A 288,358-nucleotide genomic window follows, 5' to 3' on the forward strand; every position below is an offset into this window, starting at 1 on the left:
AGAGGCATAGGTGATCCCCACGGGCACCCCCGGCTCCTGCCCGTCTGACCGCGGGTCCTGCTTAGCTATTGTGAAGCGACATTTCTCAGAGCCTAAGCTGGGTCTCAGTCCAGGTGGGGAGGGAACCCTCCCCCCCCCAAATGTCACTGTGTTCCTCTTCAGGCAGCTCCAGCAGGGGTGCGTGTGGCCTTTCAGGGCCCCTTGGCCTTGGCTGGCAGCCTTCCTCAGACAACGGGCGCTAAGCAGTCTTCAGTTCCTTTCCTACCAGGAGCGCCCAAACGGGCCTGAGAAAGGACAGAGGATTGGACCAGGACTTCTGGGGGGCTGCAGACCCGACCCCTTCTGATTGTTCAGAGCCTGTGGGGCTCATGGAGTGTGGCCACGTATCTTGAATCACCGAGATCTCAGATCCTGAAGTGGAGGGAAAGTGCGCCAAGTAGGAGTCTTTTGTGTCTGTAACGGAAAGAGGCTCCCGAGCCGCCAGCCCTTTCGTGCAGTCTCCACAGACTCTTCACTGAGTTGGTGGTGGCTTCCACAGCCTGCCCATTTGCCCCCTTGATTTCTTTTCACATTGGCTGGAAGGGGCACAGTGCAACCCGGAGGGGCTCCCTGGGGAAGCAGCCTTTAAAATTTGTCCCCATCCACTCTGCCCCCAAAGAATGGCACAGCCCTGAAGCCACTCAGGGCCCAAATTCAGGGCCAACCTAGGAGTCCTCAGGTCTACTCAGGCCCAGGGTCACTGTTCTTCCTGGTGACAGAAGAGCGCAGATGCAAGCCACTTCTTGATTACAAATGCTAATTTCTTGCTAAAGCGACCCTATTAATTTTTCTCTGGAAAGAGCTGTGCCAGGGAGAAGGATGTCTTGGTACAAATATGGGTATTCATCTCCTTTATAGTGCAATATTGATTTATTATTAATGGTAACTGCTCCAACTGATCTAAAGATGATCGAAAACGGTAGCTTTGCAGCTACATTAAATACTCCTAAGCAAAATACAGTCTGGCCTTGAAAGCCACTGCCTTTTCATTCCATTTGCTCCATCCTAGCCTTAGATTAGCCAAACTTTCCATCCTCCCAGGTCCAGATCATTCTCCTGTATTATTTCTGTTTTGCTCCATTTTTATTACAAAATTCCTCTGAAATATTGGAGTCTCTGGCCTCAAGGAACTGGTCTGAAGGCAGATATTTGAGAAAGAATAAAAGAATTTTGTGATAATAGATTCAAAATTATAGCCGATACACAGATTTTCTGTGAATGAAGAACTATTTCAAGCCAAATCTAACATGGGGGTGACTTAGAGCCCGAAGCCCCTGAGAGGTGAAACAGAAAGGCCCCCAAATTCGGAAGGCAGATCCTGCTTGTGCTGGCTTACCGCACACCTACCCGCTCCGCGAGGAATTGCTGGTTTTTAACCTGAATGTTTTCTTCATGTATAAATAAAGATTATGAAAGGGCATTTGATGGGCATAAAATTCCCGATTAGATTGAACAGTCTTGCCTCACGAGTGGGGATAGGGAGAACTGGACAACCAAGTTCCAGCAAAGGGTGAGATGCAAAGGGACGACAGTCCTGGAGCACCAGGCTGGCGTCAGGGCGCCTGCCGAGAGCGTGTGCAGCGGGCACTTTGTCCAGCCCTGGGCACGCTTAACTGCGGCCGGGATCATGATCTCCACCTTCTGATAAAACAGTTTTGGGGGTGCTGGTCCGTGGCTGTTAGCTTTGAACAGGACCGGTAGCAGACTAGAATCAAAAGTTGGATTTTTTTTTCCTGCTTTCCTCACCCCCTCCCCTCCATCCTCAAGCTTAAAAACAGCCACCCCTACGGAAAGGTAATGTTTAAACCTCGGGCTTCGCCGGCCGGCATCCCATAGCCCGAGCAGTTAGAGGCGCCAGGCTTTTAACCTGACAATGATGTTGTATTTGAACAGCTGCGTAAAGGTTTAAAAGGTCTGTCTCATTGCCACCGCGGAGTTTTTTAAAAGGGGTTATTGTTTGGGCGAGGGCACTTCGAGGGGACAGGCAAAGTGGTCCCAAGGCTGAAAATAATGTTCAGAGCCTGTTTCCACCAGGCCAGGGGAGATTCCCTTTTGGGGAGGGGGACAGAGGGTTTGCTGGAAAAGGTTTTTGTGAAGGAGTGAGCAGGCTCCTAGCTCCCCCCCCCCCCGCCAGAATGCTGAGGCGCTTTAATGAGCATCGGGCTCCAAAGAAATGTTCAGCTGAGGGGGAAACCCAGTTTGCCCACAAGTTCAGTCTCTGGGCCTGAAATCCAAGGCCAGCCCATGACAGGGCGAGTGTGGGGAGAAGAAAACCCAGCCGCCTTTCCGGACAGAGAACTGGTTCTCAATCAGGGTTTCTGGGGCCCTTTTCCTCTCTCCGATGCAGGGAAGGGGATCTGGGAAGCCCGAGGACGGCTCCTGTGCCCTGGCCTGGCCCCTCGACCGGGGCAAGCCTTTGGAAATCAAGGTTAAAGCTCCCCGCTGCTGCCCGGAGGCCGGGGCTTCCGAAGGGCGGCTCACCCGCCTGCAACCAGAGAACAAGAAAGGAAGTTGTTGGAGAAGTTTCTCATAAAACTCTGAGTTTCCATGGTGGTGATGGTGGTTATTCTTTAATGAGCTCGACCACAACCCCAGACCAAATCCTCTTTATAGAACTTTCCGTCACCAAAGGAAACAGAGGACTAAGGTTCTCTCACCTCCTTTTTTTTCTCCCTCCCCTTACCCAAGCAAAACGGTGTCAAATAATTTTAGGAATTGTCCAAAACTATAAAACTCAACTTCTGACAAAAGTATAGCTTTTAATATTTGACGATTTGTGTTAAAACAAAAATTGACCTTCTTGGTTAGTAGCGAAGGGGAAAAATCAATAGTATAATTTTCAATAATTCATAAAGCGAACGCCATTATGCTAAATCTTAACTATTAATCTTATCCTTTACAAAGTCTCGATTGATTTGTTAATAAAATATCTTCCCGTGTGCGGCAACAGCGGGTATAACTCTTTAAAAACCTTCAGAAGCAAGAAAATTACCAAGTAGCCCAAGAATGTAGATGAGAATTTTATTGATCGCCCTGATTCTTCTTAATATGTATTAATAAATTCCACAACCTTTTGTACCTTGCACTTGTCAGAAACCAATGCTTTTACAAAATCCATAAAAGGAAAACATATTTTTCTTTGCAGAAGAACCAAATGACACCTTTGCCTCTCTCTCTCTCTCCTACTCGGCCCAGTCAGTTTTCTAAAACTTCTGGAGTCTGAGGGCGAGAGTTTTCCCCTTTCCTTGAAAAAATTATTTTCTTTCGCTCTTCCTTCCTTCCTCTTCGCTCATTATTATCAGGGCGTGTAGGGAGGGAAACCTCGGTTTAGTTCTCCCGCTGGGAGTCGGAGGGACGCTTTCGAGGATAGCCAACTGCTGGCGAGGGATTGTCTCCGGGCTGAAAGCTCCCAGCGGCCCGGCCGCAGAGGTCGGGGTGTGGTTCCTCCGAGAGAGCCGAAGGCTCGGGTAGCCCACCGGGGCGCGGAGGGACCGGGATCCCGCATCTCCCTCGGGCTGGAGGAGGGAATGGACAGCGCCAGGGCCGGCCAGTCCTCGGGGCTCAGGGCCGGCCAGCTGCTTGGCCTCTTAGCCCTCGCGGCCCTTCTCGCCTCCGCTGCCCACGATACCTTGGCCGCGTCTTTGCGTGAGACATCTTTACTGCGGACCCCTGGGGTGGGATGTCTCAGAGCCCGGGAAATCCGACTCACCTTCCCAGGCTGCCCCGGAGAAAATTACCCAGCCGGGCCCCCACCCCCCGCCCGTGCCCCGGCTCTTCGGACGCGTTCGGCCTGGGGGTGTGCGGGGAATGCTTCTGTGTGCTGGCGCCACGGCACTCTGGCTTCCCTCCCCGCGCATGTCCTCCCGGACGCCCCTCGGGCCGAGACTTTCCTTCCGCCAGCGGGGCCCAGAGGCCGGAGCAGGGGACGCGAGTGGGGCCGGCCGGCTGAGCGAGCCCCGGGGAGGCTGGCGGGCGACGGGGAGGGCTGGACCGGTTGTCTCCGGCGCGCACTATCGCGGGCGCGTAGTAGATGTCGCTGTTGTCCGTGCTTACGCGGCCGGCCGGCCGGGCTCTGGAGCACGTGACCTGCGAGGAGGCTGCGGCTCAAGGCCATTTTCAAATCTCATTGGCTTGGTTGTCATGTGGTCGGCAGAGGCATCCACAATTACACGGGGAATGTTTTCCTAGAGATGTCAGCCTACAAAGGACACAATCTCTCTTCTTCAAATTCCTCCCCAAAATGTCCTTTCCCAACAGCTCTCCTGCTGCTAATACTTTTTTAGTAGATTCCTTGATCAGTGCCTGCAGGAGTGACAGTTTTTATTCGAGCAGCGCCAGCATGTACATGCCACCACCTAGCGCAGACATGGGGACCTATGGAATGCAAACCTGTGGACTGCTCCCGTCTCTGGCCAAAAGAGAAGTGAACCACCAAAATATGGGTATGAATGTGCATCCTTATATACCTCAAGTAGACAGTTGGACAGACCCGAACAGATCTTGTCGAATAGAGCAACCTGTTACACAGCAAGTCCCCACTTGCTCCTTCACCACCAACATTAAGGAAGAATCCAATTGCTGCATGTATTCTGATAAGCGCAACAAACTCATTTCTGCTGAGGTCCCTTCGTACCAGAGGCTGGTCCCTGAGTCCTGTCCTGTTGAGAACCCCGAGGTTCCTGTCCCTGGATATTTTAGACTGAGTCAGACCTACGCCACCGGGAAAACCCAAGAGTACAATAACAGCCCCGAAGGCAGCTCCACAGTCATGCTCCAGCTCAACCCTCGCGGCGTGGCCAAGCCGCAGCTCTCGGCCGCCCAGCTGCAGATGGAAAAGAAGATGAACGAGCCCGTGAGTGGCCAAGAGCCCACCAAAGTCTCCCAGGTGGAGAGCCCCGAGGCCAAGGGCGGCCTTCCGGAAGAAAGGAGCTGCCTGGCTGAGGTCTCCGTGTCCAGTCCCGAAGTACAGGAGAAGGAAAGCAAAGGTCGGTATGAGCAAGTTGCCACCCCCGCGGGGCGTGCAGCCCGGGAACCCGGCAGAGAGGGAGCGCCTGGGTGCCCAGCGTCGAGCCCGGGCAGCTGAGGTGGAGCCCGACTGGCAGGTGCGGCTCCTCCTGGCTTTTAGAGGGGCAGTCTCAGTCTCGAGATGGTCCCCGCTTCTCCCTGGCTGCCCTGGCCCTCCTGGCTAGTCCTGGCCCCACGCTGATGGCGCCTGGGCAGAGGATGGGCTTGCCGGGTTTATTTTTCCTGAGCTAGACTTGAAATGCAACAAAAGAGGGCAAATGAGACCTGCGGCTCGTAAACACGGCCCCAGAACCTCCTTTCTCCTGCTCAGATTTGCAGTCCCAGCTTTGCCTTTCACCCAATGATGATTTTAAGGCGGTCCAAGGCACCGTGTTCGTGTTCAAGTGTATGCACCCCGCATCCTGCGAGCTTGGGGGTGGCAATGGGAACGAAATGACTGGGCTGGTTGGTGCTTGGGCTGGGGAACAGGGCTCCCAGCCGCTGCGGGGTTGGGTAACCTTGGCTTTGTCTGGGGAAAGTGCTGCAAGCTTTGCAATCCATTTGCAAAGAGGGCAAAGGCTGAAGGGGGGAGAATGGAATTTGCAGGGCCCACCCAGCAGGGCCAGTCTTGGGGCTGGGCTGGGGCAAAGGGCCAGGGGTTCTGGCTTTTTGAGAAGGAACCCTGCCCCTAAGCCTCTCCCCCAGTGTCCAGAGGTGGGCCACAGTAAGGAGCCACATTTCTGGGGGCGAGGGGGGGGGATGCTTTTGTGTGGGGACAAGAAGGCATGAGAATGCAAGAAATTCTGGGGAGTACAACAATGCCCAGGCAGGTCGGAGAAGGTGTACTCGCTTCCTTGGTTATCTTTTGAAAGAGAAGGGCAACTAACCTGGTTGTGGGGCTCCCCGCCCGGGCAGGAAAAGTGGGGAAGAAGTGGCAGACTTGAGGATGTGAGGCAGCAGTGGGGTTGGTAGTCTCGTTCAGGCTGTGGGTTGCTTCTTCCACTCCAGCCCAATTATGAGCTGCCCACTTAGAATGTTGCTCGGGAGATTCTGAAAGTTTACTATTGTACTAATGTTTTGTGCAGGTCAGAAAGTTGAGAGAGAAAAAGAGAAAGAGAGAGAACCCTGACACCGAGGGCAAGAGTACCCACCCATCGTGTCATTTTGGGCATTTAAACTAATCTGGCATCAATTACAAATCCTTTCCAGGGCCCACCTCATATGAGTAATGTTTAATACCAGCATTTCCCAAAGCGGCCTGCCTGCCAGTGGGGTCATGGCCAAGGGTACATTTGAAAAGACTGAGAGAAAAAAAAAATTCTTGATTTTTTTTCTTCTTCTCCCTTTAATTTTGTTAGAGGAAATCAAGTCTGATACTCCAACCAGCAATTGGCTCACTGCAAAGAGTGGCAGAAAGAAGAGGTGCCCTTACACTAAGCACCAAACGCTGGAATTAGAAAAAGAGTTCTTGTTCAATATGTACCTCACCCGCGAGCGCCGCCTAGAGATCAGTAAGAGCGTTAACCTCACCGACAGGCAGGTCAAGATTTGGTTTCAAAACCGCCGAATGAAACTCAAGAAGATGAGTCGAGAGAACCGGATCCGAGAACTGACCGCCAACCTCACCTTCTCTTAGGTCCCAGGCCCGTCAGAGGCCAGGATCGGAGAGGGGGCACCGCGTTCCAGGGCCGAGTGCTGGAGGACTGGGAAGGCGGAAACAAAACCTTCATTGCTCTTTGTTTTTTGTTTTGTTTTGTTTTGTTTCCTGCTAGAATGTGACTTTGGGGTCATTCTGTTCGTGCTGCAAGTGATCTGTAATCCCTATGAGTATATATATATTAAAAAAACTAGCACGTGTAATTTATTTTTTTTTTCATCGTAATGCAGGGTAACTATTACTGCGCATTTTCATTTGGGTCTTAACTTATTGGAACTGTATAGCATCCATCAGTTCATTCATCCATCCAGCAATGTGACTTTTTCATGTTTTTCCTAACGCAAAAGGTCTGTGTGTGTGGTTAGTCCATGATCTCATGGCGTTTTGAATACATCCAGTACTTAAAAGTACTTAAATTACATATATATTTAAAAAAAAGATTAAGAAAACCCACAAGCTTTGGGGGGAGGGGGACTAAAAAAGCACATTACAATGTATCTTTTCACAAATGAATTTAGCAATTGTCCTTGGTGAGATGGAATATTGACGACTTATGCCTTGTAGCCTTCCCTTGTGGTGCATCTGTGGTTTGGTAGAAGTACAACAGCAACCTGTCCTTTCTGTGCATGTTCTGGTCGCATGTATAATGCAATAAACTCTGGAAACGAGTTTGCTCCCTCTGCTTTCTGAAATGGACATATGTTACGGTGGAAATGAAAGCCTTTGGTGAGATTATCTTCCAGTTAAACTGCTTGTTTGGGGCAGTTGGGGGTGGTGATAGAGAGCAGGAGAAGGAAGATGGGAGAAGCTGGAGGAGGCCTAGGGTGCTAAAATTTGGCAGTGGTGGAGGGAGTTATAATCCAGCCTGGGTGTGCTTGTTTTCCTAGCTGGGAAGAAGGGGAGTCTTCCTCCCCCTTCCACCCCGCCAAGATAGTAACATAATTGAATGCTAGATGGGTGTATGTTTCCCTCTAACCAGAGCCTGGTAAGTAAGACTGTGCCCACGCTGCTTTTTTCCTCACAGCTCCCCATTTGTGTGTTTTCCTGTCTTTGGTTTTGGTTGTGTTATTTTTTAATACTTTCAGTGGGGTCTTGGTGATTTCTGGCTGGCGTGCCATCGTCAGGGGCTAGGTTGAAACCAGTCTGGCCCACCTGGAAGCCGCCGGGCCTCCATTACAGGAACAAGGACAGCCAGCAGCTAGCACTGCAACGGATCCAGTTCTGCCCCCCCCACCCCCCCCATCCCAAGCGCAAGACAAGCCAGGCCACAGCGAAGCCGAGGATGGGTGAGTTTTCCCATCCCACTTTGCCCTGGTTTCCTTGTGGAAGGATTTGAAGCTCATTAGCTTTTAGTGGCCCACATGAAATTTTCTTAAAATTTTCTGAAAAGATATCCCCCCCCCCCAGGTAATGCTCCCTCTATTTAATTATAAAATGCTGGTTGGAGCCACTGTATCTGGGAGGCAAGAAAATGTACAAAAGGTGACTGAAAGGGACTTTGCAAATGAACGTGACTTCCCATGAAGTCCAATGTTCCAGCTGCCGACACAGCTTGGAAAACTCCAGCGAGCCTTCACCGAGGGAGTCCAGGCTTATCTAGCCCTGCGTGGGAGAAAGGAGAAGAGGCCTTAGAGGGAAGAGCTGACAGAGAATTCGTTTTCTCAGGTTATGCTGTGGTTTCAAAAGGTCTCCACCAGCTTCAAGTAGCTTGACAAAACACATCCTTTTCACTTTTTCTTTTTCTCCCCCATGAAACTATCTATTCAGGGACTCTGAGCCTCACAGTTCTCATCCAGGGAGTGTTTGGGAAATTCAGTATTTACTCAGAGTTTTAAACTTCCTCCTGAAAAACCAAGAACCTTCCCCAGTTCCAAGACAGAACCCTTTAGGGGAGCCATTTCCTAGGGGTGGGAAAGAGAAGGCTCCGAATCAATGCCAGGTTGGAAACACTGGAGTAGATTTGCCCGGACCTCCATCGGTTGGGCAGGAGAAGGAGGGCAATTTTAACTTATCCGTTTCCTCCCTGCGATGTGGGGAGCGCCATTAGTTGTTGACAGGGGGCCATGTCTCAGAGGAAAACCTGTGCTACAGGCAAAGGCATCTCCTCTGGAACAAAATCAGAGAGCCATTGGCAAAGGCAATCAATCAGGCCATAAGTAGGCATTTACCCCCTTCCTTTCCGGGGCTCGAGGTGGGCTGGGATCCCTCCAAGGGTGCTCTGAGCAACTTGTCCAGTGAGGAATATATCCTCTGCCGCCTGCTCTCGGCCTGCTTTTGTCTCGGCTCCCAGCCGAGCTTCCGAGGCTTTGTACCATGGATTTGGGAGTGACAATGGGCATTTCCCTCAGATTCAAGGCTGCCCGGCCTTACTTCTGGAGGGGAAAAAAAAGAAGAAGAAGAATTCGGAAGACAGTGGCCCGAGAACCACCACAAGAAGCGGCCCTGCCCCGGGGAGATGCGCTTCCTGCGGGCCTCTCTGAAGCAGGGTTGGGGCGGTGGGCGGCAGCGGGCCTGCGCTTGCATTAGGGTTCTGCCCTGTGGCGTGTTCTCTTCCAGGGCCTTTCCGGCAGCCCCGGAGAAGACAAGGCATCCTGGCCGCCGCTGTCCCCGCGGTGCCTACTCTACAGCCTGCCAGCACTTCCGAGGGCACACAGAAGCCCCAGCGGTGGCCGCCGCCGCACCCAGTCGGCGGGCCCGGCTGCCCCAGCTCCCCCCTCGGGCCGCCGCGTGTGCTCAGCCTCACGTCGGGGGTGTGGGTGGCTGCGCGGGCGTGTGTGAGTGTGGTAGGGGGAGGAGGCCCTCCGAGCTGCTCCATCCGTCCGTTTTATTAGGGACACATTAATCTATAATCAAATACACCTCATAAAATTTTTATTGAAAGGCATAATATCATTACAGAGGTCTTCCACCTGTTTTAAACAACACGACAAGCTGTGAGAGAGCGTGTGTGGGTCTGTGTAGGGAGGGGTGGGTTTGGGTAGGGAGAGAGGCACAGGGAAAAAACTCCCCTCGGGCGCCAGGGGGCCGCGTCTGAAGGCCGGCCTGCCTCGGGCCGCATCCCACCCTTCGTGCCCCGGGCTGCTCCGGGCTCTGGCCCCGCGCTCGGTGCGCCCGGGACACGCGGCCGGTAGCTCGGAGTCCAGGGGCTGGAGAGGGAGCCTAGGTCTGAACTGCAAGACCGAAGGCGGCAAGGAGAGACGAACAAATAGTCCCCAGCGCCTCCTCCGGCCACGGTCGAGCGCAGCGGTTCCAGCCACCGCCAGGCTGTCCGAGCCAGGCCGGACCGAGCTGGGCGCACGGACCGGGCTCATCGGCTCTAATTGCGGCGCTTATGTTGATGATGATTTTTTTTTTTTTTAAATCACAGCAGCCCCCAGTTTAGCGGACTGATTTACTCCCGGTATTGGTAAATATGATCACGTGGGCCGCGCGACCAATGGTGGAAGCTGCAGCCTGCGAACTAGTCGGCGGCTCGGGCGCCGGCGGGGAGCGGCGCCGCGGCGGTCAGTGTAACCTTGGGTGGGAGCGCACGGCGCCTCAAAATGTCCTCCAGTGGCACCCTGAGCAACTACTACGTGGACTCGCTCATAGGCCATGAGGGCGACGAGGTGTTCGCTGCGCGCTTTGGACCGCCGGGGCCCGGCGCGCAGGGCAGGCCCACAGGTGTGGCCGACAGCCCGGCCGCTGCCGCCGCCGAGTTTGCTTCGTGTAGTTTTGCCCCCAAATCGGCCGTGTTCTCCGCCTCGTGGTCCGCGGTGCCCGCCCAGCCCCCGGCGGCGGCGGCGATGAGCGGCCTCTACCACCCGTACGTGCCCCCGCCGCCCCTGGCCGCCGCCGCCTCCGAGCCCGGCCGCTACATGCGCTCCTGGATGGAGCCGCTGCCCGGTTTTCCGGGCAGCGCGGGCGGCGGCGGGAGCGGCGGCGGGGGCGGAGGTGGCCCGGGCCCTGGTCCCAGCCCCGGCCCCAGCGGCCCACCCAACGGGCGCCACTACGGGATTAAGCCAGAAACCGGAGCGGCCCCGACCCCTGCCGCCGCCACCTCCACCTCCTCTTCCACTTCCACGTCTTCCTCTTCCAAACGGACTGAGTGCTCCGCGGCCCGGGAGTCCCAGGGGAGCGGCGGCCCCGAGTTCTCCTGCAACTCGTTCCTGCGGGACAAGGCGGCAGCGGCGGCTGGGGGAACGGGGCCCGGGGCAGGGATCGGGTCCGGGTCCGGGGCAGGCGGCTCGTCGGAGCCCTCGGCTTGCAGCGACCACCCGAGCCCAGGCTGCCCACTGAAGGAGGAGGAGAAGCCGCATCCGCAGCCGCCGCAGCAGCAACTTGACCCAAGTAAGTGCAAAAGAAATTGCCCCCTGATTTATTGCTGAAACCTGTAAGGCTCGAATGTGCAAAACTGATAGTTTTACTAACCTATAAAAACGTCTAGACGCCTACTCTAGCCTAGGCAACACGTATTCATAAAAAGCTTCCCATAACCACCTACCCTAGGCGCGAGGTTTGTACGGTAAACAGAGCGCGGGCATTAAAGCTTTTTATGATAATTCCCCCCAAGTTGTGAAAAGCGGCCATCCTTGGTGAAATTAATTTAACGACCTCTCTCCCCCACCCTGTCGTCTCTCCTTGCCCCCCCTCCGCCCCTCGATCCCTTTCTCCAACCCCCCCCCCCCTTCATAGACAACCCTGCAGCAAACTGGATCCACGCTCGCTCCACCCGGAAAAAGCGCTGTCCCTACACCAAATACCAGACGCTTGAGCTGGAGAAGGAATTCCTCTTTAACATGTACCTCACCCGGGACCGGCGCTACGAGGTGGCAAGGATTCTGAACCTCACAGAGAGACAGGTCAAAATCTGGTTCCAGAATCGTAGAATGAAAATGAAAAAGATGAGCAAGGAGAAATGCCCCAAAGGAGACTGACCCGGTGCGGCGCCGGCGGGACCACTCTGCGCTGCAGAGGCAGTGGGGGTTTTGTTTTTGGGTGCTTGATTTCCAGAAACTCTCCAGCGATTCGGACATTTCCTCCCCCCCCCTTTAGGTAGAAGTGACTGTGTGGTTGGTCTCTGTGAGGTATTTGGGGGACTCTGTATTTGCTCGCTTATGTGTTGGAGAAACGAAGTGCTTTGGGGTTTTGCCTTTTCCCGCTCCCTCCCTTTCCTGGACCGTTGGTCCGTAGGAAATGCTATATTTTGTGAGTGCACGCTGGATTGAGGAGCCCTCTCCTGTGTAAATGTCCCCTATGTTTCTGAAAAGTGCTGTAGTTTAGCCCCCAGCGCTGCTCAAGCAGGGGCCAAGTGCGCCCCACTTCTGAGAATGAAGGCAGAGTGACAACAGTGGGAGGCCCGCCCAGGTTGCCCAGCAGTTAGGAAAGTCCCCTTTCCTCAGGGAGCCCGCGGGCCCTTCCCGGAGACCTGGAATGAGGCCGAGGGGGGAGCCCAGGGCCTCTGGTGGGTGGGAGGTTATTCTCAGTGCACTGGAGCAGCCAGGCTCTCCTGGGGAGGGCTTGGCTTGCGTGGGCGGCCTCGGGTGCGGGCCCTCCGGGTTCCTGCCTGAGGACCAGTTGTAAATGTTACCGCTTCCTACCAATAAAGGCTGACCTGATCAAATGGAGCCCAGGCGCTGGCCCTGAAAACTCTGTGCCTGCTTTCTCTGTCTCTTTGCAAAATACCACCCCCACAGGACTTCCTCCCATCCCTGGGAGGGAGACAATGCTAAAAATTTGGGGCCCTTCCACCTGAGCGGTCTGTCTGATGGGCCTCTGAGTCTCCCTTTGTGTGGGCAGAGGGGGGCCCTTGGCTGCTCTGTCTTTCCCACAGCCTGCTTCCAGCTTCTCAGCCAACTCTGGGCCCTAGGCCCAGTGGCAGCCTTGCAGCAGTGCCCAGCGGAGCCCACGGGCCTCAGGAGCCAGGCACCCTCTCGCTGGGGCGTGGGCACACCGCACCCCATGTCTCCCTCTGTTCATGGAATACCAGCCGTCCAGTCCCCTCTCTCAACAAGGGAAAGGCCAACTCTGCACTCTGGAGCAACTCCCCCACCTCAACAGGCTGGCTGGCTCCGGGAGGGCTGAGCCAGTTAGGCTGTGAGCTTCCGTCCTACACACAAGAGCCCCAAAGTGACCTTAGCAGATCGACGTGGTCAAGGCTCTCCTCCGCAGCTATCCCCACCCCATCCCATCGCCCCCCTCCCCCCCAACTCAGTTCCAGTGCGTGCTTAGCCCCCAGCTTGGCCCTCTGAGGGCCGCATTCAGGGGCTAAAATGAAGGTCATTGTAAGTGAAGGTTCGGGCCCAGCACAGCCTTTGCAGGCCCGAGAATGGGTGGCGCCAGGTGGACTGGGCTGGGTGGAAGGGGGGAGCGATGGCAGAGTTTGGGGGGATCCTGATGAAAGAGGGGACTTGAAGGAAAAGCAGAGGGGGCTGGGAGGGAAAGCCAAGGCCCAGATCCGGCAGAAGGTGCAGCGTACCCCCCGCCCCTGCGGCCAACCCGATACCTAGGGCTCTTTGAAAACAGGAAGAGCCAAGGTGTCATAAAGCCATCGAGCCGGCGAGACGTCTGGAGGTAATGAGTTTACGACAGGCTTGGCGCTTCGCTTTGAAACCATCTCATTTTGATGTTGTGTTTGTGGGAGGAAGGGAAAAATGCAGACAAAACTGGGTCTTAAAATCTGGACAATAAAATATAAACAAGACTGTGTTGGACCAAGAAGGCAGAGGGACTTGGGAGCCCCCGGTGAGGTGTGAGCACCTAGGAAATAAAAATGGGGGAGGGTAGGAAAGAGGAGATGATGTATTTCTGATTTTTAAAATGGGCCGTGAATTAGAATTAGCCTATGGTGGGTGGCTCTTTATAATATTTCACTATGGCGGCAGTCTAGTTTGTTCTTTTCTTTCTTTTCTTTCTTTTTCTTTCTTTCTTTTTCTTCCTTCCTTCCTTCCTTCCTTCGTCCTTCCTTCCTTCCTTCCTTCCTTCCTTTCTTTCCTTTACTTTTTAATTTGCCTGTTATTTGGAGGTGGGAGAAGTTAGTGATCTTGAGTCATTTACTCAAGCCGAGGGTCTCCCAGCTGAATTGTCACAGGGTCAGCAGGAAAAAATGAAGTTATTTAAATGCCCTTTCATAAAAGTACCTGGCCCTCCATTCCAAACTTTGCAGCAAAAGTATTGTTGTATTTTCTATCTATTTGCTTATAGAAAATGTAATCATTACACCTGAATTGGAAGAAAACATTTTTGAAATTGAGAAAAAAGATTAACCTCAAAGGAGACACCTAAGCTGATTAAAGTCTTTGCTTTAACAAAAATTCAAGTGGAACGCTTAGTCAATTTATTTCACTCTGTGACTTTTGATATAAATTTAAAATCTCATTTATTGTGTATAGAAATGCCAATAAACACAGCCCAACAGGGCCTTTCCAGATAGCCGCTCAGAGATCCAGCAAAAAGCTTTTAATTTGGTTTCTATTTCTGCCTTCCCCCGTCCCCAGATTGCCCAGCGAAATGGGCCTGAAGGATTAAAAATCAGAAGTTAAAATAACAAATATTCAGGATTTTATGCTGAGCAACAGCTTTAAAAGAAAATAATAAAATGAACTTCTATCATTTCTTTGTTTTCAAAGTGCCTGGCTCCTCTGACAAAAAAGCCTGTTGTAGTTGATATTTAGAAAGTTGTAATTTTTGTTCAGTCCAGCCCATCTTATAATTGTGGACGATTACGGAATGGGGACCTACTGTGTCTGGCAAAAGAAGGGCTGGAAGCTTTTGAAAAAGACACTATTGGAAGCTCTCTCGGGAGTACAAATATCTTTGGCGTTCGGGAGCCACTGCTTGCTGCACTTGACTTGTTGACAATCAAAGGGGTGAAGCATTAATAGTGTCCGCGATCCAAGCCCCAGTCAAAATAAAGAACAAGATTAGAACTGGTTTGAGCCGATAAAGGGAAGTTAAACTCGGTCGACTGGAGGCGGCATTTTGCCACTAGAGAGCGCTGTTGCTCCACTTTGTGATCTCGTAAAGCTGGCGTAGCGGCGAGGAAGGTTTTGATTTAAAATATTTACAATCTTATTTTTAATTCTAAATTAGGATAAACTTAACCAAAAAGAAGCACTGTACACTATTAAATTTTCCAGGCGTGTTTGTTAGGTATAAAATTTTGGATCAGTCAGGATTTCAGAAAATTTGGACTATGGCACAGCTGAAACTATAAAATGTTATGGTTAAGTTAATGCATTCTATCAAAACAAACGTGTAAAAAAGCATAGATCTTTATTTACAAAGTTAATCGCGCTCTTTTCTCATTCAGATTATAAACAGAATGCTTGGGGTGGGGGCGAGGGGGAACTAAGTGTTTTGTCCCAAGAGGAAATGTTGTGTTGTAATGCTTTCTTAATTAGGCCAGAATGTGTAGAAATGAATTTCGTAGTATTTGTGTTTCTTTTCTGCCCCACCCCCACCCCCCGAAATCACACAGTTCTGGAAGGTGCCTTGTATTATTGACATCTGGGCTCGCTCTTCTTTTTCCCCACTCTGTTCCAAAACCCACTCATTGATTCAGCGTTTAAATACGCACAAGCTCACACGCCAAACACTGAAATTAAAAAAGCCACAATTACAAAGTTGGTTCCAAGGCTTTATTGAGAATAATTCTCTTTTAATTAGGTATTTGCAAGATTTAAGTACAAATCGTTAACTATCAGAATCAGTTTGTTCGCCTTCGGATTTCAAGGAAGTTTTACCTGGCGATATCCGGCAGAAAACAACAACAAACCCGCCTCCCCCCCGCCCCCAGTGTCCTCCTCTCCCTACTAATTTAAAAAATAAAGCATGACTTTATCATCTGGAAATTCATTAACAATCCGTTTACCTTGACCATTTCCAGCCATTCCCCTAGAAACAACTGAAAGAGTATTAGACATTATACTTTTGCCTTTCCATCTCGATCTCATTTTCTCCATTTGCAAAATATGATTCAGTTCACACGGACTGACCTCAGGATCGTACTCACAGACTGGACCAACCCACAAGGAGTAGGGGGTAGTTGAAATGACTCGCCTGCTGCGCCTTTGGGGGCCGTCTCGGGTTCTTAGATATTTGCATTTGGCGTGAAATGCCGGTGTGGTGTGTTTTAGCTTTGGCGGGAGCGCCCTCCGTGGGCTCGGGGCATGTTTCCGAGGTCGGTTCCCAAGGCTGGTGTGGGCCTGGTGCCCTCACAACAATGGATTATCCCTAAGGGAAGGGGACCCCGGTCATGTAAAGAGCCCACGAAAAAGGCCGAGTGGGCGAGAGAAAACGCACTCAACATAGACTTATTACATTTATTGGACGTTAATACGGGAGTCGAGAGGGAGAAAAAAGAGGTATGAGGGAGAGTAGACAGTTGGTGTTAACGGCGAGCGGGCTTCTAAAATCAGGAATATTTTGCCGATTCAGACTCGACTTGCCCACATGACTTGGGACGTTTCTCTTCCTCATCGCCCAAGCTGGGATGAGCCTTCTCTTTCCTTTCTTTTGGAAAAATTAGTAACTTTCTAAGCTGAGTCCAGCGCCCGCTCTCAGCAGTAAGTTCACAGGCTTGGCAGATGAATTAGAATCATTAGCAGACGATGGGCGCCGCCTTCAGCTGCCTGGAACCGGCGCGATCCGAACACCGGCCCTGAGGCTCGAAGTGGGGACTCGCAGGCGTCGGCCCCCCGTGCTCCGCCCGGGGCCACCGCCTGCCCTGGTACGCTCCGTGCCGGGGTTGAGACCCGGGAGCCGCGCGTCCTGCTCGAGGAAATACCACCCACCCCAGCGTGAGTTCTCTCCTTCCCGCCTTGGAACATTTCTGTCCGCTTTTCTATTTACTCGCTCAGCAATGCTAATCTGCCCCCACCTTCGCCGCCCCCACATTCTTCAGTTTCCCCCCGCGCCTGGTGCTGACGTCTATCAAGGGTGAAATGATGGAAACTATATTCATGGGCATGATTTCCATTAAATATCAATTAACCTGGGAGCCTCAGCCAGGCGTGCAGTGCGTCAAGGGTAAATGTACATCTCATTTCCACAAGGCCTGCCCGCCTAGAAAAGAAGGGCCTAGATTCGCTTTGATAATGCCAGGTTTTGGGATCACCCTTGTGGCCTTTAATCAAACCACTGAGGACCCAACCCAAATGTACGCGGTCCGGTCTGTCTACACTACTTGCCCTTGTTCCCTGGGCTGCGCCCGCGTGTCCAGAAGCGCAAAAGCCACGGCCAACCTCTGGGGGGCTGCTCTAGGGGCCAGGGGAGGGAGTCATTTGCTCCCATAGCCTCCTGGGAGTGGCCTCCCTGCCTCCCCCCAAGTGTAAGGTTCTCTCGCGCCCCCGCCACGCCAGCCGCGAGCCACATTCCCTGGGCCCCGGGGGGCAAGGCGAGCCCTTGGCAGTGCGGCTTTATGGGCCCCCTTTAAGGCCGGCGGAGGCATCTCCCGGCCAGCGTGAGGAGTCCCGTCGGGAGCAACGGTGTCGCCTCCGCGCGGATCCCTCCGCGCGGTTATCTCGCCCCCATCTTCTCCACACAGTGGCGTGGTGCGAAAATGCCTCGCCGGGGCGCACCGGGGCGGCAGCCTCGGCGGCGGCGGCGAGACCGGTGGGAGGGGGCCGCGGGGGGGCCGAGGTGAGAGGTGGTGGCGGGTAGAGGGTGTTTTTTTCTCTTCCCTCCAGAGCGGGGGTTTGTAAACCGAAGCCAAAGAGTGTCCCCGTGGGCCGGGCGCACTTTTTTTGTTGTCCCGGTGCGCTCAGGGCAGCCTGGTGCCTGAGAGGAAACAGTGGAGGCAGCGGGGCAGGTCACCCGGGGCGTCGGCGATTATATTGCGGCCGAGCCGGCGCGCACCGGGAGAGGCCGGGTGGGTGGTGAGCGCGGGGGCTGGGCGAGGCCCCGCTACCCGCGAGAGAGGCGGCGCGAGGCCGAGGCGGCGGGCGCGAGAGCCGGGCATGAGCGCCCAGTAGCCAAGTGCCCGCCGCTGCCCGGCCTCAGAGGGGACGCGCGCGCGGGCGGGCGGGCGGCAGCAGCAACGTAGCCCGGCGGCCCCGGCGGCGCGAGCAGCCGCCCCAGAGGCCCCCGCGGCAGTGCGGCCGCGCTGAGGCGCGCTCCCTGCCTGCTCCGCACCGCCCGCCCGGGGCCGCCCTACCTCGGCCCCTGGCCACCGCCGCCGCCGCTCCGATGAGCTCTTACTTCGTAAACCCGCTGTACTCCAAGTACAAGGCGGCGGCGGCCGCGGCGGCGGCGGCGGCGGCGGCGGGCGAGGCCATCAATCCCACTTACTACGACTGTCACTTCGCGCCCGAGGTCGGCAGCCGCCACGCCGCCGCCGCCGCCGCCCTGCAGCTCTATGGCAACAGCGCCGCTGGCTTCCCGCACGCGCCCCCGCAGGCGCACGCGCACCCGCATCCGTCGCCGCCGCCCGCCGGGCCGGGTTGCGGTGGTGGGGGCGGCCCGGGCCCCGGCCAGGACTACTTCCACCCCGGCGGGGGCAGCCCGGCCGCAGCCTACCAGGCCGCCCCCCCTCCTCCTCCGCATCCTCCGCATCCTCCGCCTCCCCCCTGCGGCGGGATTGCCTGTCACGGGGAGCCCGCGAAGTTTTACGGATACGATAACTTACAGAGACAGCCGATTTTTACGACCCAGCAAGAGGCCGAGCTGGTACAATATCCTGACTGTAAATCGTCCAGTGGTAATATTGGCGAGGACCCAGACCATTTAAATCAGAGCTCGTCTCCTTCTCAAATGTTTCCCTGGATGAGACCACAAGGTTGGGATGCAATTTTTTTTTTTTTTTAATGCGGGGAGAGGGGGAGAACTCTGCTTTCATCTCACGTTCTAGCTTTAAAACTACCTTTTCCTCGCCCTCTCTTTTTCCTTCTTGTGTAGCTATAGTGGCTTTTATTCATAAATACTTTTTTTTTTCCCCCGTAAAGTAGAAACCGCGTAAAGATGATGGGGACAGAGTAATTGTGAAGACTTTCTCTCTGTTCCTCTTGCCTGCATATCGTGTATATATATCAGAACTAAAGAGACTTGTGTATATTTCACCCCTTAGACCCGTTCCAGAAAGCTCCAGCAACGTGCAGAGGCACCATTACATTTCTAAAACGCTTGTTTTCCTTTTTTTTTTTTAAATCAGCAGCTCCTGGTAGACGAAGAGGAAGACAAACCTACAGTCGTTTCCAAACCCTAGAGCTGGAAAAAGAATTCCTTTTTAACCCTTATCTGACCAGGAAGAGAAGAATTGAGGTTTCCCACGCCCTAGCCCTCACGGAGAGACAGGTAAAAATCTGGTTCCAGAACAGGAGAATGAAATGGAAAAAAGAGAACAACAAGGACAAATTCCCAGTTTCCCGACAGGAGGCAAAGGATGGGGAAACCAAGAAGGAAGCCCAAGAGCTGGAGGAAGACAGAGCTGAAGGCCTGACAAATTAACTTCTACCTTTAAAATTTTACCATGGACTATTAAAACTAATGATCAACACATGCTGTTGGACACCATCTATTTTCTTTGTTGGAAAGGACTTTACCTGTATTTCAAGCTACCTTCATGTCACTGCTCTTGAGGTTTCTGCGCTTTGAGAGGGGTTTGGGTGTTAAAAGTTTATAGTATTGCATAGAAGCAGCGCTTGAGCTGTCCTATGTAAGGGTAATTTGATACTGACCTTGTTGCTATATTTTTGTAATGGTAGTTTTTAATGTCTGAGCTGGTGATTTGCCTCAACAACATAAACTTCCTAATGATTAGCACTAAATAATTGAATATAAAATGCTTTATTAATCAAACAAGTGCACTTGAACACTTAATATCACTTCTTTATGGTGAGTAAATTAAAAGAGATCTATTAATTTTTTTAAAAAATTATGCCTGCAGAATATTTACTTTATGTTATTTGATTAAAACGTATTATTTATGTTTTCCTTTTCTGCTTTTATAATGAATGGTTCGGGTGCCTTTTGTTTACTCCTAAAAGGTTTCTTTGAGTATTTTGTAAATGTAGTATCTCTGGGAAAAGTCTGGGCCAAATATTCATAAAGCACATGTTAGCTGAAGAGTGTAATGTATAGTCTGGCTCTGCAGCTTCCTTAAACTTGGGGAAAATGTTGGGCCAATGACAAAAGTTTCAGGAAAATGTCATAGTTGACATTTAATAATTTTCTATAGTCTATACAAATTATGGCAATTTAATCATCTAAAGGGAATGAATACTTGAAAAGCCAATTATAACATTTTCACTCATTAACTTTTCACTCTGGCAAGTGGCCTTGTGGAATGCCTCTCATTTCTCAACTTGCTTTCGTTTTGAACTGCGCTTGGTATCGCCTGAAATCGCTAGGTCTCTATGCTGTGGCCGCTGCTGTGATTACGTTTTTTGAATAGGTGCCATATTTATTTGTATTCCTTCGCTCTGTTTGCACGCCCATTTTGAGCCAACTTGTGTGCGTCTTAGATGTCGGTTGGTACGTCCTCTGCTGTTCTCCAGGATGGCCTCACTTATTGAAACAAGCCCTGAGAGCAAATGCAGAAAAATCCGAGTGTAAACAACCGCTCCAGAACATAGCGAGCTCCTTAATAAAGAAATGAATCTTTTTCTAGAGCTAGTGTCTTTAAGCGCCGCACATAACCCTTTCCCTGAGTCAGGAACCACCACCTGGGCTACTAGAAGGCAATGTTTCACTAAAGCTTCTATTTGATTAAAAAAAAAAAAAAAGGAGTGGGGGTTACAAGCAGTGTGTTGTAAAAATAAATAAATAAATGCAGGGGAGGGGTCTCTTTTTCATTCCAGAGAGGGCTGGCTAGGCTATCCTAGCTGCATCTTGCTCTAAATAACCTTGCTAAGATAACTGTGAAAACTTTGAACTTCGCAAAGGACTCAAGTTGTGGGCCCAGTGGGGGAAGACCCAGAGTCCAGGTTACGCTACAGATTATTCCGCTGAGCCTGTGCTGATGCTGGGGTTTGAGATTTGTTATTAACAAGATAGCCATTTTCCATTGGAGGCTGCTCCTGCAGCTGCCATTTTATGAAGAGAAGGGGGAAGAGGGGTAGTAGAGAAGAGGAGAAATTCAAGTAAACTAATACTTCTCCCCCAAAAATGGGAAGCACCTCATCGGGTAGACATTGAAGAGCTCTTCGCTTTTTCTAGATGCGTTTATTTTTAAAGAGGTACATTTTAATTTCCAGAATGGTTTTTATTGCACAGGTAAGAAAATGGAATCTGTCTTAGGCCTGAATCAGCCCCTCAGGCATTGGTGGGCTATTCGCCTGCCACTTCAAGGACCTGGGAAATGTTGGCACTGGTGGGGCCAGAAGTGAAACACCACCTAGCTTTCTAACCAGGGAAGAGGCTGTGGCTGTGGCATTCGCTGACCTGAGCCGGAAAAGACCATTTTAAGTCACGGGTGGCCTGCGGCTTAAGAAACATTTGCATGAGAGGAGACAGCTGCAAATGTGCATGCTGGATTTGGAAACGTTCTGCTCCGTGTGCTGCTTGAGACTCTGCTGTTGGCTTCTAGAGCGAAGATGCCAAGCGCCTGAAAGCATGGCTAGGAAACAGCCTGTGGGGTGGTGGTGGTGGGGGTTGGTGGAGGTGGCAGCGGCCGCAAGCTGGCTAGAGCTTCTTGCTGGCCAAACTCCAGCTGCCTTCCATTTAAGTGATTCCTCTATTAGCAAAATTCTCTGTCTCCCACTCAAAAATGCTCCCCAAATTCCAGTGTTAGAGTCACTGATTTGGGGCAAGACTCAGGGGACCCGGTGCATGAATGGATGTGGAAATCAAGAAATGTTGGGGAGGTAGCAAGGTCCTTATTTCCTCTATATTCTGTGTTGCTCTGGAAGTGTTGTACCTTCTTGACCCATCGCCCCCTACCCATGGTAAAATTGTAGCTCTTGTACAGAAAAAAACTCTGCTGTAATACCTGGTGCATTGCAGAGTATTTGTACATATACAAATGTGGTATTCTAAGTATATATTTGGTATATTTGTACTTATACATAGATTACACATTGCAGAAAGTGTTGGTCATAAATAAATGTAGGTATATGTGTTTCTTTTTGTAGCTGAGAAAATCATAGATCTGCCTTCAAATAAACAGCTTGGGGCATTACCCCCCCCCTTTCTCACATACACACACACACCACCTTCTTTTAGTGGCTAGAAACCCCCCATCATGGTGTTTCATGCAGACTCGAGGTGACGAGCACAGAAGACACCCTTTTAATTGGCTCAAATCTGTAAACATCCGAGGGTTGCAGCGAAGCAAGCAAACATTTTTGCTGCAGAAATTTGCATAAACCTTCAGAGAATCCTTTGAAAATCTAGGTGATGCTTTTTGGCCCTGGATTGCTTAAAATCTGCTTAGAGAGGTCTATAAACCGTTTAGAGAAAAATAGGACCCTCCAATGTTAACACTGAATGAAAGAACCAAGCCTTCCAAGTGATTTAGGTTCTCTGTTTGCAAGGACCAGAAACACACAAAAGAGGGTGTGGGTCTCAATGGTTTCTAGAGAAAAGTCAGTTCGGGGACTGCCATTTTGTGAGGTTCCACAAAGCCCAGCACATCGCCTGGATTACCTCTGCACAGGGGAAAATGTGCAAATATGGCTGCCTTTTCAAAAGTGCAAAGTCTTTTTCCCAGCCCCCCTTCCCCAGGCTGAAAAGGAGGGTCATAAAGCTCCGCTTTTATGTAGGTAGAGGAAAACTGGCAATTGAGATTATTTCTTAGATAATTTTACAAGTGAGTAATCTCTGTTCAGTTCCATATGTACAAATCAGTGTAAAATATTCTAGCTTGGAAGGGCCCCAAAATTTGCCCCACATATTCTTACACATTTTCTTTTGTAATTAAAAACTTTATTATTCTTCAATGCATAAGATGTTGCTATTTCACATCCAAGCTTGTGTCCTCTGCTTCCCTGGTGTTTGCTGATTCTTCCGGCATCTGGGGGTGGACAGGGGAATAGAACATTTTAATGGACCTTGGATACTGCTATGGTTCCCTCCAGCAAAGTTAGAGCACAGTTTCTAGAAAGAATATGACTTTTGCTGACAGATGGCAACAGAATTCCTTTAATAAAAAACATCCAAGGTCATCGGAACCTTTTCAAGGGATACAAACGGCCTGCTTCAAACGGTGCTGTGTGTTTCCTGCTTAAGTCTATGTTCACTTAGGTACTTACTGGATGTGAGGATGTTCATAGCAGAAAACCTACCCGTAGACATCCAATCCAAATATTTATAAATGCATTACTAGAAGTCCAAAGACAGTGCCCTTGAAAGGATGGGGGGATGGGTTACCTCTTTCAGGCAGGTTCTGAAGCCTGGATGATCATGCCCATGCATTAATGATGAGGAGAATGCTGGGGCCCTCAAGGACATTTACTTTCAGCTGGTGTTCTCTGGAGCAGCTCCTATCAGAAGTGCAAAAGGAATGTGACTCCTGCCTTTGAAGAAAAAGGACTATTTTTTTCCCAGGGCTGAAACTGAGGGTCCGCTCTTTTCCCGGAACAAATGGAGCCCCTCTCCTCTTCAATGTTGCATTGAGCAGGCTTTTCCATGGGCAAACATTTTGGGGGCAATGGAAGAAGGGAAAACTAGAATTAAATTGCATAGAAATAAGAAATGCACTTAGGAGAGACATAGCAAGGGGTTTCAAAGGGGATCCAGAAAGACTGCTTCCCCTTGAACCCAGCACTGTCCAGGAGGATATTTCTGCCAAGATAAATGCCAAACACTGGGAGTTCAAACCCTTATTTTGGAGAAGTTGACAAGTACCTAAAACCATTTCCAGGCTTTGAGCTGGTTGGTGACTCTCCTACCCCTGGAAACCCCAAGAAATGGGAGGGACCCCAATTTATGTTGGAGAGGTGTTAGGGGGAGGGCGGGCTTTCTTGGCCTGCAGAGCCCTGGTTTTCTGCGCAAGATCACTGGGGCTGGCTTGCCTGGAGATGAGAGGGGCAAAAACCGAAAGTGCCTGACTGCTGCTCCGGAGCCGGCCTTTCTGTGAGGGGAGGGGAGGAGAAGCCAAGTGACCCGCGCAAGGAGACTCGGAGGGGGGTGACTGCCAGCATCACCTCCCCGAGCGCCTGTGCAGTCCACCGCATTCATTTCCCCTCCAACACAACGCTCTATTCAGCAGAGGTTTCGAGCCAAACCAAAAAAGAGCAAAAGAAATACTTCCTAGAAAAGGTGAGGGTCAGGAACCATGGAGGCAAGAGACGCAGAGAGAGCAGAGAGGAGCAGAGAAGAGCAGAGAGGAAGAAAGAGGAGAGGAGGAAGGACGGCAAAGGAGGAGGAACAGAGAGAGAACAGAAGATAGCGGGGAGAGAAAGAGGAAAAAACATGGCGCTTGCGAGCTGTATGTGCAAAATCCGCAAGGAATTGCAGCAAATTCCTTTTTGTTTGAAGAAAATTTACAACTTGGTAATAGACCTTTTTATGACCTATTTGCGGTCGTCATTGGCTGCGGCTGGTCATGTGCAGGCGCCGCTCGCCTTCACGGCCTTTTTCCTGATTTCCCAGGCGAATTTCCCCCCGCATTCTGCCTTCCTGGAGCCTCACCCCCTCTTTTTCTAACCTTTGTCTCTGCAGAGGTGGGATCCAGTCGCCGGCTGCGGGATTGCGGGTTCCGCGGCGGCCTCCGCTCCCGCCCGGCGCGCAACGTGGCCCCACCGCCGCTTCGCTCGGGCCGCGCCGCTGCCGCCTCCGGAGCCGGTGGGGAGCCCGGCGGGCGGGAGAGCCCGGAAGGAGCCTTGGGCGCTGAGGCCCCCGCCGGCGCCGACACCGCCCGCCGGGAGCAGCCGGCCTGCTCCGGGTGACTGCAGCCGCGCGGTTCCGAGGCGACTCCTTCTCCAGCATGAGCGGATCCCTGCCGCCCCCAGTGCGCGTAGCCCGGCAGCGCCTAATGGATTACTGCAGCCGCCCTGGCCGACCGCCGCCTCCTGCTCGGCAGCCTCCGGGTAAGAGTCGCCCCTCCCCGCGCCCCAGCCCTGCCGCCGACGAGCTCCAGGCGCCCACCCCCTTGGGCAGCCCGGTGAGCCTGGCCCGACTCCCTATACTTCTCCGGTACCTTGGGGTGGCTGTCTGCGCCCCCTGCTTCCTAATCACTCCATCTCTGAGCAGGCGTCCCCTGGGGCCCCGGGTGGGGTCTGGCTGAGCTCAGAAGTCGAAGGGAAGCCTCATTTCCCCTCGAGATTCCGAGAGGTGGAGACTGGCAGATAGGACCCCACTGGATCGAGAGCCCCTCAATCCCCAACCTGGGAAGAATCTGTAGATGGTTCCTGGACGTCTTAGCTGTGCTGTGGGTCACTAAAGGCACTCGGTAGTATAGAGCAGTGTTTTGCGGCTTGTCTGTGGTCAGAGGTATCTGGGACGCTAACAGGTGTTTTTTGAGGGTTGAGGGTTGGGGCTGGGGGTGGGGGTGGGGTGGATTCTGCGTACCCAGGATGTGTTTGGTTTGTTAATCTAGGCTTTGGTGAGTGATGCTGGCTAATTTCTAGGGTTTATGGTTTATTGGGCCTTATGTATGAGATGGAATTTTAAATATTTTTAACCGTTTCTCTCGTTCTTAAAGAATTTTTGTAGCAACTTAAGAAAGGTTCCTCCCACATCTAATAATCTATCAGGTGAATTTGGATTATTTTATGTCACAAAATGGATACATGCTTTGGGAGGGAACGGGGTCAGAAAATCCGGTGCAGGTCTTGGGTAAAAATCAATAGATATTTAAGAAATTCAAAGCATGTTTAAGTTCAAATATTACGTGTGTTTCTTATTTGCCAGAATAGGAAGAGTAGGTATTTTGCTCTCTAAATGCCCTGTTGTGGGTTTTTGCCTACAAATAAACGTTATATAGCAACATTTTACCCTCTTCTTCAAAATTACTGAACTGAAACATTATCTATGCATCAAAAGAAAATCCTTTGCAGAAAAAAAAAAAAAGAATGCTCTTTTAGCCCACCGATTTTGAACAGCATTTGAGGATGCATCTCTCAAATCCTCTTGACTATTCCCTCATGAACACCTTGTGAAATATTAAAACCTGTGGACAATCTGCCGCATTGCGCATGGGGTGGACCTCCGCACCGCTGAATATCGTCTCCAAAGCACCCAGCGGCAAATCCTAATATTCCAAATATTCCTTTGTAATCGTTTTGGCCATAAAAGTGTTCCCAAACAATAAATGATATCTGTGTAGAAAGGTATTTTTAGTAATTAACGATGGAATCACGCTGGTTTCAAAATGGAGGGCCACTAATTTGTGGCCAGTTGATGCTGAGGAATTGTCGTGGATCACTATGATCTCACAAATAAGAAAGTGTATTTTTTATTTGGAATGTCTGTATTTTGTAACTATTTCGCCACTACGGTACAATGGCTGTTGAGATCATTGTTTCATATTGGTAAAAAGCATTACCTATTGAAAAGAAGGCCCTTGGTCAGAGGCACGTAGGCCTGTCCCCTGGCAGCTCCAAAGCCTAAGGAGCCCCGTAGGTGGGCTGGGACAAGCGTGGGGGTGGAGAGGAGTTGTGGCCATGATGGCCAAGCCCTAGGGTTCGGAGCTTCAGTCGCTTTTCCCTGGATTGGGTGGCTGAGTGCGACCAAGTGACTAAAAACCGAGGCAGGCTTCAGGTCCTGTTACGCAGCAGAGGGTGAGGTCATGGGCAGATATGGAGGACTGAAGGGTTCTTTGTAAGTCCTGTGGTAGCATTAAGAGCTTATTGGAACTTAATGGTCGGTTGCATTTAAGGGAATAAATAATCTGCAAATCACATTTGAACTCAGGCCAGGAGAAGACTAGTTAACGCTTTTGCTACTGTTGGAAATGCCCCCATTGTCTCTGTTAACCCCAATTAAAAAAAAATTAAACTCAATTTTTAAAAATTAAGTAAGAAACACTTGGACTCTTAAGAGCTCACAAGCCAGGAAGTGTAACTCCCAGCGTCCTCAGCCCGAACCTCTATCCGTTTACAGTTCAGGGAGCCACTGACATGTCGGAGCCTCGGTGTTTTTACGGGTCAGGCTGTGAGCTGGGCTTGCACTCTTCATGGGGACCAGGGAAAAGAGCAAAACGCGCTATTATAAATGTGGCCAAGCACCAAGGCTGAAAACCAAACGTATTTTCCTGTCAGATGCTCCTTCAAATAAATATATTTCGCCAGAATTCTGTTTTCTGAGCTAGAGAAGCAGGGGAAATCGGAACAAAGACAGTATTTCACTCTGGGCAGGCAGGCAGCTGTTAGAGGTATTTACGGCCTTGCCGCAGTGCGGCCGCGGGGCAGGGCACGCGGGGGCACCGGAAGCTAGGGAGAAGCCACCAAGAACTCGGAATTCCGATTTAAGTCCAATTTAGGGCCACTTTTCCGGAACTGGTGTGAATAGATACCCTCTTTCTAGGAACGAGTCCATTAGACTTGATGGTTGTGCAGAATGAGGGATAAGTCGTGATTTCTGAACGTAGGGTGATTTTCCCCCGCCTCGATTAACCACTCAAGAGAAGCAGTGTACTGGATGTGAAATTGCTGATCCAAATGACAACCTTGAGAGTGTTCATGGGCAACATGGCGATTTTGTTGGTTTGGTGGAACAGGGCTTGCAAATCAGAAAGGACGGCTGGGGGTTTTAATACAGGTTTTCCTGAAAAAAAAGAAAAGAAAAGAGAAAGTACGTTTCCTGCCTCTCTGAGATGGGGCGTCCAAGCTCCTGGGCAGGTGAGCACGCAAGCAGTGCGCGCTGGCGCACACCGCAGAGCGCTGCGCGAGCTGCTCTTACAGTTCAGTGCCCTAAGCGCCTGCCACGCACGCTCGTTCGGCGTCTGGCGCATGTGCAGTGAAATAGCCCAGCCCGGGGATCCAGCCATAAGGCACGGATGGGGGAGGGGGCGAGTGGACTCAGCAGGAAGATAGAACCCGATCTCTCCACTCCCCCCTCCCTCAGTATTCGCTGCTCATCTTTCCTTTATTCCAGCCTTCAATCTAAATATAGCCAAACATGTTGTCCTTGACTACGTTATTTTCAATCATCTTGACTCACCACCCCATCCCAATTTAAATCTGTACTTTAGAAACAGTCTGCAAATGCGAGCTAGTGGCCAAAGGGAAGCCAGATCTTCTTTGAAGGTGTTAAAAGTGACACACACACACACACGCACGCACTTTTAACACCTTAAAAGAAAATTTTTATGTGTGATCCTCAGGGAAGTGTTACAGATTTTTTTTCAGCCTGGTGCTTCTGCTTTAGGAAAAGGCTTTTCCTCCTGGCTTCTGCTCAAACCGCCAAACTTCAGGCCAGTCCTTCAGCCGTACTATTCCCGGACTTTGTTACGCCAGAGCAGCACGTTCGAGGGCTCTGCGGGGTCCAGCGGCTCGGCAGAGAGCGGTCAAATAAATAAATAAACGGACAAACTGGAGGGATTTTCCGCCTGGACTCGCCTAATTAATGGGGGATGCATGCTCCTGGGCCGAGAGCCTGGGGGGTGGGACGGGAGGGGGGTCTCAGGATCCTCTCGACTTCTGGCCGCCCCAGGGGACACTGAGGGACCGGCTCCCAGCCTCTGGTGCGGGAAGATCTCCACCCGCGCGAAGAAGCCTCAGCCTCGGGTTTTCCGGGCGGGCTCAGTCCCCCTGCTCGGCTGTCTGGCACCTTGTCCAGGAGGAGGCGCTGTAGGACAAGCGTCTTGCCCGCTGCGGCGGCGCCGGTGATGCCCCGGGCGCGGGCGGGGGACACGTGACTCCTCTTCCTCCTCTACCACCTCCTCCTCCTCCTCCTCCTCCTCCTCCTCCTCCTCCTCCTTCTCTGGTCGCAAAGTGCTTTGGCCTCTGTGGAGGGTCGGAGGTACTGCGCCCACCCCCAGAGGGCTGCTTCCCGGGATGGGCAGTTTAGGCAGACCCGAGGCCGCGGAGCCTGAAGGCAGATTCCAGGGTGGCAGGCCACCTCACTTCCTCCGCCTTCCCGGAGGTGGCGCGATTTCCGCGCGCTGGGCTCCTAGAAGCAGGAAACTAGGGTCCCGCTGTAGGACAAGACGTGTTTAACCATCCCCCTCGGGCTGGGCTGCTGTTCTTGCCACTTTCCATTACTGCGATCCTTGGTACCTAGAATCCGCAGCCTTGAAAAGCACGACGTTCAGCGCCTCCCGAGGCAGGCGGACCGGCCTCGCCCTGACTCTCCTACCGCAAGGCCTGGGTTCCGGGATTCCCTCTAGGCTTCCTTGAGGCTGAGAGGGTGGATCTCATTGACTTTGCAGCTTGAGAACACTGCAGATGCACATCTCAGCCCTTTTCCACACCACCCACACACACTCCTCTCACCCCTGCGCCCATTTCAGGACCTTGGTGGGCTCCACGGGTCGTTTCTTGCACCACTGTGACACCCAACTTCGACAGTCGGCCCCGACCCAACACCACTGATCCTCCATTGTCTGTTGGCAATGCAGTCTTTTTCTTCCCTCTTTTCCGTACTTAAGGACAATGATTCTTTAATAAAGACCTGCATTCAAATTTGTTTATAATTCAGGTTCCTGGGTCTCAGGCCAGACTTAATAAATCATAATATCTGGGACCTGCATTTTGTAAACACTCTCCCAAAAGGCAATTAAGAAGCATGCTTATATTTGCCAACTACTGGTCAAGTGTCTCTCCTGCTTCTTCTATGGTTCTTTGGTGTCCAGGGGCCAAGTTCCCTTTACCACTCAGCAACCCCCATAGTTCCTGGGGCTCCCTCCCTAATTGAGTTTTTAAATGTCACTACCCTATAGGCTGATTAATTGCTCCCATTTAGGGAAGGGGACATTGATTTCTTGCTAACTTGGAGATTTTAAAGAGGTGAGTATGTTCCCAGTTCAGACCGCCTTGGTTCAAATCTTTACCACTTACCTGCTCTGTAACAGGCAAATAGGGCAAATTCCCTGGGCCTGTTTCCTCATTTGAGAAGTAGGAATAAGAGTACCTTCAAGGTTGTTATGAAGATTTTTTTACTTACATAGCAATACTTTGTGCTGTGCGATATTCTAACTACCTTAAACACATTAATTCACTGGTTAAGTACTTGAAAGAGTGTTTTGGCGCATAACAAGCATTCAGTACATATTGCTTATCATTATTATCTCTTTTCTGCTCAACATCAGGCCTAGACTTTTAGAGCTGAAAGAGACCTGGTTCACTCACCCAATTCTTGAAATCTACAGAGGAGAAGACAGGCGTAGGCTTGGTCACACAGGAAGTGACAGACCCAGGAGAACATAGTTCTGGGGTGCTTCCTCTTGCTGGAGTGGGCCTCGTAGGCCCTGCTCCCTTGGGTCTCGGGTGTCTGGCATCTGCCTGTGGGTAGACTTCAGGGATGCATCCAGAAGGAAAGTGCCGCTACCCCCTCAGTGGGCAGATGGGCAGATTAAGGAGGCCTTGAACCCACACAGGCACATCTGTGACTCCTACAGAAGGCTGCAGGCCTTTCCTGAGAGAGTTACCTCCACCACCACCTGTCAGTCACACCCACCAAAGCAAGTATCCCCTTTTTAGCCTCTTGAAATCTGGAGCAGGGTAAAAAGGCAAAAGGCCAGTGGGCAGTAGCAGAGGATGCCAGAAGTGTCCCACTCCCTCTTAATCTGCTTGTGTTCCAAGATCTGGGCTCCAGGGCCATAGTTGAGCCACAGCAAACTTGGGCCACACTGATGTCAGCGTGTATCTTGGAGAGGCCTTATCCCCCCAAATCTCCATCAGCCTTTCCAGATTTTTGCGATTCTTTCTATCTTTTTAAAAGAGCTATGTAAATACTATTTCATGCTACAACCCACATACATGCACAGACCCCTTGCCACCAGGTTCCAACCCCTAGTCCTGGCTTCCATGACTTGTGCTTATAGACTTTTCCTAACAAGGCCTCCGCGGCCCTTTGCCAAGCTACTTCTCTTGGCTTACCCAGGAGTTCACCTGGGTCAGATTTTCTCTCAAAACACATAAAGTCTCTTTAGCTACCAACCATGCCAGATGAAGTTTGGCCTATGGCATAGGGCAGTGCTGCAGTCACCAGCCATCCCCAACTCCCGTGCCATCTAACCTCCACTCTTGTTTCTCAAAGTACTAAGATGGCCATCCCAGGCCCTACCCTTCTTGGGACCCCTGGAGCCTTTTCTAGCCCCCAGCTCCATCATCAAAGGCCCTGTCTCAGGACCCATTCATTTGGATCCCATCTCTCACTACTGGAGTTTTCCTCTGGGGTCACCTTTTCTTCCCCAGAGGACACCAAGCCAGAACTCCAATGAGCAGACTCCATTGTAGGAGGTAGGGTTGAGGGTAGTGGGAGAAGTGTTCCTTTTTAAGTGCTAGAGTATAGTGCCAGGAATATGGGATTATATTTCTCTCCTGCTTGGGACTCCCTGCTCAGCTCCTCTCTGGCTCTACCCCCATCCTGTGTTCCCAAGTACCAGGCCTAGGTAGTCTCCTTCTTCCATCTGCCCCCTACCTAGGGAGTTCATTCAAAGTCCCATCCCTACCTATCCTGGTTATGCAGACACTTAGTTTAAGAGGAGAGCTCAATACTGCCTCTGGGCAAGAGGCCTCTTAAAAGTCAATGTCAGACTATTCTTCCCTGGGGGCCACATAGCAAGGGCCCTTAGAGTGGACAGAGGGCAGACCTCATTACACCTGGAGTGTAGCTGATACCTGTTGATGCCCCTTCACTTTCTCCTCCTTCCTGGGAGCTGCTCTGGCTTCTAGGTTGGTGGAGCCCTACCTGGGACCCTACCTCATGGGAGCTTTCTGGGCAGGAATTCCCAGGACTGGCCCTTTTCAGCCAAATGGGGAGGGATAGTGCCCAGAGTCCCGCTTCTCCCCAAAACGAATTCATTGCAGGTTTTAAAGAAGGCTTCAACCTCTCCTTCCACACCTCTTCTTCTGTTACTACTACCACCACCATTGAAACTCCTTGAGAAAACTCCAACAAATTGGCCCAAGTTAGTATGCTGTTCCCCCTGACACTCAGCCTTCTTCTTAGACCAAGTTTGTTCCTTCTTTTCCCCACTCCCTCATTCATTCACAGAAGCCCAGGACACTGGGAGCTTGGGGGCAAGGGAAAACTGTAGGAAGGTGGACATTCTCTCCTTAATCATGTTGCCTGGCTGCCCTAAGATTAGAAAGTAATTGAAGATATCTGCCTCAATGTCTTCCTTTCCTCCTTTTTCCTCTGCATGGCTGGTTACTTTCCTGTTATCATCTCAATATACAGAATAGGCTATGTCATTTTATTCATCTTCTTGTGTGAGCCACAGTGAAGACTGCAAGCAAGCCCAGTCACCGTCCTTCATTGCCATTCATTTAAAAAATATCTACTGAGCCCAGATCAGGCACCTGGCATTGTTTCAAACAACCACTTCCTCAGCTCGGTCTCCTCCTTGCACCCCACCCCCCATGAAAAGCTCACACAATTGCCTAGAAAGTCACACATCCTTTGATTAATTCTGTTTTATTAACTTAAGGAAAAATAAAGAAAGCTGTTCTCCATCTCTCAAATTCTAAGTATTTTTTTTTTTTACGGTGGATTAACTGGGACTAATTTTTAAGCTGCTCACCTAGTCCTAACAGAATCAGAAATCATTTTTTAAAGGGTTGCTTTTTACTCATACTTTTAAAATGGATACTACCAACTGTAAAAGAAAAAGGTCCTCCTAAGGGGCTAAGAAATAAATGCCATATAGTCTGAGCTAACAGCTCCCCGCTTTCAGCTAATGAAAGTCAAATCAGGAAATGAGTTCAGAAATACCCAGAGAATGGGTGGAAGTTAGAATGCAAAGAGATCTTTGTAGAGAGGGATCTCTTTCATGGGCTTGGTAGGACTTGCTGATGAGAACTTTGGCAACTGAATTTGATTTAGAAATCATGTGTGTGTGTGCGTGCTCTACAAACCTACACATAACTCCCATTCTTTTCATCATAATAGTCAAAATCATACATGTTTTCACACTGATTGGTAGAAACTCTGGCGGGCCATGGAAGGGTGCTGGGAGTCAGTTCTTTCTTTATGTACCCCCTTGGTGGGAGCTGGGGGCATCTTTCCCACCCCCACCTAGCCCAGCAGAGAATGTCACATTCTCCGGTAGAGCAGTAGAGCTCGGGCCCAAGCTCCTTTTCTGGGCTTTCTCAGCAGGAGAGCGCACTCCCTCCTTCTCTCTTAGGCTCACCCTCTAGTGGGAGTGGCAGTGTGGGGGCGTAGCATTTCACTCAGGTTTGGGTGCAGGGACCATGAGCCCCTGGCCCTGTGGGAGCAGGGACATCTGACTTCCTGGGCTTGGGTTCCTTGAGAACCTCGTTTGCTTCCTCACACCCTGTCCCCTTCACACCAAGGCTGTTTTATTGTTTTATAACCTTCTTTTAGAGCTTCAGTTGCCAAAGATCCCGATGGGGCTATTCTCCAGTTTCTCACTTTACCAAACCCCAAGTCTTGCTGTTTTAAGCAGTTTGGTCACTTGCAAAGGCTCCCCTTTCAGAGCCAAGCAAATTATAGAAACCTCTAGGCATGTGGCTACCTTCACCTTTCTCACTGAGCCCATCCACAATAATACAGAGCCAAGTGTTAACCCCAAATGCCACCCCCACCCCAAGCCCACCCAGCCTCTCCCTAACCACCCTTTTTTCTGTTGAAGTTTGAACAAAATCTCAAATAATTCCTGGTATAAGCAAGTAAGGAGTAGCCTTTGACTTGCCTTTTTATTTACCACATCTAGAGCTAGAGAATGATTGAAATAAAGGAGTTGATGGTACTCACAGTGAATGCAGCCAAAGAATCATAAGACATGCCCACCAACCAGTCTTTTCGAAATAGCACTATCTCCCAGCTTAAACAGACTTCTCTGAAAAGATGCTATTTGAAAAGCCCAGGGTATTGATATGAATATGACCCCCCTTGCATCCTGAATATTTGGAACTATTTAAATGTGAGAGAACAGTTGCAGTGAACCTTTATTTAGTGAATAAAAGTTTAAAGCCGAAGGTTATTTATGGTTGTGCAGAGATGAGACCTGAGTGGCTATTTACGAGCACGTGATTCCAATAAACTTTGTTTTATGGCTTGAGAGTTGACAAGCCAAAATATAATTCCCACCATAAATTAGGTTAAGAGCATACAAGTGCAGATGCTTGGTTCTTGGAGCAGCGATAGGGAAGTGAGAGGCTCCAGCTAGCACCAGGCTCAGAAGGAGACAGTTCTACTCCCAGTTCCCTTGCCCACTAGGAGAGAAAACCAGTAAGTCACTTATTACTTTTTCCAGGACAGCTCCAGGGGTGGGGGATTTCTCTGCCTTCTCTTTCCTGCCTGGGGTGAGCAGAAGTCCCAGAGAAGTTAATTTTCATTTTAGCCTAAACCTAACTTAACAAATAGAATGGGAATCCCGGTTTCCTCCTCTCCCTTCTGGACACAGCAAGTTAGGAACTGAGGGCTCCTACCTCACAAAAGGGATTTACTGTCTCTCTCCTCCTCCTAATGGAGCATCTGCCTCAGACGTGGAATTACACAGTGGTAGTCTAGGTGGAGAGAGTGCGAGAGTGGGGGAGAGGGGGAGGGAGCGAAAGGATGAGGATGGAGAGGGCTTTGCCTCTGAGATTTCTCAGGGAAGACTGCCATCCTAGAATAGATGAAAACTTAAAGCTGGACACCAGCCCCTGTGAAGAGCACGGCTCTGTAAGATTGCTTTGTGAGCGCTCCAGTAGCAATGCTTGACAAAATACTGTCACATCCAGAGAGCTGCAGAACAACCTAAAGCATTGCCATTTACCTTCAAACCCATCGATTTTCCTCCTCCTTTGGTTATCATTTGGGTCCTCATTTCCCTTGGAAATTGTTCTTTGTTTTGAATTGGAGCAGAAGTGGGAAGGCAAGTCCCAGTCATGCCTGGCCCTTCTTTGGAAAGGAGAAGACAGGTTTTGGGGGCGCTAGTTGGGGCTGGGGAATTTGAAACCAATCTGAAACTGGGAAAGGGGGTTGAATTGCGCCCAGCGCGAGGCAGACGGGGAGCTGGGGCAGGGGACAGATGCAGCGGCCGCCCCCTCCCCAGTGGACTTGCGCCCACCCGGCCGATTGTGTAGAAGGAAACACACAAAGGCCCATTTTCTCCTCGCTTCCCGTTTTCCCACTGGGGAAACCCTGTTACAGGCAGCCTGAGTCGGGCCAGGCAACCAGTAAGGTTTTGCCCAAGGGTGCATGGAGTGGGGGAGGTGACGGGGGCCATACTCTCCTACTGCCCGGGTCTGCCCTTGAGGACTGCGGTCTCGCGCTCCGCGGAGAACTTGGCGCAGTTCCTGGGGGCGGCACCCGAAGCGGGGAGGTCTGGGTATTGGTGGGGTGCCTGGGCCTTGTCATTTTTCTGTATATCCTCTATCTCTGCTTTATTATCCTGTGGAATTTAAGTGACCCCCGTTTTCATTGCAACAGGTTCGGGGCCGTGAGAGACTGCCGCTGTAAGTACCTTCCCGTTTCTTCCGAACTGCGAAGAGGCGGTATTGATAACTGGGGAGGTGTTGGCGGAAGGGCCGCGCCAGAAGACTGGGCGGGTGGAAGGGCGGCCCTGGCCGCCCTGGCCTGGCGGTGCGAGGCGAGCTCTCTTTGGGAGTGGAGGCTCTAAGTTGTGCTCCTGGATGGATTTCCTGGGGCCTAGTTCACAGCCACCCAACCAAGAGAACACACCGCAGGCTCTCGCCCCTGTCTCCTTGGGCCTCTCTAGGCCTCCCCAGCTCGCACAGGTGCAGCTCCGCTGCCGCCCTGCGCTTCTGTTAAGAGCTTGCAGCTAATTAGCAGCCCGCCCTATTAACGAGTTTCGAGTTTCGGCGAGCATCGCTTTCTGCTCGAACCAGCCTGCTAAACGCCAGATCAACGCGGTTCCCCTCCGCAGCCCAGCCTAGCTTAACCCGGTCCAGCCTGGCCCAACCTTCTCTTCTCTTGTTTTGTTCTGTTTTTAATAAAAAAAGAAGAAAGAAAAACGTAACCCTCTACGGCTGCGGGTGTGTGAAGTTGGTCCGCTTCCGGGAAGGGCTGCGAATTCTGAGCTTTAGGTGGAAATCCCTCCCCGCCCCTCCCCCGCGCCAGCCCCAGAGGTTTGGGCTCTGGGCTGGGGACACGGGCTGAGCAAGGCGGGAGGGATACGACCATTCTGGTTCACCTCTGCTCCTCTGGAGCTGCAGTTCGAGAATTTTCGCGCCAGAGCCGCTAGTGTTGCAGGCAAACGTCGTGGTGGTGGTGGTGGTAGAGCTGCGGTGGGGGGCAGAGATTCTTGGGGACCTGGGCTCAGAAGTTTGGATCTTTCTGAGTTGCCTGTGCTGCGGAAGACAGGTACATTTCTGAGGCGGCCTGTGAAATCTCCAGGAGGGCTATCCCATTAAGGTGATGGTAGTGGCAGAAGAATTAAGGAAGAAACAGTGACGCCTCCCTCACTGCAAAATGGAGATTATTTTATTTTAATAGGAGATGGAATGTAGGAGGGCTATAGAAGCCAGGCACCCTTCCTCTCTGGTGAGACACCCTTTGCTAGGGCTTGGCTCTGGGCCAGGTTTCTCTGCCCTCCCAGGGTGGGCAACCTACTTGACTTCCTGGGGGCTGTGTTCCTCCCCAGAAGTGGAGATTCTGCCCAGTTCATAGTTCCCCTCTATTAATCAGGCTGGCCCAAATGAAACCAGCTCTGGGCTCCAGGCTGGAAAATCTGGTGTCCCCAGGACACCCTGGTTTTGCCCCCTTTCTGCCACTGCCCCTGCTCTGGGTGCTTATCTCTGCCAGTGCTCCTCGCTTGCAAACCCACATTCGGCACCCTGTAGCTGAACACAGCACAAAAAGCCTGAGAGATCAAAAGCATTTGTATGGGCAGTTGAGCGGGAGGTGAATATTTAACGCTTTTGTTCATCAATAACTCGTTGGCTTTGACCTGTCTGAACAAGTGGAGCAATAAGGTGAAATGCAGGTCACAGCGTCTAACAAATATGAAAATGTGTACCCTCACCCGGATCCCCACCCAGCCCAGCAGCCTCCCCCAATTTGTCTGGGTAAAGCCTAGGCCCAGTGTCCCCAGGCAGGTGGGTGTGTGGGAGCGCTGGGCATCAGGGGAGGTTGGGGGAACCCCCCCCAACAAGGGAATTTGGTATACGGTAGCCTCCGACTCTCCTTAGATTTGGCACCCAGGAAATCCCTACAAAATAGCCAAAGCCCTGGAACCAAAGGATGGAGGGGGTGGGGTGGGGAGTGTCCAAAGTGCAGAGTAGAAGCAGGGAGCCAATTTTGCCAGGCTGGGGGACAGAGGGGAGTTTCCCTGCTCTACCCCACCAGATCCAGGATAAGGCTGAAACTAATTTTTGAATCATAAGGGAGAAAATCAAAACAATCAAAAAAAAATTTTTAACACCTCTGGCCTATGGTCAGAGATCCAAAAGCCCCTCTTGAGCCCGGGCATCCTTCTGCCCCTGAAGCCCATCCGGGCCCTGAGTGTGTCTGTGTTCTTCGTGCCCCAGACTGGGGGGTGAGCCCTAGACGGCGCTGAGGCGCTGGGGTGGGTGCAGTTCCTGAACTTTTGTACTCTTGTGTGCTGCTGTCGGCAAAGCAGAAATAATGAAACTTTGTGATATGTTTGTAAATGATTTCAAATGACCCCTCGCCCTGCCCTTCACCATTAGCGCGCCGACCCTAGCCCAGGGCAGCTCGGTGCCTGCAAGCAGTGCCTGCCGCGGGGTCTGCAGCAGCGGGACAGAGCGGCCAGCCCGGCACAGGGCCCAGGAAGGTAAATGGGAGACTTCTGGGAGAACGAGCTTTGTCAGCCAACCTGGCTTGCTCCCGCACTGGGGAAAAAAGAATGGGTGGAGGATATTCCCCTCTTGCATCTTTTCTTCTGCCACTGAGCGCGTTTGCACCTTTCAGGAAAATACCACTTGATAAGGGGGGGGGTAATCTGGATCTGGAGGGGGGGTAATAAAGCTGCCATTTCCAGGATGGATTATTTTTTCTTCTTTTCTTGTCTTTCTTTCTTAAGAAGACTGTCCCGTCTCCTTGGCTGCTCAGTCACTCCAGCCCTGGTACAAGGATGGGGAACTCGTTGCTGCAAATTTTCACCAAGCTCTCCAAGCTACCTGAACCCTCTCTGAAAGTGCGAGGAGCTGCGTCGGGCTGGTGATGGCTCCGAGGAAGAGGCCGGGGCTGCCAGCGGTCTGGGTACCCACTCTGGGTGGAACCTGGAGCTAGTAACGTTGTCTATATATACCCTGTAGAACCGAATTTGTGTGGTATCCACATAGTCACAGATTCGATTCTAGGGGAATATATGGTCGATGCAAAAACTTCATGTTTCTCCGAAATGGCCATAGTCAGAAGCAGAGGCCAGAGGCAGCCGGGCGCGGGTCAGTTTTCTTTCTGTTTTATTACCTTAGACTCCAGGAGGATGGACTGAGCCTGGTGCCATAGTGGAGTCTTTGCCTGGAGAAGCCCCGCAGAGGCTCCTGTGTAAACCCTTAATTGGTTGCATGAATGCAGGGCCAAAGGGCTAGCTTTTGGGGGACTGGGGAGCAGGGTGGAAGGCCAGGTAGCCCCAGCCCCAATTCTGCCCTGAAGGAGTATGAGGTGAGGTCAGAGGCTGCCAGTGAGGGGGCTCACTGGTCATTGACCGGCATGTGGGAAGAAGGCCATTTAGGAAGAAGGAGTGCAGGGTCCTTTGGAGCCCATCTGGGTGAGGTGGAGGTGCCATCACCACCTTCCAGGCCCACCCCTCAGCTGCATGAGCTGGGGGTGGGGAGGCGGGTAGCAGTCTTGCCATACCTGAAAGACCGGCTTGGGCTAGAAACACTCCAGCCTGGGCACTCACAGAAAGCTTGGCAGTTACTCATTGCCTGATTTGATTCAGGCCAGCCAGATTGTTGTAACTTTTGGGTGACCCTGATGAAGACAAAGCCAGGACTCGGCCTTTGTATGGCAGAGTCCCCGCTGCCGCGGGCGGGAGCCCTGCCTGCCTGGGGTACTCCGCCTAACTCAGAGGCTGCCTCACCCACCCGCCTGGTGGTATTCTGCAGCCTGACAGATTTGGGGTTTCATTCCCCCCATTGAACTGTGCCCATTTTGGGGGGCTGTTTTCAGGCGGGGGTGCGTGGAGAGGGCACTCGAGGTTAACAAAGTCGGTGGCAGACAAAAGCTGGGATTACCTGCCAGGAATGAGGGTGCTGGGGATTAGAGAACTACGTTAACATCTGGTGGGGGCCTTCAAATGTGCCATGGCGAGTCACTTGATTACACGTATGTTATTTAGTTAAATTTGTGAAAATTATGAGATGCTCACCAACCCGGTGATAAACTCGCTCCCTCGCTATTGGCTGGCCTGGTCACATGGCCGCCAACTTTATTCAGTTGACAGCAAGTAGGAGGGCCCTATGGAAGGAGAAAAAAAGACAACACGAGAAAAATTAGTATTTTCTACCTTCTGAAATTAATGGCCATGAGTTCGTATATGGTGAACTCCAAGTATGTGGACCCCAAGTTCCCTCCGTGCGAGGAATATTTGCAGGGCGGCTACCTAGGCGAGCAGGGCGCCGACTACTACGGCGGTGGCGTGCAGGGTGCAGACTTCCAGCCCCCGGGGCTCTACCCACGGCCCGACTTCGGTGAGCAGACCTTCGGAGGCGGCGGCCCTGGGCCCGGCTCCGCGCTGCCCACACGGGGTCACGGGCAAGAAGCCAGTGGCCCCGGCGGCCACTACGGAGCCCCAGGAGAGCCGTGCCCCGCGCCCCCCGCGCCCCCGCCCGCGCCCCTGCCCAGCGCCCGGGCCTGCAGCCAGCCGGGCGGCCCCAAGCAGCCGCCCCCCGGGACGGCACTCAAGCAGCCCGCCGTGGTCTACCCGTGGATGAAGAAGGTGCACGTGAATTCGGGTAAGGCACAGCCCAGCGACCTCTCAGTCCCCACCCCAGCCTGGAGGCCTGGGCCCCTGGGAGGGGGTGCGAGTGGGTGGGGGCGTGTGGGGCTTCAATGGGCGCCTCAATTACTCTCTCCATAAATTTTTATAGCTGAGGGAGCAGGCCGGGACCATGTGGCTGGCTGCTGGGCTGTGGGCGAAAAAGGGGGTGGAGATGGGGGTGGGGTGGGGGAGGACTCCATTTTCAGAGCGGAGGGAACCTGGTAGAGGAGAGGGGGGTTTCTAAATGCTTGGGAATTCTGGAGCTCGCGGCCGGGCCGGGGAGATTGGAGCACATTTGGGGATCCCCGCCCGGGAGCCTGGGGGAGTTGGTGGGTGTGAGGGTGGGTGGGAGCGAGCGTGTGTGTGCGTGCGCGCGGGGCAGGGGGGACCGGAGGGCGGGAGGGAGGAAGGGAGCCGGCTGGGGAGTGTGCGGGGAGGGCCGCGGGGCCTCGGGGCGCGCCAGGAAGTGAGCGGCAGTGGCGAGGGGCCTAACGAGTGGCTGGGCGCTGACCTGACCGTGTTGTCTGTTTTGTCTCGCAGTGAACCCCAACTACACTGGCGGGGAGCCCAAGCGGTCCCGGACGGCCTACACCCGGCAGCAAGTCCTAGAACTGGAAAAGGAATTTCATTTTAACAGGTATCTGACGCGGCGCCGTCGGATTGAAATTGCTCACACCCTGTGTCTGTCCGAGCGCCAGATCAAGATCTGGTTCCAGAACCGGAGGATGAAGTGGAAAAAAGACCACAAGCTGCCCAACACCAAAGGCAGGTCCTCGTCCTCGTCCTCCTCTTCTTCCTCCTCCTGCTCTTCCTCAGCTGCTCCCGGCCAACATTTGCAGCCTCTGGCCAAGGACCACCACACGGACCTGACGACCTTATAGACGTGGGGACCCTGGGCCCATTCCTCCCTGCGCTCCCGGCTGAGCCGAAGCTGCGGGGGCAGGCCGGGCTTGCTGTCACCTCCCTGGGCTCTAAGGTACTGTGGGGTGGACCTGGGACACGCAGGCCGCCCTCGGACTAGGTTAGCATCCTGCCCGAGGGCAGCCCCCTCCCTGGAGCGGGATGGGGGTGGGAGGGGGGCGGGATTCTCTCTCTGAGTACATTATCATATGGCAGGAGCTACTGAGAACATAAACCTTGGCGAGTTATTAAACTTATGAAAATCTCTGCTGTTGGATTTTGAATTTGCAAATGAAGGTTGGATACTTTATACCAGCTTGAATCTGAACGTCCTCCCCCACCCCACCCCTCCAGGGATCTTTGTGGTTTAATAATGTGGGGGAGTTGAGGCAGAAGGTTGGCCACCCTGTGCCAGGTGCTTTCAGGGGAAACAGGAGAGCTGGGCCAGGATTTCTGAACTTTCTGGGTTATCTGTATCATTTCCAGTGTGAGAAAAAGTATTTTGCTCCCAGTGGCCCCATGCCCAAAGAAACGAGTCTAAGAGGAAAGTGGAAACGGGTTATTTTATGTTTAGATTATATTTGCTTAAATATTTATTTGTTGGGGGATGGGGAACAGAAATAACTGACATCTTAATGCCAAAAATCTTGAGACGGTGAAAGGAGCTGAGTTTCAGGGAGGAGAATCAGAGATGCGTGGACTAACTTCTGGCTCTAACCGGCATTTTGAACTCCACCCCCCTCCCCACTCCCCGGAAATGTGTGTAGGGGGCCCTTAACCCTTTTAGAAGGAAGCAAAGGGTCCACTCAGAGTGGAGTTCTTGAAAATATATTTCCACATGTGCTTTTTTCAGCACTGTGCTTACAACTAGTTCTGGGTGATTAAAGAAAAGGGAAAAGAAAGAAACAAATGGTCCAACATTTTTCCTTCTGGGGAAAGAAAACAAAACCTCTATGTTCTGGGTCATTAGATAATGACTGAATTTTCTGTTCCAACTGGATTCCAAATGCTGGATTCCAAATAACCCATATAGCGGTTTTCTTATAGGAATTGGTGTACGCCTATATGGGAGAGGGGGTGTGTAGTGGGGAGAAAGTGGGAAAATAGGGGAATCTTGCTTTAAAAAGGAGAGAGAAAACTAATTGAATCTAGAAGTCCACAAAAGTTGGTCTTAGGGTTTTTTTTTCCTGAAGTTTTTATTTTTTAAACAGATGTAAGGAAGTTTTTCTCAACACATGAATTAGAAGCAGAAATTGTAAAAGTATAAAAGTTTCAGGCCCTCTTCCTTGCCTTGAAGAATGGTGGTTTAAGAACAATCACTCTCAAACAACAAGAGTGATGTTCTTCAGTCATTTTTCTTATGCCTTGCCTGAGAAGGGTTCAAAGCTCATTTTTCTAAAATGCTGACCCTTAAGGATAAGGGGGGAAGGAGTCAAAGGTAATCGCCAGAGTTCATATACTCAAATGAAACAAGACTTTGGAAGTTTAAACCCCAAAGCCTCGGGCTCCAAAAAGAAACCCCTGGTTGTAGCTACAGAAAAGTGACAAAAGGGGGTGGGGGGGAAAGGGATGAGCTTGAAAGAGAGATTCAGAACTGGAGGTATTTTTTTCAGTGCTTCAGAACACTTTAGAAGGTGCGGAGGTAATTTTTTAAAATATATTTAGGTGGAGGGAGAAAAGAGTTTTTCTGCATGCATGTTCTTTGGTGTCTCCTGAGAGCTGAGAGCAGGTATTCACTGGAGTCCCTAGGCTGAAATTCCACTTCTCTAAAGTATCTTCCAAGCCTTGGTCTTTTGTATTAGACCCTGGGGACAGCTCTTTGTTCCTCCTTGGGGTGAGCCTGGCTCTCAGACTTGCACATGGCAATACTTGAATATCGCCACGTCGGGATATTAAAGATGGATATTCCTGCATTATTCGCATCATTGTTTCTATGACAAAAAGCAAAGAGTCCATACATAGTCAAGATGTCTTTTTTCTGACGCCCTCACGTTGAGAAGCTGAAAAGGTATTTTACTGAAGTTCGGCTAAATTACAGAATCAGGTTCATCCAGAGGACAAATTTTCTATTCGATTAGCTGTATTTCAGCCGGGAGGACTGACCTCTAAACCCTTAACCTTTTGGACTCTAACTACCCTTCTCTTCTTTTTTTTCCCCTCTAACATGGAGAGCAGTCTTTGGATGTAGCATTTGAAAAGAGCCGCTTTGGTTAGGCAAGTTGGAAAGTTGCTAAGATTCTTTCCTAAGGCCCAAATCTGTGAATATATTGAACCTTCTCCTTGGGAGGGGGAAAAAGTATATATTTTCACAACACCCAATTACATATATATTATAGAGTATTATATAGATTCCCCCCTTCCCAGAAGTTCAGGTTATTCACCCTAGCTTCAGACCAAATGCCAAAACTGCATAGCTGCCTTCACCCATGCCCCAGAGGAAAGCCAAGAGGCATGTTTTGATGAAGAAAACCCAAGCTCCTTCTCCAACGTAGCCCCACTACTTTGAAAAGTAACTTAATCAGAGAAACAACTTCTTTGTTTATAAGTCTCTGTTCTCCTCAGTTTCCAGGGATTGTCTTTTGAAATGTTAATGGAGCCTGGATGGCCCAGGGGGCAGCCCTCAACCCTGTGGTCCCAATTGGACCCCAGCGTCCATTTGGGCCCACAGGAGTGGGGCAGGAAAGAAGCAGAGCCTCCCGCAACCACCACCACCAAAGGGCAGGGAAGGAAATGAGTTTCCATCTGGGAACGTACTCTGGAGAGACCTAGATGTGGAAAGGAGCAGTGCCCATTTGCTTTTATTTGTTTCCAGTTTGTTCCCCCAAATATGAGCCAGAAGTGTTTGTTTTGGTGTTGTTGTTGTTGTTGTTTTTAAAGCTGTGTTGGGGTCGTGACTGGGGAGGAGTGAAGTGTTTACTGAGGACATTGCTCCTCAGACTCCCATCTCACTTTGTCCATTGCAGCCTTTTGTTGGGAGATGACATTGTCAGTCAGCCCCATGGTGTCTGTTCACACAAGATGCTTTTTTAATAGAATTGACCAATGTTCTGCTGCCACTGATTAAAGTATTATTTATACTAATTGTTGCCTGTAGTTTTGATGTAATTCATTGATCTATATTTGAAATAATAAAAGGTGTAGCGAAATCTCCATCCTGTTTGGTGCCTCCACAGAAGCATTCTTCATTAAGTCTTCTAAAAGCTAACATTCAATATAAACAATTTATTTTATTATTTTCTGCATTGTGCCTGACATGTGAAGGTTAAACTGTGTAAGGGTTAGCAAATCTGTCATTGACCTGTCCCCCACACATACACGCTCCCAATTTGGCCACCATATTTTGTGAGCCTTGGGCAGCCTAAGCTTGGATTCAGGCTGCAGGGCATTATTTTTTGAAAGGAAAATAAGTAACTTCCTAGGCCAAAAGGAGGCTCCAGGTTGGCTCTCTGTGTGGCCCGGGTTAGCCCCAGACCCCTTCGGTCTCTCTTTGTTTTGTGGTGGGTGAGAGACTTCCCTGCACGCCCCCCCCCCAACTCTGGAAGAGTGCTGGGTTCTGGGCCAAGCCGGGACTGGCCAGTCAGTGTCTACTAGGACCAGACCCCTCTGGCCTCCAATCTTGGACTCCTACTTTTCCTGTGCTATTCAGCCCCACTGGGGCCTCCAGCACCTGCCCCTTCTTCCCCTGGAGCCCCCTCTGCCCTCCAGACGACAATAAACACTCCCCACTATAAAAAGTGGCGTGCGCTATTTTTTTTTCCGCGAGGGCTTTCTCTCGTCTTTGCCTCGCCTTGAAGAGTGGGCCAAGACAGGAGTCCCAAAATAGCTGGGGGAGCGGGGGGGCTTGCTCGCGACAGGAAATGAGCAGAATGCATAAAATCAGACATGTGTCCTTAATATATGGAAGGGCTCGCCTCAGACGCGTGGACATGTGTATTTATAAGTGTGCAGACAGAAGTTTAAATATTCAGACACATTTTATGATTGTCCTCTGCCCGTCTTCTGGGTAATGGCTCCTCCTGTGCCCACCAATACATCAATACCGTTGTGTGTATTGAATCACGGGCAGGGACGAGGAGGAAGCGAGTCCATAGCCGAGCCCGCTTGAGTACAGTACAGTAAATCGGGACCCTCGGCAGACGGCGCTTCCCGCCCGCCCGCCATGTTGGGGAGCCCTCCCTGCCCCCCGCGCCTGGCTGGGCGGCCGGGGCTCGCCGGCAGCCGGGGGAGGGCCTTTCATAACCCGGAGAATTTTCAAAGTGCGAGGAAGATGATAAGAATAGATTTCTACAAGTCCCGACCACGTGATTGGCGAAATAATTAATTCAGCACGTCCCTTAAGAAACACGGAGTCGTCATTAATCTGCCACGCAAAGGGCTCTCTCCGACTTGGAAAGTGCAGGGATCCCAAGAATATCACCCGCCGAGGGGGGCCGCGCGGCGCCCCCAGCCCTCCACCCTCGGCCCCCAGTGGCGGGCGCGGGAGCGCGGCCAGCAGGTAAATATTTTGGCGACTTTTATTTCTTCAGATTTAAATCCTTAATGAACTTAGCTGTCAGGGCCGCTGACAAATAGTTCCCTTTGCTTCCTGATTTGGAACCGCGCGCCGGCGAGAAGTTGTTAGTGGCTTGGATGGTGACCTTTGGTTCAGCAAAGCTTTGCACTTATGAAAAATTACTGAGAGCGGCCGAGTGTGTGTATGTGAGCGCGAGAGGGGGTGTGTGTCAGCATGTGGGGGTGTGCGAGAGGCGAGGGGCGAGGGGGCGAGGGGGCGAGGGGGCGAGGGTGCGCGCGGGCTGCTCCGAAACAACAGGAGTTGTAAAAAACCCGCCCGGCTGGGGGACGCGCCTGGCGCACGCGGGCCGAGGTTGCCCGATCGCCTGTGTCTACCGGGAACAATGGTCGCTGTCACGGCATCTGCTGCCTATTCTTAAACTGGTGAGAAAAGGCCCCGGCCCTCTTTTCAAGCGAGGGTCGTAAATTTTTCTTTGCGTCATAATAGAAGGCTATAAAATCGAGTTGAAATTTTACCCCAGGCAGGTTTTAACCAACAGATAATGATTTCCGAGTTGCTTCTCCCACTCCCCTCCTTTCCCACCCAAGCTCTGCTGCTTCTGTCACCCCCGCAAGGAGTTTCTCCTTCTTTCCCCTTTATCTTTGTATTTTTAATTTGGGCGAAGATCTAAAATAAAGGCACGGGTTGGAAGTCCCTGCCGCTGGAGTGAGAGACCCCGGGGCGAAAGGAAGCCTGCGGCAGGGAAATGCGGGAGAGGCCAGGTCGAGGTGTAAAGGCTGTCTGTCCTGTCGCCTCCCATTCCAGTCTTTTTTCTCCCACCCTCCACGGAGAGATCTGCGGTCCCACTAGCCACTCCGCTCCCACCCCACCCCACCCCCAGCTTGCCGGGGGATCTGGGTTGGGGCAGCAGCCGGCTTTCTCCTCCTCCAGCTCGCAACTCAGGGCCAGGGCCGGGGAGGAGAGCCTCTTTATTCGCCTCCTTCCCTCCCGTTGGCTTTGAGGATGATTTCCGCTGGCTGGAGCTGGCTGTGTTTGGTAGTTGTTTTGGGATTGTGTGTATGTTTTGATTTCTTTTTTGGTGTGTGTATATTTCCCCGTCAGGACAGAGACAAAGTTTCCTCCGCTATAAATTATACATTCAAACAATAATACATTAATTCAATTATTCAAAGATGACAAATGTTTATGTGCTTTGCAAGTGACTCCGACGCAGATTCCGGGCGCTTTCTCTGAGCTGCTTGCGTTTTTCTCAATGAGAATTGGCTCCCCTCCCACCCCAACCCCACCCACCCCAACCCACCTGAACATCCCCTGGTAGGCCCAGAGAGGAACCCACAAAAGCCTCCCCGGCCCCGCTGGCAGCTCGGCAGCCAACAGCCTCCCAGGTCCTGGGCTTGGCGGGCACCGGCCCGGGCTATTTTATCAATGTGACAATTGCCCGGGTTGATGTGATAAATCATCGTAAGTAATTCCTGAAAGGGTGCGAGGCTGTTGGGGGCCGGGCGAGGACTGTAAATCTTTCCGGTTTATTGCTCTATGAACATATGCTCCGATTGAAGAAGGCTTAGATCCTTTCCTGGAGACAAATTCCCGCAAATCGGCCCCCCTCTTTGGCAGGAGATTAACACTTGCTGCGGGCCCGTTGCTTGGCCCTTGGCGGGAGGCTAGGGGGCGGAATCCTCCGGGTGGGGGTGAACTGGGGGCACCTACGGTCCGGCCTCAGGAGGCCGCCCGAGTGGGCCTCCAGCCAGGCCTGGCCAGGTGAACAAAAGGAGGAGCTCCCTGACAGGTCTGGGGGCTCGAGCCTGGGACCTGTCCTCGGGGACTTCCTGTGCTTCTGAAGGGGGGGGAATGAGGAGGACTTTACCCCCTTCTCCCCAGCTCTTCTGGGGCTGCCGAGCACATTCACATTCGCCTTCGCCTGTCGGAGACCTTGCAAGCGGCGACAGGGCATCTGCTCCGTGCCCGATGCCGTTGAGAAGCAGAACTGGCCATGAAAACGAGACTTCGGGGATGGGGTGGAGATTCCCGCATGGTGCGGGATTCCGGGGTGCAGGTCGGGCCGGGAGAGGGCCATGGGGCTCTTGGCAGGCTAGGACCTGGAGGCTGGTCGCTCACCCTGGCCGGGAGCTTAACTCTTTCTCACACGCAGAATTGTTAGCGTAAATTCCGCCCGACCGCTCGGAGAGTGCTGGGTACAGGTACCGATGTAGTATTTCTAAACAGAAGCTCCCTTGACTCCCAGATAAGCCCGACTAGGACTGATTTCGCAGGCTCCTCGCCTTCTTGGAGGCGCCGCAGGAAGCGGGAAGCCGCGGCCCGGCAGTCTCCGGGGCCTGCGGATCCCGTGGGCCGGCCCAGGTTCGGAGGCGCGCAGGTCTCGGCAAACAGCGGCTCCAGGCCGCGCCCGACCCGAGTGGAGTGCGCAAGACGCAGAGGGGGAAGGCCGCTACCGGTCTGGCCTGCTGCTTCTGCGCCTTTCCCGGCTCTCGGGAGCGGGGGCTCCTCCGCTGCGTCTGCGGAACGAGCAGTGGTGACGGTGGGGGGTGGGAGTGGGGGTGGGGTTTCCCCGGGGTGACCGGCCGGGTCTGGGAGCTGGAGTCACCCACCTTAGGGCCGGAGCCTGCGCTGTGCCACAACTAATTGCCTCGTCCGGGGAGGGGGAGAGAAGCGCGTCCGCCTAGGCGGAGCCTTGCCTGGGTGCGTGCGGATGCGAGGTATCAGGCTCGGCCGGCCGGGGAGCTAAGGGAACCTTGGGCCTCTGATGCTCCACAGCCGCCTCCGGAGAGGCCTCTGAGAGGCAGCCTCTAAAATTTCCAATCCGTGGGCCAGTCCGGTGGAAAGCTGGGCCAGGGTCAGAGGTCGTGGGGGGAGAGACTCTCTGCGCCCCCATCCCACTGCCGGCGGCCAGGCTGGGGCGGGGTTGGTCCCGAGCTGCGAGATGGGGGCTTTCTTTCGGCTCCTTGCCCACCCGTGTCTGCTCCGGGAAATGGGCCCAGATCCCACGCTTCCTGCCCCTCCTCCAAGCCCCCCGGCCTGGCTGCGCTCCGGGGCTGGATGGCGTGAAAGTTTCAGCCTCAATCAGTACAATCTTCCCTCGGGGTCACGTGAACAAATATGCTCGCATTTGAAGGCAGCGTCTGTATTTCCCGACTATGAGGGGGTTTCCGGGGCTCTCTCCAAATCCAGAAAGGGCCACATTCCGAAAGCAAAACAAACCCCGAGCTCTGGGGGGTCTGGGAGGGCTGGGCAGGAACCCAGGAGTGGGTGGGGGCGCGGGTGGCCGCCGCTCTGGGCCTGGGAGCGGACAGGCGGGCGGGTGGACCGACGGGCGCGCAGCGCGGGCGAAGCCAGCTCGGGACCACGAACTCGTTCCTCCTGCGTTTATTGGTAGTTGAACCTCAGCCTGGTTCCGTTCTACCGGGAATTCCGTGTCTTCGGGTATATGGCCGCGTCTGCGAGCGCGCAAGACCAGGGTTGGGACAGTGTTGTCTGCAGACAAAGGGGGAAGGCTAGCTCTGCCCCCCACTGGCGCCCACTCTGAGGCCGAGGACACCAGGTTTATGATAAATTGGGATCCAGGTAAGCAATTGCATGACAAAATGGAAATCTTTGGGCACCGGGCTGCTTGCTGCCCTGAATGGGATACTAAATATGATTTATTTTGTGTAATCTGTGATCTTGATTATTGCCAATTGGTGAGGCAGTCCGCGTAGACCTAGATACACTTCTACATATACATCGAGGACGGTGATTAATCGTAAGGAGGTGCGCTTTGTGGGGATGCTCCCCTCCTACCCAAAGGTTAGGAGGACACACTATCTTGCCAGGGTTGGGGGGTGCTGGCTGATGGCATGGTTGGAGAGGGAGGAGGTGGTAGTTTGAGGAGAGGGTCGGTGAGGGGGGTCGGGGGCTGGAGGAAGTATTTTGGGGGTATATGTGCAGTTATGAGAATGGGCTGGAAAATGAAATGAATAAAAAGAAACTTTTTTTACACTGTCACTGCCAAAGTAAGATGGAGCGTCATATTAATTCCGTGTCTTGGGCTGCCTGGCTGGGCACAGGCAGGTTGATTTATATGTATTTAAAATAAACTCTGTGACCAGCCAGCTCCCTGCATTGTTCTGGGAGCTAGCTCTACATACGCACGCCTTTATCTCTTGCTGCTGGCTTAATATTTTTTTCCTTTAGAGGTTAAGGTGCTACTCAAGCTTCTCCCCCAAATTCAAGAGAACCCCCAAACTACTCAGAAGAGTTTGAGAGGCTCCTCCACATGTCCCCTCACTAATCTGGGTTTTGGCTTCCATGGTGTCAGAGAAAAGATTTAGGGCTCCTGAGTTCTTCTCCCCAAAGAACCGAGGATGAAAGCTAAATCATATTTTGGCTTCTGCATCTCTTGCATCCTTTTGTTTACTGGATCCCACGGCTCCTGGCTGGAGGAGGACAGGACAATTCATCCTGGGCTTTTCCGGGGCCAAAGCCCAAGTAGGCAGCTCCCTGAGTCCAAGAGAGCAGCTCCAGGCTCGTGGGAATGCCACACGGCCGGGCCAGACTGGGCCTCTATGGGGAAGGGTCCCAGAAAGCAAGGAGCAGTCCCTTAGCCTAGGTTGGGACAGGCCCCCCAGCCAGAGACTTCCAAGGGCATCGCCATCAAAGGAGAGCAGTAAAGTTGTTTTGTCAATCGCCTGCTCTTGGCTCCATCAGAACTTAAAGTCGCTGGACATTTTTCTTCTCCTGCTGCCTTGGAGCAGCGCGCCTGCCAACTTAGTCAGCTGAATCCAATTACTGCGAGCAGCATTTCATTTGGCCCCATGGAGCACTCACTTATAACTTCCCCGAAAATTTCAATAATCCGCACCAAGGCTCCCTATCCTAAAGACTTTTCCCGGGGATGCTGGTGGGGGTTGGGGTATAGGGCCGGGTCTGCCTTGGACCAGCTCTTCGTTGACAGCTCGCAGATAGGGCTCCCTCCTGCTCTCCCAGTTTCTGGCTGTGGAAAGGGTACTTGAGCTGGTGGCTCAGAGCCAGCCGGGTTAAGCCTGTGATTCTGGGCAAGCAGGAGGCTGATGTTGGGCCTGTGCTGGACGGTGGGTGGGCTAGGCAGGGAATGTGGGAGAAGGCAGCGGGGACTCTGGGTGGCCCAACTTTGTCCCCCTTGGGGTCCTTTTTCTCTTTCCCTTCCCAAGCCTCCTGCACCAGAGTGCAGGGTGCACAGGGCATCCCAGGGTGCCCGGGAGCGCACTTACCCTGTCCCTCCATGGCTGGGAAAACAAAATCTAGCTGCGGGCGGCACAAGGTCGGCCCTGGTGGCCTCCCAGTTTAGCTCTCTTCTCAGGGAAGATCCTACTTTTAAAGAACCCTCTTTTTTTAAAAAAAAAAATAATAAAACAGTCAAGCAGCAAAAGTTGATGTCCGTTCCCGTGAATGTATCATATAAAGTGGCTTCAGGGTTCGCCAGTCAGGTCTGAGGACCTGGGTACAGCGCGCCCCCACTGCGTAGCCCTCAGGGCAGCCCCGGCAGCCTGGGCCCCCTGGGCCTGAGGCTGGCTGGGAAGCCGGAGCCCGGCACGATATCAGGAGCCCTGCCGGGCCGGGATCTCTCCGAGGCGCTTCCGTTGGGTGTTCATTAAGGGTGAGTTATTGCCGTGTGAGCCAAAGGTCACTTCAAAGGCTTATGGCTGCGTGCTCTGGTCTTTAGAAGGGACCGGAACGCTTTGTGTGGGGCTTTCTCCTGCGTGGTTTAGTGTTTGCAAACTACTGAGTCGACAAATTGCACAGGGCAGGCGCAAGAGGGGGGACTGTGTCTCTCCTTTCGCCTGACCTGCACGGGCAGCCGTTAGGCGCCCACAGTGCTGGGCAGCTTGGTCTGTTTCTGGGGGAGGGTGGAAGGGATGTTTGTTTCCTGGATGGTTTGCAGCCCGATCCCTACCCGGGAGTGGATGAGCAGCCCAGGCCGGGAGCGTGGTGGGTACCTACTGGAATAAAATAAATTCCGGGGAACCATTCCAGATACAATGTACAAACCAGGAAATAGAGCCCAGCTCCCCTTCCACTGGGGCTGAGTAGGACAGCCATTGACTAGGACCTACCCAGGCCTATCTACATATTCATCCTCTTTTTTTTCTGGTGCCCTCTGCTGTAGCCTTCCTCCCACCCCAATTCTGCAAGTTCTCTTTTGCTCCTAGGAGGGTGGGCTCAGCCTGGGGGATTAGGGCACCTGGAGCACTTAGAGCCTGGTTGAAGCGTTAGGAGAGAACTAATTCCCATTGTGCCTTTGACCCACTTGACCCACCCCCTGCCTGAGGGTTTGGCATTTTCCTCAGGTCGGAGCTCTTCCTTTCCCCATCCCGCCAAAGATTTTGTGTTAAAGTCCACTCATTCCCTAGAAGCCAACCAAATCTCCTTTCTGCCAGGGAGAAGGCGCCTGGAATGACTGCGGGCAACATATACAATAGTCACATTGATTATGACACCCTTAAAAGGGGTAAAGCCTCTCAACATGTGTGCATAAGAAAGAACCGGCTGCCACTGAGAGTTTTCTATTTTGTTCCAGATCTGCCTCAACAGAATATCAAAAGGAACCCAAAGAACCTAAAAAGAGTTACTGACAAAATTTGAGAACACACACACACACACACACACAATTGTGGTGAGTAGTGTGATTTAAAAAAAAAAAAAAATTCCACTACGTTTCCATCTGTCCTACAACTCAAGGTAGCCATCTCAGGATTCATACATCAAGACATAAAACAAAGGGCGGCTTTGAAGTGGATCACCTCAGTGTGAACTGCTGCCCGTTACATGATAACCGATCATCGGCCTTCAAATTTATGGCGCTTTAATGGGGTGAGCCCAGTGCCTTAAATGCAGGGTGTATTACGTATTGAGTTATCTGGGCTAAATAAGAATGATTTAGAAGGCGCGTCCAGGGCTTCCCATAGGGCAGAAGCAGCTCAGGCTGAGAGATGGAGAGAGCTCGGGCAGAAAGCTGTCCCAGCTCTGCAGCAAATATATCCCCACGGAGAACACCCGAAAAGGAGTGGTTTCGGAATCCCGAAGCAGCAAAGCCAACAGGGAGCAGGAATCGTTGCTATGTTCCAGCTAATTAACGGGGATGCCCAGCAAGAGTCTTGTCCGCCAAAAAGAGATCTGTGGGCTTCTGAGGCCCTGGTTTAGGAAGAAACAGGGAGAGAAGCCAAGGCCAAATGGAATCTTAGAAACATCTGAGAACAACAGAAACAACCGGCAAACCATCGCCTCCCCCTTCTCTTTCAACTTGCCCCGGCTCTATCGGTCCATAATTTACTACGATCGCCGAGCAAGTCACAGCCCGGCGACTGCCGCCCCCTCCCTCCCCAAGCCCCTCGGTTTTTTCCCCGGCCCCGGCGGGCGAGCGAGCGCCGGGCCGGCCTCCGCGCATCCCCGCGAGCCTCCCGGCGTCCCCAGGCAGCGGCGGGCGGCAGGTCTTCGGCCCCCGGCGAGGCTGCGCGCGTGCGGTCCCGCGTCCGGCCGCCCGGCAGAGCTGCTCCGAGAGGCGGGCACTGGCCACTTTATATAATCCCCCTGCTCGCGGGGCGCGGGGCCGGGAAAAGTGCGGAGTAGGGAATTCCTTTGCTGCTCTTCCTCCTACGCGGAGCCTGTTTTCCACTTCTGAAAAGTGCCGGGCCTCGGGAAGTGTTTTTCTTTTCATTCCTTACTGGAGCGTTTACTGCCGCCGTGCTTGCAGTCATAAATTTTGTTACAAACCACAATGACAGGTGCATTGATATGCACCGTGAGAGCTCCAGCTGCTTAATAACCCCGTCCCCTGGCCGCTGTGAGCGCCTTTTATTTATTCGGTATCATATTAGGTATTGATCCCGGGCAGAATTAAGTGCAGTGAGCAAGTATCAGGGTTCGGCGGCTTCAGAGGCGCGGCGGGTGCTGCAGTCCAGCGCGGCCCAGGAGGCGGACGGTGGTCGCTTTGAGGCCGCTTTCCTTCTGGCTGGGGACTGTTTGGCCCTGCATTCCCAGCCTGCGGTTGGGCCTCCAAGCTGAGTTGGGCAACTTCCCGGGACCGCGAGAAAGGTCGAGCCAGACCCCGTTTAGCGCCCCTACCGTAGAAGGGGCCGGGGGTTGTGCCAGCGGGGTTCTGGGGAGGCTGCCCCGGCCGGTGCCCCGGGGGGTTGAGGGGAGGAGGCATGAGAGAAAAGGGCAGCTGAACACTTAGAAGACCGCCCCTCCCCCTACACGGGCTAGTCTTCACCCCAAGGCATTTGGGTCCCGGAGCAAAAATGAGCAGAGGTACCAAAGGGCGAAAAAAGAAAGCCTTTAAAAAAAGGGGGGGGGGTGTGATCGAAAAGATGAGCCACTGAACAGTTGACCATTGTCCAAGTGATTTATGACCCATTCCTGCTTTTTAAGTTCAAGCAGAGTTCACAGGAGTAGGGATTTCTGGAAAGAAATAAGCTTTTTTTTTTTTTTTTTTTTTTTTTTAAACCAGTTTTGTAACAATATTCTCGGGTTCTGCTTTAGGAGAGTTGGTTTCTCTGGGGCATTATAATATGGATGTGGGGGGAGGCTGCAAAGCCCTTTCTGGTGAGGAGAGGGCTACTGCCCTTGCTTCTGGGGCAGTAGACATTGGGGTGGTGGCTCATCATTGAGTGGGCCTTGAAATTCCTTAAGACAATGAAAACAGATGCAGGAGAACAGGCGCTGGGGTTTTTCATGAAGCTGCCAAGTATTTACACTTTTGAGACCCAGTACACAGAGCTTCTTCCAGGAATATGCCATAGGAACAAATATATATGTAAAGGCATCTGTTTCAAAGACCCGGTCAGTTCCTAAAGAAGCTATTTTAATGTGATTTGTCCACGTATTGAGATAAACTTGGTCAACCTGGGAGGTAAGGGGGGGGGGTATTTTGCTTCCACAGTTGTAAACGAAATGACAGAAGCAGCAGTGAGTTCTGGTGATCTGAGTGTCAAATGTGACCATTTTGACATCCAGAGGGCCCACGGATTAAGACTGGAACCAGGATCCCAGAAAAGTCCAGAAACAACTAAACCCAGAGTACCCAGTCCTTTGGCTTGGGAGCAAACACATAAATATTAGTCACAGGATGAGGATGTAACTTTCCATTTGATATTCAGGAACTTTAATAGTCAGAGGATGATATAGAAAATGAATGAAAAAGAAAAATTAAGACCAGCTTTGCTTAGGTAGATATCTTAACTGCATACATTTAAGGACAATAATAGAAACAATTCCTAAAACACATCCTGGTATTCTATTATCCCATTGAAAAGGGCCTGTGTCTTATCAAGATAAATGCCAGATTCACTTATATTTTAATACAAAATGGGCAACAATACTACCAAACAAAGGCTAATATGAAGAATTTTAAAAATTGGGCTCTTTGGTGAAAGTGGAGGATAAATGAGGGAAGGGAGGAGTGGTTTTGATCCTAGTGGTCAAATCCATTAGGCCACATAAGTTGTCTAGACAATGTGGTCCATCATGATGACCATGATGGAAGCCCAGGGAGTTTTGAGGAAGGAAAGGTGCCTGAAAGAGGAGATCAAGAATTAAGACCAGGGAGCTGACCTATGAGTTTTCTTTATCAAGCAGACAAAAGTGGTTGAATGGTATTAGTTATACTTTAACTCCTTAGGAGCCTTTCAGGAGAAGGGGGTGGGGTGGGTGAGAAGGAAAACCCCCATCAAGAATCAGAGGACACAAAAGGGATAGAGTTTTTCTTAGTTTTTTTCTTCTTATTCTAATTCTGGGTCCATTCATCATGGCAGAAGAAGTTCTCTCATTGGTTGTGGAGTGGGTGGAGGTGGGGTGCCATGGATGATCCAGAGCAGAGGTCAATAATAATATATATTTACACAATAGATGCAGGGTAAAAATGATAAAGTTATAATATAAAGCATTCTATGTTCACCCATGCTCCATGCATTCAAATTCTAAATCTAGTATCCATTTAAAAGTAGTGGAGGACAAAGTGAGGACTAGAAAAATGTAGACAAAAGAGAATAAACATTGTCTAACCTCAAAATAAGTTTGGGAGTCTAAGTGTTCTTGGTTTTTTATCTCCTAGTACATTTCACAGTGCTGACCCACAGAGTTCACTGGGCAGATTCTCACCCTGTCACTGGAAAGTGGACTACCGGGGTCTTCATGAAAGATGCTGTGATTTTGAAACCAGGTGGGGGAGATACTTTTTTTTTTCTTCTTTTTTTTGAGAGTTCTGGCTGTTCGGAGTGTGTTATAGAGCTTTCTTTTTTCATGAACACCCTGGGGTGTCCCAAAGATTGACTGATTGTTCCATCCACTCATTCATTCAACAAGCATTTACTGCACTTAACTAAGGCAGGGCACTGGGCTGGGTGTTAGGAATATATAGAAGAATAAGACACAGTCCTTGCCTGCAAGGGCCTCAAAGTCCAGCGGGAGAATCAGCCGTCAAAATGTATGAGGCCATAAGTGCTTTTCTATGTCATTTCAAAAGCTAAATTGACAATCTTGAAGAAAGAAAATAGTGTCTGGGCGGGGAGGAAGCCCCTTCTCTTGGATGGAGTTGAGCTCAAGGAAGGAAAGGGCTTTTCTTATGTTTATCAGACTTTTCCAAGGGTTCAAATAAGTTGAACTTCATAAAATCTCAGCTCCTCCCCCTAGGAAGTGGGTGGGCAGCAGAGAGCAGGCTAGTCTTCTATATTGACTGTCTTGTCAGTTACAGTCCCTCTGGGGCTTTCACTTTTCTTCTCCACAGGTCACCTGGAGCCTGGGGCCACCCCAGCCCTCTCAGGGCTCGGCAGACCTCAGAGGTGGTGGTGAAAGAGACAGTGGTGGTCAATGTTATTTGAGCCGGGTCGGCAGGCCCTGGAACTTCCTGAGTGCACGATGCAGAAGGCTGCTTACTATGAAAACCCAGGACTCTTCGGAGGCTACGGCTACAGCAAAGCCACTGACACTTACGGCTACGGCACCCCCCATCAGCCTTACCCACCCCCTGCTGCTGCCAACTCCCTGGACACTGATTACCCGGGCTCCGCCTGTTCCATCCAGAGCTCGGCACCTCTGAGAGCCCAAGCCCACAAAGGAACTGAACTCAATGGCAGCTGTATGCGGCCTGGCACTGGGAACAGCCAGGGTGGGGGTGGTGGCAGCCAGCCTCCCGGCCTGAACTCAGAGCGGCAGCCACCACAGCCCCCTCCTCCACCACCAGCCCTGCCCCCATCCTCGCCCACCAATCCTGGAGGTGGAGTGCCTGCCAAGAAGGCCAAGGGTGGGCCCAATGCTTCTGGCTCCTCAGCCACCATCAGCAAGCAGATCTTCCCTTGGATGAAAGAGTCCCGACAGAACTCCAAGCAGAAGAACAGCTGTACCACCGCAGGTCGCTCTCTGAGGGGGCCCATCCTGGGCTAAGTCCCCCAGAATGACCCCAAGAATCTAGCTCACCTAGGAAGCAAGAGACTCAGGGCGAGAAGTGCAGCTTTGGAGGCCATAGGTCTACACTTCTACTCATGCCGAAATGGCCTTTCTTTTCAGTGTCCCTGACCGGAGCCATACCCTTACAGGGACAGGGTGCTCCATTCCAGGCTGCTGGTGCCATTGCTGGACAAGGCCCACAGTTATGAATAGATAGCCTTTTCTTATATTGACCTAATGTCTGCTTTCTTGGGCTGTTGGTCATAACTCAGCTCCTTCTTCCATCCGACAGCTCTCCAAAACTTGAAGTCAGGTATCATGATTCTCCAAGCATGGGTTCTTATGTAGCCCATATCACACAAATCCCACTCCCTTAAATTGATGAAAACTAAAGTCTGTGGAATGTTAACATGGTTCCGTGTTAACAACCAGGCTAAATGCTTTACAAGCATTATCTAATTTAATTTTCCAAAGAACCCTTTGAGGTAGGTATATGATAACATCCCCATTTTACAGATAAGGAAACTGTTAGAGTTGCCCAAGATCACAAAGCCACAGAATGGCGCACTTGAATCCAACCAGAGGCTGCAACAACTAGCCATGGACTCTACTTGGTCTACCCCAGCCCAGTTCTCCCCATCCCAGCAAATCCACAATGGGGAGGGGTGTATCCTAGGGGAAGAGGATGTTCTCTGAAACAGGAACGGCCTTGGGTTTCTCTTCCTGAAAAGAGAGACCCTAGAGTTGAGATCTTCTGTGGATCCATTCAGGGTGTGTGGCAGAAGATGGGCAGGCCCAGGAGCTCTAAGGCCTGCTGCGTCTCTCTGCTTAGCCTGATTGGTTCCTAAAATTTCCTGGCCTTGTGTCCTTTGATGCAGTTTATCTTCAGGTAGACGAATTTACTTCCAGGTCCAGGGCTAGTTTGAGGCCTCGGATGTAACTAGCTTTTTATCAAGTCTCTGGTTTGCCTGCAACTCTCTGGGGCTTCGGCTCCTAGGGGGAAGTGCCTTCCAGCCTGTAAGCTTCTTCTGCCCCTCCTTCCCAGCTGCAAGCCCAGGCCCCTCCCTCCCCCGAGATATCCATTTGTACAACCAGGGAGGGAGCGGGCGAGCCGCGGAGAGGTGGCAGGGGTAGGGGAAACCAGTGTTGAGACTGCTGCTCCTAGCACGGAAATACTCAAAATGCACCCAGGCTGGGCTCGGAGCCCCTGAAAGTCAGGGGCAGTATTTTTATGGTTTATTACTTTTCTGAGTTGGGGTGCAGAGCCCTTGGGTGCAGCTGAGCTGGAGTGAGGTGCTAAGATCTCCACCCTCATTCTGTGCTTCCTGGGGTGCTTTGCCCAGGAGCCAGCCCCAGAGCAAGGCAGGGGAGGTGGGGGGGAGGGGGGGAGGTACAGGGGTGTGCCTTCCTCCCCCATCCCCCAGCAGAGGCTGGGGAGAGTGTTCAAAAGAAGTCTGGCCCTCCTTGAATGGGGGCTGGGAGGGGGTGCTAGGCCTTACCAGCTGCTACTAGCCTCTCATTAAACTCCTCCACAGCCTTAGCCTTAGGGACAGGATGATGGACTAGGCTGGAGGGGAGGGGGCGGCAGAGTGAATCGGACTTCAGAAGGCAGATTGGTGGTGGGGGGGGGGGTCAGGTGCAACTCCTAGGTAGGCCTGGGGCCTGTGAGGTCCCGCCAGGAGTCTCATCTCTCAGACGCCCCTCCCCCACTCCAGCCAGCATTAAGTGGGGGCCAGGGATGGAGGAAGAGAAGGGAGCCAGGGAAGCACCCTGCTCCGGCCCTGGGTGCCCATCCCCTCCCCTCCCGCTCAGCATCTCCTCTGTCTCCCTTCCTGTCCAGGAGAGAGCTGCGAGGATAAGAGCCCGCCGGGCCCGGCGTCCAAGCGGGTGCGCACGGCCTACACGAGCGCACAGCTGGTGGAGCTGGAGAAGGAATTCCACTTCAACCGCTACTTGTGCCGGCCACGCCGCGTGGAGATGGCCAACCTGCTGAACCTCACCGAGCGCCAGATCAAGATCTGGTTCCAGAACCGGCGCATGAAGTACAAGAAGGACCAGAAGGCCAAGGGCATCCTGCACTCGCCGGCGGGTCAGTCCCCGGAGCGCAGCCCGCCGCTGGGCAGCGCCGCCGGCCACGTGGCCTACTCCGGCCAGCTGCCGCCCGTGCCCGGCCTGGCCTACGACGCGCCCTCGCCGCCCGCCTTCGCCAAATCTCAGCCCAACATGTACGGCCTGGCCGCCTACACGGCGCCGCTCAGCAGCTGCCTGCCACAGCAGAAGCGCTACGCGGCGCCCGAGTTCGAGCCCCACCCCATGGCAAGCAACGGCGGCGGCTTCGCCAGCGCCAACCTGCAGGGCAGCCCGGTGTACGTGGGTGGCAACTTCGTCGACTCCATGGCGCCCGCGTCTGGGCCCGTCTTCAACCTGGGCCACCTCTCGCACCCGTCTTCGGCCAGCGTGGACTACAGCTGCGCCGCGCAGATTCCCGGCAACCACCACCATGGACCGTGCGACCCTCATCCCACCTACACAGATCTCTCGGCCCACCACTCGTCTCAGGGACGCCTGCCCGAGGCCCCCAAACTGACGCATCTGTAGCGGCCGCCACCGGCCCGAACTCGCGGCGCAATTACCTCTTTTGCTTTGGTGGCTGGGGTGGCGGGCGGGGCCCGCGGGGCAGCTCGGTGACCCCCTCCCTCGCTCTGGCCCGGTCGCCGCCTCCTGGGTCTCGGGCCAACGGCGGCCGAGACGCAGGCGACTGGGCCTCCCCTCCAGGCGCGCCCTTCTTTGGGTGACTCGCCATAAATCAGCCGCAAGGATTCTCCTCTGTAACCCTGACAGTGCCATATACTGCGGACCGAGGGACGCTAATCTGGTAATGGTGTCCCGAAGGTAAGTCTGAGATCCATCGGCGGCGCGCTCTGCAGAGGGACCAGCTCCCGGACAGCCCCGGGGCCTGGCCCGAGTCTAGCTTAGTTGCGGAGACCTTAATTTATATGCTCCTTCCCGTCCCGTAAGGATTGCAACGGACTCAACGATCTGTATTTATTATTTGAAGCGAGTCATTTCGTTTCCCTGATTATTTATCCTCGTCTTAATGTATTTATGTGTATATTTGTAGAATTCTCCAGCCAACCTTAGGAACGCGCTCCCAGGCCGCGGGGGCCACGTTTCACCTCTTTAGTCCCCTTGGTCTGAACTAGTTGAGAGAGTAGTTTTGAACAGTTGTAACCGTGGCTGGTGTTTGTAGTTGATGTAAAGGATTAAGACCGCAAATTGTCCTTCATGGGTAGAGTCAGGCGGCCCCGTGGCGTGGCACGACACCCGTTACTCATTTCTCAACAGCCGCAGCCCTCACCACTCGACACAGTGTATTGATTTCAAATTGTCTGGTACTATTTGAACAAATATTTAGAATAAAAAAATTTCTCAGTCCGAAGTGTATCTGTGTTAATCACGCACACTTGGAAGTAGATCACTCTGCCTTTTATCTTTCGCACAATCCCAGTAGAAGGCCCCCAAATAGGCTCTTTGATATATATATATTTTTTTCATTTATTTGGAATCTGGTACACGAATTGGTTCTGGGGATACTTGATTTCATTGCAGCATTGATCTTAGGGGGGAGAATCTGAGGGTGCAAGCCTAGAAATGTCCTGGACGGGATAATTTGGGTAGGGCTTTGTGCTGTGCCTGCTGTGCTGGTTCCACCACCCTCTTTTAGACACAAATCGACTTTTCTAGATTGCATTTACATTGGGGAGGCCAGCGCTCACTCTTCTGCGCTAATAAAACATAAACTTTAAGAGAAAACTGACAATCAAAGAAAAGACACAGGTTGTAAGAAGAACTGAGCTATGAAAAAGCTAAGGTGTACAAAAAGGAACGATCATTTGGAGACACGCACCTAAGCTTTTTCTCTAGGAAATGCTGTCAGGACTTTTTCCTTTACAATGGTTGGTGGTTCATTTCTAAAGTAAACAAACGTTCCCCCACAATGTAAAGTAATAAAAGTTTCATTAATGGAACATAACAAGTATAAACACCTTGTTTATTCCTGTCTCTTTGTACAAAACGGGCAAAAACATCTTCAAGGATTCATATCCATTTTGTAAATATTAGCGTGGCTTTAGCTAGGGGCAGACAACATCCACCCACTTCTCTATAAGGAGACACTTGGAAAGCGCCTTCAGATAAGGTTCAATTCTTTTGTATTTCAGCAAAGTTGGCCCACGCATCTCTATTTGGTTTGACAAATAATACAACTCCTACTACATCCCCCGTGACATGAGGTGAAATTCCCATTGTGTGGAAATAATTTAACTTCTAATCTTCTGGTGGAACAACAGTCGTTTCTATTTGGATGTTTGTGTTTCGCTAAATAATGATGGCTCAAATAATATTTAGTTTCCTTGTTCCTTTGTGCTGTTTTTAAAATGGCATGTTAGATTGGGGGTGGGAGGGGACTATCCTTTTGCTAAATTTGACTTTATCTGAGCAGGTTTAGAGTATACATGTTGTAGAAGTGTATCAACAGAATAAATGACTTCAACTGAAGGGATATTTTACCCACTTTCAAGGCTTAAAATTGTTTTCTATGGAATTTGCATCCATAGGCAGAATTTCTAATTGTCTTGTAAGAAATTATTTTTTAAGCTATTAGGAAGTCAAGAAGAGCTTGCTGCCTTGCAGGGATTACAACCACCTTTCTTAACTGGCTAAATATTAAATAGATGAATTATCAGGCTGTTTAGATTCAGCCCGGTTTTCCCTCATCTCCTCTTCCTACCATAAATAATAATAAAAATACATAATGCATTATGGCTCCAGGCGTTTTCCAGCGCGGTGTGTTACCGCAGGAGTATCTGCTGAGTCTGCGGGTGTCTGCGAAGGCCCCAAGTGTCATCTGCGGCTTAGGGTGTCATGGATTAGACTTTAAACGGTGTCTAGGCCGGCTGACATCAGCGTCCTCTCACACTGAGGCTCCAAAGAAGTGCGGGGTTGGGGGCTCCCTCTCGGGGCGGTTGCCCGGAGGCACCCCTCTCTAATGGGGTGGGGGAATTCGCTTGGGACAAATCGGCTTTCTCTCACCTTTGGAGAAAGGTTCCCCGAGGCTTCTGAGAATAGCTCGGATTCCTTCCTGCCATTGGCGTGAGTGTCATGTGATGGGCACACTCGGTCGCTCCTGGCGCGCGGAGGGTGGCGGGGGGCCCGGGTGGGGGTGAGTCTGGGTTGGCGCTTCCCGCGCGGCCGTCGGCCAGGGCGAGAGGGGGGCCTGCGGCACAGCCATTTAAAACTTCATAAATTATAAACAAGCCGCCTTGGCCTTCGCCATAAATTCTGCTCCTTTTGAGCCTGCAATTAGTGTTAGGAAGCACTGGAGTCTAAACACAACCAAACGCCCTCTGAAGGGCCCAACTGCCCAAGGTTGCACACGTCTATTTATTTCCCAGTACCACCCCCTCCGCACCCCGAGGCCTGCACACACTGTCGCCTCCTCCCCCGCCGGCGGTACACTCTCGGTAGGGTTCCCGCTCAGCGAGGGAGGGTCACAATAGCCGCTCTATCGGCGGAGGCGCCCGCCTCCTCCCTCCCCGGTCTCGGAAAAGCAGAGAAAGAAGAGAGTGGGGGAGGGGAGCACGGGCTGGGCAATGGCGCCCCAGGCCCAGGCCTCTCCGTCCCGGGGGAAGTGGGGGAGTGTGTGACCGGCAGCGGGAAGGGGCAAGTTGGCAGGCGAAGGGAACCTCCACCCTAGCCCGTGACTTCTGCCCGAGACAGGCTCGCCGGGGGTAATGGGGAGCGCCGCAAGGCCTCGAGGCTGCTGACCCCTCGCTGTCGGGCGCTGCGCTGAGGGCGCTAGGAGCAGCCTGGGCTTCCAGGAGCCTTGCGCTTCTGTGTGCGCAACTTCCCCATGGCCTCGGCTTCGGGTAAGGCCTCACAATAGCACCGGAGGGCCTACGCCGGGAGGAAGGGCCGGGCTTCGCTTTGGGTATTGGTCTCTGGGAGGTTACCTCGTTTGCTGCTCCAGGGGAGGAAGTGGCTCTCTGGCTCAGGCCTTGATCAGCTCCTTTTAATTTTTTTCCCTACAGAGACCGCTGAAGGGTGGAGTGGGGGGGAGGGGAGGGGTCAGGGAGGTTGTGCGGGATCCTCCTGAGGCTTGAAGAAAAGGGCTCAGAGTCTAAAACCCAGGCCCATGGATGGGGGTGGCAGCCGTTTGGGAGCCCCTGGTTGTTCTGTACAGGCAATCAAAGTGAATTAAAGCAGAGTAGAGAGGAGGCTGCACGATTTGCCCACTGAAGAACGGGAAGTGGGGGTGGGTAAAGAGATGTAGGCAGAAGGAGAGCTTGCCCTGGCTACCAGGAGAAACTCAGGATCCAGCCTGGAGTGGGGTAAAGAGACCCAACTGAGCTAGCCAGGGGTGTGGGGTAGTTGCAGAGGAAAGGTCTGAAGAGTAGTCCTGGCCCCTGGATAGGTGGTAAGAATGGGCGATTAAGTAAATGTTCTGCCTCCTGGCTTTCAGACCTCAGCCTCAACCAGGGACCTGACAGAAAAAAATCCGCCTCTGATGAATCATTAAGTTAAGCATCCATTTGTACCATCTCTTTGTATAGGCTTTCAAATGAGAGAGAGAGAGAGAATATAGAATGAGTACTTTCCCCCCTGGTGCAGCCCCAAGCCTAGTCCCTATCAGAGACACATCAGCCAAATTGGTTTCCTAGGCCCCAGAGGCTGCTAACCTTGCTGAACAGGATTTTTTGAATTTCTATCTGTAAGGAGTATTAAAAGATAGTGATTACCTACGCTAGCTACTCATTTCTCCTCCTCTGCCCCCCATTCTGTACCGGCCAACCCACCCTTGAGTGAAGTGCATCTCCTCAGCCATAAGTCTTGGGAGCCTAGGCTCTCCATCTGTTGAGGTTTTTCATTAGGGAGGGTGAAGAGGATATGTGTGGGTGTACGTTTGAATAACAAAGAAGAAACCCAACATTCTAATGAAAAGTGTTTCTCTGCTTGACCTGGAGGAGCCAGAAGCTTGTTTACACTCAGTACTCAAGGGACAGTCACGGGCCTGTTTGGCTTTATCCTCAGAATTCGTTGAAACTTTCTCTTGAAGTAAAGAATTGGTTAATCCTAGTTACAGATCCACGAAGGTCCTCTTCATCTGGGAGTTCTTGGCATTACTTTGGTCCTTCTTTCAGAAACTGTAAGAAAAAAAAATAGGATGAATCGAAGTTTGTGAGTATTAAATAAAAATACAAAGAGGGGCAGAAGGCCCCACAGGCCTACAGCCTCACCACTTCCGGGCACTGCAACTTCCCAGAGAGGATATGGCTACTGCCTGGGTGAGTACACTTATCCCTAGACACTTTGGGCACAGCTGAGACTGAGTCGCAGCCATACCCTCACCAGCTATAAGGACTAGCTCACTTAGATCTCTCTTGCGGAGAGCCTGGGTGGAGAGAAAAAAAGACTGGGTAGGTGAATCCTCTGTACTCACAGCATTGGTGGTGCTGGCGGTCAAGATCATCCCAGAGGGTGAAATCTTAGTTTTCATTGTTCCCTTGTCTTCGGTCCAGTTACAAAGGCCCTTATCTTTGGGGCCCAAAGTTGGTACCGAATGATTACCTATACCTGACCTAAAGCCCATGCCTAAACACTTCCCTCAGGTCTCATAACCACTTGGCAAGTTGGAATAGTACAAAGGTACTTCAAGGACCCACTTTCAGGCCAGGTCCAGCCTGAAGCACAGTGAACAAAAGGTTTTCCCACATGAAGGAAGAAGAAATGAAAATGGATGTCCAGTCATTTACAGTAGCAGAAGAAGGCAAAAGTTCCCTTTTTTTTTTTAATTTTATTTATTTGACACAGAGAGAGAGAGAGCACAGAGTGAGAGTGTGAGAGAGAAGCAGAGTCCCCACTGAGCAGAGAGCCTGACGTGGGGCTCGATCCCAGGACCCCCAGATCATGACCTGAGCCGAAGGCAGACGCCCAACCGTCTGGGCCACCCAGGTGCCCCAAAAGGTCCCTATTTGTGGCAAAATATCTTGACTGGTTCCGATAGCTAATCTGGATCATTTTTATGGAAGAATATTATCTGGAAAATAATGAAAATAGGATTTTAACATTAGTAAGAGCCCAAGGAGGAGACTTTCATTTAAATCAGGACTCATGGAGAACCCTGATGGTACAGACGAAATGTTTTTACTGGGAAAGCAGACCTAAAACCAGGCCAAGACGACCTGTTGGGCCAGGGCCTTTTTGAAGGAAGGGAGAAGAGGTCGCTGACTTAGGAGGAGCCGGGGCGAAGGCCCTTTGATGACTCTATTGTTCCAAGCGCTGCCCAACGAATAGCGCATGCCTCCCAGCCTCCTCCGCAAGGGCAGAGCGGGAAACCGGGTGGGTTGCGCGGCGCTCAAGGTAGTCGAGCTGGCACCAACCTCCCTCCGCCTCGTCTGCGGCCCCCTGGGGCAGCAACGACGCGCCGTTCCCGTCGCAGGCACAGAACACACAAAGGAAGCCCCCACCCGTCCTCAGACGTGGGGACACTCTGGGGAGGAGGCTGGCGTGGACCCCGAGTCTGAGCACCTCCCTCGCCCGCGGGGAACAATAGCCGCCGCCTGCCCCGGGCGGCCCGGCGGTCGCGCGGCACAAAGGCCGTCTCGGGGCCGCGCCAGCATGTGACGCGCGCGCGCTCGGCGCTCGCCCGGCCTGCTGCAGGGCTCAGTCAGCACCGAGCCGGAGCCGCCGGGCCGCGGCCAGGCTGCCGGAATCCACCTGGCACACTTTCGGAAAGACAAACGGTGAGTTAATCACCCCACAGGCTGGCGGCCGCGTCCCCTCTCGCCAGCGAGGAGGCCTGGGGAGGGGGCTGGGGTGAAGGATTTCTGTGTGTGTGTCGAGGGTTGGGCGGGGGGTGGGGGGCGGCGGGAGAGGTTAGTCCTATTAAGAATTCATCAATCACCCGGTGTGCACTTATCGCTCGACAGCGGTTCCTCCTACTTCAGAGCAAGTCCCGGCCAGCTGGGAGCCGACCAGAAACCGCAAGCGGAGGAGACGCAGGCACGCGGGGTGAGCGCTCACGGAGGGTGCGACGCCGCCCCACGCCCTGCGGCGCGAGGCCGGTCACCCCCCGCGCTCCGGGTCCCTACTGCCGCCTGCCGGCCCCGCCCTCGGACCGCTGGCGGCCCACCGCCCTCCCAAGAGGCGGGCCCCAGCGCCCGTCCCGGACGCACGGTGGCTCGGTATCCCCAGCCCCACACAAGCGCCGCTTCCTCCCTCCCCCGTCACACCCTCAGCGCTACTCCACGCCACAACTCCATCTCTTGCAAGACAGAACAAGAAAAATCCCAATGGGTCTGAAGGTTTTTGCAGACACACAAAAAAGGCTCCCAAGGGACTAGGATTCAGGGAAGGGGCGGAGCTAGTTTCGTTCTTATTTACCTGCAGGACTAATTTGTGTGGGAGGAAGCAGGATAACACCCCTGTTGAACTTGGAACTAAACTTGAATGCCATATAAAAAGAACAATAAAAATACACTTAAGATACCAACCACAATGATATGCCTTTCCTCTCTTGTCTGGTGTGAAGGAAGGACTGGAATATTTTTACATCAGCTCTTTTGGGGTCATTTTAGAAATACCATAAAGGGATAGACTAAGAGATAGACTGCAAACGGCGCGCAGGGCGGGGGGGGGGGGCATTAGCATTAGAGCGGTTTAGCGCGGGAGGGCTTGGGTAAGTGGGTGGTGAAGCATTCTTATACCCCTTCTTGAGTGGTATTTGTAGTTCTGTTTGTAAATTCTAAGAAAGTTCCAGGCTACCCCCTCTTTTATTCTTTGTCTGAGTGACATCAGCTGAGAAATTTCTGGAGTTAGTTAAGTGTTGCCTCAGCCTATAGGAAAGAGCCTCTGAAAGACAGAAAATCCCAACTCCCCCCTCCCCTCTTCTCTTTCAGCCTCCTCTTGGGTGGAAATGAACTTGCTTTGGAGAGATGTTCTACTATCATTTTGCTTTAGATAGATACAAGCTGAAGCATTAAGCCTTGCACAGTGTTCTGAACTCATTAAGCAATTAAAATACTGGTCCTGTTGTCCTTGGCTCAGAGTGTGTCCTTCTCTCCTTGCCTTTCAGCAATACCTACTGAACAGCTCCTGTGGGCACTGTGCTGGGCTCTGAGATATAAAAATGAGTCACTAATAGTGTGCACCTTTTCATCTACCGGGGGAGAAAAAGAATCCTAAAACAGTGTGACAGATGCTATAACACAGGTGTGACCAAAATGTTCCTGGAATAAAGAGAAGGAGCCTCTAACATTACTGTAGTGTCAAAAAAAGTCTTCTCAGGGGAGGTGAATTTGGGTTCCTGAAGTATGAGTTTTTTAGGAAGGAAGAAGAGACATACCAGGCAGAATGAGCAGCACATGCAAAGCAAGAAGGGAAGAAAGCAAGGTCTTGGCCTGGAACAAGAAGAATCCTTTGGAATAGAACATCTGGCTGGAAAGAGAGGTTGTATGGGGTTCATGGAAAGGAGTCTGGACCTGATCTGTAGGCAGTGGGAAGCCACTGAAAGTTTTAAAGTGGGATGTGAGGTTATGTATTGGAAACTTCCTCTTTGGGATACTGTGTCTGACTGGAGAAAGCAGAGATAGGAGGCAAGAAGGAAAAAAAGGGAGGCTGCTGCAATAATCCAGCATAGAGAGGAACTAAGATAATGATGATGAAGAGGAAAGACATTTAGGAGGACAAATTCACAGGACTTGGTGATAACTGGATGAGTGAAAGAGGAGTTACAGCTATTAATCCCTAGGTTTCTATTTAGAGGACCTGAGTAGGTACTCAGGTCATTCACCAAAATGAATACAGGAGGGGGAAGAGAATACTTTGCAGGGGAAACTAAAGAATTCAGTTTTAGGTCTACATTGTGTTTTCTGTTTTGCTAACTGATACACTGTATGACCCTAAACAATTCACTTAATCTTTCTGGCTTTCAGTTTCATCACCAATGTAACAATCAATAGGTATCTATCTCAGAAGTTTACCGTGTGTGTGTGTGTGTGTGTGTGTGTGTGTGCGCGCGCGCGCGCGCGCACGCGCGCATGTGCACATGCCCACATTAGGAATTACCTTCACCAAGTCCAAGTGAGTGTCCTATGCAAAGCTAAAACCTAGGGAAAACATCCTCTTACCCACACCATGCTAATCAAAACTTAGATCCTGGGTGGCCAGTGAGAAATAAGTCTCAGGAAAATTAAAAACAACACCCTCCTGCTTCCCAGATATTGAATCCAACTAATGCTTTGGACTAGGTCAGATCATATTGCTAATTAGAGCTCCTCTGCTTCCGGAGGGTACTCTCCAGGGACACATGCAGAAATGTGGTCCTGGTATCAGACCACTAAAGAGGAGGCCTCTTAGCAGATGTCGGAAAGCTTTTTTATATCATGTGTCTTTCAGGGAATGCTTGAAGCCACCCACTCTCTTTGAACCTCCTTAGGCTTCCTTGTGACACAGTGCAGTATGGGAAAGAGTGTTGGAACATCTGACCTTGGCCATTTACACTGGATGTAATGACAACAAGTAGTTTATCTTTTCTGTGTCAGTATTACCATTTGTAAAATAGAATTATGAAAGGATCAAACAAGATAAGGAAGAATGGCATTTCTGGAGATGCTCTAAGGGTAAGCAAGAGGTATTATTTTTTACTTATTGGATGGCAAAAATAAAAAATTTTACTATCCCACTGAGGTGGCAAGAGCATAGGGTAACAGGAATTTTCTTATGTTGCTAGTAGAAGGGTAAATTGATTCACTTCTAAAGAGAGCAATTTGGCATTTTGTATCAAAACTGCCAGTGCACATACTTTTGACTAAGTAAGTCCATGTCTGGGAATTTTTCTAATAGGTCAAAAACTTGAACATGTGTTTGTAATAGCAAAAGACTGAAAATAAGCAGGAGCCTTTCTATCCCCATTGATAGGGGATTAGTTAAAATTGTGGTAGGTATGTACAGTAGAACAGCATGAAATTGTAAAAGTAAACCAGGAAGTTCTGTATGCATTTATATGAAATGATCTTCAAGATACAATAGGGGAGGGTGCCTGGGTGGCTCAGTCGGTTAAGCATCTGCCTTCAGCTCAGGTCATGATCCCCAGGGTCCTGGGATCAAGTCCCACATAGGGCCCCTTGCTCAGCGGGGAGCCTGCTTCTCCCTCTGCCTGCCACTCTCCCCTGCTTGTGCTAGCTCTCTCTCTCTCTGACAAATAAATAAATAAAATCTTAAAAAAAAAAAAAAGATACAATAGGGGGAAAAGCATGGGGCCAAATGAGCCTGTCTAATATGCTACCATCTATGCAAAAAAAATGTGGGGGAATTTATAGATAGATGGAGATGTATAAAGTATCTCTGGAAAGGCAAAAGAAACTAATAACTTATGTGAAGGGGATCTAGGTGGCTGAGGACAGGGGTGGGAGAAAGATTTTCACTGCATACCATTGTGTACCCTTTGAATCTTGAACCACATAAACCTGACCTGGGTGCACCTGTGTGTGTTCACACATGTCCTAAATTTGTACTATCCAGTTACATTAATCTAAGGTTATTTCTTGTTTTGATCCCCCAGGGATCAAGCTCAGCAGGAGATGAGGGGATCCTTTACCCTTGCTTGGTGGAAGGGGTGAGAACCCAGATCCTCTCTGCCTTCTCCTGCAGGAGTAGCTCAAGGTGTGGCCTCAGAATCCTGGAGCACAAGTTTAGCAAACAAATTGCAAAGGGGGTGGGGCAGCCACACCGGCTGTAGGGCCTCCCAGAAACAAGGGTGTCTCCTTGAACACTGCTCTGTTGCTCAGCACTGAGGCTGCCACAGTGTGGAGGAGGGGCGGCTTTACTCTTCCCTTTTTGTAAACTGTGGACAGGCAGCAGACTGTGGACGGTCGGGAGACCCAAGTTAGTTTCCTCATTTTTTGCAGGACGGTTTTGTGTTTTAACCTTTGAATAAGGTGACTTCCTTTCTGAAATGAGGGGTTCAATGTCACTTGTCTCTAAGGAGCCTTCTTGCATTGATATTTTATGATATGAAAGGTCCATTTTTAGCCAAAGGAAGAGTTAGTTACAGCTTAGGCCAACAGACATTTCATCCCCTCTGGATCCCAGGAGCTCAAATGCTCATTCCAGACAATTTGGGAGAGGTGGAAGGAAAGAAGAGTTGGCTCCTCCCTCTTGAGACGCCCCCATTCTTACTGCTTCCTTCTTTCCATTACCTCAAAACCACTCTAAAGTTTCTCTGAGGAGACTGGGAGAGAAAAAACCCTTTCACTTCCTACCTTGCTAGCATCCGCAAAGCCAAGTTAGGAAAGTGGCAAGGAGCAGAAGCCGGGTCTCTGCAAAGCACTATTTTGTCAGCAAAACTTGGGAAACTCCTACTTAAGGATATTTAGGAAACTTCACCCCAACTAGACTCAGGTTTGGCTTTAACATTCTCTGCCCCTACCACCCAACAGGCTTCTGAACATTGTTCAGGTTTACTCATGTTCTAGTTAGCAATGAGTTCTCATGGTGCTGGTCAAGGGCCCCTCCTACAGAATCACCCCTCTCTCCCTACATTGCCCACCCCAAACCAGCTCCTGAAACAGAAATTCTCAAAGTATGGTTCCAAAGAACCTTGCTTTAGAATCACCCAAGAGGCTTATTAAAACTCCTACCGGAGTCAGTATATTGGATTAAAATCTCTTGGGTGGGCTCAGGAACCTGCACTTTTAAAGAAGCTTCTATGATGATTCCTACCCACATGAAGTGGTTTTGGGAGCCAATAATCTAGGGATATCCTTTAGCCAATATTAGTCATGGTAAAAACACACCATTCTTAGGGTGCCTGGGTGGCTCAGTTGTTAAGCGTCTGCCTTCGGCTCAGGTCATGATCCCAGGGTCCTGGGATCAAGCCCTGCATTGGGCTCCCTGCTCTGCAGGAAGCCTGCTTCTCCCTCTCCCACTCCCCTGCTTGTTTCCCCTCTCTGGCTGTGTCTCTCTGTCAAATAAATAAATAAAATCTTAAAAAAAGAACAACAACCCACCATTCTGTCCATTTTTACTTCTGTCCAACAAACCTTTCTTGGATGTTTACTGTGTGCCAGGCAAGGGCTTGACCCATGAGGCTTCCATTCACAAAGCTCTCAGGGAAAGGCACAGCACTCTAAACTTTTTCCTCAGGGAGGGTCATGTGAACAAGCTTCTGACAGGTTTAAAATTCTTGTCCTTAGGATCCCTTTCACCCCCACTTCCCACGGAAGACTGAGGGCTGCTGCAGAGAACTACAAATCTTGCTTAAGAGAAAACCCCACCTCCCCCTCTGCTTTTCACCCCAACAAGCAAGAGCCTTTCTATCCTTTGGGGCTGTGGAGCCAAGAGTTTGCATGTCTCAAAGCATCTCCAAGGGGTAACATGATGAGGCTTGTGGAGAGGGGTTGCAAGAGACTTCTTAGGAACAACTGTAAACACACAGAAGTCCAGAGTGCCACCCTCCATCACTTCTGTCTTCTGTCTGCAGGAAAAAAGGCTTGTAGCTCGAATGGGAGACAAAGGTTGTCATGGGGGTGGGGGTGGGGGGTGGCTGCCTTGGTTAGCAGTATGGGAGAGATTTCAAAGCATTCCTACATCAAACACAACCTGGCAATCAGGCCCCTCTGCTGTCACCTCCTGCTGAGAACTCACAGCACCAGGACCTAGCAGGGCAAGTGACCCTTGGGAATTCATGACTTGAACAAGCAATAAAATTAGTAAGACATTTCTCTCATACCCTGTGAACATCTAGGAGACAAACTTTAAAGGTACTCAAAGTATCCTATGTTCACACTTTCTACATACATTTCCTCCAATAATATCTTCCAATCTCTCCTTAGAAAATTATAGATTCCGATTCTTCTGGAGTAGATTTATAGTATAGCTGAGACTTGTGCCAGTAATGAATCTCTTGTTCCTTTGGCTTGAGAATATCTTTTTTTGCAGCCTAGACCTCCCCTAACAAAACATTCGTACACAGTAGGTCCTTGGCAAATGTTGAATCTGAGTCTGAGATAGCCAGAGTCTTGACTCCAATCTAAGCAAGTCAAGAACCAGTCCAGGAGTGGAGATGGCAACTCTGGGCCCCAAGGTGTAGGATATGCCAAAACCTGAGAGACTAAAGGGAGTAGAGAGGACGAACAGAACGCAGCTCTCTGTAAGCAATTATCAGAGAACTACAATTGGGTCTGAACAAATATTGAATACCTCACCCACCCACTCTCACCTATAGTTTTGAAAACAAAACAATGCAATTAAAAAAAAATCTCATTCTCTTTTAGGACATTTTCTTCCATCCGCAGAAGTTCAATCTCTAGGGCGCCTGGGTGGCTCAGTTGGTTAAGCGTCTGCCCTTGGCTCAGGTCATGATCCCAGGGTCCCGGGATCAAGTCCCGCATCAGGCTCCCTGCTCAGCGGGGGGCCTGCTTCTCCCTCTCCCTCTGCCTGCCACTCTGCCTACTTGTGCGCTCTCTCTCTATCTCTCTGTCAAATAAATAAATAAAATCTTAAAAAAAAAAGTTCAATCTCTAAAATTTTGCTTCAGGGAAATAGTGTGGACAGCTTATGGGCGCATCAAAATCAATGCTTAATTGTGACAGCAAGCACCCAACCTTTGCTCCCAATGCTTAGCAGCAGAAACCTGGTCCCTGTTGCAATGAAGTTTGCCAAGGCACCTAGGCTGCCTGTTTTTCCTGAAACCTTAGAGCAAAGGTGCTTAATATGATAGGTTTTGGTCAGACTTGCCAGACAATCAGGCCGGATTTTCTGTCCTACATCCTGAGTTGCAGCCAGCTGGATGTCTTCTCCAGAGAGGTTTACAAGGCCATCCTCCTTCCTGACTTGCTGGGGCCTCTGGGCCTAGGAGCTGTGATTAAATGAGTACCTTCTGAGAGAAAGACTTATAGTTTTGAGATAGGAGTGTGCACACTGGGTCATTATGCTGGTAAAAATTGGCTATTAAAGTCTAGCCAGGGGTGAGTGAAGTGTTATGTGACCCCAGCAGCATCTGAGTTGCTGATATTTTTGTATTAAGAGCACAGAGTGAGGGACAGCAAGGAAATACTTCTACATATGAAGCCTGAGCTAGCTCTGAAGAGCTCTATCATTTCCTGATCAGGGAGCTAAAAAAGAGCTTCTATTTTTCTCTTTCAAAAGACTATTTAGGACCTTTGTCATCTGATTGGCTATAGGAGAAAACTGAAGTAGCAACATCAAGTTTGAAGGGCGATTTTCAGCACAGGATTCTATTTCCCAATCAAGTCCAAGAAATCCAGCAGGGTAGGAACCCCAGACCTGTTAGTTTTGTGCTCATTCCTAGGTGTGTACTCTCTACCTACCCCCTCCCCACCTTGGCTCAACTTCAGTTTCACCAGCAACACGTTTGGTGTGGCTTTGTTTATTCACAAGTTCACATCCCAGTAAGGGACTGGCTCCCTGGACTGTGATGGCTCCTACTTTCCAGGCTTCCTCAGAGCGGAATTTTAGGCAAGGACTCAATCGCTCTTTCATGACAAGTGGATCAGTAAAACAATAATAAAACCTCTGTCACCATAACTAAGAGGCTATAATAGATCAAATTCTCAAGGGCACTTGAATAAGCCAAGAGTAGACCCTATTCACACAGTTTTAGGAAACCACTCTCTTTCATGACTGCTGTGTGTAAATAACATTTATTTATTTAATTTGTTATTTTCCTACAGCCCCAAAGAGGAAAACATTACAAGAAATGTTCAAGGAAGTTGGAAAATTTGTCAACGTAAAGCTTGTCTTTGTAACCCTTCTACTCTTCATTTCCTGTGCCAGTTGCACTTTTATTTCCCGTCTCTCTACGCTCAGTAAACAAAACCATATTATCAAGGGAAGGACGTGAGCCCATTAACATTGTGAGCCCTCAGATTTCACTCGCAAGAGACGACGCAGCACTTATCTGATGGAATAGAAGCTTTAATTGCTTCGAGGTACAAGCCCGTCCAAACCTCTGAGATCTGACCGGTCCCTGGGAAGCCTTTGCGCCCTGGAGCCAAGCGCCTCAGAGAGAACGTGCGCCGCCCCAGCCGCGGGGCGGGTGCCAGCCTCCCCGAGAGGAGCACTGGCGTTCCACCACAAGGGCAGAGTCTTTAGTTGGACAGCCTAGTTAGAGGGGGAGATCTGGTAAATTTCCCCACAGGGCAGAAACCTCATCTTTTGTCCAAATCAAAACCTGGCGCCCCAACACGCACCCTTATCACGCCGCCACAAATGGAAGGAACGCGAACTGAAGGGATGCTGCGAAGTAACGTGAAAATCTAGTCTAAACGTGAAGATTTTGTGCCGCCCCAGGTACACAGCACCCAGGGCATACAATTTAGTCCCATGAATCGGAGGCAGGGAGAAAACGAGGGAAAATTAAGCCTGTACTCTAGGTTTAGGAGAGGGGTAACACCAGTGCCGGGAAAACCGAAAGCGCATAGGACTCAGAGACGGAGAGGAATACTTTACCTTCCCGGGGGAAAAGGCTATGAGCAGTCCCCACAGGCTGAAGTCCACGCTTCTTTTTAACCCCTTCCCCACCTTAGTGCCCACAATCCGCAACCGAGGGGTCAGCCACCCACCGATCCAGAAGACCAAGCTTCTCCTCCCCCTCTGTCCTCACGCGAGCGGCCAGTTTTGCCTTTCTCCTCCCGCTTCGTCCAGTACCTGTCCGGGCAGCAGGCGTCCTGCGCTCTCGCCCCGCCCTTCCCCAGGCCGCCCGTGGGCCGCGCCGGCTCCCTCCCGGGCCGGGGAGCGGGGGGTGCTGGACGGCGGCCACCCGCAGGTTTGGCAAAGTTGGCGGCGGGGCAGGCGCGTGGAGCCGTGCGCCAGTCGGGACCCCGGCCGTGCGGGGCAGGCGCCCATTGGCCGGCCAGCGCCACGTGGCCACCCCCGCCGCTATATTAGGCCACTATTTACCTCGGGCTCGCTCGCCATGGCTCGGCGAAGGCAGCTCCGGTAGGGAAGAAAGGTGGAGCGGCGCAGCCCGCGGCGGTCCTGCCCGGCCCCGCACTCCGGCCCCGCACTCCGGCCCCGGCCTGCTCGCTCAGGCGCGTGGGCCGGAACCATGAGCTCCTACCTGGAGTACGTGTCGTGTAGCAGCGGCGGGGGCGGCGGCGACGTGCTCAGCTTCGCGCCCAAGTTCTGCCGCGCCGACGCCCGGCCCGTGGCCCTGCAGCCCGCCTTCCCCTTGGGCAGCGGCGACGGCGCCTTCGTCAGCTGCCTGCCCCTGGCCGCCGCGCGCCCTGCGCCTTTGCCCCCAGCCGCGCCCGCGCAGCCTCCCGCGCCGCCCCCGGCCGCGCCCTCCTTCGCGCCCTGCACCCTGGAGGGTGCCTACGAGCCGGGCGCCGCACCTGCCGCGGCAGGGGGTGCAGACTACGGCTTCCTGGGGCCGGCGTCCGCCTACGACTTCCCGTGCGCGCTCGGGCGGCCGGCCGACGACGGCGGGGCGCACGTCCACTACGCGACCTCCGCGGTCTTCTCGGGCGGCGGCTCCTTTCTCCTCAGCGGCCAGGTGGACTACGCGGCCTTCGGCGAGCCCGGCCCCTTGCCGGCGTGTCTGAAAGAGCCAGCCGACGGCCACCCCGGGACCTTCCAGACCGCGTCCCCGGCCCCCGGTGCCTACCCCAAGTCGGCCTCGCCAGCCTCCGGCCTCCCCGCCGCCTTCAGCACCTTCGAGTGGATGAAAGTGAAGAGGAACGCCCCTAGGAAAAGTAAGTACTTGGGCCTCGGACGGACGCTCTACTGGGGTTGGGATCGGAGCCCCCCCTCGGCAGAGTGACGCTGGGAGCGCGTGGCAGCTGCCCCTCCGGACGGCCATTTAGGGCTTATGCGGGAAGTGCGTTCCGAGGCATTATTAAGTAGGCGCGTTCCATAGAGCGTGCCCCAAGTAGACGCTTCGAGAATGGGCCAGGCCCTGAGGAAGTTTCAGGAAGGAGCTCTCCGTGGGGCGTTTCTGCTGGGTTCTCGGAGCCCCAGGAGAAGTGCGCTGTAACTTCGATTCTAACCAGCTCCGCCGGTCGCCCGCGTTCTGGGTCCGCGTCCTCTCACCCCCCACCCCCGATGCCCTGTCTTTACTTTGCAGGCAAACTCGCCGAGTATGGAGCCGCTAGCCCCTCCAGCGCGATCCGCACGAATTTCAGCACCAAGCAACTGACAGAACTGGAGAAGGAGTTTCATTTCAATAAGTACTTAACTCGAGCCCGACGCATCGAGATAGCCAACTCCTTGCAGCTGAATGATACGCAAGTCAAAATCTGGTTCCAGAACCGCAGGATGAAACAGAAGAAAAGAGAACGAGAAGGGCTTCTGCCCTCCGCCACCCCTGTGGCTTCCCTCCAACTCCCCCTCTCAGGAACGAGCACCATCAAGTCTGGCAAGAAGCCAGGGAGCCCTTCTCAGGCCCAAGAGCCCTCATGAGGTTTAGTCTTGAGACTGAGAAACCTTGGCTGGCAGAAGTCATAGGCCGCCTCACCCCTGTCTAGACTCTACTAAGCTCAGTTTGGGTTGGAGGTGGGCATGGGCAGAAATTACCAGAGGTTTCACTTGGGAAAGGAGTATCTTGGTGGGCTTCTAAGTTCCAGGCTGTAGGCGTACAGATACCAATTTGAGGTCCCTTAAGCCACTCATTTGTGTATTATTTGTGTCTTACCAGGGAAAAGGTGCCCAACTGCCAGCCCAGCCCTGCTGCTATGTTGTCTTAGTCATATGCAATTCTTTGGTGCAGAGTGGCAGAGCATTATTGCTGATCTCTGCCAACCGCCGATGTGCTCAGAAGAACATCTACCCCAAGTTTTTCTGATTTTAAGTTAAAGGACCAGCTACATGTATTCAGCTTGAGATGACCAAAGCTAGTTAGGGCCTTCTTGATGTAGCTAAGCTGCTTCAATGATGATCTTCACATTTGCACTCCACTTGGTTTTTTTTCTTTTTTAAAAGCAGTTTCTACCTCTTTATGTGCCTGAGTGAAGATACAATCGCTGTCTAGTTAGTAGCTGAACAAATCCACAGGGTGGGTGAACACTAGAACCTGAACTACATCTTGACACCAGTTACTTAGACTGGAATGTAAATATATACAGTATGTATATTTTTAAAAAGGTTTGCTTGCAATGAACTTCTATATGACATTTAATGTCATAGCATGTAAAGGGTTTGAACTTTTTTTTGTAATAAAAATTACAGAATCTGCTACTCTCTGTTTTTCCTTACACTCCTTTCATTTTCATTATCTTTCTTAAAAGCTAATTTGGTTTCTTCTATTTGCAATTTCTTGATTCTGCTCTGGGAATTTGTTTAGATTGATAACTTTAAAAAAAATAACACATCTGACAGGTTGTATACACAAACAACAGGTAACGGACAATTATCTGAGCAGTTTAAGGGAGAAGAAAAACTACTCTGCCAAATAGTCAAGTAACTAAGGAGGTACTGTACTTATTTTAAGTGCCTGAGTTTTTCGGTGAATATGTAGACTGCACATTAACTCAAAGTTTAGGTGTCCACTGTGGGAATGTTGTAAAGCCAAGAAGACACTGTAGCGAGATCTCCTTATTCTTTTGCCTCTTGCTCTCACAACAAGAAAAGGCAACCTGAAGATTTTGCTAGTTGGTTAGTGTTCTCTGAGAAAGGCAGCTGCACGTCAGAAAGTTCTCAATGGCGGACTTCCCATTTCCAAAGTCAAGAATTGCAAAGGAGGCTGGCAGAGGCCAGTAGTCAGAGCTTTCCACTTCCTGCAACGCAGACTGACATCTGGCCTAATAAGAGAGCAGAGGGGTACCTTTCTGTTTTTAAAAATGAAATACTTTCAAGTGACTTCTTTGAAAGAAGTTTCAAAGCACAAAATCTGATAGATGGCAAGAGGGTATGTGGTAAAAAGCCTCTAAGCTTGTTTCCACCCAGCCCACCAGCTCCTAACCCTGAAAGCACGCGTGGTTGACCAGGCTTTTATGCAACCTTACAGATACACTATGTGAAAAAACGCAGCATTAATACACAAAGCCAAGTGGATACTTGGGACAGTTGTCAGGGCAGTTCATTTCCCTCACTTTATGAATAGCCATAGCTGTATCTTTAAAATCTCTCTATAATTCAACCAAAAGGCTTCAAGGCCCAAACAATCCAGATACGAACCTCAGCTCTCCTTTTAGCTAGATTTCTAGATTCTAGTGTAGTGCTTTAAATCCAATTATTCAAAGTCTAACAGTTGTGGAGGATTACTATCCCCGATATGATTGTCTTAGAAGATTGAAATTACACTTAAATCCCTGTCCTTTGCAGTCACAGTTTAATGGAGTTGGAGAAATAAAATTATAAGCTCTAACAAACTCAGCAGATTAGGGGTTAGAGATATCACTTAAAAAGCAGGTCTGTCAATATTATTCTTGTTTGTTTGTTTGTTTTTCACAGTTGCACTCTATCTTTAAGGTTTTTATTTAAATTCCAGTTTGTTAACATACAGTGTAGTAGTAGTTTCGGGTTGTCAATATCATGCTTATGTTTCACCATCTGCCCTTCATGGACTTGATGCTAATCAGATCTGGTCTGAAACAACAGCACCCCCACCCCAGCTATTTGAAAAAACTTGTTATGGGAGTTGTCATCTGCTAGCTTGTTTCCCCTGCAGTGGTCTTTGACAAGACAATGTTTCCTTTTTGATAAGCATTCCGTGTACACCTAAACAAACAAACAAACAAGATGCCAACACCCTGGGTCATTTCCTTAATCTACCATCCTTTTCTCTGAGAAAATAAAGCTTTTCCTTTTGAAGCTACTGCTAGCCCTTAACCCTGATGGATGTCTTCCTTGATGAAGGTGGCTATTTTGACATACGTATAATGTTGTTCTATGAATCAGGCCAATATTAGCTATTTTTTGACCAACCCCAGGGATCTTTAAAAGCTTTCTTAATGCAGATCACTATACAGCTATATTCAGTATTAGGGAGAGTCCTGGCTGGAGATGGGGATGAAGGAGGTGACCTCTGGAGGTCCCTTTTAGCAATGAAAATGCTACAGAAACGACTCAATGACTTCTGCATGTTTTGTTTTAGGCCTATCATTGGAAAAAAGAGAGTTCAGTCCTAAGAAAGTAAATGCAGTCCATGGGATTACAGTGACACTGTGTTTGTACAGGAAAAGTGGATTTTAGACTTCACTAAATACATCTTGTCAGTGGAGGTACCTAACCCATCTGGATTGTTTATAGAACATTCCCCTTCTCATTATTCAGAGCCTTGTGTTATTTCGAGTGAGGTCATCCATGAAGTATGATGGTTACTATGCAAACTGTGAAACTGCTAAAACAATCCCATTTCTATTTTATAAGAATTCAAACTAAGTATGCTAATTTCCCCTCCAGCGGTCCGTTACAAGAATGAATACACAGTGGACAGTTCTGGCTGTTGTATAATTTACTGTTCAATGTTCCTTTGTCTTCGCAGAATGGCCGTGTGTCTATTTTTCTGGATTCAGGATAGTCGGGAGTGAGGAAGAAGAAATAAAGCATTTAATAATATTTAAATTTCCATGACTTGAGTACTAGCAAACAAAGGAGTTGCTAATGTAAAAACCTAGAGCAATGTCACCTAAATCCTCAAAGGATTAATTGTATGCATTCTGCGCCAGTCTCATATATGGTGAGGCCTGAGACCAGAGAGGTTATGTCCGATTATCATGTCATCAGAAAAGAGGGGCAGACTCAGGAGAGCTGCATTAACTCTGGACTTCTTAATTATTTCTTACGGCCAAACAAATGCTCTATATTTGCCGAATATTGAATTTAAAAACCTCAGGACCTAATCAGGTTCAGAGAAATGTTTAGTCTGACCACAGACCTCTTGACAAGAAAAATACCGATTGTTAAAACTTTATTTGTGGTTTTAAAGTGAAACCATGCTGGACATATCTCACAAATAATGATAAATCTCCATCTAAATAGAAATCAAGATTTTCATGGTTTTGTCCTCTAGAGCATATTTCCAGAGCATGAACATGCAACAAACATACAAAATAGTTCTATTTAACATCTCACTTATAACTGCTTCTGAAGTTCTAATTGTTATGCAGAAATATAAATTCAATAGAAACTCTTTAAATTCAATAGTGAACCAAGAGGAAAGAATTCCTAAATATTGACATGAAAGGAAGGTCTATTACTTAGACTGTAAAGACTTAAACATTATCTCTTCCACTTCTACTAGTCTTATTGATATAATTTAATAAATATAAAGGATGGCCACAGACTTGTAAGTAGCTAATAGAGCAGGTCACTGACACTTTTGAGGTTTTTCTAGAGGGCGCTAGACTATTTAGCACATCCCATTCTTAAGAGGTTTTGTTGACCCTAAACTACAATTTGAGGGACGTCTTTAAGAAAAAAAAAAATCATGAATACAAAATTGCTAGGGTATCTTCCAGGGTCTGGAGGAGCCCAAGTGAGTGAAGCTTAAGTTTCTTTTTTTTTTTTTAAGATTTTATTTTTAAGTAATCTCTACACCCAATGTGGGGCTTAAATTTGCCACCCGGAGATCAAGAATTGCATGCTTTACCGACTGAGCCAGCCAGGCACCCCAAGTTTCTTTGGGTTCATCATAAATCCCTCTCTGTCCCTTCTGAAATTGTTGCTCCATTCCCAATACCTAGCCATTGTTTGTAAGATGATAGCAGTTTGCTTTTCTCCAACATCTTGGAACCAGAATGACCATTTGCTCCTCCTAAAGTGCATCAAATAGTAGATAATGCTCTGTTCTACACTCCGAGTGCCTCGATCCCACTCTGCTCTTCGGGGCTACTAGCTGGCTGAACTATTTCACTGTCTGGTAATGGGAGCTCTATTTCATCCCGGTGGTTCTTTTCTGTTGTATTTCCTTCTCAATGATACAAACAGAAGAGAAATCTAGAACCAGAGATGACAGCTACACTGCTGACTTCTAAGCATTTCCCAGAAGGATGGAATCACCAAGGCTGAGGAAAGGACTGTGAAAAAAAAAAAAAAAGAACATTATTCTTAAGGGAGGAGATGTGGGTTTTAGCATCGGTCGTGATTTATAATGAAAAGGGAACATAACTTCCGTGGTCTCAGTTTCTTCTATAAAACAGAGGGGTTTGGTCTGGATGATCATTAAGTTTCCTTTTCACCCTAGTATTCTGCCACAGCCCCTTACTTTGCTGGTTATTACTGAAAAGTTTATTTAACAATAATGTAGCTGTGTAAGATTAGCATCAACAAGAGGCCTTTACGTTTTAAGCTATCTATCTTTAGATTGTGTGTGTGTAGGGGCACCCGAGTGGCTCAGTCGATTTAGCGTCTGTCTTCAGCTCAGGTCCTGATCCTGGAGTCCAGGGATCCAGCCCTGCATCAGACTCCCTGCTCAGCAGGGAGTCTGCTTCTCCCTCTGCCTTTCCCCTTGACTTGTGTTCTCTCTCTTGCTCTCTCTCTCTCTCTCTCTCTCTCTCTCGCTAGAGCAGGGGGAGTGGCAGAGGGAGAGGGAGAAGCAGGACCCCAACTGAGTGGGGAACCCTATGCAGGGCTCGATCCCAGGACCCTGGGATCAAGACCTGAGCAGAAGGCAGACGCTTAACCGACTGAGTCACTCAGGCGTCCTAAATAAAGTCTTTAAAAAAAAAGAAAAAAAGAATGTGTGTGTGTGAACTAGGTAATGATTCTCATTGGTCTTGACTTGAACAAAAGAGCTAACAATGGTGATAGCCTCCCCCGAAGTTACCACTTTCCTCTGAACAGATAAATTAAGGTCTAGTAAGAAACTTTTCAAATGGGTGTCAGTGCTTCAAGTTCAGATTCTCAATCTCCTTGTTCTGAATACTTCCAAGTCGACAGCTTTCAGAATAGAGAAATAATTTTGAATTTCTCCTCCTTGAAGATATGTGGGATTCCAAAGTAAATACTCTGCTCTGTTACAGAAAAGAGATACAAATATCCAACTTGCTCCTGCTTTCCATTAGTTACCGAGCCCTACTTATTTTTCCTTCAAAATGTCTCATGCCTCTTTCCCTCCTCCGTTGGCTCAGGCTTTATCATCTCATTCAGCTACGCGATGGATACTCTGCTGATCTTCTTGCCTCTGGTCTCCTTCCCAGCCAATCCATTTTAAAGCCCTGTCCTTGTCGTGTTGTTCCATTTTAAATTCTCGGTAGCTCCTGGTTGCCAGTGGAAGAAACTCCAAAGTTTGAGCCTGAGATTCGAGTCTCAACATCCACGTTGATCTCATGCCGTGTCTGACACAGAGACTTCACCCTAGTTAGTGTGATCTGGTCATTCTCTTCCCCAAGGAACTTGATGCTTTTCTGACTCTGAACCTTTTCTAATGCTATCCCTCTCTTTTAAAGATTTTTTTTTTTTTTTTAATTTATTTGACAGAGAGAGACAGCAAGGAGGGAACACAAGCAGGGGGAGTGGGAGAGGGAGAAGCAGGCTTCCTGCTGAGCAGGGAGCCCGATGCGGGGCTCGATCCCAGGACGCTGGGATCATGACCTGAGCCGAAGGCAGACGCTTAATGACTGAGCCACCCAGGCGCCCCGCTATCCCTCTCTTTTATAATTATCTCCCACCTTCCCTCTGCTTATCCAAAGTCATCTTTTATGGCACAGCGCAAATCTCATCACTGTGAAATCTTTTTGCACCATCCAGATTGAAGGTGAGTGCCTCCGAGCTTCTGTAGCATTTGTATTCCTCACTCAGCACTTCAGTCTCCTGATGTATTAGGAGATCTCTTTCTTTCTCTATCCCCACCACTGTCTCCCTCTTCCCCATTCCCCATTAGTTTCCTCACCATTGGTGTATATTTCATCTCTCATTGAGGACCTTATACATGATAGCGATTCTATACTAGTTGCTGAATGTTGAATGCAGTTTTATTAGATTATCACATACCGGGCTACTCATTAATTACCTCTTCTACCAGGTGAAGAACATTATAACAATTTATTTGCTAAGGTTTTTTTTTTTTTTTTAAGTAATCTCTATGCCCAGCGCTGGGCTGGAACTCACAATCCCAAAATCAAGAGTCACGTGCTCTACCCACTGAGTCAGCCAGGCTCCCCGTGCTAAGTATTCTTTATATTTCATTATTTATAGTAGAACACGAGCTATTCTTGACCACACAATAAAATACAAATTGGAGGCTAGGAGGTAAAGGAGGAACCATAGACTTCCCTTCTTGTGCTTCAAGACACATTGTTTTGATTGAATACATTGAAAACCAAAGGAGAGTGGGAATGTTTTCTGAACCGATCCCTTTTATCCTTATAGGATATAATGTATAATGCACTTTGGTTGTTGTTTGAGGCTTTGTAATATGTTGTATTGCATTCATTACTTGCTATAATCACTTGAGGACCTTATGGGAACTTGAGTACCTTATGGGAACAGAACCATTGGAAGAGGATTTTTTAAACCAAACAGGGTCTAGTGTGGGGTTGCTCAAGAAGGGTCTGGAGACAATAAATGTAGTGGTTACAAGAGTGCATCTTGGAGGCAGACAGGCTTGGGAGCAAATCCTAAATGGACAATGCAGTGTCACTTAGCTCTACATTCCTCCCTTAAAAACGGGAATAATAACATCCTTATTTCATTGGCTTGTGAGGATGAACAGAGGTAATACACGCCGATTGCTTAGCACAATACCTGAAGCTTAATAATCATTCACGAATTATGAATACAGGATGAGAGTTCTAACAGGTAGCTAGGATGGAAAGACACAGGCTAAGGGAGAGAAATATTCATATATATATATATACACACACACATGTATATATATATATATATATGAAACAAATATTTATTGAGCTATTAGGTACCAGGCAGACTATTAACCACTTGAATTGGAGTGATATTGAGAAGGGAACAAGAATTACAGGGAATCAGGTTGGAGAGAATAAGTAAAGGTCTAGGGTTATTGATAAAATTAGCAAAATATAGGTGGTACATGATAACAGACTAAAGTAAAATGGTAGTTAACAGATACTTGATGAGAGCAATGGCTAGGCACATACTGAATTGAGGGCCCAAGACCTTAGAAGATCCCAGCCTGGGAGAAATAAGGATGAAAGGGACATTGGACCATTGACCATTGCTTCCAATTTACTGACTAGGCAATGCAGAAAACTTAAATCCATTACACATCTGCTTAATTTTTCCCCATCTAAAAGGACATGTGAATTCACATGCATGGCATTTTGAGGGTCAGGTGTCATAAATTAGATTGCAGTGATGATTTACATGAGTTTCCTACATTGCGGCACTTCCCCAGGGTTGAATTTATCCTTAAAAATAGAGACTCTGGTTGCTGTGTTCTGTTGACATCAAAGTTAAAGTAGGATCAACCACATTCTTGACTCTGTTGCCACAGAAAGAAGAAATTCTTCCCTCCACCTACTCTGGCAGTGGGGAATCATGAATTTTCTTAACTGTGCATAAACCTGTAACTATTTCCATTGTAGGTTTATGAAAGCCTGCCCTTAAGCTGGGGGAAAAAAAGCCTTGCTGCAGAGGGACATTTTGAGGTCTAATTAATGGCAAGACAGTCTATGTAAATAGAAAGTATTTTATTTTTCCTAAATGCTTATGACCTAATCGTCAAAATAGTGTTAGTATTCAATTGCTTGTATGAATAATTACTCTATCATATATAAATGTTTATATCTCCTCTTACATTTGAAACCTGAGCTATGTTTCAAATTTGTGAAGTGTTTTGGCTTTACTATAGAGGGCAAGAAAAGAAAGCTTATAAAAGAATTATAGAAAAGATAGGTTCACAGTAAATAAATATAATGAGCTACAAAGGACAAGTTAAAAATATAATATTTCTTATTCAGACAAGGAAAGCATACTATTTGTGTCTAAAAATCTTAATTGACTTTAAAAACAAATTACGAGGGGAAGAATGAAGGGGGGGAAATCGGAGGGGGAGACGAACCATGAGAGACAATGGACTCTGAAAAACAAACTGAGGGTTCTAGAGGGGAGGGGGGGTGGGAGGATGGGTTAGCCTGGTGATGGGTATTAAAGAGGGCACATTCTGCATGGAGCACTGGGTGTTGTGCACAAACAATGAATCATGGAACACTACATCAAAAACTAATGATGTGATGTATGGTGATTAACATAACAATAAAAAATTAAAAAAAAAACAATTTAAACTTCCTTGGGGTGGGGTACCTGGGTAGCTCAGTCAGTTAAGCTTCTGACTCTTGGTTTCAGCTCAGGTCAGGATCTCAGAGTCATGATCTCAGGGTCATGAGATTGAGCCCTGAGTTGAGTCTTGCACCGGACTCTGCGCTCAGTGAGGAGTCTGCTTGATATTCTCTCTCCCTCTGCCCCTCCCTGCACTTGCACTCTTTCTCTCTCTGTCTCTGTCTCTTAAGTAAGTAAATAAATAAATAAATAAAACCTTAAAAAAACCCAAAAAACTTCCTTAGGTGAACCTGCCAAGAAGCCCAATTTATTCTTGTTTTGACTGCAAATAAAAGCCCGCATGCAACGAGAATAATCTATTTTTCTAGCAGCATATGGTTCCTTTGCAAACTTCAAAAACAGTTGTGTTTGTGTCTCTGAAGAAGCTTTGAAATTTGTTACATGGTGATACTATCTAAGAACTGTCCAAATTTACTTTTATTGGAAATTTGTGATTTTTGGTTGGCCCTGAACTTTGAAAATTATATAGTTTATAAGAAAGTGCTATAGATTTCTTAACTGGTCTCATATAAACAAAACTATTATAAGTTACATATTTTATGATACCAATGGACTGAATGAATTTCAATCTGATTGATCAAAGATGAATAAAGGTATTGTTTTATACCTGTCCCTAACTTTATAAGCATCACAAAGACAAAGCAAGTTAGCTCCAGATTATTTGTAAATAAAAGTTTCAGATTTTCCAATTCTGTTCCCTTCCAATTTTAGTTGTAAAATATAATTATCATTTTGAACCCGGGACAAATAGAGTTAGCTTAAAGCTTCCTCAATTAAGATTATGTAGTACTAGGGACACTTTAGTCTTTTTTATTTATTTATTTGAGAGAGAGAGAGAGAGAGAGGGAGAGCACGAGCAGGGGGGAGGGGCAGAGGGAGAAGCAGATTCCCTGCTGAGCAGGGAGCCCGATGCGGGACTCGATCCCTAGACCCTGGGATCATGACCTGAGCTGAAGGCAGATGCTCAACTGACTGAGCCACCCAGGCGCCCTAGTTTTTTTTTGTTGTTGTTGTTTGTTTTTTTAAGATTTTATTTATTCATTTGAGACAGAGAGCTACAGAGAGAGAGATACAGAGAGAGAGAGAGAGCACAAGCAGGGGGAGAGGCAGAGGGAGAGGGAGAAGCAGGTTCCCCGCTGAACCAGGAGCCCGATGTGGGGCTCGATCCCAGGACCCTGGGATCATGACCTGAGCTGAAGGCAGACGCTTAACCATCTGAGCCACCCAGGCGTCCCTAGTTTTTTGTTTTTGTTTTTTAAGTTTTATGTATTTAAGTAATCTCTACAGCTGGCATGGTGCTTGAACTCACAACCCCGGGATCAAGAGTCCCACGCTCCCTGACTGAGTCAGCCAGGTGCCCCAGGGACACTTTAATAAAATTGAAAAACACATTTGGGTTGCTAAAAAAAATCCAAACTTTTTTTTTTTTTTAAGATTTTATGTATTTATTTGACAGAGAGAGACACAGCGAGAGAGGGAACACAAGCAGGGGGAGTGGGAGAGGGAGAAGCAGGTTTCCCACGGAGCAGGGAGCCCGATGCGGGGCTCGATCCCAGGACTCTGGGATCATGACCTGAGCCAAAGGCAGATGCTTAACGACTAAGCCACCCAGGTGCCCTCAAAAATCCAAACTTTTAAATATCTTCCCCCCTATTGTCAGAAGGCTCTTCTAGAGGCTACTCTTCTAGTGAAGAAGAAATAGTTATCTGTTGGTTTCATCTGTTTCTCTTGTTTGTTCAATTTAACTTTTTTATTTAAAAAATAATGTGCATGGTAGGTACCCAGTTTTATACAATTTTTTCTGTGTACCAAACTATCTCTCAGTGTGTTCATCTACCATTCCTCTTATCTGTGTGTCTACATAGAGAGATGTCAAAACAGATGTTCACCTAATGTTAATGATGATTATTTCTACATGGTAGGCTTTTGTTGATTTTTTTCTTTGTAGTACTTTTCTATATTGCTTAAAATCTTAAAATAATGAATCATTAAATGTAGAGATAATAAAGTCATTACCATAAAATATATGAAAAAGGGGAAATTGCATTTGATAGTCACAGTCTTTGCATTTATTTTTCCCAGTGGAAGACCCCAGAGGAATTAGATAATGCATCTCATGTGCCAATTCTTGAATAATTAAATAAAAATGTCTGTAATATACATGGGTGTACACATGAGTCGAATAAATGATAGATAAGGTCTATCATTCATTTCTTCAACAGGGAATTCAGCACTCGGGTGTCACATATGTTCAATTTTCATCCTACCAGTTGGAAACAAACTCTGAATTGTGCTGATAAAAGCAGAATTCATGAATAGCAGAAGAATAAGAAAAGAATATCTTTAGCTTAAGTAAAATGGAGAACCAAGAAATATGGAAAATGATACTCTATTTTATGGAACTTACTTTTTTAATTGAAGTACGGCTGACACACAATGTTACCTTAATTTTAGGTGTACAACACAGTAACTGGACAAGTTTATACATCATGCTTTGCTCAGCACAAGTGTAGTTGCCATCTGTCACCACAGGACACGGTTATAATCCCATTGACTATATTCTCTATGTTATACCTTTTATTCCCATGACTTAACGCATTCTATAACTGGAAGCTTGTATCTCCCACTCACCTTCACCCATTTTGCCCACCACCTCTCCAAAACTATACTTATCATTTTTCCATACTTACAAAGCAAAATTCGAGAAATGCTGCTTTTTATATTAAAAGCAAGTTTCTAAAGATACAAGCAAACTTTTTATAGGAATGCGTATTCTTTTTTTTTTTTTTTAAGATTTATTTATTTATTTTAGAGAGAGAGAGCACAAGCGTGAGCCGGGGGAGGGACAGAGGGAGAGGGAGGGAGAGAATCCTTAAGCAGACTTCCCGCTGAGCATGGAGTCCGACGCAGGGCTCCATCCCAGGACCCCAAGATCATGATCTGAGCTCAAATCAAGAGTTGGCTTCTTAAGTGACTGAGCCCCCCAGGCGCCCCAAGAATGAGTATTCTTAATATGCTTTGCATTTTTTCTGGAGAGCAACACCAAAAGATCCTTTGATATCTATCTTTCATTATGTTGTAGAAAGACTTATGAAATTTCATGGTGGTCTATGAGAGAAACACACCAAAAACACAGGTCCAGTTAAGCCTCTAGGAGGCTAATGGAAGGTTAGAGAACCACCATGAGAAAACGCTAGTTCTTTAGTCGGCTTTATTTCAAAGTTGGCTTATTTGAATAGCAGGCTTGATACCTCTAAGTATGTGTGAGAAAATTTAGAATAGAGATGAATTCTTTCTAACTGTACTAAGTACCTTCATTTGGCTGAAATTATTAAAATTCTGTGGAGCATCTACATTGCTGCGGCCATTGGGTTTGGTTGTTTCGGCTGGCCTAGTGCCTACTCCTTCTTCCTCTAACAGCTTTCCACTTTTTCTGGGGGTAAAAGAATGGCTGATTCTCCTGCCCAGGGCAGCGAGGCCAGCTCCAGGACCTGTGTTGGCTTACTCCGAGGGAGGTGCTTCTGGCCGGCTGCAGAACCTCCTCTGAGTGTAGACCCGTGGCCCTCCTGCAGTAACCCAAATCTAGTCATTTCCCCACCCTGTTTTAGCGAGCTTGCGGGGGTCCCGTGTTCGCCTCTCAGAACCCTGTGGGATGCACTGCCCTCAAGGAACTTAAAAACTCACTAGTAAGGGAGATCAGACGAGTCCCAAAATAACTTTAAGTGCTTTATGGGAGCTTCACATGCTTAGGACTGTGTCTACACAGCACAAAATGAAGTGGCAATCTGGCGTGCATCCCGCTGCTTTAACAAACTTGGCAGCCCAGTGGATACATAAGACTTCAAAGTCTAGCCGAAGATCTCCGGAGAAGGGCTTCCATAGCTTCCATGGGAAATGCAGTTATGAGTTGCTTCCTGGACTGGGACCAGGGAAATGGAGTAGGTTTTGTCCTTCCATCTCTTTCGGTTTCCCGGAACTTTCTCAGCTCACAGTAGGAATTTGGAACGAAATGATGACAAAGATCCCACTACCAATTGCTTCTTGCTCTGTTTCATAGTTTGACGAATTTTGATTCTTTCTGTTTCTGAACCCTTCTGCACTCCGCTTTGCATTTTGTACACACCTTTATTATGGAACTATTGATGTTTATTGCAGTGATCTGCATCCATGTCTGTCTCCTCCAGGAAAGGAGCTGTAATATTCATCTTCCTAACTCGGGACTCACTACCATATCCGTTTTGTGTTACACTGGTTTTCTACACCATAATCACTGAAGAGATTTTTTTTTTTTTTTAAGGAATTGTCCATGGGCTCCACTCTGGTCCTGCTAGAAATCGCTGCCTCCCATGCTTGGGTTAAGATGATAAAGTCAGAGAAATTTGTCTCTATATCTTCTTTTTGAAGCTCTTTCTGCTACTCCTCCATCTACCCATACCATCCAGTCAGTTAGCTCTAAGCACCAACTGGCAATGTTCTCTCTTAACCTGGTTACGTGACTGGTTGAAACTGTACACGAAAGTACCCTTCTGCATGTATGCTGTATTTCACAATCAAAATAAGTGAGGGGCGCCTGGCTGGCTCAGTCGGTAGAGGGTGCGACTCAGGGTGGTGAGTTCTAGCCCCATGTGTGGCATAGAGTTTACTTAAAATACAATTTTAGAAAATAAGCGAAATTGGGCGCCTAGGTGGCTCAGTTGGTTGGGCGTCTGCCTTTGGCTCAGGTCACGATCTCAGGGTCCTGGGATTGAGCCCCGCATCAGACTCCCTGCTCCGTGGGAAGCCTGCTTCTTCTTCTGCCTCTCTGCCTACTTGTGCTCTCTCTCTCCCTGTCTCAAGTAAATAAATAAAATCTAAAATGAAATAAAATAAAATAAAAAATAAGTGAAATAATGCTCGTTTGAAACAGGTGTCCAGCCTGGGTTTCCCACTGAATGAGAGAGAAAACTGTTTTAATACGTGTCAAGCTTCTTCTAAAGGCAAGAGTGAGGCCCTGAGAGAGTTAAACTCTGGGATGACATACAAAGCAGTACTGAGAGACAGATTGGCTAGGAAGAGGCAGAATCAGCGAGGCCATTTAAGGGTTCATTTCAGTAGGCTTCACGAGATGATGAAGGCTTGAGGCAAAGAAGAAGAGGAAAACCGTAAGACAGACACTTTGGAGGAAAAATGGGAAGGAGTCAGTAAGACCAGTTACAGACCTTGGAGCTCTAGCAGTAGAAAAGATCGGGGAAATTTTTTTTTATTATGGTAAAATATACATAAATTAAAATTTATCATTTTACCCCCTTTTAAATGTACAATCCAGTGGCATGCAGTGCATTCACATTGTTGGGCAAACATCACTACTATCCATCACCAGAACTTTTCATCTCTCCAAACTGAAACTCTGTACCCATTAAACACTAACTCTCCAGTCCCTCCTCTCTCTCCCCAGCCCCTGGTAACCACCATTCTCATTTCTGTCTCTATGAATTTGCCTATTCCTGATACCTTATATAAGTGGAATCATATAATATTTGCCTTTTTGTGTCTGGCTTATTTAAATTAGCGTAATGCTTTCAAAACAGAAATGATTTTGCTGTGCCTCACCTCCATTACAAGTCATTTAAGATAAAATTGTGTTTTTCAAAACGGCACTAAATTATGCATATGCTCAAATTTAAGAAAGCATTATCTCTGGGCTTTCTGATCACAAATTTTGGATAATTGAAGTTGAACTTTTCTCTCTTTCTACATCTGGGGTGTGAGTAGGATGTGTGTAGGAGGTACTCTCGCTTCACCTATGAGGTATTCAACTGCTCAGAGGCCTTCCAACACCTGGAAATGCTGCAGTTTCAAATCTAATTCTCCCTAAACTCCAATATATCTGCCAGGTCTCCTATTTCCTTCGGGCTCTGTTCTCTGCTAATAGGTCAAGGATGGTGACAACGGGTTGGTGTACATTTCCCAGGTAACATATTTAAATTTTAATCAGGGATTTTTTTTTTTTTTTTTTTTACTAGACCCTAATGAGTCCTAGAGACAATATGGAAATGGAAACTTCAAGAGAGAGGATGTGAGACTTTGGCCAGAGCAGGCTTGGGACTCTCCCAAATCTCTCGTGCAGATGGGCACCTAGGATGGTTGTATGGTCCCAGCAAAGGCCACTAAAGGTGGACAGTGCTTTAGGTGGCCTGAAGCAAGGAGTAGAGGAGGAGCTTTTCATAGCATAGAATCCTCTCTGTTTGGGCTGGAAAGAGCCTTAGTGGTTTTCCACTCCAGTCCCAAAACATAAGCATGGAAATCAGAGAACCTGGGTTCAAATTTGGACTCCACTCTTAACTATTTGACCTTGAGCAAGCCATTTGACCTCTTCTATGCTTCACTTTCCTTATGGGGAATGAACAAAATGGTATCTACCTCGTAAGATTGTGGTAAGGATTAAATAAAACAATATGTAAAAAGCTTTTCTATATTTATAACCTTAGTAGCTTAGGGCAACAGCAATCATCCATAACATCACAGTTTCTGTGAGTCGGGAATTCTGCGGTGGTTTGGCTGGTCATTCTGGCTCTGGATTTCCGCCGAGGCTACAGCCAGATGTCAGCTGCACTCTAGCAGTCTGATGGCCTGGCTGGGCCTGAAGGACACACTCCCAACAGGGCTCCCTCACAATTCTGGCAGGTCAGGGCTCTCCACGCGGGCCTCTCTGTGGGCCTGCTTAAGCATCTTCATGACATGGGTACTGGCTTCCTCCGAAACAAGCAACTCAGGACACCAAGGCAAAACCCCAATACCCTAACTCACCTGAAATGACACACTGCACTGTGGAATGTTCTACTAGGCACACGGGCCTGCTGTGATCCAGTGTGGGAGGGGACTCCACAAGGATGTGAAGAGCAGGAAGTGAGGAGCTTGGAGGCTGGTCACCACGCCCATCTTCAGCTCCAATTCTAGTTATGAATTACCCCAGGGATAGCAGAAGAACGGGGGTGGGGCAAGGTCTGGAGGGAGGCAGGAAGACATGGAAGCGAGCCTCATCCACCTCTCCCTGGCCCAACAGAGGGTGGAGAGGCAGCTTGAGTCAGGAAGGTGCAGCACCCGAGGGGAGCTACAGACCTTAGGAGTATGCTCGTTCCTGGAAAGTATAGATAAAATGATTCCTCTTTCAAGCAAATTGAGTACAACTTTGAAACTTTTGACAAATGTTCTAGTGATCCCTGTCACCTGGCTGGGCCAGTGGTTTTATTTATTTATTTATTTTTAAGATTTTATTTATTTGACACACAGAGAGAGAGCACAAGCAGGGGGAGCGGCAGAGGGAGAGGGAGAAGCAGACTCCCCGCTGAGCAGGGAGCCCGACGCGGGGCTCGATCCCAGGACCCTGGAATCATGACCTGAGCCGAAGGCAGACCCTTAGCAGACTGAGCCCCCCAGGCGCCCTGGCTAGGGTTTTAGACAGCCACTACTGCTCCAGCCAACATATTGTGTGTGACAGCAAGTCAGTCTCTTCATGTCTTACTGTCTCCCATCTTTGAAATGGGTTTGACAATATTAATTCATTGGTGGTTGTTTTGAAAAACAGGTTTATCATTACAAATATGAAGTATATTTATTTTCATGTTATTATTTTGCTTTAAAATATTCATTAGTTTGTTTAAAAGATAGTATAAAGATCCTCATAGATGCATTAATCAACACATTTACTTGTTCATTTTTCTTCTAATTTTAGTTTTCAGAAACACCCCAAGGCTACATCCATTACAGGGTAATGGACTGCAAAATCTTATTTAATTGCAATGAACATATTTAGTGGAGTTAACAAAAAATAAAAAATATGTAATTCTGTGAACGTCTGTCAGTTTAAAAGAATCAAAACCATTGTTCTCACTCCCTTCTACCACCCCCTTCCATCCTCCTTCACTCCGACTTCCCAGACCTTGAGAAAGCAGGAGAGCCTGGGCGTCTACACTCAGAAGGCCTTGGAGACCCATGGCTCAGGATAGGGAGACGGATGTTATCGAACACACTCCAGGTTTGATTCTGATATAGGGTTTTAGGGTGGCTCACCACCAGCAATTTCCAGAGCTTTCCTCCTCTGTAGACTGAGAATGTTCAGCAGACAGATTGAATTGTGTTGGGGGACCCTTGGGCCACAAGCAGTCCCACTGTCTATGAGCTATTCTGGTGCATTCTGTACTTACCTTGAAGACAACATGAGCATTTTTTGAGGTAATTAACTATGACCTTACTTATGATTCTTGAATTATAAAATGTTTTAATGGAAGAATTTCCCCAGAAATTTAAAAGCGATAATTAAAAATAGATAAAACACACAAGTTCAGAAAAACTTAGTACATCCAAATTCTTCCAGCAGATCCTGGTACCATTACATACACGATTATATTTAATTCAATCTAAGATGATTACTTCAAACTGGATTCTCCAGCTGTCTATTTCTGGTTCCTCAGGGATCCTATGAAAAATCTGAGGAAATTTCTTGCTGATTGGGGAGATATTAAACCGCAACATATGGCCCACACATGTGATTAGTACTCCTCTAAGGAAAAATGCAAAGGATTATATTTAGAATACAGGGTATGTGTTCAGTGGTTCTGGATGACCCAGGGGATTATTAGGTTCTTCTTGTGGAATTTTCTATAGTTAAAGATGAATCCGGAATTCTGAATGTTTGGCGTGGACAATGGAGCTCATCTGTAAGATTTTGCAGGTGTGAGGCCTGCCAAATTTTCAATATCATGTAGTTTCTTGAAAGGTATTCATACTGTTCTTCAGAGATTTTCTGAGTTTCAGGGTTTCTGCCATATATTTTAGAGGAGTCTTTTCACACAGGTATCTTCTGAAGTAAAAAAATTACTAACACTGTGTTATTGGCCCCCAAATAAAATGGGTTGAGCCTGATAGCATGGCCAGTTTGTGCCTATGGTACCTTAAATGAAATCATTCTAAATTTCATTCCTTTTTGTTCTGATGTTTCACCACGAATGTGTTTTACCACATATTTGATCATGGAACTAGAGAATAGGACATGGCTTCGGATGAAATACCGACACTCACATTGTGGTCCTGGGAGGCCACGGGCAGGTATCAGGATGACCTGCTGCATTGGTCCAAGGCCATGCATGGCTAATCTGACCATCTCAGAAGCTCCTCGGTACCTTTTCCATCTTCTGGTAAAATGTCCTACACTGCAATATGAACTCCTTGTTTTGTAAGTATCCAACTTCAACCACTAAAGTCCTAAAGAATGTAAGGGCTTCCAACTGCCTCTATGTGGCCTTTCCACTTGAATATCCTACTGTCAACTCAAAATCAATATCCCCTGCCCAATCCATCCCTCCAGCAAACTGGTTCTCCTTCTGGTTACCTGACTGCTGTCAGTTTAGTGACACCAACTTCTCCTCATTTCCAGTCACTCAGGTGAAAATTTTTGGGACATACAATTTTGTTCATTCTCATACACTAACCTCTTTCTAAGTCCCTTTATTGATTTTTCTCTTCAAGCATTTGGATTCGTTTTCCACATTCCTCTCCTTTGACATCACATGGGAAGCTTTGCTTCTAGCTATTTTCTGCTACTCCGGTGGCCTTCCCGTCCAGTTCAGCCCCAGTGATTCTTCATGAACCCTCTCCCTCTCGGTTGTGCTACTGCCCTGGGCTCTAGGCGTCGACGGCAAGCTTCAACTGTTTTGTCTCACTCTCAAGGTCAAGAACCGCCTCTGATTAGAATCTACTCATCTGGCCTGATCTCCTACTATTGCCAAAAAAACCTTCTACTTCTATCAGGTTAATTTCCTTCTGTCTTCTTTCCTTTTTTTTCATATTAGGCTCTTACTTGGTTCTGTTTCATTTCTTTTTCTTCCTGAAGTATTCCTTTTCCCACCTTTTAAATCTCCATATTCAGACCTCTGATAATCCTACCTCATAGTAGCTTCTTTCCCTGCACTTAAAATCAACAAAAGCAAATCAAAACCATAAAAATGTGTTCATACTCTTCAATTCAGTAATACCATTTCTAGAACTGTATCCTAAAATATTTTTTTAAAGATTTTATTTATTTATTTGAGAGAAAGAGAGATAGCAAGAGAGAGTACGAGCAAAGTGGGGGAGGAGAGGGAGCTGAGCAGGGAGCCCGATGCGGGACTTGATCCCGGGACCCCGGGATCATGACCCGAGCTGAAGGCAGACGCTTTACCAGGCATCCCTGTATCCTAAAACATTAACATTAAGAAATTAGAAAAAGCTCTTGTGCACAAACTTTCCCCTCCCCTCCAACACTATTGATGATAACACTGAAGAATTGCAAACAAACTATATGTCCAGAGATAGAAATAAGTAATTCTCATACATCACTCTATAGAATGCACAAAATGAATATGAGTTATAAAGACTATGTAATTATATAAAATTTGTAAAAATATAAGGCTAACTGGACAGTATGTATATACATACAATATTACAGAATGTAATATTATATGTATATAAACATTTTAAATCAGCCCTTAATATGCAAAACATTTTAAATCAGCCCTTAATATCCCAGATTGTAAATAAGCTTGATTATGAAATGGTGAAGAGATAATTTAACCCTAAAGACATTGCTGACAAAAGAAAAACGCATCCATTTACAAGTTTCTATGTAAATAAATTTGGACTTTTGTTAAAAAGAATCTAACATCTCTTATGTGCCTATGACATTCTAGTTCTTTTATATCTTATTTAGTCTTTACAATATACCCAGGGAGGGAGGTACTATTAGCTCCATTTTACAGATGGATAAAACAGGCTGGGAGAGGTTAAATAATTTTCCCAGGATCACACAGTTAGGAAATAGAAGGTTCAGGAACACTTCTTTATTCTTAATAAAGTTTCTGTTATTGAAGACTTGATTATTAAATAATGTGCCTATGTTAAACTTTAAAAAGTAGGGGACAAGGGAAAGAGAGAGGGGGGCAGTTTGGGACTTCTTTTTTTTTTTTTTTTAATATTTTATTTATTTATTTGACAGAGAGAGAGCGGCAGGTAGAGGGAGAGTGAGAAGCAGGCGAGCAGGGAGCCCGACGCGGGACTCGATCCCAGAACCCTGGGATCATGACCTGAGCCGAAGGCAGACGCTTAACCGACTGAGCCACCCAGGCGCCCCTGGGACTTCTTCTTAAGAAGTAGTCAAAAACAATACAGAAGTTAATGATAAAAGCCATGCTGGTGGACAGGGTGCCTTCTGGGAGCTCTCGTTCACTATTTTCAGCTTAACATTTATGATTCAGAGGTGACAATGATGCAACTCTGCAAGCGCTTGAATGATTTGATTAGGATGCAACCCAGCCTCAAAATCAGATAGAAGAATGGATGCTACCACCTTTCTATAGACCAGAAATTCAGCTGGTATTTTAGGACTCTTTAGTTTCAAGTAATCTTGCAGTTTTCCAAAGATAGTTGGTTCTCCAGACTCAAGTCTGTTTCTGTGGCAGAGGATCGGGTAGTCATGCCCCATATATGGATCATAAGAAGCTTTGAAATTTTGGCAATCTTTGACGGCAAGTAATATGTCCATCTGCAGAGAATCTTGCAAAAGTAATGTTGGCAAAAACCTAATATTACTAAATTCATGGAACTGATAGCCACCTGGGAAAGGTGTTATTTCGGAGATCCATACATTTTCCCCCCAGGGCTTGAAAACATGGATTCCCCCATTGAATAGGACAGGTGAGAAGTTTTTGAGCTTCTTCCCTGGTCTTCAAGCTATGTGGGAGTTGCCCAGGCACTGTGGATGAAGTGCTAGTGAGAAGTTGAATCTTACAGTGATTTGGTTTTTAGGTCAGTCTTTGTCTCTATCCACAGTATACTGTACTTTTCAGAGCCTACTGATAAATAATGCCTTTAAGTTAAAAAGATGAGGCTGTTCATGCCTAATATAACTCAAAATTTATTTCACACTGGTGTGGCCATAAAAAAAGTTCTGTCGTCAGTTTATTTACTCACAAGCACCAGCAGATAATTTTCAGAACTGTCTAGGCGGGTAGCATGAATCGGAGTACCATTGCTTGGAAAGCCCTTCGTTGCTACAGTGATCAAGATAGGCAAGGAAGGACCGTTCTTCTGTTGTGTGTGAGAAGTGTTCAGGTAAGAAGCCTGAAGCTTAACAAGGTTAAAGGGCAATGGTACTGCCTCTCTCCCTTCCTGTACATGCAATTCAGGCTTCATATTATATTGTTTTGACTTCTTTTTGTTTTCAAGTCTGCCCATACTATATATTTTAACTTGAATCCACTGTGCAAAAATTATGGGGTGGGGAGGTAGTGGGGGAAATTTTAACCTCCCGTGATATGGTCCCAGGTTTTGTATCTCCCTGATACAACCACTACATTGGTTAAAATTTGTAGTTTTGTGAAACCTTTTCCTTGATAAAGGGTGAGAAGTCCAAGGGTTGGGAGTACCTCATGTCCACCAGTCATCTTAGCATTGTCACCAACATCTTGTGAAATAATTCAGTTGTGTGGTATTCGCTAATGTGGTATTGAAATCTCGAACAGTTTTAAGGTTTTTTTTTTTTTATTATCATTCATTTGAGAGTGAGAGGGAGAGAGAGAGACAGAGAGCACAAGCAGGGGGAGAGGCAAAGTGAGAGGGAGAAGCAGATTCCCCGCTGAGCTGAGAGCCTGACGCTGGGCTCCATCCCCGGACCTGGAGATCATGACCTGAGCCACCCAGGTGCCCCCCTCTTTTTTTAAGATTTTTTTTTTTTATTCATTGAGAGAGAGAGAGAGACAGAGATGGCACATTGAACAGTTTTAAAAATTAAAATTCTTCACATGAACAGCTTTAGCAGACGGGAAATGCTGAAATTAGCAAAGGTGCATGGAATGACTCAGAACATCCACCAACCCTTCTATCTGAAGACCTTAACTGCTATGGGAGAGAAGAGAGGCCCATTGGAGCTCTTTCTCTCTCTCTTTTTAAAAAAAGATTTTATTTATTTATTTGACAGAGAGAGACACAGCGAGAGAGGGAACACAAGCAGGGGGAGTGGGAGAGGGAGAAGCAGGCTTCCCACTGTGCAGGGAGCCCGACGTGGGGCTCGATCCCAGGACCCTGGGATCATGACCTGAGCTAAAGGCAGGCGCTTAACGACTGAGCCACCCAGGCGCCCCTCTGTCTCTTTTTTAAAATACTTCTATGCCTACCTAAAGTCTCTTTTTATTATGAAAAGTTAGAAACAGTTTGGCTTCTAAACTTAAGAATTAATGAAATAAAATAAGATGAAATCAGAGAGGGAGACAAAACATAAGAGACTCTTAACTCTAGGAAACAAACTGAGGGTTGCTGGAAGGGAGATGGGTGGGGGGATGGAGTAACTGGGTGACGGGCATTAAGGAGGGCACTTGATGTAATGAGCACGGGGTGTTGTATGCAGCTGATGAATCACTGAACTCTACCTCTGAAACCAGTAATACACTGTATGTTAATTAATTGAATTTAAATAAAAAATGTCAATAAATAAATAAAAAAACAGAAAAAGAATTCTATTCATTTGAATGATTTTCAAGCTAGATGACTAGTGATTCAACTTGATATTTTCTTAGCTTCTATTTTCTCAAAAAGAATTGAATTTTACTTTTGATGTATATCAGATGAACAGAATATAGGTTACATGCTTAAGTATACCATCTAGGGATTCTATTATGTAGAAATTTTAGAGTTTATCCTATCATATTGTTACATGAATGGTAGTACTTTTAATAAAAGCATGACTTTTGGCCATCCTTTTATTTCCCCTTCACTGGGATATAAGCAGCATTGGACTTTCTTCTGATTGTGAAGGAAAAACCCTATTCTATTAGTGACCTTTGGCAAGCAGCTGCTCTCTTGAACTGTTCATGTCTCTGGAGTGTTTGACTAAGGTTTCTTCTGGTCAAGTCATCGACAATCCAAATGTCAAACAACAATGTGGCCATTTTTCATCTTGAGATAAGTGTTTCTCCAATAAGATGATCAATTAGTCTTATTCACATTACAACACACCTCCCCATGTATTTTTATGCCATACAAAGATCTCTATAGTCTATTACCTTCTTATTAAAAACCCTCTTCATTTAGATTTCAGGCTATTAGACTATATAATCAATCCAAACACACCTCATGTATGACCTATGTGTATTGACATTCTTTCTACCAATGCATCTTCCAAAGGTGGTATTATGAGAAAAAAATGTCTATTCTCAAGGATATGAACTAAAGTTTTTCATAGAAAATGTCCCACTTTGGGGATGCCTGGGTGGCTCAGTCGTTAAGCGTCTGCCTTCGGCTCAGGTCATGATCCCGGGGTCCTGGGATTGAGTCCCTCATCGGGCTCCCTGCTCTGTGGGGAGTCTGCTTCTCCCTCTCCCACTCCCCCTGCTTGTGTTCCCTCTCTCTCTGTCTCTCTCTCTCTGTCAAATAAATAAATAAAATCTTAAAAAAAAAAAGAAAATGTCCCACTTTTGGTAGAACTAATGTTCTGGAAATGGGCTTTTCACTGAAGCAAAACTTATATTTAATTACAATTCCTTGGGACTTTTTTTTCACTTGGAAACCAGGCATTTCATGGAATGCTTCACAAGAAAAATTCTAAAATGTGTTTGCTTTTTGCTAGAAGACACTTAAGGTGCCATACTTGCTTCTAAAGAAAGGTCTAATGCGGGAAACATTAGGTGACATTTTGTGCAGAATTCTCCGCCCCACATTACATAGTACTTTGGAAAGTTCTGACTGCTGTCTGCAGTTGTGTACATATGGCTGTTCCAAATGCAGCCAGATTGTAAATAGGAACCACTGCTTTTTCCTAGTTCCTTGCTAATGATAATATCCTTCACATCTACCCACATTTTCAAAAGCGTTTTACATTACAGTTGGACAATTTGTAAATCCTTCCCAAGAGATACCCACGGCTTAGAGAGACCTATGAACGCTCTCATTTTTAGAACTCTTCTTTTTAATTAATGAAATTTAAAAAGGCCCTTTCTGAGAATGTTATTTGGAGCTCAGAGTGTTTATACCTCTGAATATAAACTGTTTTAAATCATTTTGGGGAGCATAATAAAGATATAGCACTACAGATATATGGGTCTCTGTGTCTGTGTGTAGTGAGAGAGAAAAAAATTCCATGTCCAGAATCAGTCTTTAGTAACACATTTCAGAAATTTGGAGTATTTAACATATTCAAAACAGCTGGCTTAAAATAATAACAAAATACTTTCCTACATTTGAAAGTGAAACAGCAGTTCCAATAAGTATTATAAATAGAACAATCTTCCCCGGTTTATTAATTCATTCTCTTTTTCCTACGACAAGCCGGTGACAAGCACCTAATCTGGGCCAGGTAAGTACAAGGCCCTGGAAATACAAAGATAAATGACAATCTGTGCCCTCCTGGAGATATTTTTCCTCCTGGAGTTTTAATGTTTAATTTCATTCGTGCTTTTATTAGGAAGGAAAGGCAGAAGAGGAGGGAAATGACTGTCTAAAAAAGGGATGGGAGTTTGAGTCAGAAGTTATTATTCAGCTTTTCTTGGGAGATTCTGAACTCATTCCATTATTATAAAGTTCTGACTTCTCCATCTGAAATGAAACATACACACTCACTTTCTCTCCCACAAAGATAGAATGAATGGTAACAAGATAAGAGCATGAGATCTGGAATCCGATAGGTATGGGCTAGAATACTAATCCTGCTACCAATTCGATTGTACCTTTCCATAATTTACTTAATTAGCCTCTCTGTGGATTGCTTTTCTCATCACAGAAGGGGAGTAAAAATATCAGCTGGTCCTTGCTAAAGGCTGTTTCTTTCCCCTTCTAGGCCCTTCCTTTCCCTTCATGCTCTGAATATTATGTTTTATAAGGCACTGGAGTGAAAATGATGTCAGGGCTCCCTAATCCCTTGGTCTGGCTATGCATGTCTGGCACGGATCCCAGACTAAATATACCAAGTCTTGCTTCTTGGGTCAATATAATTTCTAATCCCTAGGTTGAATGAGCAAATCTTCCCAGACAAGATTTAATTCACAAATGCATTTAGGTAGACACTGGATACATCTAACAGTACATCATCAAGTGAAAACAGGTCATCAGCATTAGCTTGACTAACTGAAATGAAACTTGCATTAGGAAACCAGCAATCTCACCAGCAAATCCTGCTGGGGATTGACTAAACATAATTGTTAATCGAAAAAAAAGTTAAAAATAGAGTATTAGGGATATATTCTCCCACTGATAGTTGCACGTAATTCCCTGAAGTGTTAATGGAAGCTCAGCAAGTGCATCATCAGGAAAATCTGCCTCTTAACATCCATGTTCATCTGTCAGTCTCCATTCACAGACTCTTGAAGTGGAGTGGAAAGGAAAAAAAAAATCCCATGGAATTTTCAAGTAAGAGAAGTCCATGTCTTCGCACTTACCAGTTCACCACACTACAGCTTTAGCTTTAAAATGGCTAAACTGTTTGGAATCATGTGTTCCCATCCCTGGAGGATGGACTTTGCTGTCTTTATCTTTCTAGAATAGATAGATTAATGGGATTCCATCTAACTTAACCCATGAAGGACAAGTTTTAAGCCAGGTCCCTCTTACTTACATGGACATTACAGGATTTTCCCTTCCTTCCTTCCTTTCTTGCTTCCTTCCTGCCTTTACCTTTGCCGAAATGTCTCTGCATTCTTGGAATTAAAGCCAAGAACAGGCTTTGTGTTCCTAGAGTATCAGAAGAAGGCACATGTCTTTATTTTTTTATTCATTTCTATTGAAATAAACAAGCATATATTTTCCAATTTTTTCACGAACCAAAATCAATTTCTGTGGTGGATGGAAGTTACTATCACAACTCAGTGTGCAAAGTCAGTGAGAAATTGAAGCGTGCTGTTTCTGCGACTGCTTCTAATGATTGCAATGGCAGGCTTACGCTGCTTTCACAGGAGGTCTGTAGGCCAGGCCCCAAAGCAGTCTTGCATTTGTGTAACCCCTTCAAGGAAAACAGCATTCAATCTAACAGAGCCTGAATAAGCTACTCTTCTGTGATTTGTGTGGCTTGCGGCTTCTATTGGTTTTCTATTACTGCCTTAGCAAATTATCACTAACTTAGAGGTTTCAAACAACCCAAATTTATCATCTTGCAGTTCTGGAAGCAGAAGTCTGATGCAGGTCTCACTGGCCTAAAACTAAGGTGTTGGCAGGGGTACGGTCCTTTCTAGAGGCCTGAGGGGAGAACAGGTTTGCTGGTATTTCCAGTTTCTAGAGGCACGTGTGTTAAAAGAAGTTGCTGAGTCCTATTACCCAAAGGTAATGGGTCATGGGCAGGATGATAAAAAGAAAAGAAGAGCTCTCTTTCATGAGTCTTTTATTTTAATGACCACTGTGGCAGGCAGCCTTTAAGATGACCCCAATGATTCCAATTCCTTGAGTGTGAGCTGGACCTAGTGCCTTGCTTCCAACCAACAGAATATGGCAAAGACAATGAGATTTCGGTTCTGAGGTGAGGTCACAGGAAGACTCTGGTTTCCATCATGCTTGCCCGCATGTGTTTGCTCTGATGAAAATCAGCTGCCATGTTTTGAGCTACTCTACAGAGGGGCTGCATGGCAAGGAACTAAAGTCGGCTCCCAGGTGACAGAGAGTTGAAACCCAGGCCCTCAATGCAAGAACCTCAGAGGAACTGAATCCTGTCAACACCTGCTTGAGTGCACTTGGAAGTGGATCTTTCCTTGCTCAGGCCTTGAGGCAGCTGCTATCCTTGAGCCTGAGGCATCTGGCAAAGCTGTGCCTGGATTTCTCTCTCTCTCTTTTTAAAAAGATTTTATTGATTTATTTGATAGAGAGAGAGAGAGAGAGAGAGAGAGAGAGAGCATGAGCAGGGGGAGGGCAGAGGGAGAAGCAGACTCCCTGCTGAGCAGGGAGCCCAATGTGGGGCTCGATCCCAGGACCCCGGGATCACGACCTGAGCCGAAGGCAGATGCTTAACCGACTGAGCCACCCAGGTGCCCCTGTACCTGGACTTCTGACTCACAAAAACTGTGGGGAAACAAATGCTTGTTGTCTTAAACCTCTAAATTTGGGGATAATTTGTGTCATAAGAATAGATAACTAATACAACAATGAAATGGCATTACAGAAAGTTTAGAAAATGGGGGGGAGTCACCCATAATTCTACCACTCAATCACAACTCTGGCTTTATTTTTGCGTGTTTTGTTTCAGTCTGCATACGTATATACACCTACATTTCTATTGCTGATGAGCATAATGTGAATAAAATTTTGCATCCGATTTTTTTTCATTTAAACTAAAGCCATAAGTATTTCCATGTTGCTATAAGATTTTTTGTACTTATGGGGCGCCTGGCTGGCTCAGTCAGAAGAGCGTTGACTCTTGATCTCAGGGTTGTGAGTTCGAGCCCTGCGTTGGGCATAGAGAATACTTAAAGTAAATAAATACAAATTAAAAAAAAAGAATTTTTGTACTTATTTAATGGCTGCATAATATTCGCTCAAGAGGACGTACCATAATTTAGCTAATTTCCTCATTCTCTTTGGGCATTTCCATTACTTCCTATTTAATTTGCAATTAAAAATAATGTGACAACCATCATCTTGTGGATGTGGTTTTTTTTTTTTTCCTCTTACCACTTTAATTTTTCCCACGTCTTTCTCTTTCTTGGTACATTTCTCAATTTGCTATAGTAACTCCTCAGATAATTTTCAGTGGTTGGTGGATGGCAAAATTTCTGAGTCACTTCATGCTAAAGCCGTCTTTGTTTTTCTCTTCATTAAATATTAATTTAGATGGCTATTGATTTTTGGTTGAAAATTGCCATGCTCAAATATATGGCAATATCAAACCTAAGAAAAATTCCACCTCTCCAGTAAGAATAATGTTTCAAAATTTTTAGCCAGCTTGAGTAGACAATTTTAGACATGGAAACAATATAGGTAATGTATATTTATAATTAATTTTGTCACACAAGCATTTAAATCGACATATTACAAAAATCACTTTTTTTATTTTGAATTACTGCCTTCTTTTGTATCTTATTGAATTCTTAAATACTTTTTATTGTGGTAGAATACACATAACATATGCCATTTTGATAATTTTTAAGTGTACAATTTAGTAGCATTAAGCACGTTTATGTTGTGCAACTATCACCAACTATCCATTTCTGGAATGGTATTGCCTTTCTTTTGGAGTGGGAAAACTTCTTGTAAGTGGGATTACTGGGTCAGAAAGTTTGAATTATGTGCCCTTTTTGTTTTTTGTTTATTTATTTACTTTTAAATATTTTATTTATTTATTTGACTGAGAAAGAGAGAGAGAGAACCAGCAGGGGGAGCAGCAGAGGGGGCGGGAGAAGCAGGCTCCCCGCTGAGCAGGGATCATGACCTGAGCCAAAAGCAGCCGCCTAACTGAATGGGCCACCCGGGGGCCCCTATGTGCCCTTTATGAAATTCAGTTATATTGTAGTGTCTAAGAACATGGGCTATAGAGTTAGACCAAACTGGATTTGAATCCTGAATCTGAGTAATACTTGACAACCTTTGGGAAGTAATCTTTCTTTTTTTTTTAAAGATTTTATTTATTTATTTGACAGAGAGAGACACAGCGAGAGAGGGAACACAAGCAGGGGGGAGTGGGAGAGGGAGAAGCAGGCTTCCCGCCGAGCAGGGAGCCTGATGCAGGGCTCGATCCCAGGACCCTGGGATCATGACCTGAGCCGAAGGCAGACGCTTAATGACTGAGCCACCCAGGTGCCCCAATCTAATTTTTCTAAGTCTCATGTTCCTCTTCTACAAAGCGGAACCCAATAATACCAGATAATAATTGGTATGAAATTGTATGTCTAAAATACTTAGGATGGTGCCTGACACAGAGTGTCCGTGATTTCTTTTGTAATATGTAAACATGTAAATGTAAACTCCTATTATTTATCATCATTATCATTATTATTATCATCATATTCATGACCCTATAGAATCAGTTATTCTTTATATATGTGGCTTCTGGCATTTTACTGCTTTGTAGGAGATGTTCAACAATATCTGTGACCAGTATTTGTGTTTTGAACAAGTTGTGGTACTATCAGGATTATAAAAGATGCTATTGGTGCAGTTCTCCTTAAACTTGGAGGATCAGCTTTTTACAGAGCTTAACAACAGATGCAACGAACATGGAATTAAACCACAACAATATTCATAGTACATCACCACAGAGTAGGTTTCAATATCAGATGAAATGCAGGGGGAAAGAATATAAAACAATGATGGGAGGGGTGGGGGTGGAGAGAGATACTGAGATTTTGAAGAAATGAGTAGAAAGAAACAGGGAAGTTCCTGGTTATCGAGCAATTAAGGAAAGCGATTGTGGTCAACACAATCAGGTGTCAGGTGTTACAAATATCCTCACAATACTCTAGTGAGAGAGTGCTGAGCAGGCAAACAAGAAAGTCTAAATACAGAAAACTTACTTTCTCAGTGTTACACAGCCAATTACTGGCAGAAGCGGGATTGTAATTTAGGCTCCTGATTCCATGATTCTATTTGTTTGTGGCTCACTGCATTAGTCTGATTAAGGACTAATTCTAGAAGGAGGTTTTTTTCTATTTCAAATGAATGAGTCTTTGCCCAGACATGGACTCATGGAGAATGAATAAAGCACAGCTGTGCTGGAGAACTTCGGTTTGCCCCCTGAGATCCATGCCTATCCTTCTCTATCTTGCTGTCTACATCAGAATTGACCTGTAGAGATTGGTATTGCCCCCAGCTTCCTGTTGGTATTGGTAAAGGAGATTAGAGGGAAGAGAGTATTTATGGTTTCCTCCCTGAGGGGTTTCATTAGGCTGGCTATGTCCTGGCTCCCGTCTGGCGTCCCTCTGGGCAGAATCTTCAGGTTCCAGTAACTTCTCTATACCCTTTTAATTGCAGGGTGGTGACAGTCCCTGGGGCACTACAGGACTATGCCTTGTTGATTTCCCTATGTCCCACTCACATCTTTGTAAATAGTCCCTTTACCAAATTCTCCCCTAATTACCCCACTTTGGGTATACCGTCTGTTTTCTAATGGGCCTCCGACTGACACACAAGCTTTGTTGCCACTAACCAGAAGTTTTGGGGAAGAAAGAGGAGATGACTTAACCAGAGACGGATCCAACTTCTCACCACTCCAGACTGGGTTTGGCCTATGAGGATGGCAAAGGAAGGTGAATGGAGTTATTTCTTTTTTTTTTTTTTTTAAAGATTTTATTGATTTATTTGACAGAGAGAGACACAGCGAGAGAGGGAACACAAGCAGGGGGAGTGGGAGAGGGAGAAGGAGAAGCAGGCTTCCCGCCGAACAGGGAGCCCGATGCGGGGCTCGATCCCAGGACTCTGGGATCATGACCTGAGCCGAAGGCAGACACTTAACCGACTGAGCCACCCAGGCGCCCCAGGAGTTATTTCAATATCTATGAATCCTCAAGAAAACTGGATCCTTCCTCTTCCCGTTGAAGGTGAGACGATATTTCCATCAGTGGGGTCTCACCAGGTTGAGAAGAGAGGCCTGGACTGAGTGGTGTCTTGTTGCCGTGGGCCATCCTGGAGAGAGGGACATTCTGTTCTACCTCCGGGTGTGGCCTGGCCTCTTGTCAGGAGTAGTCAGGCAATCCGGGGCTGAGCTGCCCAGCCATCTACTTACCTATTCTTAAAAGTCATAGAGCTCTCTTCAATAACCCCCAAAAAGTCATAGAGCTAAAAGCAACCAAATCCTCACATTTCAGAACTATCATTGGCATCTAAATTATGGTATTATAATTAAGCTTTGTATCCAAGGTTTCAGGCTTTGAATACTTTAAGGAGTAGTCTAGTGACCAAAGAAAGTCTCATTACTAAGTGTCATTTGTTTGAAGGTCTCTGGACTCCAGAGAACAGATTACTATGGGAACCTGTACCAAGATACCACCATTGTCCCATATGGGATAGACAGCTTTGACATTGAAGTTGGGGATTTGCTGTTTTATGTCCTCTCTTGAGAATGCTTTATACATTTGATAGGACACACAGCCCCAGAGCTGCCAGGCTCTAGTCAGCTGGGAGAGCTCCTTTTATCCTGCACACAGTGATAACCTCCAAACCCATCGACTGTCCACTTAGCTATTTTCGCTTTTCTAACTGATTCTAGCTTTATTTCTCATGTATCCCACACTTTGGTACATGATTATGTAGAGGCTGCCTTTTGTTGTTAATTCAATAGTGTATGTTCATTCATTTATTCAAGTATTTATTGGGTGGGCAGGGACTGGGCAATAATGGCCAGCTGTGAATATGATGAATAAATTAGTCCCTACTGTTATGGAACTTAGTCTAGTGGAAGATACAGATACACAAAAAGATAATTACCCAGAGTTGTTCCTTGTTTTGTCAACTTTATTGTAAGTAGAAGGCAGAATTCATCTCCACTGTGTTGTATCCATTGAGTATCCAAGCATATAGGCGACATCCAGTAGGTACTTTGTTTTATACATTTTCTGCTAATAGTTCAGAGTTTCTTACTCTGTCTGCCTTGGTGTCAAAGGCATCAGATCTGGCCACGAGGCAAAGAAGGAAATCAGATTGGAAAGTGATGCTTGTTTCACTCTTTCTATACGCTCTGGGACATCTGTCATATCCGACTAGATAGCTCCAGATGTCCAACAGATTGGGCTAGTTCCCCCATCCTAGTCCTCCTTCTGGGAGGCACAGCTGCGCCCCTCACTGATGAGCCTCCCTGGCCCACTGCTAAGAACCATTTTCCAGGAAGGAACAGAAAAAAGATGAAAGAACAGCAGGCTCTGTGACTAAACCAGCTTCAGCTCTCAGGGGTAAGGAATCGTTCTCCAAATCACCTCATTAAAGGGAACAGGAAAGGAAAGACTCTGAGGATCACTGGAGTGTAGTCACAATCCATTCCTTTAGTTTTCTTGCTAAATTCTGGATATTTATTGCCATCAGTTGATATCTTTTGCTCTTGCTTTTTTAAGGGACTAAAGTGTCCAGTTATTCAAACCAGTATATTCTGAGATTGTTTGGGAATGGTTTGTTCCAATCATTAATTTAATTTCCAACATTCCTGGTGTTTTTTCACTTTCAGTTACAATGAATTTCATTTGTTGAATGCAGCAGGATTTGCATGACGTTTGAAATGATTCTCTGTCAGGAAACTGAGTAGCTTAAAATGGATAGTAGCTCTTACATTGGTGACTATCATTTGGCATTATTAGCACCTCTTCTATCTAGACCCCCAAAAATTCAAATTAAAGAGTTAAATCAATTATGGAATCATAATTACAGTCATACATTTCTCCAAATTTTTAATTTTTATGCAGTTATCTATTTATGTACCTTTATTTTCATTCATCTTAACCACAGTTACGACTTTTCTTTAAGATTGTCACCTTAACCTGCCATCATGTCCAGCTCATATTTATAGTAATTTCCCTATGATGTTAAATTCTATTTTGAATTGTAAGGCCATTGGAACTCCTCTCACTTGTGTCTGCAGGGCACGAGGTAAAGGGATCCCTTGCTGTTTACTCTGCCTCAGGACTAAATCTTCAACTGCTCTTTAAGACCCAGTGGGGTCCTCCTCCATCCCATTGAGACTTTCTCCACTAGGGACTCTATAGCTCATTTATCCATCTACTCTATTATCTATCTAGTTCTCAGCTTGTCCTTTGGATTGGAAGCATACCGCTTGTCTCCTGGCTCACAACTTTGGCATCTGCTGACTCCCCCATTCCAGCAACAGCTTCAGTGGCTGCCGCAGGAAACGCTCTTCCGACCTCCACTTAGGAAAGGAAATGATGCTTCTATCAGACGTGGAATCCACATGCCCTATTTCTTAAAAACATTTTTTCTTTTTCTAATTGAATGTCAAATTATGGAAGCTGGTGGGATGGATAGGATCAGAAACTAAACTAGAGGTGGGCTTAGAGCTGAGCGTTTTAGATAGAACTGGAATATAGAATAGATGGAATTCTTTAGCAGAATTAGAATACGCATTGGCAGAAGACCAATAACCGGTATTTGTAGCTATCGATGTAGTATTTGCAGCTGTTATGCTGTTTAAATCCTTTTTAAAACTAGACTTAACTGGAGCTATGAGAAGCATAACTTTCCTGAAGGAATCTCTAGCAGAAGGAGCAATCATTTTCAGTAGGAAAAAAAGTATAAATATTAAGACTGAATTCACCTAAGACAGATGAAATAAGCATCTAAAAGAAAATGTATCAGTTAGGATTAGATCTAGCAGCAAGTAAGAGAAACCCAAAATAATAGTGGCTTTAACAAGATAGAGCTTTATACCTCTCCATGTAAAAGTCTAGAAATAAGCAGTGCCTGAAGTCATTAGGGATGTATGTTCTTCCTGTCTTTCTGTTTTACTGTCTTTAGTGTTCCATGTCCTGGTCCAAAGTGGATGCTAAGCCCCCAGGTGTCACATTTGCTTTCCAGCCAACAGGAAAGAAGGATATTATAAACATATATCTTGCTTTTATCACGTTAGATAAAATATCATCATATGGCCATTCCTAGTTGCTAAGGAAGCTGGGAAATGTGTTTATACCAGGTGGCCATGTGCTCAGCTAAAAATCAGGAATACTACTGCCAAGAAGAAGGAAAGAATAGATGTTGGGGAATAGATAAATGTTATGTAATTGGGGACTGTTCGGGGTAAAAAGATTCACAAGCAATTCATGAAAACAAGTTCCAAAGAATTTCTGACTCCTAGCATTAAATAAATAATTTTAAACGTATGTTAAATCATGTTCAGGAACATGTCTATAACAGAACCACAAGCCAACCCTCAAGAGCCTGGTATTAGAAGCACATTGTGAGTTATTATTGCTAATGTAGGTGTTGTGAATGAAGAAGAGTGAGTGAATGTTGAAGAAAAGACCTCAGAGACTTATGGATAAATGGACTCTAGAAGTATAAGAGTACCTGTCACAACTTGAGGGATGATTTTGATCATTGTCAATGGAGTTACTCTGAATTGCAGATCTGGGACTTGGGGAGTTTTATTTTGGTTAGATTCTCCAAAGCAGCATTTCTGTACTTAGATTTTCAAATCAGAGAAACTGAAACTTCAACTCATAAGGACAGCAGCTTTTTTCAAAGGAGCATTTTTCCTCCCAAATGAGTCAGTTTTAACCCCTTCTTGCCATTTCTGGCAACATTAATCTATTTATCCAGTGGTACTCTAAGTTAACTTAATGTGTTTAGCTTGCTATTAGGGAGTGATTTATGTACACGAGAGATAAAGTTCACTTTGTGTGGGCAAAAAAGAATACAAAAGAACTTACCCTATAAGCCACCAGATCACTCACCATCAAATTTTGGCCCTACTTGCTCCCTCTGGAGGATTTTTCCATCCAAATCCCTTGAGGCCAGGGAGTCTTCCTGTTTCACTTAGTATTCCAGTGCCTCTCACAAAGCTAGCTCTCAACAAATGTTTGTGGAAATATTCTGAAGAGGGTTCATCAGAAACAATGACAGAAAAGCACATAATGAAAATTAACAACACAGTTTTTGGTTAGTCTTGGGTCATTTCTAGTAGTTCTTTTTTTTTTTTTTTTGAAGATTTTATTTATTTATTTATTTGTCAGAGAGAGAGAGAAAGATGGAGAGCGCACAAGCAGGGGGAGCAGCAGGCAGAGGGAGAAGCAGGCTCCCCACTGAGCAAGGAGCCCGATGCGGGGCTCGATCCCAGGACTCTGGGATCATGACCTGAGCGGAAGGCAGACGCTTAACCGACTGAGCCACCCAAGCGTCCGCCCCCTCCTCTTTTTTTAAGATTTATTTATTTACTTGAGAGAGAGAGAGAGTGAGAATCTCCAACAGACTCCCTGCTGTGCCCAGGGCTCAATCCCACCACCCTGAGATTATGATCTGAGCCGAAATCAAGAGTCGGACACTTAACTGACTGAGTCACCCTGGGGCCCCTCTAGTAGTTCTTTTTTTTTTTTTTTTTTAAAGATTTTATTTATTTGACAGAGAGAGACACAGCGAGAGAGGGAACACAAGCAGGGGGAGCGGGAGAGGGAGAAGCAGGCCTCCCGACGAGCAGGGAGCCCGATGCGGGGCTCGATCCCAGGACCCCGGGATCATGACCTGAGCCGAAGGCAGATGCCCAAGTTGTAAGACCTGAGCCACCCAGGCGCCCCCCACTCTAGTAGTTCTAAGAGAAAAGAAAATTCACAGCAAGATGGCACTGGGAAGTCTTCGAGTTTTTGTAAGGAAGTGATGAAGGAAAAATATTTATTTTGACAACTGCTCTTCAGTGTGAAAAATTCACAGCTGCACACGGCAACAAAGAAAACAAAACCTAATCTATAAGAGCCTAAGCATATACCATACTAGATTTCAGGACACACGATTATTCCTTCTGCTACTTCTGTTTGTTAGTGCCGCCCATTTGCCAAAATAAAGATGTCCTTTCTCCAGCCAAACCTGAGCTGCCAGAGTGAACTAATGACTTCAGAATGGAAGACAGATGCTTCCTGCGGGAGTGTTCCTGGGCAGACAGCGAACACGAAACCAGAGCTGGTTACAGAATTTGTGAGGCCCAGTGCAAAATGAAAATGGAGGACTGCTTGTTCATAAGTTAGGGGAAAAAAGTGTCATTAAAGGGACTAAAATATAAAGCTTTTTCCCTTTACCCACAGTATCTCTGTTGACTTGTCATGGTGTTTTTTATTTATTTAATGCTGCTCTAAGTAAAGAAGAATTAAGCATTTTAAGTTACTGGCATGTTTTTTTACCATTCATCTTTCAATTGTGGAATTCCAGTTTTAAATTTACTGAAATATATTTATTCCAATTATATGAGAACATTTAACTTGCATGCAGGATCACCAAAATTGTACAGTTTGTGTTTTGTAGCTTGTACATGCATATGTATTTTGTTCTTTTTTTTTTTTTTTAAAGGTTTTATTTATTTATTTGAGAGAGAGCGCACAAGAAGGGAGAGGGGCAGAGGGAGAGGGAGAAGCAGATCCCTGCTGAGCAGGGAGCCCGATGCGGGGCTCCATCCCAGGATCCTGATCCTGATCCTGATCGACCAGAGTCGAAGGCAGATGCTTAACCGACTGAGCCACCCAGGCATCCCTGTATTTTGTTCTTATCACCACACTGGATATACTGCAAAAAACTGCCTTACCTGTTTTTTTCTTTCGCTCTTTGATTCATGCACATTCTCCTAACACTCTGTGGAAGCCAACAGCTTCTATAAAATGCTGGCCTTGTGCTTTCTTTGAGTCCCATTGAACTTAATGCTGGATCCACTGGAATTCTGAGTACCTGCAGCCTCAGAAATGCTGTATGAAAATGGGGTGGCAAGAAACGACAGTCGCACATACAATGTGCGTTATCTGCTCATGCCATGCTACATTGTCCCTTTGGACTTCACTTATAAAACACCCAAATTCAAGGATTAAATTATTATGAATTTCAACACAGTAATAGTAGAGCATTAAATCAAACGTGGGGCTCTTTTGAACGTGGGACCTTGTGTGCCTGCACGGTCGCGCGCCAATGAAGACAGTCCCGCATGTAACCAAAGTAAGAGTAACCTTTTCTTTTCTTTTTCAGTAATTTGAAAAACCAGTAGTCATTGGAAGAGCACCAACAAAATGGGCACATGTCAATAGGGGCCATATTGAAAAATAATATTGTTTTGGCTAACTGAAGCCTAAGATGAATCTTGATATATTGTAGAAGAATTAACAGGAGGGTGCCTGGCTGGCTCAGTCAGAAGAGCATGGGACTCTTGATCTCAGGGTCATGAGTTCAAGCCCCATGTTGCGTATAGAGATTACTAAAAAAAATAAACTTAAAAAAAGAAGAATTAACAGGAAAAAAAAGAACTTGTAGTCAGTGTTTAATTGAGAATCATCTGAAGTGCAATAATGACATAGTTGTGTGGAAAATTAGTGAATTAAAGTTTTTTAAAGAATAAAAATATTTTTGTTTATCCCTGTAAACCTTACAACTTAAAAAAAGGCTAAACATTACAGAGAGGTAATATAAAAAAGCTACTCTCCGGGTGCCTGGGTGGCTCAGTCGTTAAGCTTCTGCCTTCAGCTCAGGTCATGATCCCATGATCCCCTCATCGGGCTCCCTACTTAGTTGGAAGCCTGCTTCTCCCTCTCCCTCACTTGTGTTCCCTCTCTCGTTGTGTCTCTCTCTGTCAAATAAATAAACAAAATCTTAAAAAAAAAAAGCTACTCTCACAGTTTAACGTATCTTGAAAAACTTGATGCATATATCTATAACATAACCATTTTTACCATTAATTCAGACAGATGACATAAGATTAAACAAAGATACCAATCTTGTTATTTTCTTTTCATGCACTAAAATTTTGTATTACTTCATTTTTTTTTTAAGATTTTATTTCTTTATTTTACAGAGAGAGAGACACGGCGAGAGAGGGAACACAAGCAGGGGGAGAGGGAGAGGGAGAAGCAGGCTTCCCGCAGAGCAAGGAGCCTGATGCGGGGCTCGATCCCAGGACCCTGGGACCATGACCTGAGCTGAAGGCAGACACTTAACGACTGAGCCACCCAGGCGCCCCTTGTATTACTTCATTGATGAGAGCACTGTAATAGCCCCAGAGGAAAATCCGTCTAAATATTTTCAATTTGAAGGGTTTAAAGAAACAATAAATAAGCCAATAACTTGTTTTCATCTTAATGTATTTTCTTTTTTTTAAGATTTTATTTATTTATTTATTTATTTATTTGAGAGAGAGAGAGAGAGCGTGAGCACGAGCACGAGCGGGATGGGGGAGGGGCAGAGGGAGAGGGAGAAGCAGGCTCCCCACTGAGCAAGGAGCCCAACGTGGGGCTCCATCCCACGACCCTGAGATCATGACCTGAGCCGAAGTCAGATGGTTAACTGACTGAACCACCCAGGTGCCCCAATGTATTTTGTATTATATTAAGGTGAATAATTCATCTATGTTTTCAAATAATCAATAGAAATATAAACAACTATATTAGGATGATATAGGAAATCATACATGACAAGAGGGCTAAGACGAAGTTCTATGAATATACAACTTTGCGAATATAAAAGTGTCGCCGCAAAATAAAGATGTATTATATGTTCACTCATAATTGTTTATAATAAAATCAACCAAAAGCCAGATAATTCTTGTGTTTATTCAAATAGTCTTTAAAAATAACTTCCAAACACACACACACACACCCACACACCCATACCACCACACGTGTGATTATGCATTGAACATTTCCATAAGGATACTCAATGTGTCTATCTAATGAGACTGGATGCTGAGAGAAAGAATTTTACTTTTCACATTTCTTCATCTTCTGTACTATTTGGGTTTTTTTTTTACCACGAGCATGATTTTATTTCAATAATTTTAAAACTAGCTAGTTAAAAAAGGTAGTCATTCAGTGAGTATACCCTAAAACACATACTGCAGTCTATAGGCACATGGTGTACATAGGTGTCTCTATCATGATTTCATTTCATTCTTCAGTTGGTTGGAGCCCCTCTTGGCCCAGGGGGATCCTTGCATTAATACAGCGTCATTGAGGGTCTCCAGAGGAACGAGCGTCTGCAAAGGGAGAAAGGCTTTTTGCGATAGTAGGGCTTAATTGTCAATCATGAGAAAGAGCAGTATCCGTGAAACTTCCTGGCATATGGTGTATGTAAATGATATTCTTTCATAATTTTAAAACATTATTTATAAATGTAAAAGTTTGAACATATACAAAGGTAGAAAGAAATGAACCCCATGTATTCAGCAACCAGCTTCAGCAATGATCAATGCATGTCCAATCTTGTTTTGCTTATTACCCCACCCACTCCCCCATTTCATTGAATTATTTTGGAACAAAGCCAAATATCATATCTTTTCATCCATAAATATTTCAGTATGTATCTCCATAAGGACTAAAAAAAACAAAACAAAACACAATAACATCACATCTAAAAAAATCCCCAAGGATTCCTTAATATTATTAAATATTCAATTATTACTAAAATTTCCCTGATTGTCTCATAAATATATTTTTACAGTTGACTTATGTATAGATTATCGACTGTCTTTTAGCCCATAGATTACCCCCTCCTTATTTTTTTCTTACTCTTTATTTATTGAAGGAACCAGGTATTTTGTCTCATAGAATTTTCCACAGCTTGGATTTTACAGATTACATCTTTCTGTTATTGTTTAACACGTTTTCTGTCCCCTGAATATTTTGTAAATTAGTAGTTAGATCTGGATGCTTCGAGCAGTTGCCATTGTTTGGGAAGACTACCTTATAAGTGGTGGTGTGTACTCCCCGCTGCATCGTATCAAAAGGCACAGAATGTCTGCGTGTCTCTCTTTTTGTGATGTTAGTACTGACCAGTGGTTTAGGGGCTGTTAGCATAGCATATTGTGGTAGACTCTTCACTGGTTCCCCACTTTGCCCTTGTTCCCACCCCCAAGGGATATTGTCCATGTAGGATTGAGCTGTGGATTGGCTGGACAATTCTGTTCATCTTGGCTGAGCTTGATTGGATGATTTTTTCTGGATCCAGCTAGGGCTTCCACATTAGTTGGGCAACTTAGTTGATCGATCCAGAATGTCCTCCGGTGCGATGGCTCATCTGTTCCTTGTGTCTCAATCTATAGCAGGCTAGCCCAGGCATATTCTCCTGGTTTTACAAAGGTCGAAGAGCCTTCCATATTTGTAATCATCTGACTCATCAAAAAGATCATTCTTTTTTAGCAATGCAAATTCTTTCTTAAACTTCCAATTAGTCTTCAGTACGAGCATTCAATACAGATACATATATGATAGAGCTGACCTTTCTGAAGTTTGGCAGTTCATTTTGTCTCCTTATGTAATAGGATAAGGCTTATTATTAACGTTTTCTAGCCCTTGTACTTACACAATTTTATAGACTTTCTGACGTGATGAGAGGTCTTTATCATTTTGTTCTTGAGCTTGTCAGTTCAATCCACACCAGAATTCTTTATTTCCTTTAATTTGTCTCATTGACTGTTTTCCTTCCTGCACAATTCTTCTTCTCTTTCTTTTGACAGCCCAAGCAGGTTTACAGCAGTCCGGTTTTAGCTATGCCGACATATCTATTCAGCTTATCCTTGGGACATTCAGGAGAAACCTGTTGCAGTCAGTGTTTATGAGCTTTTATGATATTTACTTAACAAATGTGGCCTTCAGGAAACCAAGGTAGGCATTGAATGAGTTGACAAGAAAAATAGAGGATGGCAAATGCAGGCACGGGTAAATGGGAGAGTCACTCTGGAAAGATGCTTATATGAAATGAGGAATATTTTCCCCCTAATGTTAGAAGAAACTCTGCCCGATCATTCATTTCTTCAATAATTTACAGAATCTTGGATCTCTTGAAGTATAAAAACTTCAATATATATATTGTGTTATATATATAACACAAGCCTAACTGTATGCTCAAAGGCAACTTCTTGCTCACCCCATATACAAAGGCAAGATAACTTATAGTCCAAACTTGAAGGATGATATATAGTAAAGTATTTTACTGGAAAGTAAGAATTGAAACCCTCGGATGGATTTTGCTGAACAATACAGCAATCTGGGAATGTCAAAGAAGTAGGAAAAAAAGAAAAAGAAAAAGAAATCTTTTATCAGACCTTAGCTAGGCTTATGAGGGTCACTAAGGAGCAAGCTCAACAATAATTAAAAGCTATAAAGCGCTGCGTGTCCTAAATTATAAACACCTTTACAATCTTGGAATTACAAAAAGGCTTTTTAAACACCATTATCACTAATCAGTTTAAAATATTATCAATTTAACACTGATTATCGGTAGTAAAACACTACCGGTTTAAAAATACTTCTTGAATGTCTTAATACTGTGTTCTGTACTTCCAAGGAATGCAGATGAAAATAAGATTTACCCTTTTAAAGAGAGAGTAATCTCTCTTGAGTCATAAACTATTTGAGATATTTTGGAAGCTATGAATATTCTCCTTTAGAAAATGCACATTTGAACATATGCTCAAGATTTAACATTTAGCTTTTGGGGTTTTATGGGCGTTCCAGAAGCCCTCCCATGGATCTTGTAGGGGTGAGTTATGGACTTTACTTGCTCCTTGTGAATTAAGAAGAAACTTAGTAGGAGTCACATATGCCCCTAACTTGCCATCTGATCTTGATAAAGTCATTCAGCATCTTAGGGACTCGGTTTCCTCATCTGTCAAGAAAGGAGCATGGAGTAGATAACCTTCTGGACATAACTTTTTCTGTCCTTTAGGAGCTAACAATCTGTCTGGGAACATGAAATGATCATAAAAATATTCAAGGCAATATTTTTTCCAACATTTATGAAAAATTTCAAACAAATTTCAAAATGGAAGGAAATTATAGTGACCACCCATATCTCCATCACTTAAATTCTAATATTCAATTTTATCACATATTTATCCATTTAGTCATTCCTCCATTCATCCAGCAGTTTAAAAAGTGCATTTCAAAGTAAATTACAGACATCCCTACTTTCTTCTTACATTTTTCAGCATGAATATCATTGAGTTCAATATTTGTTTATAGTTTTCTTCTTTTGATGTAAAATTTACATACAAAGGAATGCATAAATCTAAATTTCACATTTGTTGAGTTCTGGCAAACCCTATGGTCACTCTTTGTAATTGATTCCTTGCTATACCCCAACTCTTTTGTCCCATCTCTCTTTACTTACCTGGAGAAACCAAAACCCTGCTTAAACCCAACTCTCTAGCCAATAAAAAATTATCTGTATGGTTGAATAAGACTAGACAAAAGCAACTCTGTTGACTATGTGTGTTTTAAATTCATGATCACTGACATAATGCTTCCCAGCAGTTATACTCTATTTGCTTCATCCAGTCTCTCCCACTCTCTAAACAAGTGTTTCTCACAAACTATCTGGGTGAAGGGTCAATTTCTTTTTTTTTTTTTTTTAAAGATTTTATTTATTTATTTGACAGAGAGAGACACAGCGGGAGAAGGAACACAAGCAAGGGGAGTGGGAGAGGGAGAAGCAGGCTTCCCGTGGAGCAGGGAGCCCGATGTGGGGCTCGATCCCAGGACCCTGGGATCATGACCTGAGCCGAAGGCAGATGCTTAACGACTGAGCCACCCAGGCGCCCCAACAATTTCTTATCATTTTAAATCCATTATGGAATAATACTTTTGTAAAATACAACTTAAATGAGTTACAAGAAAAATGAAATAAAACGAAGACATACAAAAATGCAAGTCCCAAATTTTTATCATTAAACTTAGCAGTCATAAAATTCTTCCATCCAATTGCTATAAAAGCTTCTACAGGCTTACCCTCAATTCCTGTAATTGTCTTTTCATGGACGGATAACAAGGACTGTGAAAAAGCACTGGTCCCCAGACTATGCTCAAATGACTATTTTGTAGCTTCTCCTCCCTCCTCAAACCTTTCCTATTTGCCTGCCCTTCCTCCTGTGAGCTGATGATTTTGCTTCACTGAGATACTTGAAGGAATCAGAAGAGAATTTCACAGGCTCTCACCCTCATATCTACTCACCTACCTCTATCTGTGCCCATACACACCATGCTTTCTTTTTTTTTTTTTTTTTTTAAGATTTTATTTATTTATTTGAGAGAGAGAATGAGATAGAGAGAGAGAGAGCATGAGACGGGGGAGGGTCAGAGGGAGAAGCAGACTCCCTGCTGAGCAGGGAGCCTGATGTGGGACTCGATCCTGGGACTCCAGGATCATGACCTGAGCGGAAGGCAGTCGCTTAACCAACTGAGCCACCCAGGCGCCCCCACACCATGCTTTCTCATGTTACTATGGATGAACTGCCATGCTTCTAGAAAAGGCCAATCCTTTTGATGTACACTGGGGTCATGCCATCTCAACTCAGGGATGGGGCTCTGGCAAGTCTCCCCCTCCCTTTCACATCATGATTCCCCCCTCCCCTCTCTACTCTGTCATTCACATCAGCATATAATCATGCTGTTTTTTCTCCCAACTTAGAAACCTCTTGGCCCTCTCTCCCTGTCCAGCTACACACTTAACTTCTCTGTCCTTTTCCTGCAAAACTCCTTGAATTAGTTGTTTATACCAGCCATCTACAATGCCTTTGCCCGATTCTCCCTTGGACCCACTTTAGGCAGATTTTCACCCTCACTACTGCATTAAAACTGCTCTTTTTCTAAAGTCACCAGTGGCTTTCACATTTCCAAATTATTATTCATTTCTCAGCCCTCAGTTTCCTTGATCCATTGGCAACATTTCACAGTTAATGGTTCTGTTCCTTGAAACATTTTCTTCTGTCTTTTGGGGTACCATTCTAGTTTGCTTTTCCTCTGACTTTTCTGGCTTTTCCTTTTCAGTTTCCTTTGGTGCCTTGCTGACCTGGAAATGTTGGAGTATCCAATCTTTGACCTCTCCTCTTTTCTGTCTACACTTATTCCCTCCATGATTACATGCAATTTTATGACTTTAAGTACCATCGATAGGCTGATGAACCTCAAGTTCCCTGAACCTCTCCCCTGAATCTCACTCAGATTTCCTATTTGTCCTCTCCCATTGGTATCTAATGAGCACCTGAGCATCTCAAACTGAACATGTCTAAGCACAGCTCCAGATATTCCCCTCTGCTCCCAAATGCTTTCTCAGTCTTCTCTACTTTAGTTAATAGCAACTTTATCCTTCCAAAGCCCTGAAACCTTGGCATCATCACTGACATCTCTTTTTTTTTCTCATACCCCACCTCTATTTCCTCAGCAAATCTTGTTAGCTAGCTCGGTTTACAGGAGACCCAAATGAGGAAGAATTTTTGCATAAAGATCAAAGAGTAATGTTTTATAAAACAGAAATATTAAGAGAATGCCAATACAGCCTCCAGGCTCTGAATATAAGGGATGGAAAATGAGTAGTCTCCGCTCTACAGGGCTTAATGGGGTGGTTGGGGCACAGCAAGTTTCCAAGTTCTCCATAGGCAAGAGATGAGTGAGATTTTGGGAAGAGGCTGAGAATGAGAAGAAGTTGCTAGCAATGAAATTACTCTTCCAGAGGGCAAAAAGAAGGATTGGCCTTTTCTAGAAGCATGGCAGTTCATCCATAGTAACATGAGAAAGCATGGTGTGGGGAAGCATACATCATCATCATCATCACCATCATCATCACCAATATATAGTCCAATCTCCCATTAGAAGGATAGTTAAGATACCTTTACACATAGGTGCTTTGGGTTAGACCATAACACCTTGAATGTGATATACATATGGCAGTGTTAACTTAAGAATTTAATGCCAAGACAAGGTAATCAAGAATGAAGTCCCAAATAGCAGTTAATTTTATAAGAATTGAAGAAAAAGGGACAAATATTATATAAGTCCACTTACATGAGATACCTGGAGTAGTCAACGTCATTGACACAGAAAGTAGAATGGTGGTTGCCAGAGCCCTGGGGGAGACAGACAGGAGTTAGTATTGAATGGGTGCAGAGTTTCAGTTTGGGAAGATGGAGAAGTTCTGGAGACGGATGGTGGTGGTGGCTGTACAACAGTGTGGATGTACTTCATGCCACTGAACTGCACTTAAAAATGGTTAACATGGTAAATTATGTGCAATGCATTCTTTACCATGATAATAAAAAAAAAAGGAATTGAAGCAGTGTGGTTTTAATGCTTGCTAGTCCAAGTCAGCTCAGAGAATGTCAATTCAGAGACCCTCATAGGGGTCCGACACTGTGGAAAGTGTTCTATTCACCTCCTCTAGTTTAATCCTCACCAAAGCCTAATCATGAAAGTATTGTTGTCTCTATCGCGGAACAAGGAAAACTGGGAGCCCCAAAGTGTTCTTATCCAAAGCCACAGGCTAGTAAATAATGGAGCTGGGAATTATATCCGAGCATATGTGTCTCCAAAGTCTATGTGCTTTCTATGAGCTAACTACATTACACTGACATAGGGGAGATGTAAACTCTGCTTTAAAAAGTTCCAGTCCATGTTTTAAGCATATGGCACAGTGGTGGACTCCTGGTAAGCACTAGGAACAGATGGTTAAAGGCAGCTCCTTTTATTTTATTTTTTTTACTAGTTTCAGAGGTAGAATTTAGTGATTCATTGGTTGCATATAACACCCAGTGCTCATCACGTCAAGTACCCTCCTTAATGCCCATCACCCAGTTACCCCATCCCCGCACCCACCACCCCTCCAGCAACACTCAGTTTGTCCCCTGGAGTCCAGCGTCTCTTATGGTTTGAAAGGCAGCTCCTTTTAAACAAAAGCCAGACTGTGCTCAAGTTGAGAAGCTGGTGGTGTGATAGGAGCAAGCTCTACGAGAAATGGCTGAGGCCTTGAATGAAAGACCTCTGTTCAGAGGCAGCACTGTGGAAGGACTCATGATTACACATCGGATTTATCAGCCATATCCTCGCACACACAGACAATAATTGCTATCACGGGGCATCACCCCCTGGTTAATGCACAACCAAAATATGATGTGCCCAGAGGTGAAATGAAAATTTCATATCTGTACTTTAGAAATATGAGTGTTTTGTAAATATGAGGCATTAAAATGATTTAGATTCCACAAAGCAGTCTGGGAACAAGAACAGTTTTATCAGATGGGTATCATAAAGCTCACTGACGGCCAAAACAACAGTGCCAAAAAGGAATTAGGTACAGACTACTCAGGGAAGCTTTATATAATGCCAACTTGAACTTTTCTTCTTCTTTTTTTATTCCCACCAAAACATGTTTTGGAAAATCTATGTATGTCTCCTATTGTATAGAGAACTTCAAAAGACTGAAGTGGACCACTGCAGAAACCTCAGAATACTGTCTTGAGAATACTTCAAATATTTCCAGAACACATCAGTATAAAACATCTGCACTATAAATTAAAGATGCCAATTGGGTTGCCAGTAAAGGCAAAGTTTAATATTCCCAGATGTTATTATATAGTATCTTATGATATGTTGGCTGAGTAGAGTATGCACATTTGTACAACATGGAATTTTTTCAAAATGTAAATCTAATCCCTGGAGATATAACAATAGCAAGACTGAATAAATTGTCTGAAAAGTAAAATTTGTATTTCTCTTTTTTTATTGTCAGTTTAAAAGATGGAGGAAGAGAAAGAGCAAGAAAACAAATTCTTCTATTAAATGGTACTTTGTCTTATTGAGGTAGAAAATTCTTTTTTTTTTCTGAAGTGTAATTGACTCATAACATTATATTAGTTTTGGGTATATAAGATAATGATTTGATATTTGTATAGTCACTACTATAATCACCACAGTAAGTCTAGTCACCATCCATCCCCTTACATAGTTACCAGTTCTTTTTCTTGTGATGAGAACTTCCAACATTAACTCTCTTAGTAACCTTCAAATATGCGATACCATGTTATTGGCTATAGTCACCATGCTGCACATGACATCCCATGACTTACTTATTTTATAACCTGAAGTCTGCAGCTCTTGACCCCCTTCGCTCATTTTGCCCACTCCCCAACCCAGCTCCCCTCTGGCAACCACCAGTCTGTTCTCTGGATCTATGAGCTTGGTTTTGTTTTCTTTGTTCATTTGTTTTGTTTTCACATTCCACATATAAGTGAAATCATATGGTATTTGGCTTTCTCTATCTGACTTATTTCACTTAGTACAATACCCTGAAGGTCCGTCCATATTGTTGCAAATGGCAAAATTTCTTTTTTATGGCTGAGTAGTATTCCATTGTGTGTGTGTATGTATACATATGCATTTATATATACATATACATATATACATATACATATATACACACATACGTATATATACCATACATATGGTGTTTATATATATATCAATCACATCTTCTTTATCCATTCATCCATCGATGGACACTTAGGTTGTTTCTGTATCTTGGCTATTGTAAATAATGCTGCAATGAACATATGGATGCATATATCTTCTTGAATTAGTGTTTTGTTTTTTTGGGTAAATACCCCAAAGTGGAATTGCTGGATAACATGGCAGTTCTGTTTTTACTTTTTGAAGAAACTCCATACCTTTTTCCATGGTGGCTGCACCAATTTACATTCCCACTAACAGTGCACGAGGGTTCCCTTTTCTCCACATCTTTCTTAACTCTTGTTATTTCTTGTCTTTTTGATAATAGCCATTCTGACTGGTGTGAGGTAATATCTCACTGTGATTTTGATGTGCATTTCCCTGATGACTGGTGATGCTGAGCATCTTTTCATGTGTCTGTTGGCCATCTGTATGTCTTCCTTGAAAAAATGTCTATTTGGATCCTCTGCCCATTTTTTGATCAGATCACTTTTTTAATTGTTACAGAGTGTGTAAGTGCTTTATATATTTTGGATTTTAACCCCTTATTAGATATATGATTTGCAAATATCTTCTTCCAGTTGGTAGGTTGCCTTTTTAATTTTTGTTGATTGTTTCCTTTGCTGGCAGAAGCATTTTAGTTTGATGTAGTTACATTTTTTATTTTTGCTTTTGTTGCCTTTGCCTTTGGAGTAAAATTCAAAAAAATCACCTCTAAGACCCATGTCAAGGAGTTTACCGCTTATGTTTTCTCCTAGGAGTTTTATAGTTTCAGGTCTTAAATTCAAGTGTTTAATCCATTTTGAGCTAATTTTTGTGTATGATGTAAGATAGTGGTCCAGTTTTATTCCTTTGCACGTGGCTGTCCAGTTTCCCAAACACCATTTATTGAAGAGATAGTCTTTTCCCATTGTATATTTTTGGCTCTTTTGTCATAAATTAATTGACCATATATTTGTGGGTTTATTTCTGGGCTTTCTTTTCTGTTCCACTGATCTATGTGTCTGTTTTTATGCCAATACCACTCTGTTTTGATTACTATACTATAGCTTTGTAATATCATTTGAAATCAGGGAGTGTGATGCCTTCAACTTTGTTCTTGTTTTCAGGATTGCTTTGGCGATGCAGTATCCTTTATGGTTCTATACAAATTTTAGGATTCTTTGTTCTATTTCTGTGAGAAATATGATTGGAATTTTGATAGAGATTGCATTGAATCTGTAGATTACTTTGGCTAACAATATTAATTCTTCCAATCCATGAGCATGGAATATCTTCCCATTTGTTTGTGTCTTCTTCAATTTCTTTAATCAATGTCTTATATTTTTCAATATACAAGTCTTTTACCTTCTGGGTTAGATTTATTTCTAGGTATTTTTTCTTTCTTTCTTTCTTTCTTTTTTTGTTATTTATTCTTTCTGAGGCAATTGTAAATGGGATTGTTTTCTTAATTTCTTTTTCTAATAGTTTGTTGTTATTGTATAGAAACACAACAGATTTTTGTGTCTTGATTTTGTACTCTGCAACTTTACTGAATTTATTAGTTCTAATAGTTCTTGGTAGAGTCTTTAAGGTTTTGATATATAAAATCATGTTGTCTGCAAATAGTGTGAGTTTTACTTCTTCCTTTCCAATTTGGATGCCTTTTATTCCTTTTTCCTGCCTAATTGTTCTGTCTGGGACTTCCAACACTATGTTGAATAAAAGTGGCAAGACTGCACATTCTTATTTTGTTCCTGAAACAGAAAGGAAAACCTTTCTGTTTTTTCACTTTTGAATGTGATATTAGCTGTGGGCTTGTCATATATGGCCTTTATTTAGTTGAAGTACATTCCCTCTATTCCCACTTTGTTGAGAGGTTTTATCAAAAATGGATGTTGTATTTTGTCAAATGTTTTTTTCTTCATCTGTCGAGATGATAACATGATTTTTACCCTTCATGATCCTTTTAATGTATTGTTGAATTCAGTTTGCTAATATGTTGTTGAGGATTTTTGATTATGTTCAATGGGGATACCTCAAACTTTTTATAAGCATAGATCTGAAATGAATAGTTTTTTTTTTTTAATTTCAGCATTTATTACTCTGATTGCAGACTTTGGAGAGGATGCAATGGAAGCTAAATATGCTTATTTACTTAGTAAACTCTCTTTTTGAGGTATTGACCATGTTATGGCATACTCCATTTTTAGAATTTCCTATATTCTAAGATGATTGGTTGAATTCTGTCTAGGATGTTCAAAACAAAATGAAACATAGTAGGGGTGGCTCAGTTGGTTAAGCATCCAACTCTCAGTCTCGGCTCAGGCCTTGATCTCAGGGTCATTAGTTCAAGCCCCACGTTGGGCTCCACACTGGGCATGGAGCCTAATTTAAAAAAAAAATATGAAGCATGGTAATTTCACAACACCAAAGAAGCCATATTTACATTATAGAAGTATTTTGGAGGATTTAGTAATTCATAGCATCCTTGCCCTGTGGGAATTGGTAGCAAGGATGAAATAGTGGAAGCAGTTTCATTCTGGAAGCTTTCTCCTACTTTACTCCATTTGGAGTTGAGCTTCAGTGGTAATAACCATAGAGACATTTTTAAGTCCAAAGTTATTTTGGTTAATTCAAAAGACTATTTTTATCCATTCACTGTCTAATTCAATTATTCAATACATTATGAACTCAAAATATCATTATCAAAAGCAGAAAGGGAAAGTTGTTAAGTATGTACGCCTTTATATAGGTAATATAGCTAAGATACCAGTCTCCAAATACTTTGGCATTATGCAAAAACCTTCAGGGGTCAGTAAACTAGGTTTCTAGATTCTATCAGTAGCCAGTTGTGCAACCTCAGAAAAATAATTTCAGCTTTTTGGAACTATGTTTTTTCATTTCCAAAATAAGAATGTGTGGTTAGACTGGTTTTTTTGGTTTTTGTTGTTGTTTTGACCTGCTTCACCATCAGAGGACCTCATTTTACCAGTTGTCTGGGGAATCCTAGTTGGGAACCTCCAATTAGTTTATGTGGTCAATTTGAGGACAATTAGGTGTTTGGCTGGCATCACAGAATTCCCAAAGTTTCCTTCAGATTCTAACATGCCTATCTTCCCTCATCATCATCAACAAAAATGAGTTATGGGGTACCTATTATTTTACCATATTGGACTAGGCAAGGGGATACCAAAAAGTTAAAAAGGCTCCTCTTCAGTCTGACTGGGAAGATAGGCTACATGGATAAAATTAAGGAAACAGGGTGATGTGTACTGGGTGATAATGATAACCCCGGGGCCAGAGAGTTTAGGAAGGCCTTTTCAGACAGGACCTGAGAAAGGTTAACAAGGTAGAAGAGGGTGGACCTGGGGGAAAAAGTGATAAGGTCGTTCCAGGTGGGATGAATGGAGTCATCAGAAACATGGGAGCAGGAATGTTCAATGTCTGTCTTAGAAGAATGAGCAGGCCAGTTTGGCTGGAAAGAATTGTATTATTATTTAATGAGTCTTTAATCCCAAATTGTGTCTAGCAGCTTAGCTGTTATTTTAGCAAATGTGGTAGCTATTATTGCTATATTTAGCCAGCCTGTGGTACATCAGACTATCCAACTGTTTACAATTACTTTTATTAACCCTAGGGAAATTATTGATGTGTCTCAGAATCTAACACTGACACAGTGGAACAATCGGCAAATATTTATTGAATCCATATAGTATGCGGGTCTTTATGAGGCAGAAAGCTAGATTGGAAAGGTTCTAGCCCTAAGGAAGCAGACTAGTTGCTGTTATAAAATCCCCTCCAAGGAAAAAACAAAATAAAATACAAGATTATACAGCCAATTTAGCACTTTAAAAAATAAACCTCCAAACAACTTATACTTACAAAAATGATCTTACTCATACTTATGATAAGAATGAATCACTGACGAATCTAACCCTCTAGCTCAGATCCAGGTCTCTTCTTATCCCCATAAGCTCCAAGACAGTATTTCCTTTCTTTTTCACTCTACTGATCTCTTCATGGTGTCCCATAGCATGCCAAACTTTAAGTTCCGAAAGAACACATCATCTTCTCTCCCCAACACACCATCTCTCTCCAAACAAAATATAACAGTAGTAGAAACCACTTTCATTGCCGCTACTATCACAAAAAACCAGCCACCAAAAAAACTCCAAAGCAAGCAAAACCAAGCCCGTCCTTTCTCTGGTAATTCTCACGTTGATGAAGGGCACTACTTCCAACAACCCAGTCACCAGGTCAGAAACTTTGGGCCCTGAAAGAACGGCACGTTGAGATGGGGGAAGATGGCATACGTGAAGGGGGTAGGATTGAGGCTGTTGGGAGGCCAAGGGATGTGTCTGTCTTGATTGCTGTATCTCTAAAGTACCTGGCACTTAGTTAATTGTCCAATAAATACTTGTTAAATTAAGTAGAAATTTGCCTAAGAGTGGACATTATTGTTTTATCAAAAGGGAGAAATAAATTAATATTCATCTTTTGCTTTATCTAGATAGCATAAAGTTTGACCTACAGATTCGTGAATTGTTACTATTGGTACTTTGGCTCAGTTTCCTCAGGCGCTGAATAGAATTCTGAGAGCTACCTTCAAAGTCTAACCAGTATTTACAGTCTGACTTCTGAGGTAAATTGAACTCAGTGTTTTAAGCAGCCAATTTACAAAAATACTTTTGGAACACACTTGTTAGAAAATCGAGGATTCACTGTTCTGTATGATAAACGCTAAGTGAACATTTCAGGTGCTAGACACTAACAGTGTACTAAGGAGGGCAGGATTGCTTCCAGGGGCGTAAGTGGAAGAACTTTTCAAGATGGAACATTTATACAGAACCTTTAAGAGTGGGCAGGAGTTGGGAAGGCAGAGAAAAGGAAGACGGGCCTTCTAGATGAGAGAAAAATTATGAACAAAAGCAAGAATTAAAAGGCGTAAAGAGGGATAGTGAGTAAATGTCTAAGTTGCATAGAGAAGTATCAGAGATATGTAGAAAGAATGTTACTGCAAGAGCAGTATTTTTAGGAAGATTAATTGGTGGTTATCTGTGGCATGATTTGGAGCTGAGAGAGACTGGAAATGTGAAAATTAATTAAGAGTCTATTTCATAGATCCTGGCATGAGATAATGGTCTAACCCAGAGTGGTAGTGGATATACCAAGAACATGGAAAAAGATAACAGGAAATGAATGATATTTTGTTATTTCACAGAGCAGAAATTATTTTCTAGGATTTCTGATTTATAACAAATATATAAACTTCAGGGAGATAGTCTCTCAAATACATCATTGCAAGGCCTTGTATTATTTTTCTTGAAGGTAGTTTCTGTTTATTAAAAAATCATATTAATGATATATAATTATACTGATACAGTAACCAGTTGAAATTTTCATTATAAAAAAGGCATACTGACACTTCTATTTCCAGCAAAACTGTGGATTAGACAACCTGAAAAAGTCTCTCATTATAAAACACTTGGAAATCAGGGTAAAATAAAGCATCCCCACACACCAAAAGTGAAGACTGAATTGAGAATCAAAACAGTGTGGCAAAAGTTATGACTGCCCTGGAGAGTTTATTGGTCTTGTTAACCCAGAAACTGGGGTTTATTATCCCATGCAAGAACATGAGAGGCTTTGGGCCAGTGTCAAGTTGGACACCCCCACAATGCTAAAGCCCCCAAGAATTGTGCCCTCAGAGAAAGGGCAAGCTAGCAAAAATCTGTCTACCAACACAAGGAGGCAACCAGGAATTTTTCACCTGTATTCTAGGTGGGCTGAAATCATATCCACTTTAAATTTGTAACCACAAGTCCTCATATGGATTTGTTGTTTGAATTTACACTACCTGTAGGGGCCCAGGAACTCTCCCACGCTGAGAAATCAACCAAAAAAAAAAAAAAAAAATGAGGTCTAGGCTAGGCTGGTATTACTCCTGGAGTGCTTGGTAGAAGCAAATGAAAAACCTTTCTGGAGGGGTATGCCTTTAATCATAGCGGCACATAGTTCCCACAGAGGAAGCCTCACAGACTAAAATTATAGAATACACAGGAAATAATCTACTATGAGTGAAGGTCAGCAAATACATCATATGGCATGATTAGACCCCAAGAACTTCAATTAATGGAAGCATTGGTTAGATATTACAAAATATCTGATTTATACAACTGTAGACTCTAAAGAAGAAATTAAGAACGTAAGAAAAGAACAAGTTATTAAAATTTCTTAAAAAGTATTTTGGGGCCTCATTCCGGGCAGATTGCTGGGAAAGGGGATCTATTTGGGCATAAGCATGGCTAAGACTGATGGTTGGGAGTTGTCAGCATTCCAAATCATGATGTCCAGGGAACTGTTACGAGCTTTCATCCTATTCAATTAGTGCCTATGCTAAAAACATCAGATATTTGTGTTGAGGCCTCGTGGCAGGGATCTCCATGAGGTGGTGATAATTTAAGTCAAATGGTGAAAGAATAGTGGTTGTGAGATTTCTGTCCGGTTGGAGGCAAGGCCCCAGCAGTCCGGTAGAGTGTAGGGTTGGTGATGGTGTTGGGGAGGTGTCAAGGTTAGCTACTGACAAGGACTAGGGTGACTGTCAAGACCCCAGTCAAAAGGGTTTAGGACAGATATATATCTAGGCGAAAAATGGGTTACCAAATAAACTGGGGAAGAAGTCCTGTAATGCAGATTAGGTATGCACAGGGAAGATGGGGACAGGGAAGATGGAGGTCAGGTAGGTCGGGTGCCCTGGATACCACAGTTAGATTAACAAGACTCATTCCAGACCCTACGAACTGATGGGAATGGGGTTTCCAATATGCTACCAGGCTTGGTTCAGACTTGTTCACAACTGGAACAAATTTAGGACCTGAAGTTGGGTGAAATTCCATGAGGCAAGCACCGATCCAGTGGACTGTATTTATATATCCACTTACCTCTAGACTGTGCAATGCCTCTAAGCCTTAAAAAAATTAAGAATCTTGCATTAGTATTGGATAATCAAGCAATTGTCATGCCTTTTAATTTACTACAAAATATCATGCAAAAGATTTCTTTTTGCACATGACTTCTATTTAAATGAATGCTCCATCTCAATGAACAGATTTATGATAAATCCATCCAACTCTTTGCTGTCTTCCAGGGTCACTATAATTTCTTTTAACGTGTTTATTGAGAGAAGCACTTTCTCCTATGCGGACAAAGTATTTCTTGAGGAGTGACTTCATTTAAAGTTTTCAATTTAAAAAATTTCATTTAGAATGTTGGACTATTTAGGATGTTTTCTATTTGAGAGAGAGAATCACAGTCAGCCCTGTCCCCACCCTGCCTTCCAGGTTGTTGCCCCCCTACAGCTTAGTCTGGAAGGACTCTGGCAGGAGCTGCTCACTTCTGGAAAGAGCCTGCAGCTTCTGGATTCCCAGGGTTGGGGATTTGCTTCTGAGAACCAGAGAGTCTTTCTGGCTCTCCTGGGTCAGACCTCTTGGGAACTGTGCTGCCAGATTGCTTGTGAGTTTCCAGAAACTCCTGGGCCTTTTGACTCAAATGGCTCCTTGCTTCCCCCCTGCCCTCAACATAGCCCCGCTCGGCCTCAGTGCACCCTCCTGTCATCTCCAGCTCTGGGTGCCTGCTTGAGAGTGGCTTCTAGAGTGTTGCTCGGCTGTGGCTGTGGTTGACGACACTAGCACTACTTGGTGGCAATCTTCCAGAGTTAGAAAGGTCTGTTTCCTGTAAAATAGAAATAAAATTCCTAGATTCTGTGTTTGACTTTGAAGGCAGAGAGGAGGCTAAGGAAAATTGGTTTACCGTGTGCTCTAACATTTCCAAAGTATGTTCCAAGATGCATCTCATCTTGAGAAATTCTTTTGGAAAAAAAAGATTGGTTAAGGAAACTCTAGGTTAGTTGGAAAACAGAAATGTAGAAATCTGCATACCATTCTCTATTATGGAAACTCAGAATTCCCAGGAGCATGTTGATAGTTCTAACAAGTCCCATAGTAAAGAAACCTATTTAATTTGGATTAATCAGCGCTTTCCAAACTTTTTGATCTCCATAACATTTTTTGAAGAATACATATTATTATCTTGAAGGAACTAGAACGCTGGGGACCAAGCTTTGGAAAACATTAATTACCTGCGTCTAATGGCATTTGCTCAGGTTTCATTATCTTTGTAGCTTCTGCCACAGAGGCCCACTTTTACTCTCTGGATCTTTCTTCTTTGTTGGCCTTTGTGACTTCCCTTATTCTGGTGTTCCTCCTACCTCCTCTCCGTGTCCTAAACCTGAGTGTTCTCCAACATTCAGGCCTCAGCTTGAAGTTTTTTATTTTATTTTTATTTTTTTAGTAACTCTCTTCCCTTAGGATCACATTCTACCTTCTGGTTTCAATCATCACCCATATATAGATTAAAAAAAATCAATCCCTAATATCTCTCCTAGCTCTTGTCCTGCATTTCAAAATGCCTCCAGAACATTTTCACTTGTATATTCTGCTGTTACCTCAAATTCAACATGTCTGCACTTGTCTTCCCACAATATGTACCCTTTTCGGTGCATATACACAAACAATAACCAGTTACAGTTCATAAAGGTAGAGAAAGCCCCATGTTAGTAGCAATAAAAAAGATTAAATACCCAGAAATATATGTAATGAGAAATGTGTAAAACCTAGACATGACAAATTTAAAACACTCCTGAAAGCCAAAAATGTAAACTTGAACAAATGGAAAGACATCATCTATTCTTGTATAGGATGAGTCAACATTATAAAGATGTCTTTAAGTCAATTTATAGATTTAATGCAATTCCAAAATAAATATCAACAAGGTTTTTTTTTAATGGAGCTATATAAGTTGATACTGAAGTTCTTGTGGAAAAATAAACAGGCAAGAATATCCAGGAGAACATTAAAAAATTATGAGAAAAGAAAGACACCAAAGAAGATAAACTACCTCATTTAAAAGGAAGGAGATTTTAAGAAAATAAACATATATCTGCTTATTTGTACAAAAGAAATGCAGAAAGGGTAAACCAGAAATGAGATTGGTTACCTCCAGGGAGTGAGTGGGAATGGGTAGAAATAATGTGTAGTAAGAATGAGGAACAGTGACACTTATCTGCATATGCCTTTTTATATGGCTTTGACTCAGAACCATGGTAACGTTTCACATGCTCTCTCTGCTCCCTGCAAAATAAAGAAGTAAAATCATCCAGGACTTGGGGAGAACCTTAAATGGAACATGAAAAGTAATAAATGAACTTAAGTGTATTAAATGAATAACATAATTGCCCTGAAGCAGGTGCGGAAGAAAAGAACTAACCTAACTAACCTTGGAAAATAGTTTTTGACCATAAACTGTTAGGCTAAAGCCCAAAATCCTGCACAAAAATACTGTACTCTTCTTAGTAATTTTTTTTCTCATGGGGATATGAGCTTGCAATTTTGAAAGTACTTTATGTGTGTACTGTAATTGAACAAATAAGAAAATATATTGCAGATAATGAAAGCCAGGTTTCTCCCTGTCAGAGAAAGAAGAAATTTTTATTATTATAAATCATAAAAGGGGGAAAACCTAGAATGAATTTTGTGGTATTGGATTAAAATTGAAAGTATGAATCCATGGTTTACATATATATGTATATGTGTGTGTGTGTAAAACACAAAACATATACATACACACAGAGAGATAGATAGTTTGGAAATAAATATAGACGTGTGTGTGTGTGCATGTGTTACTACCTGCACATATATTTCCTATCTTTGTTCATTGAGTGGGCCTGGAAGCAATGACAACCCAATAGCATTGGGCATATCTAACAACCAGATCTTGGTTTCTAAATATCATTCTCTGCTAAAAGAAACAGGAGTTTTTTGGAAAATGGTTGATTCCATGGGTAGGGCAGGGAAAATACAAAATGCACCTGGAACATCTTCTAGTGCCAGAAATAAGGAAATGCTCAAAAAATAATAGAGGTATTTTGAACAGACACAGGAGTCAACTTGGACAATTTACCAATAGCCAAGTCTGGAGAAATTTGAGCAAGAAAATAAACAATGATAGTTTGGGATTATAATCAATAGGATAAAATAAATATCCACAAATCCATACTGAAATACATAAATACTTGAATAAATAAATAAATACAAGGGGAGAAGGCACAGCTCTTCCTTGCCGTAGGATTCTAATCAATAAATGTAGAAGGAATGATAAAAATAGAAAATCACCATTAGTTAAACACCAAAGTAATAACTGTTGCAGGCAAGACCCATCAACAGATAGTAAAATTAGTGGACAAAATATGATCAGAAACAAGATTGCAGAGTCTTTTTTTTTTTTTTTAAGATTTTATTTATTTATTTGGCAGAGAGACAGAGAGAGAGTGGGAGAGGGAGAAGCAGGCTTCCCGCTGAGCAGGGAGCCCAATGCGGGGCTTGATCCCAGGACCCTGGGACCATGACTGAGTCGAAGGCAGACACTTAACGACCAAGCCACACAGACACCCCCCGCCCTTTTTTAAAGATTTTATTTATTTGACAGAGAGAGACACAGCAAGAGAGGGAACACAAGCAGGGGGAGTGGGAGAGGGAGAAGCAGGCTTCCCGCTAAGCAAGGAGCCCAATGTGGGGCTCGATCCCAGGACCCCGAGATCATGACCTGAGCTGAAGGCAGACACTTAATGACTGAGCCACCCAGGTGCCCTAAGATTGCAGACTCTCAAAGTATCTCTTACAATATACTTCTTACTTACAAAGAAAAATGTAACTGTACAGTGAAGAAAAGTCAGAGACACTACCTTAACCAAGGGATCAAATTTAACATGACTAGTAATAAGATATATTGACTTGTACCCTGATATGATATACTGATAAAGGCACAACACTGCTTCTGAGGTACTTTTACCAAAAACATATAACATCAATTTATCATGGAAATATCAGAGAAACCCAGATCGAGAAACATTCTACAAAATAACTGAACAGTATTTTTCAAAAGTGTCAAAGTCATGGAAGACAAAGGAATAATAAAAACAGAGAAACTGTCATGTATTGGAGGAGACTAGAAACATGGCAACTAAAGGCAATGTGGGAACCTGGATTAGAAAAAGGAAGTTAGAGGGAAAACTGGATAAACTAGTATAAGGTGTGTAGATTGGTTAATCGTGTCACATCAATGTTAATTTCTTGGTTTCAGTAATTTTACTATGTTATATTTTACATTTACAAATATACATACATTTTATAAACACAAATATATTACATATGCAAAGGCAACTTTGTATGTACATAAAATAAGAAATTATGTTTTACTAGTAGATATAGATATCAGGGAAAACTGAGTGAAGGAAATGGGAACTGTACAATTTTTGGCAATTTTCTATAAGACTAAAATTATTCAAAACAAAAGCAAAGGCAATTAGATAAAATAGGACTCAACTTCAGCTATTAGGAGTATATACTTTAAAACTCAAAAACTGAAATTTTAAAAATTACTGGGAAGGCTAGGATATTAATTTTACTTTTAAGCCTGTTATAATGCATTTTAATCTGACTTACACTTTCCTTAATATGCTTTCTTACTACCATATGATCTGGCAGGGCTGGTAAGCTTAAAGTGTTTTCCAATATGCTATTCTTTTTTTAAAAGCCTTATGTCTTGCTGTAATCATACATTTCAACAAAATAATGGACATTAATAAAAGTGGAAAGATACATGGATAGTTTATCATAAGAAAAACATATAGGCTACTTATATGACATTTAAATTGTTATTAGATATCAAAGTAATTTTTTTATTATTATCTTTAAAATTTATTCTTTTTTTTTTAAGTGGGCTCCACACTGAGTGGAGCCCAACATGGGGCCCAAACCCACGACCCCGAGATCAAGACCCGAGCTTAGATCAAGTCGGTCGATCAACTGACTGAACCACCCAAATGCCCCTAAAATTTATTCTTTTAGGTATCATCTTTGCTCACTCTATCTTCACCTCATTTTAACGTACTGAGATTCTTTGTTTTTCTTGTTTGTGTTTAAGTATGTGTGCAACTACACTTCTATAGATACGTTATACAGGCAGGTTCTCTTCTCTCAGATAGGGGGTTCTCTTCTCTCAGTCTATCTATAAATCCTCTGGACAAAACTGGATGAGGGCATGCTGTGTGGAAACATTGAATTCTCTTATCCTTTCTTAAGCTAGTGAAAGGGCTTCTTATTTGAGTTTCTGATACTTCAGTTGCAGTCTATATACAACTAATGTGCTTTGAGTGCTCCACATGCAATATCTTTTTTTCCTGAATTGGAAGACTAGCCTGATGACACTACTGTTGGGGGGCACCTGAGTGGCTCAGTTGGTTAAGCATCTGACTTCAGCTCAGATCATGATCTCGGGGTCCTGGGATCAAACCCCAAGTGGAGCCCCAGGACCAGCTCTGAGCTCAGCAGGGAGTATGCTCATCCCTCTGCCCCTCTCCCCTCGCTCTCTGTCTCAAATAAGTGAATAAAATATTAAAAAGAAAAATTAATACAACTTTGAACAAAGCAGAGGCAGATGTTCTTTGTAATTTTTATACTTGGAATTAGGTTCTCTGACAGTAAAATACAGACAAAACTAAATAGAAGATCTCACCAAGATACTAGCCAATAGGATCCATCAGTACATTAAGAGGATTATTCACCACGACCAAGTGGGATTTATTCCTGGGCTGCAAGGGTGGTTCAACATCCACAAATCAATCAATGTGATACAATACATTAGTAAAAGAAAGGACAAGAACCATACGATCCTCTCAACAGATACAGAAAAAGTATTTGACAAAGTACAAACTCCTCACAGTGTAAGGATAGAGGAGACATACCTCAATATCATAAAAGCCATCTACGAAAGCCTACAGTGAATATCATTCTCAATGGGGAAAACCTGAGAGCTTTTCCCTTAAGGTCAGGAACATGGCAGGGATGTCCACTATCACCACTGCTATTCAACATAGTATTAGAAGTCCTAGCCTCAGCAATCAGACAACAAAAAGAAATAAAAGGCATCTGAATCAGCAAAGAAGAAGTCAAACTCTCACTCTTTGCAGATAACATGATACTCTACGTGGAAAACCCAAAAGACTCCACCCCAAAATTGATAGAACTCATACAGCAATTCAGCAAAGTGGCGGGATACAAAATCAATGCACAGACATCAGTTGCATTTCTAACTATGAGACAGAAGAAAGAGAAATTAAAGGGTCGATCCCATTTACAACTGCACCAAAAACCAAAAGATACCTAGCAATAAACCTAATCAAAGAGACAAAGGATCTGTACTCAGAAAACTATAGAACACTCATGAAAGAAATTGAGGAAGACACAAAGAAATGGAAAAATGTTCCATTCTCATGGATTGGAAGAATAAATATTGTTAAAATGTCTATGCTACCTAGAGCAATCTACACATTCAATGCAATCCCTATCAAAATACCATCAACATTTTTCACAGAGCTGGAACAAATAACCCTAAAATTTGTATGGAACCAGAAAAGACCCCGAATAGCCAGAGGAATGTTGAAAAAGAAAACCAAAGCTGGTGGCATCACAATTCCAGACTTCAAGCTCTATTACAAAGCTGTAATCATCAAGACAGTATGGTATTTGCACAAAAACAGACACATCGATCAATGGAACAGAATAGAGAACCCAGAAATGGACCCTCAACTCTATGGTCAACTAATCTTCGACAAAGCAGGAAAGAATAACCAGTAGAAAAAAAGATAGTCTCTTCAATAAATGGTGCTGGGAAAATTGGACAGCCACATGCCAAAGAATGAAACTCAACCACTCTCTAACACCATACACAAAAGCTCAAAATGGATGAAAGACCTCAATGTGAGACAGGAATCCATCCAAATCCTAGAGGAGAACATAGGCAGTAACCTCTTTGACATTGGCCACAGCAACTTCTTTCAAGATACATCTTGAAAGGCTAGTGAAACAAAAGCAAAAATGAACTTTTGCAACTTCATCAAGATAAAAAGCTTCTGCACAGCAACAGAAACAGTCTACAAAACAAAGAGGCAACCCACAGAATGGGAGAAGATATTTGCAAATGACACAACAGATAAAGGGCTGGTATCCAAGATCTACAAAGAACTTCTCAAACTCAACACCCAAAAAACAAATAATCAAGTCAAAAAATGGGCAGAAGGCATGAACAGACACTTCTCCAAAGAAGACATACAAATGGCTAACAGACACATGAAAAAATGTTCATCATCATAAGCCATCAGGGAAATTCAAATCAAAACCACACTGAGATACCACCTTACACCAGTTAGAATGGCAAAAATTGACAAGGCAAGAAACAAATGTTGGAGAGGTTGTGGAGAAAGGAGAACCCTCTTACACTGTTGGTGGGAATGCAAGTGGGTACAGCCACTTTGGAAAACAGTGTGGAGGTGCCTCAGAAAATTAAAAATAGAGCTACCTTATGACCCAGCAATTGCACTCCTGGGTATTTACCCCAAAGACACAGATGTAGTGAAAAGAAGGGCCATATGCACCCCAATGTTCATAGCAGCAATGTCTGCAATAGCCAAACTGTGGAAAGAGCCAAGATGCCCTTCAACAGATGCATGGATAAAGACGATGTGGTCCATATATACAATGGAATATTACTCAGCCATCAGAAAGGATGAATACCCAACTTTTACATTGACATGGATGGGACTGGAGGAGATTATGCTAAGTGAAATAAGTCAAGCAGAGAAAGTCAATTATCATATGGTTTCACTTATTTGTGGAACATAAGGAACAGCATGGACAACATTAGGAGAAGGAAGGGAAAAATGAAGGGGGGGAATCGGAGGGGGAGATGAACCATGAGAGACTATGGACTCTGAGAAACAAACTGAGGGTTTTAGAGGGGAGGGGGGTGGGGGGATGGGTTAGCCCAGTAATGGGTATTAAGGAGGGCATGTACTGCATGGAGCACTGGGTGTTATACAAAAACAATGAATCGTGGATCACTACATCAAAAACTAATGATGTATTGTATGGCGACTAATATAACATAATAAAATAAAATTAAAAAAAAAAAATCCTAGAGGAGAACACAGGCAGCAACCTCTGTGACCTCGGCTGCAGCAACTTCTTGCTAGACACGTCTCCAAAGGCAAGGGAAACAAAAGCAAAAATGAACTACTGGGACTTCATCAAGATAAAAAGCTTTTGCACAGCAAAGAAAACAGTCGATGAAACCAAAACACAACCAACAGAATGGGAGAAGATATTTGCAAATGACATATCAGATAAAGGGCTAGTATCCAAAATCTATAAAGAACTTATCAAACTCAACACCCAAAGGACAAATAATCCAGTCAAGAAATGGGCAGAAAACATGAACAGACATTTCTCCAAAGAAGACATACAAATGGCCAACAGACACATGAAAAAATGCTCAATATCACTTGGACTCAGGGAAATACAAATCAAAACCATGATGAGATATCACCGCACACCAGTCAGAATGGCTAAAATTAACAACTCAGAAAACAACAGATGTTGGCAAGGATGTGGAGAAAGGGGAACCCTCTTACACTTTTGGTGGGAATGCAAGCTGGTGCATCCACTCTGGAAAACAGTATGGAGTTTCCTCGAAAAGCTGAAAATAGAGCTACCCTATGATCCAGCAATTTCACTACTGGGTATTTACCCCAAAGATACAGAGGTAGGGGTCCGAAGGGTATGTGCACCCCGATGTTTATAGCAGCAATGTCCACAATAGCCAAACTATGGAAGGAGCCCAGATGTCCACTGACAGATGAATGGATAAAGAAGATGTAATATATATATAATACACACACACACACACACACACACACACACACACACACACAATGGTATACTACTCAGCCATCAAAAAAAAAAAAAAAGAAATCTTGCCATTTGCAATGATGTGGATGGAACTAGAGGGTACTATGCTAAGCGAAATAAATCAATCAGAGAAAGACCATTATCATATGATCTCATTCATATGTGGAATTAAAGAAACAAAACAGAGGATCATAGAGGAAGAGAGGAAAAAATAAGACAAGACAAAATCAGAGAGGGAGACAAACCATAAGAGACTCTTAATCATAGGAACTGAGGGTTGTTAGAGGGGAGTGGAGGGATGGGGTAACTGGGTGATGGACATTAAGGAGGGCATGTGATGTAATGAGCACTGGGTGTTATATAAGACTGATGAATCACTGACCCCTACCTCTGAAAGTAATAATATATGTTAGTTAATTGAATTTAAATTAAAAAATTACAAAAAAATCTAAATAGGTCTAGATAAAATTCATGTGGGTTCATGTGAATGACTAGGTTCAACAGTGAAGACAGAAATATTCAGTCACTTATAAAAAATTTTCCAGAGACAAAATGGAAACCATTGCTGTAATTGGCAAGAGGTGCTGCTACCCAATATTAGTTGTTTCTATTCCATTTGAGTTTCTGGGATACTCTTTAAAAAAAAGGAAGCTGGCAAGTTACCAAATATTTCACACTGAAATTTGAATTGAGCAACAGCTTAAGATGGTTGCTTCAAATTGAATTTAATTTGAAGAATGATATAGTGAAATGTTTTCATTTTATCTGGAAAGGAAAAAATTAAGAATTACCATGAAAAAAGGATGTTGTGCCCCTTAAAGACTGTAAAATTTAAACATGTGCCAAAATAAAGTTTTGTGTAAGATAGTTGGCAAGCTTTTGGATTACTGAAGGTGTACTTCACACCAGCCCAAGAAGTTATTTTTCATATATTTAAATTTGGTATCCTGGCAAGGGCATTTCACTTATACTGAAGAGTTGTGGTAGCTATGGCAACATGACAACTTCAAACATTTCTTAGGTAACATTGTCTATGACTTTAAATGGGTGCAGAAACTCTTTCTTTCTTTCCTTTTTTTTTTTTTTTTAAAGATTTTATTTATTTATTTGAGAGAGAGCGAGCGAGCACAAGCAGCGGAGAGGGGCAGAGGGAGAAGCAGACTCCCCGCTGAGCATGGAGCCTACACAGGACTCGATCCTAGGACCCTGAGATCATGACCCGAGCTGAAGGCGGATGCTTAACCAACTGAACCACCCAGGGGCCCATACACTCTTTCATAGCACTTGTTACACTTGTCTAAATGGCTTGTTGCCCTAACCATCTTTTCAACTGGATTGTAATTCAGAGCAGACACTGAATTTTGCTCACTATAGTATCTCCATGATGTAGGTGAGGGCCCAGCATTGCAAAATGGGGTCCAATAATTACTTGATGAATGAATGAATGAGTGAAATGAATCTCATTCTCTAAGATAGATTCTAATTTGAAAAGAAGGCAAAGGAAAATATTGGTGGCCATGTCATTGGGCATAATCTTCTAGATGCTGACATTATATCAGAGGTGACTTAGTTCTCTAGCATGGGAACATTTCTCTCAAAGTGACTCCAAGTGCTCAGGAGAGCTTTCAAATTTCTGTTGTCTTAGGCCCATCTCTTTACTGTGTTTTCGACACTCATGTTGTAGACACTCTTGCTTCAGGCTTCTTAATCACCACCACCAACTCTTCGGCTTTGTGTAAGGGTTATAAGGTAAAATATGATAACTCAGATAAAGTTTAAAACCAATGCCAAACTATCATCAAAAGCAAGAGTGTCTACAGCTGATCTACAAAATTTGCCAGTTTCCATCACACATCATACAGTATTAAACAATAGTAGTCACACAATGAGATGTGCTTGCCTATCTGTACACAGTCTCACATCAGGACATGCAAACAATAAGGCATTTTGGATGTTGTTCTATTATCTGCATGTGTTCTTCTTTCATTATTACTATGGACGTGAATCTCTGCTATGGAACATGAAGCTGGTCTAAGATAAATGCTTGGCAGTATCATTAGGGCTAATGAGGTCTATATTATGCAAGGCCTAGATGTGGACAGATCAGACCACTTGCCATATTAGTCACCTTATAGAAGTTCTATCCAGGGTGATAAAAACACTTTTTTTTTTTAGATGACAAAAGTGGCATAAAAATATTTCAGAGAGTTTGAAAAACAACAAAAAGAAAAAAAAATCAAAATCCCACCCTATTGTAACAAGGCTTTATTGCATTTGAGAAATGTTTCTTTTCATATACATGTTTTTACGTAGTTGTATTCACAATAAAGCACATTTCCAATTCTGCTCTTTTTACTTAACATAGCATCATTCATGTTTTCCATGTTGTTTTATTCACACATATTATTTATAGCTTCAGAAAGTACATATCCTTGTTAGCCAGCTGTGAAAGGGCAATATATACACATGGGATGAGACAATTGTGTGTGGGTTTTTTGTTTTCTTTTGAAAAACTGTAAGTTTACTGCTCTAGTGATTTAGCGTTAAGTTAGCTCATTACATTTATGTGAAAGTAGTTACTTTCGCATAAATATAGTAATATAATAAATAGCTATATAAATAAATATAATAATTCTGGTAAAGGCATCCTCAGCTTTTCCTCTTAGTTAACACGATCATCTGAATTTCTCTCCTCCTCCCCCACCCCAGGGGCTGTAGTTAAGGCATCATTACATTTTATTAGCCCCTTTATGGAAATAAAAATACTAAACCGCTTAAATGACTTTTGTGGTTTTAAAACAAGTGGTAGCCCCACTATAGCGCTCTCGATTCTTCTTGTGGACTGTGGTACTATGATATGGGCTGCCTTCCATCTCTTTTCTCATTTTCCTTCATAACAGATCCTATACTTCCCTTGCTGGCTTGATGACTGAACCCATTCACTTGGACAAAGTATTTCATTCAAAGGTGACAACATCCAAACAATTATAATTCTTCCCTGAGATTAATTTATGGAAATTGGGGCTGCCAAGCTAAGAAGATGTCAAGTTGGTGCTATAGGCAGCTATTTTTCCTGCCAGCTAGGAGAAGGTATGTCTTCAGGGAGAAAGAATAAAGCTGAACAGAAATGAGAGGTAGAAGGAGAGAGAGCTGACACCCTGGTTCAAGAGGTCTTCATTCAGTTTTGTGAACTACTCTGGTATATTTTCTACCACTACAAGGCAATAAACTTAAACTTGCTTAGCTAGGTTTAATTGTGTCTTTATAACTTGCAGTCAGGAGGGCGCCTGGGTGGCTCAGTTGGTTAAGCGACTGCCTTCGGCTCAGGTCATGATCCTGGAGTCCCGGGATCGAGTCCCGCATCGGGCTCCCTGCTCAGCAGGGAGTCTGCTTCTCCCTCTCCCGCTCCCCCCTCTTGTGCTCTCTCTCTCTCTCACTCTCTCTCTCAAATAAATAAAATCTTAAAAAAAAAAAAAAAAAAAAACCAAAACTCTAAAAAAAAAAAAAAAAAAAAAAAAAATAACTTGCAGTCAGGAAAGTCCTAACTAATTCAGTTCCTAGAAGAGTAGATAAGACATTTTTCAACCACCTATGAAAAGCACCCACACTAGATATAGTTAAAAGACTCAACTCCCAGTAATAACATAAAGCTATAAAAGTGCCTAATTTGGCAGAATATTTTGGAAATTTAGCATTTTAATTACTGTTGAAAACCAGTTAATATTTGAAGCATCCAGGCCCACTATAATCAATAGTGTAGATGTTTCCCAAAGTGTCGTGTTGTAGTCAATATGCCTGTAGTTCATTTGAGGGTGTGCTAGCCTAAAATACAAGAGGGTGGGATCAGAAAGTGAGAAAATGGTAAAAACTTAGTTCTGGGTCGGTCATCATTTCTTAGGAATTAAACAAAATGGACGAAAGTGGAGTTGAGAGATGTAAGGACAAATGATTGCCACATTTCTGTACCCTTTAAAAAATATCTTTGCAAACCCCATATATTAGATTGCTTGTAGTTGTCTACAATTCCATTATTTTTAAAGAAGTAAAAACTGTTAACAGATGAACAAAAAAGCTCTGAGGCATAACATGGTTACCTTAGTGTTTTTAATTGTATTAACACTTTATTTGGATTGATTGAATTATCTGTAATTAATTCTGTTGATGGGGGTGGGACTAAGTTGATAAAAAGGTCTGAATTTATTTTATCATTGTCAAGTAAATAGTTTAATTTTGAAGGAAGCTCAGCCTAATTTTTTTTTTAAAGATTTTATTTATTTATTTGAGAGAGAGAGAATGAGAGAGAGAGCACATGAGAGGGGGGAGGGTCAGAGGGAGAAGCAGACTCCCTGCCGAGCAGGGAGCCTGATGCGGGACTCGATCCAGGGACTCCAGGATCATGACCTGAGCCGAAGGCAGTCGCTTAACCAACTGAGCCACCCAGGCGCCCAACTCAGCCTAAATTTTATCTTGCAGGCATTTTTCAAAAAAGAAAATATTTACATTTAAAATATTAACATTCTGGGGGCGCCTGGGTGGCTCAGTCGGTTGGGTGTCTACCTTCGGCTCAGGTCATGATCTCAGGGTCCTGGGGTCAAGTCCCGCATCGGGCTCTCTGCTCTGCGGAGAGCCTGTTTCTCCCTCTCCCCCTGCTCTTCTCTCTCTCTCTCTGTCAAATAAATGAAATCTTAAAAAAAAAAAAATTAACATTCTGTCAGAGAAAAATGAAATGCAGATAAAATGCCTTAGTATTTTAATGTTAATAAAGTATATATTCATCATGATAGCTGTGTATTTCCTATTTAATATAGTAATATAAAATCTAGATTAGAGACATGAAAATATTTTCATGATAGAAGAGTTTTGCAAGAAAAGTGATTTTGTTAGGGCAATGTTCCTATCATGCATAAATGTTTTATTTTAAATAATTGTGTGATTATCCTTTTAGTAACATATGGATTCACTAGCACTTTTGTTTTATAACCTCATCCTTAAAAATTCCAGTGGCTTGTTTTCTTGTATTTTCCTTAATTGTGATCTTAAACAGATCTTCAGTTTTAAATCTGCCAGTTGTTCTAATATAGATGCATAAATACATTTACTCCAGTTGGTTATTTATTCAAAGACAGCTTGTTTGTGGATACCGTCAGGACATCTGCATTTTATTGGATCTAATTTTTAGTAATAAAGACCTCCCACATTATAGATTCTTTCCAGTCTAAATTAGCCTGTGTGGGAAGCAAAGGAACCATCAGTCAGGGAGAAAAAGTGAATCCATATGGTGCTGATGAGTCTGTTTCCCCAGCTACAATGATGAAAGGGTTGAGTATAGACAGTGCCCCCAGCAGATCCCTGTTTCTTTCTCAAAAGCTTGCTAGAACAGGGTTGGTGTCAGTCCCAACCCAGTACCTTTGAGCCAGCCCAGTTCGTCGATGTGCTATGCATCAAGCCATAGACACCTAACTGAAATTTTGAGGGCACATCCTCCTTTGCCTCTCATCTTGCTCTGTTTCTCTTGCATGTATGCCAAGTCCCTGGATCTGGCCATTCTCCTTCCACTTTGGGGCTCACCTTTGCCCTTTGGACTTGTTGGATTTTGGATTCCCTGGTCCAATCCTAAGGGCTTTGGTTCACGTTCCCACACAATCTCTACAATGTGGAGAAATCTGTAAAAAAATCCGCAAGTGTCAAAAAGTAGTCAAAAATTTTATTCCAGCTTTTAAAAAGTGACACACCAAACTTGGTAACGGAACTTGAATAGGTGACAGATCTTCACTTTTACAAGTTATACTAGTTCACTGTGCAGAGAAACAGACAGGAATTGAAAGCTTTTCTTTCAATTGACTCTCCATATCCTGGAACAGTTCATTTCTCTTGGTCAATATCACTCATGGGATAAGGAGGAGGAAACTGGGCACAGCATATTCTTTACTATCAGTGTTATCTCCCTCAGCACAAACAAGAAAAACCTATTATTTCAATCCCTGTCAACTCTGAATCTCAGCCAGTGAGAAGATACTGTTTCTTAAAACGTTGCTGTATTAGGGGCGCCTGGGTGGCTCAGTCATTGGGCGTCTGCCTTCGGCTCGGGTCGGGATCCCAGGGTCCTGGGATTGCCCGCATCGGGCTCCCCACTCCGCGGGAGGCCTGATTCTCCCTCTCCCACTCCCCCTGCTTGTGTTCCCTCTCTAGCTGTGTCTCTCTCTGTCAAATAAATAAAATCTTTAAAAAACAAAACAAACAAACAAACAAACAAAAAAACCAAAACACTGCTGTATTTATGTTCGTGTACTTTTTTGGGTAAATTTGAATTTAGTTTAACAAATTTCCTAGTTGCAAAGGGTGATGTAAATATTGATGATTTATTCTTTTTTTTTTTTTTTAAAGATTTTATTTATTTATTTGACAGAGAGAGACACAGAGAGAGAGGGAACACAAGCAGGGGGAGTGGGAGAGGGAGAAGCAGGCTTCCTGCCGAGCAGGGAGCCCGATGTGGGGCTTGATCCCAGGACCTTGGGATCATGACCCGGGCTGAAGGCAGACGCTCAACAACTGAGTCACCCAGGCGCCCCTGATGATTTATTCTTAAAAAATTTATTATTTAGTGTAGTGGGTAGAATTTTATTCCCCACCACAAAAAAAAAAAAAAAAGAAAAAAAAAGGTATGTTCAAGTTTCTAATCTCTAGTACCTGTGAATGTGAGCTTATTTAGAAATAGTCTTTGCAGATGAAATCAAGTTAAGATGAGGTCATACTGGATTAGTGTAGACTAATCCAATGACTGGTGTCCTTATAAGAAGAGGGAAATTTGGATACAAATATACTCTGCCATGTGATGATGAAGCCAGAGATTTGAGTTGATGTGTCTATAAACCAAGGAAGGCCAAAGATTGCTGGCAACCTCCAGAAGCTACAAAGAGTCAGGGAAAGATTTTTCTAGAGTATTGAGAGAAAGCATGGCCCTGTGGACACCCTGACTTTGGACGTCCAGCCTCTAAAATTGGGAGAGAATAAATTTCTGTTGTTTTAAGCCATTTAGTTTGTGGTAATCTGTTACAAATTTCTCATCAGTGAAAGGGGGCCTTGGCTTACCACATGATCTCTGAAGTCAGTTTCACCTGTAATATATATATATATATATTTTAAAGATTTTTTTTATTTATTTGACAGAGACATAGCGAGAGCAGGAACACAAGCAGGGGGAGTGGGAGAGGGAGAAGCGGGCTTCCCGCAGAGCAGGGAGCCCGATGTGGGACTCGATCCCAGGACTCTGGGATCATGACCTGAGCCGGAGGCAGATGTTTAACGACTGAGCCACCCAGGCGCCCTCACCTGTAATATTTTATGCCTCTAAATTTGTAACATATCCTGATGTTTCCTTAACTGTATGCTTGTATATAAACTGTATAAAAAGCCACTTATGGATTTAATGTCTCCTCCTTTTCCTGCCCCTCTCACCCCCCAAAAGGGAGAAGTATGTGAAACTTACCTTGTTCTGCAAGATGAGCTTCTTTTGGGTGTCCAGAATTGAAGGGCAAACTATCTCTCGGCTTAGGAGCTGCTCATGCCTCCTCTCTGGCAAGCACGTTTGAATAAAGGAATAAACACTAATGTCTGTCCATGGACTAATCAATCTAGCAGTATAGTGAAACAGAGAAAATTCAACGTGGATTTGAATCTGGGCTTCACCATCCTCCCTGAGCAGGCAGTTTAAACTCTCTAAGCCTGTTTCCTTATCCAGAAAATGGCGATAACAATACTGACTTTTTGGTTGTTGAGATGACATGAAATAGTGTATACATTTTTAAAAGGAACTGGTATGGTGCGCTTAAAAACATTACTTGCTGGGGCGCCTGGGTGGCTCCCACTGAGGTCCTGATCTCAGGCTTGTGAGATCCAGCTCCGCGCCCAGCGGTGGCCCCGCAGCAGGGAGTCTGCCCTCCCCCCGCTCGGGCTCTGCTCTCAAATAAATAATTCTTGAAAAAAAAAAACTTGCTTAGAAAATTCTCGCTTACAGAAAGGATACTGAAAACCTCCAGGATCCCTCTTTCCGCCCCCCAGGCTGGAGCCTAGAGCGGTCGGGAACCAGGCACCCCGCCCCCCAGCCGCGGGGCTGCAGCGAGGAGATTAGGACTCGGGAACCCCCGCGCCAGGGGAGGAGCGCGGCGGTGGCGCCGGCGGAAGCGCTCTCCCTCCACTGTCAGCTGCGCCGGAAGTTCCTGGCCAGGCCTGGCGGTAACCTTGGGGTCCTGCTGCTTCCACCGGCATCCGGGTGGGCTGTGAGAGTCCGAGCCTCAGCCGGGACCACGCCTGGTAGCAGCAGGAGACGCTGGGGTTTCAGAAGAGGACGCTGAGGGCCGTAAGGAGCAGAAACCGCAGGCGCGGGGCCGCCCAGCAGCCATGTCTCTAGTGGCGGAAGCCTTCGTCTCGCAAATCGCAGGTAGGACGCGTGGCTTCGGGCTGCGGGTGGAGGCGGGGGCGACGCGGGGCAGTCGCGGGGAGCAGCGTGGGGTTCAGGGCTGCAGCTTTGCCTTTTGTGGCATTAGGTGCTGAACCCAGGCCTGGGGATAGAGGCGGGCACGGAGTACCAGCCTCATCTCCCGGATGAGAAAACTGAGGGGGAGACACTTAGCCAAGCTCACACCGCAGGGGCAGTAATAACGTCTTCCTTCTCGAGGGCTTACTTTGTGCAGCTCCGGTTGGGTGCGGAGGGGCTGGGGTGGGTGGAGGAGGCCGTGGGTTGGCATGGGGGGCGTGGCCACAAGGGCCGGTATTTAAAAGGATTTAGTCTGAGAGTGGGGGTAGCCTCGGTCGTGGGATCTGAAGTTTAGGGTGATTGTCACTAATGAGTTGCCCTTGTTACCTGATGCCATTTAAGGGCCACCGAAGTTCTTGCTTCCTCTCCAAGCAACACAATATTACCATTTGCTAGATCTCTAGGATTCACCGAAAAGTCTTTCAATCTACATATACTTTTTAGAAACACCTTTGATTTGATGGACAGTTACCAGGATAAATGGGTACATTTGAAATAAAGTAGTATTTTGGAAATGAAAGTACTGAATGTGTCATAAAATTTGCCAAAATGTTTTTCATTGCATTGCATTTGTGTGAACATACATTTCTTTTTTTCTTTTTCACTTAAATACGTTGTTTTCTGGAAGAGAGAGAAGCTCTCACTAGATTACAAGCTTCATGAAAGTAGGGATCTACTTGTTTTGGCCCCCATTGTATCCAGAACACCTATTAGTTGGTGCTCAATAAAAATTTGTGACCTGAATCATGGGGTGGCTGGGTGATGGACATTGGGGAGGGTATGTGCTATGGTGAGCGCTGTGAATTGTGTAAGACTGATGAATCACAGACCTGTACCCCTGGAACAAATAATACATTATATGTTTAAAAAAAAAAAAAAAAGAAGAAGAAGTTAGAAAGGGAAGAATGAAGCGGGGGAAATCGGAGGGGGAGACGAACCATAAGAGAGTATGGACTCTGAGAAACAAACTGAAGGTTCTAGAGGGGAGGGGGTGGGGGATCGGTTAGCCTGGTGATGGGTATTAAAGAGGGCACGTATTGAATGGAGCACTGGGTGTTATACACAAACAGTCATGGAACACTACATCAAAAAAATAAATAAATAGAAAAAAAAAATTTGTGACCTGAATCAATGAATAATCTTGAGATTTCAAACAATGATTATTTCTATTTTTACTGTTTATGTTAAAAGTTAGATTATTGATTTAATTTCCATTTCTGCTATGTTAAAAAAATCAACCATTTCACATTGTATGCTGATTCTGGTATACTGTACCCATATGTCCCAATGTGTGATTTCTTCTAAAGAAAAAATCATAAATGTCTTTTGATAAACTTTTGATAAGTTTGGACTTTTGTTTCAGTTAGTGAAATTTAAGAATTCCTAGGAATTTCATTTGTGTGCCATCTTGGCTATTTCTAATCTATTACTCTAGAAGGAGGCATTTAAAGATGAATAATTCAATAAATGGTATTGAGACAACTCCAAGTCATAACACCACAAGAATAAATTCCAAATGAATTAAAGATCTAAATGTAAAATAAGGACAAAAACCAAATTGTAATAAAATAATTAGGAGAAAATATAGGAGATAGTTTCAGTAATCTTGGGTAGCAGAGGAGGCCTAAGCAAGATACAGAATCCAAAATCCCTAGGAGAAAAAATTGGCAGATTTGATTGCAGAAAAATTTAAAAAGCTTTATATGATAAAACACATAAGTTTCTATAAAAATTAATGAAAAAGACAACAGGATCAAGAGTAAAGGATAGGAACAGACAGTTCACAAATGGAGAAATGCAAATGGACAATGAACATATGAAAAGATGCTGTCACTAAAAGTAGATAAAGTTTTCCATTTAGTTAGATGTGCAAAAATGAATATGATAATTTCTAGAACTGACAAGGGTACGGGGGAAAATCTACCCTCAAACTGTTGGTGAGTCTGTAAATGTACTTTTTGAGAACTTAATATAGCAATATTGATTAAAATGCCATCCTTTGACCCAGAAACTTCTCAGCGAATTTTTATCTGATAGAAATAGGAGTACCATTATTTAAAACTATATATAGCAATATTCATTATAGCATTAATTTTAATAGCAAGAAACCAGAAATGTCCTAAATATATGTCAAATTATGGTATGCCCACATTATTACAAATAATAGAAATGAAGAGATACACCTGTTAAATATATTGGCTTGAAATTTATGATTATCTTAAGTAAAAATAAGTTATAGGATGATATATATACTGTATGAACCCATTGTTGTTAAATAAACCCTATGTAAACTTGTATATGTTTATATAAGCAAAGAAGAACAGAATATTCAGCTCATTTTAACTAGTAATTTCAGAGTAATAAGGGTAGGGAGTTGATGGAGGGTAGTAGAGGAACTACATTTCTGAATTGTTCGAATTGTTATAGTGAGAATATTTTACTTATAATTTAAAATTTTTAAAGATTGTATTTGGGCAAGCAATGAAATAAGGGGTGGCTAAAATAACAATTTATATGAAACATTATGTTTGACTTATAAGTGACTTGTAAGTGTGACTCAGATCAAGCAGCTATGCAGAGTATTTTATTTATGGCAATAATTTGATTTTCTTGGAAGAGGTCAACCTCAAAAGATTAGAGATACATATCTATATACTCCTATTATAAATACAATAACTGTGAATCGGTTTTTGTAGTTGAGTGCTCTCATTTTTAGTGTATTGCTTATTATTTTTCCTTTCAGTGGTGCTCTAATTTTTAGTGTTTGCATATTATTCTTCCTTTCAGTGGGTGTGAGCCAACACACTGATACTTCTTTTAGAAACATTTAAAGGCGGGGCGCCTGGGTGGCTCAGTCAGTGTCTGCCCTCGGCTCAGGTCATGATCCCTGGGTCCTGGGATCTAGTCCCGCATCGGGCTCCCTGCTCAGTGGGAAGCCTGCTTCTCCCTCTCTCACTCCCGCTCCTTGTGTTCCCTCTCTTGCTGTGTCTCTCTCTGTCAAATAAATAAATAAAATATTTAAAGAAAAAACATTTAAAGGCGTCTTACATCTATCTGTGATAATCTTTTTTTTTTTTTAAAAAAGATTTTATTTATTTATTTATTTGAGAGAGAGAGAGAGAAACAGCATGAGAGGGGAGAGGGTCAGAGGGAGAAGCAGGCTCCCCGCTGAGCCGGGAACCCGATGTGGGACTCGATCCCAGGACTCTGGGATCGTGACCTGAGCCGAAGGCAGTCGCTTGACCAACTGAGCCACCCAGGCGCCCTATCTGTGATATTCTTGAGAGCCTTATTCTTAAGGCATCTTTTTGGAAGACTTCTCTGAACTCCCCAACTTAAGTGAACTGTTTCTGTCTCTTTACTACCAGTGTATTCTCCACCAAAATCCTGCAGTTCTTATTCCTTACAACTGTACCTTAGTGTTACTCTCTTTATCTCCACCACTGTTACCTTAGTTCAGGACTTCGTCCTTTCTCACTTGGATTACTGTAGTAGTGTCTGGATTGGTTTCCATGTTTCTAGTCTGCCCTCCTTCCAATACAGTCTCCACACTACAAGCTTCAGTGGGGTTTTGTTTATGTTATTTTATTGTTATTTTCCTAAAATGCAAATGTGATTCCTCTCTTCATTAGTTTGGAACTGTCATATGGCATATAAGACCTGCCATAAGTTAGTCCATCTCTTCAGCCTCATCTCTTGTCACTCTTAAATTCTCACCTTTCTAAACTATTTGTAGAGTTCATCTTTGGCACATACTGTCCTCCGCCTGAAATGTCCACTTTGCTTGGATAACTCTTGTTTGTCTTTAAGACTGGGCACATTTTAACCTGTAAGTCTCTCTTACATTTTTTCCTGTCAAATGAGAACTGGTTCTTTTTCTCTTATTTTCTGATAATAATTATGATACATGGCCATTGTAGACCATGAAGTAATCCAAAAGAATCTGAAGAATAAAATAACAATCACCTAAAATCATAACACCCAGATTAAGACTTTAAAGTTTCAGCATCATCATTAAAACCTTGGTGAGCAGAGCTTATCTTGTTCTCTGCCCCTAAATTAAAAAAACAAACACAACAACACATAATATAAAACGTGCATACTTTTTTATAACCTATTTTGTTGTATAACATTGAGATGTGTTTCCTTGTCTAATGGAATTACACATCATCATTTTCAGTGGCTATACAGTATTTCATTGAGTGGAAAAATCATTATTTATCTAGTCTTATTTTGGTAGGTATTTAGTGTGTTATATTAGTTCAACCAGAGAAGCAGAAACTGTAGGATCTTGATCTCTAGCTCTAGCTTTGGCTCTTGCTCTAGCTTTGTATCTATGTCTACACACACATGCATGCACACACATACACAAGGAATCGGCCTGTGCTGTTGTGGGGGTTGGCCAACCAAGGACCATGTCCACAAAGTAGGCAGCCAGGAAGGGGGGATTCAGGAGGAAGAAAAGGCACATGCAGCAGGTGCTGCTTGCAGCATATGAACTCATAGGCCCTCTGTTAAAAGACTTCCAACAAATTAAATCAGGCACACCCAGGATAATTTCCCTTTAGATGAATGTAAAGTCAACTGATTAGGGACTTCATTTATATCGGCAAAATCCCTTCACAGCAGCACCTAAATTAGTGTTTGGATAACTGGGAGAAGGTGTTTATATGCTACACAATGGCTGTTGCTTCTCTTTTGTCCTCCCAGAGCCTGCTGGAGAATGTCCTTTGTAGCTGACTGTAGTCAGAAATAGTAGAAAGGGAATTCTGGCAACTGTAGTTCCATCAAGCAAGTTGATGTATCCTAAAGCCATCACTGGTATATATTATTTTTCTCTGATGTGAACAGTGCTTTCATAAACATATTTGTGTATCTACTGAGTACTTTCTTTGGATAAATTTCTTAAAGTGGAAGAGGATTTTGAATTGTTCTTGTCATTTAATAATATGGAAAGGAAGGGTAAATTATGATTTTGAATTTGAATTTTGAATTTTCTTAATTTTTAATTTTTGAATTAATAGCTTGGATCTTTAGGTGATATGCTTGATTTAAAACTTTAGAAGAGGGATAAAAATAATCCTGAATATTGAATCATTTTCAAAATTTTTTATAACAGCCTGTGTATTTTAAATTTTCATTTGCTTGTTTTTGTTTTTGTTTTTTTTAATGGCAAGATTTTCCAGTACATTACATGAGGTTTTTATTTTTCTTTTTAATTTTTTACTGTCACTGGGGTATATATCCTAGGGGAGGGTGGAGTATCCCCATTTGGGTTGTGTGAGCACATTTGGAGCAGTCACTGTAGCCAAAAGGATGGAGTACTGTGATGGACGAGCCTGACTCCCTTGCTTATCCCTGTGCTAGGAGTGGCTCCAGGCTTTAGGGCTCCCCAGAGCCACCAGATACACATAAAAGGAGAGAGAGGTGCTGAACACTAAACAGTAGAAATCTCCCAGTGTCAATCACTTTTTTTTTTTAAGATTTTATTTTTAAGTAATCTCTACCCCCAACGTGGGGCTTGAACTTCCAACCCCTGAGATCAAGAGTCACATGCTCCAGGGACTGAGCCAGCCCGGTGCCCTATCAATGACTTCGTTCACCTTGCTTTTACACTTCCAATGGACTTTGGAGTAAGTCAGATCTGGCTGCTTACTAAATGTGTGACCTTGAGCAAATTACTTCCCTTTTTAAGCTTTAGGTTTTTTATTTGGAAAATAGTGAAGATAATTTTATATTTTTTAAAGGTGATGAGAAAAGGTAATGATGCTTAGCCTTGTGTCTGATACACTGTAAGTGCTCCATAAGTGTTCATTAATTTCGTTTTTAGCTGTTTACCTGTTAGTTTTTCTCTTTTACCAGATTTTGCCTCTAAGGATTGGTGGTCTGTTTTTTAGACATTGCCAAAATGTTTTAGCCTTAAAAACTTAGCTGATAATTATCTAGTTACTGATAATAAGAGTAAGCATCCCTTTTTGAGCCACTGTCCTAGATGATTTAGATACATAATTGCTAATATTAACAATTTGATCCTGTTTGATAGATATTATTCTTGTTTTATAGATGGAAATTGAAGCTCCTTAGGTAATAGAATATAAAGGTTAGGAACCGGGCCATAGGAGTAAGACAGAACTGAGTTCTAAGCTCAGCTCTGCCTCTTGTTCTGTGAATTTTTTTAAAAATTTTTTTACTGTTATGTTAATTACCATACATTACATCATTAGTTTTTAATGTAGTGTTCCATGTTGTTCTGTGATTTTGGGCAGACTTTCCTGGGCCACAGTTTCCTTACAAAATTTGTAAAAGGGCATAAGATGTTTTATAACATATATTAAGCATCCTGTTTTACAGTGGTACATGGTAGATTCTGTTACCACTTTTATTGCCTGAGAGCCTTTGAGGATATTATATTTGTAATGTTATCCTTTTGCTGTTTTGGACAGCATGTTGTCCAAAGTGTCTTTATTTCTAGTAACCCTATATCATCTTTCTGAATGACCTTATTACTTCACCAGTGCCTTGCTATATTTTAAGCATATCAGTTAATTTCATCATACTGTAATTATTAATCTTTTGAAATCAGTACAATATCTGTTCTGTTCTTTATTTAGAAGCTCAGTAAACTATATAAGGGCTAAAAAAAGACTTGCAGTATTTCATTTATCTCATTGTGGGCATGTGGGTGCTTAATTATTTAAATTTATTAATAACTTCATTCTAGCAGTAGCATTAATTTATATTATGATCTGGAAAAGTAGTTTTATGGGTTCCATGGAACCCATATGTAAGCATCTTGAAAGTAAGTATTATCAAAACAGGCATGTTTACAACAGTTTGTTTTTATATCATCAATAAAGTATTTTCTATTTCATCCCTCTTCCACGTAAGTACTAGGAAATGTGGACTTTATTTATTTATTTTTTAGAGAGAGAGAGAGAATTTTATTTATTTATTTAAGAAAGAGAGCATGGGGGTGGGAGAGGGCAGGGCAGAGGGAAAGGGAGAGAGAGAGAGAGAATCTTAAGCAGTCTCAAGCTTAGCACAGAGCCCGGCTTGGGGCTCAGTCTCACAATCCTGAAATCATGACCTGAGCCGAAATCAAGAGTCAGACATTTAACAGATTGAGCCAGCCAGGTGCCCTGGAAATGTGGACTTTAAAAGCAGTTTGGTGCATGGAGCACTGGGTGTTATGCACAAACAATGAATCATGGAACACTATATCTAAAACTAATGATGTAATGTATGGGGATTAACATAACAATAAAAAAAATTAAAAGCAGTGTGGAAGGGTACTAGAAGCTCAAAGAAGTGGAAAACATAGTTTAAAAGTCCTTTGTAAAATCGAAGTGATGCTATTGCTCACAAGGCTTACTGAGAATGCAGAAAGTGATAAAGTTATTATATCTGATAGTCAAAGCTCTTATATCCACATGCCTGACTATCTAATGATGATGATTGTAGCAGATAATTGAAAAAATACAGTGCATTCAATTCTTTTATTTGTGAAGATAAAGATATATTGTTAGTTTTACTTAGTATTCTGAGGATTCTCCAGGATTGAGGAAGGCACTGAGGAATTATTGAGAAGTTATTGAACTGGCCATCACATTTCAGAGACTCTTCTTTCATTCATATTAGTCATGTGAATAGTCTCATACTGTAGTGCTTATCACCTGGCACATGTGAAGGGGATATTGAAGGGGCAGATGGAAAAGCAAAGCGAAGACAAAATAGGTTCTACTTCAGAGTAGAGGCAAAGTACAATTTATTGAGAGCAATGTGGCTTATTTTATTTTATCATACTTACATTCATGAATAGGTTGGAAACCAAATTCTCAGAGGCAGTGTTTTGTTGCCTTTTAGAAAACTTTGATATGATGTTAAGATTTTGAAGTAAGTTCATAGTTAATCATAATGTGAGTTTTAATTTTCTTGTATGCTTTATTAACATTCCATACTCTGAAATTACATGATTTTTAGTTTTTAATTTAAAAGATTTGGTGATGGGTACCCCATAAAGATTTGCTAGTCTTATTTCTGTGAGGACTTTTGAGTCATTAACGTTAGCTAAAGCCCTCCATATTTGAGTGAAAATTGAAAGAAAATATCATCAAACTTTTTAACAGTTTTCAGACATTTTTGAAATTTCTTGATAAGCAGTTATCAGATGGACCGAAGATACCAAATGGAGATGAGATATTAAATTCAGGCTTCTCATTTTTTGTTCAAAGACAAATTATAATATTCAACAAATCCAGTTACAGACATTTATGTGTAGAAGTATTTGCCTTGCCAGTAAGAGAAATGCATGTTTTAATTTTTTATTGCTTTGTAAATGATCCTCTATTCTTGAACACTTTTCTTATTTTTGTACGCTCTATAAATGAATCATGGTTTTGAACTTTTCTACATCAGTAATAAAAATGAATTTTGATTGGTTTGTGATAAAGAGGGTTCTTTTCATAAAAACAATCATTTTGTCATGGCAATTCCCATTAACTGTAACTGCGTTAGCAAAATAGAAACCGTAAAAAGCGTTTCATTGTGCTTATACACTTAGCTATGTTTTTGTGCTGATTATATATTTTTATCTTTATGAACTTTTATGCCAAAGAGGTTTCTTCATGACTTAATCTGCATTTGGATTCTCAAAAAAGTTTGTTGGGTATATTTATCCCAGGGGATGTAGTATCCTTAGATATTGTCATGGAATTGCCCCCATGTCATATTCCATTACCTGGACAAACTAGAGCACTGACTAGAACTTCATACAAATAAATTGTATCATTTATTAGACGGGAAGAGGGCCATAATTACTCCAGCATTTATTTCTGTAAGCTAATATTGGCAGCTGATGCTTTAATGATCTGGCCTTTTGTTAACCTCCTTTTCTTTTGATTATTAGCCTTTACATTATAGGGGAATGTTTTGGCATCATGAAGGATAAGCTTCTGATTTTTTTATTGTATAAATTAAAAAAGATTGTATGTTAATAAGAATGTAAAAGTAAAAGCTACTTTCTTTTTTTATTAGACATTGTTATAATTGTAATTTTTACTATCCATCAGTTTAACATCCTAGTTTGGCTAGTGGATGAGAACTGGTTATGTAATGTTAACTATATTTGTGGTAATTTATATATTTTTTTTAGTTGAGATTGTGAATTCTTTTTTTTTGAGATTGTGAATTATACTTTTTAAAAAAATATATTTATTTACTTGAGAGAGAGAGAGAAAGCAAGCACAAGCAGGTGGGGGGAAGGGTAGAGGGAAAGGAAGAAGTAGACTCCCCACTGAGCAGGGAGCCTGACCTGGGGCTCGATCCCAGGACCCTGAGATCTTGACCTGAGCTGAAGGCAGATGCTTAACTGACTGAGCCACCAAGGCACCCCAAGATTGTGAATTATTCTTGATGTATTTTCTTCTTAAACAGATTTCTCCTTCTTGCCATATATACTTGTACTGATTTTCCCATACTGTCATTTTGTGGCTGTTTGGAGAAGGTAAAATAATTTTAATATTAAATATTTTGAAAGAATATTAAATATTCTTCATTTTTAGAAATGATAGAGTGCAGTTTAAAGACACATATAAAGTATGTTTCATTATTTAATGTTTTGGATTATCTTTGTATCATAGGTAAATGGCTTTACCTGTCTGCTTCTTACAAAAAGATTATAGTAAGCTTTGAGTTTACTAGCATAATTACATCAATTTTCTCTTGGATTATTTTTTTTCTCATTTCTTGAATAATGTAGCAGAGTTTCTGATGGAGGTAAGCCATTGTAGTCACTGGGTTCCAAATTCTGGGGACTGGAGGTCAGGGAGCCAAGATGTGGCCAGGAAGTTGGAGAGTGAGATATCACGAAGGTAAATTTCAAGTAATGGGTTAATAAAATGGCACTGACTAGAGGGAGGGTGGAAATGCAAAATCTATGCCTGAAGCAGTGAATGGAATTTATAAATGTAACATGGTCAGGAGTCAGCTTGGTAACTGATTTAATTCTGAGGCTTCATTCAGATGGATTAATATATAATTCTGTCTTTAATGATAGATCTGTAACTAATAGTAACTATCAAAACTGTAACTGTTCAGTTACTATTGTAGTATACAAATCACAGCACAATTTAGGGATGTAAAGCAGCCATTTTATTATATTCATGGATCCTGGGGGTCAGTTCAGACAGATCACAGGAGAGATGGCTTGTTTCTACCTCACAATGTCTGGATCCTCACCTGGAAAGACTCAAAGGCTAGGGATCCAACAATAGTGGGCTGGAAACATCTGGAAGCATCTTCACTCACATGTCTAAGAATTGCTGACAAGGAACTCAGCTGTGGTGGTTTTCTGGAATATTTATACATGGCCTCTCCATGTGGCCTGGGCTTCCTTGGAGCCTGGGAGCCTCAGAGTAGTCAGACATTTTACTCAATGCTCCAAAGGCATTTGTTCAAATTACCAAAGGAGAAGATGCATCACCTTTTATGACCTTGCCTTGGAAGTCTTGAAGCATCACTTCTGCTATATTCTGTCTGTCACAGCAGAGTTACAAGTCTGCCCAGATTCAAGGGGAGGGGATTTAACTTCACCTCTTTTTTTTTTTTTTTAAAGATTTTATTTATTTATTTTAGAGAGAGAGAGAGTGAGAGAGGGAACACAAGCAGGGGGAGAGGAGAGGGAGAAGCAGGCTTCCCGCCCAACAGGGAGCCCAATGTGGGGCTCGATCCCAGGACCCTCGGATCATGACCTGAGCCGAAGGCAGACGCTAACGACTGAGCCACCCAGGCGCCCCAACTTCACCTCCTGATGGGCGGATGGGGTAGGTGGGATGTTGGTGAGGTTCTAGAAGAGTTTGTAGCACAGGTTATACTGTTGTGGCCATTTTTAAGAATGTAATATGCCACAGTGGACAATGTGGTAATATACTGGTGCAGAGGGGTCAGCTGAGTCTGTTTTAATTAGATCTGGGAACGGACTAGTCCCATTCATATAGGTTCTAAAACAAGATGGGGTGGATGAGAGGTGGGTGTAGGTAGAATGGTGTGTAAAGTGGTAGGGTGTTATTGCACATTACAGTCAGTTATCTGTGGAGCTCTCTAAAACAAGCCATGCTTGTATTACATGGCATATCTCAAACCTCATGCACGCACTTGCACACATGTTCCCTTTTTTCTCACCAAAGGCTCGTTATATGTGAAGGTTGAGGGCAGCTCTAGGGCAGTTTTTAGGTATATTTTTAAAACACTTCATAGATGATTGGACTGTGCACCTCTTGTTAGGAACCATTAAACAATTTGGAGAGAAAGTGAGTTTATGAGTTTCCACTGTTGAATTTAGTACATATTATTGAGATGTAATCATTCCTTAATTTGCTTTCATGGTTTTATTTCCAGAGTTATAGCAACTTTTTGCTGTCAGGTATCTTTCAGGCTTTAGATAGCAAAAGACCTGCTTGATTCCTACAGAATATATTTATTTGTTAGATTGAGTACCTAATTTGCACCAGGTCCTCGGCTAGGTGCTGAGTTACCTAGAATAGTAAAACAATTCTTGCCTTTGATGAACTTAACATTCTTATGTAGGACACATCCATTGAAATGGATAATTTCAATATAAAGTGGTGTATTGCTTAATAGAAATGGTAATTTAGGAAGTCTTTACTGAGCATGTTTTGTCCCTTCTCAAACTGAATTGGGGTGTTAGATTTTTAGTAAACATCTCAGCTCCTCTCCCTGCCCCTCACCTTCTGTTTGGCACACTTATGATTATATTTTGGACCCAGTTCAGATTTTATCTCTTCTTGTGAATTCTTTCTTGTCTTCCTCAGGCAGAATATGTACTTTTGGTTTGACACTTTTGTTAGTATTAATTATTGATATATTCTGTAAGCTAGAGATTGTAATAAGGCACTTACATGATTTAGGTAATATTTCCCCTTTTTACAGATGAATATTACAGGTAATATTTCCCCTTTTTACATAATTGAGGCAAGAATAGGTTAAGCAACTTGGTCAAGATCACTCAGACAATAAGCTGTAGAGTTGGGAGGGGAACTCAAATATGTCTGACTTTAAGACCTATGTTTTTCTCTATACCACCTGTATTTTAAACTTTTTTAAAAAAGATTTATTTATTTTAGAAGGGGGTAGAGAGAGAGAACACATCTGTGCACACGGAAGGGGGGGAAGGGGAGGGGCAAAGTGGGAGGGAGAGGGACAAGCTGATTCTGAGCTGAGCGTGGAGCCCATCACAGGGCTTGATCTCAGGACCCTGAGATCATGACCTGAGCTGAAACCAAGGGTCGGATGCTTAACTGACTGAGCCACTCAGGTGCCCCTCATTCATTGTATTCTAAGTGGTTATATGTATCTCAGTCACCTGTTCTCCCCCCAAACCCCTCTCATGCTCTCTTACCCACTCAACAAAGTTAGATCCTAGAGAGCAATAATAGTTTTATATTCATACTTGTCTTTTTATCATATTTTGGTAGTTTGGTAGTTTATAAAAACCTGTTTAGTTAAATGCCTTTAGTATGTATTTTCCCTATGTCTCTGAGGATTTTCTACCTTTTCGCTCTTACTCATGAAGGATTCTGTGACGGTTGGGCTATGTTATCTTGTTTCTTGTTTTTTTGTTGTTTGTTTTGTTTTTGTTTTTGTTCTTGGGGAATCTTGCAGTTTTGCCAAGATTTTAGGAGGTATAACGACGCATTAAATCCATTGTAGGATCATTTGTTTCATGGCTAGCTGGGAGGAGTGAGGAAGGCAGAATGGAAAGGGGGTGGAAAGGAATGGTCACCTAGCTTGATGTGAGAGACTGAGTATATGTAGAGTACTGAGAGTAGTGAGCACATAGTAGATATTTAAAAACATAGGTCCTGTTACTACAGTGATTGTGTTTGATTTAAAGTAGTGGGAGAATTGCTCCTTAGTTTGAGAGACATCTATTTTCCATTTTCTAGGATTAGATTTGGAGAACTATTACACCTTAAATATTAACATTGTTAACTTTTTTTTTTTTTTAAAGATTTTATTTATTTATTTGACAGAGACATAGATAGCGAGAGCAGGAACACAAGCAGCGGGAGTGGGAGAGGGAGAGCAGGCTTCCCACTGAGGAGGGAGCCCGATGTGGGACTCGATCCCAGGACCCCGGGATCATGACCTGAGCCGAAGGCAGACGCTTAACGACTGAGCCACCCAGGCGCCCAACATTGTTAACATTTTTGAGGTCTGATATTTGTGTGGGGCTGTTTGTCTTCTCTGGGTTTTTTTGGCCAGAAATTGCACTTTTCATCATAATCAGCTGTTTTTGTATAGTTCTGCTGTTGATCTAATATTCATCTCCATTTCTGAGGGAAGTTCAGATGTGGTGTCAGTGTTTATTCTTCATGAATTTTACCATTTTTTAAAAGAGAATTCAATTTTGAGTCCTGGCTACCAGGTTCATATCCATAATCACACGTAGTTGGCCTGCTTTTAATTGGAAATTAATGAAAAATGGCTGATTATTTTTATAATGTGACAAAGTCTAAACATGACCATTTGGGAAGATGATGTGTACTTACTAAGAAAGAATGGAAGGTTTTAAATTCAACTTGTATCCACTTTAGCCTCAATTATTGGCTTGTTGATGCTGTGAATTAGTTTTCTTGACCCTTGTTAACATCCAGAAGTTTGTTAGTTTTATGAAATTGATCCTTTTTGAAATTGATCTCCAGTTTCACATAGATAGGTTTAGATGGCTCATGTTCAAGCCTCATAATGACTAACTTAATTTTACTTTCCTTATTTATTACATCTAATGGAAAAACTACCACTTTGGCTCCAAAATAAGTGAGGTCTCCATTTATTAATCTTAAAGGCTTACTCTGGAACACTATATAAAATTGCAACATGTCACTAAGGCATGTTTTAAAACATGGCTTTAAGCCATATGTGCAAATATTTAAGTAGAATAAGATGGACAAAAATCTTGAATAAATTAAACCACACAGGTCCTCACTACCACATTCCCTGAGGCAAATGAATGAAAGAGGTGAAAAGAACTTAATCTTCTATCAGGTGTATTCTGTGTCCCAGGGACAGTCTTTTTTTGTGGTATTTACAGACCATCTGCATCAGATTTACTGGGAGTTCTTGTGCCATGTTTGGATTCTTGGTCCTCATCTCTACAGTATCAGAATCTCAGAGGTTAGGGTTTGGTGGAAATGCATAATTTTACAAAGTTCCACAGATGATTCTTACTAAGGGTTGAGAACTACTGTTGTAGGATGATTATAATTGCTTTAATTTAATAATTAATTATTACCCAAGAATGTTTATTTGTGGGCTGTGTAAGAGGTTAGCTGAAACCGCTGTATGTTCACTGACTGGAGCCAGGCTACCTGGGTTCAGACCCTGGCCCTTGTTACTTACTAATACTGTGACTTTGAGCAAATTATTTATGCTTGTGCCTCAGTTTTCTTACTGTAAAATAGGGATAATAATAATAGTGTCTACCTCATAAAGTTGTGAGATACTTAACATGTGAAGCACTTAAGTGCACAATAAACACAGTAAGAATGTTTAAATTTTCATTTACCTCAACTTTATTGAGGTATAGTTTACATATGCTTTTAAAGTATACAATTCAGCAATTTTTTAGGATATTTACAGAGTTGTGATTATTACCACAAATTGTAGAACATTTCCATCATTCCAAAAGAAATCCCTTGCCCATTTACAGTCACTTCTATTCCCAGCCTGAAACAACAGTTAATCTACTTCCTATCTCTGTAGATTTGCCTGTTCTGACATTCCATATAAATGGAATAATGCAGTTTGTTTTCTTTAGTAACTGGCTTCTTTCACTGGGCGTAATGCTTTTGAAGTTTATCCCTGTTATAGCATGTATCAATACTTGGTTCCTTTTATTGCCACACGCTATTCTATTGTATGGATATACCACATTTTGTTCATCCATTCATCAGAAGTTGGTCATTTGGGTTGTTTCCACTTTTTGACTATTGTTAAAAATGCTGGTGTGAACATTCATGTACAAGTCTTCCCGTGGATATGTTTTTTTTGTTTCTCCTGGGTGAATACCTAGGAGTAGAATTGCTGAGTCATATGGTAATTCTGTGTTTAGCATTTTAAGAAACTGCCAACCTTTTTATATTCCTACCAGCAGTGTGTGAGTTCCAAATTCTCTACATCTTTTAAACATTTTTTAATTTCTGTCTTGTTGATGATAGCCGTTCTGTGGGTGTGAAGTAGTATCTCATTATTGTGGTTTTGACTTCCATTTCTCTAATGACTAATAATATTGAATATGTTTTCATGTGCTTGTTGGTTATTCATATATCTCCTTTGGATAAAAGTCTGTTCAAATCCTGTGCCCGTTAAAAATTGTGTTAGGTGTCTTCAATTATTGAGTTGTAATAGCTTTTTATGTATTCTGGATATAAGATTTATGAGTCTTGGGGAATCTTAGCTGTCATCACCATTATCATTATCTACCTAGATAGAAGTTTAGGTAGTGTTTGACGGAAGGAGATAGATTCTCTTTATTTTCTAGTTTCATTGGGGCCTAATGTTGTGAAGGGGAAGCTCTGCCCTCTACTACTATTCTTGAATTTTCAATTTGTTTGTTTTCTGTCCTCCGCTTTCTGAATGACAGGTTATTAGAACTCATTTGCCTTGCTTAGTAATTCTACTCTATCATTCATTCATGTGCCCTCACTTTGGGTCATTTTAATTGCCCCTATAAAAGGGATCCCAGAGTGTTCCTTAGCTCCTTACACCATGTGAGAACAGAAGGCAGAGACTCAGAAGAGGACCTTCACCAGAACCTGACCATGCTGGCATCCTGATCTTGGACTTCCAGCCTCCAGAACTGTGAGAAAGAAGTTTCTGTTGTTTATAAGCCACCCAGTTGTGGTATTTTGTTATTGCAGCCCAAATGGACTAAGACAGTAGCCTTACCACTATGTTACAGAAAGCTTACCTGCCAGTGTTTTTAGGTTTATGGAAGTGGCACCATGACACTACTTCCAACATGAGCCATTTTCTGACATGAACATTGATCTCTGACTATTGAGGTGATGGGAGAATGGTTTTAAACTCTTTTTGTGGTAAGAGTCACTTCCTACTTGTACGTTCTGTGTATTATCTTTAAACATCCCCTATGAAACAGCTCAGGGGACGTTGCTATTTAATACTTCCTTGGTTAGTATTTTCTTGGATACAGGGTTATCTTTGAATTGTCCTATACTATAGTCTGCAGGTTGAATTGCTTTAAATCTAACACATAGTTCTTAAAATTCTAGTTTTGATAAAGTTCCATGTCATCAAACTGAAAGTCTAGACATCTTAGAAATCTATTTTAAATGAAAGCTTTACGTCATAACTGCCTAAAACTTGATAGTTGTCTGTGTTGCTATCATGGAGATCATCAGCATAGTAATTATGTCAAACTAGTAAACTTATTTCCTTCTTTTCTCTTTGTGTCTTGCAGTAACTTGTCCATGTTTGTGAGCTGCCAAATGCTTTTCGAATATTTTGTTATCTCAGTAGTATTTGCATTTATACCTTTGGCAGAAAGCCACCCAAATTTGGAGATAGGTTATACATGTTTCTTACTCCTTTTATATAACACTGTCTAAATAGTCTTAGGAAGCTGAAGAGATGACATCTATGAGCTTTTGGAATCTAGTTGCCTAAGGATAAACTGGGTTTGACTTCATTAGTGCACAAATGATAGGGTTGTGTAGAGTTACTATAGCATTAATCAATTTGATGGATTGGAAATATGACAGTACTGAAGCAGCATGTAATATTAGTGCCTATTATTCTACAAATTATGTCTTCATCTACATTCATATGCCAGAAGAGTCATGTTGTGCATTAAGAATGCAGAACTTAAAAAACAACAACAGAGGGCACTTCTTTCCATGGCCCTTCCCTTGTCCTCTTAGATTAGATCATCAAGAAATAGACTTTGGAATTAAACTTGTTTATTAGGTCATAGCACTTTCATACTGTGGAATACTCTGTATTGAATGGCATAGATAGATTATCTGCCCCTAGAATGACCCAACTTGATACTTGACAGAATATTGCAGGTAAAATGTAGCATGTGTAAGAGACGTAGGCATATATATATATGTGAATTTATGGGCCAGTAGTTATTTCTCTATAAGTTATAATTGACTAGTAGTAGATTTTTTGTTGTTGTTATATTGTTTTGGTTGATAAAGCTTAAAAATAGTGGGTACCTTAAAGATAATCAAATGAGAAGCAAATATGTATTTTTGGGGGCTGTGGATATTGTTTTACCCTGTGTGCATTTCTAACACTAATTTATTAATTTATGCTTTTATTTTATCTTACAGCTTTCAAAAGTCCAAGAGTATCCTCTCTCTTTTTTAAATTTTTATTTATTTATTTTATTTTTAAAAAAGATTTATCCATTTATTTGAGAGAGAGAGAGAGATAGCATACACGCACCAGTAGGGGGAAGGACATGGGGAGAGAACCTTCAAGCAGACTCCCTGTTGAGCACAGAGCCCCACATGTATCACGACCCATGAGAAGATCATGATCTGAGCTGAAACCAAGGGTCGGTCGCTTAACCAACTGAGCCACTCAGGCGCCCCCCCCCCCCTTTTTTTTAAAGGTTTTTATTTATTTGAGAGAGAGAGAGCATGGGGGGGGAGGGTCAGAGGGAAAAGCAGACTCCCTGCTGAGCAGGGACCCTGGTGTGGAACTTCAGGATCATGACCTGAGCCGAAGGCAGTCGCTTGACAAACTGAGCCACCCAGGCGCTTCCCCCCCCCTTTTTTAAAAATTTTGTTCTTCTCCAACATAAATTCTTAACAGGAGTGGAGAAAATGTCTTTGAAAAATTTAAAAACACTCATTTGGATTAAAAAACTCCCATTCCACTGAAGACTGAAACTTTAGGAGGCGTGTCCTTTGCTTCTGGTAAAAAAGACACTAAATGTGAAATAACCATGGCAATTTTGCCTCTGCAGAATTGGAAAATAGGTAAAAGGCTAAGTAGGTAAAAGACTTTTAACAAAGTTTGTTGTATAGAAAATTAGCTATGATGTGCTCTGATATTTGTTTTATTTCTAGATGTTCTTTTATTTATATCTATAAAATAGGAATATGTTTTTTCTTTATAAAAATAATAAAAACTTTCATGGGTCTTTTGCTAAGGACTAAGAAGTCATTCTAATTTGAGATAATGAATTCATGTCGGTCACTAAGTACCTTAGAGTAAGTTATTGCTGTGTTATGAAAATGATGTAGTAGTTTTTTATTATGAAAGAGTTTCTGAAAGGTGGATAGTTTTACTTTGAAACTCTTGAAATAAAGATATTAGCTTTAAATGTTACTTAGACAAAAAAATTAAATCTAGCTTAATTTGTATTTCATATTTTAACATATATTACTGTAAATGCCACATTCAGTTTAGAGCAGTTGAGAAGCCAAGTCTTTAATAAGTAAGGTCTCAGGACCGTAGGATTTTTCACATTCTAGGGACTTACTGCTGAGAAAGATAAAATATTGACATAATAATAGAATAGCGTAGAAAGTAATATAAGACAAGTACAAACTGCTATGGACAGTATAGATAAAAGAGAAATTAAATTTGTTCAGTTCAAAAGCCTTCTTCATGTAGGTGGCATTTAACCTTGGTGTTGAAAAAGGTATAGGATTTGGGTATGTGGTGGTGCAGGGAGTATTCTGGACAGAGGCGAAAAAGTTGAGCAAAGTCACAAAGGTGAGAAAGTATGAAGTATATAGGGGAAATTTTAGGTACTCTGGTAGGATAGGAGGGTCTTGTTGTATTCCCCCCTCCCCCCCATTAATTTGTGTGTATTCTTTCCAACCTTTTCTCATAGTCAAAAAAGATGATTTCACTAGAATAGAGGAGGACTCATCTTTGTTCAACGGTATATGAACGGCTGGGTTCCCTGCTAAAATGTCAAATAAGTAGTTATTTAATTAGAGCAGTGTTTTTCAAAGTGGAGTGGGGTTTATACCCCCTGTGTACGTAAGACAGTCCTTTGAAGTATAGGAAGAAAGTATTGGAGCTTGGACTTCAATTTATTTTTTAACTCTCATTTCTTTTTTCATATATGCTTTATAATGTGCATGATTTGTTGGCTTGGGAGTACTGACCATATGATATCTAAATCTATTTGAGTCTGAATGCTCAAATCTTTTATTGATGGGGACGTTTTTAAAAAGTGGTTGTGCCTGGGTGAGAGGTGTAGGCTGTGGAAAGGGGAGTACTGAGATGACACGTCAGATAACTGAAGGCCTTGGGTTAGTCTTAGGAGGGCTACAACAGTAATATCAAGTGGGAACTAGTTTATGGAATTAGATTCTGCCAACTATTTAGGCAGCTGCTTGGTATTTTTATATTTGTGTTTTTGGTTGTAGTATTAAAGTTTTCCTGGTCAAGTTTCCCTTTTTTGGCCATGTTGTGTGATTTCTTCATCTTCTCTGCTGCATTGTTAGCCTAAACAGTACAGAGTTAATAAGGGTACTGATAGTGGTAATAACAACATTTATTCTGCCAACATTTACTGATTAGGTACTAAGTTCTGGGGATGAAGTGGTAAGCAAAGATCAGAAATGAACACTGGATTCATGATGTTTATGTTCTATTAGGGGAGATAATCAGTCCTCAAATCAGTGTAAAACTGTTGTCTGTGGTAAGTGGTACAAAGGACAGTGCGTGCTGTCAAGCTTGTAAAGAGAGTATTTGAACTATTCAGGGAGGGTCAATAAAGGCTGCCCTGAGGACAGGACTGGCTACAGAATGTGTAGGGTCTAGTGCAAAATGGTAACATGAGGCCCCTTGTTTAAAAGAATTCCAAGACTAACAGCAGAACATGAAGCTAAATGCAGAGCCCTTCTAAGCGCTGGCCCTGTGCAGTTGCTCAGGTGGCACATCCAGGAAGCCAGCCCAACATCTCAGCATGTTTGAGCTGACACACAGTAGGAGTGGGAGATAGCTCCAGGCCAGATACAGCACAGATGAATCTCTGGGGCAGGAAGGAACATGGTGCATCCAGAAACTGGCTGAAGGCCAGTGTGACTGGAGTGTAGAGTAGGTGGAATGGAGTTATGATGAGGCCAGAGAGGTAGAGAGGTAGAGAGGGTGATGTGTAAGGTCAAGTTGAGGAATCTGATCTTTATTCCAAGAGCCACACCAACTGTTGATGTGTGGGAAGCATAAAGTTTACTTTTGATGTGCTAATAATACCAGTATCTTGTACCTTGACAACATTGGACAGCAGTCTCTCTTGGTCCCCATTTCCTACCATACTTTTTTTCAGAAGCTTTGAGTTTCACCTTCTGTATGTATTCTAAGGCTGGTCTTTCCCAAAGGCAAGTTTAAAAAGGCACTTCACGCTGGGAGTGTTTTTGGTGGTAGAAGTTGAAAATAGCATAGATGAGTCATGAAATTTTGTTCACTATGGAATTAGTTTATGGTCTAAAACGTTTTAGGTCAATGGAAGTAAAACTAGTAACAGATAAAAATGTTTTATTATTGTTTAAGATGTTTCTTTTTAAATGCTACAGATTTTTAAGGTCTGTTGTTAGCACTATAATTATAAATTCTTAATCTCCCTCTTTTTCACGTGCTCAGGAGTAAGGGGTGGGTATTGACTTGCCTAACCTTGGGAAAGAGAAATAGGGAAGCAGTTGCATTTTTGGACTTTGTCTTTCATGTAATAGTGTTCTCGGTAAAGAAAACTTCAATTAATATTATCCAAATCAAGAAATAGGCATTGTTCTTTGTCATGTGTGGATAATAGTGTTCATGATTCATGGATTTACTTATGAAGGCAGTTAATAGAGTTCATTTCCTGGAAAGATACTTGCATGGTTGGTTTGTAGATCCATTGCTATGCCACACACTTAGGATTTTCACTTTTGGCACTCTATCGAATAACACTCTAGCTATTTCTTCTCCCATGTCATATTTAAAATGTAATTATTTGAGCTGGTTCATGTAGGCGATGAACTTAAATCGGTGATGTTTGTATACTTTGAGCTGCTCATGGGTGAGATAGGTAGTTGATCATTCCTTGCATACTCCACCACCATTTCTTGCCTCCTGGTCCATGGATAAACTGGAATGCCATGCTGCTAAACTGACATATATATATAGGGTTATATCAACCTACTTGCCTTCTCTTTTTAAATGATAGGTTCTATTTGTGAAGATAACATCAGATGTTTTGGAAGAGTTACTTTCTGAGTATTTATTTTCAACAGTAAATTCTGAGTTGGAATATATTTTGTATACTGGATCAAGGAAAACATACCCCTTCACCCCAGTTTCCATCTTTAGATTCTTATTAATAACAGAAATTTTAGTATTTGTAGGCAACTTCTTTATTTTTATTTGGTGATCGGGTTTCTTTACTTTCACATATGTCTGTTGTATTAGATCTGGAGAATCCATGGTGGTGATAATAAATTAACTTTTACCTGGTCATTGAGAACTCATATTGCTGCTTATATGAGAACTCTGCTATATTGCTGAGTAGTAAAGTAGCTTCTGATTAATCAGAGAATACTTACATTATATTGAGCATATGCTTAATGCTAAGTGTATGTTATTCCATTGTTTTGAAAACTTGTAATCCATGTCTAGTACATATAAAACCTAGCTAACCATAAGTTAAAATTGCCAGAATATTTAATTAGAACACCCCATTGCTTTATATAATATTAAGTTCAGTAAAACTTTGATTAGCCAGAATGTTGAGGGAACAGAGTGGTAGATTTAATCTTTCTTTCTACACACAATTAATGTATGCAAAACACGGTACAGAGTAGCAGACACAGACGGGACACATCTGTGCCCTCAAGAAACTTAGTTTCAGTATCTTCAAAATTTTTGTAAATTTTATTCTTATGCTTTATTGCTTTAATTAGATTTAGATGCATATAATTGAATCTTTTTAAAAATAATTGAATCTTCAGTGATGTAGGATTTTACAACGAATGAACCTCATTGTATTGTTTCTCATATAGATGTAAATGGTATAGGTGTGCTGACTATACAGTTTATCCTAAAAGGTTATTTTTTAATAATTTGCTGATGTCAGCTTGTTTTTGTTTCCTTGACTTTTATTTTAAAAACTATTTACCGAGGTTAATTGGGTTCTTATTAAAATTCTGCTTTGTTACAAGTTTACAGTAACATAATAAATATTTAGTTTTACTGCCTTTTTGGTATGTGAGTTGAAACTCAGTAGCTTTTATATATATGTATAATATTATGAGCAACAGCATACAAAACTATGTATGGTACATTATTTGCTCGAAGTTTTCATGGTAGTATCCCTAAATATGAGTCTAATTTTGCATAGCCCAGACCAAACCAAAAGTAGCATTTATAATTTATCATAATATGATTTTTTTCCTTTTCATTCTAAAGTATGAGTTAAAGCAAATTAAAGGGTTCCTACCCCCCACTCCCTGGACTGTTTAGTGCATCTCAATGAGAGGTTGAGAGTTATGGTCAAGTCTGACTTCAGGCCTAATATTAGTTTTACTAGCTTTATTTCACATTGTAGGTACTTACTGCTTCATCATGCTATTCCACTTTGTTTTTGTGGAGTGGTGGTGGTGGGTTCAAGGTAATGGAATGTTCTGTAATACAACAGGGTTCTTCTGTATGTTTAAATACTACCAGCTTGGGCGCCTGGGTGGCTCAGTCGGTTGAGCGTCTGCCTTCAGCTCAGGTCGTGATCCCACAGTCCTGGGATCGAGTCTCGCATCGGGCTCCCTGCTTTGCGGGGAGCCTGCTTCCCCCTCTGCCTCTGCCTATCTCTCTCCTTGTCTCTCATGAATAAATAAATAAAATCTTTAAATAAATAAATACTACCAGCTTATAAGGAAAGATGCATAGCTTGAAAGAGATCTATTTGATTCTCTCATATAGTGTTATCCGTTTGAAAATTTGTTAAAGTGTATAGTAAAATATTGTTTCACTATTTTTTTGATAGTGAATCAAGTTGAGTATCTTATTTTTTTATTTTAAAGATTTATTTATTTAAGTAATCTCTGCACCAACATGGGGCTTGAACTCACAACCCCAAGATCAAGAATCACACGCTGTCCTGACTGAGCCAGCCAGGCGCCCCCAAATTAAGTGTCTTGTAAGTAACATTTTGGAATGTCTGTGTTTGGGAGCTAAAGGAAGAGTAGCATATAGGCTGTTTTCGTTTTTAAATTTTCACTTTTGATTGGGCAAGATGTCTTCCACCTCTTCTCCGTTAAAATAACAACAATACAACTCCCTACCAAATAAACCAAACATGCATTTAAAAGAAATTATCTAACCTACTTATACAGGATACCATACAACCTACGGTGGTGTGATTAGTTGCCATGTTTAAGGTAACCTTGGCAATTGACTTTACTTAAATGCTCTAGGCAAATGTTTGTGCTTATTAATTTGGTTATTGATATGTTTTTGCCCTATGTATCTAATTATCACTGCCTTGTTTCCACAGCTGCAGAGCCTTGGCCTGAAAATGCTACCTTATATCAGCAACTGAAAGGTAGGTACTTGTTCACAATTAAAAATGGCTACGTATAAAAATATATCTAGGGACGCCTGGGTGGCTCAGTCGGTTAAGCATGTGCCTTCAGCTCAGGTTGTGGATCCCAGGGTCCTGGGATGGAGCCCCACATCGGGCTCCCTGCTCAGCGGGGAGTCCGCTTGCTTCTCCCTCTGCCTCTGCCCCCCCTCCTCCTGCTTGTGCTTTCTGTCTCTCTCTGTCTCAAATATATAAATAAAATCTTTTAAATAAATAAATAAAAAAACATATATTTGATACCAAAAAACCACAACCCCTCAGTAATATCATTTACTTCTGAGAGAACGTAAAGAAGGGCTTCTCTTGTATACTTTGTCAAGGAGATTTTGCCTCAACTGGTATGTGCCAGTGTAAAGCAACTATTCATGGCCTGTAAGGTCCTTAGTTTATTAGGGACTCATTATATGGGCTGCTGTAGGCCATGTAAAATGATTGGTTGCAGGAGCACTTGGCACATTTACTGCGCCAGTAGCTGACACAGCAGAGTTTTGAAGTCCTGTGGTAAAGTGGGCTCTCAGTAAAAAGGAACTGTTAAAATGTATAGGCTAGGATGGTTCAGGCTTCCTTTAGCAGCTCTTCATATATCATCAGATCACATTATGGACCCCATTTGGGGCTCAGCAGCCTGCTGCAGTTGTCAGAAGACTGCAAAGTAATGAAGACTAATAGGCAGCAGCCCTAGTCTTCTAAGCATGGAATTTTTATTGCAGCAAACTTGTCATCTTTCTTTTGTGTGACAGACCTAGACACACTGTGCAATATTAACTGCAAGCAGGTTTTATATGATTTTGAATGCTTTTACTTTTAACTAGAGGGGTTTGAGCACATACTATTTTACTTAATTTTAATGAAAAGAAGAGGAATAATATTTCTTGAAAAGTTGAAAAACGAATTTGTTTTTAAGTGAGTGATTTTCATTAAATATTGTTGATAAAATGAGAAAAATGATCAAATAGTTTTAGGGGAAATAGTCTATGTTATGTACATATTGTGATAATTTAATCAGAATTATGATTACCCAATAGTTCATATAGAACTTCATAGTTACTTTGGTGAAAGGCCGTACCTTTTATTTTTAAAAATAGGAATAGTGTTTTAAAATAAAAATATTTATAAGTATATTTTGCTTGTGTAGCAATCTCACTTTTGACTCAGACCTTTCATTGTATTTCCACAGGGGAGCAAATTTTGCTTTCTGACAATGCAGCTTCTCTTGCTGTGCAGGTAAATATGTAAATAATGTAATAATTTTCACTTTTGAGTTGCAATTATTTTTTCCTCTCCAGGCAGTTTGTGATTTTTCTGTGTGATTTACCATTATCAATATAACATCTCTTCTGTGAAGTGTAATTTTATTATGTTAATATTTTCAGTTAATTGTTGTCAGTATATAAAATAAAAGTCTTCATTCTTTTTATAAAAATCACTTATATGCTAGATACATTCTCTTAGTAGTGTAGATTTTGGCTAGATATGGTATTGATTATTTGTGGTGATACGTTCATTTATGGACACAGTTATTTTCTAACTTATTTGTAAAGATTTATTTACCACATATTTTTAAGCATCATTCTTTCACTGTGCTCATTCTAGCCTAATCCATTTGTTAATCTTGAAGCAGACATACTCTTCTCTAGCTATTCCTTATATATTTATTGATTACATCAGTGTCTCTTATTCCCAAACCACTTATTGAATGCAGTAGTTCTTTATGTTGTATACCACAGTTGTATAATGCAAAAAAGGTTAGTGGTCCTGTAAACTTTAACCTACACCACAGGAAGAATAGAATACTTAGGGATTATTTGCTTTAAAAACTAATAGTTGCTTTAAAAACTGTATATTAACGAACTGGAATTAAAATAAAAACTTAAAAAAAAAAAAAAAAAAAAACCTTTCCAGATATTGCTAAAGGGCTCTGTATAATCTTCACTGATTCTGTTTCCCTCTTCCTTCTCTTTCTTTATCCTGAATTTGCTTATCATATGATGGGACTATAGATAACTTATGCATACATAAGAAGGGAACAAAAATAACTAGTATTATAGATTGCTTTTTTAATTCATGTAAATTTAACAAATTGTATGTGTTTGTTTTTTTGGTACTTGACTTGGTTTTTTATATTTGTCCGTATTGATAGATATACCTCTGATTCACTCATTTTTATTGATATATGTTATCCCACTGTATGAATACACCACAATTTACTAAAGAAAAAGGGAGAGAAATGTTTATGGAGATTATAGAATTAAAATTATTCAAACATTTTGCATATATAGCTGTTATTAGTGTTAGCTTACATAGTTTGAATCACAAAGAGGATTTTATTGTGCATCACTAAAATAACTTAAAAGAGAAACCTAAGACATGTGGCATTTTTGGAGATGGGACTGTGAGCTTCTGGAGGACAGAAAGAAAGGCAAGAGAAAAGCCTGTGAGCTTTTGCTGTGTTCTAGGCATGATGGTAAGCACTTGGGTCATCTCACATTTTTTTATGCAACTTGATATTCTCTGCGTTTAGTTACTGTGTCTGATAGCATGTCATTCAGTATATCTTTGTTTTTATTAAGGCAGGGAAAGAAGGAAAGGATGGAAAGAAGTGTATTTGGACAATAATTTATTCATATGAGTATCTATGAGTAGTTAAGTTTCTTTCTTTTAGATTTATTTTAAATCTTTTTACCAAAAATGTAAATTACATATATTTTATTTATTTACCTTTGTTTTATTTTTATTTTTTTAAAGATTTTATTTATTTATTTGAGAGAGAGGGAAAGCACAGAGGGAGAGGGAGAAGCAGACTCCCCACTGAGCCGAGAGCCTGATGTGGGATTCGATTCCAGGACCCTGAGGTCATGACCTGAGCCGAAGGCAGACGCTTAAACAACTGAGCCACCCGGATGCCCCCCTTTATTTTATCTTTAGATACTACAATTATAACTAGTGAATTTTTTTTCTTATGTTAACTTTTGAGAAGCAGAAATTCTCAGTTGATTATATGCAATAAATGTGGACATTATACTGCTATTAATCTTTTTCTTTTTTTGGTGAGGGTGAATTTAAATTTGGCTTTCAGATACTAATAACACAGGGCGTAGCATACCAGATGCACTCGGTAAATGTTTGTTAAATGAAAGGTTTATAAGTGTGGTAAAAGCAATTTCGCCTGATAACTGAAAGCACAAACAAATTATTTGCTGTGTATAAAATAGAATTTTCAATGTTTATCTTTGAAAAAATAGCTTTCTAACACAGTGAATATTTTAGTTGAAACACTAATTCTTAACCCTTTTTTAATTGCCATTTTTGGGATAACTCTTTCAGGACCTCATGAAAACTGTGAAACATTTCTCCAGAAAACATTCTAGCATACACACACAAATAGACACATACCTAAGCTATTCTGCATATGGTTTCAGGGGGTTTACTGATCTCCTTGCTGAAGCTATTTGGGGATCTCCTATGAAAAGACCCTAAAATTACTAATGTAATTTTCACCAAGTAGAAAGGTATTTTGAGAAGGAATAGAACAGTGGTTCTTAACTGAAGGAGATTTCTACCCGACAGAAGACATTTGACAGTGTTTAGACATTTTTGGTTGTCATAACTGTTGGGGAGGGTGCTATTGGCATTTACTGGGTAAATGCCAGGATGCTGTTAAACAGCTTACAATGCACAGGACAGTCCCTCCACAACAAAAAATTACCCAGCCCCAAAGGTGAATAGTGTCAATGTTGAGAAGCCCTGGAATGAACTAGTTTTCAGTACAAACCAAGATAACAGTATGTTATCATTAAAAAAATAATAATAATGTTTTAAGTAATCTGGGGAAGGGAAGAGAAAAGAAATCTTAGTGTGTACTTTATTCAGCAACTCTGTTTTTATGGTTCCTATTAATTTACTTTCTCACCATGGCTTCTCAAATCATAGTTATAATTAACAATAAAACCAGAAAAAAAAAGAACCTTTAAAATGCAGAATTTGCTTAACCATTTCAATTTTTTTGTTATCCTACATATGTCACCTAGATGATAAATTAACCAGCATATATTAAAAATTCTTAGTTTTCTTCAATATTCTTTGACTTGACAGCTGATAGTAGCCATGACTATAAATGTGACTTTTCCAGATATCTGATGTAAACTTTATGGAGTAATTTTCTTCTATATAGTGGACCAGTATCCGTTTAGAAAAATCAGTTAAATGTGTAAAATTGATCAAAACAATGTGACAGGTATCCATAAATTGGATATTTTCTAGAAGATACCAGATATCAAGCATCAGATATTTTAATAGTCTGCCAGTTAAGCCATCAGGAAATTTAAATTTTACCTACCACATAGACTTGGCATTTATTACATTCCTGGAACTAAGTGGTTAGATCTTTTTTGATTAAAGGAACCCTTATGATTTCAGTTTAAAAGAAAATAAATTTTTCCCCCATGGCTGTTATTTCCTTGTAGATTTACTTTTTCCCCCTCATCCACAAAGTATTGGTATTACCTGAAGTGTTTGTCTAGTCATATAACAATCTTGTATGTTGAATATAGTGTAGTATTAGCGTAGCATGTTCCTCTGGTTCTCATGAGCAGAGTGTGTGTGTGTGTGTGGGTGTGTGGAGCAGTATGTGCATACTGTATAATCAATTTGTGTGTGTGTAATTGGGAAAAGAATTTTGATAATAACTCTGTTACTGAACAGGCAAATCCACAGAGAGAGAAAGTATATTAGTAGTTGCCAGGAGCTGGGGAGAGGTAGAAAGAGGAAGTGAAAGGTATTGGGAATAACTGTTAATGGGTACAGGGTTTCTTTTTGAGGTGATGAATATGTTCTAAAATTAGACAGTGGTGATAGTTGCACAATTTTATGAATATACTAAAAATCGAACTGAACACTTTAATAAAAAGATGAATTATATGGTATATAAATTATATGTCAATAAATCTGTTATTTTTTAAATTAAAAAAAAAATAATTCTGTTACTACTCTCTCACCTCCTAAACTTGAACCACTGTCCAATAGATACATAGTGTATATAATGTTGGCCACATATGTAGTTAAAAATTTTGTAGTCCCATTAAAAAATGTAAAAAAACCCCGATGAAATGAATTTTAATCATGTTTTATTTAACCCAGTGTATCCAAATGTTACCATTTTAACATGTGATCAGTACAGAATTTATTAATGGGATGTTTTACTTTTTTCTATTAAGTTCAAAATCTGATGTGTATTTTACACTTAGAACACATCTCAATTTGTGCTAGCCGCATTTCACGTGCTCAGTAGCCACGTGTAGCTGATGGCTCTTGTATTGAACAGCACATATCTAGAAATACAGTATGAGCAAATGCATATGAACTTCCCTTCAGTTTTTCTGAGTAAAATGTCTTATTTTCTTCAAGTTTATGACTTTACTGATTTGGTATATGCTGTCTTTTATAGTAGCTTTACCAAGTGAAATGGGAGTTGGTCTCTTCCAAATACAGTATACCTTAAAACATTACTCTTTGTTCCTCATCTGTAAAACGGAGATATAATAACAGCTATTTTATTGTATGTCATGAGGATTGGATGTGATAATATATGTAAAGTACTTAGAAAAGTACTTGGCACAATGCAAATATGCAATGAATGTTGGTTATTATTTCCTTCTCTCCTACTCATTGACAGAAGTGTGTATAATCAATGTCAGCAGGAGGAATGGAAGCTTGCAGGCTTTATAATGCCTAAACACACTGAAGTAATTAGAATAAATTTTAGGTTTAAAAATTTTTTTGGAGGGACACCTGGGTGGCTCTGTCGGTTAAGCGTCCGACTTTTGGTTTCGGCTCAGGTCATGATCTTGGGATCGTGGGATGGAGCCTTTTGTTGGGCTCTGCACTCAGTGCGGGAGTCTGCTTGTCTCTCTCCCTCTCCTTCTGTTCCTCTGCTCCTCCCCCAGCTCGCGTGCTCTCTCTCTCAAATAAATAAATAAAATCTTTAAAACATTTTTTTGGGGGGGGGACATACTTGAATTTGTGTAACATTCATGCCATACCTAAAAAACTTAATTCAAACAAAGTATTTTTTTTAAGAATGCTGAATAAGATTTGTTTTAAAAGTGAGTTTTTATTGAATACTTTTATTGTTTAAGGCATTCTACTGAGAGCTTTTATGTGAAGTATCTCATTCAATCCTTACCTTAACTCTGGTGTAGGGGACTATTATGAACCTCATTTGTGGAAACTGGAACTAAAGAGCTTTTCCCAAGGTCAAAGAGCCCACGGAGTGTGGAGGTGTAAACAGACAATAACAGCAATAATGGTTGAGTACCTACCATGTGCTCATCACTATGCTGAGCACTTAATTCTTATTAGCTCATTTAATCCTTAAGACAACTTAAGGGGTAGGTGCTATTATAATTCGCATTCTGCAGGTAATGTTAGTAAGAACAACAATAATAACTGAAGCTAAAATGTACACAGCACTTACTCCATGTGCCAGGTCTTGTTAAATGTACCTTTATGTATCATAGGTAACTTTCACACACAGCAACTCTAGGAGGTGGGTAGTAGTAGTATTTCGTGAAAGTGAAGAGGTTAAGCAAGTGGCTCAAACTTACATGGGTGGTACTTGGTAGAGCTGGAATGCAAACCCAGGGGGAGTCTAGAGTCAAGAATTCATGCTTATAATACTTTGTTGCATAGCATCAGTTCAGTCCAGGGACACAGATCTTTGAATTTTTATTCAAACATAAGTGAACATTGAATTCGAAAATCATTTCTGACATTTCCTAGCAAGTTATATCTTACAGTTTATAGATTACTTTAAGATGTGAAAGATAAACGTGTCTCCGCTTTTGGATCTCTGAAATGTGATAAAGGCTGTTTTACCTATATTATCAGTTATTGTGAAGCTCAAGTTAGATAATAAATGAGAAATTCTTTTGAAAAAAGTGAAAGCAATAGAAATAGCAATAGCATATTTTATGAATGTATATAATAAAATTGTTACTTTCTAGTAAGTTTTAGAAAGGATGTTATTTATTATAGGAAGCCAATTTAAAAAGAAACCTGTTTTCCTTTTTTGTATGGCTTAATCTTTTGTAAAAGTTTGAATTTATTTTTAGAGAGTGTCTCAAACTGATGGTCATTATTAGAATGCTGCATAAAAGAGAATGCTACTTTTTACTTACTCAGTTTTTATACTCACTTCCTGTAAGTAACATTTAAGCTCAGGTTAAGGGAAGTATCACTATTCTACTTAATATTCTCATTTTCCCGTACTTTTTGTGAATGAATACTCTGTCTCTAAAAATGAAAGGGCAGACAACAAAAAAACTGTTTTTTTCTGTTGAATATGTTGTCTCATTTAAAAAAGTCAGCATTTTTATAGGCCCTATTAATTCTGGGCCATGAACACTTACATGTCACATCTGCTGATAAATTGTTAGCTGACCCTTGCTTTTTCCTTTTAGCAAATGATGCCTTTTAGGTAGACATATTAATTAGCAGTTAAATGATAATATCCTCCTGTAGTGATTGGGAAGAGCAGGAGAGAGGAGTATCTCTCTCTCCTTTGGACTGTGAGTCATTTGTGCCATTGGAGAAATAACGGTGATTATGAAAATACATCCACTGTAAACATGTCTTGTCATTCAGATGGCTGCTGTGGACAGCTTACCTTGAGAATTGTAGAGGAAATGATTTTGAATTTTCAGTTTGGTTGGATACATTTTTTCTTTAAACAAGTTGTTCATGGTTATATACAATTTTTTTAAGTGTTCAAACCTGATAAAAATCCAAGTAGGATGCCACCAGTGTACCAAGTAGGATGCCACCACTGTATGTGTTTTAATAGAGAATTATGAGAATACTGTTTTATGAAAAACATTTTTAAAATTGATGTAAGTTAAAGTTTCATGGAGCATAAAAGTTTTTTGAAGTTTGTTCATCCCTTCATTTTGATCATCCTCTGCAAAATGAGGCTTCTGTATTTACTTTCAGGATTAGAAGAAGGAAAGGAAAGCTTAGAGGTAGAGAGAATTTAGGGAATGTTTATTACGTAAGGGGACTTGTAAAATCCTTTTCAGTAGAATTTTAGTAAAATGAGAAAAATGGAGGCTGTAGGATGTTTTCTTGATATCACTGAATTTAAATTCTTCAGACTGAATGTCTTATATCACCTTTTATATACCAGCAGTATTAAAGTATTTTGATGATTTATGCTTATAAAACTTGGAAGAATTTAAATATATAAAATATGATCTTCAGAAAAGATAATTTAAATTGAGATAATTAAAATTGAACTTAAATTACAAACAGAATTTAGCAGATTAAAAACATTTTCAGTATTAATATTAATTACTCAACATAAGTGGTATGGTATATACAAAATATTTAAATTAGTCTTATAGGATTTGTAAAAATGAAGCATATTCAAAATAGAATTAGGTGGCTATTAGAGTTGTCATTTTTAGTAAATAGTGAAATAAAATGATTTTGCAGGGTAATGGTTTACTAACATAAGTATTTAACTTAGCAAAAATGCACTTTCCTGCAGTCAGGAGAGATTGCAAGTTAGAATATCAACCATATACTTTTCTGTTTAAAAAGTAAATAGCGAGCAGGATTTTAAAATTTGTTGCTGTTAAACAGAACAATGAAGACATAGCAGTAAGATGAAAAAATGACAGTTTATTTTTTAAACAGAAAAGGGCTAGGATTCTTCATTATTAGATATACAGTATCAGCATAATCGATCTAGCAGCATTATATTTGAGCTGAAAATACAGTTAAATTTGAGGCCATACACTAGCCTGTGTGAACGAAACATCTTTCATATAGTTCTAAGATGAAATTACCCTTGAATGAATAGCATCTTCATTTATCTTCAAACCTCTTCTGTGCTCTTAGTGTATCTACTCTTTCAACATTCCACAACAAGAATTACATTACACCATTATACCAGGGTACTTCCTCAGTGTGAAATAGATTGGTTTGGAAAATGAACCTGGCTTTGCTATAAATTACATTCTCAGGTACAAAGGAATTTGTTATTTTGTTTAAAATAGTCACAAATATAATTAAGGTCTTAATTTATGTTAAACTACAAATATGGCTATTACTTTAACTGGATTAGGAACTTAATCTGTCACTTCAGGAATGATACCTAACACTTTTCATTGTAACCTTAGATACATTATTTCAATTACAGGGTCTGCAGCTGTTTGATATAAAAAATGAATCATTTTGTAGGTAGATTTGTGCATGGTTTTTAATTTTAAAACATGCTTCTTCAGTAAGGTGGAAAGTAATTCTTTGGTTGTCATCACAGATTTTTTTTTTGTGTCCTGGTAGAATAAGATACGAATTAAAATTCAGAACCATTTTCATTTTGTGCCCTGAAATTGCATGCTTTAGAATAGTCCTTAGTGAATTCTTGTGTGAAATATTTCAAATTTAATTATGAAATGAATAGGAGCTCTGTCCTAAAGAAGAAAATCCAAAGTCTGCTTTCTAAGGATAGCTTTACATGGTTAGACTGAAAATTGCTTGTTTCCCTATCTAGAATTTGGATAACTTTGTTAATGGGATCTACATACATTTAGAAGCTAAGCTATGTTTATAATCCCTTAAATTCCGTAATATTAATCTGTGTAAGGCACCTAATCTTTTAAACATTCAAGAACAATTCTTTAAAATTTTGTAGTATTTTTATATTTTTATTGGCAAGCAATGTTGATTTTATTGCTTAAATACAAAGAGTATTCTTATGTATTTAATTTGTAAGACAAGTAAATGTTCATTTTGTTTTTGGAATAAAGAAGAGGAAAGAAGGTAGTTGGTGCTGTTTATTGGTAAATGATCCAATGTTGAGTTACTATTAGTTTATCACAATGAATACATATACACAGGCTAGTGTATGGCCTCAAATTTACATTCTGTTCTTCTACTTTTACATATTAGTTAGTTTTACATATTAGTACCTCAGTTAATCTGCCTAATTAATTGTATTCATTTTAGAAATGAGAATTTCTATTTTTTACATATCCCTGCCGTCTGCTATTTAGCTCGTCCTAAGAATTTAAAATTTGTTGGATTTTGTTGTTGTTGTGTTGTTTTTCTCAGTTGGGAGTATTTATCTGTAAATAATAAAACGCTCATTATAGGAGCTCAAAAAAAAGGTAGTTTCCTTTCTTTACTCCCAAACTGTTCGTTATTGAGTGCCAAATATGTGACTGGTATTGCTTTAGGTTCTTGGGTTATAGGAATTATTCTCTGTGCCTTTGGCTATTTTATAGCTCCTTATACTTAATATTGACCTTACAACTTACTTTTATTTATATTTAATTCTAACAGGGAGAGCTTGTATCTTTTCCTATTCTGGTTATCTTTTTTTTGTTGCTTTCTTTGTGAATTGATTTTTTTTCTACAGCTGTCAGATGTTGATGTATCTAAAGTTGAGTCAGATATTCAAAAGTAGTTTTCAGGTGAGAGTTGTGTTAAGGGAGATTTATTCTCTGATGTGATCTGTCTCATATGTTCTCTTTTCATTGTTCATTTCATGTTTTTGTTACCAGATTTGCTCTATTTAAAGCTGTTTATGCTCATTGAATTGCGGTTTCTGATAATTTTTTAAGTTAAATTCCTGTTACTGTTTTTCTAAAACGTTACCTGCTTATGGATATATTTGTCATTTTACTGATTTTTAAAAATAACTCTGAATTTAACAGGAGTTACATTTAACTTTTTAATGCAGTGAGCTTTGGTTCCATAAAATAACAAAATACTAATGTTTGTTGTAGCTTACTAGTTTTCTACAAATTTAGGTATGTTTTCATTTATTATTGTGAATACCTATGACTTAGTCATTGAGCAAATGTTACATGAGAGCCTATGGTATGCTGAGGATAAAGTAGTGAACAAGATAGACATGGTCAGTGTGTGCTAACAGAGCTTACATTCTGGAGGCCTTTTATCAGTTCATTTATCAGTTTCATCAGTATGTGTGACTTTGAAAAATTATTCATAAAGTAAAAGTTTATGTTAATATCAAAACATCTTTATTCACTTATTTTTGCCTTGTTTAAAAGGTTTTATATAAGGTACATACTACAGTCATAGAAATCATATTATTTACTCTTTACCTTATTATTCTTTAAAAAAGTACTTTTGGTTCTGTTCCCTTATTTATCCTTTTAATATCTATTTAGGGATTTTTTAATTTTATGCACAATTTTACTATTTTGATTATAAAGGAAATTATCTTTTTTTCTTAAGGAGGTATTAAAGGGTAATAAGTGAAGTCAACTTTCTTTTGAAATCATGAAGGTTAAGCAGTCTTTCTTCCTTTACAAATGGGTAAATGAGTATTGTTACTAATATTATTACTGTTAATCTTAATAATACCTTATATTTATTGAACTACTATGTGCCAGATAGTATATAAAATGTTTACATATTAGTACCTCAGTTAATCTGCCTAATTAATTGTATTCATTTTAGAAATGAGAAAGCTTATGAGGTAAAGGAACTTGAGATTCTCAAGACTGCTGCTCTGTTAAGCCTTATCGTTCCTTATTGACTCTTAAAATTGATACAGAGGATTTCTATTTTTCTTCTTTTTTTAAAAAATTTTTTTAGTAGGCTCCATGCTGGGCATGGAGCCCAACGTGGGGCCCGATCTCATGACCGAGATCATGACCTGAGCCAAAATTGAGTCAGACACTTAACCGAGTGAGCCATCCAGGTGCCCCCTTCTCACTTTTTAACCAGATTATTTGTGGTTTTTTTTTTTTTTTTGATGTTAACTTATGTTAGTTCTTTTTATGTTTTGGATATTGACTTTTCAGTTTTTAAACTTAGTGGGCTGTAGATGCAGGGGACAGAAGAGATCAAAGATAACAGCTGTTTTTGGTTGTGTTTTTATTCAGCATAATAATAATAGCTCTACCCTTTTCTTAACACCTCAATACTACCATACTTGCAGGAAAATATTGACAAAGATTATGCGGATTTGTAGGTACTTTTGTCACCTCTTCCACAAAAGAAATGAGGATGGCCTTTAAGGTTGGGCTTCTCAACATTTGAGTAGAATTGCTTATATGGTTTCAAAGCATGTAACTGTGCCTTAGTGACCAGGTCTTTGAAAAGAGAGCAGAGTTGTCTGCTAAGTGATATTAGAGAAGTCCGTCTTAAAGACTCCCAAGTCTCCCTCTTCCCACCAAAACCTGCTCATCCCACAGTTTTTTCTATTTTGGTAAATGGCAGTTCCATTATTCTAGTTGTTTATGTCAGAAACTTTGAGCCATCTTTGGAGTCCTCTCTTTTTTCCTATATTCACAGCCAGTTGTCAGCAAAACCTTTTGGCCCTAGCTTAAAAATACAGCCAGAATCTGACTTCTTGTTCCCTTCAGCACTCTTGTCTTAATCCAGGCCACTGTCATTTCTTGCCTGGATTGTTGCAGAATCCTTCTGACTAGTGCTTCTGCTTCTGTTCTTCTACTCTCTACAGTCTAATCTTTGTATAGCTGCTTGTAATCCTTTAAAATATTAGATTCCAGCAATCTTCAGCTCAGCACCTTCGTATGATTGTTCATCTCACTCAAAGTAAAGGTCAGAATCCTTAAAATTATCTGGAAGTCCTACATGATCTCCTGGTTATCTTTGATGTCATCTCTTAACACTCACTTCCTTAATCTGCTTTGTCAGACTGGTCTTGTTCCTCAGACACACCAGTTGGAGCATAAGACTGCATGAGCGCCTTTGAACTTGGACTGCTCTTCTCTTAGATATATACATGGCTTGCTCCCTAACTTTCTTCAGATTTATGCTCAAATGTTGCCTTACTGGTGAGCCCTTATCTGACCACTCTACATATAACAGCAGGACCTTCATACTGCTTTGTATTTCTAAGTAGCAGGGATCACCATACATATTTTCTAGTTTGCTTATCATCTGTCTCCATTGGAATGTGAACTCCATGAAGGCCTAGAATTTATGTTCACCGCTCTTCTCTCAGTGCCTAGAACAGTTGTGATACATAGTAGCTGCTTAGTAAATCTGTATCAAGTATGTGGATGAATGCATAAATGCTTTCCATTCATTCTTCTAGATAATCAGAATTGTGTCTTCCTATCAAGTTAGTTCACAGGAAGCTATGCATTAGACCAAATAAATTAGCCTTTTGCAGGCCTTACTGAGTTGTGTTTTAATGTTTTGCTCCAGGGCTTTAGAAAAAAAATAACACAAAAAGCAATTCTGTATATGGTGTATGTTGTCTCATGTCATTCAGTAGCCCTTAGAGAAGATTCCAGATGAGAAATGTCTTTTGGAGTTTAGTATGAGGAGTAGTTGAGGAGTGACCCCATTCTTTTTTGAAGACTACAAATACTCCATTGATGGATTCACTGTAGTTTATAGAATCAGTCTCTTATTGATGGATATTAGGTACTGTTATTATTATTCTTTTTTTTTTTAATAAATTTTTTTTTTTTTTAAAGATTTTATTTATTTATTTGAGACAGAGAGAATGAGAGAGAGAGAGCACATGAGAGGGGGGGAGGGTCAGAGGGAGAAGCAGGCTCCCTGCCGAGCAGGGAGCCCGATGCGGGACTCGATCCAGGGACTCCAGGATCATGACCTGAGCCGAAGGCAGTCGCTTAACCAACTGAGCCACCCAGGCGCCCTGTTATTATTATTCTAAGTATAAATATTATAAGTATACTAAAGTAGGGTTTAGGCATGAATATCGTTACATATATCTTATGAAATTTTATGCAGATATGTTCATGTATTTCTAGCAATACAATTGTGGTGTCAAAAGATATGTACATTTAGGATTTTTGTAGCTGTTGCCAAACTAACCTTGTAAAAGATTGCATTGATTTATACTCTAACCACTGGTTGAGTATAAATTTTGTGTTTTGAATTTTGACTAAGCAGTCTTTTAAAAAATGTTTTTATTATCAGAAGTTTCTGTTGCTTCATTAAAAAAATTCACATAGGATTAGAACTAGAAGATTTACTGAGTTTTAGACTTCCTTAGTCTTCATTTTGTGATTTGATGTATTTTCAGATTTTCATGTTTATGCATTCATTTATTGAGCTGATAATCATTATCTGGCACGTAACTGGGAATTACAATAGTAAATGCTAGTTTTAGAAGACAGAGGTATCTGAAAGGAGGAGCAAGAAGAATCAGAAGCTTGCCACCACATTACTGAAAGATTGCTATAATAGGATCCCTGCCTGTGTTCCTGATATTCTGTTATGTACAACATTTGAAAGGGTTTTCCTAGCATTGAAGCTGCTAGTTTTATAATCTAATCAAAGCAGCAGCGTTGTTATTTACAGTAACAACTTTTGAATCTAGGATTTAAGGTATTTTCTTTTATGTTGGATCCCTTATTCTCTGGATCCTGTATTCTTTTTTTTTTTTTTTTTTTGGTTCATTATTTTTATTTTGTGCAGCACATTCTTCATTAGCTTTCTGAGAAAGGGTACACGGGAAATAAAAATTTAAAGACCTTGCTTATATGATACTATTTTTATTCTTTCTCCACACTTGATTAATACCTTGACCACATGTAGAATTTTAGGTTGGCAAGATTTTTTTCTTAGCATTTTGAAGGCCTTGTATTACCATCGAGCTTTGGGAGTTGCTGTTGAGACATGAATGTCATCTATTTGCTCAGTCTTTTGTATGCTTCACTTTTCATTTTTCTGTTTTCCCCTTTCTTTTCTTTCTTCCTTTCTCTCCTTTCTTCTCTCCCTTCTTTCCTCCCTTCTTTCCTTTCTTCTTTCCTATATGCTGTGATCAGATCCCTTAAACTCTTTTTATGTTTGTGTGTTCCCATATTAAAATAGGCATATTTGTTGTACCTACCTCTTGGGCAAAGCTCTTATGCAAGTACCTGGCACATGGTAGTAAGTGCTCAATAAATATTAACTATTAAATTTTTCTTTAAAGTTGTCTTTTCTCTGCTATTTTTCTTTCCTGTCAGTTCCTTTTTTGTGGCTTATTTTTGCTCTAAATTTTATGTTGGAGGCTTTCCTCAAATATCTGTTGGTCTGTGCTAACAGTTTATATTTAAGAGCGAGGCACTAAACAGCTGATGGGGAGGGCGCCTGGGTGGCTCAGTTGGTTAAGCGACTGCCTTCGGCTCAGGTCGTGATCCCGGGGTCCTGGGATTGAGTCCCACATCGGGCTCCCCCTGCTCTGTGGGGAGCCTGCTTCTCCTTCTGCCTCTGCCTGCCACTCCCCCTGCTTGTGCTCACTCTCTCTCTCTCTCTCTCTCTCTGTCAAATAAATAAAATCTTAAAAAAAAAAGAAGCTGATGGGGAGATGAGGGAAATGACATGTAGGCTTCACTGTAGACTGCACAGTGAGCTGCTATTTTTGTTGGTTACTATCCCACCCTCCCCCACCCCTACCCAAACTATCAGCATTTGTAGGGCTTTTCTACAGTTATCTCTCTTATCTTGGAGGGACTTAATTTGGTTGCCAGTGTATGGGAGCTGAGAGGGAGAGGGGTGCTGTGGGTCTCTTCAGTCAATGTGTGCACTTTCCCTTAGCCTTTCTCTTTTCAGTGTGATACCCCTACCCCCACCCACCCGGTGCCCTCTGCTATTCTTGAGACTTGAGTCAGGAGTCTCTCTGTTTCGGTTTCTTCCAGAAAATGAACCTCTGTCTCCTACCAGGTTGGGGGGCGGTCTAGTTGTGTGATGCTTATACAGACTTTCAGCCACTCTTATTTTTAGTTCTTTACCTCAACTCTGCCTTCTGTGGTACTTGGTGCCTCCAGTTTTGGAATCTCCTAGTTTCTGTGATGTGGATGCATTGATTGTTTTTCCTCTGCATATTCATAGGTTTCAGCTTCCTCTGCCCTGCTGAGTCTGTTCTTCATCTGACAGAAATGGGCAGACCTCTCTGGTCGGCTTTGGTCACCTCTCCCCTTTCTTTGTGTCATTCTGGTTTTATCAGTTTTCTATTTCTTCACTGTTATTTTAGTAGAGTTTTTTTTTTTTTAAAGATTTATTTATTTGAGAGAGAAAAATGTGTGTGGGGGGAGGGGCAAAGGCAGAGGGAGAGAGAGAATCTCAAACAGACTCCCTAAGGAGTGCAGAGCCCTATGTGGGGCTGACCCCAAGACCATGACCTAGGCCGAAATTAATGAGCCACCCAGGTGTCCTTATTTTAGTAGAATTTTTGAAAGATTGCAGAGATAAACGTGTAACTTCAGTTCTTCATGTTTAACTGGTTATCCATTATCTGGTATTACTCTTTTTTTTTTTTTAAGGAAATAAAAAAATGTATCAACATCCCTTCAATGAGTTTTTTTGATGTTATGAATTTCATTAATTTATTCAATATGTTGAAACTACATCAAGCTTATTAAATTTCAGGGTTTAGAAGTCAGGTACTGGGTCCTGTGTTCTGTGTATATGTATGTGTGTTTAAAAAATTCCTTACCATTCAGGGGCGCCTGGGTGGCTCAGTTGGTTAAACGACTGCCTTCGGCTCAGGTCATGATCTCAGGGTCCTGGGATCGAGCCCTGCATCGGGCTCCCTGCTCGGCGGGAAGCCTGCTTCTCCCTCTCCCACTCCCCCTGCTTGTGTTCCCTCTCTCACTGTGTCTCTCTCTGTCAAATAAATAAATAAAATCTTAAAAAAAGAAAAATTCCTTACCATTCAAAGAATGAATGTATTTATTGACTCTAGTTTTAGTTTATTCATTCTTAAGTTCTTAGTTTTCACATGTTCATAAATTTATGTGACCATTTTATCAGTTGGAGTTGCTTGGCAGAGTAAACTTATATTAGTTCTCTTTAAAATTGAAAGTATTATGGTGCTTAATGTGTCACTGTCATCAAAAGTTGATTGATCACATGCAGAGTTTGTGGACACTCTAATATTGTGCAGATTATTTTTATAATATTTAGCCTGATCACTTTCAGATGATGTCAGCCTGTCTTGCTAAGGTGTCTTTTATGCACTGATTACCATTGCTGTAGATCCATGTTGTCTAATAGAACTTCCTGCAGTGATATAAATGTTCAGTTATTTGTATTGTCCAATAAACACAGTAGCCATTAGCCACATGTGGCTCTAGAGCACTTGAAACATGTCTAGTGTGACTGGGAAACTGAATTTAAAATTTTATTCAATTTTAGTTTATTTAAATTTAAATAACCACAGGTGACTTGGTGGCTACCATATTGGGCAGCACAGTTCTAGATTCTGATAGTATGTGCTAAGTTTTTGGTGCAGATTATTTTATATTGTTAATCACTTGAATTAGTTTGGAATAAAGTATCCAGCTGAAGAATAGGAGTTAGCGGAGTTATCCTAAATTTGCTTATTATAATTAGAACTACATTTTTTCTTTGGATTTACATAAGAATAAAAATATGAAGACTGCAGTTTCAGAATTGAAAATAAAATGTGTTTTAGGTTGGTGTATCATGCCGTTTTATTTGGGGGCTGATAAGAAATGGAAAGTGAAGGTTGAAATTATTATTTTGTAACCTCTCAGGAATTTTCTTCCATTCTGCAAAAGAAAGGAGGAACTACTGTTTGAATCAAAGCCTAGTTTGGATTTAACATTTTTATATTCTCAAAGACAGTCATAGTAGTGTTCTGTTTTACATTCTTAATGTTTGAATGAAAATACTGTGTGCCATCAGACTTCTTTGTAAACTGCAGGTTAATACATAAAATTTCTTTTGAATCGGGGATAAAGAGTAATTGTAGGAAATGTTGCAAAATTAATCTTTGGCTAACTACAATTATGCCATCAGTTGAGGTCTGTGGTGAGTTGAGTGTTGCTAAATTGGTCAAAATGCAATCAGTTATATTTTAGTAAAAAAGTGAAAAATTCACAGGACTGGAAACATGGCTTTGATTGCAGAACATTACCATTTTGCTTAATCCTTTTTGGTGAAATACAGCTTTTTGAAATAGTGGTTAGTACAGTTACCACTGTACATTTAGTTTAGCAAAATATACAATATTTACTATTTTTATAGTAGTATAATTGTTAACTAACAAGGGACTATATTCAGACATTTAAGAAGATAGTATTAAGTAGTTCCTTCAGATTCTTTTTGTTCTTCTCTGAAGGCCTCAATCCCCTTTTATTCCTTCATTCTCAGAAGATGATTTCTTTCCCATTTCATAGAATGTGAACATTCTCTCATTTTCTTGTCCTTCTTGCTTATCAACTGCAGTCATTACTGGCTCCAACCAGCCCTTGCGTTAGAGTGGGAAAAGTGTCCTGTTTCCTGGCAGAAGACCAGATACCTATACCTGTGCTCTTACATCCCTTTTTACCTTCTCATGGATCTTGTATGCCTGTTACTCTACCTGTTTTTTGTCATTTCAGTGTGTTTCCACTGTGTTTTTTTCTTTTCTATTTATGTTTTAACAATTTCAACCTTTCTTCATCATCGGGTACAGATACATATTTAATAGAAGGAAGACCCTTCTAATCCCTTCTTCCTTTTCTTATCCATTCTTCTTGAAAGAGCTGCTGATACTTCTTGTCTCTAATTCTTCCATTCCTAGCAATCTGTGTTTTTTGATCCTAGTCTATACTTGTGGGTCAGTCAAGTAGTTCACTATCGTTGTTATAATTTGGGAGCACAGGACTCTGAGAAACAAACTGAGGGTTCTAGAGGGAAGGGTGGTGGGGGCTATGGGTTAGCCTGGTGATGGGTATTAAGGAGGGCACGTATTGAATGGAGCACTGGGTGTTATTCGCAAACAATGAATCATGGAACACTACATCAAAAACTAATGATGTAATGTATGGTGATTAGTATAACATAATAAAATAAAATTAAAAAGAAGAAAAAATAATTTGGCAGCACAGGTTATAGTATTTAGAGGACAGTATACACTTAAACAGACACAAAAGAGTCAACTTTTGGTTGGCTGAGGTGGTGTTTAAAGCTAGAAACAGTAATTATTGATGAATTAGTTAAAATTCACTTTGGCTATGAGTTATAGAAAACCCAAAATAGCAGAGACTTAAAAAGATCGAAGTTTATTTCTTCTTCTTACAAGCACAGGTAATCCAGGTTCGGTGACTCCATGATTCTCAAGAACTAGGCTTTACTCTTGTTGCTCTGCCATCTTCAACTCTCAGCTTTTGTTTCATGGTTCAATTTGACTGCTGTGGCTATAGTCATCCTTTTCCTATTCTAGTGAGCGGGAAGGAAAAAAAGCAGAGAGGCCATATCCCTTCCTTTTATTTTATTATTATTATTTTTAAAGATTTTATTTGTTTTTTAACAGAGAGAGACACAGCGAGAGAGGGAACACAAGCAGGGGGAGTGGGAGAGGGAGAAGCAGGCTCCCGTGGAGCAGGGAGCCCGATGCGAGGCTTGATCCCAGGACCCTGGGACCATGACTGAAGGCAGACGCTTAATGACTGAGCCACCCAGGTGCCCATATCCCTTCCTTTTAAAGAAACTTCCTAGCCCAGAACTTTAAGGCCCATTGGCCAGAATTTAGACATTGGTCATATCCAGTTGTAAGGGAGGCTGGGAAATAAGCTTATTTCAGATAGCCATGTGTGAAGATATAATTCATGGTTTTTAAAAGGGATTGCATAACATTCCATGATTTGGATTCACCATAAATGATTTACTTGTTCTGTATTGATAGACATTTAAGTTGCTTATGAGATTTTTGTTACTATAACAAAGTACAAATCAACAACTTACCTCTTGGGGAGCCTGGGTGGCTCAGTCCTTGAGCATCTGCCTTCGGCTCAGGTCATGGTCTCAGAGTCCTGGGATTGAGCCCCGCATCGGGCTCCCTGCTCAGCGGGAAGCCTGCTTCTCCCTCTCCCACTTCCCTCTCTCACTGTCTCTCTCTCTGTCAAATAAATAAATAAAATCTTAAAAAAACCCCAAAAACTTATGTCTTTAAAAAGTGAATTAGTGAGCATAAAAGCTACACATTAGAATACTGAGTATTATAGGAGAGAACTTGGAAGTAGCAGAAATAACATTTTGAGAGTTTTTCTCTAAGTCGAGAAAGGTGAAGATCCCGTAAGGAGTAGTGGAATTAAGCAATACCTTATAAAATTTGGACTTTAGTCATCATTAAAGAAAATTAAACCAAAATATAGTATTGCTGGCTTACACAAACTAATGCAGTAAAATAAGTGTAGATAATTTACATTTTTTTTCTTAAGCGTGTATAAATGCTTTAAGTGTCATACATTTACTGGTGTCTAAGTTACATTGATTTTTTTAGTACTGAAATGACGTTTTGTTTTGTTTGGAATACAGATCTTTCACTTTAAATTGTTTCATTCTTTTCCAATGAAGTGTTACTATGTGAGCTATTACTTAAGTTTAGAAAATAAATAAATAAAAAGTTGTGTTCAAATATATATATACTTTCACTAGGCTAACTATACTTCTCTTGATTTGCAGGCCTTTTTGCAAATGTGTAATCTGCCTATCAAAGTGGTTTGTAGGGCAAATGCAGAATATATGTCTCCATCTGGTAAGTTTTTAAAAATTCTCTGTTAATATTGTGCATTGATACAATTGTAGTGTTAGTCCAGTTTGTACCTACAATTTTAAAAGGCCTATTTTTGTTTGTTTGTATATTCATCCTTTGAAGAATTTCCCCATGGTTTTGTAAAGTAACAGTTGTAAACTTGATAGTCTTTGGGTGGACATGGCTATTCATTTCAACTCTGTGGTCATAGTTGGTTACTAGAAAGTTACAGAAATTGTTTTAAGTAGTAAATATTAAGAAAATACATAATCTCAGATATCCCCAGTCTTATTTACATAGGACTGTTTCCACTTCAGAAAACAAATTTTGATATTAATGAATCCATTTGGTATTAAACACACTTCTCCAAACTATTTTCTCCTATTATTCAGAGGGAAGAAGAGAGATTATGGAATAATTAAATTTACTTGTCAAAGATCTTAAGTTCATCTCTGAATGCTTTTGGTTTCTAATCTTTGTTTTATTTTTATTTCAACAGATTTTAAGATACTTATTAAGATTTTAGCCTTTCTGCTATTTTTTATGATCAGTATTGCCTTTTCTGTGTGTCATGTATTAGTAGATTAAGGTAAAGTTTTAAATAAATATGGTTCAGATAATTTCTAATATAAACATATAGTGCACAAAGCTGATAAATGTTAACTAGAATTGGTGTGGATTATAATTATGGTTCTGCTGCTGCAGCAATAATACAGAATCATTCCTTTATGGGTAAATCCATTGAATATAAATGATTGGGATAAATGTGTTACATTGCTTTTTTAGGGAGACATTTATCTATCTCCTCCCTCTGAAGGTAACTTAGAAATGATTTGTGTAAACCATTTTCTTTTTTTCTTTTCATCTTAGGTTCTTAAAGGTGATAATAATTGTCAAAAGCTGTGAAGACAGCCTCCATACACACTGAAAATTCTACATTAATACCTCTACACTTAAAGATTTATGAATATGGGACACCTGGGTGGCTTAGTCGGTTAGGCGGCTGCCTTCGGCCCGGGTCATGATCCCAGGGTCCTGGGATTGAGTCCCACATCGGGCTCCTTGCTCAGCAGGGAGCCTGCTTCTCCCTCTCTCTCCCTCTGCTTGTGCTCTCTCTGTCAAATAAATAAAATCTTAAAAAAAAAAAAAGATTTATGAATATACATTTTAAGACATCTCCATAAAAGAATTTCTAGACTTGTAAACGTAGACATATTTTAGATTGTTGAAGGCCATTAATTGACTCATTTTCTGTTAATTTTGAATGTAGGTTTTATAAACTTTCTGAATTCTGGTGAGATGAATTATATTGGGTTCTGTCCATCTTTTTCCTTTATGTAGTCATATAAAAAGAGTGTAGCTATACATATAAAAAAGTTAATAATCTGATACTAAAGTTGATATCTTTGGCGAATGAGGAGAAGCCATAGAATTCATCCACCTGTTTCCTAAAAGGACTATACTGAGTACCACCCAGGTAGATATCTTTTTATAGACTCTATGAAAGACAAATAACTATTATAGAGGCTGCAGGACATACACACACACACACACACACACACACACATTCATAGGAGGAGTCTCCTGTAGGCAGATGAAAATGGCACTTTCTGTTAATGCATTTATTTAAAATTTCATCATAACTAGTATTATTCTCTTTTATCATATGATTTGGGGTGATTAGGGGAATGTTTTATTTTTTTGCTTGATCTTGTTGTGGAAGGTTTTTAAAGCACAGAACATTGTGCAGTATTCAGAAATCAAGTCACTTTTGGCTAAGAGTTAGGAAATTTTTACTCTAATCCTTCTGTGACCTTGTCACATATTGACAGTTTCCTTGGGAAATTTCACTTCTCTTTTTTGAGCTTCAGTGACTTCATCTGTAATATGTGGTGGTTGGACTAGATGGTATTTGAGGCTCTTTTTATTTCTAATATTTTCTGAATCTACAAACTTGCTTGCTTTCTTCTTGCTTCCTTTGTTTAAGTTCTAAGAATGATTATTCTGCCTAAAATAAGAAATAGGGCCCTCAGTTTGTTTTTCTTCTTTTAAAATGACCTTTGATTGGTGCCAGAGAATAAATGTCTCACCGTGCTTTTGCTTGATACCTGCAATAATAAGAATATAACATTGGCTTCACTTTAAGTCAGGCGAGTGACAAAAAACTTTATTCACTTCTAATTTGTTGCCTTGATTTTTATATATTTCTTTATATTTAGGGATAGACTACCCACACTGCTCTCCTGCTTCAGAATCTACAATACTGAAAGTATTTTTACAAAAAGGAAACACAAACTCCTTCTTCCAAGAATGCCAAACTGGATATTGAAAATGAGAAATACACTTCCCTTTCAAAATGTTACAACCTAAAAATAGCCTTCAGTCTAGGCATTTATCCACACATAGTTTTCATTCTCAGATCATTTTATCTCAGAGGACCTGTACTATTTCTAGCATTAGAGTACTTACAAAGATTTTATCTCAAGTTAAAAAACAGTATGACCTAATACCCAGATAAATTCTTTTCTTTTTTGCAAGATTTATAAAGCAGTAGAAGAAGGGAATGTGGAATTCAGTGTTTTTATATTGGTTACATGGAAATGTCTTCTAAATATATCTATTGAGTTGTTGTTTCCCTGAAGGCCTGCCTGCCTTTTGTGATGCGTGTTATCCTATGGATGTAGATGAAGCTTTTGTTGGTGCTATGCACCTCATCCATTACCCTTGGGCTGAGTGAGACAGAGAGGAGTGAATCTGTTGAAAAGGACCATGAAGAAGCCTGCTGTTAGTGTGAACTCTATTTGAACTAGGTCTGATAGCAAGTTTCATCCTCTAGCTTTTGGGGTGAACTTTGTTGCTATTTAGAGACTATTTTGTTATCATCTCTGATAATTTCATCAAGTATTGGTATTTATAAAAATGAAATACTACTTTTTTAATGTGACATTTATTTAGAGAAGCCAGTTTTTATAAGCATACTTCTTATTTTTTCCCCCCAAATGTGTCTGGGAACATATTTTGTATTATAATTCATAAACTAGCATATCTTCAAAGATTGATAATTCTCTTAATTCCTGATTTTTTTGAGTCAAAGACATTATTGTACCATTATGTGCTTAAAATTTTGAACTTAATGGGTATCTGAGATTTAAAAATAGATATAAAAAGAAGTCATCTTTTTTTTTTTTTAAAGATTTTATTTATTTATTTGACAGAGAGAGACTCAGCGAGAGAGGGAACACAAGCAGGGGGAGTGGGAGAGGGAGAAGCAGGCTTCCCGCAGAGCAGGGAGCCCAATGCGGGGCTCGATCCCAGGACCCTGGGATCATGACCTGAGCCGAAGGCAGACGCTTAACGACTGAGCCACCCAGGTGCCCCAAAAGAAGTCATCTTCTTAAATGTAGTTTAAAATATAGATTGATTCATTATACTCTGAATAGGAGGTCCCATTACATTTCTTTCAAATCTGTCAGTGGCTGTGAACCAGTGTTCGGCCTTGGTTCATGTAATTTCAATAATTAGTATTTACTGCTATATTATATAGCGATTTGTTAGTGTTAGTTCTGAAAAAGGAATATTGTGATCAGTTATTATATACAAGTGAGAACTCTAGAAATGAATCTCCTTTTTTTTTTTTAAGATTTATTTATTTATTTATTTGACACAGAGCAAGAGATAGAGCAGGAACACAAGCAGGGGGAGTGGGAGAGGGAGAAGCAGGCTTCCAGCCGAGCAGGGAGCCCGATGTGGGGCTCGATCCCAGGACCCTGGGATCATGACCTGAGCCAAAGGCAGATGCTTAACGACTGAGCCACCCAGGCACCCCGAATCTCCTTTTTCTCTTAAAATTAGTAATTGTTGTTTAAAACTTTATAGAATTTAATGTACACATTTAATTATAATTTTCTAAAAGTTATATGGATACAAAATCAGTATATTAATAAAACACATTCTATTTTTGTATTAATTTACTGAAAGTGTTTTCATACATTTTTTTTTCCCTCAACAGGTAAAGTACCTTTTATTCATGTAGGAAATCAAGTAGTATCAGAACTTGGTCCAATAGTCCAATTCGTTAAAGCCAAGGTAATAAAAAAAGATATTAAATATATTTGATCACAGTTAGTCTTAAGTAAGTCATTCATCATTCTTTAGTGTGTCTTAACATTTATATTGATTTTAACCTAGTTTTATAAAATGCCAATATAAACTAGTAGAGAAATATTTCTAAAGTGTAATTTTTTCCCCCATAATGTAAATCAATGGCAGAAGATGTAATTTGATCTTCACAAAATGGTACATAATTTTCTAACTTACACTTATGAGAGTTTTGGTCATAAATAAAAACTTAGGTTTTATAAAATGTCAGGTTAATCTTTGAGAAGGGAGATATAGGATATATTTAGAAGTTGAATGTATTAATATATACATTTGAATTCAGTTTAGGTTTTAATAGTTACAAAGGACAACCTCCATTAACATTTTGGGGAACATCCTGCCAGACTTTTCTCTATACATATACAGAAAAATATAGATCATACTATTATGTGGTATTTTGCAACCTGCCTAATGATTAAAATCATCAATATGTTTGGAGATTCTTCCATGTTAATGACTGTAGAAATATATCATCCTTTTAAGTTGTTGTATAGTATTTTATTGTATGGATGTATTATAATTTATTTATGTAAGCCTTTATTGATGGACACATAAATTGTTGTCAGTTTTTGGCTCTTATTGAGTGTTAAGATAAATATTCTTCTACAGATACCTTTGTACACTTGTCAGATTATCTCCTCAGGATAAATTCCTAAGAGTGATACTGCAATATTAAAGGGTATGCATTTTTAAAGTCTCACCACAGATGGCTGGATTGAACTAAAGGGTTATACCATTTTATGCATCTACTCATTATTATAGTATATGAGAATTTTAAAATTAGTGTCTATTTCCCTATACATTTACTAACATTTTTTTTTTCAACTTTGACCACTTTATAAGCAACACGTGTCAATCTTTTGGCATTTATTTTATTACTAATAAGGTTAGTCTCTTAAAAAAAAAAAACAAGGTTTACTAACCATTCTGTTTTCTTCTTTTGTGAAATAATTGATAATGTAATTTTGTCCATTGAAAGACATTTTTATAATGGCACATAAATACTACTTATTAATATTTTGTAGTGATAGATTATTAACTATTTTTTCATATATAATTTTATTTTAGGAGATATTTTAGAAATTTATTAGACATTTATAGTAAAAACATTGATGTAGTAAAAACATTCATATTCACTTGGTAGTAAGGTAACTGAAAGTTTTTGTCTATTTAATATGATGCTCTTTTAAATTTTTTTAAATTCCCTTTAGGGCCATTCTCTTAGTGATGGGCTGGATGAAGTCCAAAAAGCAGAAATGAAAGCCTACATGGAATTAGTCAACAATATGCTGTTGACTGCAGAGGTATAATAGAAGATAATAGGCCTTGAAAAGAAACTTTCCTCTCATAAAAGATCATCTTTCTTATGGGCTATTTTAAAGTTATTGAGAAATAGGAATATAGTCAAGCAATTCTAGGGCTAGGATGGTTACTGAAATTATTTGGTTATTATGTTTGAACAAGTTGTCTGACATTTTCAGATCCAGTTTTCCTATTGTAAAAAGGAGTGATTCTTGCCCACTCATTATTTGACTTTGGCCTTGGGAGGTTTACTTAAATAATATCTGTAAAATACTTTAATGGTATTTAGAGATGGCTACTGTATGAATAAGAAATACTTTTATTAAGTATTACCATTAATTAAATTTAATAATTCTGTATAGCAACATTAGCCAGAGGAGGGAAAACTCATATATGTGACTTTTATAAAGTTGGCTTATAAAAAAATCACCATGGCAAGAAATGTTTCTTTATCCATTTTCTCTTTGGTATTCTAAAGTTTTAGTGACTGTTCTTTTGTTCCTAGTTGTATCTTCAGTGGTGTGATGAAGCTACAGTAGGGGAGGTGAGTGGTTCTGCAGCATTTATCTTAATTAAAATTTAATGAGAAAACACTTTTGCTCAGAATCGTAAGTCCCTGCTCATAAATGAAACATTGTGGTTTATACCATTAGTGATACAGTTTTTCACTTACTTTAATTTTGCTTGCACATACATTTTAGGGAAGCTATATGTCATTGTTTGATATAACTGGTTGCAAAGTACATAAAAGTTTATATATTTTTATTTTTATTTATTTTTATTTTTATTTTTTTAAGATTTTATTTATTTATTTGACAGAGAGAGACACAGCGAGAGAGGGAACACAAGCAGGGGGAGTGGGAGAGGGAGAAGCAGGCTTCCCGCAGAGGGGAGAGCCTGATGCGGGGCTCGATCCCAGGACCCTGGGATCATGACCTGAGCCGAAGGCAGACGCTTAACGACTGAGCCACCCAGGTGCCCCAAAGTTTATATATTTTTAAAGGAAATGGTTTGAAATTTTAATTTTTTAGATTGCAAGCTATGTATTTTTTTCAGATTGCTGTATTTGTGTTCTGAAAATATATTTTCCTAAGTATTCTGTTTGTAAAAACAGGCTTTGTTTTTAGAAAGAATCATGTTTGTCACAAAACCTTTTTGCTCTAGATCACTCATGCCAGATATGGATCTCCTTATCCTTGGCCTTTGAATCATATTTTGGCCTATCAGAAACAGTGGGAAGTCAAACGTAAGATGAAAGCTATTGGATGGGGTAACAAGACTCTGGACCAGGTGAATTCAGATAATTCAGATCGAAGTGAGGGTTTCCTCAACTTTAAGGCATAAGAAACTCATTTTTTGTGTTGATAATCTTTAAAAATCTCAGCATAATAAAAAAATTAAAACATTTGCTCTTATTTTTTTCTGACATGAAGTGGTTTTTATTTGTTTTATAAAAATCACACATGCTTATTGTAAAACAAACTATATAATACAGAAAAGTTCAAAAAGGAAATAGAAATTGCTTGAAGTCCTACCACCTAGAAATTGCCACTGCTAACTGTTTGGAGAACATTCTTCTAGATGTCTCTGAATAACATTTTCCTTAAATGGGGACCATATTATACCTGGCACTCTGTAATCTAATTTCCATTCACCAATACATTGTGGGCATCTTTTATGTCAATAGATATAGATCTGCAGCATCAGGGCTTAAAAACCCTGTTAAATACAGCTCTTAATATATCTATTTTTCTTTGGTCTTAAATTTACTGAAATCGCAAAATTTAAAAAATATATAGCTTTTCAAGGTCATGAGATTGAACTAATTCAGTCATTAAACTAATAATGTCTCTTTTCCAAGGCTACTCATAGTCCTAGCCAGCCAATTTACTGATGTGTGACACACTGGGGGATTGGGTAAATGAATAGGGATTGAGTATATAAAATCCATCTCCACTAGTGGGAAAACAACTCAAATGCTTTTACTCATGGTGGGTCAGCAGTGTCATCTTTATGAAGCAGATTTTTTTTATATATGTAAAGTCATTTGAATCTATGGATTCAGGAAAACATTTTTGTAGGGGGTGAAGTTTTGAGATAGAAACTTTCTTAATAGTAATCCTTATAAGTAACTTAAATGTACTTGTGTTTAGAGGAACTTTGCTCTCAAATTTTCTTCCTATTTCTTATATAGAAAGTATTACTTATGTTCTATACATGTTCTGTAGTCTGATTTAAATATATTTAAAAGGTTACCTAAATTTACATTTTTTGTTATAAATTGTGATACAAATTAAGTTTTAGACACATTTAATTGTTTTGCTAATTTAAATATTTTCCTTTGGGTCTGTTGCCCATGTTAGGTCTTAGAAGATGTAGACCAGTGCTGTCAAGCACTTTCTCAAAGACTGGGAACACAACCGTATTTCTTCAATAAGCAGTAAGAAACTTTATCTTTTTTTTAGTTAGTTTCTTTTCTGTATTGTTAGGTTACAGATTTATTTTACCATGGAGGAATTGTTTTATCCAGAAATATTTATGAAAAGATTTTGTTTTCTTTTTCATTTTTGCCATCATTAAATATTTACTTAGCACTTCTTGGTTATCAGGCACAGCTCTAGGCTCTGGGATACTAAAATTTCTAAAATGCAGTCCTTGCCATTAAAAATTTGTCTTAAGGGCAGACATGTAAACCAGTCATTATTTTATGATATGATAGAGGTACTACTAGAGGTAGTTGGAGGTGCTGTGTATGGAACTACATTATCTTAAAATCTACATTTGCAAAATACTGTTAAAACATGAAGTATAACCATACTTGTTTATACAGGGTGATACCCTGGGGACCAGAAAAGTGAATAAAACTAAACAATAAAAAATTTTGTTGGATGGACAAGCACTATTATGAACTTATCTTTTAAAAGTTAATGAAAATATTTATAAAGCACAGAAATTAGTATGAAAGATATAGATTAAATATATATGCACATATATCTAAATTGAATAATTCATGTTTCATTAAGACAGAATTATTTTGTAATCTGGAAAAGAATATCTAATGTAGGCAAAGAATGGATTTCCTTTTTTTTTTTTAAGTTACAGTTTTAATGTATTAGAATCATCCTGTGATCCAGTTTAAGATGGGCTTAAATTAACATTTTAATCTTAATGTTTTACTTAGAAATTCTAGCCTTTTCTTGGCTCTGTAATAAAAATTTTTCCTTTTTAGAGTGATAATTTTTTTTAAAGGTTTATTTGCTATTAATTATTATATCTTTATAGGCATTCATCTTCTATAGCCATATCCTGTATCTTTTGGTAGAGATACTAATATTAGCAAAAATGACAATGTGGTAGCTTGGAAGTATTTGTTATATTAATGTATGCTACATATAACTGAAATTTGGGGTCTTTTGATCTCTGAAGCACAAAGGTCATAGAATTCAAACCATGAAATCCTGGTAGGTAAAGCTTCGCCAGCTATGTTCCTGTTTCTAGTGATGTTTGTGATGCAGAGTCTATTTGTTTAGTCTCTAACAAAAAAGAAATATAGCTACATATTAGTACCAGGTAGTTCCTTTTCTTGCTGATATAGGAATTCTTAGGGCTGAAATGCCCAGAAGAGGTGTGTTTTACTGTTTGAAGTGCATCATTATGTGTTAGGAGTTAGTTTTGTTATGCATGCGGTCTTCATGGGAGGCCAGGAGAATATATCTGACTTATTCTTCTCATTTAAACCCAGTGTCAAAGACTTCATTCATAACCAGGTATCATTCAGCATGTGATTTAGTGGAAATATCAAAGTATATTTTTTCTTTTAAGGGTACAATTATATTTAAGCTCATAATGAAAAACTCAAAATTTAGAACAAGCACAAAACCAAAGATTTGCTATGGAGGAACCGTTTAATTGATATTAAGATGTAGGTTTCTGAAATAATTTTACCTTGTATGAGACTTACATAAACATTTTTCCCTAATGATTGAAAAATAGATTTCATTTTTTTTAGATTTCATTTTTAATTTTAGTTTTACCCCATTGTCTAATTAGTAGTAAACTGTAATTACGAAAAAGTCATTTGTATTTTCACTTTGATGTGACAGCATTTTTCTCATTTTTTTTTATCTGTCAGGAATCATTACTTCGTGAGATACTGTGCTTTAGTGAATAGAGCACTGGCTTAAGTCTAAATAATGTAGTATTGGATTCCAGGTCAGTGGCCCTGAATTCTGTTCTTGGCTCTAATATATACCAGACTTTGGCAGGTTACTTTATTTCCCTGTGTATCTTCCCTTTACCCCCTAAAATTAGAATAAATTTTTCTCCTAGCTAACCTCCTGGGGATGTTGAGAAGACTCATGAAAGAAACGCAGTAGTTTTACTTGATGAGAGAAGGGGAATGGGTAGATGAGGGAGATCCTGCAGCAAGAATAGGAATTGGGAAAAGAGGACAAAGAAGATAAATGGTGGAAAGAAAAATTTAGGAAAGTGAAATTGAAAGAAATTAGAAATAACACAAGATAGATACTAACACTGGTGGCCTTTTTTATCTTTTATAATATACGGTGTTACTTGGTAGCTTTTAAATATTTAAGTCATATTTCCGAAATGCAACTAAAACAAAATCGGTATTTCCTGTTGTATACAAGCTATCTTATTGGTGTGATATCTGTTAAGACACCTATCCAAAGGCTACTGGGTCATTTGTTCTTTTTCATGTGGTGGGCATGGACTCAGAATGAAAAAGTAAAACTTTTCTTAAAGTGTTATTTTTATGTTACCTTTTTTCCCCTACGTGTAGTCAGGATAGAATGAGTTATACCATTGTAAAGCATTTATGAGCTCCTTGCAGGTCTGTATGTTTTCTAAACAAAACCTGCTTAGCAGCAGAGGGTCAGTCAGTAAGTGTTGGTTAAAAGTAGCTTAAATTGGGAAGTTGGAAGAGGAGTTATATTTGAAAAAGAAAGAGTTCTGCATTAACTATTAAATGGTAAAACTTGAAAATATACCCTCATATACTGATGGGAAAGGGTATTGAAGAAATGCTGCAAAAATTATACACAGGAATCTTAAGATGAAAAATTTCAGGGAAGAATTGGATTTTACTGAGGTTTATTCAGTAAAGAAGTTACCAGTGGAGAAATTGAATCAGTAATCAATACACTCCCAACAAACAAAAGTCCAAGACCAGATGGTTTCACAGGTGAATTCTGCCAGACATTTAAGGAGAGTTAATACCTATTCTTTTTAAGCTATTTCAAAATATAGAAGAGGAAGGAAAACTTCCAAATTCATTCTATAAGGCCAACATTATTCTGATACCAAAACCAGGTGAAGATACTACAAAAAAAGAAAACTAGGCTAGTATCTGTGATGAGCATCAATGCAAAAATCCTCAACAAAATATTAGCAAACTGAATTCAGTAGTTTATTAAAAGGATCATTCACCAAGATTAAGTAGGATTTACTTTATTTTATTTTTTTAAAAGATTTGTTTTAGAGAGAGAGAGCGAGCACATGTGAGCAGGGGCAGGGGCAAAAGGGGAGGGAGAGAGAAAATCTCAAGCTGACTCCCTGCTGAATGTGGAGCAGGACTCGGGCCATGATCTCTTGACCCCAAGATCATGACCTGAGCTGAAATTAAGAGTGGACGCTTCACCAACTGAACCGCCCAAGCGCCCCAAGATTAAGTGGGATTTACTCCATGGATGCGGGGGTGGCTCGCTATTCTCAGATCAATCAGTATGATACATCACATTAATAAGAGGAAGGATAAAAACCATATGATCATCTCAATAGATTCAGAAAAGGCATTTAACAAAATACAATATCTCTTTAGGATAAAAACTCAACAAAGTGGGCATAAAGAGAACACACCTCAACATAATAAGTGCCATTTATGAAAAATCCAGCTAACATATTCAATGGTGAAAAACTGAAAGTTTTTCCTTTAAGATCAGGAACAAGGCAAGAATATCCATTCCCACCACTTTTATTCAACATAGTACTGGAAGTCCTAGCCACAGCAGTCAGATAAGAAAAAGAATTAAAAGGCATCCAGATTGCTAAGGAAGAAGTAAAACTCACTGATTGTAGATGACATGATAATATATGTAGAAAATCCTAAAGACTCCATCAGAAAACTATTAGAACTCAAATGAATTCAGTAAAGTTGTAGGATACAAAATTAATATATAGAAATCTTTTGCATTTCTATGCACTAACAGACTAACAGAGAAATTAAGAAAACAATCTCATTTATAATTATATCAAAAAGAATAAAAATATCAAGGAATAAATTTAACCAGATAGGTGAAAGACCTATACTATGAAAACTATAAGACATTGATGAAAGAAATTTAATATGACACAAATGGAAAGATACAGCATGCTCATGGATTTGAAGAATTAATATTGTTAGAATGTCCATACTACCCAAAGTAATCTGCAGATTGAATGCAATCCCTATCAAAACACCAATAACACTTTTCACAGAAGGAAAGCAAATATATCCAAGGTATGCATGGAACCACAAAAAACCTTGAATAGCCAAAGCAATCTTGAGAAAGAATAACAAAGCTGGATGTATCATAATCCCAGATTTCAAGATATACTACTAATCTATAGTAATCAAAACAGTATGGTACTGGCACCAAATCAGATACATAGATCAGTGGAACAGGATAGAAAGCCCAGAAATAAACTCATACATATATGGTCAATTAATCTATGACAAAGGAGGCAAAAATATACAATGGAGAAAAGGATAGTCTTTACAATAAATGGTGTTGGGTAAACTGGACAGCCAGCCACATGTACAAGAATGAAACCAGACCCCTCTCTCACACCATACACAAAAATAAACTCAAAATGGATTAGAGACCTGAATGTGAGACCTGAAATCATAAAACTAAAAGAAACATAGGCAGTAATGCTTTAGACATCATCCTTAGCAACATACTTATGGGTATGTGTCCTCAGGCAAGGGAAACAAGCAAAAATAAACTTGGGGCTAAAAAAGACAACCTACTGAATGGAAGAAGATATTTGCAAATGATATATCTGATAATGGGCTAACACAGAAAATATATGAAGAATTTCAACAACTCAACATCAGAAAACCAATCTGATTTAAAATGGGCAGAGGACCTGAATATTTTTCCAAAGAAGACATACAGATGGCCAACAGACACATGAAGAGATGCTCCACATCACTAATCATCAGGGAAATGCAAATCAAAACCACAATGAGATATCACTTCACCAGTCAGAATGGCTATTATCAAGAAGATAAGAAATAAAGAGTGTTAGTGAGGATGGAGAAATTGTGTGCTAGTGGTGGGAATGTAAATTGGCACAACCACTGTGGAAAACAGTATGGAGTGTCTTCAAAAAATTAAAAATAGAAATATCCAGTAATTTCACCACCAAGTATTTATCCAAAGAAAATGAAAACACTAATTTGAAAAAAATATATATACCCCCTATGTTTATTGCAGCATTACTTATAATAGCCAAGAAATAGAAGCAAGCCAAGTGTCTGTCAGTAGATACATAGATCAATGGAACAGGTGTCTATCAATAGGTGAATGGATAAAGTGTGTGTGTGTGTGTGTGTGTATGAAATATAAAATGCTATATATAATATATATGCATATAATATGGAATATTAATCATAATCCATGAGATCTTGCCATTTGCAACAACATGGATGGATAAATCAGACAGATGGATAAATCTGAAATAAATCAGACAAAGAAAGACTATGATTTTACTTATATTTGGAATCTAAAAAACGAACAAAAAACCATTCTAAAATAAACTGGCAGTTACTAGAAGGGAGGTGAGTAGGAGGGGTAAGCAAAATAGATAAAGGTGATTAAGAGGTACAAACTTCAGTTATAAAGTAAGTCATGAAAATGAAAAGTAGAGCATAAGGAATATAGTCAGTAATATTGTAATATAGATGTATGGTGACTACTTCTCACAAAGTGCCTCTACATTTATCTACCTTCTACATCCCTGGTTCTTTTCAGATATCCATTTGTTATTGATTCTTCATTTGTAATGACATTATTCATGGTGCTATTTAGTCCAAGGACACTTGCGATTTTTTTTTTAAACTATCTTGTTGGCTACCCCCTTAAACATGACCATTGACTGCACATCTGACTTTGATTAATAATTCTTGATGAATGTGTCAAAAAAGGGAAGGCTTTGAAAGAATGTGAATAACTACTATTGAAAAATTAAATATCCTACATACCTTAGGGAGGATGCTTTCCCTCTGTTTGCATTCAGCAAATACTGATTCAGTTCCTTTCATCCTTTTCTAAGAAGTGGGGATATAAAAGATGTATGCAGTGTCACCGCTAACCAGCTTAGAGTATGAGAAGAAACGGTTAAGTGGACACAGTTATAGTGTGGCGTGAGAAATGCATCACCTTTTTATTGATTCATTCAAAACATATTAAGAACTCTCTCTCAGACATTGTTCTAAGTATTGGGGACACAGCAGGAAACAAGTAGAGAAGATCCTGGTAGAGGGAGACAGACAATAACAAATATTAGATAGTATTAAGTGCTACATGGAGAATTCAAATAGGATCACATGGTAATATGTGACTGCATGTCCACTTTTTTAAAAAATATTTTATTTATTTATTTGACAGAGAGCGAGAGAGGGAACACAAGCAGCAGGAGTGGGAGAGGGAGAAGCAGACTCCCCACTGAGCAGGGAGCCTGATGTGGGGCTCGATCCCAGGACCCTGAGATCACAACCTGAGCCGAAGGGAGATGCTTAACCATCTGAGCCACCCAGGCGCCCCATGCATGTCCACTTTAGTTTGGGTGTTCAGATGTGACATTTAAGCCTTGTTCTGAAAAACAAGAAGGAGCCAGCAATGTGAAGTCAAGGGAAAAGTGTTCCAGGCAGCAGGAATAATTGGGTCAAGGCCCTAAGATTGGTTTGAGTTTGTTATGTTCAAATGGAGGAGGCAAGGCCAATATTGGTTGTGTGTTGACAGTGGTAGGAGATGAGACTGAAGAGAAAAGCAGGGGCCGGGCCAGGTCATCTAGGCTTTCTATGCTTCAGGTAAGGAGTTTGGCATATTAGTGTAAGTGGAATGGATGTTCATTAGAATAGTTTATGCTTGGAGTGGTATGGTCTGGTGACATTTAAAAAAAAATCACTCTGGTTACTATGTGGACAATAAATAGGAGCAGGAAGGCATGTTAGGAGGCTGTTGTGGTATAGGTGAGAGATGATGGTGGCTCAGAGTAGATGATAATGGGGAGAGAGAAATGGTAGTCATCAGGACATATTTGGCAGTCCTGTCTCACAACACTTGCTAATGGATATGAGAGGGTAAGAGAAAGAGAAGATTCAGGAGTAACCCTGAGATTTTTGGCTCAAATAGCTGAGTGGATAATGGTGCCTTTTATTTTGGGAATATGGGATGAGCAAGTTTGAGATGCTTCATAAGCATTCAAGTAGAGATGTTATGTAGACATTCGAATTTATGATTCTGGGCTTTAGGGGAGGGACTGGGATTAGAGATAAATATTGGGGAATTAGTGGCATAAAGATGTATTTAAAACCATGCAACAGCATGAGGTCCTTCATCATTAGTGATCAAGACCACATAGCTAGTAAGTAAGTGGCAGAGTTAGGATTCAAACTTAGATTTGATGGACCCCCAAATCTGTTCTTCCAAACCAGATTACTGAAACATACTTTCACATGTAGGTAGGCTAACACATATTTTCTCAAAAACTTTATCATGATGGGACTGACAGCAATAATTAGTTCATAATTATGGTGATAATTTTCTCCCTTCGTTAATATTTTAATATTATTGGCAATTATTTTAATATAATGTAGTTTGGTGAAGCCTCATCTATAGACCATTAGTAGTGAGGTAGATAAATTTCAATTTTTTATTACTAATACCTAATTAAAGGGGAAAAAACACTAGAAAATTTTTTTTGAAGACATCTTTATTTCTCCTTCAGAAAGTTAAATTATTGGGGTGCCTGGGTGGCTCAGTCAGTTAAGGGTCCGACTCTTGATTTCAGCTCAGGTCATGATCTCACCAGTCCTGAGATTGAGCTCCACTTTGGGCTCAGCTCATCGGGGAGTCTTCTTGAGATTCTCTCCTCTCCATTTGCCCCTCCAACCCTCCCCATCTCTAAATAAATAAGTAAATCTTTAGAAAAAAAAAGAAAGTTAAACTATTTTTAAAAGTGGTGAAGTTAAAATTAAATCATGTTGTTAATATATGATTGGGTAATCAGGTGTCATTTGTCCAGCACCACAGTGAAATCCTCTATGCTTTGATACCATTTTGTTTATGCTTCTATTAAAACACTTACTAAATTGCGTTGTAATTTATGTTTTGTGTCCATGTCTTAGAATATCTTTCATGTTCTTACATCTCTATCGTCTAGCACAGTTCCTGGCACATTGGAGACCTGCTGTATTTATTTAGTGGATAAATTAATGAGTAAAATGAATATGATCCGTTACACCAATATTATTTTAACTCATTACTACTTTAAAAAGCAAGTCACACAACTAGCAAATTATAATTTAAAAGTTGTTTTTTTTTATATCTAACAACAGAAACTCCCAAGTAAAAACAAAATAAATTCTATGAAGTTGAAGTAGGATTTATTTCTTGTGTGACTTTTTCTTTTAAATAGATGAATAAAATGTTTTAAAAAGTAGTGTATATTCTGCCATACAAGTTAAATGCTATTCATGTTACTTTCATTTCTACTTTTGTTTTAGGCCTACTGAACTAGATGCACTGGTATTTGGCCATTTGTATACCATTCTTACCACACAGTTGACCAATGATGAACTTTCTGAGAAGGTGAAAAACTATAGCAACCTCCTTGCTTTCTGTAGAAGAATTGAACAGCACTATTTTGAAGATCGTGGTAAAGGCAGCTCATCTATCAAATCATCTTAGAGATAATGTCTTAATTTAGTCATTATTTAAAAAAAAAATTTAACTTGAAATGTGTTACTTGGAAGTTACAGTAAATAATGGTATCAGAATTTTAAAACCAAAAACACTGCTTTTTGAAACCTCAGAATAAATTATATAATGCGTTCTATACATGTACTTTATACTGTTAATTAAAATAATTCTGAATGATTTCATTTGATATGTTGTACTTGATACCTTGAAATTTTTGTTTTCGTGGAACATGTATGCATATAAAAATAAAGCTCAAAGAACTGTATGGCTGGTGTATTTATTTCCTTTTGATCTTTCTGAAAGCCACTCTGGAAGTCTTTTCTAAGTTAAGTAATCTGTGTTCCATACTTTTCAGGTGACTTTAATAGATATATGGTAAACCTGGGCGTGGGAAAAATGTTCTGAACAAGTATGTACTTAGAAAATGTAAATAATTGCAAGGCAGTTAAATCCTGGAACAGATTACCATTTAAGAGCATTCTTCATATCTAAACCTAACTGAATTTGTGAACATTTCATCACAGCAGCTATATTTTTATAGTTTCAGGGACCATATTTTTTTGAGTCAAGAATATTTTAATAATATTTTATTCCTCTTGTGGGAAAGGGAGTATAGTTTTCACAGAGGTGAAATTTGTGGGAAAGGGAGTATAGTTTTCACAGAGGTGAAATTTGTATATAAGCATAAGGATTATAGGTTTTATCCCTTTCAAATTTTTAAATATTTTGTATAAAACCAAGGATGCTGTAAAGAGATGTGAAAATCATGTCATTTTTTGAAAATGTCGAGAATAATATTTATATTATAATTTATAATATACATATTAAATGGTATATTTATTATATATTATATATATTATATTTTATATATATAATAATAATATTTATAGGGGCACCAGGCATTTTTACCTCATTTAATCCTTACTAAAACACTCTGAAGGGTATTATTCCCAGTTTACAGAGGAGGGAATGGTAGACAGAAAGCATAATGCCTTGTCCAAGGTCATAGAGTTAGCAAGTAGTAGAGTTGGAATTCAAACACAGGCAGCCTGGCATCTGTTTGGCTTTTAGTGAACACTACACTTTATTTTTTTTTGTTGTTAAGAGTGTAGATTTATACAATATAAAGAATATATTAGGGTCTCCTTAGTCTAAATCCCATATAAACTTTGGGTACTCTCTTTGGACCATAGTGCTATTTGTAGCTTTCCTAAACTAATTAGTTTTGTAATGTGTATTATTAAAATAAAAAATCCCAAGTCACCTGTGTTTTTGCAGAGTTTTTATGGTGGGTTTTTTTGTTTGTTTTTTGGTATATATTTTTGTGTATTTGTTTTGTACTTGATGCTTTTTTCTTTTTATCGTAACATTCATTTAATTGAACGAAATCATTTGTACTTCAGTATATGAAATCTAGACTTTTTTCTTTGAGTTTTTTGGATATTAAGATATTCCATCAAAATAAGTTGTGGTATTTTTATCTTTACTTCTGGCTGTATTCTTATTTTAAAATGAGGAACATTGGGAGACAGTGGTTATTTATTCCAAGTTGAGTTATTTGCTCTTCCTTAAGACTTACTGTATCTATGGATCACTCTGGGAGGCCTTGTTTTTCTCTAGTGTTGGAGTGAATCACCATCAAAACAATGCATTAGAAAGTAGAACCTTGATTATCCCATTTTGGTGATTCAGTTACCTCCTTTTATCTTTTAAATTTGGGTCCACAAAGCCAATTCTTAGTAGCTAAAAATGATCACTGAAAGGCTAGTTTGCTGTCTAAAAAGTTAAATGTTGTTTTACTGCCAAAATAATGTGTGTACTGAATTTGAGAATAACTAGGATGATCCTTAATTTAAATTAAAATTTAAATCATGAGTAGTGAGAAAGTTTAAATCAAGATATAGTCTACAGTGTCATTTGGTGACTTCTGAATGATATGCATTATTGGGTTTAATATATCTTCTATGAAACCCTTTAGAAGTCCAACTTCTTACTTTTTAATTGACTTTACTATTGGACAAGTAGACACTGTATTAATTCATTAGGAGCCCAAATCCAGGAAAAGTAGTATTATAAAATGTCAATCTGAGAGATTCACTTAATACATCTTGATACTTTTTTTTTTTTTTTTAAGATTTTACTTACTTACTTAGCAGAGCAGGGGCAGAGGGAGAGGGAGAAGCAGACTCTCCACTGAGCAGGGAGCCTGACACGGGGATCCCATCCCAGGGTCCTGGGATCATGACCTGAGCACATGAAAGCAGCCGCTTAACAGACTGAGCCCTCTTGATGCCTTTTTGATGAACAGGTAGTGAGTAGTAGTTTTCTTACTGTTGTGTATGATTGTCATTCAATGAGGATGGGTAAAATGTAGCTGTACCTTGAGATATTTCAAGATACTGTATTCTAAAGTAAAAATAACTTTTGAACTTATTTTAACTTATTGTTTTAAAGTAGTATAACCAGTTGTTTCTTATGAGCTAATTTATATATTTTATTGAGTCTTAAAAGGAAATATTTAAAATATTAAATATTAATATTAAATTAATATTAAGATATTGATTTAATATTAAAATTGATTATAGCTAGACTGATATAAATATTTTCCTAATCTGTTTTTAAGTTCCTAAGAATTGGGGTTGGAATTCTAGCTTTAGGTTTTGTTTGTTTTTCTTATGTTTTTGTCAAATTACAGTAATTGAATTTGTGATAAAACTGTAGTAGATTCTTTGGGATTTCCTATTTTGACAATCCTGTGTTCTGTGAATAGGAATGGTTTTATTTAATTCTTTCTAATCCATATGCCTTTTGCTTGTATTGTTTTATTTCGTTTTTTTGGTTTTGTCTACAGCACTGACTAGGACTTCTAGTACAGTGCTGAACAGGAGTAGTGAGAATGGACATCTTTGCCTTATTCATGATCTTAGGGGGAAAGTATTCAGTCCACTATTAAGTGTGATTATAGGCTTTTTTAGATGCCCTTTATTAGGTTGAGAAAGTTCTTTTCTGTTTCTAGTTTGTAGAGTTTGTATATGTGTGTTTAAATCATGAATGAATGGTATATTTTATCAAAGGCTTTTCTGTACCCATTGAGATGAAATTTTTTTCTTTAGTATGTGGGAATGAAAAGTTACATAAATTGATTTCAGATGTTGAATCAGCTTTAGTTTCCTGGGATAAATCCCATAGGATGTGATTTCCTAGATTTTATTAAGGATTTTTGTGTTTATATTCATGAGAAATGTTGGTCTTTAGTTATCTTGTAATGCCTTGGTTTTGGTATCAAGTTAATGCTGGCCTCATTAAATGAGTCAGTAAGTATTCCTTCCTCTTAGAAGAGTTGACGTTGGTGTTTTTTCTGTTTGGTAGAATTTACCAATGCAGGTGTCTAGGCCTAGAGATTTCTTTGTTGGAAGATTTTAAACCTAAAATTTTAACTTATTTAGTAGATTTAGGACTATTTGGTTATATGTTTCCTCTTGAGTGAGCTTTGGTGTGTGCCTTTCCAAGGAACTTAGCTGTTTTATCCATGTTGTTGAATGTATGGCCATAGAGTTATTCTTGCTATTCCATTATCCTTTTAGTGTCTGCACCATCTGTAGTGATGTCCCTTCTTCTTCATATTTGTAATTTTTGTCTTCTCTTTTTCTTAGTCTGGTTAGAGATATATCAATTTTATTGATTGTTTTTCCAGAAATCCAGCTTTTGGTTTCATTGATTTTATTTTTAATTTTATTTTATTATGTTATGTTAGTCACCATACATTACATCATTAGTTTTTGATATAGTATTCCATGATTCATTGTTTGCGTATAACACCCAGTGCTCCACTCAATACGTGCCCTCCTTAATACCCATCACCGGGCTAACCACATCCCCGCACCCCCCTCCCCTCTAAAGCCCTCAGAGTTTCTAAGAATCCATAGTCTCTCATGGTTTGTCTCCCCCTCCGATTCCCCCCCCCCTTCATTTTTCCCTTCCTACTATCTTGTTTCAGAGGTACAGGTCTGTGATTCTTCAGTCTTACACAATTCACAGTGCTCACCATAGCACATACCCTCCCCGTTGTCCATCACCTAGCCACCCCATCCCTCCCACCCCCCACCACTCATTGCTGCTATAAACATTGGGGTGAACGTATACTACACTTTTTGGATCACTACATTTTTATCTTTGGGGTAAATACCCAGTAGTGCAATTGCTGGGTCATAGGGTAGCTCTATTTTCAACTTTTTGAGGAACCTCCGTACTCTTTTCCAGAGTGGCTGCACCAGCTTGCATTCCCACCAACAGTGTAGGAGGGTTCCCCTTTCTCTGCATCCCCACCAACATCTGTCGTTTCCTGACTTGTTAATTTTAGCCATTCTGACTGGTGTGAGGTGGTTTCTCATTGAGGTTTTGATTTGGATTTCCCTGGTGCCGAGCGATGTTGAGCACTTTTTCATGTGTCTGTTGGCCATTTGGATGTCTTCTTTGGAGAAATGTCTGTTCATGTCTTCTGCCCATTTCTTGATTGGATTATTTGTTCTTTGGTTGTTGAGTTTGATAAGTTTTTTATAGATTTTGGATACTAGCCCTTTATCTGATACGTCATTTGCAAATATCTTCTCCCATTCTGTCGGTTGTCTTTTCGTTTGTTGACTGTTTCCTTTGTAAGGAAATGGTCCAGTTTCATTCTTCTGCATGTGACTGTCCAATTTTCCCAACACCATTTGTTGAAGAGATTTTTTTCCATTGGACATTCTTTCCTGCTTTGTCGAAGATTAGTTGACCATAGAGTTGAGGGTCTATTTCTGGGCTCTCTGTTCTGTTCCATTGATCTGTGTGTCTGTTTTTGTGCCAGTACCATACTGTCTTGATGATGACAGCTTTGTAATAGAGCTTGAAGTCCGGAATTGTGATGCCACCAGCTTTGCTTTTCTTTTTCAACATTTCTTTGGCTATTCAGGGTCTTTTCTGGTTCCATACAAATTTTAGGATTATTTATTCCATTTCTTTGAAAAAAGTGGATGGTATTTTGATAGGGATTGCATTAAATGTGCAGATTGCTCTAGGTAGCATGGACATCTTCACAATATTTGTTCTTCCAGTCCATGAGCATGGAACGTTTTTCCATTTCTGTGTGTCTTCCCCAATTTCTTTCATGAGTATTCTATAGTTTTCTGAGTACAGATTCTTTGCCTCTTTGGTTAGATTTATTCCTAGGTATCTTACAGTTTTAGGGGCAATTGTAAATGGGATTGACTCCTTAATTTCTCTTTCTTCTGTCTTGTTGGTGTATAGAAATACAACTGATTTCTGTGCATTGATTTTATATCCTGCCACTTTACTGAGTTCCTGGATGAGTTCTAGCAGTTTTGGGGTGGAATCTTTTGGGTTTTCCACATAAAGTATCATATCATCTGCAAAGAGTGAGAGGTTGACTTATTCTTTGCCAATTTGAATGCCTTTTATTTCTTTTTGTTGTCTGATTGCTGTGGCTAGGACTTCTAGTACTATGTTGAATAGCGGTTGTGATAGTGGACATCCCTGCCGTGTTCCTGACCTTAGGGGGAAAGCTCTCAGTTTTTCCCCATTGAGAATGATATTCGCTGTGGGTTTTTCATAGATGGCTTTTATGGTTTCATTGATTTTTATGTGTACTTTTGTTGTTCTCAGTTTCTTCCTTGTTCTTATTATTTCCTTCTACTTGCTCTACATTTTTTAAAGCTTATCTGCGTAATCCCTACATCTAACATGGGGCTCAAACTCATGACCCCAAGATCAAGAGCTGCATGCTCTACTGACTGAGCCAGCCAGGTGCCCCTACTTGTTCTGCATTTTATAGTTTGATGTGGAAGTCTAGACTGATTTGTAAAAAAGTATCTTTTTTAATATAAGCTTTTAATACTATACATTTTCCTCTAAGTATTGCTTGAAGGGAAATCTGAGATGTTGTGCTTTTATTTTCATTTAGTTTGAAATACTTTCTAATTCCCTTGTGATTTCCTCTTTGACCCATGGATTATTTATAAGTATATTCTTTTATTTGAAAATATTTGAGGATTTTCCAGATACCATTCCATTATTGATTTCTAGTTTAATTCTGTTCTATTTCTAGAACATACTTTATATTTCATTTCTTTTTAGTTAGTTAAAATTTGTGTTATGGTCCAGAATATAGTTTATCTTGGTGAATGTTATCAAATTACAGCGATTTGTGATAAATGTGCAATTGAAAAGAGTGTGTATTTTGCTGTTATGGGATAACAGTATTCTATAATGTCAAGTTAGTCTAATTTGGTTGATACTGTTGTTCAGGTCTTTTATGTCCTTATTAATTTTCTGTGACTTGTTCTACATTACTGAGAGGAGTGTAAAATTGTTTTTTTCTCCTTTCATTTTTATCAGATTTTCTTCATGCATTTTGAAGATCTCTTGTTAGGTGTATATAGATATTTAAGGTTATTATTTCTTCTTGGAAAATTGATCCCTCTATTGATGTGTACTATCCTTCCTTATTTCTGGTAATGTTCTTGCTCTAAAGTTTTTGTCTGATATTTATTATTTCAGTTAATTTAGTTATTTATTTGATATAGCTACTCTATTTCTTTAGAATAATATTTGCAAGGTCTTTTTATTTTTATCATTTTACTTTTAGCCTATTTATATCCTTTTGTTTAAAATGTTTTTCTTATAAACAGCTTAGAATTGGATCTTGGATTCCCTGACAATTTCTGTCTTTTAATTGATGTGTTTAACGTGTTAACATTTAAAGTAATTATTGATGTTGGTGGATTCAAATATATCATCTTGCCAGGTACTTTTTATTCGTTCTACTTGTTCCATGTTTCTTTTAACTCTTTTTTCGAATTGGGTTTTTTTTTTTTTTAATGAGGCCATTTTATCTCCACTGTTGGCTTATTATTTATACATTAAAATTTTTTTATACTGGTTACCCAGGGTTTACAATATCTATCTTTAATTAGAGCCTAAGTTCAAATAATATATATTGCTTTACTCCCAGTCTATGGCTTGTCTTTTCATTTTCTCAGTGGTGTTTTTAGAAAAGCAGAGATTTTTAATTTTGATGAAGTAGTTTATCACATTTTTTTATTAGATTATGCTTTTGTTGTCATATCTAAGAAATCTTTACCTAATGCAAAGTCCTAAAGATTTTCTTCTGTGTTTTCTTTTAGAAGTTTTATTGTTTTAGCTCTTAAATCATTAGGTTCTGTGATCTATATTGAGTTAATTTTAGTGGAATGAAGTGAGAGTCTAAATTGGTTTTATTTTTCCATATGGATATACAATTGCTTTTGTTTGGCACCTTTTGTTCTGTGTGAGAAATAGGGGAGAAAGATCCAGGTGGGGGTTTTGTGCCTTTACTGCAACTACTGCTGTTCTCCTCTCCAAGGGACAAGGGACACTTTCTTAGATTCCCACCATGTCTCCAGTTTTTTTTTTGGTAAACTTCCTGTGAGGTCCTTGGACAAGAGCCTGCGAGTGAATGTGAATTCCTCTTTTTGTCTTTGGCCCCAAGGGTTTTAATAGTCTTTTGTGAGGCCACACTCAGCTTTTAGCAATTAATTAGAAATTTTAGCTAAGTTCTTACTGTTGACCAGTATTTTTAAAGTGAACAAATGCTTGTGTATCTTCTCTTCTTAAGCTGGGCTAGTTGGCCCTGCAACCTCAGCTCTCTGCTGGTCAAGAACTGGGGTGAATTTGTAGATTGTCTGTTCATCATTATTCTAAGGATGGGAGCAATGCTCTTTTCAGCTTTCTACATTCTAAAAATGGAAATCTGGAAATCTAGGCTGCTTTTTAATCTTGAGATAAGAAATGCTCACTTAGAATTAAAAGTGCTAAATTCTTAAAGAGGTTTTATTATGTAAAATTTCAAACATGCAAAAAGGAGACAAAACAATAAAAACTCCCATGTACCTATGAACCACTCCCTTGCCTCAGATGCTACCAACTGAGGGCAGTCTATAATCCCATTCTTTTTTATTCGCTTTATTTACTTAATATATGTTGTACATAAGTTCATAGAAGTCTGCTTTTTAAAATATAATATACAAATGTGTTTTTTTCTTATTACTGTTGCTATGTAGATCATACCCACACCTAGATTTTAAAATAGGACATTTATTAGTATCTTGAAGACCTCTATATGACACTATTTTCACTTGATCCCAGCTCTTTACCCTACCACTGGAGGTTGCGACTCTCCTGAATTTTGTGTTAATCATTCCCATGATTTAGTTTTTTTCTTTTGATCTTTCTATAAATGGAATCATAATATATGCATTGTTCTGTGTTTTGCTTCTTTCACACAATATTACATTTTCTTTTTTTTTTTTTTTTTAAAGGTTTTATTTATTTATTTGAGACAGAGAGAATGAGAGAGAGAGAGCACATGAGATGGGGGAGGGTCAGAGGGAGAAGCAGGCTCCTGCCGAGCAGGGAGCCTGATGCGGGACTCGATCCAGGGACTCCAGGATCATGACCTGAGCCGAAGGCAGTCGCTTAACCAACTGAGCCACCCAGGCGCCCTCACACAGTATTACATTTTCTATTTCATCCATTTAACAGTGGTTAATTATACAGTATTTTATATGCAAATGTAACACTTAATTTCTCCGTTCTCTCGTCAGTTGACACTTTGGTTGTGTCCAGAGTTTTGCTGTTATAAAAAATTTTGCTTATGAACAATCCTGTACATATGTCCTGTTATGAATGTGCAACAATTTTTCCAGAGCATATACTTAGGAGTCCAATTTCTGGGTTGTCAAGTATGTGTATATTTAACTTTACTAGGTAATTCCAAATTGTTTTCACAAATATTTGTGCCAGGTTGCAGTTTATACTTCTTTCTTTGCCAACATTTGGAACTATTAGACACTTTTTTTAAATGTGGTTATAATTTGTGTTTTCTTTTTTTTAAGATTTTATTTATTTATTAGAGAGAGAGAGCACAAACGGGGAGCTGCAGGCAGAGGGAGAGGGAGAAGCAAGCTCCCCTCCTAGCAGGGAGCCTAATGCGGGGCTCGAACCCAGGAGCCTGGGATCATGACCTGAGCCAAAGGCAGATGCTTAACCAACTGAGCCATCCAGGCACCTCTATAATTTGTATTTTCAAGATTATCAATGGGCTTAGTATAAATTTATATGTTTATTGGCCAATGTTTTTTTCTTTTTTTTTTTTTTTTTTTGTGATATGATTACTTACGTTTGCTTTGTCTGTTCTTAGTATATGGGAGTCCTAGTTGTATTATAGATATTAATGCCTACTGGGTTATAAGTGCTGCGAGTATTTACTCCTAGTTTGTGGTTTGTCTTTTCAGTCCATTTGTGGTATGTTCTAATGTACAGAACGTCTTGAGTTTTATATAGTTGAAGTGTTGGTCAGTCTTTTTCTTTATGATTTGAGTTTTTTGTGCCTTGTTTATAAAAAATGAAACCCTTCCAAATCCTTATGTATAATTCAGGGGTCAGTTTTAGTGTCCCATCATTTATGAGAATAAGAAGGCCTTATTTTTTCCATGGGAGGTGACCCCTAAGCCCTTGAGGCTGACTTATTTTCTGTATTTTAACCTATCAGGTGGACACAGTCTTGAGAACCAATATGGTTATGGTGGATCTCAGTGTCATAGAGCCCGTAACTGGAAACTAAGTGCATTGTGTGATGTTGAGTAAAATATTTCTGTGTATTTTAGTGTTTCCCTTGTAAGTTTTGCCTACTTTATTAACTTAGGGGAGACCTTAAAAAACCATATGTCAAAGTAATACAGGCAAAGAACACTTTGTGTAATGCCTAAGCACATTCACTTTACTTTTCATTGAAATTGGTAGAGGAAGACAATGGGAAATCAGATATGTTGAGAAAGATGTAATTTTCACCTGCATAACACACCTCTATAAAAGTTAAGGAAAAAAGTTCTTCAGGTACTGGTTGGCATGAAGAATTGTCTACAAAGGACTAAACTCTGCTTACTTGGCTCCTGTGTTCCTCACAGGGTATTTTGATGACAATTTATGATGACTGTATTAATGAACAAATCTTCCAAAATATTAAGGAGCAAAACTAAACAAGATCCCACTAGAATTTACTCTAGGTAGTTTAGGTAAGAAGAAATTTATTACAAGATATTAATGGCTTACAGAATTTTTTAGCATACTGAAGAAACACTCTAGGTTGTACTTTCAGGAATGAGTCCACAGAACTCAGTCACCAGTGATGCTCCTGCCTCCTATAATCAGGAAACCATGGGCTCTACAACCCTTCCATCACTGCTGTGATCAAAAAGGTGCCATGATTGGGATGCCCTTGCCATGCTGCAGCATTGAACAAGAGTCAGACAATGCCTGCTGGAATATGCATTGGATAAATGGATGCCCACATCCTGCTTCTTAACAAAGCTAGTGACTAGATTATCGGGACCTCTGCTGATGCTGCTAAAGAAAAAACAGAACCTTTATGAAAACACTTGCTAGAGAAACAGAATTGTACCTTGCGCCTTATTTTCACTTTTCAAATCTTTCACAAATGCATCTGAATGACTGAACCTAAATAACATCCAGAGCCCTGTTTGTAAAGGAGTCTGGAAAATGTTAAGTTTTTACTTAGTGGCTTCTGCAGGAGAGAAAGGCACCCTAAAAGGATGGTGCAATGGGTGTTGAACATCAATCCACCATATTCATCAACTTTCCTCAACATTTTCTTATACAAGTTTTGCCTCTCAAAGTTCTTAATGTACCTGGAATATCTTTTTTTTTTTTTTTAATGGTATGAGGTAGCTATTTAATTTCATTCTTTTCTCAAAATGGATAACTAATTTTCCCAGCACTGTTAATTGACCTTCTTGACTGGTCTGAGTTTTTTTGGTTGATATATAATCCCAATTCTATTATCTATCCAGTTGCACATAGAATTGTTTCTTGGCTATCCTATTACATTGGTCTATTAAGTTGACTGTCCTATTTTGCATCAAAATCAAGTGCTCATAATTACTGTAGTATAGGGGCGCCTGGGTGGCTCAGTTGGTTAAGCGACTGCCTTCGGCTCAGGTCATGATCCTGGAGTCCCTGGATCGAGTCCCGCATCAGGCTCCCTGCTCGGCGGGGAGTCTGCTTCTCCCTCTGACCCTAACCCCTCTCATGTGCTCTATCTCTCGCATTCTCTCTCTCTCAAATAAATAAATAAAATCTTTAAAAAAAAAAAATTACTGTAGTATATACCAAGTTTTGACATCTGATAAGGCAAATATCCCATCTTATTCTTTGTCTTCAGGAATTGAAGTTGGATCTTTGCACTTTCATGCAAATTTTAGAATCAATGTTTAAAATTCCATCAGAAGCAAAAAATAGGATTTTGATTGGGTTTACATGGAATGGGTTATTTTGGGAAGAATCAATACCTTTACAAAATTGTGTCTTTATATTCATAAATGTGTCATGCTTCCATATGTTTCTTTAATGTCCTTCAATAAAGTTTTTCTCCATAGAAGTCCATCCTCTTTGTTGATTTTGTTGCTATTTGCTCACTTCTTCTATTTTTAGCTATTATAAATAATTAAAAATTTAAATAGTATAAAGAAATGTTTTTGACTTTTGTGTGAAATCTATCCAGTAATCCTATTGAACCTACTTATTCTTTTTTTTTTTAAGATTTTATTTATTTATTTGAGAAAGAGTGCGTGGTGGGGAGGAGGGATAGAGGGAAAGGGAGAGGGAGAAGCAGGCTTGAGCAGGGAGCCAGCCACAGGCTCCATACCAGGACCTGGAAATTATGACCTAAGCTGAAGGTAGATGTTTAACAGACTAAGCCACCCAGGCACCCCTGAACCTTCTTATTCTTTTTTTTTTTTTTAAAGATTTTATTTATTTATTTTGACAGACAGCGAGAGAGAGAACACAAGCAGGGGGAGTGGGAGAGGGAGAAGCAGGCTCCCCGCGGAGCAGGGAGCCTGATGCGGGGCTCGATCCCAGGACCCTGGGATCATGACCTGAGCCGAAGGTAGACGCTTAATGACTGAGCCACCCAGGCGCCCCTGAACCTTCTTATTCTAACGATCTTTCTAATGATCCTTTTTGGTTTTCTATGGATAAAAGAATATAATTCCCAGGAAATGGCAGTCTTTTAAATTTTTGTTTCTTTTTCTTGTCATATTATGGTAACCAGCACCTCTAAGTTAATGTTAAATAAAAATAAAAGACCTTTTTATTTGCAGATTAATTAGATGGGAATTGACATCTTAAAAATACTGAGTTTCCTTTCTTAAAACATGTTAAATCTCTCCATTTATTTAGGTTTTCTTTTGTGTACTTCATGAAAGTTTTATGTTTTGCTACATATAGACTCCTAGGTTTTATCTTTCTGTTTCATTGCATGCCTGGTAACTTTTCATTTGATGCCAGATATTGTGAATTTTATCTTTTGGGGACCTGGAAATTTTTGTATTCCTTTGACCATTCTCCAGCTTTGTTCTAGGGGGCAGTTAAATTACTTGGAAATGGTTTGATCCTTTTAGGTCTTTTTAATATTTGTCAGACATGAGAGGAACAGTATTTAGTCTAGGGCTAATTTTCTCTTCTGAGACAAGACCCTTCTAAATACACTAACATTTTATGAATTATGAAAAAATCTCCATGGTAGGAATAGGCACTATTCTTACCCTTGTATGATCTCTGAATACTGTTCCCTCTAATCCTTTCCTTGTGTTTTCCTGGCCCCAACCCCAGATAGTTTCCCCATACATGTGCACTGATCAGTATCCTGCTGAATTATTCAAGGGGGATCCTCTACAGATCTCTGGAGTTCTCTTTCGCCTCTACCATTCTACCCTGCAGACTCTGCCTTTGTCTCCCTGGACTCTCCCCTCTACCTCCTCAACTTAGGGAGACTGCCAGGCTCTCCTTGAATTCCTCTTCCTGAGTCCTATCCTGGATACCCAAGATAATCGGGCAAGCATAGGAATCACCTTGTTTCTTATCCCTCAGAGAAGGGATCACTGTCCTTTGTTGCCTGATATTCAGTGTCTTGAAACCATTGTTTCATGTTTTTGTCTGGATTTTTAGGTATGTCAGGTTGGAGGATAAATCTGGTTTCTATTACTCTTACCTTAGCAGAAGCTGCTATCCAAATAAGAGTATTTTTAATTTCCAAAGTTTCTATTTATTTTTGTTTCACAGATAACTATTCTCTTGAGTCTCTGAAGATCTTATTTTAAATTTATCTTTGGTTACATAAGTCACTCTTTTTGGATGATAGTTTCTCTTTTGAATTTGGAGTCTTTCTCATGGGGTTGGTTTTCTTCATGTGTTTGACAATTCTTGGTTGTCTGCTTATCTTTCTTTGCATTTGAGAATTGTTACACATTTCTTTGTAGATGCCAGTAATATAACCTTATCTGGTTCTTCTCATTTTTCATGCTATACTTCTAAATTTAGTTTGGTGGCCGTTTGTCTTGTGAGTGTGGTGTTTCTCATTCTTGGGATTTGTTGTGTACTTTGCTGTCTCTCTGATCCCACATCTGTGCTCACTCCATCATCCTGGGAGCAAATACTACTGTTGAACATTTGCTTCTTATTCTTAGCAAAAGCTAGAGATGGAGAAGAGCACCATCAGCCTGGCTTCTCAGAATTCATTTTTCTAATTAACCACTTGAATACATTCCTTCCTGCACTTTATATAAGGTGCCACTGACCTATGGAATTTCCTTAGACTCATTTTTTGTGATAACTCTCTGCTATCATTTGGAGTTTTGGTTTCTTCCAAACTTACTTCTATGTAGATCTAATGCCATCTGCATTCTTTTTTAATCAGGAGTTCTTCAGAATTTCTGGCCCTCTGGGAAAATTTTTTTCTTGCTTTCCACTGTTGTTATGAATATATTTTTTAAACATACGTATCTTTTTTGACAGTTTATGGGCTATAGGGTAGAAGGAGATGTGTACACCTGTTCAGTGGTTCCATAACATTTTATTATATAAAGATGTGCCATTAAGAGATTTTGGTGGTTTACAATGTGTATAAGTTACATTGTAATGAACATTCTTGGACGTATATCTTTACATGTTTATGTAGTATTTCTGAAGGGTAAATTCCTAATAGTGGAAATTTTCTGTCAAAGAGTATGTGCTTCTTGCTTTTGATAAATCTTTTTTTTAATTTTTTAATTTTTTTTAAAGATTTTATTTATTTATTTGACAGAGAGAGAGAGTTAGCGAGAGCAGGAACACAAGCGGGGAGTGGGAGAGGGAGAAGCAGGCTTCCTGCCGAGCAGCAAGACCGATGCAGGGCTCCATCCCAGGACCCTGGGATCATGACCTGAGCCAAAGGCAGACGCTTAACGACTGAGCCACCCAGGTGCCCCTTTTGACAAATCTTTAAAATATATATTGTCAAATTATCTTTCTAAAAAGTGTATTTACATTTGTCCAGACCCATAGAATCCAAGAGTGAACTGTAATGCTCTATGAACCATGGACTTTGAGTGATTATGATGTGTCTGTCAATGTGGATTTGTCAGTCGTAACAAATGTACCACTCTGGTGGGGGATGTTGACAATGACTATGCATATGTGAGGGCAGGGAGTATATGAGAAATCTTTACTTTATCCTCAACTTTGCTGTGAGCCTAAAACTGCTCTAAAAAATAAAATCTGAATTTTTAAAATGTATTATTTAATGAAGATATATAGTGCTTACAGTTTATGAGGCACTGTTCTAAGCTCCTTACAGATATTAAATAATTTATTCTTCACAACCCTATGATACAATATCATCACCTTTTTTCAAGATGAGAAAACTAAGGTACAGAGAGATTAAGAAATTTGTTCAAGGTCACATAGCTAAGTTATATCGATTTATATTCCCATAAAACTTTTACTGTGAAACAAATCTGCCAATCTAAGTGAAAAATATCTCATTACTCTTTGATTTTTTATCTCCAGTTATATAAGTGAGGCTTAACATTGTCCTGTCTTTATTGGTTATTTGTAATCTCTGGTTTTGTCTGTTGCCAATTGGATTTTTTCTTTTCTTATTTACATGACATGTGATCTTTGTATCATAGATAAATTAACCCATTGTTTTCATAGGTGTTGTGGATATTTGTCCTCAGTTAGCTATTTGACTTTATTTTTTCCAGAAGTAAATTTAAAGATTTTAAATGTGTTGAGTTATATCATTCTTTTTCATTGTGGCTTTCTGATCTGTGTGCTTCTTGTGGTCTCTAGAAATTGTGAGGCAAGAGATGAGAGACGTAAAGACTTGGCTTTATTGTTTGTTTATATATTTATTTATTTACTGGCTTATGCAAATGACTAGGCTGTCATCCCAATACTATTTTATGAATTCACTGATTAGAAATGCCATATTTATCATACTAAATTGCAATTTGAAATTTTGTCCAGAAATGTTACAGTAATTTTAGTTATTATAGTAAGCTATAGCTTTTCTTCTTAACATGGATTATCAGTTTTCAAATAATTAAAATGCAGTAGAAGGTACTTAACAGTGAAATTGCATCTGGCATACTTTGAATTCCTCAGAATGAATCAAAGTATTCTAGGATATTGTAATGCTTTAGGGTTATTTTTATTAAAAGCAGTTATAATTAGAATGAAGAATTTTAGTGCCAATTAACTAATATATGTAGTTGCTAGAATGCTAGATACATGTTTATATTATAATTATTAATCTTTATAAAATTCTAAAACTTTGATTTACCCACATCATTACTATTTATTTATTTACTTCCAGTGTCATTGAGAAATAATTGACATACATCATTGTATTAGTTTAAGGCGTATAGCATGATGGCTTGATTTACATATATCGTGAAATGATTACCGCAGTAAGTTCAGCTAATATCCATCTTTTCATATATATTAAAGAAGGGAAAAGAAAGAAAAAAAGGAATAAAAAATTTCTCCCTGTGATGAGAACTCTTAGGATCTACTCTCTTAATAACTTTCCTGTATATCATACAGCAATATTGTCTATAGTCATCATGTTGTACATTATATCCCCAACACTTAATTTATTTTATAACTGGAAGTTAGTACCATTTGACCACCTTTTTCATATTTTCCCTCCCCTTACCTTCTGCCTCAGGTAACCACAAGTCTTATCTTTTTCTATGAGTTTGGTTTTTTGTTTTTGTTTTTGTTTTGTTTTGTTTTAGGTTCTGTGATAAGTGAACTCACACAGGATTTGTCTTTCTCTGACTTATTTCACTTAGCATACTGCCCTCAAGGTCCAATCATATGGTCACATATGGTAAAATTTCCTCAATTTTTATGGCTGAACAATATTTCTCCTGGCTTGAAAAGTTTCTGTTGAGAAATCCAACAATAGTCTTACGGGAGTTCCCTTGTATATAACTTCTCTCTTTTGCTGCTCTTAAAATTCTTCCTTTGTAACTCTTGACTATTTAATTATAATGTGTCTCTGTGTAACCTATTGAGGTTCAACTTATTTGGCATCCTTTGAGCCTCATGGATCTAGATGTTCATTTCCCCAGGTTTGGGAAGTTTTTAGTCTTTGTCTCTCTAAATATACTTTCATCCCTTTCTCTTCTCTTTTTTGGAATTTTCATAATGCAAATACTGTTTTCGTTTCCTTGAGTCCCATAATTCCCATAGGCTTTCATTCTTTTTTTTTTTTTTTTTTTTTTTTTTTTTAAAGATTTTATTTATTTTTATTTGAGAGAGAGAGAATGAGAGAGAGCGAGTACATGAGAGGGGGGAGGGTCAGAGGGAGAAGCAGACTCCCCGCCGAGCAGGGAGCCCGATGCGGGACTCGATCCAGGGACTCCAGGATCATGACCTGAGCCGAAGGCAGTCGCTTAACCAACTGAGCCACCCAGGCGCCCGGCTTTCATTCTTTTATCATTCTTTTTAATTGGTGCTTCTCTGACCAGGTACTTTCCAATGTCCTATCCTTCAGGTTGCTGATTCTTTCTTCTGAATGGTTGACTACTTTTATAACTATTCAGTTCTTCAGTTATTGTATTTTTCAGCTCTAGGACATCTGTTTTTGTTTTTGTTTTAATGGTTACTATTTCCTTGTTGAACTTCCTGTTTTGTTCATGTATTGTTTTCCTAATTCCGTTTAGTTGTCTGTTTTGTTTTCTTGTAGTTTACTAAACTTCCTTAAGAGGATTAGTCTGAATTATTTGTCTGACAGTTCATAGATCTCTATTTCTTTAGGGCCAGTTATTGCAGCTTTATTAATTTGCTTTGATGGTGTCATGTCTACCTGATTTTTCATATCCTTGATTCCTTACATTGCTATCTGCACATTTGAGTAATCAGGCTTCTCTTTCAGACTTTAAAGGTTTGCTTTGGTAGCCTAGCCATTCAGCTTGTTTTGGGTTTCTAGGTGTGTCTTCTGGTAATGTCCTTGGGCAGGTGGTAGCCTAGCCATTCAGCTTGTTTTGGGTTTCTAGGTGTGTCTTCTGGTAATGTCCTTGGGCAGGTGGGGCCTGCCATTATTTATTTTTGGGTGAGGCAACTGTTTGAGCTCTGAGGACAGGGATGGAGGGGGGGTGCCTCTGACTGAGAACAGTTGGATTGGACTGCTGGCTTGGTTCTCTACCCAAGTGAGGCTATAGGATGGGCTCCATGGTTGCCTGGATTCTCTGGTTAGGCTTACTAGATGGTCGGGGCTGGGTACCATAGTCGTGATAGATAGGGCTATGAATTAGCTTCCCTGCCCTGGCAGGGCAGGACGACAGGACCAAGGATCAATACAACTTGTTGTTTGGGGACCCAGTTCAGTCTAGAGTGTGCACTTAATTCTCTGGTCAGGTGAAACTACTGGTTTTGCTCTAAAGACAGGGGAAGCCATGGGCTGTATTCTCTGTACATAGGGCTGTTGAATGGGCTTCACAACTTCCTGTGTGCTCTATAGGTGTCCTGAGCAGAGAAGCTGAAGGCTGTATTCCGCAATGAGCAGGGCTATGATTAGAAATAGTGGCACAGTGGGAGAAATAGCTCTAAAGCTGGTGAAGCACTTTGATGTTGTCTTAACTCAAGCCAACCCACACTCAAGTTCCCTGACCAAGTGGGACCACTGGCTTTGTTCTGCAGACTGTTGGCTCTGCCTGCCTCTGAGCTTGGGTGCTGCAGGGCCAGTACAGCTTTCAGAAGTTGTCACCAGCCCTTCTGGTCAGATGGGACTGGAAGACACTCCACAGTGTGTGGGGCTATGACTTAGCACTTCACCTGGGCATGGACACCTGGGTTCTAGGGCCAGCAAAACTCCTTGTTTGAGGATCTGGATAGGCAGATCTGCACCTCATTGAGTCTCCATGGTCAGAGTGCAACCCTGACTTCGTTGTACAGATGAGGAAAGCCACTGGTTGGGATTACTACTTGGGCATTGCAGATATGCATTTGGTCTGCCAAGATCTGTGTGCTGGTTGTTGCAAGCCCCTCTCCTCTGTCACAGTCAGATTCCCAGTGGTGCTGGGCCCTGCAGATCCCCCTGCAATCTTGTGATGCAAGATCAGAGTAGAGATGCCTACAAAGTGACCTTCTCTTTTCCCAATGGAGGGATCACAGGCTCAGGGGAGACCTCTCTGAGTGGTGCTACGCTGGCCTGGGGAGGGGCGAAGTGGTCAGTGTGTAGCTGCTCTTCTTACTCTTCTAATGCAGCCTGTCTTGGTCTCTGACGTACTGGGGGTGCTTTGGTCTTACCCCATGTTCTAGGATTCTGGGTGGTGTCTTGTTCTTTTTTTTTTTTTTCCCCAAGTAAACTCTGTGCCCAACGTGGAGCTTGAACTCACGACCCCAAGATCAAGGGTCACATGCTCTACACACTGAGCCAGCCAGGCACCCCAAATGGTGTCTTGCTCTTGAATAGTTGTTAGTTGTTCTTGTGAGGGGGAGTGAAGTCAGGAACAACCTATGTCACCATCTTGGTGATGTCACTCCAGCATTCACATCCTATAAAACACTGAAGATATATAGTATTCATTTTATCCTCGCCTACCTATCGGTGAGGTTGTGTTGGAGGAGAAAATATTATTCTAATTTGAAAAATGATGTTTTTCCCTCATGACCCCTACCTTCTTCCATTAGTGTGAGATAGTCAAAGACTACACCTTAAAAAACACTTTGTTATTTACTAAGTATTTTGAAAACTTTACCAAAATATGTCAAATTACTGAAATATGAACTTAGGTGATTCTTTTTTTTTTTATTATGTTAATCACCATACATTACATCATTAGTTTTTGATGTAGTGTTCCACGATTCATTGTTTGCGTATAACACCCAGTTCTCCATGCAGAACATACCCTCTTTAATACCCATCACCAGGCTAACCCATCCCCCCACCCCCTCCCCTTTAGAACCCTCAGTTTGTTTTTCAGAGTCCATAGTCCCTCATGGTTCGTCTCCCCCTCCGATTTTCACCCCCTTCATTTTTCCCCTCCTGCTATCTTCTTCTTCTTTTTTTTTTTTAACATATAATGTATTATTTGTTTCAGAGGTACAGATCTGTGATTCAACAGTCTTACACAATTCACAGCGCTCACCATAGCACATACCCTCCCCAATGTCTATCACCCAGCCACCCCATCCCTCCCACCCCCCACCACTCCAGCAACCCTCAGTTTGTTTCCTGAGATTAAGAATTCCTCATATCAGTGAGGTCATATGACACATGCCTTTCTCTGATTGACTTATTTCGCTCAGCATAACACCCTCCAGTTCCAACCACATCATTGCAAATGGCAAGATCTCATTCCTTTTGATGGCTGCATAATACTCCATTGTATATATATACCACATCTTCTTTATCCATTCATATGTCAATGGACATCTTGGCTCTTTCCACAGTTTGGCTATTGTGGACATTGCTGCTATAAACATCAGGGTGCACGTACCCCTTCGGATCCCTACATTTGTATCTTTGGGGTAAATACCCAGTAGTGCAATTGCTGGATCATATGCTAGCTCTATTTTCAACTTTTTGAGGAACATCCATACGGTTTTCCAAAGTGGCTGCACCAGCTTACATTCCCACCAACAGTGTAGGAGGGTTCCCCTTTCTCTGCATCCCCACCAACATCTGTCGTTTACTGACTTGTTAATTTTAGCCATTCTGACTGGTGTGAGGTGATATCTCATTGAGGTTTTGATTTGGATTTCCCTGGTGCCGAGCGATGTTGAGAACTTTCTCATGTGTCTGTGGGCCATTTGGATGTCTTCTTTGGAAAAATGTCTGTTCATGTCTTCTGCCCATTTCTTGATTGGATCATTTGTTCTTTGGGTGTTGAGTTTGATAAGTTCTTTATAGATTTTGGATACTAGCCCTTTATCTGATATGTCATTTGCAAATATTTTCTCCCATTCTGTCGGTTGTCTTTTGGTTTTGTTGACTGTTTCTTTTGCTGTGCAAAAGCTTTTTATTTTGATGAAGTCCCAGTAGTTCATTTTTGCTCTTGCTTCCCTTGCCTTTGGCGATGTTTCTAGGAAGAAGTTGCTGCGGCTGAGGTCAAAGAGGTTGCTGCCTGTGTTCTCCTTTAGGATTTTGATGGACTCCTGTCTCACATTTAGGTCTTTCAGCCATTTTGAGTCTATTTTTGTGTGTGGTGTAAGGAAATGGTCCAGTTTCATTCTTCTGCATGTGGCTGTCCAGTTTTCCCAACACCATTTGTTGAAGAGACTTTTTTCCACTGGGCATTCTTTCCTGCTTTGTCGAAGATTAGTTGACCATAGAGTTGAGGGTCCATTTCTGGGCTCTCTATTCTGTTCCATTGACCGATGTGTCTGTTTTTGTGCCAGTACCATATGGTCTTGATGATGACAGCTTTGTAATAGAGCTTGAAGTCTGGAATTGTGATGCCGGCAGCTTTGCTTTTCTTTTTCAACATTCCTCTGGCTATTCAGGGTCTTTTCTGGTTCCATACAAATTTTAGGATTATTTGTTCCATTTCTTTGAAAAAAGTGGATGGTATTTTGATAGGGATTGCATTGAATGTGTAGATTGCTCTAGGTAGCATGGACATCTTCACAATATTTGTTCTTCCAATCCATGAGCTTGGAACATTTTTCCATTTCTGTGTGTCTTCCTCAATTTCTTTCATGAGTATTTTATAGTTTTCTGAGTACAGATTCTTTGCCTCTTTGATTAGATTTATTCCTAGGTATCTTATGGTTTTGGGTGCAATTGTAAATGGGATTGACTCTTTAATTTCTCTTTCTTCTGTCTTGTTGTTGGTGTATAGGAATGCCACTGATTTCTGTGCATTGATTTTATATCCTGCCACTTTACTGAATTCCTGTATGAGTTCTAGCAGTTTTGGGGTGGAGTCTTTTGGGTTTTCCACATAAAGTATCATATTATCTGCAAAGAGTGAGAGTTTGACTTCTTTGCCGATTTGGATGCCTTGAACTTAGGTGATTCTGTTGACTGTTAGATCAATGTCCTAAGTTTGGCTTATTAGATATTATTCAGTATTTTTGTGTTTTTTACACCCAAGTATTTAATATGTGCACTTTCAATGATTATTGAGTTGAAATTGTGTTCCTGAGGGGAGAGTGTACTCTGCTCCCATATTACATGTATATTTTGTTAATGTTCAACTTGTAATTATTTCATTTTGGTTTAATAATATATTTGAAAGAAATACCATTTGCAGGCAGAAAGTTTCTGGGGGATTAGCTCCTTATTGTTTTTCACTGCCTAGGTTTTCAAATTAAACTTAGCAAAATTGTTTTAAAAAATAATAATGTGTAAAAGAACTATAAACTAAAACTATTAATTTTATGCTGTTTTTTTCTTTAAATCAGAAATGTTGCCTTACTGTACTTAATGCAATATACTTTCATCAGTGTAATGTGCCATTCCTATAAAACCAGAGAGAATTTAAAACAAAACATTAAGGATATTGCTATTTTTAGGTTTTTCTTGTATGTATTTAGTTTGAATTCCTGGTCCTATTTTTTTTTTTTTTCTGTTGAAATAAGCAAGGTATGATCACAGGAATATTATTTAGAACTAGTATAACAAAAAGGGAAACTGAAAACCAAGAAGAAGATACCATGAGGAAAAACATATAAGCAAGTCTCATTATTGATAATACATGGAGTCTCAAAGTAAAAAGACAAAGCTAATAATAAAATTAAGGCAATTAATGATTTTTTTAAAAAATCCAGGCTTCTCACTAGGAAAGATCACTCCCTAACTGTCTAGTTGTTTATCATGATAAATACTTGATGTTTTAAATAGACCGAAAGATTAATCTATGATATATTCCTGGATATAAGGCCATAATTATGTAAACAATAATTTAACACACTCATATAATGTAGATTCACAGTATCATTTATTGCCAGTCATTTGACTATATGATGTTAAAAGTTTTTTCTGACTAAAAGCAATAACAGAATAGGCATCCATTATCTGTCTGCTCCCTTGGAGAATTTAGAAGTGCTGCATTTCTCATTGGACAGCACAGGAAGCCTTTCATCAAGTTCTTGAATAACCATATTGTCTTTCTCTTGGTATCATATTCTTATTTCATTGCTATGCTAATACTCTTGACAGTTAAGTTCTAATCAGATTTGATGTTTACATTCCCCAAACTGCTTATTTTTACTTATTTAATAAAAATCTTTAGTTTGCAGGATCTGTGCAATATAAGTAGTCTGGATAAAGATCTGCTACCTAATTTACTGCTCCTTATCTCCAAGAGTGTACCTATTGAACTTGTAGATACTCAACAAATAGTTACTGAATGAATTTAGGTAGGGATAATCCCCTGATATTTGCAAATGAAACAACACACTTCAAAATAACCTAGGATCAGAAACAAAATCACAAAGAAAACTAGAAAATATTTTGAAGTTAAGAATAACAAAAATATATCCAAATTTGTGGGATTTAACTTAAGCTGTGCCAAGAGGGAAAATTATAGCTTTAAATGTTCATATTAGAAAAGGAAAAATAATTTATGATCAGTGATCTCAGCTTCCACCTTTAGAATCTAGAAAAAGAGCAATTAACCCCTAATAAGTACTATAAAGGAAATAAATAATGGAAATCAATGAAATAGGAAATGGACATACAATAGAGAAACCCAAAATGACATAGAAAACAGAAACACAATAGAGAATAATAAAACTCTAAATAATTCCGAAAGAAAAGTGGATAGCCTTTTAGACAGGTGGTTCTGGAACAACTCAATATCTTATTTAAAAAAATCTTACCTCAACTATCCACAAATATAAACTCAAAATATATTATAGATCTAAACATAAAAGTTAAAACTTCTAAAAGAAAATACTGGGAAAAATCTTCATGACCTTGGGGTAGGCAAAGATTTTGTAGGTAGGACACAGAAACACATAAAAAATGAAACTATTAAAAAACTGGACTTCATCAAAATTAAAAACCTCTGCTCTCCCAGAGACACTATGAAATGAGGAGGGTTGCCACAGACTGGGAGAAAATATTTGCAATAATGTATCTGATAAACATCTTGTATCTAGAACACATAAAGAACTCTTAGAACTTAATAAAAAGACAACCCAGGTTAAAACACGAACAAAAGACTTACACAGAAATTATACAAAAAATATTGTCAATGGCCAATAAATTCATGAAAACAAATTTAATGTCATTAGTTATCAGGTAAATGTAAATTAAACCACAATGAGATACCACTACACGCTTATTAAAATGGCTAAAATTGAAAAGTTTGACACTAACAAGTATTGGCAAAGATGTGTAGTAACAGTTGGAATTCTCATACACTGCCAGTAGGAATACAAATTGATGTAAGCACTTTGGAAAACTAGCAGTTTCTTAAACATGCATTTACTATATGAATGAACAAATCTACTTCTAAGTATTTGCCCTAGAAGAATGAAACCATATCCATATAAAGAATTGTACCTGAATGTTTATTCCAACTCAATTTGTAATAGCCTGGATTTTTTTTTTTTTTTTAAGATTTCATTTATTTATTTGGGAGAGAGGGAGAGAGCATAAGCAGGGGGAGCGGCAGAGGGAGAAGCAGACTCCCTGCTGAACAGAGAGCCCGATATGGGACTCGATCCCAGGACCCTGGGATCATAACCTAAGTCGAAGTAGCCGCTTAACTGACTGAGCCACCCAGGCGCCCCTGTAATAGCCTGGATTTTGAGAGAAATCCAAAAATCCATCTATACATATATCAATAAATTATGGTATATTCAAACAGTGGAATACAACCCAGTAATAAAAAGGGACAAAGTACTGGTACTTGCAACAGTCTGGATGAATCTCAAAACCTTAGTGAGGGTAGGAGACCAGAAGTGAAAGTGTAAACTCTATGTACATATATATGAAATTCAAGAGTAGGCAAATTTAATTTATAGTGACAAGAAATCAAAGGTTGCCTGGGGTGAGGTGTTTTTTTTAATTGAATACAGAGGAGCACAAGGGAACTTTTTGGGGTAATGGAAAAAATTTTTATTTTGATATGGTGTTGTTTATAGGATGTATAACAAATTTTGGCAAAACTCATCAAACTATATTTTATTCTAGGAAAATTATATTATACTTGAATAAGGTTGATTTAAAGAGATGAATTAAGTGACACTTTCTCTTTGTTCTCTGAAACCTATATAAGATAGGGATTACCATTCTTCAAAAGTTACTGGATTTGTGTAAGACTGTTGAATCACAGACCTGTACCTCTGAAACAAATAATACATTATATGCTAAAAAAAAAAAAGAAGAAGAAGATAGCAGGAAGGGAAGAATGAAGGGGGGGAAATCAGAGGGGGAGATGAACCATGAGAGACTATGGACTCTGAGAAACAAACTGAGGGTTCTAGAGGGGAGGGGGGTGGGGGGATGGGTTAGCCTGGTGATGGGTATTAAAGAGGGCACGTATTGAATGGAACACTGGGTGTTATACGCAAACAATGAATCGTGGAACACTACATCAAAAACTAATGATGTAATGTATGGTGATTAACATAACCTAATAAAAAAAAGTTACTGGATTTGGGGGAGGAGTAGATTTTTTACTACTAATTCAACTTATATTTTTGGTTATTAATTTCTTTAGGTTTTCTATTTCTTCCTAAAGAGCAAATCAGCGATAAATCAGTACTCTAGATTCCAATTTAAGTTACTTCTCTTTACTTTTTATTAAGAATTATGAGATATTAATGAGGGAATTTTCATTCTCTTTCTCCACTTACTTCAAATCCTAGTTAAGACTATTCTTAAGAGTCATCCTGAGATCTAGGTTTGGTTACTTTCCCCTCTTCTGTGTTTCCACATCACTTCCAACACTGTGCAATTTTCAAGTGGTTTTGATACCATGCCAGGCAATGCTTGTTTAGATAAGGCAGAAGTAAAATATTTCTTAGCTGAAGAAATTGATGCTTATATAACTTGTGAATCTTGAAAATCTCTGGATATATTTAGCCACATATCCCGGATCCAAGTTATTTTTTTTAGATTTTTTTTTCTTGGTTGTTATTTAATACTTCTCCATTTAGCCAGGAATGACAAATTCAGTTCAGAAGCCAGGCTTGTAATGAACAGAATGAGACAGACCGAATATTAAGACAATAGGTAATAGTGGGGGCTGTGCCAAACTGGAGAATGCATCCCTCTACCTAAGCATTAAAATAACATTAAAAAAAAAAAAAAGACAACCTGCCTGCCAAACAAATATGTCTATAGGCCATACTAAACTGGTTGACCACCATTATGAATCCATTGACTTGTGACTTAAAATATATAGTACCACTCAAAGAAGTTTCTCAATTAGGAGACAAGGAATATTGTGGGAAGCTTTTCAAACAATACATATTCCCCTTACCATCTGCCTAATTGAGAACCACTGGTATACTACCTTCGTATCTAGTGTTAAATGATAATAATCAAGTTGATGGCACCATGTGGCTTTAGTTACTGGCCATTGCTAACAGTTTTCATTTTGCCAGCAGAGAATGGTAATTTTGCTATGGGTTCGAACAAAACTACATTTGTGCACAATTGCATTATTAGAGATATGACAAGAGATAACCATATGTAGCTCTCAAATGACCCATATTGCAATGTTGAGTACTTGGGCAAAAATTCTATTTTCTCATTTATTATTCATTCATCCATTCATTCAACCATTCAATAAATATTTAAATGCATGCAAAAGTGAGTTAGTGGTTTCTTTTCTCTGAAGATACTTAAAACTTAGTGTTGGGAGGGAGAAAACCTAGCACTGGTATTCAAATGGCGAATGTCGCTGAGTTGGGCTTAATGAAGCCTCTTAAGATCAGCTGGCCTGCTAGCAAACGCTTCATTTCCTGTGGATTTCTTTCCTCACAGGCTGAGCGGAGCTCCAACAGTCCTCACAACAATTATCACCCACTTGTTCTGTAGGTCTCAAGTTTTTTTGCATTAGTCAGGTTGAAGGATTCATGGTATTAATCACGACTGAAGTTGTTATTTATCACCTGCTGGGTGAGAAATAATAATTTTGGCACTAGTAGGGCAGCAGGCCAGAGGTACCAAATTAAGTAAAACATCTAAACACTAGCAAGGATCATTTCTCTGATTAATGAATTGTTACAAAGAAAAAGTGCTACTCATTATCTGGTCTTACCAATACAAAGTGGGGCATGTAAGGAAAAAAGAAGTACCCGCTTGCTCAGTCCAATTCTTCTGTTTATTTTATTCTTTCTTTTTTGCTCTCCTTCTTTTTCCCTTTGACTATGAACAGATTTGTACAGCCAGTCACATTATTTTTTATTTTTTTGCTACCAAATAACACAAAGGGAGAAATACCTTATATTTTAATAGTATATCAGGCCATTTCAATACAATGCTTTTTGTGACCTTTAAGAAATTAAAGTGATTTCAAAAGAGGTTAGGTAAATCACCTTTAAAATGTTGAATTACCTCCTTATACCTGTAGAAGTCAAAGATTTTACTCTAAAGAGTTGATGTATTTTACTTTTTCTACTCTGAATTGAATACCATTGTTGAATGGTTTCTTTCAGAAAGGGTAAATTTTCATTTCTGTTTTTTTGTTGTTGTTGTTTATTTGTCTGTCTGTTTTGTTTTTGAGTTCCAAAAAAGAAAAGCTCATTTTTCCTGATACCCTAGAGTAATCTTTACCTTTCAAATTTGATCTAAGAATTTCCACTTGTAGTCCTGATAGGAGTATAGGAGTAACAGGGACTGGATTTATTCTCCTGCCTTAAACAACAACAAAAAAAAGCAGACAAAATATAGGAAACAATGGTTTTCAGACATGAAACGATAGTCAGTTCAGGATAGTGATGTTTGCATGAAGGAAAACAAATTGAGCCCTTCAGTTGCCCCAGCTCCTGCTTAGTGAGCATTTCTCAGCTGCAGCACAAGAGAGGGGAACCCAAACAGAGTCCACGAGGTTCCCTGAGTTGAGAAGACAAGAGTTCAGAGTTCAAGAAGGCCAACGTGTCCAGAAAACACAAAGCAGAGTACCAGAGAGGAGACAACAGCATAGAGAACTCTAAGAGATCTATAGAAGGTTTTGCTTCTGGTCTTGAGTGTTGATCATCACATGCGTCAGAAGAAACTACCAAGACTCAAGGAACTATTGAAAAAAAGCAAGCAAGATGATCTTTAGAGCTCATGGTGGGCAGGAAATAATTTGTGTTCCAACCAGTCAAGAGTGGAAAGATCACTTGATACACGTGGCATTAGTGTTGCCTCAGAAGGGGATTAGGGCCAAATTCGGCCTAGAATGAAGGCTGTGTGGACCTTCCTATGAAAGCTTCAAAGCAAACCTCAAAAGAATTGAATTAATTCCGAGTAACTTAACTTCATTCCAGAACAAAACCTTAAAATATCTAAGGAACATAAAAATCTCCAGCACCCAGTAATGTAAAATTCACAATGTCTGGCATCCAAAAAAAAAAAAAACAAACTATCAGGCATGCAAAGAAACACAAGAAGAAAAATCAATCAGTAGAAACAGACCCAGAAATGATACAGATGTACAACAGCTATTATAAATACACTCCAAATGTTCAAGAAGGTAGATGAGAGAACCCTATGTAAAATAAATGTTATTCTATGTATACAATTGATGTTAGAACTCTGAAAGTGTGCTAAGGACCCAATAAATGCAAATAAGCCAGGATTGGTATGATTGGCTTTTCAGAAGAATCATTTCAGTAAGTATAGAAAACCTTAAAAAAATTGTTATTTGTATTTTTAAACAATAGGAAAAGAAAATTATCCTGAAAGGAAAATTGAAATGCTCAACTTTATCATATTTATGCTTGTGTTAGAAACCATCTTAAGATGATTAATATATAAAGGAGTAAAGTGAAGGCAAATGTCCACTTCATTTGGTATGTTGTCAAAGCTTTATAATTTATTCAATAATTACTATTGATTAATGACACATTTCTGTTATAGAAGTTGTTTCAAATGGTTTTCTAATAGGAGTCAGTGAACACCATCTCTGTGTAAACCTAATCAGAAGATAATGTGTCACATGAAAACTTGACTTCCAAATGAGACCAAGAAAAAAAGTTACTTTATTTTAAAATCTCATTTTATGATGATTAATAATATATATAGTATTTAAAGAACTAAAATAAAAAAAAAATCAAATTAAATTGAAAGCATCTAAGAGAGGGTAGTCAAGATGCCTGTATATAGAATACTATAATAATACTTATAAGTATTGTTATAATACTTATAATAATAAGGCCAGATATAAAAGCCATCTACTAACAAAACTCAATTGAAATGAATTTAATTCAAGTAAACAAATATTTACTGAACATCTTGTATTTGTTAGATTCTGAAGGAGATACAAAGACAGACATAGCCTGTGTTCTCTAGCAGATTGTAATCTCTAGGGGCAGATAAGGAAAAGATGTGTGCAAAGTTAAATGAAAAGGCAAAAAAGCAACCATTTAAGAAGAGACAGAAGGTCATATGTAATTAAGTGTTCCAAAAATGACAGAGTTTAAATATGTGAAAAATTATTGACATTTAATGGAATGGTTGTAGAAAGCTTCATGGAGAAGGTAAACCTGAATTGCATTTTAAAAGGTAGGAAGGTAGACTTTGAATAGGGGAAGACTTTTATTAAAAGGTTACAGTATGGGTAAAAAGTGCCCAGCAAATTCATGGATGGTAGATAAATCAGTGTGTTGGATCAAAGGTTTCTGTAGGATAACCATAAAAGATGAGGTTATGAGTATAAATTTGGACTAGGTAACAAATTGCCTTGAGCACACTTAAAAATTTTTGACATTTAGGCAACGTGCAGTCGTCCTAGATAGTATGGTGTAATGGAAATTTCTCTGGGCTTGGAGTCAAAAACCTTGCGTTGGACTCCTGGCTTCAACTGGTAACTGTGTAAATGGTCTCAGGCAAGTTATGCCCTCTCCAAGTTTTATCTTCCTCATCTACAAAATGGAAATGTTAATACCTGTTCTGTCCACTTCACAAGTTTGGTGTGAAGATCAAACAAATTAAGAGATGTGAAAGTGCTTTGTGGATTATGAAGCAATCTACAAATCCAAAGTATTATTTTTATTGAAGAGAAGGATAAGCTACGATTAAATTGGCTCTTGAGCAAGCTTGGTAAGGAAATGAAGTGTTCTATGCCTCCTGTAGCTAGGAGAAAAAATGAAAGCCCCTGTCATTAATTTACGTTGAGGTAATGAGTACTTGGATTAGGAAGGTTGCCAAGAAAAAGGAAATAGAGGGGTAGATCTGAGAAAAACTTGGGAGAAAAAGGTTACAGGGCTGATAGCTAATGAGATGTGGTGGAAGAAAAGGTAGTAGCAAAATTTGGAGCCTCAATGGCAGAAAAAAACCCAGTTGATAGAAAAGCATATTCATGAGACATTGACAGTCTGGGCACCAGGACATGTTGAGTTGGGCGTCCAAGTGGCAATGTCCTGTAGGCAATTTAAAAAGACATTAATTTTTACAATTCTAATTTAACAAATCATCCAAAGAATCTTCTTTACATAAGAGAGATCTTTACTATCCATGTCCTTGGTATTTGTAGGGTATAGGAAAACAAAAAGCCTGGGGATGGAGGAGGGATAAATCGGGTGTAATTTAGCTCTGCCAACCTTGACAACGCTCATTTTAAAACATGTAAATTAAACTTGTCAGAATAAGTTCCTAGGGGGCTGGTGTCCACATCTTAAAAACTCCCCAAATGTAGATTCACAAAATCCATCTTGCTTGTTTTTCTATAATTTTATTATTAACATATGTATGTTTCCATTTTCTTCCCTCTTGGCGTTAATTGAAAGAATTACAGGTAATCAGAAGTGGCAAATATTGATGGAAATTCTGTTAACTGGCTGTTCTTTTCAATTGAGAGTATTCATTTTCTGGAAATCATATCCTATTGATTCACTACTAAGATGGCCTTGATGGCTTTTATTTCACTTACTCCCATAAGCATAACTGGTTCTAAATGGGATTTTTTTCATTTTGGTAAGTACATAGATTTTTGTTTTGTAAATTAATTTTGAGGAATGGTTTCTTTTTATTAAAATTAAGTACTTTTGCTCAAGCTTTCAAAGTCCATGTTTGAAATTTTTTTTGTTTATGTAATATGGTAAATGATAGAAGACAAGAACTAAATATCACATGTCTTCGTTTAGTTCTTCCACACACGCCCGCACAACCCGCCATTGAAAGAGGGGGGCTGGGGAGATATTTTATGTCCATGTGAATTTTATAGGAAAATAAATCCATATGTTTTTGATGAATTTACACTTAACTCATCAAAATGTGTGGTTTTGTAAAAACTATTTGATGTCTAAACAGATCCCTTTGGGACAATCTTTAAACTTTTTAGTTCTTCTCTATTGCTCCCTCTCCCTCCCTGATAAAAACAGAGGATCATAGTAAGAAAAGAATCAAATGTCTGGATTCTGGAGAGCATTTACAAGTTAAGTAAGTAAGTAAGTAAATAAATAAATAATCCCGTCTTAATAGGGGATTTTAGGATCTCACTTGTTTTAGGATCTCACTTGTACCCTGTGTGTGTGTGTGTGGGGGGGGGGGGCGTGCATATACATAAAAGAAAATCTTATTTATGTGTTCCTAAAACTTCAGACCTGCAGAAGAGAGCTGCCTTGTCATGTCATCGTAGGGACGACAGTTCCCTCTACTTCTTCTGGTCTATAGTCACGGCAAATCCCTACAACTAATCGCACCTTCTCGTTGTAGGTGTGACCTTTCTGTTTACAACTAATGACACCGAGTACACCTTACGCTATGTTCTCTTCCAAGGGGACAAAACACAGGCCGTTTGGAAGGCTGTTGACACAGCAGCTAACCAGGGGATGGCCAGAGTGCCCTTTGCTTTCCCCTTTATCAAAATATCTTCATTCCAGTTTTCAAATCGCTGTTTTTGAGTCCTAAATCTCTCCCCGCACTAATTTCTGCAGGTCAGACTTTGACCCTGATTGGAACAAAATCTGGAGGCAGATATTCACCCCAGAACAGCCCGCCTCCCCGCGTGTCAGAAGCCATCTCGCTGCAAATGCCTCACACACCTTGGAGCGCAGCTTGTGGAACTGATGAGGTGAGAGCGCAGCACAGCGGCGCGGGCCTGGTAATCACAGGGCTGAGGAAACACATACATCATCTGCCACCCAGGTTGGCATTTCAAGTAAAAAACCTTCACACTGGGTAAGATGTTGGACAAATGATGGCCATATGCATGTTTGTCTGGGTGCAGATGGCTCTGCGTTCTCAGAGAGGAGAAGGCTGAGCTCGGCTCTTTTTGCAGACAGTTTAATATTGGTGACACAGTTTATGTCCTCTGCAAAAACAATAATGGAGGAGAAGGTGACATAAATTATTTGCAAATCGTTTGACATATGCAGGGCATTGTCCTTGCAATAATCACCATCAGTCTGTCAGTTTAAGATATGAACCGTGCCACTGCCATTTTATATCACTGTGTTAAGCTTTCACATGCTGTAATTTTACAGATTTGTTCTTTGGAGAGCCACTGCAACACAAATCAAATGGGATTATGTTTAGTCATGTACTGTATCATGCACATTGCTTAGATAAAAATAAAAACGCGCCTTCTGTGGGATGGGGATCTTGAGGCAGTCTTCCATCCCGTATCTCTGTGAGGTGGTGGTTAAATAAATGTTTCCATCTGCACTATTATTCAACTTCTGTTCATTTGTCAAGTTGGTGAGGTTCTTTTTTGAGAATATTGACTTGCGTCTCTCGCTATAAAGATATCTAGATTGTGTACAGGATGAAAATGGCCCATCGGGAGGATTTTTGTTATGTTTTCTAGTACATTTAAGAAATTAATATGCAAATGTTCAATGACACCTCATGGTGACCTTTCATTTTACATGTGGTAGTACTGGATGTCTCTCTCAACCCAAGAAAATGACTATAAATGGTGCTTCAAAAGTAGACCTGTGGTCCCGGTTGCTGTAGTATGAACTTAATGCCACATGACACATTGTGCTTACTGAGTTCCTGATGCCAACTGATGTTGAAGACTGTGTCTTGCAGTTGAACCATGCAGAGCAAATGTAGGCCCTCCTGAATCATTGTTCTATTGCCTATATTTGGACCAAGTGATAAATGAAACAGTTTCTCAGGTTCCCAGAGTTTCCAAGAAAACTACCAATTCCAAAACAGGGCTTTCATAAGTTGCACAAAGATTTCTAAAGGGAAATAGGATTTGTTTTCTTTTGGAAAAGTTAGCTCTATTTAGTCACATCACATCAACCGAACTGCATCTACCTTCCCTCTCTCACTACACAGCCCTTGAAACAAAGATTTATTGCATTTCCCTCTTTGAGGTAACATTTTTTCTCACTGAAGGCAGCCATTATCACTATACCATTTTATATCTGTACTGATAAGTGCAGTGAGGCAAGCATTTATAAATAAATTGCTTTAATCTATCTTAAATGATGCACTTAAACAGTGCGTCAGGGAATTTAACATTAGGTTCAGATGATTTCACAAAGTCTTCATAGTAGCATTAAATTGGAATATTCTTTACTTAGTATTCAGGAAAGATTTAAATAAATAAAAATGTAAACTCGATGAAGAAGCTGATAAAATAAAATATTGCATTTATAGGACCAAAGTGAAAAGATGGCAATTTTTGCTGTCTTCCAACAAACTTAACTAGTCCATTTATTTTGGAAGTCGTTGCTGTATGCTGATATGACCTCCATCTAACCTTCCTTTGTACCCATGCAATTGGATGTCCCATTAAGCACCTCAGATTCTACAGTCCTTTCTTAATTTTTTTTTTTTTAAAGATTTTATTTATTTGAGAGAGAGAGAGAGCACAAGCAGGGAGAGGAGCAGGAGAAGCAGACTCCCCACTGAGCAGGGAGCCTAACATGGGGCTCAATTCCAGGACCCTGAGATCATGACCTGAGCCGAAGGCAGACACTTAACCAACTGAGCCACCCAGGTGCCCCTCTAACAATCCTTTTCTGAACTGCTCTTCCTCCAGCATTCCCACCATCTCAGTTAATGCCACCATCTATTCAGTTGCTCCTTAGTCTATGTTCTCTTACAACTTTCATGCTCATTTCTGCCATAAAACATTTGTATATATCATAGTTAATTATTTAAATTATTTATCTCTCCAATTAGACTGCCAGGTCTTCGAAGCCATGTGCGGCACACAGCTGTTCAGTCAAGAATTGTTGAATTGAATTGAATCATCTTTGGCTCCTCTTTCTCCCTCATCTCAGTATCAAGTACTGTCAATTGTTCCTATGAACTGTCTCTAGAATTATAGCACCATCTTCATTCCATTGCTTTGTTCCTGGTTTCTGATCCTCATTGTCCTTCTATTACTTTGTGCTAGCTATTCCGTCCAGACTGAAGTCCCCCATTTCTGCCCCTGCTCTAGGTGGACACATGTTTCCTGGTGGTCCATATGCTGCTTTCGTCTTGCTGTTCCAGGGACTCATGGCCTCATTATAGGATTGATTATTTATGTTACCAATCAGGACTTATCAAATATTAGCTTACTGTCAACTTTTTGCGTAGATTGAGTTTTAGAATATAATTCTTTATATTGAGTTGCAGCTTTCACCAAGTCTGATCTCTCTTCTTTGTGACATCTATTTTTAGCTTATATGCCCGGATTAGATTTCTCCTTTCCTTTCAACTGTTTACTGGTGCTTAAAAAAACTTTTTTATTTTGACAAATTTTAAACATACAAAAATCTAGAGAGAATAACATAATGAACTCCCTGTACCCACTGTCCAGCTTCAACAGTAATGAACTCATGGGCAATCTTCTTTTGTCTATACATCTATTCCCATTTTTTCTGTGCATCATTGGGTGGAGTCAGATCCTAGATGATCTGTCACCTTTAAATATACTACATATTTCTAAATGACAAAGACTCCCTTGAAACCTTATTAAACACCGTTATCACACTTAGCAAAATTGACAATAACACCTTACTGTCATCTAATATGTAGTCAATGTTCATATTCCTTGGTTGTCTCATAAAATGTATTTTAAAAATTATGTTTGTTCAAATTAATATCTAAATGAGGTGTACACATTGCTGTCAGGTTGATGAGTGACTTAATCTTGTGTAATCTATAGAGAACACCCCCAACTCTTTATTTTTTCTTGGCATTTAGTTGTTGAAAAAACTAGGTATATATCCTACAGCTTTTTCTGCAGCCCGGATTTGCTGATGGCATTTTCTTTCCCTTTATTTACCAGTTTTCAAATTAATGAATTGGTTTCCTAACAATCTTTAGTGACTAATGAGTGTGCTTTTTTTTTAGTACCATTATGGACAAAAGGATTTTTAAAATTTGCTTGTTCACTCCATGTATTTATATTCTTTACTGATGCTCAAATGGTCTCGTCCTCATCCAGTGGGAGGTTCTCGAGTTTGGCTCTGAATCCTTTTGACTCGGGTAGTATTTGTTGGCTTCCAATTTTTATTTGGGTTTTATTATGATCCATTTATACATGTCCTTTCCCAGGCCTGGGATGAGCTGTCTGTCTTAAGAACTCTGGCTTTTTCTTGATGGGAAACGGTATTTAGAGAACACAATTGAGATACTCATTGCAACTGGGTTGATCATTATTTTAGGCATTTTCAGTGACTAGAAGTAGGAAACATAATATAAGTATATTCATATACATAATTGAAACAGGAGGCATATTCAGAGAAGTCTAACTTGCATTTCTGTCCTGAATATATCACGGTCCTTAGGTATTTAGGTGTTTTCCTATTGTTCTGCTTTCTATTGCAGAAAACACAGTACTTTAATGAAAAATTGTGTATATATTTTTTTCCATATTTTTGCTAATACACCTTTGGAACTGATTCCTAGAAGTGAGATATATGAGTTAAAAGTAAATGCCTATGTCATTTGGTCACTACTGGCAAATTCCCTATGGATGATCTAATTTTGCATTGTCACTAGTAATATATGAGAGTTTCTATTCCCTCCACATCAACATAGTATGTTTTCTAACTCTTTGATTTTACCAATCTGATAGGTGAGAAATAATATCTCAATCTAGCTTTTAAATCAACTTTATTGAGGTATAATTTACACCTAGTAAGTGTAAATTTTAGGTATACAGTATTCAGATTTAGAAAAAAATATATATCCATGTGACTCCCACCAAAATTAATATATAGAACATTTCCATCATCCCTCAAAGTTCTTCTGTAGTCAGTCCTCACTCCCTACCCCACTCCTGGTCCCAGGCAACCACTAATTTGCTTTGTATCTCTATAGATTAATTTTTCCTATTCCAGAAGTTCATATAAATGGAATTATATGTATGTACTTTTGTGTTTGACTTTTTTTCAATTAATATGAATTGAGATTCTATGTAAGATTCATTCATGTTGTTGCATGGATCAGCTCATTTTTTGAAATGCATTTTATAAGTTGTAGGGATATACTACACTTTGTTTATCCACTCACCTCTGGATAGATATTTGTGTTATTTTAGGTGTTTGGCTATTTTGAGAAATGCTGTTATGAATACTCATGATCACGTCTAAGTTTTTATGTGGACATATGTTTTCATTTGGCTAAACACCTAGGAGTAGAATTGCTCAGTGTATGCTAAGTGTATATTTAACCTTATGAGTAACTACAAAATGTTTTCCAAAGTGGTTGTACTATATGGTAGTCCTACCAGCAGTATTTGAGAATTTCAATTGCACCTCACCTTTGCTATCACTTGGTGTTGGCACTTATTTAAGTTTTAGCCATTTTAGTGCATGAGTAGTGGTATCTCATTGTCATTTTATTTTGCATTGCCCTGATGACAGTGATGCTGGGCATCTTTTGTAGACCTACTGGCCAGTTAATATGTCTTTGGTTGTGAAGTGTCTGTTTAAATCTTTTGCCCAATATTAATTGGGGTCTAAGAGTTTATTTAAAAAAAATCCTGGCTATAAGTCTTTTGTCAATATTGCTAATATATTTTCCCAGGCTGTGGCTTGCGTTTTCAATTTTATAAAGAGTATTGTTGGAAGAGCAAAAGTTGTAAGTTTTGATGAAGTACAATTTATTACTATTTTCTTTCTAGGTTTGTGCTTTCTGTGTCCCATTTAAAACGTCTTTTCTTACCCCAAGGCCACAAAGATTTTCTAAAGTCTTAGCTTTCACATTTATTTCTGTGTGTGGTGTGAAGGGTAGAGTCCGTTTTTTTACCCCATATGGATATCCAGTTGTTGTAGCCCCATCTGTTGAAAAGACGGTTCTTTCCACACTGAATTACTTTGGTACTTCTGTTGTAAATCAGTTGACCACATATGTATCTGTTTGTTTCTAGACACTTTATTCTGTTCCATTAATCTATATGTTTATTCTTATGCCAATACCACACTGTTGTGGTTACTGTAGTTTTATAGTAAGTCTTGAAATCGGGCAGAGTACATCTTTCTATGTTATTTTTCTTTAACAAAAAAGTTTAGGTGATTCTAGGTCCTTTGAATTTCTATGTAAATTTTAGAATCCATTTGTCAATGTTTATGTACACGCAAAAACTTTCTGGGATTTTTGCTGGGATTTCTTTAAATTTAGGGAGAATTTACATCTAAACAATATTGTTTCCTCCATCTAGTTATCATAGTATTTATTTAGGTCTTCTTTAATTTTTCTCAGCAATACTTCATAGTTTTTAGTGGATAGTTCTTACTCATGTTTTGTTAACTTCCCTAGGAATTCCATGTTTTTGATAAAGTTGTACTTAGTGCAACTTTTTAAATTTCATTTTGGACTTATTTGTTGTTAATATATAGGCATTTATTTAAGTTTTGTGTATTTCTCTTGTACCTACAGCTTTGCTAAGTTTACTTATAAATACTAATAGCTTTTTGTAGATTAGTTAGATTAGTTTTTTACATACATGGTCATGTTACATCTGCAACTAAAGACAATTGACTTCTTCCTTTCCCATCTGTATGCTCCTTATTACTTTTTTCTTCCCTTATTGTACTGGCTTGGACTTCTAGTACTCTGTCGAATAGAAATGGTGAGATGAAACATCACTGCCTTATTCTCAATATTAGGATCTCAGATGTTTACCATTATATGAAATTATTTGCAGTTTTTTTCATAGCTTTTTTTTTTTAATCAGGTTGAGAAAGTTCCCTTCTATTACAGTTTGTTTTTTCAAATAACTTTAATCAACTTGTTTAACTCCAGAAGTGAGAGGAAGATAAGTGGGAGGTACTTGTTGTTCAGAGGGTACAGATCTATAGATAAAGTTGCATTTCAGCAGCATTTTGAAGGTCAATATTTCTGAAGCAGGTGTTGCATGGAAGGGTAATTGGGATAAAGGTCACTTAGAAAGTTGGAACCTGATGAAGACATTACTAACCTTGATGTTTCAGCAAGCATGTATGAAAAAACAAAGAACAGAAATCCAAAATAACAATGAAAGAAATAATGATTTATCATATTCTTTTTGTACTAATCTGATTTTATGTGTCCCATTGCAGTTTTCAGTGAGAGCTAATTTGTCCAAACTTTGACATTTCTCATCCTGTAAAAGAACAGAATTGTCTGCTGCCCTTTCAGATAGGAAAAGACATCCCCAATCCAGTCTTGGTCACATATGTATACCAAATTGACTAGCCACTGGCAGAAATGGTCTGCTGTAAGCCATCTGCTCTTGGTGTAGTGGGAGGCATCACGATGCCTTAGCAAAAGTGCAGCCTTTGGAATCAATCACACCTGGGTTCAAATATTACCACTTCTGCTTCCTAGTTTTGTGACCTTGGGAAGTCAGTTTCTCCAATTGTAAAATGAGCATCTAATACTTACACTATAGGTGCTGAGCTGATTAAATGTCAAATGCATAGTAGTCTCATTTCTCTCCTGCCATTTATTAAGGCATCATTAATGCAGGTGAGTAGGGGGCTACGATTTATTTTTGTGCCCTGGTCTTTCTCTGTAGTATGCCAATTGACATATCCAGGGGTTAAAGCTGTGATCTTGGCCTTATTATCATTGTGTTGGTGAAGAAACTCTAAATTTATATTTCATTTTATTTGGAGTTAGAATGTTAGAAAAAATAAAGAATGTGTTTGTCTTTTTGCTAGAATCATATTTGAAACAAAAGCTGGTAAAGTAGAGAGTAGTAGGTAAGCCTCCTGGCCAGGCTCCTCGAAGATGTGAATAGACCCAGGAATATCTGCTGCTCTCCTTCCACAGACACAAACGGAATCTTTCCTGGATGCAGAGAAAACCAGTACACAATTTGGGAGATCTTAGAACTAGAGCCGAAAACCAAGCTAGGGCCTGATGTACGTTTTCTTAGACTCCAACTATATAGATTTTTCAAAAAAACTCATTTCAAATCATACTCAATAAAACCTATGCTAAAGGTCATTCAACACTTTTTAATATTGTATGTGCCATCTGAACTATTTCCAAACAAATCTTGCTGGAATCCTTGATTTAACACAACTTCCTGAGCACCTATGGTGAGTCAGTTACTGCCAGGTGACTTTCTTGTGCTAAAGTGATTTCTGGATAAATAGAGGGAAACTAATGTGTGTAATAAAGAAGTTCAATTTCAGTTGTATTTTGGAAACAATTTCTGATTTCCTGATGTGTAATGGGAAGTAATGGGATTCTTTTTTTTTTTTTAAAGATTTTATTTATTTATTTGACAGAGAGAGACCCAGTGAGAGAGGGAATACAAGCAGGGGGAGTGGGAGAGGGAGAAGCAGGGAGCCCGATGTGGGGCTCGATCCCAGGACCCTGGGATCATGACCTGAGCCAAAGGCAGATGCCCAACGACTGAGCCACCCAGGCACCCCAGTAATGGGATTCTGTGTATACTAAAAAAAACCCAGAATACCCAAGAGTATAGGAGATGGCTGAATAATTTCCTTAGTCTCTAAGATATCCCATGTATTTGGAAATGAATTATGCAGGATAATTTTTGATCTTGAGTCACCTTGGTATTTTTACTATAATTAATTTTTTAATTAATTAATTAATTTTTATAAAAATTATTTGACAGAGAGAGAGACAGCGAGAGAGGGAACACAAGCAGGGGAAGTGGGAGAGGGAGAAGCAGGCTTCCCACCGAGCCGCCGAGCAGGGGATCATGACCTGAGCCGAAGGCAGACACTTAACCACTGAGCCACCCAGGCGCCCCTAATTTCTAATTTCTTAATTTAAACAAATGCTTAATCAGAGGTGTTCTGTGCCTTTTACAGGTACATATTTATAAAAAGAGATATATGTATTTTGCATTGCCCAAAATATCTATAATTTTATTTTTTATTGCTGACTTTAAAAAATAGTCTGTTTATATCAGTGAAGTCAGTTCTTTTCTGATTTAAGGGGAAAACCCTCAAACACACGCATATCCACAGACATACCAAGCCTTAAACCCCAAACAATAAATAAACATGCCAAGTTTGCCGATCTCAAAGCATAAGTGCCACATTAACACTCCCTTCTTTCTTTAATTTAAATGTAACTGAGTGTACTTAGCCCCTTGTCAGTGTGGTCTTGTTAGAAATGCACATAGATTCCCATAGAGATGGCGGTCTTCCTGTTTGGAAGGCTACTACAAAATGCAAAGTATTAAGGCTTTGTATTGTATTAACTCAAGGGAATTTAACAAGAATAAAAGCACTGTGATAGCATGCAATGTCCTTCTACTTTAAGCAGGAACAAGATTATCACCGAGATTTTTCCTTTGTACCAAATCTACTGCTTTCTGCCTAAGTACTCATGGTGTTCGGGTAATATTGAACCAGGTAAATTAGTTCAAATTTAGTTTCTTATCTGTAGACTCAAGTGTGGTCTCCTTTTGTAACAATGAGCTGGTAGAGTTACCAGGTAAAGTATAGGTTGTCCAGTGAAATTTGAATCTCAGCCTAAGAATGGATATATTTTTAGTATAAGTATGCCCCAAGTAGTGCATGGGACATACTTATACTAAAAAAAATTATTTATCATTTATCTAAAATTCAAATTTAATGGGTGTTCAGGATTTTGATTTGCTCAGTCTGGCAACCCTAGTTCTTGGGCTTCTTGGAAAAAGACCATTCTTATAATATTCATATTTATTTATCAATGAATTTAGCACGGAAGTATGTCTAAAATAAGCCCAAAATACATGTGTATTTTGTTTTTACAGACAGATATCTCTGTCCAGAGATCCTGGTATGACTTACCTGTTCCACATTTAGAACTTTTAGAATGATTAAATAATAATGTAAACATTCTGGGAATGAAAACACCCCTGGGATGTTTGCCTTCTCTTACCCCCAGTCCATAGGGAGTTACTCTGAGCTGGATTACATGATCATTTTCTGTTTTCTGGCTCAATATGAGACTGGGTGTTTCCATTTCACCTCCAACAGGTCACAGTAGGAAAAAAGTCTTCTTCTCCAAGTCCAAGTTCAATATTTGGCTTTTGTTAAATATTTCACAACTACTGATTTTGCATGCCAGTATTCCTTTTATTGGATTTTGATGTCTGATTCTGTCTCCTTCAGAGGAATTGAATCTGCTCAACACAAAGATTCAATTTGAAACTTGTTATAAGGAATTCCCACCCTTACATCTGGGTATCCAGGGCCACCAGCAATGGTATTGTTCTCCTGTGTTACTCCCACTGTAATGAACTTACAATCCTGAATCTTTAGATCTACTGCAAGTTTAATTGAAAGAAGCATTTCAGCATAAGATCTATTATCCAGTAAATTGAAGGGGAAATAAGCAAATAACATTGATGCATGTCTAGGATCCACAAACATACCAGATGAACAAATATATTGGCTCATAATTTATTTTGAAAAGGGTCTTGTAATACAAAATGTTGAATAATGAAAAGTGGTTGATAGGTGCCTATGACTAAGGCTGACATCGTTAGAGAACTATCCCCTTTTCCAAATAAGAGTCCACATCGTAAGTGGCCAGTCATTAATTATATGGAGAAACAAAAGTGATAGAGTGAACATATCCCATTCATGGGCAAGCATCTGAATAGGAGAATTACCATTATCAAAAGCCTGTACACTGTCTCATGAAGGCAATATGTGTTTTAAAAATAATAGGTTATGCATGGGAGTGCCTCGCCTGGTGATAGCTTCTACTCCCTGTGACATTTCATGTAATTCTTTTAAGAAGTCACTTCGCTGTTGTAAGCTGATTCTGATCTTGGCTGGCAACATCTGTTCAGTTGTAAACATAATTTTTACAATGGTTGTACTTGTTTAGGATGTGAGAAATTTTTGCCCAGAAGAAACTTCTCTTGGTCCTCTATGTTATCCAAGAAGAGGTCCTCCCAGATTTTTCAGACTGAGTGTCCCCATATAGTGAATCAACATCTGTTATTGATTGATTTGTGATCTTTCCTCTGCCTTTTGTTGAAGGTTGTAGCAATCAGGGAAATGACTATATACAAGGGATCAGTTTGACTCAGACTTACAAAAATATTAACCTTGTCCTAAACCTTTGGGGGTTTTGGAATTGGTGTGTGAAACAGTTGTATTTGTGATTCTAGTTAGTTGAGCTCTTACTTAGAACATATTCACTTATCACAAACTATTGAAATACGAGTATGTTTTAGAAGCACCCATGTACCATATTTATTAAGCTTCATATGTCTTCCACCTGCTGGCAACTTATACAAATCCAGTACAAGAATTGTCTTTTCTTAGTGGTTCCTAGGATGCAGAAATCCCATAATCTTATTGATTTGGACACTAAGTATTTCAGATGCTCTCAAGCTGAAATTTGGCAAAACCATTTCTATTCTAGATATGTTTAAAAAAATCTTTTATCTATTTGGGATGCTATTTAAAATGATAGCCATGAATGTTAAAATCCATTTTTTGACAAGCAGGTGAAAATCATGCCTTTTTGGGGGACTGCCTTGCAGCAGCATAGTGCTGGGTAAGTTAAAGCACAGAGTGGGGATGCAGTGCAAGTCCCGATCCCTTCCTCAGCCATTTATGGTCAGGAAGGCTGAAGGAAGGAACGGGGCTGAAGAGAAGGGCATCTGGAGGGAGACCGGAGAGGGACACAGGAGGACCAGGAGTTGCAGCTGCCAGGTGGTGGCTCCCTTGAATGGCCTGTGGCTTGTCAGCTTCCATGATGATTCTTGAGAGGAAGACTTTGAATGGGCTTGCTCCGAGGGGCAGAACTTGAGGAAACCACAAAGGACATTTTGAAGGAGGCTGAAATTTTACACAAGCCCTTGGGATACTGAGCTAATCACAGTCAAATATCGTTACTTGGACCTTCATGGTCTCCAGAGGCTTGGTGAGGCTGGGGAGATCTGGGGTCAGTCAAGCTATCCACAAATAGCCCCAGGCATCATGGAACATCCCATATCATTGAGAACCTTCTGTACTTTTCATCGGTACCACTGCTCAAGGGGATTCAAGCCATCTAACATAGTGCTAATTGGTATATTCGAGATGAACCACTGGCCAGGTGAGAGAATTTTTGCAATTAATACTATTGATCCTAGGAGTTTCCCGCCTATACTTTTAGAATGGTGTTTCCCAAATTTGCTACAGCACAAGAATCATCTGAGACATTTGTTGAAAAACAAATCCCAAGGCACATCTTTTGGAGATTCTGACTCAGGAGGCTGGTAGGAAGGTGAGGTGGGATGGTGATCTGTGCAGTGAGGTCTGGGATCTGTATTTCTAACAAACTCCTCAGGTAATCCTTATGATCAACAAGTTTAGGAGACATTGACTTTAGATAGGGTTTATGTATGAAATGCCCTGGTTGGCTGGATTTTGTCTAGAATTTGATCTCTGGGATTTGATGAGCAAGCACATCATGTTATCCTACTCATTGTTTATCTTAATTTCATAGATTTTGGTACATTTTTCCTTTTAGCCTTTATTGGATAGGGAGTCAATTTTTTTTTTAGTATTTCTTTCTATGAGAAATGCTTCACCCACACGATCATTTTAGTTGCCTTTTATCTAAGCTTCTGGTCATGTTTGGATATTGAATATGAGGCCAGAATTGTATACACTTTTCCAGACATGGATGTACCATCGTTCCCACAAGGGTAAGAGCAAGTATTTACCTCTCACCCCTGATCACTTCCAAACCCCATCTCTCCGTCTCTGCATTCCTACCCCTCCGAACAGCTTCATCAACACCGCCAAAGCCTCCCCATGGGCCTTAACTCTTGTAGTTTTTTCTTTCTGGGACACCAAATCCTTTCCAGTCAGCCATCTACATTCAACTAACTCCCACCACTTCTTTTACCTTACTTGACCCCAACCATCTAGGCTACGTGTTCTTTTTCCATATAGCATCATGTGGTGCGCCTAGGAGAGAACTCATCACATTCCATCAAGTTGTTACCCTGCAAGACCAGAAGCTTTGCATTTCCAATAGCAAGCGTAGTGCTTTGCACATAGTCTATGTTCAGAACATGTTTATTGAAAGAAATAGTGTTTATTTGTTATATCTTCTGATACCATCCACATATATTCACTTATTTGCTTGCAGGAAGATGGCAGGGGGCAGTGTGTATTAGAGAAAGCCCTTAAACTCTTTGGCAAGACTAAAAGCCCAGACTGTGGAGTTTCATAGAAACACTTTGCATGACTTGTCTAAATGCTGACACACATCTTTCAATTTTATATCAAATCACAGAGTTTTGAGAGATCCTTTTAGTATTTTGCTCCTATCAGCACTTCACATTTTAGCTATCTTAGTGTTGTCTATACTCTGGGAGCTTTCTCTTGTGCTCTCTTGCAGAACACTTATAAAACATCAGATGGTCCCAATTCTGATCTCTATGGAAACCAATTTTGTACTCAGAAAAATGTTTACTTTTAGCTGTTTTTTGTTTTTTTGCCTTTATTCAGTAGTCCTTACCCCTCATCCACAGAGGATACATTCCAAGACATTCTCAGTGGATACCTGAAACCGTGGATAGTATTAAATTCTCTTTATATATACTATTTTTTAAAATACATACATACCTATGACAAAATTTAATTTATAAATTAGGCACAGTAAGATATTAACAATAATAAAAGAGAACAATTTTAACAAAGTACTGTAATAAAAGTTAAGCAAATGTGGTATCTCTCTCTCAAAATATCTTACTGTACTCACCCTTCTTCATGTGATGATAGGAGGTGATAAAATGCCTGTGTGATGAGATGAAGTGAGGTGAATGACATAGGCCTTGTGATGTAGTGTTAGGCTACTATTGACCTTCTGACCTTTCATCAGAAGGAGGATCATCTGCTTCTGGACTGTGGTTGACTATGAGTATCTTACACTGAGGAAAGCAAGACTGCAGGTAAGGGAGGGATGGGGACTACTGTACTTCTCTCTTCTTGACAAAACAACAAAACTTTCAAGAATAAAGATCTTGAGCTCATGAATAGCCACTTGGATAAGAATGAGTCCAATAGGACATATATTGGTGGATTAGAATGGGAAGCAGGCCTATAAAAATACATCAACTAGAACTCATAGCAAATCATGTTATTTTGAGAGCCATTCCTTAGAAAGAAGTGGACTTTCAGAATGTGTATGAAAGCATCTTTTAGGATTTCATGTCTACCAACTCAACTCAAAGTCTTTACAAAGGCCTATTAGGCCAGACATGATTTGGCCCCTGCTACCTCTCAGAACACATCTCCTGTCATATTCCCTTCACCTCCTCGTCTCCAGCCAGAGGGCCTTCATGATCTTTCTTGTTTACTCAGCCTGGACCACTTTTCCACCTCGTTTCCTTCAATCTCTGCTCAAATATCATCTTCTTAGTGAGTTATTCCCTGCCTATTCTATTAAAAAAATAGTACCTCCCCCAACCTGTAGGTCCTACCTGTCTCTCTCTCAAGCTTTTCCTCTATGGCCCTTACCAGCTTCTGACATACTTTATGTTTACTTGTGCATTTGTTTTTCTGTCTTCCCTGCTAGGCGGCAAACTCCTTGAAGACTGAGGTTGGTTGGTCTGTCTTTTTTTTAACCAAAGTATAGTTGACACACAATGTGCTATTGGCTTCCGGTGTACAACATAGTGATTCAGCAAGTTTATATGTTATCGTATGCTCACCACAAATGTAGTTACCATCTGAGGTTGATCTCTCTTGTTCACTGCTCTATCCTCAATGCCTAGATCAATGCCTGGAAATACAGTAGGAGGTCAAATCAACATTCATTGTTTAATATTGAATTGGATTCTATTGTAGTCTTTGTAAAATCTGCATTCTTATTAAAAAATGGAAGAGAACATGACCAAGCTAAGGAAGAATCAAATAGTTATGGCATAATTACCTCCTAAATGATTGGGTTTTAGACAAATCTTTCATGGGATATTTTTTTTTCATGTTATATGTGTGTAATCTTTATTTTTAATATTTTTTTATTATTATTAACATATAATGTATTATTTGTTTCAGGGATACAGGTCTGTGATTCATCAGTCTTACATAATTCACAGTGCTCACCATAGCACATACCCTCCCCAGTGTCCATCACCCAGCCACCTCATCCCTCCCACCCCCATCACTCCAGCAACCCTCAGTTTGTTTCCTGAGATTAGGAGTCTCTTACAGTTTGTCTCCCTCTCTGGTTTCATCTTGTTTCATTTTTTCCTCTCTTCCCCTATGATCCTCTGCCTTGTTTCTCAAATTCCACATATCAGTGACATCATATGATAATTGTCTTTCTCTGATTGATTTATTTCACTTAGCATTATACCTTCTAGTTCTATCCACGTCATTGCAAATGGCAAGATTTCGGGTTTTTTCATGGCTGCATAATATTCCATTATATATATATACCACATCTTCTTTATCCATTCATCTGTCAATGGACATCTAGGCTCTTTCCATAGTTTGGCTATTGTGGACATTGCTGCTATAAACATTGGGGTGCAGGTGCCCCTTCAGATCACTACATTCATATCTTTGGGGTAAATACCCAGTAGTGCAATTGCTGGGTCATAGGGTAGCTCTATTTTCAACTTTTTGAGGAACCTCCATACTGTTTTCATGGGCTATTTCAATCCAGTACTATTAAGCTCTTTTGGAAGGTAGGAAAAATATTTATTATAGTGAAAAATGGAAACAATGTAGGTGTCCAGCAAGTTAATGCATATTTGTATGTTGTATTCTTATACAGTCATGAGAAATAACATTGACATGGAAAAATGCTTTTGTTATACTCTTAAGTGTATAAAATAAGATATAAATGTACAAAAATTAAAATTTCAACTCTGTTGTGTGTAAGATTACACACACACACACACACTCAGAGGACTGGAAAGAAATACATCAGACAGTAATGAAACTGAGATACAGATGGGCTAAGTAAGCCACCCAAGGTCACACTCCACAGTACATGAAAGAACTGTGTTAAATCTAGCCGGTGCAGCTCTAGCCTTAGCCTCTTAGCATCTTCTGCATCACAGTGCTGGTTCTGCACGTGTCATGCTGTTCCCCTCAGCCTCACCAGCACCACTCCCTCTATCTGTGAGCTTCTCCAGTGCAGGGCTGGGTGTCTAACTCAGCACCCAGAACATGCACCAGCTCACCCCAGGGTTGTAGAGTTGAATTACAGCCTAATATAACTTTGGGTCTTATAGGTCTTCTCTCTGGGATAACAGGGTTAGACTTCAGCAGACATAAGTCAGTCTTTTAGTTTTACCTGGAAACTACTGTTGAATAGTAGTGTTCTGTGGGCTAATAATTAGTGATTTCTGTAATGGCAGTGAAAGAGCCTACCAGCATTGAGCTGATTTTTATTTTCTTCTTTTCCAGGACTGGTACCTTTGCTGTTGGTCAGCATGGCCAGGGTTTAGCTAAAAAGCGGATCCATTAAAAATAGGCCCAGTTGCTCAGTTGGAAGTATGTATGTTAACACCTTGGGCAACTCTTAGGGTATGACTCAGTGTGTTTGAGGGCAAGCTTAGACAAAGCATCTTCCAAGACTCATCATTGGTAAAGTTTATTTGGATGTTTAATCAAAATACAGAGTCAGTCAATACAGCCCTGGACTAAAGTAATCTCAGGGAAGTAGCTTACAAGATGGTCACCATTTGTTCTTCTGTTTCCTTAAGCAGCTGTCTTGATACCCAAGATGTCCTGTTTATAAACTGTCATCTAGGAGGCCAGGGAGCAGAGAGCCATGTGATGGATCACCTTCAGCAGGCTGACTCCGCCTGTCGCTCTCGCTGGCTCTAATTAAAAGACGACTAAGTCAGGGGTCTAAGGCAGGGATGACAATAGGGCAGCAGTCCCCAAAATAGCAGCAAAGGAAAATGGATGCCTTTGAGTGATTGCATGATGTCTGAATTAATGGCCAGGAAATGAGCGATTATTGCATACTTAAAGCTAGGCTGTTTTATAAAGCTTGTGATGTGCTCAAAGCCATATACTTGAACTTGAGGGAAATTTAAGAGAAGAATTTGTTTAGTTATTGCTTGGCTGGATATAATGCATATCCAAGCAGTGCTTAAACTAAGGGGAAAAACACTTTATGTTACTGCTGTTTTAGTATTGATGTTTCTAAAATAAGCATGATCTTATGAAACTCATTTTGTAGACACATGTAGTCTCCAGCCAGTTGTTGACTTAGAGAAACAGCTTTTATTGCCATTGCCTGTTTCTGACTTATAATACTATTAGTTGGTATTTAAATAGCTGTTTTCTATAGAAGCAAAGCTTCTAAGATCTCTCTCCTTTCTTCTTTTTTTAAAAAATATATTCTCATAGCACTTCTATTTGGCAAGTCAGTGATAAGCATCCTTATTTTTCTGTGGCTGATTAGTTCAGTAGGTTAAAGCACCACACAAAAGAGGCCAAGGTCCAGCGTTTGATTCCCCCATGGGGATGAGCTTCTCTAGGCTGCACTCCTAACCCCAGTCGCCATCTTGTAATGGTGCCCATTCATCATGGGCGGAAACGGGAGAAAGGGTGAGGGTGGATCAGAGCAAATCCATCACCACTACTGGAAACCCAACTGATCATGCTGGCCTCACAGATTGGGGGCAGGGAGGGGTCAGGGAAGTCATTTTATGCAAACAACAGTGCAGTATGCAAATGGAGAAATTGAGGTACAGATACATTATATTGCTGAATTTTAAATAAGTGATCCTTTAGATAAACTTCAAATCTACATTATTTTTTTTCTACTTTTCAGTTTGAATTTTTTAGACATAATCCTAAAAACATTTACTGCTATCTAGCCTGTATCACATATGGGCACCTAATTATTTCTTAAACTATCTTTTGTTCTAAAAATAACCAACACAAATTTCATAGTTGGAAAACAGATGTCAAATGAAACCTTGCTCACATATATCTTCTCACAGAGAATGGCCTACCTTAGAAGAGCCTATAGGGAATAAAGGAGAAAAAAATACCAGAACATCACACTGACTTCCAAAGGCAGATGATTTTGGCTGGTAGGAGATGTTATATTTGGCCTGGTTTTGTTTTTGCAGGACACTTATTCTTAGAGTGGCTGACCTTCCTATTGTGGATTTCTTTTATCTTGACTAACTTTGGTTCCTCTGTTTCTCCCCCCTTTTATTTATTTCCTTTCACCTCCAACTGGTGATGCTTCCGAGAAGCCCAGCTGCTCTCAGTTTGCCGACAGTGCTGCAGGCTGCTCTCAGGGGCCCTTGGTGGCCGAGGTCCCCACTGAACGTCTCATGCATACCAAGCCCACAATCAAGTTAAATGTAAACACCTCGCTGAGGTGAGAAAACTCTGGACTATGCTCCTTAATTCATTCTGTCGAATGTTATGCTTTCCTCATAGACGGTCTTTATGAACGTTCACTGAGTTGAAAAGAAGCCAAGGTCTGTAAATGCTATTTATCTGCTTCTCGGATGAGAGTGATTCGGCTTCATTTCCCAGAGTGCTACATCCACACGTAGCCAGTGTCCTCTTATCAGTTCAGGCCTCCTTTAACCTCCACTTCTGGTTTATTTCCTATTTATGAGTGGCCTCCGGGACTGGCGTCACCTCCCCTACCTTAGCCGCTAGCATTGTCCCACCCCAGGTATGTTCCGGCCACGGAGTCAAAAGATCCTGTCCCCCAGGACTCTCCTTCCCTGATCCCTATTCTAAACCTCTGTTCCTCTGCCTGGCTGGCAAGTTTCTTGGCTTTTCTCAAGCACTTGCCCCACCTCTCTCTATGCCTTCTGATAGAAAAACAGCTTCTTGATTATCCCAGGAATTAGGAGGGTAGAGACTAGGCTTTCTATCTCAGGCTCAAGGAGTTATACAGAGTCATAATTAAGAGCACAGACTCGGGAGCCACACTGCGTGGATCAAATCCATCACCTTACAGCTGTGTGACTTTAGACAAGTTGCTTAACCTCTCTGGCCTCCATCTTTCCATCTTGCAGTGTAAATAATAGTATCTGCCTCACAGGTTAGCATTTGTAAAGCACTCAGAACAGGCCTGGCAAAAAGTACATGCTATGTAAGTGTTATTCAACAAATGTGAATGTTTCCCTCCCCCGTCTTCCCTCTAACTATCTTGCCTTTTCCTATCGCATTGTTATTCTGGGCGGCAGGAGGGTTGGGTTGTATGTGTGGGCATCGGGAACCAGGCCTCGCCTGCCTGCAGCCCGTGGCAAAGGCGTAACTGCATGGTTAGAACATTTTCTCTGAATGAGCTCACGTGAAGCCTTAGCCCTGATGTGGGATCATGACTGCAGGTTTGGGCCTGCCAAGCCCGGGAGCCTGCTGGCTATGTGAGCTGTCAGGTGCACGTGGAGTGTGTGTGTGTGTGTGTGTGTGTGCAGTGTGTAAATCAGGATGTATATGTGTGTGGTCTGGGAGGTATGTGGGGTATGGTATCAACCAGGATCTCTGGGTGAAAACCTGTTTGGTACTGAGATATTCAGACAGATTTTTAGGATGAGAGGAAGCAACTCAAGAGAATTAGAGAGAAACTCTGGAAAAGAAGGTGTATAAGAGAGAGAAAAAAATAAAAAATCATGGGGAAAATTGCTTTTTGAGGAGAATTTAGAGACTTTGGTTACTTTCTCAGTATTAACATATATTCACTATTATCTGTGACCTAAATATGCCCCTGATCTTGACTAATAAGGTTAAAGCAGTACTCAAGGATGTCTGTGGCAAGGGAGGGGGAAGGACCAGCATCATCAGCTCTTAGAACCTCAAAAGGGGTCCCTGCTTGGACCTTCTTGGAACTCTCCATTTTCCTGATTAAATCTGCTTTTCACAAGTACCCACAATCAAGCTAAAACCAATATACTTTTTCTAATCCATTTTATTGTTTCGTTTCATTTTTGTTTGATGACCAGCAATGGGATGCATAAGAGAACTACTATGTGTATGTTTTTAACACATTTGGAATGGTCCATGTATTTAAATATAATTTCTGAATTTTGAAAGATACAGGCGATTCTTCAGTGCCCATAGGGCACAGGCCGTGTCTCTCTTGATTACCGTAATCAGAGGATTGCTCAGTGCCTTACCCCTTAGGAGATGTTTAATAAATATTTATTGACTCTAAAAAACAAAACAAATGAATAAACAAACACAAAGCAGAATCAGACCTGTAAATACAGAGAACAAACTGATGGTTGCCAGAGGAAGTGGGGTGTGGGGTGGGGTACTATGGGTAAAGGGCAATGGGAGCTATGGGCTTCCAGTTATGGGATGACTGAGTCACAGGAGTAAAAGGTGTGGCATAGGGATGCGGTCAATGGTAGTGTTATGCGTTATACGGTTGGTGACAGATGGTAGCGATGCTCGCGACGAGCAGAGCATAGTATAGAGAGGTCAGATCACGATGTTGTGCACCTGAAACTAATGTAACCTTGTGTATCAACTATACTCCCATAAAAAAATTAAAAAAATAAAATCAGTCAACCCTCAAAAAATATACTGAACATTATTATTAAAAATAAATATGTATTGCATGTAATTGCTGAAGATATGGGCAAATGTACCATCTGTTATATCATTAGTTAAACAGGATTTGGGGCTGACATATTTTTGTCTCCACTGGGTTTTAGGTACATAGAAATGGGCTGATAATTTTTGGTTCATGAAACACTCTTATCACTGGGCCTAGTTTTGTTGCTTACTTATTATAATTTTATGATTTATACTATAGGATTTATATTATATTTATACTTCATGATTTATACTATAATTTTATACTAAGTGTCCATAAACCCACCATCCAACACAGAAGCTCAGTCTTAACGACAACCTACATCGGACTTATGGTTCCCGCCCCCCATCCCATTGACCCTAGAAAGCTACCATCCAGAATTCTGAGAGGAATAATCATCTAAAACATGTCTTATGGGGTAGAGGTAGGGAAGAAAAAAGACTCCCATGTTCCAGACAACTAACTAGCCCAGGAATTTCTGCAACAAATCCATATGCAAGTTTGAGACTGTTGCACATCTGTATTTTACTCAGGCCAGTCGAGTGTCTGGTCTGAGCCAATTCATCTTGGTGGAGAAGGCTTTGCAGGCCTGTGATGAAGGGGTAGGATGGGAGGAATGTCTTTGCCTATGGATATTAAACACGGAACAAAGACATGATAGTTTACTTTTTAAAGCATAGAATTAAGGCTGAATTTTTGTAGTAGAGTATCAGGACTGATGCTCATCTTTAGGTAAAAGCAGTAACAGTCTTCCATGGAGAGGAATGGTCTCATTTACTATGTAATGAAATGCTCTGGTCCCCATCCTTCAACTACTTTCAGTTCTTTGGCTTGTTTCTTCTGGTAGGACTTCCATATTTCTAAATAAGTGTATGCTTCTCTCTGTTGAGCTGTCACTTTTACTCATCACTATTGAAGACCTAGCTCGCTTACATCACCCTCCAGTCTTTCCCCATTATTTTTGGTTAGATCAGCGTTTCCGAATTTATAAAATTATGATGGTCAGCATTGTTGTCTGAGCCAACTCGTATACTGTGATTACATTTCTCCTACCATGTAACTCTTCACTTTCCCTGGAGTTACTAATTCCCTTGATTGTCACTGGATTTGTTTTCTTTGTACCCATTTATAGGTCTTTCCCTCCTTTCTTATAGTTGCTCAGTCCCATTTCCCTCAGAGTTACTTTATCTGATACTCTGTCAGGTTCTCCCTACACCCTCCCTTCTGACTTTTTCTCCTTGAAAACATCTTTCCTGGATTCTGGGTCTTTGCTCTAATCTGAACCAGTTGCTCTGGGGCCTGTGTCCTGGGATTTTCTTTTGCCTCTTGCCTACGTTGGATTCCCTATTTTTGTGAAGCACATGTTTTACTCGTCCTTGTTTTGTTCACTTGTTTTGTGAGAGAAAAGGTCCTGAGAAGGAGGGGCAGGACAGGCAATCGTTTTAACATTTTGCATCTCGTTTTAATATTTTGCATCTTGTACATGATCTTTCTTCTGCCCTCACATTGGAATGATAATTTGGTTATGGAATTCTAAGCTGAAAGTGCTCTTCATTGTTCCATTGTCCTCTGGGTTCTAATGCAGCCTTCCAGCATCTGATGCCGTTCTTACTCCTGATCCTTTGTATGTCCGAGTCTAGCACTCTCCCATTTGGAAGATACTAGGATCTTTGCTTTATCCTTATTGTTCTAAAATTTCCCAGTGTGGACATTTTTCATTCATGATAGTAGTCTCTCAGGAGGCCTTTCACTTTTCAGATTTACAAACTTCAGTACTGGAAATGTTTCTTATCTTACTTATTTGAGAATTTTCTCCTTTCTTTCTTTTTGTCAGTTCTAATTATCAGCTGTTCAGTGTTCTACATTGATACTCTAATTTTCTCATGTTTTTCTTTCATCATCTATTTCCTTAGATTTTTCTTGACTTTGTCTTCTGGTCTTCTGGAGTTTTTCTTTTGGTGGCCCTATTTTTCTTTTCTAAAGCTTTTCCTTATTGTTCGTTCCCTTTTTAGAGCTTCACCTTGTTTCATGAATGCAATATTTTCTCTTTTACCCCCTGCAGACATTAATTGTAGTTTTTTTTGGATGTTTTCTTCTGCTCCCTGCATGGTTTCCTCACTTTAGAGGTCCTCTCTTCCCTCCACCATGTTTATTGGTTTACATTTCTGTCCGGCATGTTTGAGGATTTTCTCATATGTCTGGTATTTATTGTCTGTAAGTTTATAATTAAGATCAAGGGCCGTATTTAAAATTATCTGTAACATTTTATTTTTTAAATAGGAATTTTGATTTTCTGATGTAAGTTTGATAAAATATTCAAGTAATGCAGAGAAATGAAAGTTCTCTCATAATTCTGCCTTCTAGAGAGAACCACTATTTTTAAAAATCTTCATGTTTTTATGCATATATAAACTTATTTATATAAATGGAATTATAACATACAGTGTTTGAAACCTGTCTTTTATCACTATCACTAGGCCCTTAGTATCTTTCTATGTTAATACATATACTGATCCTTTTTAATGGTTACAACATTTATTTAACCAGCCATCTATTGTTGGAAACATTTAGGTTTCCAATTTGTTACTATTATAAATATTGTTGTGCTAGGGTTTGTTGTATACACATTTTTGTCCACTTGTGTGACTGCTCCCTTAGGAAAAAATTCTGAAAGGAAAATTGCTGAGAACATAGGGAGGTATATATTTAAGATTGGAGACACTATATATGAGAAACTTAGCTGGTGAGAGTCACTGTAGAATCATCAGACTGTGAATTGCCTTTTTCATCGACAAGCCCCCAGATATAACTACATATTGGTCTGTTCTCTGGGCTTTCCATTAAGGGGCTATCATCTTTTGTTAAGGGTGTATAAATCTGACTATTGCATTTAGAAGGAAGGAGGGAGAAGAGCCGGCCATCTCGTTGTTTAATATGAAGATGAGCAGTCACAGCCATCTCTCCATTGCTTTCTGCTGTGCCTTGTGTCCCTGAGTCTGTTTCTGTTTCTCCAGAGAACACACTTCCCATAGCCTGGCCTTGCAGGGTGGAGGTGAGGATCCAAGATAGAGGAGGGAGTGAACAACTGCTCTGTGGAAGATGTCAGCCCAACGCTCTGGTTTCATGGGGCATTTAATTCCCCCCCCCCCAGCCCCTGGTGCTTCCCATTCCTGAGGCTTTCCCAGTTGGGGGATTCTGTTGGCTGACCTGGCTTCTCCTCAGTATGTCCCTCTACGAGCGCTTGGCTTTTGCCCTTTTTGCTTAGTCAAGTCTATTACCACCTTCCACCCGCTTTCCATGTGTGTATATTGTGGCGGGGGGTTGCAGATGACTCCGAGTCTCATCAGAGATAGAGGTTGTGTTTTTGTTTCTTGTTTCTCCTATTGTTTTAGGGGTGGTTTTCAAATGGGATGTGGGGGAACAGAAAAGTCAATCTACAAAATCTTAAAACCGGAAGAAGACAATTGTTTAAATACTTATGATAAAGGTCCCCAAGAAATATGTTATGAGAGATTATAACAGTGGGACCTGCCAGGGTTTGGCCACCTGAGTAAGGAGGAAAAAAGGGTCTTGAGGAAAGAGTATACTTGTTACCCATGAAGCAGACTGGTCAATTGGTCATATTGATCATTTTCTTTGAGACTTGGAGGACTTTGCCAGGCATTTAATCTTTAAAATTAGGTATCTTAAACCTTATGAGGATATAAACTTTTTAAAGATTTACTTATTTATTTTTAGAGAAAGAGCACAAGCACATGAGTTGGGGGGAGGGGCAGAAGGAGAGAGAGAGAATCTCAAGCAGACTCCCTGCTGAGCATGGAGCCTGATTAGGGGCTCGATCCCATGACCCTGAGATCATGACCTGAGCCGAAATCAAGAGTTGGACACTTAACCAACTGAGCCACCCAGGTGCCCCATGGATGTAAACTTTTTAAAAGCAAAAACTGTTTAAACTGCTTAAATACAATGTCCATTGGAATCTTTTAAAGTGAAGGGATATTTTATTGGAGGGTGGAGGTTCTTTCTTACTTTGAAATGTTAAGTAATTTAGATATTTAAAAATACTTTTTTTTGAATCCTTAACCAGTTGTTTGTGTTACTCTTTCTTTCTTTGAACATCCTGAAGCTTAGAAACTGAATCTGTATTTCTCAGAGACCACCCCGTTCTCCTTTCACTAACCAGCCATTCAGGCAACTTACACTCAAAAGAGGAAACACTGACACTTAATCAACAAAAGAAAGTTGTACTCCATATCCTGTTTGTATGGAGACAAAAATAGCTCTTCAAAAATAGCAGATTGAAGTTGATAATAAAAATGTCCACTTTGATAGCCAGCATTTCTCTATTGCTGAGATAAGCTCACTATCACAAGAAATAGGGTGTTGAATGGAACACGATCGTGTCAGAGTTACCCTGTGTTGCACTAATGCAAATACGGATATTTTACAGTGACAGTTGCTAATAAAGACTTGCACAGGACCCAGCTGTTTGTACTTTGTTATAGTGCCGTTGTTAATGATGCACAGTAGCACTTTTTTTTTTTTTAAATGAAGGGCAGAAGAGCAGGAAGCAGAACAAAATCCAGTCAGTAGAGCTGTCCTCAGTCAGGTTCTTTGAGTTGTGACTGGCCCTGCAACATGCAAGGGGTTCCTCCATGGACGAAGGTTTAGAACAACCACTGTCAGCCCTCCCTCAGTTCCTGCAGAAGCCGAGGCTATACGTCACGTATGGTGTCTACAGGAATTGTCTCTAAATTTCCTTAACTGAGTACCCATCATAGGTACATTTACCTATTTAGAGGATATTCCATGTTCTTTACGTATATCAAACAGAAAATTGAAGAAGATGATCTAAGTAGTACACATAAATAAAATAATTTAAAATTTCTCCTCATATCCTGGTATACCATTCTTATTTTGGGGCCCACTGGTCTGGAGACAAAGGCCCCATTTATCCATGAAATGCAAGTCCCTAGAATTTGTCTCTACAATAAGTGAAGCACCTGGTGAGAGGAGCAATGTCTGGACAAGCTTAGGTAGGTTGTTTTTCTCTTCTCAGTGTTCATCTAAACCTCTCTATTAGGTCACTCTGCACTAGTGGAAAATTCCCTTAGTGAGGCATTGGTCTAGAAACCCAGCTCCCAGAAATCATATTCCCTTCTGTGTGATTTGAAAGTCTTCTGCTGGCTATTTTTATGTCCTCAAAGTCCAGGACCCGAAATGGAACTTTCAGATTAGTTGCAGATGCCATCCCCTCCCCCTTTCATAACTGGATGTGCTTTAATTCAAAAGGAAACTTTTCAGACCATTAAGCTTCAATACAGTTTAATGCCTTTGGGCTGTGGGGCTTGAAATCATAGAGAAGGCTGAATAAATGTTTTAAAATAAAATCTGGAACACAAAGTACTTTTTTTTTTTCCTTACGGCAAATTTGTTTTTAGTTTTGTGATTTTCTGCCTTGTTGAAATAAAAAAATCTTGGTCCTGTCCAGACTGCAAAAGCCCCAGTGGATGGCCCAGCCCCAACTTGGGAGTGGATGGGCCAAGTCTGAGGAGGTTTGGCTTGTCTTAGAGGGAGGAGGGCAATGACCTCTGCCTCTTCCTGCTTGTGGTTTTAAAAGAGTCCCAGGTGACCAGTTTGCATTCTAGGCCGGAGTAACTCTTTTGCAGAATGAATAATATTTTCTTAAGCACTCTTAAGTTCTCATTCACAGCCTATTTTAAAAATGATTTAATGAATAAAAATATGCTGTTTATAAGTCCCCAAGTGCATATTTTTTAGAATGGCTAAAAGAGTCGCTTTGTTTACACACATTTAATACAATGGCCAAGTGGGATGTTATTGTGGTCAGGACTCCCTCAAAATGATTTATGGAGAAAAGTGCTATCGGCCCGGTCATCTTTTTTCAGGATCAAATTCGATTTTAACACTTGATTCACTTGAACTTGCACACTCTCACCCTCACCACCTTTTTCACATGGGGACACTAAGGCTTGCAGATACGAAAATAGCTTGCTCCAGCTTAAGCCAAAGGCAGTCAGGTATTAAGGAGCAAAGTTGGGTTATCTGAAAATCTTAGCCAGTGTGCTGCTTACAAACTTAAGAGTTGAAACCTCCTTAGTCAGAAGAAGGCTGATAGTCGAGATAAGAGCTGGGCTCTTACCTCGAGATTGCAGAAAGGATTTGTCAAGCAAATTAATAATCTACAAAGGCCAGTTTAGTGTACATGCTGTTTTAAGCCTGGGGAAGCAGCCGATCATGTACAATCAGAATGCTTATTGTGAATTGTTTCCCTATGTGTCGATCAAGTCCCTAAGGAACCTCTTATTAGTAGTGTCCTGAAGCTGTATCAGTTATCGTGTGTGATTTAATACAAGCTTTTTTTTTTCTTTAATTTTATTTCTTTATTTGAGAGAGAGAGAGTCAGTACAAGCAGGCAGAGGAAGAGGGAGAAACAGACTCACTGCCGAGCAGGGAGCCCAATGCGGGACTCGATCCCAGGACCTGGGATCATGACCTGAGCCAAAGGCAGTTGCTTACCCACTGAACCACCCAGGTGTCCCTATCGTGTGTGATTTAAAGAAATAAAATGGCATTGATTTAAAATATTCTCTAATTCAGAGGAGATTGAGTTAGAGAGTGTTGCAGTAATCATTGGCCGTCTTTTATGTAGCAAAGTGCTAGCTTTAAGTGTCCTAATTTTTAAAATTAGCTTTATTCATAAATTTGCTGTCATCTAATCTATAGGGGGGTGGGGTTCTGAATGCTTTTATTATTTAAATTTAACAATCATTCTAATTTTAAATATGAAAATGCTTTTGAGAAATCATTTCCCACCAAGAAAAAAAATTAAGTTTATTGTTTTTGAAGCAGTATCTTCATGAGCTACTCCATTAGGGGCAGCACAGCTTGAGACAAAATTTAACTGAAGAGATTATGTCCTTTCAAATTTTTAAGTGATAATATTAACATTTTATTTCCTTTTTAGGTAGACTTCCTAGGAATAATCCATAACCCTTGAATACATTTTTAAAAATGTAGCCTTTGTTGTTTTTGTGGTGCTTTAGGAATATCAGGAAGCCTATAATTCTGGTAAAATGAAAGAAAGGACTTAAGTATTTCTCAGTAGAAAAGAGGACCCAATGATATTATACTTTATTATGATGCCCCCAAATGAAAAAGGAAAAAATAACTATGGGTTACATATTTGCACGACTCTGCAAATGCAAAGTCACTATTTGACTTGAGTTGTTTAACAAATCTAGCCCAAATCAGTCCAAGTTAATCAGATACAGACCGCCAAAAACTACACAGAGTGATTTAGGAGGTGCGCTGCACAGGTCAGTCATGAGTGAATCAGAATTCTTTTGAAGAGCTAAAGCTTTAAGTTGTTAAGTGTTTAAAGTAGGAAAATTCATCTTTTTTTTTTTTTTTTGAAATTGGAAAACTGAGGTCAAGCTAGAGTGATGCTGTGCATCTTCTCAGCAGAGAATAATATTGAATTGATTTGAGGGTGGGAGTTCTTGATGATTAGTTTTCAAATAAGGATGCCATTCTCTGGAATTCTGCATTAAACACAGTTTCATCTTCACCTTGAGAAGTAGTTATTCTCATCCAGCAAAAAGCATTTCCTGTGTGGTGGTAATAACACAATGAAATTTTATCAGGTGCTTCTGTAATGTATAGTCATCAATGAATCTAACAAGGATACATTTTATAAGAAAATCAATAAGAGAAAATGATTATATTGTTGACTGGAGCCAGCATCCAGAAATGAAAAATAGAAAGGAAAATATCACTTTGCATTGGACGGGGTTTCAGTGTATATAATGTGCTGGGACCTTCTCTTCAAAGTTATTAGGTCTCTCATGAAACAACAGGCAGCAAAGGGATGAAAATACTTCAGCCCTTTTTAAATGTCAAAAACAACCTTAAAACCACTATTTCATCTCTAATCTATTGTTTGAATAAAGTGCAGTTTTCTGTCCCACTGAAATGTTTATATGTTTAAGTTGAAATGTGTTGTGAGCCATTGTTTGGAGATACTCATATTTACAAATGGAAAAAACTATTCAAATAGTGAATTGAAAAAAAAATCAATGATGGATTCTCCCAGATAGACCTCTGGAAAACATGGGAAATGAATTTTTTAAACCTCTGAGGACAGGAGATTTTGTATTTATATGTCATCTGCCCAGTGTTGTTTCTAAACAGTGGAAAGAATGAACACATGCTTGGGAAAGAACAATTGGTACACATTACAAAAAAAAATTCAAAATACTTAAGATTTTGGAGTGTACTTAATGTAATTGAAACTATCTTAAAAGCCACTTTTTAATACAATGGCTATATAATTCCATCATAATCCTCTCATTGTTCTTCCTTAAAAAAGTATATTAACTTGAAATTATAAAACTTGATAGATTGTTTTTAACAGGTGTTGTCATTAAATTTGAAATATGCATTTATTACCATAAATGCATCTGATTCTAGATTATGGATTTATTTTGATACCTTGATTCTACTTATTTTTAATTTTTTTTAGAGAGAGAGAGTGTACACGTGCGTGCGGGGGTGGGAGGGGGGGCAGTGGGAGAGGGAGAGAGAGACTCTTAAGCGGGCTCTGTGCCTGGGGCTGGAGACTGGGCTCCATCTCATGCCCTGAGATCATGACCAGAGCCGAAGTCAAGAGTCGGTCGCCTAACCAACTGAGCCACTCAGGCGCCCCTGGATTCTCTTATTTTATCCTTTTATTTTTAAAGCTTTTATAAAGGTGTATGTAGATACAATTTTTTAAAAAAGACAAATTATTTTAAAGGCTTAAAATTAAGAACAGCAGCTCCCGACAGCCTTTCTCTCCTGAGTCCTCTTCAGTGGCAACAAGTTTGAAATCTTCTAACCTATTCTAGTATTTGTGATCGTGTTTTTGAATAACAACCTTACACTGTTATTTAAATTTTTCTTTTTGACCTTTAGGTATTAACTATGAGTTTCCTATCTTTAATGATGAGGTTTGGCTTTCACACCGTTCCTCCCTGCGAACACCTTCACTCATTTTGGTTAGATCAATATTCAAAGTCTTGGACTATGTACATCTTTTTCACAGTTAAGTCTATGATGATACCAGTTCCTTTATTGTCTGTTCTGGTTATTCTCCCTAGAATCAATAACTCTCTTTCTCTTTTTCATTTGCTTTCATTTTCTGTTTTTGTTCTAGTTTATCCCCAAATCTTGGACAAAGGGGTAAGTTTTCTCTTACAACAATCAAACAAATCATGTGGTCCTTTTCTTTTTTTTTTTTCGCTTGAGACACTGATTGTATTTGTAGGGGGTTAGGGAAACAGTGGAATGAGAAATACAAAACTAGGGAGAGACCAGATGTCGCAGATGCCAGGACCCCCTAGAACTCCTTGCTCTCATCCTTGCCATCCATAGACTCTGTTCCCACTTCTTCATAATCCTTCTCCAGGGCAGCCAGGTCCTCTCGGGCCTCTGAGAACTCCCCTTCCTCCATGCCCTCGCCCACGTACCAGTGCACAAAGGTCCATTTGGCATACATCAGGTCAAACTCGTGGTCGAGGTGGGCTCAGGCCTCGGCGATGGCTGTGGTATTGTTTAGCGTGCAGACTGCCCGCTGCACCTTGGCAGGTCGCCCCCAGGCACCACTGTGGGGGGCTGGTGGTTAATGCCAACCTTGAAACCTGTGGGATACCAGTCCATAAACTGGATGGTGCGCTTGATCTTGATAGTGGCAATGGCGGCATTCACATCCTTGGGCAACACTTCTCTGTGGTAGAGCATACAGCAGGCCATGTATTTGCCATGACGGGGGTCACACTTGACCATCTGGTTGGAGGGCTCAAAGTGTGTTGGTGATCTCTGCCACCGACAGCTGCTCATGGTGGGCCTTCTCAGCTGAGACGATGGAGGAATAGGTCACCAAGGGGAAGTGGATGAGGGGGTAGGGCACCAGGTTCATCTGGAACTCTGTGAGGTCCACATTGAGGGCCCTGTCGAAGCACAGGGAGGCCGTGATGGAGGACACGATCTGGCCGATGAGCCAGTTGAGGTTGGTGTAGGTGGGGCGCTTGATGTCCAGATGTCCAGGTTGCGGTGGCAGATGTCATAGATGGCCTTGTTGTCCACCATGAAGGCATAGTCCGAGTGCTCCAGGGTGGTGTGCGTGGTCAGGATGGAGTTGTAGGGTTCCACAACTGCTGTGGATACTTGGGAGTGGAGTAGATGGCAAATTCCAACTTGGACTTCTTGCCATAGTCAACTGAAAGCTGCTCCATCAACAGGGAGGTGAAGCCTGAGCCAGTGCCACCCCCAAAGCTATGGAAGATCAGGAAACCCTGAAGCCCGGTGCACTGGCCTGCCATTTTTCGGATTCGCTCCAGCACAAGATCGATGATCTCCTTCCCCACAGTGTGGAGGCCTTGGGCATAGTAGTTGGCAGCATCTTCCTTGCCAGATATCAGCTGCTCAGGGTGGAGGAGCTGCCTATAAATGCCAGTTCTTACCCCATCTATGACAGCAGGCTCCAGGTCCACAAAGACAGCCCAGGGCACATGCTTGCCAGCCCCGGTCTCACTGAAGAAGGTGTTGAAGGAGTGATCGCTGCTGCCCAGCGCCTTGTCACTGGGCATGGTGCCACTGGGCCGGATATTGTGCTCCAAGCAGTAGAGCTCCCAGCAGGCATTGCCCATCTGCATGCCCGCCTGGCCCACATGGATGGAGATACACTCACGCATGGTTGTTCCAACAGGTGATGTTTGCGGAGGGTCGTTGACTGCAGATGCATTACGAGTCTCCAGCAACACCATGAATCCCAGATGGTCCTTTTCTAAGATAACCCCTTCCAGAAGCCCTTTTCACCTTGCTCTTGTTTAGACTGGATCCTGGCTGATGACCTACAAGCTCCGTTTGCCATTTTTGTGTAGACTCCCTTTGCCTTTTTCTCTCTGTTGGATCCCTTGTTTCCTGGATCCCAAATCTTCCTCTTGTTTTATCACCCCTTTGGGTAGTAAGCCTCTAGTCTAGTAGCTTCCTAAGAAAAATGCAGAGAAAGTAATTTTTTTTGTTTTTGCATTTCCAAAAATGTTTTTATCCTATCTTTACATTTGATCAATAGTTTGGCTGCAAATAGAATTCTTTTATGCAAGTGATTTCCCCTCAGTACTTTTGAGGCATTGTTCCATTGTCTTCTTGTTTCCAATTTTGCCATTATGATTTCCTATACCATCCTTTGTATGTAGCCCTTACACCAGAGTTCCTGGATTTCCTCTTTGTTTCTGGAGTTCTGAAATTTCATGATTATGCGTTTTGATATCAGCCTTTTCTTCATTTAACATATTGAGTACTTGAAAAGCCCTCTTCATATGGAACCTTACGTACTTCTCCTCTGAGGGTTCTTTCCGGGTGTTATTTCTTTGATGATTTCCTCCTCACCTCATTCCCTGTTTTTTCTTTGTTAAACTGCTATCATCAGAAGTTGGACTTCCTGAACAGATTACCTAAAATTTTTCATTTTATTTCCTCCACAGTCATATATTTATTTTCTTTATTTGATTTGTGGGAATTTTCCTCAACTGTATCTTCCAACCATTCTACCGCTTTTTGTTTCCATTTCAGTGATCATAATTTGCAAGAATTCTTTACTGTTATTTGACTATGTCTTTTAAAATAACTTATATTTTTGAGGATCTCTCGTTTTTTGATGTCTTCTTCTGTCCCTACATTATTTTCATTTTCTCCAAGTCGGATCCACCCTTTCTTCCTTCCTTCTTTCTTTCCTTCCTTCTCCCTTTTCTGTCTTTCATGTTAGAAGTGTTTCCTAAATGTCTAATGATTTCTGACTGTTCAGTTGTCAGAGTGTCTCTACCATGGGATCTGGAGGCTGTGTTCATGTATGCATGTGTGCCCAAGTCAGTACCAGATGATCAGTAAGCCTCACTGTTAGGAAGCTTCCATTCTTCCAGTGGGGAGTGCCTGAAGCTGCTCACATTCACAGATCTTCTCTGGAGCTTGGTTGGTTTTTCCCAGAGAGGAATCCTGCCTGGGCTCCCAGCATTCTTGGAATTCGGTTGGGGAAGGGTACTATTCTGTATGCAGACTTTCACTTAGTCCTGTTTCCAGTAAGGAAATCCTATGCTTAGCTGTGATTTGTAATCTTGTATTCAAAGTCACTCTGATTCAACTTTTCTAGAGAATAGACCTCTAGAATTCTGCCAGGTTAAGTCTAGGGCACTGTCTAACCATGCTGGCTGGGGAAGGGAATCTGATACATATAACTGCTGTGGAATGTACAGAATTGTATCAATCCTTCTGTTTTCAGTTCACCTACACGCCTACCTTCAGAGGTATCAAGTGCCTCCAATTCCCATGCCTCTCAGGGTTCTGTGGTGCAAATATATTTGCTCCACTGCTGGCTTTAGTTTCTGTTTTTTGTTTTTTGTTTTTTTTTGAGTCTACCTAGACAGTTCTGACTTCTTTATCTGCTTCCCAAGCTTCCATGATTTTATTACTGTCATCTCCTCACCTGGTCTTTTAATCCTTGCGAGTGAATGCTTTTTCAAAAATTATTTAATTACCATTTCAATGGCGATTCGGGAGGAAAAGATGCTAAATCCAACCATGTTTAAATAGAAATGTCTATTTTCTGAACTTTTCGATTGTCCTTCCTACGTTAGACTTGCTTGCTCTTCTTTCTTCTCTGGTTTCCAAAAGAGTTCTCTGAGGCTCAGCCTTATGTCCTTCCTTCTCTTTGCTGTTTACTCTGAAGACATCATGAATATAATTGCTCTTAGGTTGCATACCTCAAGCCTATATCTCCAGTCTTGTTTGTCATCTAAACTCATATTTCCATCAAAACTCATAGTTCCATATTTCCATTGCACGGACTAGGACAAAGCAGTTAGGTCCCAGGTGCGGAATTTAGGGAAGCACTCCCTCTCAGGGTTGTGCGACCTGAGACCTAAGAATTCTTAAATTTTGCACCCTCAGCTCCTTGTTATCCCTACCCTATCCCGGCCCTACCACTTGTACATGTGGCCATGTTGGTTATCTCATTGTCACCTCCAACCTATTGATGTCCAATGCCAAGTTCATCAACATCCTATTCACAATCCTTCTCTCTTACCTCATCTATTTCCAGTCTTCATCAATAACACCACCAATCTACCAATCAGATCCAGTCTCTCCTTTGCAAACTCCTTTATAGTCTGACTCAATGTTTTATTTATTTTTCCTTCAAAATATAGTTTTCATCTATCCCTCCCAACAGGGATTTTAGCTCTGGAAGCCTTGAACAAAAACTTCCCCTACTCTAAAATTCCTTACTGTTTTCATCACTTCTCTCCTAAAATCTTTGGTGTTTCTTTCCCACCCATTTAAATATAAAGTGCCTACTGTACTTCTACAGTGTTCTATTATCTGACTCCATGTTCATGAATTCATCTCTCTTTTAAGGTTTAATACAAGTCATAGCTCTGTGGAGTTTTGAGTCACTACTCATTGCTGACTAGTCTGTTTAGTTTCTTCTTTTCTGTTCCTTTAGTCCTCATTGTCAGTTTTACACTGAAACATACACTGACTTTTGGCGGTCCATGCCTCATGGCCATCTCCTACTCCTTGGTCCAAAGCTAAGTTCATCATCTTCCCATTCACAATCTACCTCTCAGCCAAATTCATTTATCTACCCCTGATATTCTCATTTAAAGTTCTATCAATTTTTCCTGTAAAACATATCTCCTGTTTTCATGCCTGCCTCCTCACCTAGATGGTAAGCTCCTGAAAGGCAAGGTGCATGTGTGAACATGGCTTCTTGCAAAGTCTAAGCAAAGAGAAGGCCTTCAAATTTTCCTTGATAAGTAAGAAAAGCTCCTCTAATATTTTACACAATAGCTCTCCATGAGAACAGAGGACTAACTTATCTTTCTCTTAAAAGAATGTCATTTCAAAAGAAAAGGATATTGCAGGGTTATCCCAATCCAATATCAGAAACATCATTAAGTATATATTTTAAAATATTTGTGTAATTAGGTAAAGTGTTTTAAACTGAGTGTTGAAATTGTCTGAAAAGCCTAAAGTATAGTCATTCAAAATATATTTATGGTTACTATGATTTATGAAGCTAGAGCTTTACATAAAAGTCCATATAATGTAAGAGAGCAAGAAACTTTCTAAACACCACCAAACACAGCCCTCTAAAATGCACTGACTCCAGTAAGGTCTCTACAGACCATCTCTACTTCGCAGCTTCTCTCCTTGATAAATGCCTATGGTTTCATCACTAAAAACAGAGATTTGAAAGCAAAGAAAAGGCAAGCAATAATTGTAATGATTCTGTGATAAATTTTTCAGCCTTTCCAGAATATTTCACCTGGTATCTTATTCAATTATTTCAAACTTTCCCCTGCAACAAATTTCTGCAAACTATCAAACTACCAGTTATTTGGGAAATGAGAAATTCAATTAGGAAATGGTAATGGGGTTGAATAGTGCTTCTTCGGGAATATGTGAGGTTTGAATTTAGGACTGAGTCTCAGAGCTTTCTAGCCTTCGTGAGCATTTTATGAGGGCAGAGTGTCCCAGATTGTGGCAGGTTTCCTGGTTGTTCAGGCCTGGAGTCAATACTGCTCCATTCTCCAGTGTTGTCTTACAGTGTTTGTGGTGGTGATCCAGTCACTCATGAGATCCCTGCCTCCATGTTCACTGCGTTCCCAGCACTTCTCCACGGTCAGTAGCAGGGATATGCTACTTGGCCCTAGAGCTGCTCAAAATTCAATGTGCCCATAGACCCAACTGGGATCTTAACACGCAGATACTGATCGGGTGGGTCTGGTCGGGTCTGAGACTGCGGAAGCTCCTAGATGGTTCCAGTGTCGCTCGTCTGAAGAACATACTTTGAGTGGTAAGGATGTAGGAATATTCAGAAGAATTTGTCATGATCCGTGGTGTTATTTTTAAGAGTAAAAGTGCCTCAGACATGCCATACTTCCTTATGTTGAACCGTCATGATCTCTTACTGATAATTACAGACCCATGATTTTGTACTTTATTTCCATCTCCTAGCGTCCCAGTGGGTATGTTGTTCTCACCTCGGAGAAGGAGGTAGTGCAGACAAGCATGTTTTCCTTGAACTCACTGGGTCAGTGCTGATTAGACTTCTTGGGAGCCAAGGGAACTATTCACAACCCCTCAGGGTCCTGCTCACTTGGCGATTTGGGATATTTCTAATGCCATCCAGCTCTGAGTAATTGGATCTTTAATTTTAAGAGTGCTGCTCCGAAGTACTTAGCTTTGAAGAATATTCAGGGGTCCCACTGCTGGCTGGCAAGGCTGCCTGTGGACTCCAGGACTCTGATTTATGGGGCTTCTCCCTGCCTGTTCAGCAGGGAGTCACTTGCCAGATACTCAAACAGAAATATGACTCTGGGTGATGATAAACATTCTGAGAAGAGGGCATGAAATGTGACTGAGAAAGGAACTGAAAAAGAAAATAACATTTTATTCACTGAGCTACACTTGGCTTCTATCTCTGTGAGATAGATGGTGAATGTCCTTGCTTCGGGTGGTAGATACAAAAACATGAAGCTCTGGGTTACGAAGGGTAGGCTGAGCAGATTTTCACAGGCTGCTTTTGCCTGGCATTCAGAAGGAATGATTCATTTTAAGATGCAGATTAGATGGGGGTATCTCTCTTTACAAATGGATTTGTTTAATTTTAGTTAACCTATTTATTTTCCAGGACCATGTTGAGTTGCCATTTGTTTGAGTTGAAAGACATTTGATCTGAACCGTTATTTGTCTGTATTTGTCTATTTGAGAGGACTGGCCTCTGTGAATTGACATGATAGCTCAGATTAGTTTCTGCAGCTATCTAATCACTGGATTAAGGAGCATTTTTAGATCAGACCAAACAAGGGAGGACTGAACTGATTGAGCATAGTCTTTAATCTCTCGTTCTCAAAGTGTGGGTTCTAGACCAGCAGCATCAGTATACCTTGGAACCAAGTTGAAATGCAAATTCTTAAGCTCCACTCCAGACCTACTCAATCAGGAATCTACGTGTTTATCCCCCCTGAGATCCAGCTGCATTTTTATTATGTATTTACCTCAACTATTTATAGAAGTGTATAAAGTAAAAAGTGAAAGATCTCCCCAATCCCCAGCTTTACTCTCCCGAGTGCCTCATCCTTTGTAAAAATAGCTGGGTTTATTTAACTGTTAATTTTGAAATAATTATAGATTCATAGCAAGTTGCATAGAGAAATGTATAGGGAGGTCGTATGTACCCTTCACCTAGTTTCTGCCAATGCTAATGTCTTGTATTACCAGAGTACAATGTCAAAACCAGGAAATTGACATTGGTCGATCTACAGAGCTTATTCAGGATTCACCAGTTTTATATAAACTTGTGTGTGTGTGTGTGTGTGTGTGTGTGCTGGCAACTTTATCACATGCATAGATTCTAGTAACCATCATCACAATCAAGGTACAGAAATGTTCCATCGTTACAGGGTCTCTTGTGTTATCTCTTTGTAGCTACACCCGCTTCCTCCCCCTCCACTCCCATCCTTAACCGCTGGCAACCGTTACTCTGTTCATCTCTATAATTTTGTTATTTCAATTTTCTTTGTTATTTGTAAGTTTATATTTGTTATATAAATGAAATCTCATACTTTTGGGATTTTTTTAAAACTTAATATAATACTCTGAGATTCATTCAAGTTGTCACATGAATCAATAGTTTCTTCCTGTTCAGTGGCTAAGTAGTATTCCATGGTAAGGATGTCCCATAGTTGGCTTAACCATTCACTCATGGAAGAACATCTGGGTAGTTTCCAATTTTTGACTAATATGAATAATGCTGTTATAAACATCTTGTACATGTTTTTGTGTGAACACAAGTTTTTATTTCTCTGGGCTAAATGCCCAAGAATATATTTACTGGGTCATATTGTAGTTGCATATTTAGTTTAAGAAAAAAACCTGTGAAACTGTTTTCCAGGGTGGTCATATTATTTTATACTCACAATAGCAATGTATGAGACCGATCTAGTTTCTGGCCATTGCTTTTAATTTTATCCACTTATTCTGAAAGGTATGTAGTGATACCTTATTGTAGTTTTAATTTGCATTTTCCTAATAGTGAATTATTTTGAACATATTTCCATGTGCTTACATGTCATCCGTGTATTTTTTTGGTGAAATGTTGGTTCATATCTCTTCCTATTTTCTTGTTGGATTGTTTGATTTTTACAATTGAGTTTTGGGAGTCTTTCAGATATATGATTCATAAATATTTTCTCCCAGTCTGTAGCTTATCATTTATCTTCTTAACAGGATCTTTTGCAGAGAAAAATTTTAAAGTTGTGATGAAGTGTAATTTATCAACTTTCCCTTTTATGGATTGTGGTCTTGAGGCCACGTCTAGGGCCTCTTCTCTTAACTCTGGGTCCCAAAGATTTCCTCTTATTTTTTTCCTAAAAGTTTTATAATTTTTTATTTAAGATTGTGATCCTTTCTGAGTTAACTATGTTGAATAAGAGCAGTAGCAGAGGACATCTTTACCTTGTTCCCAATCCTATGGAGAAGGCATCCAGTCTCTCACCATCAAGTGTGATGTTAACTGTAGGAATTTTGTAGATGCTCTTATCAAGGTGAAAAAGTTCTCCTCTATTCCTAGATTACTGAGTGTTTATCTTGAATGAGTGTTGAATTTGGTCAAATGCTTTTCCTTCATCAATTAATATATGATTTTTCATCGTTAGCTTGTTGAATTGTTTGTAGGGTTTTTTGTTTTTGTTGTTGTTGTTGCTGTTTGTCTGATTGCCTTATTAGGCTAATACTTATCTCAGAATGAGTTGTTCCCCCCTCTTCTTTTCTCTGAAAAAGAGTGTGTAAAATTCATGTTAATTCTTTGTTAAGTGTCTGGTAGAATTCTCCAGTGAAACTATCCAAGCCGAGGACATTTTTTGGGAGGACTTCTAAATTATGAGTTTAATTTCTTTAATGGTTATAGGACTATTCAGATTATCTATTTCATCTTGGTTAATAGTTGGTAGTTTGTGATTTTCTAGTATGATTGGTACATTTCTTCTAAGTTATCAAATTTATGAGTGTAAAGTTGTTTGTAGTACCCCCTTATTATCATTATAATGACTGTAGCATCTGTATTAAAGTATATATCATTCCTGGTATTAGTGATTTCTGTCTACTGTCTGTCTTTATCAGTCTTGCTAGAAGTTTATCAACTTTTTTGCTTTTAAAAAAAAAGAGGTTTTTTTAGTTGTTCTCTATTATTTTCTTATTTTCAATTTCATTGATTTCTTCTCTTTATTATTTCCTTCCTTCTCTTTGCTTTAGGTTCATTTTGATCTTTTCCTGTTTCTTGAGGCAATAACTTAGTTTATTGGTTTGAGATTTTTCTCTTTTCTAATATAAACATGTTTCTTTCTCAGTACTGCTTTAGTTGCACCCCACAAATTTATTATGTTGTATTTTCACCTTCGATTTAATTCTATGAATTTTTAAAATTTCTTTTGAGATTTCCTCTTTTACTCGTGGATTATTTGGAAGTGTGCTGTTTTATTTCCAAGTGTTTTGAGATTTACCTGTTATCTCTCTGCTATCAATTTCTAGTTTGATTCCATTATGGTCAGAGAACATACATGTATGATTGCAATTCTTTTAAATTTGTTGAAATTTGTTTTATGAGCCAGCATATGGTCTACCTTTGTATATGTTCTGTGGCAACTTGAAAAGAATGTGTATTCTGTTCTTGTTGGGTGGAGTTCTATAGATATCATTTAGATCCTGTTGGTTAATGGTGTTCTTCAGTTCTACATCTTTGCTGATTTTCTATCTAGCAGTTCTATTAATTGCTGAGAGGAGTGTTGAAGTTCCCAGCTGTAATTATGGCAATCTGTGTTTGAACAAGCCTTCCAGATGGTTCTGATCATGCTGAAGTTTGGGAACAAGTACCTTTAACTCTTTGTGAGTTTCAACTTCATGAAAGAAATCACCTTGAATGTAGAGAAAATGTGAGTTCTTTCATGGAGTTGAAACTCCCTAGCTCTGACCCTTTCTTCCACTCCATCTTCCTGACCATCACCAGGTATATTTTCCAAAAGAAAATTCCAATCATATCACTTCCAGGGAAACCTTCAATGATTCTTTACTGCCCTTGAGTTAAGCCTACTATTTTAGCTTGGGTGGTATTGCCTCCTTGCAAGCACTGCTACACGCTGACATCCTCTATGGTCTCTATTCTCTATCAAACTAGATGAGTCATAATATAAATATATATATTTGTCTTTGTTCCTGTTTCTGGCAGAGATCCTAAACCCTTGGAATTTCATAAGAGTAGCAAAGGTGTCTTTTATTATGTTAATGAGGTGACTTTTGGATGGCACCTAAAGTTGAAAGCTGGTTGCCAGGAGAACTAACTATGTGATTTGAGGATGGGAACTTTCTTTCTTTTTTTTTTTTTTTCAAGTTTTTATTTAAATTCCAGTCAGTTAACATGCAGTGTAATCTTAGTCTCAGGTGTACAATATTGTGATTCAACACTTCCCTACATCACCCCGGTGCTCATCATGACAGGTGCACTCCTTCATCCCCATCACTTCTTTCCCCCATCCCCCACCCACCTCCCCTCTGGTGACCAGCAGTGTGTTCATTAGAGTTCAGAGTCTGTTTCTTCATTTATCTCTCTCTCTCTCTTTTCCCCCTTTGCTTGTTTGTTTTGTTTCTTAAATTCCACATGTGAGTGAAATCATATGATAATTGTCTTTCTCTGACTGACTCATTTTGCTTAGCATAATACTCTCTACTTCCAGAGGATGGGAACTTTCAATCCCACCCACTTGACCTCTTGTGGGGGGAGATAGTCTGGAGGTTGAATCCATCCCTAAGGACCAGAGATTTAATCAACTATGCCTATGTAATGAAGCCTCCAAAAATACACAAAAAGGAGAAGGTTTGGAGAACTTATGGGTTGGTGTACACATGGAGATGGGAATGGTGTGCTGGGAGACAGCTTGGAAACTCCGTGCCCCTTCCCACATGCCTTGCACTATGCATGTCTTCCATCTGGCTATTCCTGAATTATATCCTTTTATAATAAACTGGTGATCTAGTAAGTAAAATGCTTCTCTGAATTCTGTGAGCCACTCTAGCAAATTAATTGAATGCAAGGAGGTGGCTGTTGGAACATCCAATCTATACCCAGTGGGTCAGAAGCACAGATGTGACATCTGAGGTGGAGGGTAGTCTTGTGGGACTGAGACCTTAACCTGTGGAATCCAATGCTATCTCCAGGTAGATAGTGTCAGAATTGAGTTGAATACTGAGGGACACTCAACTGGTGTCTGAGAATTGCTTGGTGGTGTAAGAACTCTGCAGCCCTCTCCACTGTATTGGAATTGGGTCCCAGAACCCTTTTAATCTTATACCCACACTGTGCCTTCCTTCCTCTGAGTTTTCTTATGCAGTTTGTTTTTACATGGGATGTCCTCCATTCATATTTAAATCTGTTGAAATTTTCCTTGTTTTTCTGACCATCTCAAATAACACTTTCTTCAGGAGGACTTTTCTTAGTATCTGAACAATATATAATTTCTCCCTTTTTGAAATCTTCAAGGGATTTTATTTCTCTCTTTCTCATTTTTCACATTATCCTTCTTTAAAATTAGTTGGGATTTTATCTTCTCTCTAATGCTAGGTTGAAAGTTTATTGACAGTAAGGACTCCATCATTGTATTTACTGTAGTACCTCTTGCATGGTTCCTTAAAAATACTTCAAAAGTATTTGCCGAATTGAATTTTCTGCACAATTAATGACACTTAATGTTCATTGCTTTGTTCCTCTGAAATTAAACATTTCTAAAAAAGTTAAAAGAGTTTCCCCTTTTTAAAACCTGAAAGTGAAATATTTTTCAATGAAAGAGAATTCGTTGGAAATTTATAATGCATTTGAAGTGGACTTGAAATGTATTTTAAGTAGTGGTACCATAATAAGATACATAGAAATATTATCGTCAATATTCATAGTGATTCTAAGTGTGTCTGTCTGTATCCCCTCTTTTCCATTCTTACTGCTATTCTCAAGGGCTGGTTCTAGTGATCTATTCTCTGGATTATTGCAGTGTTTCTCAAGCCTGCCTGGCCATAAAGATAGCCTAGGACACTCACTAAAATGTAGATTTCTTAGCCTCACTCCAGAGCTTCAAAGAATGATCAAGAATCTATATTTTTACCAAACATTCGATTTTATTCTAATGGTCCCAGGCTATTCATTGCCTTTTAATAGTTACAATTTCTCACCTCCCCAGTCTGTGGTTCATCTGTCATGTTACTTAATTATCAATTAAACTGCAAACTACTTTCATAAAAGATTTGTAATTGAGGGGATAGTGTCTCTGAATGCCTGATTTTCTAAATGGAAGGGACCGTCATAGTGGTCTAGTATATTTATTAATCCTAGAATGCTTTAGTATCCTCAATATGAGCATGAAAAATGCTATTACTTTCCCCTACCCAGAATAAAATACTGGATATTATGAGAGCAAAAGAAAAAAAATTTACAGCATAATATAGAAATATAGCAGAACGTAATATGGTACTACCTTATCTGTGTTTTAGGGCAAACTGAAGAACTGATGCAAAATGATTTCAGGAGCTTCTGGGAACGTGATGGACAGAATGCCTCAACACATTTGATGCTTTATAGTATAAAACAGCTAACTACTTGCAAATAGTATGAAGAAAATATATTCCAAAGGTCTTCTAGTGTCTACAAATGTTGACATGCAATTGCCAAGTAGCAACTTTGAGTACCATAAAGCATAATAGCAACATTACCATCTTAGCTTTTGAGTCTAAAGGGACTTTAGAAAGTATCTCATTTAGGGGCGCCTGGGTGGCTCAGTGGGTTGGGCATCTGACTCTTGGTTTGGGCTCAGGTCATGACCTCAGGTCATGATCTCAGGGTCATGAGACTGAGCCCCACAATCAGCAGGGAGCCCGTTCAAGATTCTCTCTGTCCCTCCCTACTGCTTGTGCTCTCGCTAAAATAAATAAATAAATAAAATCTTTTTAAAAAAAGTATCTCATTTAATCTTGCATTTTATTTATTTTATTTTTTTAAAGATTTTATTTATTTATTTGAGAGAGAGAGCACAGAGGGAGAGTGAGAGGGAGAAGCAGGCTTCCCTGGGATCACGACCTGAGCCAAAGACAGAAACTTAACTGACTGAGCCACCCAGGTGCCCCAATCTTACATGTTAAAGACAATAAACATAGTGAAACTTGAACTATCATATCATGAAAGACACTGTTATAACTGTTTTGAACATACAGCATCATTTAATCTCATTGCCTCTGAGATAGTTCACTATTACTGTTTGTAGATAAGGAAACAGGACATCAGAGAGGTTAAGTAGTTTGCCTAACATCACCACCACTTATTGGGGGAGGGGGGTTAGATTTGAGCCTCCATAGTCTGACTCCAGAAGTCTACTCTTTTAAGTGCCACCCTCTGCTAAGGAATAAGACACAAGTACCCTGAGGCAAGTTGCTTCTCCCCAGTAAGAGTAAAACTCAACTCTCTTGCTTTCTAACACAATATTCTTTCTACCTCACCAGGCTACATAAAAACATGTCAGATAAATTGGTGATTTCTTTTGGACCCCTTACTGTTATCAGTAGGAATGTGTTACATCTCATAGTTACAGAAAAGTAAATACTTCTACTAATAGTCTCAGGAAAATCTTCTAAAGTTTGCCTGAACTTCAGGTCTACAGTCTTTCAGCACCATAGAGACAGATAAATAACTTAGTGCCACCATTACATTAATGAAAATGTAAGAACACTATAATAACCCAAATACATATTATCACTTAAGAGGTATCTTATGTTTCTCATAAGAAACATACATTATGTGATGAATTGTGTCCATCCAAATCCATATTTTGAAGTCCTAATCTCTAGTATCTCGGAAATGTGACTGTATTTGGAGACAGGGCCTTTAAGAAAGTAATTAAGGTAAAATGAGGTCATATCGGTAGGCTCTAATCCAATATGACTGGTGTCCTTAAAAAAGAGATTAGGACCATGTAAGGACACAGGGAGAAGGGGGCCATCTACACGCCAGGGAGACAGGCCTCAGGAGAAACCAAACCTCCTGATACTTCGATCTTAGGCTTCCAGCCTCCAGAATGGTGCAAAAATAAATTTCTGGTATTTAAGCCACCCAGTCTGTGGTAGTTTCTTATGGCAGCCCAAGAAAACTCATACAGCATAATTGTTAGAGGCTATGAAGTCCTGAGAACCTTGATCCTTGAGAAAACCCTTTGATCATTAAAAGGTTCTTTGTTTACTATCTGCTTTGCATAGAGCCATTAGCATAAAGCTTCTCAGGAAGTTTAATTTGAATTTTCTCTGCTAAGGGCTCCAGAAACATTTCCTCATTTTTTCTCACCTCTTCTATCACCAACTTCCTTAAACCCAGGGCAAATATAGTAACCAAAGTTAGCCTGACCATTCTCCTGGCTTTCCATGTCTTTAGCCAAGGTTCCAGACTGAGGTGTAGCAGCATGATTAAAAGGGCAGGAGTTCGGGCTTAACTTGAAGCCTGTGGCACAATCCAGAGTTAGGCCATTTTATCTCGAAGTTACCTACTTGGAGGAAAATTTCTGTTCTGCAATACCTGGTGGGGATAAATTTAAAGATTTTTTTTTTTTTTTTAAAGATTTGATTTATTTGATAGAGAGAGACACAGAGAGAGCAGGAACACAAGCAGGGGGAGTGGGAGAGGGAGAAGCAGGCTTCCCTCGGAGCAGGGAGCCCGATGCAGGGCTCGATCCCAGGACCCTGGGATCATGACCTGAGCCGAAGGCAGACGCTTAACGACTGAGCCACCCAGGTGCGGTGGGGATAAATTTAAAAAGAGAGAGAGAGAGAAATACACTTTTAGAACATGGGCTTTGGAAAGCTATAACGATTATAAGGGACCTCAAGGAAACTGTAGTCTTTGCCCCCAGGCTTCCACAGTGAGGGACCTTGACAAGTGTTCTAGGGTAAAAAGATGCTTTGGAGGGTTACCTTTCTATCTGGAACTTTCAAATTTAAGATGGGCTACTAGAATGTACACATTATTTGTCAGTTTATTTTAAAAGTATTCATTGCAAGTCCTTATTCCTCTTCCCCCAAACTCAAAGGAATATTAAAACTTTTCTCTTTTAGGTCTTTTTCAAAACAGCATGAGCAAAAAATATCACTTTTCTGTTGGAATGAAATATGTGTATGGGCGTAGGGAAGGAATCTGGATGCCCTGCACATTTACTTCTCAGTCTTGTCATAAATATTAATACATAAGATAAAAAACAATCTTGCCAAACACTCACCACCAGAGAATTCCTCAAGTGGAGTTATACTGGGGCCAAGAGCTAGTTGTCGCTTTCGATAGAATGTAAAGAAATTTTAGCGCCTTTAGATCCCTAAAGCACTAGGAAGTGGCGTATGTGACAACCATAATAATAAAAAAGGAAAAACACAATTCTGACATGTTCCGGGATTTCTAATTGTGTCAGATTTTTAGATAAGTTTTGGTGTCTTTAAGTCCATAAAGTGTTGGAAGTGGTAAAAAAAAAAACCAAAAAAACAAGAATAGTTAAACAACAAGAACAAAATTTGAAATGATGTAGGAGTTCTAATGGTGTCAGATTTTATACAATTTTTAGTTTTCTTTAGTAGATAATATGATTCACTAAATATTTATGATCATATGTTGGTTGGATGGAAGAAGGAAATGCATATTTTAATGCATATTTTTAAGCATATTACTATAGTTATCAATTTCCAAGAGCATGTACGAAAGTGCAATATTACAAAGCAAAAGTAAGATGATTTTTAACAAAGGTTTTATTTATTTATTTATTTGAGAGAGAGAGCATGAGCGGGGGCGGGAGGGGGGAGGGCAGGAGCAGAAGGAGAAGCAGACTCCCCGCTGAGCAGGGAGCCCCACACAGGGCTCGATCCCAGGACCCTGAGATCAGCCAAAGGCAGACGCTCAACCGACTGAGCCACCTAGGCACCCCGATTTTTTTTTACCAGTGAATTTTGTATGAAACAATGTGCTGGCAGCAATAATAATGTTGTGAACATAAAACTTTTTTGTCTAACATTCCAGAGAAATTCTTGGTTGTCCAGGAGAAGCCATCAGTATATTTCTGAAATCTTGTAGGTTGCTGTGTCACTATTTTTCTGGAAGAATTGTCTCATTGGGGGTTGTGGGTATTTTTTTAATGCATTACTTCGAGTGCTGTTGTCTCTGTAGATAATCAGCAGACAGATTCCCCAAATGAACAATGCAGCATTGAATCCTTAAACTGCTCATCGGGGGCAGGGGCGGGGTGGGGGTCTGTGAAATAGAAGGTGGAGGGCAAGAGTGGCAAATGGAACATGCTCAGGGACCGCTTTCTCCTTCAGACTCAATAATACTCTTGAAGTGGTGGCTTACCATGTTGAAAAGGATGTGAAACTTTCAGAGTAACAGGTCAAATACATGGTGAGGCTTGGGGGATTTGTAAAGGGATACGGACCTTTCTGGGGCCGATTACCAGGTCATCAGTTCAAATACAGCTGTGCTCAGCCATTACTAACATGATTGCACACTAGGGCTCCCTAGGCCAGCTGGGAAGTCTGCTCTTGTTCGCTTGGTAGACAGCTAGGCAGCTGAAACCCCGGCGAGGAGGACCACTGTATCAGCGGGCACTCGGGAAATTTGAACTCTCCAGAACTCCCCCAGTCTGCTGAGCCCTGCTGCCAGCCATCTGCTCTCTTAACACCTCCCCAGGGTTCTGCAGGCCCATGACGTGTGCTGGGGGAAAGCATGTCCTGGGACTGTGTGAACTGCATCAGTTCTGTCAGCCCAGGGGAAAACTTTTCATGCCTGAATGCAGCTGCCAAGAGTCCTGCTGGTGTATGGAGGACTTGGCTTCCGGGTTTGACCCCATGTCTGAAAAAGTCACGTAGCTCTGACTTCCCTCCAGGCCCCTGTCCAACCCCGAAGTGCCAGGATGGACCCCAGGGAGTTACCTCCAGGAGAATCATGGCACAGTCCTTTGATTCGGCTTGGTTGCAATAAAATTTGCCGAAAGGTACGTACCATGCTCACAGAAAGGCCAATTCTATGACAACAGTATTCAAACTGCCCCTGGGACCCAGTACCCAGGACTCAGCTTCCCACGAAATAAAGAACAGAAAAGTCATCACATTCTGGGGAGTCAGGTTAGGATTCCGCTATTCCAACAAGGCCTGTGTAGAGGCAGGTCGAGGCTGCCTGGTCTGCTTGAGTTAGAAAAACTGACAAGTTGAATGTTACCTTTCTGTGACCTCCCTGCCCTCCGCTTACCACCTAGGACCCAGCAGAGATGCTGGGGCTGACAGGAGGCAGCTGTGGTTGGGTCTGGGGTTCTGCAAACATGGCTTGCAGTCCTGGATCTGCCAAGAATCATCCTGGCTAGTCCCATAATCTCTTAAGAACCTCAGTTTCCCCATCTATAAAAATGAAACATGGCACTAGGAGGGCTTCTGAAGTATGATGTGGTTTCCACGGTGCTATTTTGAAACAGTTTGGATTCCTCAGAAGGCAGCGATTATCAAAATACAAATCACTGTGGCTGAGGCCACTGATAGTCATTAAAGCACGCGGGCTCACAGTGAGTAAATAAAATATGTTCATTCTGGAGAAAACTGGGGATATGTTTATAGGTTGAGAAAGCAAAAACCGCAATGGCGTTTACGATTGTTTTGTTAAATGTCTGCCTACGACAAAGCCTGCCTGAAAATAGAGTCGCTGCATGAGGAGGAGAAACACGGGGGTGGCTTTTTATATAAATTTTTCCTAACATCTTATTTACTGCATCCATTATTTTTTTCAACAACTAAAAACAGCTTTCCAAACAGCTTTTATCTTTAAATTTACTTTATGGAGGTAATCATGCTGCCTTTAGAAAAACTTTATTAGGCTGCACTTACTACATTATCTAGAAATAATGCATTTATATGCCTATAGATTCAACTTCCCCCAAAACCACACAAAACAAAAAATATAGATGTCTGGTTTTGTCAGTCCCTATAAATAAAGGAGGCAGAGACAGTAAATATAGAAAGGGAGCATGTTACATTACCATAACACACCAGAAATCCAAGGTGAGGATAAAAGTGCTATTTATCAACCCACCGAGAGCTATGATTCTATGGATTTTCATGTCTTCGGCGTTACTGGAGTTTAGATAATTCCAGACTTTGATTCTTTATCTTAGAACTTCATTTTCGGAAAGCATTTTAGTAAAACTGAGAAATAGACTCTAGAAGGTAGAAGCATGATGGGGAACAAAGATAAATGAGTGGATCATGTGGAGTATCTACACTCCAAATAGCGACAGAAGGTGGGGAAAGGTTCAGATTCAAAGGGAATCCTAAGTGTCAAGACACTCATCATTTCCACATCCATTTGCAGCCCTTAGTCCTGGCAACACCACTAGATTTCTGTCTAGTATCTTTCCAAAAATGCCATTCCAGGTCAGGAATTCATTTGTCTGATTTTAAACTACAAATTTATTGCAAATAAAACAGAAGTCTGAATGACGATATTTACATTAATTGTATTTCTTTCACCTTAAAGGAGTATTCTTCTCACTCTCTATTTCTGATTTTTTCTTGTGCATGCATGCATGTATTTACTATTAGGTATCTATCTTTGTAGAAAACATAATCATGGCTTCCTAACATTAAAGTGAACCAGAGTATTATTGACTATGAAGAACATAGCTTTCCTTCCTTCCTTCTCTCATTTTAGTTCAAAAGCTTTCAAAAAGCAGTCTGTGTTTCTAAGGTTAATGGGAGACAGAATTATGACTACCATTTACTGAAACCTACCCTATTCTAGGTGCTATGTGCTTTATTTATTTTTTTTAAAGATTTTATTTATTTATTTGACAGAGAGAGAGAGACATAGTGAGAGAAGAAACACAAGCAGGGGGAGTGGGAGAGGGAGAAGCAGGCTTCCCGCCGAGCAGGGCGCCCGATGCGGGGCTCAGTCCCAGGACCCTGGGATCATGACCTGAGCCGAAGGCAGATGCTTAATTGACTGAGCCTCTCAGGCGCCCCTGCTATGTGCTTTAAATGCTTCATCTCGTTACCCCTCATGCCAGCCTCTGAGGTTGGTATTGTTCTCGCAGGTGTACGGATGAGGTGACTTGCTCAAGGTCATAGAGCTGGGAGTCAGGCGACACCTGAAATGGGTAGCAAGGTGGAGATTTTATATTCCACAGTTTAAAGGAAAAGTAGCTTCTTTATTTAAGAAAAATCTTGTATTTAGAAATCTTGTATTTTAGAAACTTAAGAAAGATCTTGTATTGCTCTTGAGACACTACTCAGCTGCTACTGGAAAAAAAATCTTTTTGTCAATTAAGGGGAACTTGAAAGAGAACGAGTTAGACTGGAAAAGACTGCTTGAAATGAGAAGAGACAAAGCCACCTCAGCACATCAAACTTCCACATACTAAAGAACGTTCTAGTTCCTGTGCATTTGAGTCCTAGTGTACCAGTGCTGACTTGGGTACCTGGGCAATCTTGGGTGTACACTGTGGGCAAGACTTCCTGGGAGAAGGAGTCCCTCCTGTTCTCCATGCGCCCCTACTCAAACTCCCAACCAAGTGGGAGCCTCCAAAGCCCCCCTGTGCTTCTTACTTGCAGAGCCCAGCCCCCTTCTAATCACTTCTTCTGCAGCTGTCTTCCCAGCTGGGTTGGAGGCTCCAGGAGTGCTGGGACGGTGGCTCTCCTTCACCATCCAACACCCTGCCTGCGGGACCTGAGACACAGCAGCAAACAGAGGGGAGGCCAGAGGCCATGGGCCTTGGTTAACCGCCCCCACTTCTCTTCCAACTCTGAACACCAGCCTTACACTCACGCTCCATCCTCCTCCACCCTACCATAGCTAGTCCTTTGCCTCCTCCTTGGGGCCATTTGACAGGGAATTCTGGGGTCTTGGGAAGCTGGAGCATGGCTTAGAGAAGGGGGAATGTCTAGAACAAGCTCTGTAGGTTTCGAGGCCCAGGGTAGGGGTAGTGGTTTAATTGCCAACACTTAAGAAACACAGCTGAATGAATGATTAACGATGAATATGCTGAAGCAAAGCCACAGAGAGATAGCATTAAGCTGACCTCTTGGGGGCCCTGAACAGCAAGAGGCCCTACAGCGGGTTTCCCTGGAGGGGAGGGCAGTCTGAGGGGGGTGATGGTAGACCCTGGATGAAACACTCACTGTGGCTTGTGGAACTCTTGCTGTTATTTTTCATTATGTTCCTATAATCTTTAAGGGCATTCGTTGCCAAGACATTTCCGTCTACCTGGGTGTCTAATAAAGAGATAATCACAGGCCTTCTCAGGA

General features: G+C 41.4%; 7 protein-coding genes, 4 long non-coding RNA genes and 1 pseudogene across 19 annotated transcripts; 9 read left to right on the top strand and 3 right to left on the bottom strand.

Annotated features, from left to right (window-relative positions):
* The first annotated feature begins 4,202 nt into the window (after positions 1 to 4,202).
* On the top strand, positions 4,203 to 7,193 carry HOXD10 (homeobox D10). The gene is made up of 2 exons (XM_036073998.2): positions 4,203 to 5,024; positions 6,402 to 7,193. Exons 1-2 carry the CDS (start codon positions 4,280 to 4,282, stop codon positions 6,677 to 6,679), a joined length of 1,023 nt encoding a protein of 340 aa, XP_035929891.2. The 5' UTR covers positions 4,203 to 4,279; the 3' UTR covers positions 6,680 to 7,193.
* Positions 7,194 to 9,734: 2,541 nt separating this feature from the next.
* Positions 9,735 to 12,328, top strand: HOXD9 (homeobox D9). The gene is made up of 2 exons (XM_036073999.2): positions 9,735 to 11,029; positions 11,375 to 12,328. The coding sequence occupies exons 1-2, from the start codon at positions 10,243 to 10,245 to the stop codon at positions 11,614 to 11,616; spliced, it is 1,029 nt and encodes a 342-aa protein (XP_035929892.1). The 5' UTR covers positions 9,735 to 10,242; the 3' UTR covers positions 11,617 to 12,328.
* A 4,850-nt stretch (positions 12,329 to 17,178) lies between these two features.
* Positions 17,179 to 20,284, top strand: HOXD8 (homeobox D8). 2 transcript variants are annotated; one of them, XM_036074005.2, is made up of 2 exons: positions 17,179 to 18,455; positions 18,831 to 20,284. In XM_036074005.2, the coding sequence occupies exons 1-2, from the start codon at positions 17,867 to 17,869 to the stop codon at positions 19,121 to 19,123; spliced, it is 882 nt and encodes a 293-aa protein (XP_035929898.2). In that variant the 5' UTR covers positions 17,179 to 17,866; the 3' UTR covers positions 19,124 to 20,284. The 2 variants fall into 2 exon arrangements, with proteins under 2 accessions (XP_035929898.2, XP_035929897.2); XM_036074004.2 differs by having other exon boundaries at positions 17,180 to 18,455; positions 18,828 to 20,284.
* Positions 20,285 to 22,518: 2,234 nt separating this feature from the next.
* Positions 22,519 to 24,440, bottom strand: LOC118524060 (uncharacterized). The gene is made up of 3 exons (XR_004911403.2): positions 24,264 to 24,440; positions 22,985 to 23,097; positions 22,519 to 22,628 (listed from the first exon to the last, which is right to left on the bottom strand). It is a non-coding gene; the product is annotated as an uncharacterized LOC118524060 (long non-coding RNA).
* A 103-nt stretch (positions 24,441 to 24,543) lies between these two features.
* On the top strand, positions 24,544 to 28,099 carry LOC144381630 (uncharacterized). 3 transcript variants are annotated; one of them, XR_013447223.1, is made up of 2 exons: positions 24,544 to 24,645; positions 27,926 to 28,099. It is a non-coding gene; the product is annotated as an uncharacterized LOC144381630 (long non-coding RNA). The 3 variants fall into 3 exon arrangements; XR_013447221.1 differs by having other exon boundaries at positions 24,576 to 24,645; positions 27,907 to 28,099; XR_013447222.1 differs by having other exon boundaries at positions 24,595 to 24,645; positions 27,895 to 28,099.
* A 9,897-nt stretch (positions 28,100 to 37,996) lies between these two features.
* On the top strand, positions 37,997 to 43,631 carry HOXD4 (homeobox D4). Its single transcript, XM_036074008.2, has 2 exons — positions 37,997 to 39,555; positions 40,122 to 43,631. The coding sequence occupies exons 1-2, from the start codon at positions 39,120 to 39,122 to the stop codon at positions 40,460 to 40,462; spliced, it is 777 nt and encodes a 258-aa protein (XP_035929901.1). The 5' UTR covers positions 37,997 to 39,119; the 3' UTR covers positions 40,463 to 43,631.
* Positions 43,632 to 55,774: 12,143 nt separating this feature from the next.
* HOXD3 (homeobox D3) lies at positions 55,775 to 59,007 on the top strand. The gene is made up of 2 exons (XM_036074002.2): positions 55,775 to 56,374; positions 58,250 to 59,007. Exons 1-2 carry the CDS (start codon positions 55,834 to 55,836, stop codon positions 59,005 to 59,007), a joined length of 1,299 nt encoding a protein of 432 aa, XP_035929895.1. The 5' UTR covers positions 55,775 to 55,833.
* A 1,439-nt stretch (positions 59,008 to 60,446) lies between these two features.
* On the bottom strand, positions 60,447 to 146,543 carry LOC118524061 (uncharacterized). The gene is made up of 4 exons (XR_004911404.2): positions 146,409 to 146,543; positions 145,872 to 145,957; positions 120,108 to 120,169; positions 60,447 to 63,611 (listed from the first exon to the last, which is right to left on the bottom strand). It is a non-coding gene; the product is annotated as an uncharacterized LOC118524061 (long non-coding RNA).
* LOC118524062 (uncharacterized) lies at positions 65,062 to 66,500 on the top strand. The gene is made up of 3 exons (XR_004911408.2): positions 65,062 to 65,210; positions 65,397 to 65,478; positions 66,366 to 66,500. It is a non-coding gene; the product is annotated as an uncharacterized LOC118524062 (long non-coding RNA).
* HOXD1 (homeobox D1) lies at positions 74,537 to 76,662 on the top strand. Its single transcript, XM_036074012.2, has 2 exons — positions 74,537 to 75,182; positions 75,554 to 76,662. The coding sequence occupies exons 1-2, from the start codon at positions 74,537 to 74,539 to the stop codon at positions 75,886 to 75,888; spliced, it is 981 nt and encodes a 326-aa protein (XP_035929905.1). The 3' UTR covers positions 75,889 to 76,662.
* Positions 146,544 to 146,585: 42 nt separating the features above from the next.
* MTX2 (metaxin 2) lies at positions 146,586 to 207,757 on the top strand. 6 transcript variants are annotated; one of them, XR_013447224.1, is made up of 11 exons: positions 146,586 to 146,822; positions 170,455 to 170,502; positions 171,719 to 171,765; positions 190,975 to 191,047; positions 195,054 to 195,130; positions 196,414 to 196,506; positions 197,010 to 197,048; positions 197,669 to 197,819; positions 198,868 to 198,944; positions 200,637 to 200,716; positions 207,297 to 207,358. XR_013447224.1 is itself a non-coding variant. In XM_078071022.1 (11 exons), exons 1-10 carry the CDS (start codon positions 146,783 to 146,785, stop codon positions 200,686 to 200,688), a joined length of 672 nt encoding a protein of 223 aa, XP_077927148.1. In that variant the 5' UTR covers positions 146,588 to 146,782; the 3' UTR covers positions 200,689 to 200,716; positions 207,297 to 207,358. The 6 variants fall into 6 exon arrangements, 5 of the variants coding, with proteins under 5 accessions (XP_077927150.1, XP_077927147.1, XP_077927148.1 ...); XM_078071022.1 differs by having other exon boundaries at positions 146,588 to 146,822; positions 197,669 to 197,794; XM_078071024.1 differs by lacking the exon at positions 200,637 to 200,716 and having other exon boundaries at positions 146,587 to 146,822.
* Positions 207,758 to 268,295: 60,538 nt separating this feature from the next.
* LOC118530154 (tubulin alpha-1 chain-like) lies at positions 268,296 to 269,649 on the bottom strand (annotated as a pseudogene).
* Between the last annotated feature and the right edge of the window lie 18,709 nt (positions 269,650 to 288,358).

The sequence above is a fragment of the Halichoerus grypus genome, chromosome 4 (genome assembly GCF_964656455.1).
Source record: "Halichoerus grypus chromosome 4, mHalGry1.hap1.1, whole genome shotgun sequence".
Classification (NCBI taxonomy): domain Eukaryota; kingdom Metazoa; phylum Chordata; class Mammalia; order Carnivora; family Phocidae; genus Halichoerus; species Halichoerus grypus.

Excerpts from the sequence above, each read along its gene's own strand:
- MTX2 (XM_078071020.1), top strand. The coding sequence starts at position 146,783 with ATGTCTCTAGTGGCGGAAGCCTTCGTCTCGCAAATCGCAG. Across the intron at positions 146,823-170,454 it reads CTTCGTCTCGCAAATCGCAG|CTGCAGAGCCTTGGCCTGAA; the intron begins GTAGGACGCGTG and ends TTGTTTCCACAG. Across the intron at positions 195,131-196,413 it reads TCCAATTCGTTAAAGCCAAG|GGCCATTCTCTTAGTGATGG; the intron begins GTAATAAAAAAA and ends AATTCCCTTTAG.
- HOXD1 (XM_036074012.2), top strand. The coding sequence starts at position 74,537 with ATGAGCTCCTACCTGGAGTACGTGTCGTGTAGCAGCGGCGGGGGCGGC. Across the intron at positions 75,183-75,553 it reads GAGGAACGCCCCTAGGAAAA|GCAAACTCGCCGAGTATGGA; the intron begins GTAAGTACTTGG and ends TTTACTTTGCAG.
- HOXD10 (XM_036073998.2), top strand. The coding sequence starts at position 4,280 with ATGTCCTTTCCCAACAGCTCTCCTGCTGCTAATACTTTTTTAGTAGAT. Across the intron at positions 5,025-6,401 it reads ACAGGAGAAGGAAAGCAAAG|AGGAAATCAAGTCTGATACT; the intron begins GTCGGTATGAGC and ends TAATTTTGTTAG.
- HOXD3 (XM_036074002.2), top strand. The coding sequence starts at position 55,834 with ATGTTATTTGAGCCGGGTCGGCAGGCCCTGGAACTTCCTGAGTGCACG. Across the intron at positions 56,375-58,249 it reads GAACAGCTGTACCACCGCAG|GAGAGAGCTGCGAGGATAAG; the intron begins GTCGCTCTCTGA and ends CTTCCTGTCCAG.
- HOXD9 (XM_036073999.2), top strand. The coding sequence starts at position 10,243 with ATGTCCTCCAGTGGCACCCTGAGCAACTACTACGTGGACTCGCTCATA. Across the intron at positions 11,030-11,374 it reads GCAGCAGCAACTTGACCCAA|ACAACCCTGCAGCAAACTGG; the intron begins GTAAGTGCAAAA and ends CCCCCTTCATAG.
- HOXD4 (XM_036074008.2), top strand. The coding sequence starts at position 39,120 with ATGGCCATGAGTTCGTATATGGTGAACTCCAAGTATGTGGACCCCAAG. Across the intron at positions 39,556-40,121 it reads GAAGGTGCACGTGAATTCGG|TGAACCCCAACTACACTGGC; the intron begins GTAAGGCACAGC and ends TTTGTCTCGCAG.
- HOXD8 (XM_036074004.2), top strand. The coding sequence starts at position 17,867 with ATGAGCTCTTACTTCGTAAACCCGCTGTACTCCAAGTACAAGGCGGCG. Across the intron at positions 18,456-18,827 it reads TCCCTGGATGAGACCACAAG|CAGCTCCTGGTAGACGAAGA; the intron begins GTTGGGATGCAA and ends TTTTTAAATCAG.